A 225,317-nucleotide genomic window follows, 5' to 3' on the forward strand; every position below is an offset into this window, starting at 1 on the left:
TCTCACTCAATCAATCGAATTAAAAAGCGGTAGTGTATATTGTGCAACATACCCACATCAAAAGCGTAGATCATCAATTTCTTGTCTCGGGCCATTCGTTAATGGAGTGCGACCAGGATTTTGCCCTTATAGAAAAATCAAAAAGGAAGCTTACAAACATATTTACTCCTGATGATTGGATTCATTTTGTGGGAGGCGTTAGTCGCAAATTTATTGTGGTTTAAATGCAGCCTAAGTCAATATCTCCAATGGATAGCTACATGAAACCAAACATTGTAGGCCTTAGTAAGATGCAATGGTTACATTTTGAAAAAGCTGAACCTTACAAGATGTTTTATAAAGAAGTCTACAACCAAGAAATCGCATTTAATATACTGAACCTAAAACAAAGAAATACTACTGGACGCCCAAGGAATCAGCCAACCTGATTTTTGGTGAGGTAACATTGCCAAATTTGCATGTTACCTCACCAAAAATCAAACTGGCCAAGTATCAGAATCTCTTGCAGCTACTACCTTTTGTTCCGCCTGTCCATCATAAATTTTACAAGGATCTGTTATATGAAGGAAAAACCTCAAGGCTTCAACAACAAATTAATGTCACCCAAAAAGAGGATACAGACACTTACAGAAATTTTGAATTCGATGATGATTAATATGTTTTTCTTTATATTGAGTTCATGTTAATTTCTCTATTAGAATAAACATTTCTTTATTTTGGTAAATTGTTATGTATTTTATTTTTAAGGCAAAGGGGTTTAAGTGATTGGCCTATGAGTTTTAACTCGCAAAAAAGCCTTACATAAACCAAAAAATTATGTCTAGAATTTATGAAATGCATTTTGAAACAGCATAATAAAAACAGAAATATAAAATATCACCGAATATTTTTAATGACCTAAAACTTTAAATCAAACATTCTCAAAACTCTTAATTTGTTACTTGGACCCCTTGGCTTCTGACCCCCTCAATTTAAATCAAATAATATTATAGTTAATGCGTTAATTCTTACATAAAATGATGAGGGATGTCTGAGATGCATTTTTTCCCACCATATAAAATTAACAATTTTAATAAAATGTAGGTGCATTTCTAAACTGATTTTAATAAATTTGAAATAAAATAAAATTCTATTTAAATATATCTCTCATCACTCGTCAGTTAACGCATCAACTTTTTTAATTCTGCAAATTACTTATAAATAATAAATAATTTAAACACAAGAAATAAATGAGAAAATATTCAGTTTTACAGTTGCTATATAGTTAAAAGAACTTTTTATCAAGTAGCAACAGAGCTTTTTGACGTATGACATCAATCAGCTGATCTTCAGGTTTGTTTTTGTTTACCTCTTAGCTGTTTGATATTTCCATTTAAAATTCATTAAAAAAACATGGAAAAGAATTTAGATCAAGTGATGGACGAAATGTAAGTTACTTATCAGAGTATTTGCCTCATTTTAATTAAAATCCCATCTTAGCTGTAGCAGTCCAGACGTAATAGGATGCATATTTGCCGACCAACAAGGACTTTGTCTAGGAGGTAATGTTATTACCACCGATAAGTATTACCCCATAAATCTATTTGAACGGAAATATTTTAGCAAAAGGTAAAGTAACAAATGAAACTGCTGGGTTTATCACGGCAATGGCAAATCAAGCATCCAAATTAGAGCCGAACAATCAAATGCCAATTATAGTCTTAGAAAATGATACTCAGCTTTGTATGATACGAAAGACCGGACCTTCTGGCACAAGCACTGGTGCCATATATAAGAAAAAATTAGCTTAATTAAATTTTTAAATATCTCTATGTCATTACCACTTAAGCTTTTTATATTCTACCAAACAAAAAAATAATAAAGCAATACTATTTTTCAAAACAGGCATTTTATTAAATATCTACAAACTTAACAAAAGGAAATATCACAAAAAGATCAGTCAGATTTTAAGGAAACTCGTCTTTTGTACTTTTCATAACCTAACATTAACAGGGCCCTATTTTCAAAGGCCCAAGTAGCCAGAGTAAGTAGAAAAAGGACCCCTCCAAACGCAATATGTAATAAAGTTGATTTTGGAGCGAAATGTGCCTTAAAAACAATAATTATAACAAATAATTTAATTAGAACAAGAAGGTTAGTAAACTATTACCTCAGAATATTTGCTACTGATCCCACATAAGAATAAAACAATCACAAACTTTGGTGCTGGAATTAAGCCATTTAGGGGGTTATGGTTAGTACCTAAGTACTTTTGATGAATGAAGTGTAGGCTGTGCAGTATCCGAGCGGCCATATTAACACAATTGGCCAGTATAAACCCTACTGGTCCAAGCATATTAGTTAAAAGATAAGAAATCAAGAGGAAAGTGATGGAGAATATGACCATTAAGTAATTATACCTAAAATCAATTGATATTTTAGCAATTTACCTTAAAAATCACTCACTAACCTCTCCAGTTGCTTGTTATTCATTGTGGCAAAAACATATGCTTCAGTAACACCATTTATAGCCAACAAAACTATGGCGAAGCAGTGAAACTGTAGCAAAGTTGTCGGTAAAGTAGTTTCCACCAGTTTTTTCCCTCCATATAAATACAGTAAAGTATTACTGTAGGACTGTCCAAAAACTACCACCACAAGACCAATGCTCGTTACCACCTTGCACAGTTGATTCAAGACTTCTGAGGCCTCTGATACAGATTTCTGTAAGAAATCTTCCATGTAACCTTAGTTGAAAAAACATTCTCTAACTTAGAGGGTTTTTAAGGTAGAAGAGATGTTTTTGTATGAAATTATTAAAGAAAAAATACTCTTTATTTAATTGTCTGAATCATAGTTTTCCCTTCAGTAGCTGCTCTATTTTAATATAAGACAATTATGAAAATATTAGTATTTTTTTTTAATTCATAATTTATTCAACATAACAACTACATGTTTAATACAGGATAGATGTAAACAAAATTAATTTGTAGTACAAATACAATAAAATACACCTAGATGCAAGCACCTGTATGTGTATAAGTTAAAATTAATTATATTACTATACAACACAATTATATTTACTAAATACCACTACATAAACCTGAGGTTAGTACATTTAAAACACAGGTAAAACAACTATAAGACACAAAGATTAAAAATTTCAGAAGAAAAGGAAAACATTATTAGTTATTTATAAAAGGTTTTCATCAAAGTATATAGATTTCAACGTTAGACTGTGTTTTCATATATAAATCTTTTACAAAGTTCTGAAAATGTTTGTTTATTTGTAATCTCCCGAATTGTTTGAGGCAACTTATTGAACATTTTTGGTCCTATTACAGAATTACATCTTTGGCTTAATATATAATATGGCTCCAAAGTTATGCCTAAGAATGCAAATTAATTACCTTCACAATTTGGAGGCTCCTGGATCATGATTGATAAAAGTGCCTCTAACTCAAGTTTTTTTGAGGTACAGGAATTGTTCTTATATGAAATTGTTGAGTAAAAAACACTATTTCTTTAACTAAAACCTTTTTAAGCATATTCTTAGTATCTCACAAAAATAGTCCCAGTTGCATGTCCTTATCAAACATTAATAGAACTTTGCTATTGTATTCCCTTTTCCCCTGAACTTTAACCCATTAACGCCTAGCGTTACCACATGGCTACGGCAAACACGTGACTACTCAAAGTGCGATGGCATTGGCCATGCGCTAGTAAATTTGTTGCGAGCGTGTGTGTTTAGTGCGGTTAAATTTGATAGTTATTGAAACATCGTGAAAATATGGATATACAATTCGAGTAAGTATAATTTATTTTTTATGTGTAATAGTGGGGGATATTTTGTTACACTGTGATGCTCAGAACACTATGGCTTATCGTTGGCCAAATTTGGAATAAAATCCATTGATAAGTTAGTGAGTTACAAGGGCGTAAACTTGTATATTACCATATGGCAACACTAGGCGTTTGCACCAAGTGATTTAAAATAATTACAGATAGGGCTTTTCACTTGCGGAAGCGCTTGATATGGTGTATAACGATGATCTTGACGGCGATATTTACATTGAGCCACCAGAACCCAATGTAGACACAGATGAGGACAGCTGACGAGGGCGATGGCGGGTAATAAGCCAACTTTTTATCGTAATTTGTTATTTTTTGATAATTTTTTTTTTCGTAGGCTAGTTGACAATTTGACAGCTCGACAGTTGCGAGCCCCGGCCGAAATAAGATTATACAATAACGAGAGATTGGGTACCCAATATGAGGTTGAATGTGATGCAAATATAGCAGATCAGGAAACAAATACTGTGCCTACTCCGATTCTTGTGCAGGAATACATAACTTGGCTAAAAGATAGGCGAAACCAGTCTAAATCATTTATACCTCAGTGGGAAAAAGGAGCAGACTATGTAGTTGTACCGCCAAAATATTTTTCGCCACCAGATTATTCCAGATTTGAGCAAATGTCCGTAATTCAAATTTTCGAAGAGTTTATAGATGATGAATTTATAAAACATTTGGTGGCGGAAACTCGCAGGTATGCAATATTCTTGAACTGTCCAGACCCTAATATTACACCAGATGAAATTCGTTGCTTCATAGCAATATTATTTGTAAGCGGCTATAATAATTTGCCATCTAAAAGGCAATATTGGAGCAGTGGCGAAGATCTTAAAAATTTAGCCTCTCCAATTGCTTGTTATTCATTGTGGCAAAAACATATGCCTCAGTAACACCATTTATAGCCAATAAAACTATGGCGAAGCAGAAACAAAAAAATACTCTTTATTTAATTTTTTGAATCATAGTTTTCCCTTTAGTAGCTGCTCTATTTTAATATAAGAAAATTATGAAAATATTAGTAATTGGCTCCAAAGTTATGCCTAAGAATGCAAATTAATTACCTTCACATTTGAAAGCATTTGTTCATAATTGATAAAATTGCCTCTAACTCAAGTTTTTGAGGTACAGGAATTGTTCTTATATGAAACTATTGAGTAAAAAACACTATTTCTTTAACTAAAACCTTTTTAAGCATATTCTTAGTATCTCACAAAAATAGTCCCAGTAGCATGTCCTAACCAAACATTAATGGAAGAAACGCTTGGCTTAATGCTGAACACGCACTTTCCGGGATCGAAAATTCTCCATCAACCAGAACATACCCAGGACCCAACTCCTATCATTCCGAACAGGAGCAAAAGGGAACACTGGGAACTAGCAAAAAAGGTAGTAACCTACGAGAAGGTTAAATGGGCGATAAATTCCTTCAAACCATTTAAATCTCCCCGAATGGATGGCAGAATGCCAGTCATGTTACAGCGGGGTAGCGAACTGCTGCTGCCTGCACTATGTAAAATAATGCGGGCAAGTCTAGCCACGGCGCATATACCAGAGAGTTGGAGGGAAGCAAAGGTAGTATTTCTACCAAAGACGGGACGCGACTCCTATGCGAAACCTAAATCCTTCCGACCAATCTGCCTTACATCATTCCTCCTAAAAATAGAGGAAAAGCTCATAGAAAGGCATATCAGGGACAATGTATTACGGGTCAACCCTCTACATCGACACCAGTATGCCTACCAAACAGGTAAATCTTGCGAATCAGCGATTCACGAGATAACCCAGAGGGTCGAACAATCTCTGAACAACAAAGAGATCGCCCTAGGAGTTTTCTTAGACATTGAGGGAGCATTCGACAATACATCATATGACTCAATCAACCGTGCGATAGCAGCACGAGGAATACATCCCATGATTGGCGGCTGGATAACCCAAATGCTAAATCATAGGAAAGTAGCAGCAAATCTCAACAGCACAACGGTTAAGGCCAAAGTGTGCAGGGGAACACCGCAAGGGGGCGTACTGTCACCGCTGCTGTGGAACCTTGTATCGGACAGCTTGCTGACACGACTGAAGAGGCAGCTTATCCTCGCTATAGGATATGCTGACGATATAGTCATCCTTACACGAGGTGGTAGTCAGGCTCATGTATTCGAAAAAATGCAAAGAGCCCTGACTACTGTCGAGCACTGGTGTGAGGAAGAACAACTAAGGGTAAATCCCACAAAAACTACTCTGGTTTCCTTTACCAAAAGAAGGAAACTAGAGCCCATTAGAAACATAAAATTTTATGGAGAAAATCTGCGACTTGAAGACGAGGTCAAATATCTAGGTATAACCCTGGATAAAAAACTCAGTTTCAAGAAGCATGTAATCCAGGCTACAAATAAAGCCACGAAAACTCTTATGTACTGTAAGAGAATGTTCGGTAGATCATCGGGACTGTCACCAAAAATGGTACATTGGATGTACACGACAATGGTTAGACCCATCATTACATACGCAGCACCTATATGGTGGCATGCGGCAGAAAAGAGGACTGTAATACAGATACTCAACAAAACACAACGAATAGCATGTCTGGGCATAACAGGAGCGATGTCAACAACGCCGACTGCTGCCCTAGAGAACCTGATAGGACTAAGCCCGCTACACTTAGTGGTACGGGCTGAAGCTATATCGGGGGCGAAAAGACTGCTGTCAAATGGCGCAACAATCCTATCGAAAGATGGGCACAATGTCTTATTTGACAAGATACAGGACCTTGGGCGCCTGGCCCTAAGAACAGACAGAACCAAGGTCACATACCTAGACAAACCTTTTGTCATCAAAGAGAAAAGGGGACCATTGGACGCAGAAGCGGACAGGCTCAGGCAAAGAGGTTACTCAGTATGGCACACGGCAACCAAACGATCCAAAATCGGGGTAGCTGTGGGCATGGTGGAGAACGAACAACAGGGCAGACAATTCATGCTAAACCTGGGCCTGGAAACAACAAATTTACAGGCAAGCATAATAGGAATACAAACCTGTGTCCAACTGATGAGAGAAGGGCTGCCAAGAGGCAAAACCTTCGCAATTTTCACAGGAGACCAGGCTGCAACACTTGCACTACAACAATTCGAGACTAAGTCAAGGACTGTGCAAAGCTGCTGGGAGGATCTCAGGAACCTCGCCGAAGCGCAAAATAGGCCAGAGATAATCCTAGCAGAGAATATGGGCAACAATAAGGCTGCAAGAAGGGCTATCCAACTTGCAACCCAGGGAGCCCCCAACAGCCTGGTAGGCCCTGAACCAACATGTTGTGTCAACGATAAGACCTGGAAGAGGGAAATCGGCAACTGGCTAACAAACCAGAACAAATTCTACTGGGAACAGCTGCCAAAGATGGAACAATCCAAACAACTTATAGGCAGCCCACCCTTCAAGAAGGGTGAGAACATACTGGGCCTCTCCAGACAACAACTGCGAAGGGTCGCGGGGCTATTTACAGGCCATGCATCCAGCAAGAAACACCTGCATACGCTAGGGAAATCAGTTACCTCGCTATGTAGGGGATGCAATGAGGAGGACGAAACAACTCTTCACATACTGTGCTTCTGTGAAGCATTTAATCAAACCAGGGCAACATTCCTGGGGGAAGAGAAACCCTCACCAGAGGGTATAAGAAATCTACCACTAGGCACAATCCTGGACTTCCTTGAAGCTACAGAATTGAACCTGTGGGACTAAACATATGGGACACAATAGGACTGCTTCTTAGCAGACCGCAGTGTAGGGAGCCACAAGGCACCTCCCAGCGGTGGAGTTTTAGTAGGTATAGGACGAAACCACTACTGGGGGCGGCGCCGCGTAACCAGTGTTCATAAAAAATTTCTCCTAAGACCCCAAAAAAAAAAAAAAAAAAAAAAAAAAAAAAAAAAAAAAAACATTAATAGAACTTTGCTATTGTATTCCCTTTTCCCCTGAACTTTAACCCGTTAACGCCTAGCGTTACCACATGGCTACGGCAAACACGTGACTACTCAAAGTGCGATCGCATTGGCCATGCGCTAGTAAATTTGTTGCGAGCGTGTCATATCACCAATCACAGTGTGCAAAAACCACGCGTTCGCTTAGTTTCCATAAAAACGCCGAACTGTGTGTGTTTAGTGCGGTTAAATTTGATAGTTATTGAAACATCGTGAAAATATGGATATACAATTCGAGTAAGTATAATTTATTTTTTATGTGTAATAGTGGGGGATATTTTGTTACACTGTGATGCTCAGAACACTATGGCTTATCGTTGGCCAAATTTGGAATAAAATCCATTGATAAGTTAGTGAGTTACAAGGGCGTAAACTTGTATGTTACCATATGGCAACACTAGGCGTTTGCACTAAGTGATTTCAAATAATTACAGATATGGCTTTTTACTTGCGGAAGCGCTTGATATGGTGTATAACGATGATCTTGACGGCGATATTTACATTAAGCCACGAGAACCCAATGTAGACACAGATGAGGACTCAGCTGACGAGGGCAATGCCGGGTAATAAGCCAACTTTTTATCGCAATTTGTTATTTTTTGATAATTTTTTTTCTCGTAGGCTAGTTGACAATTTGACAGCTCGAGAGTTGCGAGCCCCGGCCGAAATAAGATTATACAATAACGAGAGATTGGGTACCCAATATGAGGTTGAATGTGATGCAAATATAGCAGATCAGGAAACAAATACTGTGCCTACTCCGGTTCTTGTGCAGGAATATACAATTATTCAGATGATGTGAATGATTATTCCAGATTTGAGCAAATGTCCGTAATTCAAATTTTCGAAGAGTTTATAGATGATGAATTTATAAAACATTTGGTGGCGGAAACTCGCAAGTATGCATTATTTTTGAAATGTCCAGACCCTAATATTACACCAGATGAAATTCGTTGCTTCATAGCAATATTATTTGTAAGCGGCTATAATAATTTGCCTATTAAATCTAAAAGGCAATATTGGAACAGTGGCGAAGATCTCTGTAAGAAGATCAGATTTCTGTAAGAAATCTTCCTTGTAACCTTAGTTGATAAAATATTACTTAAATAGAGGGTTTTTGAGGTAGAAAAGATGTTTTTGTATGAAATTATTACTCTTTATTTAATTGTCTGAATCATAGTTTTCCCTTCAGTAGCTGCTCTATTTTAATATAAGAAAATTATAAAAATATTAGTAATTTTTTTTAAGTTCATAATTTATTCAACATAACAAATACATGCTTAATACAGGATAGATGTAAACAAAATTAATTTGTAGTACCAATACAATAAAATACTCCTAGGTGCAAGCACATGTATGTGTATAAAGGCCCCTACAGAGTACAGAACACACGCTGATGACTTAATTCATAAACGCGCACTCAAAAACGTCCGTATGTATGGAGATTAGAGATGTGCGGATAGTATCTACATGATACTTTAATATATGATACATGCGAAGATTCGAAGTAATCGAATCCTTCGACCCCAACTACTCGTTACTCGAATACTTTTTTTGAATCTCAAATTTCCAAGTCATCGGTGGCTGCTTATGCGTACTAAATATATTTTATGAGTAAAATATGGCAATACTCACGCCACGCACTTGCTTGATACTTCGATACCTTGTTCTAGGTAGAAGTATTTGAATTCGTTTGTCTTGCCCGATTACTTGGTTACTTTTTATTAGCATAAGTATTAAAGTATCATTTTGTAACATCTTACTAAAACTTGATAACCCTCTATTATACTCAAAAAATATAACAAACGCCAAAGCAAGCCCTAAATTTAATATAGGTATTCATATAAAATCTTAATATTTGCCTGTATATTTACTAACAACTAACAAGTAGTAATGACTACTTTGTAACGAATACAAAGTATCTGATACTTAGATATAAAGTATCAGTATCTACTCGATACTTATAAAAGTAATCGTTGCACATCACTAAATTGCAGATATCGACAGCGTTGATGAACGTGCGTTCACGTTCACAATTGGCGTGACGTGCAAATTTCTGTTCTCGACAGAAATTTTGAACGCGCGTGCGTAGACGCGCATGCAAGTCTCAACGTGTAGATGCCAAAGAACGTGCGAATTCGACATACATTTATAGGTCAGTGTCGTTTCGTTGATAGAGAAGCCCAGAAAACGAATAATAATTGAACAAGTAATTAAAGTTTCATGATGTCTGAAATCAGGACAGTGACTCGGGACTTTACCCGAGAATTTATTGATATGTACAGAGCACATACTTGTATTCAACCTAATGCTACAAAACAAACGGCCATAACAAAAATTAATACTCTGCGCGGTGGTTTCCGAAGAGAACATAAAAAAATACACGACCTAAAAAGAAGTGGATCTGGGTTTGAAGATGTATATTTGCCATCCCTGTGGTACTACGAATTATTGTTATTTCTTAAAAATCAAGAGATACCAAGGCAGTCTTTCAAATATTGAAAATGAGGAAATGAATGACAACATGGAAGAGACGCAAATGGATGATGGCATCATCATAGATGACCTGCTAAGTACTGGACTACTCCAGTACTTAGCAGGTCATCTAGCTATAAGGTCTGATGATGATTTATTAGCAAAACATGTTACCTGATAAATACATAAAAAGATATTTTGAGACTAAGACTTAGAGTTTTAATTTTTTCTCTAGTTACGTAAGTCTCTTTGAGATATTGGACGAGTTCTTTCAATATATATAATGGTATATGGTAATATAATATAATATACTAATTCGCAGCTTGTGGAGGAACCTACCAGAATCCCCGATCGAGACGGCGAGTTCGCGAGTCTCCTAGATCTGGTCTTGGCTTCAGACCCTGACTCGTACACTGTATCAGTACATGCCCCCCTACGAACATCGGACCACAAATTGATAACAACTCTTGGTCTCTTGCCAGTTGGAGGTTAAAACGCAGGATCCTCCGATGCCGCGGAAGGTATGGCACTATAAATCAGCAGAATGGAATCATCTTCGGGAATTTTATCGCTCATTCCCTTGGAAAGAAGTCTGCTTCAAAACCAATAACATCTCAGAATGTGCAAACCAAATTACAGAGACGATCTTGGCATGAATGGATAGCTTCAACCAACAACGATATTAGAGCAATCTTGGAGTGGGGCGGTAACAATCTGGTCAATTTTAACGCTAAAAAAACGCAGGCTGCAGTATTTACGATGAAGACCAACCTGGGTGGCCCGGAGCTGGTTATGGCAGGGAAAACATTTCCAATGAAATCATCTTTACATCTTCTAGGAGTCGAGGTCACCAACAGTGTGTCCTGGCATGACCACGTTGCCGAGGTCGCCAGGGCGGCTTCCAAAAAACTCGAAGTGCTTTTCAAAACGAAAAAACTGTATACACCAGAACAGCTGCTGACTCTTTATAAGGCTCAAATACGCCCTTCCCTCGAGTATTGCTCGCATGTCTGGAGCTCTGCACCCAAGCATAGTTTAAACCTGCTGGATTCTATACAGAAGAGAGTTATTCGTCTTATCGACAAACCAGAACTGACAAGGAGTGGATAGTCTGGAGCACAGGAGAAAGGTGGCTGATCTCTGTTTATTCTACCGTTATTATCACGGTAAGTGCTCCTCTGAGCTGGCAGGCCTGATTCCACCCAGGGCTGTTCCGGCAAGAAGGACGCGTCTAGCAGTTGCGGCTCATCAACATCGAGTCCACCTGCCTACCCCAAGGACGTTGCTGTATCGGGACTCATTCATCTGGAGAACATCTTCTTTGTGGAACGGGCTTCCACCTCACATATTTCCCGACGCATACAACCTACAGCGATTCAAGGTAAATGCCCACAAATATCTTCGCGCAAGCACCACTCCAAGAGTGACATAGGACTTTCCTCTTGTGCTTGTGTTTACCATCAAAAAAAAAAGAAAATTCACTAATATGTGTGTATTATTTTCAGACAAGTAATGCCGTATCGCAATCTGAACAAACTAAAATGGAGACAAATTCAGAACACAGTATGGCGAGCCAGCCCAGCACGTCAAGACCTTCCACTTCAGCACCATCCACTCAATCATCAATGCCTTTATCCAAAAGGTCCAAAAAATACAAAGCAGCGCACCAAAATATTAAGAAAGCAGATGAGATATTAGATATTGTCGGTACACGACTCAATAAACCAGCAGACGAGTTCTACCTTATAGGAAAATCGCTGGCAATTAAATTACGGCGATTGCCAAGAGAAACACGACTCTATACAGAAAAATTAATAAATGATGTCCTATTTCAAGCAGAGTTAGGAAAAATTAACGAAAATACAAGAATTATGTCCGAGCCCAAGCTACTCCAAGCAACAATTAATAATAGCAATGTATTCCCTCCGACACCTAGCTGTGCTCCCACCTGGACTAATCAGCCTACACCAAATCTTTACAATGTCAGCAACATCAGCAACGACACTTCATCAACATCAGCTGCTTTGTATTACGGATCTTATAATCCTGTACAATAGGTAGGTACTTAATAAATAATATGTTTATTCTTTATTATGAATTATTGTGTTTTTTATATTCTTACCTTCATGTATTTTTCCTTTAGTACTTGGTACTTGCGGAGATATTATCGTGGAAAATTTTAAATCGTGATAATTACGTCCAGTCGCTAAATATCGAAGGGTTGCGGTTAACCGTTCATGTGCACTTATTGCAGGTCTCATAACTGCGTCTTGACGTTTTATTAATGGAGTAACCATTTCTAACAATTCTACATAGGTATTTTCTTCCATTCGTAGATAATTACGCCAGTCATCGGGTTCTCCTTTCAATTCTTCCAATATCGCACGCCACTGCTATAATAGCAAGCTCTTCATCAGACGACATCACAACTCTCTTCGCGCACAACGGCTTACTGGTACAAAAGTTTGAGCGTCTGTATACGTAAAGCAAATTCGAATCGATGAATGCACGTTAATGCACGCACGTTCATGAATTAAGTCATCAGCGTGTGTCTGTAGGGGCCTTAAGTGAAAATTAATTATATTACTATACAACACAATTATATTTACTAGGGGCCCCATACCACTAATTTTGATAAATCTGAGGGTAGTATATTTAAAACACAGGTAAAACAACTATGAAACGCAAAGATTAAAAATTCCAGAAGAAATCTATCGAACCAAATCGATAAAAATCAAATCGATAAGCGAACGCGATCGATGCGTACTCATACTTTAAATCGAGCTCCGACCTTTTTGTATTTTTTCCCTGCTATATTATGAACTATTAAGTTGTGTTTAGTGTCAAAATAACAGTAAAAAGGTGAACTATACAGTGGTGTAGTTTGCGAAATCAAAACTGTTATCGTTTTTTTTATAAACTTAATTTAAAAAGTATAAACGATGCCGAGTTAAGAACAAAATACCATAGCGCTTGCTGTTAGGAATCCAATTGTTATCAATGTTGATATTTTTCGTGCATTATGAGTGACGATGAGGATACAGAAATTATATGTTGCAAGAAATGTAAACGAGATGTTCAGGATAATGACGACGGTATTTTTTGTGAGGGAGCTTGCCGTTCTTGGTATCATTGTTTGTGTGTCGGAATTACTGGCTCCCAATATAAAAAAAATAACAAAAGACCTGGCGGACATAGTCATTTGGATGTGTCAAACATGCAAAGCTAAATTGAGAGAAATTATGATTATCAAAAAACAGGATAATAAATTGGATCACCTGACAGAGAAACTCCATCACATGCAACAAAATATTAAGGCTATTCACGATAACATGCAAACTTACCAAGCAAAACCTTCTTACGCAAATGTTATCGCCGATACTAAAAAATTCCCAACTAAAAAGATACCCAGTCTTCCGCAAATAATTATTAAACCTATTCAAGACCAAAATTCCAGTAAGTCAAAGAAAGATATGGAAAAAATCAATCCTGTTGATTTGGGAATTAACGTTTTGAGCAGAAAGAATATAGCTGACGGAAAAGTCATTTTAAAATGTCCATCTCATACCGACACCGATACTCTAACATCTGCTGCCAAACAAATTCTGGGTCCAGGCTACGAAATAACTAAAACGATATTAAAAAACCCCAGGATAAAAAATCCTGGATTTAAAAAGGATATAACGACATCAAAGACCATTTAAAGGATGAGGACTATTTTAAGGTGACATATTAAAATCATTTGAGTGCTCGCCAAAACTATTCACTGGTTTTATGAACACTGGAAGGTTGTATGTAGACTGGGAAAGGTTGCCGGTATATGAAGATTATTGCGATCCTGAAGTGCTTAAGCTGCCAGCAGTACAACCACAAAAAGGACAACTGTCGCAGTAGGAAAGTGTGCTAAATCTGCTCAGCGGAACACGAAAAATCAAACTGCCCAAGATCTACCAAAACCTGTATGAATTGTGTTTCAAATAATAACAAATATAACACAAACTTCAATGTCCATCATGAAACCAACGACAAACTATGCAATTGTTACAAATATCAAGTAGAGAGAGCCAGAACTAAAATAAACTATGGATAGTCAACCCTTGGAAGTATTAGATTCGATGGAATATGTACTGAGGGACGTTAGTCACAAAATAATACCGGTTGATCTCAATAGCTGCATAGATTTAAGTAAGAAACTTTTAAACATAATACATTTAAATATTAGAGGTGTTAGGACTAATTTCGATAATTTGTTACTATTTCTGGATCTTATAATATAGAATGTCTCACAAAATAACGTCAACTAATTGCTATAATATTCCCGGATATACATGTTATTATAATGAAGCCAGCTACAACTCTTTTGATGGTCTATTAATATACATAAAATCTCATTTAACAACAAGTTTTAGTAATATGGTTCTAAATCAATCCAATATTACCTTGACAACTTTTACCATTAATATGAATAATATAGAATATAAAATTCATGCAACATATAGAATACCCTCTTCAAACGTACGGTATTTTTTGGATGAATTAGAGGTTTACTTAGGGTCCTTAGCTGCTCATGATGTTGATATATTTACGGGAGATATTAATATAAATATACTTAATAAAGATAACCCTACAAATAATAAATACCTATCTATAATGAGTTCTTTTGGCTTTAAACCTCTAATTATGAATATTACAAGGGAGGACAGTGGATCGTGTCTGGATTATATGTTTATTAAATATAACTCCAAATTTAATAATTATTTAAAATATAATGCCTATATTATTAAACATGATATAACTGACCATTTGCCCACTATGCTTAATTTATTTAGTCAAGATAAATAAATGCCAAATGCAAACACAAGTAATGTTAATTCGGCCTGTAATGCTACCAACTTTTAAAAAATTAATTTAAATAAGTTAAAACTACTTGCAAGTAACATAAACTGGGACTATGTATTTTCCTTTGATAATCCTATACCAGTTTGTGATTTTATAATTAACTCATTAATATCGATTATCAAGCAATCTGAATGAATTACAGTTCCAAGCAAAAAATAAAAACATCAATTAAAAAACGAGACAAAATGAAAAAAGAACTTAAAAATAATTTTTCCAATGAAAGACAAGCAAAATACAAAAACTATCGAAATACTCTAAATAAAATAATAAAAACGGTTAAAAATGAATATTATAAAAATAAAATAAATAATAATTCACAAGACCTAAGAAAGCTTTATAAAATATAAAAGATGCTACAAAAGGATACAAACCAAAAGAAACAATTAATAAATTGAATATAAATAACTCAGTTATTACAGCTCCGGAAGAAATAGCGAAACAAAGTAACAAGTTCTTTACTAATATTGGAAAGAAAATGTCTGAAAAAATTCCTAACCCCACACAACCATTTAATTCAGTACCAAATTTACAATTTTCTATGTTTCTTAAACCTACAAATAGTAAGGAGCTTATAAAATATATTAATAATTTAAAGAATCGTTGTTCAGCGGGGCCAGATGATATTTCTACCTCTTATCATTAAGTTATTGCATACATTCCTAGCGGGCCCACTGGCACATGTTATTAACCTAAATTTTAAAAAAGGTGTAGTCCCTAGTATTTCAGTTACACATGTCTCACATGTTACACCAATTTTTAAGAATGGCAACAAAGAAGACATAACAAACTACCGACCTATAAGTCTCATATCAAATATAGCCAAAATATTTGAAAAGTGTGTTAACGAGATATTGGTTAATTTTCTTACTGCCAACAATCTCTTATCACAAAATCAATTTGGTTTTATCCCGGGAGTAAGCACGAACGATGCATTATTTAATTTAACTAGCCATATAGCACAAACACTTGATGATGGAGATAAATGTTTGGATTATCTGGCTAAGGCATTCGACACGGTGTCGCATACCATACTCCTTCAAAAATTGGAGTCATGTGGGGTGCGTGGCTCTGTGTTGGATGTCTTTGCCAGCTACCTTTCTGGTCGAACGCAGCATGTAAAGATTAGAAGCGTTATTAGTGAGGCGGAAACTATAACATGTGGAATACCGCAGGGAACCGTCCTGGGTCCAACACTTTTTAATATATATATTAATTCCTTGTGTGAACTAAACATACTAAACGCAAACATTTTTGCATATGCAGATGACACCGCCATTATTTTTTGGGGAAACTCGTGGTATGATGCTAAAGAAAAACTTAAGGCCGGTTTTGAAGTTGTAAAAAATTATTTTGACACATTTAAACTATCACTTAACATAGACAAAACTTGCTATAAGGCTTTTTCACTAACCGAAGCGAACCGTCCGGATTATAGTTCAATAGAAATAAACAACACATCACGAATTAAAGAAACTAAGTCAATAAAATACCTGAGTATAGTAATTGATTCACACCTAAAGTGGGATCAACATGTCCTATATTTGCGAAATAAAATAAGAAGTTTAATTCCAAAATTTTATATTTTGCGTGAAATATTAAACAAAAAAACAACTATTATGACATACAAGCATTTGTTGAACCATTACTTGCCTATGGGATATTGGTGTGGGGCGGTATGTATTCTAGCAATCTAGAACAGCTAAGGACTAGTCAAAACCATATTCTTAAAGTTATTTTTAAAAAAGCAAAACTGTTTCCAACCTCTCACCTTTACTCTACTGAAACCTGCAGTATTCGTGCACTGTACGTATTGTCTCTTTGTAAATTTACTTATTTAAAAGATTGGATTAAAACAAATTTTATACAACACTAGGCAAAACATTAACAAACACTTAAAAATACCTTCATCAAAAAGAAATCTCAATCTCAGATTTGCCACCTATTTAGCACCCAAATTTTAGAACCTAATTCCACTAGATATCAGGAATTTAAAAAACAAAAAACTTTTTAATAAAAATGTCAAACAATTCATTTGTAATAACTTAAGTCTTTTTTTGAAGTTTCTCTAATACATCAATAAGTATGTAGTACTATTTTCATGTAAAATAATTAAATTGTTTTGATATTTACATATTATATAGATGCCAATTTTGTTATACAATATTTATTTATTGCACACACAGGTATGCTTACCTAGGTGCAATTTAAACCTGTAAGAATTTATAATAATAATAATGTTTACTAGTATGTAAGTATTGATTTGTAAATTCTTGAATAAAGAATTGAGCTTTTAGAAAAAAAAAAAAAAGGAAAACATTATTAGTTACTTATAGAAGGTCAAGTAAGGCATCATAATTTTCATAGATAAATCTTTTACAAAGTTCTAAAAATTTTTATTTATTTGTAATCTCCCGAATTGTCCACAGCAACTTATTGAAAATTTTTGGTCCTATTACAGAATTACATCTTTGGCTTAATATATAATATGGCTCCAAAGTTATGCCTAAGAATGCAAATTAATTACCTTCACAATTGAAAGCTTCAAATTTGGAGGCTCCTGGATCATGATTGATAAAAGTGCCTCTAACTCAAGTTTTTTTGAGGTACAGGAATTGTTCTTATATGAAATTGTTGAGTAAAAAAGACTATTTCTTTAACTAAAACCTTTTTAAGCATATTCTTAGTATCTTACAAAAATAGTCCCAGTAGCATAACCAAACATTAATAGAACTTTGCTATTGTATTCCCTTTTCCCCTGAACTTTAAGCCTAATTTAACTGTTACCTGGTCTTGTTGCTTCAATGGTTCATCTCTATGAATGGTTTGTGTGAAATAAAAGTAAGAAGATTCCTCTATTGGTCGAAAAATAAATCTGTAAACAATTCACTTACACATTCATCATTCATTACTCATTCATCAGTTACCTTGCTGCCAAACTTCCTAAATTATTAACAATATCGTACATAGATTGTTGGCTAAAAGTTAACACTGGCGAGATTGTCATCACATATCTTTCTCCCTCAGTCAATATTTGCTTTATAAAACTCTGCTTTACAAATGTTGTTGTTAAAATAAGAAGTTTCTTGTCAATAATGTCCCCCTGAAGAAAAAAAAAAACAATCTAAAACAACCCTCCTAATATATTTTTTTAATTACCTGATTTTTCATAACCCCTGGTAGGAAATCATAGATGTTTCTAAAAGGAAAATCTGCCATATCAGCAAATAATGGATCTTGTCCAGTTTTGCCTTTTTTCTTTAATTCAGGAATGTACCAAGCAAAAAAGCCATAATAAAGAATGCTGAACAACACAGCAGATAACAGCTGTGCTATGGAAAATGCATTTATGGCATAACTTGGTCTATTTAAAACTAGAGTAACAAATATTAATGTACGTCCTAGGACATAGAAAGTCTCTATAACAATCTGAAACACACTCATATATGAAATGCATAACTCTCAAATGGATTAACTTACTTTTAACTTTACAAAACAAAAGCTTTGCGCCACTAAAACTACACTTTGGGTGGCCTGTTCTATAATACAAGACAAGGCAATAGCATAACAACCATACTTATACTGAGTGAAATAAATATCTTCAGTGGGGCTTAAAACATTGATCCATATGTAAACCAATATTACACCCAATAAAGCTGATAGAGGAACCCTAAAATTTACAATTTTATTTATTTAAAACGTAAAATTGAATCAGGAAGCTCACGAAAGCCATATAAGGTTTACAACTTGCGCCCAATTATGTGATTTGGCATTGGTAAGACAAGCCTTTAACAAGGGCTCTTTCGATAGGAATAAGATGGTCGACTCCAGTAACAGAAGTCTCACATTCATGATGCCCAGCACATCTTGGCCCACAGTTCTTATTATAAAAGCATTTAAAACGAATGATATGCATCTGAAAAAGATCTAAGAGAGTTTCGGTTGATTTTTTTAATCGCGGTCCGTAAAATCTTGTACCTGGAAAACTATGCTGAAGGAGGCGTTTTGTACGCTACTTTTTAATATATTTCGTGACATGCTTGTATTTTTGTAGTAGCTTTTTTTTATTAATTTAAATGATTAGTGAAGGCCCAGCCCCTGTTTTGTGTTTGTTTAGATTTTTCTAACCTCACTTTTTCACTTTTGACAGCTGTCAGTATTTTGACATTTGATGACGGTCTATAATGATATATTTTTTTTTAATATATTTTAAAATGTATATAGCCTTATATATTCAAATCTGAAGAAGGGTTGCGTAAAAAGGTACTATTATAATTACGAGAACCAAATAAAAATATCCTTGAGGGGGTTTGCGGTACTACCAGCACCAGTGTTACCAACCAAAGTTAGCTGTCATTTAAACGTCATCCATGTCACCCAAATTTCTAGTGATATTTTTGTTTTTAGCGAAAACGAAACCAAACCGAAAACGTCTGTTCGTATGTCAGGAAAGTACAAGTTTCGATGTGTGATTCAGACGTAATAAATTAAAAAGAAATACAAAAAAAAATAACAAACTATAAAATTGACCGTGTTCCTTAGAACTGTAGCTGTAATTTAGTACTAAATAGGTATTTATTCAAATTAAAACAGTCTTAGAAGAAAATGTCCACACCCGCACGTCGTCGACTCATGAGAGATTTCAAACGGTAAGTAATAAATATTCCCATAGGAGTGTATCCATTTTTAGGATACATTTGGCTCCGTACCCTCGTGCACATACGTAAAAACATTAAAGTACGCAGCAGGAATTAGAAAAAATTGCAAAACCTTAAAGTTGTAATCCAGTGGGCAGGATGCACTGTTTTCTTTGTCACTGGTGGCCTTCCAATGGCCTCTAAACACTGTAAATTTCAAAAAATTGCCCATTATGGCAATTTATTTGACCTTAATGTTACACAGAACTCTTATAAGCTTTATTGATTCATTAGGTTCAGTTTAATATTAAGGAAGTTGCCATAAAAGGGTTTGCAAATTGGTACATAATGATGAAACAAACTTGTTCCTATGATTATGTTTTTTATTTAAGGACATAATTTTAAGTTTTCAAAGGCAGATGTACTTTTAATGTTTGTTTTTATATGCTTGGCCAAAAGGGTTTGATCCAAGGTCTAAACTTGATTTTATGATGCAATCCTATATATGAAAAGTTACCCCCATTTAGCTTATGGATGGTTTAAACCATTTGGCAAAGAGGGTTTTATCTCTTGGCCCTTGACCCCAATTCTTCTTTTTAATATTTAAATACCAAATATTAAAATAATATAAATCATTAAAAATAGGAGTGTGATTGTAGCAAAAATAATGCTAACATAATTATTGTCGATTAATTCAAATTCATTTATTGGTGCCAACATACAAAGTAGGGTCAATGAGCCAGTGGTCGGACAATTTAGAGAAAACTAAATTAAAAATCATGAATAAGAAAATATTGATAGGTTTGATAGAACCAAAGTCTTTTGATATGAATAATTTGGTTATTTGGGATAAAGTTAAATATATCAGTTTTGTCCATAAATTTACTTAGTATTTTTGGTATTTACTTAAGTAAAAAAAATGCTGTTTTGTTGGTAGTTGGAGAGTCTTTGCCAATGGTCGGCCGGGACCTTCCGGGACACCTTCTTATTGGCTGATTCTTTACAGTCCCGTATTATCAAAGGTTTACTAGAATTTAAGTGCAAATTTAATGTTGCAGTTTTAAAACCTACTTATTTTTGTTTGTTTTATTAATAAAAAATTTAAATCATGGGTAATTATATAAAAGGCTATTAAATAAAATAAACATATTTTATTGGGGTAAAAAAACAAAAATTTTCTCCACATAGTATCAGTCAAAACAACAAATAAAAAAAACTTGAGCAAAGAAAAAAAGAAAATGTGCTATATTATGTAAGACAACAAAATCTTGTGTACAAGCATCCTAAAAACTAAAAAATTCCAAATTCACTTTAAATTTCAAATTTCAAACAAACAGAACATCTAAAACACTTTACCATAAAATTTACACACATTACCAAAATTAATCATAACAAAACAGATTGAGAAAAAAAAAAGCATCTTTTTGATAAATTTCATTAAAAAATAAGTAAAGCTGTCAATAAAACAGAATTTAGAGGAAGTAAATTAAATTATTTAACAGGAAACAAAACTAAAACACTAAAATGATGTCAGAGCACAGGTTAAAAGGTATCATTAAAAAAATCGTCAAGGCTATAATATGCCCTGGATAATAAAAGTGATTTTAATTCCTTTTTGAATCTCTTAACTTCTAAAATTTGTCTGATACATAGAGGAACATTGTAAATTTTTTTGCTAAGGTATATAAGTGAGTTCTTGGTGAGGGAGGATGTAGGGATTGGTAAGGGAAAATCATTAACCTGGCGAGTCATATGACCAGTGTTAGAGGGAGGTTTAGGACATTTATGAATAAGAGTAGCTGTTCCTAAGATAAAAAGAGAAAAAAGAGTTAGGATTTTTTGAGATATAAAGAGAGGTTTACAAGAATCTCTTAACCCAGCGGAACATAGGTCTCTAAATGCCTTTTTTTGAATCACAAAAATTATGTTTAATAATCCCTTGTTGCTTAAACCCCAAAAAGGCAAGCCATAACGAAAATGGGACTCAATAAGAGAAAAGTACACTGAACGTGCAACTACCCCTCCCAGCTCATGCCCCACCATTTTTACTGCAAAGCATCCAGAGGATAATTTTGATGCAAGATTTAGGATATGTCAAAGTCAAAAATAGCTTTATTGTTAAGTAACATCATCTGTTGTTAACAAAGCATTATATAAAATCTTAAAGATAGTTGACAACATAATCTTTTACAAAAATATAAAAATTTTAACAATTCTTACATACATAGAATATAGAACACACCCAAAGAAAGGGTAGTAAGAATTCACATTACGCTGCGCAAAACTCTTCACTGTCAAAAAATTGTATTTAAAAACTCGTCTACAGAATAAAATGCTTTAGCAAGCAAGAGTTTCATTATATTTTTCCTAAAACGTTTTTCACAATTTATTAGCCTTATATAAAGGGGTAGGTGGTTAAAAAGCCTTCTGCCCCCGTACACAAAAGAGGACTTAATCTGCTCACTTTTTGGGATAGGCAGAGGTAAAGAGAAGGTTGTTCAGAGATTGTAACCCAAGGAGGGGAGGCCAAGCTGATGGCGATATTTTTTGTGGATAAGACAAACAGTCTCTAAAATAAAAAGGCATGGCAATGTCAGGACAGAGTGTTTTAAAAATAATGGCCTACAGGGGCTACGAAAGGGAGCTGCACACATATAGCGTATGGCTCTTTTTTGCAAAATAAATAGAGAGCTGAACAAATACTGAGAGCACACACCCCAAAACACAATACCGTATCTCAGATAAGACTCAATAAGAGCATGGTAGGCAATTTTGGCCACATCAAGTCCCAGAGAATGTGTTATTACTCTAATAGCATGACAGTTGAATGATAACTTCCCTAATAAAGAGGAGATATGATTTTCAAATTTTAATTGCTTATCAATCGTCAGTCCCAAAAATTTGCATGTTTCAGAAAGACTTATTGTTTCATTTTGCAAAGTAACAGTTCCAAGGTTACATTTAAAAGTTAAAATATTAGTTTTAGAAATATTAAAAGTTAATCTATTAGATTCACACCATGACTTCACAAGAATTAAATCTTCATCAACGATATTCCTTAATCTCTTGGTGTCAGTGTCATGCCAAAGTAATGTTGTATCATCCGCAAAGATAGTAAATTTGCCCTTAATTGGAATTTGAGAGATATCATTGACATATAGCAGGAACAATATTGGTCCGAGAACAGAACCCTGGGGTACACCAGCGTCCATATCCAGACGGGATGACATATCATTGTCAAAGAATACCCTTTGTGTTCTTCCAGATAGGTAACGAAACCAGTCGAGAGCAACTCCTCTGAATCCATAGGTTTCTAGCTTCTGTAGCAGTATTCTGTGACTTACACAGTCAAACGCCTTAGATAAGTCACAGAACACCGCCGCCGCGCTCTCCCCAGCTTTCAACCCCATGTACAGACTCTCCAAAAAATTGAAAATAGCATCAGATGTACCCAGTTTTGTCCGGAATCCAAATTGCTGATGGTTGAGAACATTATGCCGTTTCAGAAATTCCATCATCCTAGTTTTTACCAATCTTTCTACAAGCTTGCCAAGCGTGGGAAGCAGGGCTATGGGTCTGAAATTTGATGGGTCATCATAGTTTCCACCCTTAAATAATGGTATAATCAAGGCATCCTTGAGTAAATGTGGAAAGGACCCACTTGAAAGTGAAACATTTAACACCTCAGCCAAAGAATCAAGGGTTGGTAGCGGTAGCGCTGTTAGGACCTTTAGTGACAGCCCATCCCATCCAGAGGAGTTCTTATTTTTCATTGAGGATAGAGCTTCCATTATTTCAGTAGAATCTGTTGGTCTAAAGAAAAATGTTTCAGGCACCTTAATGTTGTGTAAGTATAAGCGCGGATCTCTAACAGACTGAGGCAATAATATTGATAGACCCAAAGCAACACCCTGGAAAAAATAATTGAGTGTTTCGGCCGACACCGTGCTATTAGAAACAGAAGGGTTCCCACGTTCGCCTCGTAAGTCATTAACAATTTTCCAAGACTCTCTAGACTTATTTCTTGATTGGTTTATTTTACTTGAGTAGTATAAGTTTTTTGCCAATTTCACTGTATCGCGGTAAATTTTGCGATATCTATTAAAGTAGGATATGAATTTGGAGTTGTCCAGGGCAAACTTTCGTATGGAGTGCAAACACCGAAGATTTTTACCAGAAACTAATACCCCCTGCTATACCAGGGTCTTCTCCTTTTTTCCCTAATTGTCACCATGGGGAAAGTTGACTCAAAAACATCCACTAAAGTTGAATGGAAACTCTCAAAAGGATCACCGTTGTTAAGTATGATACCATTCCAGTCTATTGAATTACAACATTCTTTAAACTTACAGAAATTTTTTCTAGTGAACAACCTTCCTCACTTTTTTTTTCTTGAGGTACACTTTTTTTCACTTAGAAGAAAGGAACATAATACGGCCTCATGATCAGACAACCCGGCATTTTCAATTCTACATGCAACCTGCGTTTCACAGAGAGTAGAGCAAACATAATCTAAAAGTGATGCTGAATTAGCAGTGATGCGAGTAGGTTGGTCAACATGCAAACTTAAATTAAAAGATTTCAGCACTCTATGTATCAACAAATGATTGTTAGAGTTATTGCAGTCTAAAAAATTTACATTAATGTCACCTGTCAATATTAGTGATGCATTTACCGATATTTGGCTTAAAATGTTATATAATTTATCAATAAAACTACTAAAATTACTCGAGGGTGACCTGTAAAGGCCTAAAATGTACAAATTTAATTCTTTAGAATAAACAAGGAGATACTCAAACTTGGTTATATCAACAAAGTTATATCTTTCTAAAAACTTATTCTCTATTAATATCAAAGTTCCACCATGATTATACTGAGTACGGGAATAGATGGATGCGAGAGCATAACTTTCTATAAAAAAAGGTTCACCCTGTTTGAGCCAATGTTCAGTCAAAACAACAATGACAGGGTTATCTTCATATGCTAAAAATAAAGAGAGTTCATCAGATTAATTTCTGACTGACTGAATATTTAAAAGGGCTATGATTCCATAAAATGGTGATATCATCAGCAAACTGAACCACTTTGCCCTGCAGTTTTAATGAACCCAAATCATTTACATAGAGCAAAAATAATAGTGGTCCTAACACTGAACCCTGAGGTACTCCAGTTTTAAGGGATCTGGAATCGGATAAACATCCAGATACTGTAACTCTTTGGGTACGATTAGACAGAGCCATAATTATTGAGCTTAGACAGCAGTATTCCATGATCTACACAATCAAATGCCTTAGATACATCGCAAAACACTGCCGCCGCGGACTCTCCAGAATTTAAGGACACATAGACACTCTCCAAAAAGCCGAAAACAGCGTCATGAGTCCCTTTTCCCGTTTGAAATCCAAACTGATTTGCAGATAAAATGCAATTATGTTGCAAAAAAGACAAAATTCTGATTTTTGCAAGTTTTTCAACTATCTTGGAGAGGGTAGATAATATAGAAATTGGATGGAAATTACAAGGCTCACTCAAATCTCCACCCTTATAAAAAAGAATAACCACTGCCTCTTTCAAACATGCTGGAAAGATGCCATTATTGACTTTTCTGATGATTTAGAGTGTCTATTTATTAAAGTAAATATAGGCAAAACAATTTTTCTTGTTGGAACAGTCTATAGACCACCAAGGTCAGATTTAGGGCGTTGTGTTGAATGTTTTGATGATATATTATCACATGCATGTCTACAGTATGAGAATATTATCATCCTGGGTGATGTTAATGTTAATCATTTTACAAATAATATTTTACTTGATTGTCTTACAGCTTATGATTTTACTCAGTTAATAAATGAGCCTACTCGTATTGCTGCTATGGCACAAACACTCATTGATGTTATCTATTTTAATAAACCCTCAAATGTTACAAGTACAGCAGTACTTAACGCTGATCTAATTAGTGACCATCAAGCTATATTCTGCAGTGTCGAGATTGCGGCACGGAGTAGGGAGATAAAAACGAAACTCTATCGTAATTTTAAACATTTTAATAAAAATGATTTTTATAAGGACCTGAATAAAATTGTGTGGGATAATGTGTACTATATCAATAATCTAGACGAAAAAATTCAGTATCTTACTAGTAATATTTGCTCATTATTTGATAGACATGCACCCTTTACGACGTCAAAAATTTCTAAGCCTTATACCCCGTGGATAACTGCAAATGTGCAGCTTTTTATAAAAGAAAAAAATAAGGCATTGTCAAGTTTTAAAAAATCTAAAAATTTGACTGATTGGGCATATTATAGACAGATGCGTAATCTTGTGGTGGGAATGATTAGACGAGAAAAAAGAAATTATCTGCAATTTCATCAGAACATCAGAGATAGTAAACAGTTATGGAGAGCTATTAATAATCTAAGTCTAAAAAATGTCTCTAATCGTTCTATTCCTTTAAATCTCCGAGATCCAAACAAAATTAATGACTATTTTGCTTCAGTTTATAGCCCGTTAGGTAGTTGCCCCGAAGAAGTTGCTAATTTTCAGAACAAACAGTTCAAACATGATCTAAATTTTTCATTTCGATTAGCCAAAGTTGAGGAAATTTCTAAAATAGTCTTAAGCCTAAAATCAAATGCACACGGTTGTGATTCAATATCAGCGCTAATGCTGCAACACTGTATTCCAAAGCTATCTCCACATATTACGCATATTATAAACTGTTGCCTAGAAACTGGGTATTTTCCGGGTATGTGGAAAATTTCTCTCTTAACACCTTTGGCTAAAATTAATAATCCAACTAATTTCAGCGACCTTAGACCTATTTCAATTATCCCGGTCATCGCTAAAGTTTTGGAAAAGTTTATACAGCAGCAAATTTATGACTTTCTCACCTCCAATAATATTATTCCGCATAAGCAATCTGGGTTTAGAAAACAACATAGCACGACATCTGTCTTACTAAACGTTACCCAAGAGATAATTTCTGCAATGGATAAAGGAGACTCCACAGCACTTATAATGCTTGATTTTTCCAAGGCATTTGACACCTTGGATCATCATTTGCTTTTGGCAAAGTTGGCTTATTATGGCTTTGATAATGTTTCCCAAATGTTTTTTAAATCCTACTTATCCAACAGAAGGCAAATGGTGGTCTTGGAAGATCAGACTTTTTCAAATATCAAATATATAACATCTGGAGTACCTCAGGGATCTGTTTTGGGACCTCTCTTATTTCTAATGTATGTTTCGGATTTGTTTAAAGTTGTAAAACACTGCCAGATCCAGGGGTTCGCGGATGATATGCAAATCTATCATTCTTTTAAAGCTGAATCTGTATTGGAGGCAACAAATAAAATAAACGACGATCTTTCTAGAATTTCCTTCTTTTCCTCTCAAAATAATTTAAAACTCAATCCTTCAAAGTGTTGTGTTATGTGCTTTACTTCTAAGAACAAAAGAAGAATAGCATTGGACGGTTTAAAGCTTTTTGTGGGAGGTAATCAGCTAAGTATGGTTAAATGTGCAAAAAATCTTGGATTGCTTCTGGATGATGAATTGCGCTTTAAGTTACACGTTTCTAATGTTATTAAAAAGTCATACTATTCTTTAAAGCCATTGTATGCAAACAGAAATATAATTAATTTTAAGGTAAGGAAAAAACTGTGTGAGTCTCTAGTATTACCTATTATGAATTACTGCAATATTGTTTATTATCCATGTTTGGACAAAATCACTGCGTACCGATTGCAAAAGCTGCAAAATCAATGCTGCAGATTTATTTATGGACTGAGAAAGTTTGATAGAGTCTCTGCAAGGCTATGTGAACTTAGTTGGCTGCGCGTGGAAAATCTATTCTCTTTGCAATTGGCGGTTTTTGTGCATAGACTGCTAGCGTCGTCTACTCCTCCCTACCTCCGCAAAAAACTTACTTTTCGGAAAAATTTACATGATGCAAATCTGAGATTTATAAATAAGTTGTCAATTCCCAGATATCGAACAGCCTTCTTTCGTCGTAGTTTTCTGTATAATGCTGTGGCAATTTACAATGACCTTGTTCCGAATCCTATAAAAGAAATGTCAGTAGCGGGTTTCAAGAAAAAACTAAAGCTGCATTTTTTAACAAAACAGAATAGCTAAATTGTCAGTAGGTATTTCTTATTTATAATTTTTTGATTTTTATGGACCAATGGGTGTATATCTGTTTATTTTTATATTAATATTAGTGTTACTATTACAAATGTTAATTTTTTTCTTTCAGTTGTGCTATCTAAAATAATTTTGCTTACTTTTTTAAATAGGTTAAGTAGATTAGCCTTTGGCTAGACTTCGCCTATGTACACTATTGAAAAGTACAAATAAAGCCATTATTTATTTATTTTATTTATTTATTTATTATGAAAGGAATTGTTTATGGCAGAAGCTAAGGCATTCAATGCTGAGTCAGGCAAAAGGAGTAGTAATTTTGATGATATCCCATCAGCTCCAGCTGATTTATGTTTTTTTAAGCTTTTAATTGCATCTTTAACGTCAGTAAGGCTAACAGGATAAAAAAAAAGAATTTTGAACTGACACTTGTTGAATATAATGCAAAGGATCAATATTAGTATTCACATCCTTGAGCCATAAATGAGGAATATTACAGTAATAATCATTTAAACTATTTGGTCTTACTTCTGGTTCTGAAACTTTCTTGTGACAAGGCCTGAAGTCATTTATAATTGACCAACATTGTCTCTGCTGGACACATTCAAGCGGTCACTATAATATTTAACCTTTGCTGCTTTTATCGTCTTTCTGTATATACTATGATATTTCTGATGATAAAGAATAATGTTTGCATTAGTTGTATACTTGCACAACTTAGCCAAAAAACGGAGGTTTTTAGCTGAAGTTCTGAGGCCTGCTGTGACCCATGGTTTTCTATTTTTCATTTTAAGCCTCTTTTTAGGAAAACACTGATTGATCTTGTCACATAGCACATGAAATAACAAAGTAAACGGGTCAGGAGCCATTTCAACTGCATTCCAATTAACCAAAGCTGTAGTAGAAGAAAAAGCATTAAAATTTGCTCTGCTGAAAATTCATCCTATATAATGAGATGAAGGAAATACAGTGTTACATGGAATCCTAGCGAGAATGGCTTCATGGTCAGAAATACCAGATGAGAGTACTCTACATGACACATCATTTAAATTTGTACACAAATAATCAATAGTAGTTGCAGATCAGGATGTTATACATGTGGGTGAAAGAACATGCATCTTTAAGTCATAAGATTCCAATATACTTAAAAGGGATGTATGATATGATAGCAAGCTTAGATCAGTGAAGTTAATATTAAAGTCACCAGCCAATATAACTATGGAGTGTAGAGACAATTGGGATAATAGAGAATCAAGTTTGTCCAGGAACATACCAATATCTCCTGTGGGTGTCTATAAACACAAAGAACATATAAATTAAATTGCTTACAAAAACAAAGGGAGAATTCAAAAACCTTCTCCAACAGAAAGCTATCATACTTATTAATTTTACAGAAAAAAGCTTCAATTGTTTGTTTAACTTAAATAGCTGTTCCTCCATGTATGGAGTGTTGCTGACAAAAAATTGATATAGGAATATAATCAGATATTAAGAAACATTCGTTAGGCTTTAACCAGTGCTCAGTTAGTAATACAATATCAGGAAAATCACATGAATCAAGTAAAAGATGAAGCTCATCCATTTTATTTCTTAGAGACTGTATATTTAAAATAAAACTACTGAAACTTTTCGCATGCTTATTTTCAATGTTTTTTATAGAATGTGAGTGAACTTCATCTTCTGTGTATTTATCTATAAAAAAGAATCCCTATCACAGTCAGTATCTAGAAGTCCAGGTTGATTACTTGGTTTTATTGTGGACACATTTTTTGATGAAATGCTACTTTTGAAATGTTTTAAAATATGGGTATACAGTAAAATGATGCCAAATCTGATCCAAAGTTGCTGGCATGATTAGACTCTAAAATTCTATTTAGATTAATATTATTTGCATGAAATATTCTATAGAGAGCCTTATTGCTATTATAAATTACATTATGGTTTGGATACATGTAAGGGCTTGTCATCACTAAACTATTGCTATGTAAATGTATAAAATTTTTTTTAATATCAAATGATGAGTAAATACCATTTAACATTAAAATTAACATATCATTTTCTGTAAATTTCCTAAACCATAGATGATGCAGTATAAATCAGTTCATTGTTTGTACCTCCTGGCTTCAGGAAACATTGGACTTTTTAGTTAGCTTCAAACTTCATGAAAATAAGCACAAAGTTTTCCAAGTACTTTTGAAATAACACATTACTGCAATACATATTTTAAAGACATTGGTATGGAGATGGAGAAAAAAATAAAACACACATTACCCTTAAATTGTAAAAGACAAAAGACACCCCTCAAAAATCTTTATATTTAAAGTCAGTAATGAAAAACAAACTTATCAAACAAATATTTACACTAAAAAATTATGCCACAGGAAAGGATGGAATTTTCTCATGAATTGTTAAACGTGTACATATAGAAATAATTAAACCCCTAATATATATTAATTTTTAAGTACGACAGATGCTATGTATTTACTAGTCTCAGAAATAGCAAATAATCTTAATGTCAGTAATAAAGTGATATTGATGTTTATAGATCTTGCGAAAGCGTTCAATACTGTGCCTCATCAAAAACTCTTTGAGATGTGTTATCACATTATGGTGTTCGAGGCATGGTATTGATTGAACCTTTTTAAAAGCTATATTTCTGATAGAGATCAATTTCTAAAACTAATATATATAATAGGTTTAATATACCGCAGCTCGGAGAAGGGACTTCAGGTTGACTCAATATATACAGATTTTTCCAAGGCTTTTGATAGGGTTGTTTTTAAATTACACTTTTTTGTATCTCTGTTTTGAAATAAAACAACCAAATTTCTTTAAAATTACGGTGTGATTTATTCCGGTTGTACTCTCAACACACATATACAGAAACCTAACCTATCTTCTTCCTCCCGCTTCGTCGCGTCGTGCCTGTACGTACGCATGCAAAAAAACCCTGGCTTACGTAATTCGATGTTGCCGCTGTGACATATTTTTATTGGTATTTAAACATTTAAACATGCCCCCCGCCTTGAAGCCACTAGGGGTTCAATAAAAAGAAGAAAGAAACATAAGAACACATACTCTAAAGCTATGACCTTCACACATTAGGTATAAACTTATAAGACTAAACAACCCGAGAAACAACCTTTAATTAAATTTAAGGCCTAATTTTAACATCAACTCGAACATCACTGTCTTAGGAGTTAGGGATGTCACTAGAGCATGGTTCCTCTAAAGCATCTATAGGTAGTACACAAATTTTAGTAAATGCCCTTTTAATCACTCCATGCTCAGTTTTTATGGTTGCCACTCTAGCCACTCCATCTTGACCAGGATGAACTTTCTCGATACGACCCATACACCACCGAAGAGGAGAAATGTTGTTTTCCTTAACAACTACCAACATGCCTGGTTTCAGGCTTTGTAGACTGGTGTGCCACTTTTGCAGAACTTGCAGCTCGGAGACATATTCAACTGCCCAACGCGACCAGAAATGTTGTTGCATCTGTTGAATGCGTTGATACACGGAAAGTCTATTTTCGGGTATATGTCGCACCTCTGGATCTGGTAAAGACATCATTGGTCGCCCAATCAAAAAATGTGAGGGAGTTAGAGCGGAATAGTCACTAGGGTCATTGGACATGGGTGTTAGGGGTCGGGAGTTTAAAATGGCTTCAATTTCACACAAAACAGTAGAAAAATCTTCAAATACTAAACACGCATTTGCCAGTACCCTCTTTAAATGAACCTTGCAGGATTTTACACCGGCCTCCCATAGCCCTCCGAAATGAGGTGAAAAGGCAGGTATGAAATGCCACTCCACACCTTGATTGGCAATTAATTCACTAATATTATCACTGGACTCCTGAAGAAACTTACCAAGTGCCTCTAGTTCACTCTTAGCCCCAACAAAATTTGTACCATTATCTGAGAACATCTTGTTGGGTTTACCACGCCGCGCCACAAATCGCCGAAATATCGCTATAAAGGCTTCTTTAGTTAGTTCAGTTACTACTTCAAGGTGTATAGCTTTTGTAGTAAAACAGACAAAAACTGCGATATATCCCTTTATTTTAATACACCCCTTACCCCTTTTATTTTTAATAAGCACTGGACCCGCATAGTCTACTCCACATGAAGAAAAAGGAGGGGCAGGTATTACCCGATCAGCAGGTAACATTCCCATAATGACACTCTTATTTCTTGGTTTAGCTCTGAAACACCTGACACATTCATACACTATCTTTCTAGCTAGAGTTCTGCCTCCTATAGGCCAGTACTTATCTCTCACCGAATATAATAGCAACTGGGGACCAGCATGATATAATCTAATGTGCTCATGCTTGAATAGAAGACCTGTAAGCTCATGTTTACTATTAAGCACAATTGGATGTTTTTTATCGAAATCAAAATTAGATTGTTCTAACCGCTCACCTACTCTAAGGAATCCTTTGTCATCTAGAAATGGATTTAACCTTTTAAGTTTGCTAGATTTACTCACACTTCTATTGTTGGATAAATCTATTATTTCTTCACTAAAACTTTTCTGTTGTGAGATTTTAACCAAAACCAAAAGAGCCTCTTAAAGCTCAGACACAGACAAATAAGAACTACTCACATTAGAAGATTTTTCAGGTGACCCTTTCTTTTGACAATTTTTAATGAATCTCCAGCAATAGGCACACACACGCTGTAACTTAGACAAAGAGGAAAATCGGTTAAAAGGAAAGGGATTAACTTCCTGTATTTTAAAAGACATCACTTGTCGTTTAAGCTCAGGTACTACTTCTAGAGGGTTAAATTTGGATTTTGGCCAGTCATGATTAGGATAAGCAAGCCAATGGGGACCTCTCCACATTAACTCAAAACTACCAAGGTTTTGTGGGCTAATACCTCGAGATAATACATCTGCAGGATTATCCTGCGATGAAAGGTGATTCCACTGATCAGGGGAACTCATTGACTGGATTTGACAAACCCTATTACCTACAAAGGTCTGCAAGAGATTTGGTGGAGTTTTAATCCAGCTCAAACATACACTAGAGTCGGTCCATAGATAACACGCATCAAATTTTAAATTCATTGATATTCTCACCTTATTTACTAAGGTAGCCAATAAATAGGCAGCACAAAGCTCTAATCTGGGTATTGTTAATACCTTTAAGGGTGACACCTTCGACTTTGAGCATAATAATCTCACTTGCATATCCCCACTCTTGGTCACACGACGTAAATATATACATGCTCCATAAGCTTCCAAGGAAGCGTCAGAAAACCCATGAATTTCGACGCTTACTGTATTATAACATAACACATGTCGGGGTATTTTCAAATCATTCAATTTTGGAAGTTGTTGCTTAAAATTACACCACCTAGTATTAAGATCTGAGGGAAGGGACTCATCCCATGACAGTTTGTTTAACCATAACCTCTGAAGGATCACCTTTGCTACAATAACGCATGGAGCCACCAGCCCCAAAGGGTCAAAAATTTGTGCTATGTCTGATAACACAGTTCTCTTTGTTATTCAATCCCTATCATTATTATTAATACGAAACATCAAGTAATCTTCATCACACAACCAGTACAAACCCAAGGTCTTTGTTTTTTCTGATTCACCAAACACTAAAATAGAGGATAATGAGTATTTGTCCCTTAGATGATCTAACACTTCCTTGCTATTAGATGCCCATTTTTGTAACTCAAAACCTCCAGATCTTAACACCTCACTCACTTCATTACACAGGTTAATAGCTCCACCAGCAGACTCAGATCCGGATATCCAGTCATCCATATAGAAATCCTTGTCAATGACCTTGGATGCCTTTGGATATGTGTCACTCGACTCACTTGCCAACTGTTTTAAGCATCGGACTGCCAGGTATGGGGCAGAGGATGTGCCATAAGTTACTGTTTGAAGTTTATACGTTAAAAGATCATGAGATGGATCTGACCTCCATACAATTCTCTGCAAGTCCAACTGACTAGGATGAATCAGTATCTGCCGATACATTTTAATAATGTCAGCACATATAACCACATTATGTTGTCTGAATCTTAAAATGATTTGAAATAACTCATCTTGCAGAGTAGGTCCCACTAACTGGATACTATTTAAAGACTCACCACCCTCAGAAACAGCAGACCCGTCAAACACTACTCTTAATTTAGTAGTTGGACTCTTATCATTGGTCACACAATGGTGTGGAAAATAAAAAGGACTCTTATTTAACTCCTCTGGAGGGACTTCCACCATATGTCCTAGACGCTTGTACTCTTCCATGAATGCTATATATTTTTCACTTAATATTGGATTTTTTGCCAATTTATTTTCCAATGCAAAGAACCTCCTCACAGCCTGGTGTCTCGAATCACCTAAACATTCTGGTGAATCCTTTAGGGGAATATGGACTATGAAACGCCCAGACTCATTTCGACTTGTTGTTTTAGAGAAAATACCCTCACACTGTTGCTCCTCACCTGACAACAATTTTTTGTCAACTTGCACCTCTTCCACCTCCCAGAACTTTTGCAACATGTAATACTAAACCTTTCTAAAAAATGACAACTGAAACTAGATGGTCGTAATACCTTGTTAAGATTTCTCTTGTTACACTCACCACCAATAATCCAGCCCAGCCTTGTTTTTTGTAGGACAGGCAAACCCTCACCCAGACTGATTTGACCTATACACAACAAATTCAAATAAACACTTCCACCAATAAGGATATCAATATCCCCTGAATGATTAAAACTTGGATCAGCTAAATTTATGTGGTTTGGAATAGGCCAATTCCCTGTACTAAAGGAATTTGATGGGTAATTGTCACTTAGAATAGGGATTACCAAACATGAAAGTTCAGTTTTATAATTGGTTTTAAGCCCTTCTAACTGGACCATACACCGATACTTTAATTGGGTTATTGTTTTTCCAACACCCGTTATAGTAGATGACAACTCTATTTTAGGTAAACCCAATCTATCACTACACTTCTGTGATATAAAATGGCTCTGGCTGCCACTATCCAAAAGTGCTCGACACACCTGGTAGCCACCATTTATGTCTTTCACCTGCACTAGAGCCGTTTGTAACAACACTTGCTCTTTGTCATAACACCGTTCACTAGACATATTTATTGTAGTATTCACTAAGGAATTTGCTACACCCTGAGACTCCTGAGTATTTTGTTCAGAATGAGGTTCAGCATTACTTTTTCGAACAAAGTGCAACAATGTGTGATGTTTTAAATTGCATTTTTGACACCGAGAGGACGTACAGTTAGTGTAAGCATGACCCATTTTAAGACAATTAAAACATAAATGTAATTGTTTTACTTTATCTACCCTCTCATTGGTAGATAATTTTAAAAAATTACCACATTTTGATAAAACATGAGCACTGGAACACATAGAACACGAGTTACTAGAAAAAGGGACATTTTGGGCATTAAACACTCTTTTGTGATTGTAATTTCTATCTACACTTACTTTCTCCACCTTATCTTTACACAACTCTAAATTCTCTAAGAAATCCGCCCTTGCTCTTAAGAAATCCATAAACTCTGGAAAAGTTGGCAATACATCACTAGTTTTGGCCTTTTTCTCTTCCCACTCTTGTCTTAAATGTTGTCTTATCTAGTTTCCCCCCCAAAATATAAATAAGAAGGGTATCCCAAAACTCACATGGTTGATTTAAACCCTTTAGACATGTAATATGTTTAGACACACTATCTACCATAGTTCTTAAATTACTAGAACTTTCATTTATCAAACTAGGCAGCTTAAACAACTCTTTTACATGATTTTGAACTAAAATACACCGATTTTCGTACCGCTTGCACAAAGTTTCCCATGCTAGGGTGAAGTTATCTCCACAAAGCTCAATACTCCTAATTACCTGTGCAGCACCCCCCTCCAGAGATGCCCTCAGATAATGGAACTTTTGAATATTTGAAATTCCACTGTTAGAATTAATTATTGAGTCAAACAAATCCCGAAACTCTAACCAATTTTTGTAGTCACCAGAAAATTTTTGTAAATTTATTGCAGGTAATTTAACACCTTGAACACCCTGTATACCCTGATTATGTTGAAGCCTTTGCTGAGAGTCAGCATGAGAACTAGAAGCACTTGACTGAGCCTTATTTGTTTCAAAAAACGTATAATATTCAGTTACTAGCTTTTTTGCCTGAGAATTTAATTTAAAATACACATTTTCGAACTCTTCACGATCATCTTGCTGTTTCTTCTCATCTGACTCATCGACTGACACTTCAATCTGACTCTGCACCTCATCATAATCACTTAATACCGACGAATATCTCTCTAATCTACTTTCAAGCTCAATAATAATTTCCTTTTCTACATTATTAAGTTCAACACCTCTTAAAACTCCCTGCAACCCCTCAAGGTATTTTTTAAAAAGAGTTTGACGAGTCTTAATTGCCCCTCTCTGTTTAATAGGTTGCTTTAATTCCTCTGACATTATTTTAAATTACAAACAACACAAAAAGAAAAGGAAACCACTTTTTTACTCAGTAAAAAGGAAAAACAAATTGGAAAGGACTCACATTTATCTCTTGTAGTAGTTACACAGTACACGTCCCATCATACTATATTGTAGTCAGATATCAGCACACTCCAGACTCCAGGCCACCAATCCAGTAAAACTAATTATCGCTTTTCAACACCAAATCAAAACAGGTAACAGGTACACTTTTTAGCGGCGACTTTAGCCTTACTGCGGCTTTGCTTTTATTACACACGCCACTGTTCTATGACTTGTCTGAACTCGAAAAAATAACACCGGCTTTTTACTCGAGATTTTACGGGTTTTCACTTTTTTACCAGCTCCGTTATCACAAATCGACAGGGCACTTTATTCACTATTCGACACGAAGGACCATGTTTTTAAATTACACTTTTTTGTATCTCTGTTTTGAAATAAAACAACCAAATTTCTTTAAAATTACGGTGTGATTTATTCCGGTTGCACTCTCAACACACATATACAGAAACCTAACCTATCTTCTTCCTCCCGCTTCGTCGCGTCGTGCCTGTACGTACGCATGCAAAAAAACCCTGGCTTACGTAATTCGATGTTGCCGCTGTGACATATTTTTATTGGTATTTAAACATTTAAACAAGGGTTGACCATGGGATACTCTTGCAGAAGCTTAGGGCTTTAGGTATTGTGGGGCCTCTTCTTCAGTGGATCTCGGGATTCATCAGAGGTAGAATCCAGATTGTTAATCTTGGAGGTACATGTTCCTCTGAAATTTTGGTGCCATCTGGGGTGCCACAGGGCTCTCACTCAGGCCCTGTTTTGTTTTGCCTCTTTTTGATTGATTTAGTTTGGAAACTTGAAAATTGTCGTGTGCTAATGTTTGCTGATGATGTGAAGCTATTTAGGCCTATCACATCCCTTTCTGCTGCTTTTATATGTGGTTACAGGAGACAGGAGTATTACTATCAGTGGGTCAGGGATAACCTGAACTTACCCAAATTAGAGTCACAAAGAACATTACTTGACTTATGTTTTATGCATAAGGTTTTAAATGCTACTATAGATTGTCCCGAGTTATTGTCTCTTTTTAAACTTAGGGTGCCTTCCAGATTAAATAGGCAATCAGAAATATTTTCAGTCCCATGTCAGGACAGATAAGCTTTTTTGACTCTAGGATTACATCTTTTAAGGGGCAGTTAAAGAATATTATTTCAGAGGGGCTTTAATTAATTAACTCATCTACACCTTTCATTGATTTATAGGTAGTTTTGTATCTGAATATATATGTTTGTATGGGTATGCTATGTAACACTTTTGTAAATGGATTCCCTAAATAAATAAATAAATATTTATTACAAAAGAAAACAACTAACTATTCAATCATGACTCACTTCTATCATCAACAGACAACAATTAATGTTTGAATTCCTTAACATCATTTTTACTATACAGAAAAAAGCATTAAGGTATCTGTGTGGTGTTGGTCTGAGAGTCTCTTCTGAACCCCTTTTTGCAGGTAAACAAATTTTGACAGTTTTCTCACTCTTTATATTGGAAACTGCAACACTCATACATAAGTCCGTTAGTCGACCATCCTGCACTAGTCCTAATACTCGTCAAGTAAACAACTTATCTCTTCCAATCCCCGCCTCCTCACTTACAAGAAACTGTCTTATATTTATTATTTATTTATTTTTTTTTTTATAATTTGAGCTTATTTAATCAAAAATTGTTAGAAAATTAAATACATATATAGTTTATAAAAAAAAAAGTTTTCCTATGAAAAATACAATACAATTATATATATGTATTTCTTACAGGCTTATAGATAGGCTTACAGGCACTATTTAAAATACTTTTATGTCTTTTTTTACCTTATAGTATGGACTTAATCTAATTTCATTTGGCAACATATTATAGAGCTTAAGGTCCTTCATAGTATGTGTTTCTGACAAAGGGTATGTTTAGGATTTTGTAAGATTACAAGATTTTGTGCAGCCATTCTGGTATTTAGCTCATGATCAATTGATTTTTTATAAAATGATGATTTAAGCATTAACCTTATAGTTGCTTTAATATGAAGTTGGTCAAGTGAAAGCTGGTCGCTTTCCTTCAAGACAAGTTCTGTAGGGTATCTTCTGTTTTTAAAAATCATAATTTTAATTATCCATTTCTGTGTTATTTTTAATTTAGATAAAACAATGCTACCTGCACTTCCCCAGACAACCAAACCATAGCTTAAAATTGATTCAATTAAGGCAAGATAAAGTGGTTTTAATATTTGCAATGATAAAATATTTTTTAATTCATAAAATTTAATTTAAGCTCTCTTACTTTATCTGTTACATATTTAATTTGTGTTTTCCAAGAAAATGTTACATAAGAGGCCAAAGCTTCAATTTGCTTGGTGTATTTTAAGTGTCGGTATATTTGGTATGCTCTGATTTAAGAAAGAAAATGTAAGAAATTTAGTTTTGTCAATATTTAGTGTAAGCAAGATGTAGTCCAACCATTCTTTTATTTTTTGTATTGCAATCTCAGCACATCAAGTTGCTTCTTTCCAGTTCTTCCAACTGACTATTATTGCCGTATCATCAGCAAAGCAGTAAACTTCAGCTTCATTCACCACTGACATTATACCGTTTATATACACATTAAATAGTAGTGTAGAGAGGACGGTTCCTTGTGGCACACCGATGTATTATTTTATTTTATTAGACATAATAAAGCCTTGTTTATAACATTTTTTTGTTGAGAACAATAAGGTATATTTGTAAAAACTATGTTGTTCTACAGTATTATATATATTTACTTAAATTAACTGACTTTGTAGCCTGCAAGAAGACCCACCGACAGGAGTGAGTGGAGCCCCAACAGACAACAACATAATGATATGGAATGCTGTGATCTTTGGCCCTCACGACACCCCCTTTGAAGACGGAACGTTTAAATTAACCATCGAGTTTACAGAGGAATACCCGAATAAACCGCCAACGGTGAGATTCGTCAGTCACATGTTCCACCCCAATGTTTATGCCGATGGGGGCATTTGCTTAGATATATTACAGAATCGGTGGAGCCCCACCTACGATGTTTCCGCTATATTAACTTCTATTCAAGTAAGTTATTATTAAGCTGTAAATAAAGTCAAGATAATCTCTATTTTATCTTAAATATTGCTGAGAAGAAGGTTCTTAAAATATAATTTCAATGAATATGCCTTAATGGCATCTTGAAAGAATATGCTAATAACCTAGATGTTATTTTGATATTTGGTGGGTTTAATTAATTTTTAGTAACTATTAATATGAATTTTTTGAAATTTCTTGCTGCCTATTTTTAAAGCAATTGTTTTTTTTGATAATTGGTATAATATCTTTTAAATATAAGTTTCTCCTCACTAAAATGCTTGATGGAAAAAAAAAAACTATTTTTTTATCCATCAAGCATTTTAGGAAAACTAGATTATTCTAGAAAATTTTTATTGTGATGCTAACAAATCCATAAAAATTGATAATTGGTCATCAATTATACCTCCCAAAAAATATTTTTTCATGCTGACATAACTTAAAATGCCTGAACAACTTAAAGAATTACTCGAGAAGCCTGCAAACTTGAAATAATTGGCATTACAGGGCATTGTCTAATGCCCATACATTCAAGTTTCAAATTTTCAATTATGTTTTTCTTCTCCCATTTCTTTCTAAGTATGCACCTGTTTTCTCTCTTAATTTCTTTCTCACTTAAATGAATGAGGCATATGGATTAATTGGAGGGACATTGGACTCTGAACACCTGAATATGTACTGATATATGTTTGAAATCTATGGGGAGACTACAAGTTTCTCGTCTATCTCAGAGACTCTGTTTTTTTTTTCAAATAAAGCACTTTTATTTGGATTTTATTGAAGAGGTGGTACTATGCGTTCTACACTGACGAAAGCACTTAATTTTATATTGCAATACAATGATTCAAACTGTAGATCTGTACTACAATCAGCTGAGAAAAGAAAAAATACATGGTCATATAAAGTTGTTCCAATTATATGGGAAAAAAACATCATACTTTTTTTGGATTAAGGCCAATACAAGCACATCATGCAATGAAATTGTAGACGTTACTTTCCTTTGATGATGTATAGACGAGGGTTGTTTGATAAACACTCAAACTATAAAAGTAAAATTATTTGGAAAAGGTATGATTTATTTCTCAATACAATCTCCTGCTCTCTTCTCACCCATCTGAAAACTACATTTTCTGGAGGTCTGCAAACTAGGTCCCCTCATTCGACTGAACTTTCTGCTCGGCGAGTGACTTAAATTTGGAAACTGAAAAGAAAGTTGCACTGGGCCAAATCTGGAGAATAGGGTGGATGGGGCAACAGTGCGTATCCTAATTTGCTCGTGGCAACGGCCTAGGTGTGAGCAGATGCTTTGAACCGTTTTTTCTGCAATTCGTGGTCAAATCGACCCAACAATTCGGCATAGTAGAGCCCTGTGATCGTTTTGCCCTTTTTCAGGCAGTCTTATGTAGATCACACCTTGTGAATGCTCAAAAAACGGTACTCACTGGAACTTTTTCGGCGGATTTTCTCTTTTTAGGATCAGTTGAAGCTTTAGAGTTTTTTCCTGATGTAAGTTGTATGAAATGTTATTAAATATTGAGAAATATAGGGCTTACATCTTACCTGTTTTGAGACCATGTCCTATTTGAATTTTAACACCTTATCAAGCGCAAGGCAGTTCTTCAATGTTTGATTTGCATTTCAAATTCTGGATAATATTGTTAGAAGCCCAAAATTCTTTACAAGTATCCTCTTATATACAACCCAAATAAATAAATAAACGCTTATTTAGCACTATACTTAATGTAATTATAAATTAATAGTTAGTTCCTTAAATTCACCATAAGATATTTATAAAGACTCTTTAGTGAATCTGCATTTTTTACCCATTCGGGCAAGGAATTATAAGATTGAATTCCACTGTAAACCAACGATTTTTGTAAAGCTGTCGTCCTTACCCTGGGAATGTTAAATTGATTATTTGACCTCAAATTATGATCATGAAAGTTCTCTCTAGTTATTAGATATGACTTTAAATAGGCTGGTTGTAAGTTGTTCACAATTTTAAAAATTTAAATATAATTTGCCTTTTCAATGCATTGCTTAACATTTAGCAAAAAACACAAAAAAAATTTTCTTCTATAAAAAACAGCAAATTTGATACATATTAAACAGTAAGAGAATTGTTTTGAATATTCATAAGAACAATTTTATATTTCCTCCTAAATTTATTTGCACGAAGGTCAACAAATTCTGCAGGTATTTTATTGTAGCACTGAACAGCATTGTAAGAAAACGATCGCTGAAACATAGCACTCCTATTGACCGGCATGGTTAACTTATTTCTAGCTCTAATATTTACCGCGTGTACATTTGCTCTAAACAACAACTAAATAAAAACAAGCTGCTAATGATTTTTATCAAAAAAGTGGAAAAGTGAAGAATTCTACGATTGTCCATTTTAAGCCAGTTAATTGTTTTAAAATATTGCGAAATATGATCATACTTATGTAAGCCATAAACCAATCTGATACAGGCATTTTGAATTTTTTGTATGCGCATTTTACAATTATTATCTAAGCAAAAACCATAAACATAATCACAGTAGTTAAAATAAGAGAGCACCATGGCCTCACATAGGCTGCGTTTAAGACTTAGATTAATAATATCTCTATTACTATATAAGAGTTTTAGAGCTGCAAACGATTTTTGAACAATTTTTTTAACATGCTCCCTGAATCTCAACTTACTGTCCATCACAATGCCCAAATTTTTGGCAGTTTCAACAACCGAAAGCTTAGAGCCCTCCACATGAACATTTATTACACTTTTAATATTTGTAATTTTATTTGTATTTCCAAAAACCATAAAACAAGACTTTGAGGAATTTAATTTTAAATTATGTTTTTTAGATAATTGATTTATTATATTTAAGTCATTGTTTATACCAGTCTCCGCTTCTTTAAGATTATCAGGTTTGAAACAGTGGCGGCTGCTCATTAGGTTTGCAGGTTTGCGCAACCCCCAAAAAAAAAAGACTAAAAAAAACGAAACATATTTTTATTTATATTATAGCATCTTTTGTAAATTGCAATCAAGTATTAATTTAAAACTTTACCAAAACACCCTTAAAAAAAGAATCATTTCCTATACTACATCGCGTCGCATCGAGATCGCTGACGGACGGTCGGCGGTGTGCACACAAGCTGCAAACCACTCGATTATATATACATTGTATTACGGCGTATTGTAAGTTGCCTACGTCGGAGGAGGCGGCTATAATGTTTCTCATAAGGTGCGTGTGGTTGCAAGAATAGTGCAAACCTTGTTTATTTTACCGACAAATTTAATAAAATCCGATCATTGATTCAGTTTATGGCGCGGTACGTTGTTGTGTTTTTATGTGTTGAATTAATTTACTGTTTTGTAAACATAATTTATATAAATAAATTTTAATTTAAAGCTTTAGTGGTAAAAATGAATTCGGTGCAAAGTTTAATTGCAGACCCGTTCTGTAGCCGATCATTAAATGATAAGGCTGAGATAAAAAGACTTGGCAGGCCTACTCCGCCTTTAAAAATAGAACAATCTGTGTCTAGCAAAAAAAGGACTTTTATGAGAACATTTAATCCTGACTTGTACAATAAACATACGTGGCTTTGTGGGTGTCCAATAAAAAATGCTTTGTTTTGTTTTCCTTGTTTATTGTTTGGAGGCGAAGTTTCTTGGACAAAAGTAGGTTTTACTGATCTTAATCACTCAGGAGACCGCATTAAAAAACATTCATTATCGGCAACACATATGAAGAATGTCGTACAATATTCACTTTTTGGAAGTGTCAATGTAGCAGCCCAATTAAGTGGTGCATATCGTCGAAATATTGACCTGCATAACGAACAGGTAAAACAAAATCGATATATTTTAAACATTATTATTAATTGTGTACGTTTTTGTGGAGCTTTCGAACTCGCGTTAAGAGGACATGATGAGTCTATGTCATCTTCTAATCCTGGGGTTTTCCGAGGCTTGATTGATTTTAGTGCTGAATTAGACGGTGCTCTAAAACAACATTTACAAAAAGCATCAGTATTTAAAGGTACATCGAAGACAATCCAAAATGAGATTTTGCAAACAATGTTTAATGTATGTCAAGAAGAGATTTGTAAGGAAATAAAACAAGCAGATTTTTTGTCCATAATAGCCGATGAAACTAGTGACGTATCAAATATATTTCAAATGGCAATTGTCTTTCGGTACATCGTAAACGGTAAGCCAGTTGAACGTTTTTGGGATTTTTTGGTGCCTTGTGATCATGACGCCAAAACTTTATCTTCGGTTATTCTGGCAGAGCTTGACAAACATGTTAAAGATAACAAAACCAAACTCATTGCACAAACATACGATGGTGCATCAGTTATGAGCGGGTCGTCTAACGGGGTGCAAGCAATAATTAAAAAATCTTATGAACATGCTGCGTACATGCATTGCTATGCACATCAACTTAATTTAATAATGTTAAATGCTGCTTCTGCAAACAAAAACGTTCGAATTTTCTTTGCCAATTTACAAGGAATTTGTGCATTTTTTTCCAATAGTCCTCAGAGATCGTTAGTACTGGACCAGATTGTGAAAAAACGCTTACCACGCTCAGCCCCGACCAGGTGGAATTTTAATTCTAGAGTTGTTTGTACTGTATTTGAATACAAAGATGGCATTTTAGAGACAATGAAACAAATTTTAAATGAAAGCAGAAATATTAGCACCACAAACCAGGCATCAGGGTATGTGAAAATTCTTCAAAGTAGAAATTTTGTTTTTTGGCTCAATCTATTTTATAAGATAATGCCTCATGTGGATATTTTATTTAGTAAATTTCAATCGAGGCAAATTGACGCTGCTCTTGCAAATACCTACATATTATCTTTTGAAAATAAATTAATGGAAATTAGAAATAATATCACGGACGCTATTGAGCCATCTCTATCGGAGCCATCCACGTCCAAACGACGGAGGCTGGATGACTCTACAGAATTTTGTCGAGAAGCAAAAGAAGTATGTGACATTATTATTTGTCAAGGAAAGGAGCGATTTAGTTTTACCGGACACTTGGTCGCCGCTAGTCTTTTTTTTTCGGAGCAGTATAACCAATATAGTATTAATTTTCCTGAAATAAAATTTAAAGAAACAATAAAGTGTTACCCATTTTTTATAGAACAAAAGCTCCGAACAGAACTAAGAGTTATTTATGAAACACAGGAATTTAGATCAATCTCGGGACTACTTGTGCTGTTTGACTATATTTCTCAGAATGGTGAGCTTAGTGAAACATTTAGTGAAACTATTAAGCTTTTAAAAATTTTAATTACCATTCCAATGGCTTCAGCTGAAGCAGAACGGTGTTTTTCTACTCTCAAAAGGATAAAAACATTTCTACGAAACACCATGAGCCAAGAAAGACTTTCTGCTTTGGCAATGCTTTCCAAAGAAAGGGATCTTATCGAAAGCATTCCTGATTTCAATCAAAGAGTAATTGATAAATTTGCCGAGTCTAAAGAACGTCGGATGGATTTTCTTTGTAAATAATTTATAATTACGACATACGCTTTTTATCTATTTTTAGGGTATTATGTCATTAAAGTTTTTTTTCTTTCGTTTGTGTTTTTTTAATTTAATTATTGCACCATATCAAAAGTTCCAGTTTTTTTGCTTATTTTGGCCGTTTAAAAGTGGGTATGACACCGAAAAAAGCCTCCGCCAAGGCGCTAGCGATAATCTTTTTAGTCTTTCATTCGCGATCACCGACGGGCCCCTACAGTTGCAACCCCCAGATTTGTAAAGCACGAGCCGCCACTGGTTTGAAAGTTGTATATATCTGCGTATCAACAGCAAACGCTTGCACCTTACAAACTTTTAAGGACTTAAGAATGTCTGCTGTATATACAAGGAAAAGCAGAGGTCCCAGGACAGAACCCTGGGGCATTGTGAATATTGTCTGAAATCTATTATTCAAATAAGACTCAATTAACTGTATAGACTGCATTGAAAAGCCATAATATTTAAGCTTAGCTAGTAAAAGGGCATGATTTATTGTATCGAACGCCTTAGAGAAATCTAAAAGTACCAGAACAGCAATCTGTTGCTTATCAATAGCGTCCATTATATCATCCAGTACGTTTAGTAGAGCTACAGAGGTACCAAAGTTCTCCCTAAAGCCACATTGCGTAGCCGGAATAATGTCATTATCAATAAAATAACAAACCATCTGATGGTAAAGTACCTTTTCAAATATTTCTGAAAGTACTGGAAGTATACTTATAACGCGCAAGTCGCTATAATTTTCTGGGCTAGCAACTTTTGATAAGGGTTTACCAATCGAAATTTTCCATTGATCGGGGAAATAGTGAGCTTATATACAACAATTTATTATGTGGCGTATGTACTTATCAATAAAGGGGCTACAATACCTTAACATTTTTGGTGAAATCTGATCCACACCAGTCGCATTAGACTTCATACTATTTAAAATTCTACTTACATCTTTAACAGTTGCAAGATTAAGTGTGAAATGCAGGCCATTATCGAATACACCAATATTGATAACACTGAATTTGTTCATCACAATTCGCAGAATTTTGAAGAAATTCAGAAAAAAAGATGTCAATTTGATTTGGATCAGACAGGTGTTCCGGAATATTGGTATTATTTTTATCTCTACAAATGTTAAACGTTTTTAATGCAAACAAAGCTGACGTTTATTTATTTCGTTACACAACAGATTTAGGTGCTTCTTTTTTTCTCTTCTAATTGTAGCCAGAGTATGATTTCTATGAAAGAAGTACATCAGATGTTAGCCAAGGAGCTTTAGGTTTAGTAATTCTTACTTTTATAAAAGGAGCATGTTTATTAAAAAGTGTTTGAATTAAATTATTAAAAATTACTAGCTTACTATCGATATTATTTTGATATAAAATGCTATCCCATGGTAGTAAATATAAATCCTGCAAAAGAATTTGTTTATTCAAATTTTTAAAGTACTCAATTGGTTTAGGAACTATGGGTACCCTGTTTAAATTTAGCTCACAGAAAACCAAGTTGTGATCTGAGATGTTGTCTGCGCAAATGACCCCTTTATTATGTATCAGAGACACATTAGACACAAATACTGCATCAAGAAGAGTGCTGCAAGTAGCCGAGACTCTGGTTGGGTCTTCAATTATTTGAGTGAGATTATAATTTTCAAATAATGATGTAAGGGGATTACTTAAATTTAAAAGATTATTATTAAAGTCTCCTAAACAGAAAACTTCGTCAACACACGGGTATATAAAAGAAAATATATTATCAAAATCAGAACTTAGGCTATTAAAGTTAAGAGTAGGGGGATTATAAAAACCACCAAAAGCATAATTTTTATTTTTAATTTTTATTTTTAAGAAAAGAAGTTCCAATTGAGCATTAATATTAAAGTCAAATGAAACAATATATTTATACTTTATACTTGTCTCTTACATAAGCCGCCACGCCCCCGCCTCTACCCTGACGATTCTTCTTAAAAAATTGGTATCCCGGAATTTGAAACAACAATGAGTCATCGGTATTGGAGAGCCATGTTTCAGATAAAAAGATAATGTCTACATTTTGATATTGTACTAGGAATCTAAATTCATTGAACCTTGTATGCAATGATCTTACGTTTAAATGTGCAATTCTCATTTACCTATAAAATATATAACACCCCACTATAACAGACACTATAGTACACCTTTTTATACCAAAAAGATAAAAATTAATAAAAAAATAAAAAATTAATATATAAAAATAATATACAAATAAAAATTATTTAACATAAAAAAAGTAAATGGTTAGAGGTTAAGAACCACAGATGAATGATGAATGAGTCGCTCTCATTCCCATTTCTAATACCTAAGACAAGTTTTTACCAAAGAAACAATTATAAAAACAAAACGAAAAGAAGTACAAATTCTACCATTTTATCGTTATAAACAAAAAGCGTACATACGCATGAAATTATAAATAATATATGTAGCCATATACTTATATAAAAGTACAGTAAACCAAATGACCAATTTTAATTTTTAAATGTACCTGTTAATCACGTCAATTTTTAATTGAATGAATATCCATCTCTGAGTTAATTGACTGTACCATTTTCCGCTCTAACCTTAACATTACCATTCAAAATCCATGTATTTTTATGTGAAAATGAACTAGAAGCACTTTTGAATAGCACTAACCGAGATTTAGTTAGGTCCTCCTTAATTTGCACACCAGTATTTTTTAGATATTTTCGATTTTTAAGCACAGCCATACGAGCGGCCTCGGACGAGAATCGCACCATAACTGCCGGCGGTGAGTCGCTAGGAATGGGCTTGGAAAATTTAAAAAAATATATATATATTTTCCCAAAAATAAATACAACATAAGTTTATAAAAACAATGACGTTTATTTCAAGTTGTTAGGGTATTTGCAAAGTTATAAGGCTGCTAGTCTGGGGTTTTTTATACCTCCCGAGATTCCGTCCCAATTACGCGCTACGTGTCATAGACGCCGACGCGACGGTGTATTACAGAGCGCTCGCTAGCCAGCCAGCCACAGCCTAGTGCCCAGGCGTTATTTTGACAGGGTGGTTTTGTTTGTTGACATTTTGACTTTTAACTTTTATTATTGACGTATTTTGCTTGTTGACTAATTACAATGGAGCAGGGATTTGTTCGTGGTCAATCAGACAACTTACCCATTATATAAACGTAAATATTTTAAAACTATAAATTCTATTCAAAAATAATTAAAAATAAACTTTTACTTTGACACCCTGTTTTTTGAAAACTAAGCATTTTTCTTAAACAAGGAAAATGAGTGGACCTGTAATCACGCACCTGAAACGAGCTGCTTGCCACCAAATCTGCAAAAATGTCAACTGGCAATTATTTTCCCTACGAAATTTAATTCAAAACACTGAACATCCCACTTTGATGTAATATCCAAAAAGTATAGATTTAACCAAAAATTTTACTTAAAAAAAAACCAAGAATCTCTTAAAATACACTCAAAAACAAGTACGCGTGTCACCATAAGGAGAGAAAAATTCGGCTCACTTCGTTAACATTGTAAATATAGGCTAATACCGGTCCAACCATTTTCCTTGTCTAAGGCGTTTTTCGACATAGAACATGTACAGGGTGGCCAAATAAGCGAGGTAAGCGGCTCTATCTCAGGACCTGTACATCTGGCAACAATGGATTTTTTTTTATTATTATAAAAGTGGCCATGAGAAAATTCTGGAAATTATCTTTAAGTTCCGTATTTTACCGCAAGAGGGCGCAACTAAAAATTAAATAAGAGAAACCTCTTTTTCTCCGAAAACTTAAATATTAACTTATACTTTTGATATTATTTTTAGTAAGCCTAGATAATTTGCTATCATTTTGGTTTATAAATTGTTGACGTACGAACGAAAGTAGGGGTGGGGGAAGCTATTGAAAGTGGAATCATTAAGATCGCTGTAAATTCGAAACCACTCATTTCATTTTAGCAATTCAAAATTTATTTGCTAGATAAATGTAGCTGCTTTAAAAGTCTGATATCATCACTACTCTATAGTTTCTAATAAAAGCGCCAGAGGGCGCAATTTGTAATAATTCCAGTTTTTTTAATTTTGCTCTAAAAATTCAAATTGAATGGTATATTTTTGACATCCTATTTAAAAAGTAAATAAAATTTGCAAAAGTACTGTGAAAACCGCACGATGATATCTTTGCTCGTTTTAAAGTTATAGCGAATTAAAGTTTCTTACGCACCGAGCCTAAACTTACGTACCGCCATCTAGTGTCCCGCCTAAAATTCTCTAATTAGTATTACCACAACTAGGATACCATGATGTTGTCATAATTAATAAATTATTAAAGTATTAATTGATTGATAAATTATAAATTAATAATACCTATGTATCACAGAATTTTTATGTGACTTTCTTAAGGCGAATAATTTTATTAACGAATTTCTTTTTATATTTAAATTATGGTCCTGAAAAGGACCGATTTTAAACCCAAACATATTTGGTATTTAATGCCTCGATAGGTGTTCAAACTGCTTTCCATCACATACCAAACAAGCTTCCAATCTTCTTTGGGTGGATAAAACTGCTGTTTTGATTTCAGCAGCTGATATTTCATTTATTGCACCACGGATTCTGTTTTCCATATCCTGTCTTGTTGTAGGTGGAGTTTGGTACACAATATCTTTTAAACGACCCTATAAGTAAAAGTCTAGGCATGTTAAATCGGGTGACCTGGCCGGCCAAGGATATAGACTCCCCCTTCCGATCCAGCGCCCTTGAAAGTAATTATTTATATGATGCCGCACCAAACGGAAAAAATGTGCTGGGCACCCGTCCAATTGGAAATGCATGGTCCGTCTTACTTCCAATGTCAAATCTTCCATTAAAATAGGCAAAGAATTTGTTAAAAAATGCAAAAAAAACATTACCGGTTAATGTGCCATCAAAAAAATAAGGACCAATAATTTTCATTCCGATAATGCCACACCACACGTTTACACTCCAGCGGCCTTGGTGCTGGACTTCTCGCATCCAACGAGGATTTTCAACCGACCAATAATGCATATTATGCCTGTTGACTTTTCCATCGCTACAAAAAGTGGCTTCATCGGTCCACAGAATCTGTGACAAAAATCCCTGTTTTCGCGAATCATTGCTAGTATCAATTGGCAAAAATCAATTCGGCGCTCAAAATCATGTTCGTTTAGAGCTTGGTGTAGGATTATATGGAAAGGGTGTAGCCTTAAAATAAAAAGAAATGCCTATATTCGAGAAGAAAATTATAATAAAAAGATGTATTACCTGTGGTCTTTAAGTATATTTTGAACAGTAGTTCGAGCTATTCCCAAATCTAAAGATAACGCACGAGTTCCAATATGCCTATTAAACTCTACGTAGGCCAACACATTAATAATGTTTTCTTCAGTTCTTCCAGTAGAGCGACGCCTTCTAAATTTGGGCCGACAAAAACTCCCAGTATCGCGTAGTCGCTGTACCAACCGTGGAAAAATTCTTCTGCCATAATGGCGGCGATCTGGATACCGAAGGGCATACTGTCTTTCAGCTATTGCTGCATTTTGAAAGCACTCAAAGAAAACCGCAATCAAATCCACAGCTTCATTATTTGTCAAAGGCATTTTACAAAAAATCGAGCAAAGAAAATTGAAAACAGATTTAAACTGGCCGTCTAATAAATATTTGACGTTTGCATACAATCCTTTTTAAAAGTTTCTTTTGTTTTTGCCGCCTACTATACGTTAACTAGACATTCTAAGGCCGAGCGCTAGATGGCGATACATAAGTTTGGACTCGGTGCGTAAAAGACTTTAATTCGCTATAACTTTAAAACAAGCAAAGATGATATCATCGTGCGGTTTTCACAGTATTTTTGCAAATGTTATCTACTTTTTAAATATGATGTCAAAAATATACCATTCAATTTGAATTTTTGGAGCAAAATGAAAGAAACTGGAATTATTACAAATTGCGCCCTCTGGCGGTTGTATTAGGAACTACAAGGTAGTGATGAGATCAGACTTTTAAAGCAGCTACATTTATCTTGCAAATAAATTTTGAATTGCTCAAATCGAATAAGTGGTTTAGAATTTACACCGATTTGAATGATTCCACTGTCAATAGCTTCCCCCACCCCTACTATTGTTCGTAAGTCAATAATTCATGTATATACCAAAATTATAGCAAATTATCTAGGCTTACTAAAAATAATATCAAAAGTATAAGTTAATATTTAAGTTTTCGGAGAAAAAAACGTTTCTTTTATTTAATTTTTAGTTGCGCCCTCTTGCGGTGAAATACGGAACTTAAAGATAATTTCCAGAATTTTCTCATGGCCACTTTTATAATAATAAAAAAAATTCCATAGTTGCCAGATGTACAGGTCCTGAGATACAGCCGCTTACCTCGCTTATTTGGCCACCCTGTACATATGAACTTATTACAATACAATACAATATTTATAGCAGGTATGTGGAGCAGACATTTTGAAAAACACAAACAACAGCAAAAACATGCATAATAATATTAACAAAGCAGCGTGCGCGGTCGACATGCTAGCGTCGATCGTCGCGTCCACTTGGGCGCCTGTGACGTATCATCCGGGCCGCGCTGGTACAAGGAAAAAATTAAATTATTTGGGAAATTAAACATGGCGTATTTATTCGAACTTTGAAAATTAATTGTGAAGTAACTATACATGCTAGAGAACTGAAATAAATTGCTAAATTTAAGTTGGAGCCTGCTCTTTTTTGCTAAAAAATAATTGAATTGTCGTTTCCAAGCTCATTTACGCACTTGTTTTGCGTCTTGAGGACAACGTCTACTTCCATGTCCTTTTTGTAACGATGGTAGTATCTGTTGATCTGCCAAGATAGCTTCTTCATCCGTAGATATGTCCGTGTACTGGCATGGATTCTTATTTCGTAAATAATTATGCAATACGCATGTAGCCATTACCACAGTTTCTATATTTTCGACAGATATTCCTATTTCGATATGATATATACGAAATCGATTTGCAAGGATTCCAAACACATTCTCAATAATTTGTCTAGCTCTACTTAAACGTTTGTTAAAGTATGAACGGTCAGTGTTCAGTTCTTTTTCCCTATAAGGTTTAAAAAAATCTTTTCTAAGCGCAAAAGCTTCATCTCCTATGACTACATAAGGTAAATTATTACGTTGATTAATTGCAGGCAATTGCAAAGCACCCTTTACTAATGCCTTGTAAAAAGATGTGTTATTTATCACCCCTCCGTCAGACACTCGTCCATTTGTACCGACATCAAACAATATTAATTCATAATTACTATTTGCAATTGCCATTAATACAACACTGTGAAACTGTTTATAAGTTGTAGTAGTATGCTCCGCTGCCTGGAGGTGGTCTTATTCTTATATGTTTGCCGTCAACGGTACCGAGGCAATTTGGAAACAACAACCAAATGAACCAGACCAACAACAGACAGTGCTAAAATTAGTTGCGGAAAAATTGCAAAACCAAAAAAAAAATCGAATTATGCAACCTACGTCGGTCGAGAGCTGGACGCATTGCCGCCAATGATGGCAACATATTGCCAAAAAATAATAAATGACGCCTTATTCAATGCAAAGTGCGGACAACTAACAGCACACTCAAAAATTGTAACTGACCCGCAAACAAGTAGTACTTCAGTTCAATACCTATAGCCATATCCACAACAGTTTAATACAATGACAACAGATTATGACAATCAACCATCAACTTGCCAACCTCCCACAACACGTGGTTATTACAATAGTTTTGTACCATAAGTTTTTTTTTGTAAATTATGTACTTATTACTATTGTAAAATAAAAATTATTACAACGTAGCTTACCTTACAATATCTATGTTTAAGAACCACAATTATTATTAAGAATCATTCTCCCCAGACATTGAGCAGAGATATGGGCTGTGAATTTTAAGTCTTCATAGTTTCTCCCTGTCGCTAAGTACCTCAAAGTAGTACTTAATCGCTCATGAGGATTTATTGCTAACCTCATCAAAGTATCTTCCTTTTGAATTAATGGGGTTACAAGTTCTAGGAATTCCGTATAGGAATTTTCATCCATACGAAGATAGTTTCTGTAATCATCAGGTTCCAGTCGTAATTCATTTATGAGATAAGTGTGGGAAGTAACGTGTCGATTTATTAACCACTGTTTTGCCCATTTTGAAAGCTTGCGTTTTTTCTTTGTATGTTCTTTAGGTAACAAAGCAATTGCCAACCCTATTAACGTAAGATCGTTGTCCGAAATCATGTCTAGTTCCTGCTAAGAACGTTTTTAAAACCGGTTTTCCACCAAACGGACTAGTCGAGTTTCTGTTTTGTTCTTGTTTTTTGAAACACATAAAACAACAAAACTCGGACAAATTTGAACCTCTGTTTCCACTAAGCAAACAAATTATAGTCGGAGTTTCGTTTTAGTTTTTAGTGCTTTTCCACCAAACGAACTAGTGTGTTGCTTGTTTTGTGCTACAAAAGTTATGGATATACTTAATAATAAAGATGATTTTTTTATCATGGTTGGTGCTTAGTTTGTATTGCGTTCTATGAAGCAAAAGTAAGTAGAGATACTGAAACAGAGGAGAAATAGGTTTTTTCTATTTCAAAAAATCAATTTTTTCCCTTTTTAAGTACTTTAAAACACCCTGTATAATAACAAAATAATTTTAAAAGATACCTTTGGAAAGTCCCTACTAATTTCAGTTGTTTTTTTTTCGATTTTTCTTTAAATAGTTTAGCTATAATATTAAGATGCGTTTTACGTGAATAACCCTGTATATTATTTTGGCAGATTCCTTTCGAATTAATACAGTAGTATACCTATATTTATACTGCATTGTATATCTATTGATAAGAGTTTTGTATCAACTTACCTCTTGTTTATTTTTATTGTTTTATACCACGCTATTTTATTAAATACACCCCTACACACAGGGACGGATGGGCTCTCTGAAACCGGCCCGAGAAATTTTCGGGCGAAGCGGCCCACTTAGCCCTGATGAATTATATTAAAAAAACTCGCTAGTGCCTACAAACACACATTTTTTTATTTAATTTTAAGAAATCAACGTAAATTCAGTAAACAACGAAATACAAAATTATAACACAAATAATATATGTATGTCTTAATATTATCCTAAATTATAACTTTTCTTTATTTAAATTCAGTCTTCAGTCAACTATTAAAAAGAAAGAACAAACAAGCTTAACAACCGAAAAGTTTTAAAAATAAGAAAATGAAAAAGGAACAACGAACTCTCAAACAAAACATAGAAAATGCAAAAAAACTCAGTACATTAAACTTTTTTTATACAAGGTACTGGACTCTGCCACCTTATTTATAATATCTTCATTATCTATTTGATTAAGTAGAGATCTTTCTATATTCATAAGCATGAAAAATTCAAGCAAATTATCACTTAATCTATTTCTTAGTCTATTCTTAATGTATTTGAGAATGGAAAATGATCTCTCACATGACACCTGGGTTATTGGAAAACTCAAAATGTATTGATACACGGTTGCTAAGACTGAATACGCCTCCTGATAAAAGTTATATTTTAAAATAGCAACGTAACAGCAATAAGCGCAATCCCTGCAAGAGCAAACTGTAATTTTATCTTTCCAATCTCCTTGCACATCGTCTCTATCATCCTCCCCTTCACTGTCATCGCTATCGCTACGATTGGAAATATCGATTTTAGCAAACATTTCTTGAAGAGATAACTTCTAAAGGTCCCAGTTAGCAGCAAAACTTATTAACTCTTCCTTAATTCTGTCAGGCGTCACCTTGGTATTAAATTTTGCAACTAAACTAGCTATCAAATGCATACTTTTGTCAGGTAGCGAGCTATTTGCCTTTATTTCTTTAAAATATGCTAGATTAAAAATAGCTAGTTCAGCACAGAGATCTATATTCTGGGCATACCTGTTCGACATTGACTCACATACCATATCCATAATCACATTGTATGTTTTAACCTGAAAATTTTTATGTTCGTCTTGAGGAGCTTCGTCAGACGTATTTTCGTCAAAAAACTTTTTAACTCGTCTTTTTCTTGTCTTCGGAAAATCGTTTTTTAATTCAATGTCCAATTGACGGTCACCTAGTTCGTCATTAACTGAAGACATAAAATCACTAATAGATTTTGTGATCCATTCCATATTCCTCTGAATGGCTTTTAAATGTTGTATTGACGTCTTAATCATCGCGTTGGCTTTAATTAGGTCTAAATCTTTCGTTTGAAGGTATTGCGACAGTGATCCTGTAATTGAGAATATTTTTAAGAATATATGGGCCATCATAATCGTTTCAAACTTTGTCAAATTAATTTTAAAGTTTTCAACCGTAGATCGGATATCTGGATTAAAATCTGTATCTTTTGAAATGATGTCTAGTGATTCTAGTAGATCTACATATAGCGGGTAAGATTTTTTTTGCGTTTTTACTAGAACATTCAAGCTGAAATATTTTAGTTAATGCTTGTTCTTTCGACCACCATCGGGTTTCTCCTATAGTTTGTGGTACTCTAAGTTTTGGATCTTGTGACATTTTTTTCCAAATATCCATTCTCTTGTATGGCTCTTTAAAGAAAACTGCAACTGAGTTCAGAAATGCAAAAAAGGTTGCCGCCTTAATATGTCCTTTTAAAACATCTCCCGGGACTAAATTCAGTATATGACTATAACACCCCATATGGATATGCTCGGAATTTTGTTGCTTCATCTTACTAGTAAATCCGCTATATGTCCCTTGCATGTTAGCAGCATCATCTGTTGAATCAGCAATACATTTGTTTAAGCTTAGTCCGTTTTTTTTGTGCAACTTCTCTTATTAAATCTTGAAACCCTTGTCCAGATGTATAATGACAATTTATTACTGCCAGAAGCCTCTCGTGAACCATTCCTTTATAGACATACCTAAAAGATTAAGTCTTTTGAAATTTAGATTATACTTAATATGATTTTAAAAGAAATTAGGCTAATAAATGTTGGAAGCATAGACTAATTAATAATGTATTATAAATTTTAAAAACATTTTTTTTTAAAATAAATAATGAATAAATGAATACTACTCACGTGATCACAACAGAACACTGGTCCTTAGATATCTTGAGTGGTATCTATTTCTGGAGAAAACATTCCAGACTCTTTTATGTCTTCACAAAAAATTTTTTTAATTTTATTTGTTATTAAAGTTATAACTAAATTTATGGATGTTTTTGAAATAAATGTTAAAAAATTCCCTGATCTTTGTTTAACACCAGCATTTTTAAGTTTCTTGCTTTTTTCAATAATTTTGTCTAGATGTTGTTTTAGTATTATATAGTATTTGGCAAGAAGTAGGATAATTTCTAAGAAATTGCCATGATCCTTATCAGCATCATCTAGCGTATATGCAGCTTCATCAGCGTTTCCTCTGTAAAAAATACGGAATTATAGTTTTTGATTTTTTTTTCCATTTGGGCTAGACGCGACAAAAATTAAGTTTATTACCGGCGCTATGAAATGTTTATAATAATAATAATAATAATAAGCCTTTATTTCCAACAGGCAGCTTGCCCAATAACAGGAAACAGTTGCAAAACAATGAAAAATATAGTTAAAAAAAAACACACACAAACAAACCTAAAAGAATGAAAAGAAAAGAAAAAGAGTAAAGTAAAGTCACATTCTCAAAAGTTATCCAAAGAATTAGAACAAATAACTATTAATATGATATAAAAACCCAATTATAAAAGTTTAACAAGATAATCACATATTCAACAAAATTAAATTAAATTAACTGCAATATACCTACTAACTATAACTTAAACACATGGGTCTTAATCCCAAGAGTAATGATCCACCAAGATATCGACAATCACATGAACCGGAGAGAAATTTATATCGCACATGTGACAGATCCGATTAAATACAGCGCATATTGTATATAGTGGCGATTTCAACAGGATGTTAGTATGAGGCCTTGGCAGAAAGAATGTTAGGGGATGTCTAGCATTAAGCCTAGGCACCATGAAACGTATACCGGAAAGAAGTACAGGACTATCAATGAATCCATTCAGTAACCCATGCAGGAATTTTACAGAGATCATTCTTCTGAGTTGTAATGGATGTAGATTGAAGCGTTCCAATAGTTGTCGATGATCAAACCCTCTTACCGGATATATGCCATCCTGCCTGAAGGCCAAAAACTTAGCAAATCTACGCTGAACAGATTCAAGGAGACCAACATGATTCTGATAGAGCGGGTTCCATATAATGCAGCCAAAACCTCCAGTTTTGATCTCACAAAGCAACAGAAAAGCAGTTTTAATGTAGACTCCAAAGTAAAACTCTGAGAACTTCTAATTATGAACCCAAGCCTTCTCAGGGCTGACTTGACTATGTTATTGAAGTGTGGAACGAATGTAAATTCAGAGTCAAAGGTTATACCAAGATCAGTAATTTGCTCTAATCTACTCAAAATAGTATCATTAATAAAGTAATTAAAATTTAAGGGTGTTTTTGATCTAGAGTAACTGACCACACTACACTTAGCCGCGTTCAAGCCTAACCTGTTAACAGCGCACCATACCTACAATGTATTTAGACAGTTCTGAAGAAAAACACAATCCTCCAAACCATATACATTTAAATATAGCTTCAAATCATCGGCAAAAGCCAGCCTATGACAAGTGAGTGACTCAATCAAGTCATTTATAAAAAAACTAAACAGGAGCGGACCCAGGTTCGAGCCCTGTGGCACACCCGACGTTACGTTAAAAAGTTTCGATTTAAAGCCCTCATATTCAACATATTGAGATCTACCAATCGAGTAGGAATGAAATAAATTAAATAATCTCCTTGAAAAACCATACTGAGTTAATTTATGCAGCAAAATATAGTGATCTATCCGATCAAAGGCTTTTTGGAAGTCGGTATAAATAACATCGACTTGAGTATTAACATCAAGTGATTCACAGATGTGGCTAGACAGACAGAATAAGTTAGTAACACAAGATCGCCCGCTAAAAAATCCATGCTGGTCTACAGAGATGAGTTCTTTTGCGTGACTAAATAGCGACCGATTCAGGATAATTTCGAAAAGTTTACAGAGTAATGAGATTGGCCTGTAGTTCACGATTAAATCAGAGTCCCCAGCTTTTAAAATAGGTATTATTTTAGCAGTCTTCCAAATTTCAGGGATTTGTTCTGTTGACAGTATTAAGTTGAAAATGTAGGTCAGCTGATCTGCCAGGACACCAATGCAATCTTTAACCAAGAAGCTAGGCACACCGTCTACACCAGAAGTTAACTTATTTTTGAGTTTTTTACTGGCCAAAATAATCTGGGAAGCATTAACGTTGGCAATGTCAAAGTGGGGCACATTATCAGACGTCGACGAATGGTTAATGAAATTTGATTGTATAAATGCCTCACCAAAGAACAGTGCAAAAGCATCAACTATGTCCTGTGGGTCTTTAATTACCACGTCATCGGGTAGCCTGATCATACCAGGAATCCTGGTGCCAGCCTTCTTAGAACCAACAAAATTCCAAAAGCTAGATGGGTCCAAAGAAATATTCCTTTCGGTGTTTGATATATACAACTTAGATTCATTGCGTATTTGTAGTTTGATAAGGCGTCTAAGAGAATGGAATTTATTTTGAAAGAATGGAGAATTGTACATTTTAAAGTCCTTGAAAGCCTTTTCTTTCCTATAAATGTTCCTAATCAATTCTCGAGAATAATAATTTGGAAATCTTCTTTTACGTTGCTGCTTAAGAGGAATGTGTGCGGCAAATATACCGTTCAATATATCATATAAGGCTCCACATGCATCATTAACGTTAGAGGATAAATACCCAGTAGACCAGTCAGCTTCAAGGATCGAGTCATAAAGGAGATGGAAGTTACATACATATACATATACTATAAGAAATAAAAAACTATAATAATAATAAAATCGAGAATAAAATGAAATAAAATCTAAAAAGCAGAAATAGATAAGTGGGTACTTACCTATAGGATAAACCCCTCTTTCCAATTAATTTAATAACATCTAACACTCTGTGAAGAATTTGTCTATTACGGGAAATTTCAGAATTTCTCTTTTCTATTACTTCGGGCCTTAATATATACTTGTCTATTGTTTTATTGGCTGCAAATCTTATATACGATTGTATATTCCTTGTATGGATGTTTAACGATTCATGTTCGTTTAACCTCTGGTGTACATGTTTCCAGTCTCTCATACCTTCAATAAAACTGTTTGACTCATTGGTGCCACAAAATGCCAGGCAAATAGAGCAAAATAGCGCAGATTTGCCTGTGCTGTATTTTAGCCACTGCCTTTGGGTGTCATTATCTCTATCAAATACTTTTTGAATGTTAAAGGGTATCTCTTTCTGGCTTTTAGGCCTCTGCGGATGATACTCAAAAAATCTTAGTTTATTTATTTTTATTTTTTATTTCTTATTTTTTTACAAAAAATAATTTTAATATTTTTTTCTTTTTGCCGACCGGCCCACCGGTTGGGAAATTTCCCGGTCTCCCGCCTGTCCCATCCGTCCCTGCCTACACACAAACATCTGAAAAGCAACTAGGTACGCGTTTAAAAACGTTACGTGCTGTTTCCACTAGACAGACTCCAGTTCTTAAACACGTGAAACCCTTTGATGTTTACCGCTTTCGAACGGGACCCGAAAAACAAAACAGCAACTGTCGCAAAAACTTCGAGTCTTCAAAAAGTTTGCGAACAGTTGCAATTTTGTTTTTTTCGACACAAATTTGTGTTTTGTTTTTGTTTTCTTCGTTTAGTGGAAAACCGGCATAAAAAACTGAACAAAGCCGTTGGATAAAAAGTAATGTGTATGCTTTAGCCGGGGTTTAGCCTTCCGGATTGTAAACTGAAAGGCCTGCCTTCCGGTAAACAGTATCGTGTATGCCGTCCTAAATATAATAGTGATCCACTTCCTAATAGTATTTAAGAATAGATTGCAGTATAGCTCAATTAGCCCCATGCAACAGAAAAAACAGACTTTAAATAATTTTTTGTATTTTTTTTCCAGTCGTTACTTAGTGATCCAAACCCAAACTCGCCGGCGAACTCGATGGCCGCGCAACTTTACAAAGAAAACCGTAGGGAGTACGAGAAAAGGGTGAAAGCGTGCGTGGAACAGAGTTTTATCGATTAGCGGCCCGCAGCCAAAAAGTCGCAGCATCAGCACTTGTCGAGATAATTTCCACGCTTAGGATAATAATGACAAAGCCGCCACACGACGACCGGTTGCTTCGTTCGCGCCTCCTCCTCCCCCCAACCTCCCTTCTTTCCCCCTCCTTTTTTTTTTGTTGTCTAAGCAGGGAATAAATTATCATTCACGTTTGCTCTCCTTTCTATCCCTTTTATTTTTTTTTCAAAAATAGATGAGCAGTAGTAAATTTCAAAAAATATCGAGTTCAACTTTGGTGTGTGTGTGTGTGTCTGTCGGTCTAATTCGAACCGGGAAAATAAGCTTTTTAATTCACTTGAATGTCACATTATAATATATATCTAAATATATATATATATATATATATATAGTTACTTTGAAAGTTTAGCTTTATAATTTTTGAAATTAGGAGCGTTGATATATTACTTCTAGATTAAACAAAAAACCTAATACTTGTAATTTTTGTTTCTCGTTCTGGATACCTGCAACGGTAAGAGATGAATATATTATGTTACGTTTATCGCGGGTTTGTGTGTCGTACATTATAACATTTTATAATAATTTATATTGGGCTTGTTTCATTGTTACTATCGTAGGCTCTCCATAGAATACGCCAGACCGGGAGTAGGTCACTCAGTTTGACTTTTTTTTGTGTGTAATCATAAATTTATTATTATCATTTCATTTAGGGGTTTTTTTTGTTTGTGTTGCCTTTTTGAGTTTAATTTCTATTTGTGGGTCAAATTGATGCCTTCGACAGGCGAATCCATAACATGTTCCACCAGTTCTGGTACTAGTCACCTTAATATGTTTCAATTGGTACCGTATAAATTGCGCAGTCATTAGTGGATCATGGAAATATGGTTTGATGCGTACTAGTCCTTAAACGTAATTTTCCAATTTTCGCTTTTTACCTCTACTATGGAACACTATAGGACACAGTTGGGTGCTCGAAAATATGTGTTTTAACCAAGTATCGTAAAAATAGTATTTCACCCGAAATTTTTAAAGCATACTTTATTCTTATTGGCTTAAATAAGTTTTTTTAAAACGTATTTTCGGGATACTCATTTATTGCCACGCCTTTAGCAGAGCACTACCATTGACCTAACCAATTCACTGGCCATCGATCTTGCTTATGTATCTCATATATACATAAACAAGGAGATTATATAACTCGTCGTGAAAAGTGTATGTGTATATAGCTTTAATTATTATTCTGTAAAAAAAATGTTCTAAATAAAATTCATCTATGATAATATGTTTGGTTAATTACTTACTGTCCTGGAACCATCCATCCATCCTGCAAAATTGTCAAGATTTTTAATTTTAACGGAATCGTCTCGTAAAGCGCACTATGTGGATTTTAGTTATTTATATGCTTATTTAAGAAAGCGTAAAAGTACTACCGTACAAGGTAAACAACCGATTCGTTCCAATGTTGCCGTTTCCATGATTTTCAGTTCTGTAATATTTAAATTCCTATTGGACAGATTCAGAGTAAACATTCAAATTGCTCCGACGTTGCCATTTTAGTTATCAATTAGTTGTTGGGCATATAAATTGAGTGAATATTTTTTTATAAAAAGCTTATATGTACTTAATAAGGAAAATGGGGTCACTTTCTGTGACGTGTCTATATATTAAGCAACAGAAAAACTTATAGTTATCATCCACAGGAATGTAAAACGCAAATTCCGTGCTCCTATATGGCATGATCGGTTTTTATAATTGTTATTATTTCTCTGGTCTTAAATAAATCGTTAGTATAAAAACCAGTTTTTTATTTATTTAAGAACATTACGAAGTGGGCACGAGGATTTTCAATTTCGTTTTAATTGAACCCATAGTCGATGCAAAATTGAATAAATACAGAATATGATCGAAAAATCCATGATTGTTCAGTCCATATAAGTCGCATTGAACAGTTTTTTGTGGCAAACACCACCGATGGGGCTAAAAGAGCAAAATTTTGGATTAATTCAGGAAGTATATATATATATTTAACATTTATGGATACCAACAACACTTTTTGAAGCTGAATACAAAGACTTTTCCCATCATTTAACCAGCTACTCTGCAGGGAAGTTTTTGCCGAGCGCTGTAAGTTTTAGTTAGTAGTTTACTTACTCAGCTTATAAGTTTCCTAATAGGAGTGTTCAGAATTAGGCAGTAAGAATTCGTAGTTTAAGTGTTAAATGTCAATTTGAGGACCAGTTGAAAAATATCTTACGCGATCGATTTATTTGTGCATGAATCCAGGCAAGATTTTGACAAAACTGCTAGAAAAAAATAGCAGTATTACTAATCCTAGTTTGGACACGCAAAATTCCACGATGAACCAGGAATAGCTCTAAATTTTTCCAATTTAAGAATACGATGGAGAAAAAAAACTGTGGTCGATCGGACCAATTATAAACAGTATTAAATCCTCGACTACAGAAACAATTAAACCTGCTAGTGATATTTGCTCCATTTGTCGCAAAAGTAAACATTGTTTTAAAAATTTTAAGAAGTATTATATGACTATATAGTCGTCGTCCAGATGTTAAAACCTTGTATTTCAAAAAACCACGATTTTCAGGAAATGAAAAAAGCTTGATGACGTTTGATTTTGCCTATTAGTTTAATACTACTTAGGGGAGGCTGGCCTAAAATGACATACTAGGGTAAAACAACATAGGTACAAAATCTCCAACTTGGCAACAGTATTTTTCGGAATAACTTTATGTCAACAGTGTCTCGGCATGTCTTTATATTACGCGTATTAAAAATATCGAGATTACTTTGGCGTTAACGTTCATAGGACGTCCTTTGTATTTTTTCAAGTCTACAAAATGTTTGTGTTTTAAAACAGAAGATTTAACTAAAGTATTTAAAGTTTAATTTTTTACGCTCTAACCTAATTACAGGTATGTATTAATCTTATTTATTGGTAAAATAACAACATTTTAACATTTTTTTTGATAAATAACATTTTTATAAATAAACATGTGTTTGTGGTGCAAGTTGGGTAAAATGACATAGGACCTATATGGCTAAAATGACATAGTATGTCATTTTGCTCTTATTTTTTTAGTTTCTCAAAATAAATTGTTTCTTCTTATTTTTTTTAGAATGGTTGGAAATTACTCAAGAAAAACCACGCGTCAGTCTTGGGATCCGTTACAGATGCAAAAAGCTATTGCGGCAGTACAAAATGGAGAAATGGGCTGGCTCAAAGCTTCAAAAATATTTGGCGTACCCCAGGCTACGCTAAGCAGACGAGCATCGGACAAAAATAAAAGAGTCAAAGCTGCTGATAAGGGTCTAGGCCGATACGAAACCACGTTTTCCGTAGAGTTGGAGAGGGACCTAGTTCAACATATCAAATTATTGGAATCTTGTTTATTTGGTTTATCATGCGATGAAGTTCGTTCCTTGGCGTATCAACTGGCAGAAAGAAATGGAATTGCACACAGGTTCAACTCAACTACTAAAATGGCTGGTTGGGATTGGCTACGTGGATTTAGGTCCAGAAACCCCGATATATCTCTTAGAAAGCCTGAAGCTACTTCGGCCACTAGAGCACAATCCTTCAATAAACCGCTAATTGCTAATTTTTTTAGAACTTTTCAAGAGACAATTGAAAAAGAGCATATCAACCCCACACGCATTTGGAATGTAGACGAATCTGGCCTGTCTACTGTCCAAAAACCTAGCCGAATACTTGCTACCAAAGGTCGAAAACAAGTTGGCATAATTTCAAGTGCTGAAAGGGGGCAGCATATTACAGCTATGGTTTGCATGAGCGCAGTAGGAGCCTATATTCCCCCATCATTAATTTTTCCCAGAAAAAACTGGAAAAAGGAACTGACCGACGAGGCTCCCTTAGGTACATTGGGAATAGCTCAGGAGACAGGCTGGATGACGGGCGAGATTTTTCTAAAATGGATGCAACATTTTAGAGAATATTCTAATCCTTCAAAGGCAAATAAAGTGTTACTTCTGGTTGATGGTCATGCTAGCCATAAAACTCTAGCTTTGCTAAAGAAAATGGAATAGAAATGATATGTTTCCCACCTCATTGCACCCACCGGCTGCAACCTTTAGATGTATGCTTTTTTCGGCCATTAAAAACATTTTATGATCAAGAAGTTACAAAATGGCTAAAATGTCATCCAGGCAGAACTGTTTCTTCATATCAGATTGGCGGGTTATTTGCTGCAGCATATGGAAAAGCAGCTACAAATCAAAATGCTGTAAGTGGGTTTATGAAAACAGGAATATGGCCGCTAAACCCAGATATATTTCCTGATTATCTGTTTAACCCTGCAATGGTCACAGATAGATATCAAGATGGTGATAGTCAAGTGGCTAACCATTCATTGAATATAAACAATATTTCAGTTATTCGCCCACAAGACATTTCCCCTCTTCCAAGCTCATCCGGGATACAAGCAAACCCAAGAAAGCGGAAGGCAGAACGAACCAAAGTGCTTACGAGTACCCCAATATTAGAGAAACTTAAAGCTAGAGAAGCGGGAAAACAAGCTGCTGAATTTCGCAAAGCCGCGAAACGAACCAAAATAAATGTAACTCATTTAGTTGAAAGCCCTGAAAGTTTAAAAGAAGTTATTCAAATCAAAGAAGTTGCCAAAGAAAGTAAAAACCGCATAACACGTAAGGCTGCTATAGTAGCATCCGAACACTTTGTCCCAATGGACGAAAACTCTGATAATGAAGAGCCGTTTCAAGATGAAGACAACGAAGATGATCCCCCTGTCTATATTGTAACAGTTTGTACTCTATGTCCAAGGAAACATGGGTTAGATGTCAATCGTGCTCGAAATGGGCACATTGTGAGTGTGCTGGTATTTTTAAAAGAAGCAAACAATATATATGTGAACTTTGTTAATTTTAACTTGTAATGACCTTATGTACCCATGTAAGTTTCTTATGTCATTTTACCCAAGTATGCTTGGGTAAAATGACACATTTACATATTTCTTTTTATGTTTTTTTCGCCAGGATTATTCATTTATTTAAAAAAAATTAGGTTATATTCTTATTATAAACCTTTAGTATTATAAATTACTAATGATTTTGTATGTTTACATTAAAAGAATAAAAAATTAATAAGCAAAAATAAAGTGGTATGTCATTTTAGGCCAGTCTCCCCTACGAATGCTAGTTAAAATGACAAAAACCGCATATATTTTTTACAACCAAAATAAATTGAAATAAAGTTGAGATACAAGGATCTTAAAATAAATGTTGTTAGATTGAATGAGATATATGTAACTAATTTATTAATAGTGTTTTATTTGGTTTAATGTTTTTCATGTTACATTATTTAAATAATAGAATTAAAATTCTTAACAGGAAAAATACTTATATAAAAATAAGGTTATTTTTTTTAACTTAAACCAAACTAACTTAAGTTATTGCTAGAAAACTTAAAACGAATAAAAAACAAAGGTTATTCGTGACTTAATGAATTATAAAAATAATGATAATCGCAGTGAATTACAGATTTTAGAGTTTTTTTAGTAGTTTAAGCCAGTGGCGTATCCAGGATTCATTCCTGGGGGGGGGGGGGCAACATGGTTTATCACCATTTAATATACAATATACTTACATATGTATTTATGTGTATGTTAGTTAATTTTTTTGGCCTATTATCGGAGATATGGTATTATTCATCAGGAAGGGAGAAATAATTACCATCTTTTTGAAATGCTTTTATTAATTTAAAAGCTACAAAAATAAAGAAAAATCAAAGATACTAATATAATATATGGATAATAAAACAGGCACAAGGCAAACAAAAAATTATTCTAAAGTAACAAAAACAAATTGACTCCTAAAAAAACTAAACAAGATCAAAACTCAATTAGGTATCTATATAAAACACCAAAAAAAGCCAAATAAAACTAAATATCAATATCAAGGAAATTCCTCGATTTAAGCTGCATTTCGTTAAGTACTTCCTCGGCACTAACTGAGATTTCTGAATATACATACAGAAAAGTTAAACCATTTAATCTGTCTTCACTTATTGTATTTCGTAAGTAAGTCTTTAACAATTTAAGTGTAGAAAATTTTCTTTCAGGGGTTGTTGTGCTTACAGGTAAAGTACAAAAAATCTTTAACAGTATAAATATATTGGAAAATATATCCTGATCACACATTACTAGGGCATCGAGAGCGGAGCTCGGATATTTTTCTGGTGCACAGGCTTCAAATTTTCTATACCAAAGTTTGAGTTCAGCAGAAACCATAGTAAATGAACAATTTTCTAAATCATTTTTATAAAAATTTACCAAATACTTAAGACTTTGAAGTTGATTATCAAGTTTCTTATTTACTGATGGAATCAGACAGTTAAATGATTGTAATATATCTTTATGTTTAACAAATCTCTCTTCTAATTGTAATAAGACGCAATCTAAAAACGGAATAAATATTGATATTCTGAAATATTCTTCAGTTGTGTTAGTTTCAAAATTTGCCCTATTTTTTTGTCTGCTAGTTATGCGTGGTTTTGTTATTTCTAAACCAAATAATTTGTTTATATTTTTTTTGCCTCTGCAAAAATAGTTGCAAAACTATTATCTGCTTTATGACGTAAATCTTTAAGCTCTTTTAAGCAATCTTCAGCCAGTAATATTGCTTTGCTTAAATCAATATTAACTGATTGCAGCAACTTTGATAATGGAGTGGTAAATGCAAAAACATGTTCAATTACATAAAGAGTAATGAGGAATTCTGATGTACTTAAGGTGTTTAGTAACAACTTGCTACAAGTAGACGTTTCTTTGTCTGGCCACTCAGCTATTTCTTCTAAAGCCAATACCACAGAATTTAAAAGCTCTCTCATTACGCTTACTGAATCTTGTCTTTGAACCCATCTAGTAGCACAAAGTTGTTTTAATCTGTCTCGTCTTGATCTCTCATTATCCGGCATTTCATTTACTTTTTTTGTTAAAATATTTTGACGTTTGGGAGTATTAAAAAAATTGTAAGCATTTTCAATAACACCCATGCAATTTCGTACAGCCTGGACAGAACATGCATCGGATATAGCAAGGTTAAGGGAGTGTGAGACGCAATGAACATATAAAGCTATAGGATATTCCTTTCTTATAATAGCATGTACCCCAGAAAACTGACCACCCATTGCCGCTGCCCCATCGTAACCCTGGCCTTTAAGATTATTTAAATCTAAACCCGAGTTTGTCAAATTTTCGATAATTGTTTTTGCTAAATTATGCCCAGTGGTTGAAGTTACCGGAATAAATTGAAGAAAGGACTCTTTAATAGATAAATTATCGCATACGTACCGAACGCAAAGAACAAACTCTATTTTGGCAATATCAGTTGTCTCATCTGCCAAGATTGCATAATATTTTGCAGATTTTACTTCTGCTATTATTTTTCGAAAAATATTTGTTTTACATGCATTTATTATTTCGTTTTGTATTGTACTACTTAAATATGTTGCGTTATTAGCAGAACTCAATATATGTTTTTTCTCCCTAGCTTTTCTGGGAGGGGCAATTGCCCCCTTTGCCCCCCCCCTGGATACGCCCCTGGTTTAAGCTATTATACTTATCGCGAAAGATTGGAAGTCTAACTTGTACTTTGTGCATCTTAGTGCTCTAATATCTGTAACACGAGGGTCACCAGTTCTTTTCCCAGGACGTATCGAATTAAAATATTTTAGATCAGAGAAGTTAAGAAAAATGTAAGATATATTTTACTTTGTATGATCCTGATTTTGAATGTCGTCTTGAGTCTTAAATTATCTAAACGTAGATGGATGGAATCGATGTTTCTATTCTTTTTTCTGGTTTCAATGATTATAGATTATACAAAAATACGATAGTATTTTTGTATTATGTGGTAAATGAAATATTGGGGAAAGGTTATGAAAGCAGTTATACAGGGTAACAAAACTGAAATTGCAAACAAATTCCACAAATATCTCACTGAAGCGGAACCAAAATTACTAGAAAAACAACTGCATATTCCATTTTCCAGGGTTTTTCAATCCAACATTGTTAAGTATTCCCGTAGAATTGGATGATATGATAAAGAAATTTTTGACATAAAGTATAATAAAAATCCTGCAGTCTCCCTCTACTTATTTATTAAACATGATTCAGTTTTTTAAAATTCCCGACTTGTTTCGGACACAGCGGTGTCCATCATCAGAGGATACTAAAAGGAAATAGCTCTGAACCCAGAAACAAAAAGTCAAACAAACACAGAAAAAAACTTAAAATTAATATAAGGCAGATTTTTTTTTATTTATTTCTTTTTTAGTTTTATTATTTTAATTTTATTTGTTTACATTCTGTTGTTGACAAGTACCGAATAGTATGCAAAAAACCTACTAAACTCAAACGTAAGTGACATCTATGGTGACAAGTCCTAAAAGTACATACCATGGTACCTGATAATGTGTTACTAGAATTTTTGGAGAAAGCAAGAGGGAAGTAGAAGGTTTATACAGGGTGTTTCAGAACTATGGGATCAAACTTCTGGGGGTTGTTCAGTGCAACAGAAGAATCCATTTGAGTATAGGAACCCATGTCCGGAAATGCGTCACTACGCCACTACGGCCCTAAGACGCGTTAAAATTTATAAAAAACATTAATTACCTAAATAGAATCTGCTGCATTTATTTTTACCTTTTGTACATGATACCATAACAACAATTGTTTAAAATCAACGCTTATCAATGTCAATTCTCAATGCCATGTTTAAAAATTTTATAGCTTACAATTTTTAAACATTTATTGCTAATGGAAAACTTTACTAATCAAGAATTGGCGGATATGCATTTGGCATACGGAGTAACAAACTGCAATGCACGAGCAGCATCGCGGTTGGTCATGAACGTTTTCTCGAACGACAGCATCTTGGATACAAAAAGTTTATTGCGGTTCATCGGCGGCTCGCTGAGACAGGCATGTTTAAGACCAAGATGCATGATACTGTCGAAACGTAAGAATGGTCGAATTTGGAGAAAAGTGCTTCAGCGAGTTGCCGATGAACCATCAAATAGCACACGTGACGTCGCTAAGAATATGAATACGAGTAACGCTTTTGTCTGGCGGGTACTACACGAGCAACAAGTCCATCCTTACCACTTCCAGAAAGTTCAAGGTGTGACTGCAGCCGATTATCATCCTAGAGTTCAATTTTGTCGATGGCTTCTGGATCACATCATTGCACAACCAAATTTGTTACGATATGTTTTGCGGACCGATGAAGCCTCTTTCACAAGAGACGGTATTTCTAATAGTAAGAATAGCCATGTTTGTGACGAAGAAAATCCTTATGCAATTTTTCCAAGAAAACATCAGAATCGTTGGTCTGTCAACGTATGGGCAGGCATTGTTGATGATTATTTAATTGGGCCATACCTTCTACCGGAACGGTTAACAGGGCCTATTTATCTGCGTTTCTTGTAGGAAGTTCTCCCAGAACTCCTTGAAAATGTTCCACTAAACGTTAGACAGCAAATGTGGTTTCAGCATGATGGAACGCCGGCTCACTTTGCTGTACAAGTACGCGAGTATTTGGCTCAGCGGTTTGGGCACCGTTGGATTGCCAGAGGTGGAGCAGTTTCTTGGCCTCCTAGGTCACCCGATTTAACGTCGCTCGATTTTTTCTTGTGGGGACATGTAAAGTCTTTAGTCTACGAAACTCCAGTAGAATCAGAGCTAGACTTAATTGGACGAATAACAGCAGCATTTGAAATAATTCAAAACGAGGATCAAATTTTTAGTGTAGTCCGCCGAAATCATGTGCGGCGTTTAAATCGGTGTATTGAGGTTGGAGGAAGACATTTTGAACAATTGTTTTGATGGTATCATATACAAAAGGCAAAAATAAATGCATCAGATCCTATTTAGGTAATTAATATTTTTTCTAAATTTAAACGCGTCTTATGGCCGTAGTGGCGTAGTGACACATTTCCGGACATGGGTTCCTATACTCAAATTGATTCTACTGTTGCACTGAACAACCCCTAGAAGTTTGATCCCATAGTTCTGAAACACCCTGTATAAACCTTCTACTTTCCTCTATGGCGCGGTTAACATAATGATTAGTACGTTGTGAAGAAGGAAAGCAATGGATCAGTATCTACTAGATAAAATAAATTGTAAAGGGCAAGGACGATGTATTAAGAGTCTATGAAGAGTTAAAACATAATGAGAATTAAATTATTAAGAAATAATAAATAAAAGAATACTCACTTTTCCAAGTACAAGAAAAGAATTAATTGAAAAAGTGAGTACAAGCGTTGATTATTTATTTATTATTTGTTAAAAAAAATATCCACAGAAATGTAAAACAAAAAATTTCGTGCTTCTGAGAGCTGTAGTCTATCTTGATGCATCAATTTTTAATTCTATGGACACCATCCCACAAAGCACAGATCTGCCTTCCCGTTTCCATAGATTTTAATTTTTTCATATTCAGATCCAAGAAAGCGCCAAAGTACTACCATGCCGATTTGACAACTGACAGATAGTTACGATAAACAACCGATTTGTTCCAACGTTGCCGATTAAATTGTCAATTAGTTCAATGAAATCGTTTATTTCCATCGCCATCATAACAATGTATAGGAATTGTCAATAAGAAACTACAATGCTAATAAAAATAGTATAAAATTACAAGATATGAAAGGAAACAAATTTAACTAACTTTAGTGAATAAATCTATAGTTAAAGAAATCTGTCAACGAGTAAAAAGGACAGTCTGCTAACATGGCCCTAAGAGCTTTCTTAAAAGTTGGAAAAGTCTTAGCTCTCTTTATTCTACATGGGAGATGATTAAAAATTTTAAGAGATGTAATTTCCGGACCATCCTGTACCTGCGACAACCGGGTAAAAGGGATGTATAATTTATCTGCATTTCGAGTTTTATAAAAATTAAGATCTCCAGATCTCATGTAGTTGGAAAGATTTTTATGTACTTGACGTGCGCACTCCAAGGTATAGATTATAGTTGGGATTTTTTCTTTTTTAAAAGTACGTCGGCAAGTTTCTCTGAAGGAAAGTCTAAACATCGTACGTACAATGCGCTTTTGATTTATTAGCACTCTCCCAATACTGGAGGAATTACCCCAAGCTAATAAGGCATAGGATAGAGTGGAATGCACTGAGGCATAATAAAAGCTTTTAAGTGTATATGCATCCACATATTCTCGAAGCTGCCAGATGGCATAATTGCTGCGGGACAATCTACTGCACACATATTCCGCCTGAAGATCCCACGATAGATGTCTATCAATTACAATTCCCAAAAACTTGGCGGAGTGTTATTGGATGATGCTACTTGACCCCTCTCTAAAGAGTAAGCTCCAGTCCTGAATAGCTCGAATCGGAGTGAAAACAATGAAATTGGTTTTCAAACTATTCAAACAAAGACCATTTTTCTGGCACCACCCCGCAATATGAGCTGTACACTTGCTGGCTTTTGAGTGGATAGACTGATAGTCAGTACCTCTGAGATAATTGCTGATGTAACGTCGGCAAAAAGTGTTATGTAGCTGTCATTAACCAGGAGAGGCAAGTCATTCATAAGAAGTAAAAGCAAAATTAGTCCAAGAACACTACCCTGTGGAACCCCAGTGACGACAGTTGCCCAATTAGATATGGTCACCTGACCACTAACTTTCAATCTAACAGTCTGGGATCTACCTGTCAAATATGATTGAAGCTATTTATAAGCCGCACCTCTTATACCATAATGAAAGGTCTTATAAATAAATAAATAAATAATGGCTTTATTTGTACTTTTCAATAGTGTACATAGGCGAAGTCTAGCCAAAGGCTAATCTACTTAACCTATAATGTAATAGTAAAAACTTGTAATAGTAAAGCATGATTAATGGTATCAAATGATTAAGTAAGATCAAAAAAGATGCCAACAGATTTTAACTTCAATTCAAAATTATTCAATATATTTGTATAACAAGATATTATGGCATCTGATGTAGAGAGTCCAGACCTGAATTCAAAATGATGACAGGACAGTATAGCAAAAGAATCTAAAAACGCAATAAGTCTTCTTTTAAAAGATTTTGCGAAGGCCTTTGAGAATACAGACAGGAGAGCAATAGGCCTATAGTTATACTCTCTTCTGCTGTCTCCGCCTTTTTATGAATAACAATAAGTAACAAGTTACCTCGTCTACACCGGATGACTTAAAATTTCAAGTGTTTCACCTTCAGGAAGAGGGAAAAAGAGATTGGGATAAACTGTTAAGAGACACATTCATACCCATGGGTGCCTGAAAATTATCTGTGATCTGTCGCACTGACTCTACAAAAAAATTAATAAAGGTATTAGCAGTATTGAGGTTGCCAGTAACTTTCTTTCCATTATCAGTAACCAAATTAGGAACACACGTTGTTCCACGACTTGAGAAGTTCGTGATTGAGTTAATAATTTTCCATGAGGCTCGAGTTATATTGTTAGAAGTAAGCAACTTTGTTGAATTATAGGCTTTTGTTAGCATTTACGATATTTTCTCTATGTACCTTCAATCTCCTCCTATAGGATGTCAGTAACTCATGGTCATACACGGTCTTTATTTCCCTCATTAATTATCAATCGTGTTATCCACTGATGAGACTTTCTGTGATACGGCTTCAATTTGTTTACATAAGGAAAGCTCATATTAAATAAACTGGATAACGTGTCAAAGAAGTAAGAAAATGTACTTTCAAAATCCGGAGTCTCAATAATTGACAGCCAATGTTCTTTGGACAACAAGTTGTTAAAATAGTGTATGTTTTCATCAGAAAAGGATCAAGAACTCGTAGAAAATTTGCTTAAATCGTGACTGATTGGGTTTCCCAAGTCAAAACTCAGTATCTGAGCACAACGATCAGAAAACGCCACTTCAAAGTTTTCAGTTGAAAACAGTGCAGGTGCAGCGTTATAGTTGACGCGCCGAATAGATGCACCAAGGAAAACGTGTGATCAGCGAGTATTCGATGCGCGATCCATTTTATTGTATTAGACGAGTAGATTTCGAGCGGGTTTTTACGTCTTTATAATTATACGATAAATGTATTTTTATCGATAAGTATTATTTTTATTTTTAGAAATTTATTATTATGGATATTTAGGTCACTGGAAGGGCTTATTTTAAAAATTTCTTATGAAACACCGTGTGAGTTTTGATTTACGCTCACCCCTATACCTTGTAAATAATATGAATTTACTATAATTTGTTAACTATTTACAGTAAATACATAATATTTCAAATGTAATGATACAGGGTAATTCGTTATTGTTGCACAAAAATTTAATGGTGGATTCTTTACAAAAATATATGTAAAAAATAAACTAATTATCAACATAGGTTTGAAAATGCTTTCTCTCTAAAGTAAAGGGCGTTAACATTTTTAATAAATCAAAATTCCATGATTCAAAAAAACACACAGTCAAGTACACATGCCTTTAAAAAACTAATCTTTCTCAGAATCTGAAGAAGTTGTATCGTCATCTTCGCCAACATTTATAATAAGTGGTTCCACCTGAATTTCCATTAAATCATCCAGAGTCCACATGCGTTCTTCTTCTTTGATAATGTGAGCAACAGCATTTTTCCAATTTTGTGGACTGACATTTTGCACTGCTTGATCAAAAAGTGGTTTAAGGTCTGCAAATTTAAAAGTGACATTTTTCCGAGCTACTTCACCCTTAATCTGCTCGATCCCATATCAGTTCGATTGGGTTCAACTCGCAATGATATGGTGGCAATCTTAAGACCGTTCGGCCGGTAGCTTTAGCCATTTCGTCCACTAAAAATGTGTCTGCGAGTCGGTTTTCTTTTACTAATTTCAAAAGTTCTGCCTTTATCATATCTTGTTCATAATGAATTTGTTTGGTCATTAACCAGTTTTGAATATCTCCTTTCTTTGTGGCAGATGTCAAGCTTTCGGGTATGGTAGGATGCGTTATCCAACACAATAACACAGCCATTTTCTAAGCTAGGTAAAATTTTTTCGAACCACTCTTCAAAAACTTGAGCATTCATCTCCTCGTGATAATCTTTCGTCTGTTTTGATTCAAAAACTAGTTGACCGCCCTGAACAAAGCCATCTTCTGACCCAATATGTAGAACTATCAACCGTTTCCCCTTTCCTGCCGGAGCTTTTAGCCCTGTGGACAATCCATTGATAAAAGCGTTTCTAGCGGTGGTTACGGTTGTATCCATACTTTAAAAACCGTGTGACCCGCGTTCACCCATGTTTCATCTAAATAATAAATGTTTCTATTTTCTTGTCGAGTCTTTTTTATGGATCGTAAATAACGTCGCCTCCAGCATATTATTTCATCCCTTTCTTTAAGAATACTATTTCGACTTCTCTTTACAAAGCTGTAACGAAAAAAATTATGTGAGCTTTTGTGTTTTTTTACTCAAATTGTTTTAAATCTTTATTATATGGCAATCTGCCACTTACCGAAAACCAATTTCCATGAGTAAGTGTCGACAAGTTATTTCGTTAAAATTCGGAATTTCTTCATTTTTCTCAACTTCTGATAAAATCTTTTTGACAGTTGGTGCCTCATTTTTTAGGAAAAACGAATGGATTATTCTACGGATAGCATTTTTTGTTTGCTCATCAATGTTATCCAAAATAGCTCTCGCCCTATGATATACTTTGTTGGTGGTTGAAAGGTATGAGTATTTTCATAACTTTTGACTATATTATAGATACTCCTTTTGGAAACACCTGATGAAATTACATTACATTTTTTATTTTGAAACTAATTTAATTTATTTATTTTTTTCAAACTGCATAAAACCATTTACTTTTGTGACTGTATTTACAATATAAAAAACATTGTAAAAAAAATGCTGATTAATTGAAACGCATATAGTTTTTTTTTGGACTATTTTTGACTTTTAATATTTTCTACACCGTGAGCCAAATTAGAATGCTGTATTCAATGTTCGTTTGCCCAATATGTGCAGAATATACCTTAGTTTAATTTAGCTTTAATTTACCTGTAAGTTTATTTTAGATTAATTAAGCTAAAATCAACTTACAGGTTTTTAATAAATGTAGGTAAGTAAAGACTATTTTATTATATCATACCTGCTGCATCAGCTGTAAAAGATACTTTTTGTGTCTTGCTGTAATCTGGATGATTTACTTCACATACTTTATACATATTTATAATTGCCTCCTTTTCAGAAACCGTAAAATGTTTCTTACAAGCTCGTTTTTTAGGGGTAAATTCAAAAGATGGCCCACAGATACGTCACCCATTTTTCAAAACAAATAAACAAACTAATACACACAAAAGATAAACAGATTATAAACTTACAAAAGAGACCCAAACAAATTAAAAAATAATCAGACCGTATACGCGCGCCAAAACGCCTGCTCTAAAATTCTCCAGTATTCACTGGTATTCGAACACGCTTTTCTTTTTAACTGTCGCGTGCTATTCACGTGATTACTGCATCTTTTCGGCGCGCCGACTATACAGTGGCCCAGAAAAGTCATGGTACAATAGAGAATTACAATACAAATTTTATTTATAATTTATGAAATAAAAATCAATTTTTACTTTTATGTATTTATTTTTTCTAATGCCCTACATCATAACATAAACCTATTTCCATAATATATCTAACATACAATAAATAAAAAAATAAAATAAAATTTCTTACAAAAATTTAATCCACAAAAGTCAAGGTACATTTCAGACTATGGGCTAATAAAGTTCTGTCAATAACGCGTGGGAAAACCCTTCAGTTTAATAACCTCTTTTAAGCGATTTGGCATTGAATGAACTAGTTTTTTCGTCAAATCGTTGGATATTTTTGGCCACTCTTCTAAAATTACCTGTTTTAAGTCTGATTTATTATGAATCACATGTTGCCGAATTTTTCTCCCCAAAACATCCCATAAATGTTCTATAGGATTAAGATCGGGACTTTGGGGAGGAGTTTCCAGCAGATGGGGAGTATTAAAAACCAACCACTGACGTACTGTATAAGCTTTGTGCTTAGGGTCGTTATCCTGTTGAAAGTAATAGTTCTCATGCAACCCTAATTTTTCAGCACTGGCACGTAAATTTTCTTTTAAAATATTTAAGTATACTTTTTGATCCATTGTTTCGTCGATAAAAACAATATTTCCTACACCTGAAGTTGCCATGCAACCCCAAACCATTACTCCACCTCCTCCATGTTTCACTGTTTTGATTGTATTTTTCGGATTAAGAGCTTCACCGGGTTTCCTCCACACCTTGACACGACCATCGGACCCAAAAATGTTAAATTTACTTTCATCTGACCAGATAACTTTATCCCAGAAATCAAGTTCAATAGACTTGTACTTTTCAGCGAATTCCAGTATCTTTTTTCTATTAATATCGCTAACATGGGGCTTCTTACGTGCACTACAGGATTTGTATCCACCCTGGTTAAGTTTCCGGCGAACAGTTTCTTCATAAACAGATACTCCAAACATTTCTCTTAACTCTGATGATATTTGTATGGCACTTTTCTTTGGGTCCTTCTTAATTTCATTTAATATGTACCGGGATTCGCGCTCTGACAGCTTCCGAGGACGTCCTGTTCGCGTTTTATTTTCAATTCTGTTTTCATTTTGAAAACGATTTACTACTTTTTGTATAGTGGACCTGCTTCTTTTAATCACTTCTGCAATTTTGGTGTATGATTTTCCCTCTCTATGCAAATTAATAATAATTTTCCGCTCACTGACACTTAATTCGGTTCTTCCCATGATTATCACTGTATTTACCAGTCAAAGTTAAGAAGAAATATTCTAGTGAATACTGAAAACGAATGCCAGAATAGTATTAGAGGAATGTTCTTATTAGCAAATAACAAAATAACAATAAATTTAAAAGATACTTGCATATTTTGATTTACACAAATTAAGAGTACCTTGACTTTTGTGGATTAAATTTTTATAGAAAATTTTATTTTATTTTTTTGTTTATTGTGTGTTAGATATATTATGCAAATAGGTTTATGTTATGATGTTGGGCATTGGAAAAAATAAATACATAAAAGTAAAAATTGATTTTTATTTCATATAAAAATTATAAATAAAATTTATATATAAATTGTCTATTGTACCATCACTTTTGTGGTCCACTGTATATTATCAAACAAGGTACAGGATCATCTCTGAGTTCTAGAAGGCTAAAAAAAAATAGTTTAAGACCATATGAGCTAAATGCGTTTACAATATGTACCTACTGCTTCTTTACATCTGGAAATAAAATCATAATTAAAATCACCACAAAAACACATTAAAATATTAGGTTTATAAAAAACTTTAACAATTTCTCAAAGTATTCACTAAAAGTTAGTTGGATAGTAACTAAAATTGATTTAAAAGTATAAATACTATATAAAACAAACCTACTAAAGATCCATCACTTTCAAAAGATTAGAAACATAAAATATGGCATTTTTACAATACACAATACAATTACAATTACAATACACAATTGTTACAATACAGTGGCCAACAATCTGGCAACAGTGCTGCAAATATACAGCCGCCATCTGTCAATGTCACATCCGTCAGATCAACTATTTCTCATAGGTTCGTTTGCTTCTCCGATACCGCCTGGAAATATTACAATTTTTGGAAAAGAATTAATGCAAAAATTCGGTTTTTTACCCCATTTTAAAAACAAATTTGCTATTGGCCACATTATCTATAACTGGAACGCGGTACTTTTCCTTAATTTTTCATAATGTCGGATGATAACATGGACGGCGATGCCATCGATGAAAACTTCCAAGAGGACGCCGGCTTCGATGACGACTCCCCATCCCCGAATAGCGAATTTCCCGGGGGTAAAAGGGCACGGGCCGCAAGGGGAGGATTCAGGTAACCCTATAACTTCTTATCATTCAAAAACAATCTATTACTATCTTCTATTAATTCATATAACTTTGATACTGAGTACTGTATCACCTTATGACTTAATAGTGTTAGTAAAACATCCCATTTCTGTTAATCTAACTACAATAAGATGGTCTAGTGGTCCACCAGGAGGTCCCAGAGATGGCCCGCCGAGGTTCAGAGGACGAGGAGGTTTTGGACCACCTCCAGGGATGTTTCGTGGAGGTAGAGGCGGGCCTCCTCCATTCCTCAGAGGAGGTCCTCCGCCCAGAGGTAAATTTTATTTTATTATATAAAACACATTTACATCTTACAAAAGTTTTACCTAAATGGTAACAGTTTTAGATATATGCTTCAAATACACTTATTTATTATTTATCAATATTAACCGACTATTATTACTGTTTGCGGATAATATAAAATTGTTCACAAAAATAGATACTGAAGACGATTGCGAATTCCTTCAGGTAAATCTTAACAAAGTAGAGAATTGGTGCAATGTCAATAGACTATATTTAATTGTTAATAAATGCTCTATTCTCTCATTTTCTAGAAAACTGTTGCCAATCAATTTTGACTATAGAGCAAATAATGTTGTGTTGGCCAGAGTGGATGAGGTGATTGATCTGGGAATTACTTATGATGCAAAATTAAGTTTCTCTAAGCATATAGCAAAAATAGTTTCTGACTCTGCCAAATTGTTGGGTTTTGTTTATCGAAACTGTCGGCACTTTAAAATTATTAATACTTTAAATATACTTCTTTTCACCTACGTACGCTCAAAAATAGAATACGGATCTCTAATTTGGTACCCAATTTATAGCTGATAGATGATATTGAGAGCATTCAGCGCAAGTTTATGAAGTATCTCTGGTTTAGAGAGGAAGGTGTCTTTCCAGCCAGAGGTTTGGATAATCAATTATACTTAAATAAATTTAATATTATATCCTTAGCAAAAAGAAGAGAAATTCTTTCCATAAAATTCTTATATAACCTTATTCATAACAAGATTGACTGTCCCACCCTTTTGTCTGGATTAAATTTTTAGGGGTACCAAGAATAAACTCTAGGCATTTTAGATTATTTAATGTAAATCCCGCTAGTACTAATATTTTGTTTAAATCCCCTATTAATATAATGTGTCAGAATTATATTAATAATAATTTACATGCAATTAGAGATGCAATTAAAAGCTTAAAAAACCATAAATCAGCTGGAGCTGATGGAATATCATCAGAATTACTACTCCTTTTGCCTGACAGCATTGAATGCCTTAGCTTCTGCCATAAACAATTCCTTTCATAATGGCATCTTTCCAGCATGTTTGAAGGAGGCAGTGGTTATCCCTCTTTATAAGGGTGGAGATGTGAGTGAGCCTTGTAATTTTCGTCCAATTTCTATATTATCTACCCTCTCCAAGATAGTTGAAAAACTTGCAAAAATCAGAATTTTATCTTTTTTGCAACATAATTGCATTTTATCTGCAAATCAGTTTGGATTTCAAACGGGAAAAGGGACTCATGACGCTGTTTTCGGCTTTTTGAAGAGTGTCTATGTGTCCTTAAATTCTGGAGAGTCCGCAGCGGCAGTGTTTTGCGATTTATCCAAGGCATTTGATTGTGTAGATCATGGAATACTGCTGTCTAAGCTCAATAATTATGGCTTTAGAGGTGTGGCATTGCAATGGCTGGAATCCTATCTGTCTAATCGTACTCAAAGAGTTACAGTATCTGGATGTTTATCCGATTCCAGATCCCTTAAAACTGGAATACCTCAGGGTTCAGTGTTAGGACCACTATTATTTTTGCTCTATGTAAATGATTTGGGTTCATTAAAACTGCAGGGCAAAGTGGTTCAGTTTGCTGATGATACCACCATTTTATGGAATCATAGAGATTCTGGTAATGTTACAGCCCAGGTATTTAAGGATCTTAAGATTTTATCGGAGTGGTGTGCTGCAAACGGGCTTGTATTTAATGTGGGCAAAACCTTTATTATGGGATTTAAGTGTGACGTTCAGGGCCTTATGTTTAGTGAAAACTCCCCCTTGCAAAACAAAGAAAGCTGTAAGTTCCTTGGTATTACCATTGATGGTCGCCTTCTCTTCGAAGATCATATCCTAAATCTTGCATCAAAATTATCCTCTGGATGCTTTCCAGTAAGAATGGCGGGGCATGAGCTGGGAGGGGTAGTTGCACGCTCAGTGTACTTTTCTCTTATTGAGTCCTTCGTCATGGCTTGCCTTTTTGGGGTTTAAGCAACAAGGGATTATTAAACATAATTTTTGTGATTCAAAAAAAGGCAGTTAGATACCTATGTTCCGCTGGGTTAAGAGATTCTTGTAAGCCTCTCTTTATATCTCAAAAAATCCTAACTCTTTTTTCTTAGAAACAGCTACTCTTATTCATAAATGTCCTAAACCTCCCTCTAACACTGGTCATATGACTCGCCAGGTTAACGATTTTCCCTTACCAATCCCTACATCCTCCCTCACCAAGAACTCACTTATATACCTTAGCAAAAAAATTTACAACCATGTTCCTCCATCTATCAGACAAATTTTAGAAGTTAAGAGATTCAAAAAGGAATTAAAATCACTTTTATTATCCAGGGCATATTATAGCCTTGACGATTTTTTTAATGATACCTTTTAACCTGTGCTCTGACATCATTTTAGTGTTTTAGTTTTGTTTCCTGTTAAATAATGTAATTTACTTCTTCTAAATTCTGTTTTATTGACAGCTTTACTTATTTTTTAATGAAATTTATCAAAAAGATGCTTTTTTTCTCAATCTGTTTTGTTATGATTAATTTTGGTAATGTGTGTAAATTTTATGGTAAAGTGTTTTAGATTTAGATTAGTTATGTTTGTTTGAAATTTAAAGTGAATTTGAAATTTTTTAGTTTTTAGGATGCTTGTACACAAGATTTTGTTGTCTTACATAATATAGCACATTTTCTTTCTTTCTTTCTTTCATGAATGGTTCGATATTTTTGTTGACAGTTTAATGTCCATTATAGAAGGTATTAAGTAAATAGGTGATGCAGAGTCTTTCTAGTATGTATATAGATAGTCTGTTTAAGTGCATAGAATGTTAAGCATTTTGATTTTTAATTTTTAATGGCCCTCTCTGCGACCTACATCTCCAGACCAGGGAAAGGCTGGCGTGGTAAATGTCACCAGGAATTCCAGTGCTCAGATTCTTTCTGGGGGGAGCAATTCCAATACATCTCGGAAGAATGTCCTGCCTTTGACTGTCGCCTCTGCTATGTTTCCTACATTGAAACCGAGCCTAAAACCAAATCCAAGTAAGAAGAGTAATCACGGCACAGACAACCGTTCCTGGATCTTCCTCTCCGGGCTATCCAAGGACAATACAGTTAATGATGTCTTGGCTCATCTGGACTCTCATGGGTTTAAAGGCTGTGTATGTGAAGATCTGGCCACTTCCCAGGACCGTATTAAATCTTTTAAAATTGGAGTTTCCTTTCTTAATATGGCGGATGTTCTGGAGGGCAAAGTCTGGCCCTCGGGTGCTGTTGTCAGGAAGTTTTTAAACCGAAAGCGCCAACATTACAACAAAAGAAAGTAATGCATGCTAGTGAACTTTATAATTTTAATTTTAATGTTATACTTCATCTTAATATTCAATCTCTACGTTCTAAAGTCCCAGAGCTTGAGGCATACCTCGAATCGAACCTCAATATTAATATCCTTTGTTTCAATGAGCACTGGCTGTCTGAGGCGGAAATTGGTGTAACCCATATACACGGATTTAGTCTTGTTTCCAAATTTTGTAGGATAAACAGAAACCATGGCGGGGTATGCATATATGTGCGTGATGGATTAAATTGTGAGTCTGTCAGTATTCTGCCCCAAGGAGTAGCATGTGAGGTGGATTTTGAGATTGCGGGGATACAACATGGTGAGTTTCTCATATTTACTATCTATAGATCTCCACTGGGCGATCTCGACAACTTTCTCAGTTGTCTGGAGGGTTTTCTTGCTAGCTTAACAATTAACAAAAAATATGTCATCACTGGTGACTTTAATGTTAAGTTTAATCTAAACCAGACACAGTCGAGGAGGGTTGTTGATTTGTTTTCTTGCTTTGGGCTTTATCCAGTTGCTAGAGGTGCTACGAGGGGTTCGAATTGTCTGGATAATATTTTTACAACTGTCTCCAGTTCCAATTGTAATGCTAATATTTGTGATCCATCATTGTCTGATCACTTGGGAATTGTGTTTCAATTTAAACAGAGCATCCCCGTTCGAGGTGACGCTGTTCGTATATGTTACCGCCCTATAACAGATTGGGGGTTGTTAAATTTTTATAATGCGGTGGAGAACTTTGATTGGGACTTCATAGGCAATACCAGTGATGTTGATATCTCTTTTAATTCTTTTGTTAAATCTCTGAGCGAGGCTTATTTAATGTGTTTTCCACTGAAGTCAAAATCAGCGAATACCGCCAGGCGCTCAGCTGCTTCTAAGTGGTTTGATGAGTCTCTCAGGGAGATGAGAGAACGGCTCTGTTTCTTAAGACGGGCTAGTCAACAATACCCCAATTTGATATCAAGTGATACTATCCGCACCTACCGTATCAAATACCGGCTTGAAATTCAGACAAGGAGGAGAAAGGTCAATGACAACTTCATTAGCCAGTCAAGTAACCCTGTCCGGGCAATGTGGAGGGTAATTACAGCTCTGAACCCTAGCGTAAAGGAATCGGAGCCGAGTGATATTAATGCCAGCCATTTTAATGAATCTTTCGTGAATGTTCCTGCCAAACTAAAAGAGACTCTTCCTCTGCCTCCCAAAAATCCTTTAGCTTATTTGACTGGAAGAATTTAATTATTGTTCCCCTGACCAAACTAATCAACCTGGCTATCTTTGAGGGCACATTTCCATCCTGTCTTAAAATTGCTAAGGTCATTCCTATTCACAAAAAGGGTTCAAAAGTGGATGTTGAAAACTACCGTCCCATTTCTCTGGTGCCTATCATTGGAAAAATTTTTGAGTCTTTACTCAAGACTCAAATAGAGGAGTATTTTGAACAAAACTCTTTATTTTATGTGAACCAACATGGGTTTAGAAAGAAACACTCCACCACTGGTGCGGTCCAGAACCTGTGTGACGTGGTGCTTGACGGATTTGAAAGTGCTCTGTACTCCCAAGCCTCATTTTACGATTTATCTAGGGCTTTTGATTGTGTGGAGCATAATATTCTTCTTCAAAAGCTCAACCACTACAAATTTTGTTCGAGAAGTCTGTCACTGCTACAGTCCTACTTGAGTGACCGAAATCAGTTTGTTTGTTTTGGAAGATGTAGGTCTCAGAGTTTGTCCATTGAGCATGGAGTGCCTCAGGGATCCGTTCTCGGGCCTATCCTGTTTCTTATATTTGTTAATGACCTACCAACTTGTCACCCTGATTGCACTTTCTATTTGTATGCTGATGATGCTACATCCCTGTGTACTGATAGGAGTTGCGCAAACATTTCGCTCAAGGCTCAAGAATCTTGTTCTCAGTTTAGAGACTGGGCCGTTTCCAATAGATTGTGCTTAAATGAGTCCAAAACTCAAAATATAATTTTTTCCCTTCGGGACGTTGATTCCCAGCAACAATCTTTAGGTGTGTCTGTGGATTTTCTGGGTGTTAGATTGGATAGTGGTTTGACGTGGCAAGGTCACATAGATGAATTGTCAACCAAATTATCAAGGTGTACTTTCCTGATTCGCAATTTGTCTGGGTCTGTCTCCGCAGGTACTCTCAGGACAGCTTACTTTGGATATTTTCACTCTCTAATGACGTATAACTTACTAAACTGGGGTCATTCAGCGCATATGCCCAGGATTTTTGCATTGCAACGTCGATGTCTGCGAGTGATTGCGCAGATTGGATACAGGGATTGTTGTAGGGTCCACTTCAGGCTTCTGAGAGTTCTCACCTTACCAAGCGCCTTCATACTTCTGTGCCTTGTGTTCATTAGGGAAAACCTACCCAGGTTTGCGACTCATGCTAGCACTCACAGTCATGACACCAGAAATAGCGGCTCCTTGGTGACACCATTTAGGAGACTCGAGCGTACCCGTAATGGCGTGTCTTATTATGGAATTAAGTTCTTTAATGTCCTGCCGGTCTCCGTTAAGGATTTGCCTCTTAATGCTTATAAGACTAATGTTAAACATTTTTTAGTCACCAATGCTTTTTATTCATTTGAGGAATTCCTGAGCTCAAATTTCAGTGCTATTGCATAGGCTGGGTCTCTTGACTTTTAGTGTTAAGTGTTTTTAAGCATTACTTTTTAGGCTTATATGTGTTTTATTTATGTTCTTAGGTAAAACGAATTTTATAGTTCAATACTTTTATTTGGAGTTATATTTTTGACTGACTTGTGCAAAAGCTTTATACTTTTTGGCATGAATAAATAAATAAATAAATAAATAAATAAATTTAATTTTTATACTCATTTTGGTAAATTTTTCTTGTTTTTTTAATATATTTTTTTCCTTATATTCTTTCCTGTAATTGGGTAACAAACCTGTTGGAAATAAATGCCTCTTTTTTTTTGTTTTTTATTAACCATCCAAAGGGCAATTACTGACACTAACTATAACATTTTTAGTACATATAAGCTAAACATATTAAAAACAAAATGACATAAACTAATAAGTGTCTAATATATAGTTTATTTATTTATTCATACCAAAAAGTTCAAACTCTTACACAAGTCAAAAAGACAGAAAAAAAAGCATTACAATTAACATAATAATAATAATAATAATAAAACCCATGCAGTAACTATATAATATGATAAAATAAAAACATTAAGTAAAACTTATAAATACAAAGCAGCTTTAACAGAAATACAATATAAACATAAAAAACACAATACTCCTAAAAAGCCACAGTCATAATGTAGGTTAAAGATGCCACAGTGGAGTGAAGAATATATACTAATTCCACTGCCAATTGTGTGTGATTCTGGGAAGTATAAAATCTCTTCTCAATTGTATTTACAAAGATTTTCAAAGTAATTATATCCAATCTTAATCACTTGCAAAATTATTAAAATGTTGACACATTTTATAAACTGGTAAACTCATAAATACAGTAGGCTCGCGTTAATGTGAACTCAAAAAATTTCGACTTAGTTCGCATTACTGAAATGTTCACATTATGGAGATTTTATATTAAAAATAGCTAAAATTAAAATAAAAGGGAACTACATTGTACTTTATTTATGTTTGTATTTATTTATAAATTTATTTATTACAGTTTTAAGCATTATACAAAAGTTTTATTTAAAAAAAGATGTAATTTTTATTTGCACTTTTTTTTTTGCGACAGGTTTAAGGCTACAGCCTTTTCTTCTAAACCTTTTAGTGTAATAATGTCCTTTATGTCGACATAGTTTTGATTGGCCCATTGTGTGACAATTTTCAAGGCTGCAAGAGCCTCCAAATGCGTAACTTTTTTTTCTTCAAAAGTTAATATCTCGCAGTCACTCTCTTCTGAATCATTGCTATCGAGATTTTCCTCCACTGCGTCTGTATTCCATTCCTCAATGTCTTTGGGATTATATATAGATCAATCTAAAAACAATCATATCTCAATGAAATTCTAAAACTACAGACTTTCTTCTTTTAATTTCCAAAAATCGAAAATTAAAAGTAGTAACTAGCACTAAATAATACCTGTTCAATTGTTTGAAGCAATGTAATGGTTTCATCAACTGCAGCTGCTCTAACATCATTTTCCCACATCTCTTTTAGTCGAGCTAAAGGTAGGTCATCCTCCTCCAAATTTTTTCCCAAAATATTATTCCAACATTTGGAAATTACTGAAGGCTCTATTTCTTGCCAGGCCATGTGCAATTGCATAATAGCATCTCTTAAAGTTATAACTTTTAGGGCCTCAGCTACTCCTTGACCCTTTGATACAATTGAACTTAATAGGCCTTTTCTGTAAAATAGTTTGGTTATTCGCAAAACATTTTGGTCTAATGGTTGAATTAATGGTGTAACATTTGGGACAACAAAAATGTGTCCATCAGAAGTTTTTAATTCTTCTGCCGGTGGATGCGAAGGGGCATTGTCTAACAGGAGAACGGCTTTTAAAGGAAGGTTTTTGTTTTGTAAAAATGATTTAAGTAACATAAAAACCCAATTTAGTCTTAAAAAAATTAAAAAGCAAACAAAACTTTCACTTACCTCTGGAACAAAATGCTTAAAAAACCAATTTTAAGAAATTTCCTGCGTCATCCAGGCATTTTTAGTGCTTTTATAGATGACTGGATTATCAAATCCTTTAAAACATCTGGGTGATTTTGCTTTTCCTAGTACCAAAGGCGTTAGTTTGTGTGATCCTGTAGCATTTGTGCACCCCAAAAGTGTTATTCTTTATTTTTAGACCAGGCGGCGTTTTTTTCAAAAATTGCAACATAGGTTTTATCTGGCAATAACTTCCAATATAAACCCATCTCATCTGCATTATAAATTTGATCTTCACTAAGATTAAGCTGCTTCATCTTTTTTCTTAAGCCTTCAATAAAGGGATTTACAAGGTGAGGCTGTGAGGACAACTTTTCACCTGCAATTTTAAGCAGCCTTATACCATATCACCATTTAAATTTTTGAAGCCATCCATCGCTTGCATTAAATTTATCGTTGAGTTTTAATTTTCTATGTAAATCTAGAGCCTTTTCTTTAAGCATATCACCCGTAACTGGCAAATTTCGTTCACGCTGTTTGGTAAACCATTTATACAACAAAGTTTCCATCTTGAGGTTTTCTGCACTGCTGTTTTTAAAGTGGATTTTTTTATTCTATTAGGTCTTAAACTCTCTCCAACAACTTTTAGAATTTTTTTTTCTTTATTTTTAATTGCACAAATAGTTGATTTTGGTATTTGATATTTCTTTGCTAGTGCAGTAACACTCATACCATTTTTGTGCTCTTCCAAAATTGTTGATTTCTCATAAAGAGTTAAACACTTCTTATTAATTTTAACCATTTTAAAAGGCCACTGCGCAAGACGCGACCCTCTCTCTTATCTAACATCAACTAAATGACCAAACAACGTTTCAAATGCGTAAACCCAATATCCACTAACAAGCCTAGACAGGATTACTAAAGATTTCTTAAAATCACATTATCGAAATATGGGTTTGTTCACACTATAGAATTAACATAGAAAAATATTGGTGTTCACATTAATGAGTTGTTCATAAAATCGTAAGTTCACGTTACCGCGAGTATACTGTATTTGTTCTAGGGAATCCTGGGTGAAAAGTCTTTTTTTGTCTTGTGTCTCCATTTTTTAGAAAGAATGAGAGTACCAAAATATGCTCTGGAGATTTGATTTAATTTTTGTTAACCCTTATTCAACAAAACAAGACAAGTTTTCTAAGAATAATCTCTCAAATTCCTTCAAAAGAAAACAGTGGTCATACCTTTGTTACATCTATTACAAAAAAGTATGATGTACACATTCTACAGTTTTAATCCACAACTCAAATTAAAGAGGCCATACAATACTACTTTATTCCAGTCTTGGTAATATCAAACTATTAAAAAGTTTCAGACACTCTACACTAAAACTTTTGTTAAATTTAATGATAAAAACCTTATTGTTTTATGTGCTTCATTTACCATATTAAGAATGTGATCTGTAAAGACCATATTACAGTCCATTATTCGACCCAAGTTTCTCTCTTTTTCTCAATTCACAAGCTGTATGTATTAATGCTATAGGTAGTCATCTGTAGTACTAATTAGACTATAGATTTCAAAATCATCTGCAAGAAGTAAACTTTCATATCACTAATATAAATTAAAAATAACAGGCTTCCTAAATTGGAACCTTGAGGGACTCCAGAGGAACTAGTAAAAACATCAGATCTGGCTTCCCGGATCTCAATATATTATTTCCTATTTAGATTTGATGAGATTAATCAGTATATTGATGACATTATTCATATAAAGGGCTTTTATTATAACACTATGTCTAACTTTATCAAATGCCTTTTTTATATCTATATATATACATCAACCTGTTTCTTTCTCATTAAATGCTTTGTCAGCAAACTGGACAAATGTTATTAAATTGGTTAATGTAGATTTATTAGGCAGAAACCCATGCATTCAGATCTGAAGAATCTAGGCAAGATGCTTAGCTTGGTTTAATATATTAAATATATCAGGTGGTAGTATGGAAAGTAATCTTACTTCTTAATATTATGAACCTTAACTCACTATTGATGATTATAATAGCAATAACGGTAGTATTAAAGTATGTGATAGACTGGATAACATAGTCTGTTTAAAAGAATCAAACCAAAATTTTAATTTATTACATGTTAATATTAGGAGCCTGAATAATAATTTCATAACCTTATTCTTTTTCTCAAATCACTGGAAAGCAATTTTGATGTTGTTGTTTTATCTGAGACAATGTCCAATTGGACAGTCCTTCATGATCCTTTAAATTTTTGTATTAATGACTATGATTTATTTTATAATGAGAGCAAAATTAATAAATGTGATGGTTGTTTAATTTTTTGTAAAAGTTCATTAGTAAAAATGAGTAATATAATTGAAATTAACAATCAGAAGTTCTTAAGAGTCACACTTACTAAAAATAAAACAAGCATCGGGGTTTTCTCCCATTATAGATCCCCTTTGATTAAAGAATTATATTGATTATATTCTTTGGTGGTTCTGCTAGGTCAGGCTAATTATGATTCTTGTGATATTGAGCTTTTTGTGGGAGACATTAACATAAATTTATTGAATATTCAATCTTCTATTGTTGAATTTGTTGTTGAATTAATGAATATGGAAGTTGTCTTAATAGCTTTGGTTATATCTCTAAAGTTGATAGGCCTACTAGGGTTGATAGATATAGTATGACTTGTATAGACCATATCTTTATGAAAAGCAAAACAAGGTTTGAAAATAATTTAATCATACTAACCAGCTTGGTTTCCGACCATCATTCTTTATTATTTAGTATTAACTTACAAAATAAGTGAAACAGCGCATCCAACGAAACAAATACTATTAGATCTTTAAATGAAATTAACCATGAACAGCTTAAAAACTCGATGAATGAATACCTTAAAAAAACACATACTTGCAGCAACAAATGTAAAATCAATTTCAAATAAAAAAATTCGCCTTAAACCCTGGATCACTCCGGCCCTGCTAATTTCAATTAAAAAAATAAATGAGCTTCATATATTATACATTTGAAATCATTTAGATAAAAAATTTTTGTATTAGTTATAAAATTTATAGAAATATGCTAACTAAACTTATTAGAAGTACCAAGGCTAACTACTTTAAGCAACAATTAGAAAATGCTGGGGGTGATTCTAGGAAAGCCTGGGACATAATCAAATTAGCTACCAATGAATGTAAGATAAAGTCTAATATTCCTTGTATTAAAAATACTAATAATCAAGAAATCACTGACCAGAAAGAGGTAGCTAATAAACTTAATATGTATTTTAGTTCTGTTGGTTCTAAGCTAGCCAATAAGATACATAAGCCTAATAATGTTCGTGGTGTGATCCAGAAGCAACAAATGGAATTTCCATCCATGTTTTTGTCCCCTGTCACCAAAAATCAAATTTTTAATGCTGTTGCAACTTTGAAAGCAAAATCTTTTCCAGATAACTTTGGTGTTTCCAATTAGTTTGTGAAATCAAATATAGAATTTTTGATTGTGCCTTTGGTACATATTGTGAATTTGATATTTACCAGTGGCGTTCTACTATATTTAAAAGAGCGGTAATTGCATAAAGCTGGAGATAGTACAGAACCGGGTAATTACAGACCCATTGCACTTACTAGTCCTATCTGCAAAGTAATCGAGAAATGTATAAAAAAACGACTATGCAGTTTTTTAAAAGCTAATAGGGTCTTCAGAACTCACAGTATGGATTCACCGAGGGTGTAGGTTCAGATGCTGCTTTGAATGAAGTCTGCACTTTTATTACAGACTGTTTTAATAACCGTTGGAAGCCTCTGGCTGTCTTTTTGGATCTTTCCAAGGCGATTGACTGTGGATCATCGCATCCTACTAAATAAATTATATAATGTATTTGCTTTAAAACAATTGTATATTGCATATGTGAGGTCTTTACTTGAATTTTCTAACATTATTTGGTGTCCCTATTTTCAAATTCATATTGACAGAATTGACACAATTCAAAATAAATCTTTAAGATATGCTGGCTATACACTTTCTAAGTCTGGGATAATATTAAACAGTGAACTTACTATGTCATACCTAAACCTAAGTCTATTGTCTGCTAGAAGGGAGTATTATGATGTTTGTTTCGCATACAAAGTGTTAAATAACTATTATAGATAGCACATAGTGTTTAGCCACCTTGAAAATGCATGTACCATCATACCAAACATGTAATAGATCCCTCTTGCATGTGCCATATTGCAGAACATTTTACTTGCTTTACAGCCCAGTAAACCGAATCTCAAATAAGGTTAACAAATATTGTAATGTGTTGTTACATTATTTTAGTTGTACTTCCCCAAATAAATTTAAGTGTGAAGCAAAGAAAGCTATTCTGCACAATGAAGCAATAAAATAATTGGATGTTTCTTTTTTTTTCTCTTTATGGGTGTTTTATGTAGTTCTTTTGATATTCTATTATTCCATTCTGTGGACACATATACTGTTCATTACCACTAATGTTAAGCTTAAGATAACTAGAATTAGTAATAATATTGTAAACTGTAACACCCATTAAATGTAATTTACGTTAAAATAAATAAATAATACTGGTATTAGGGGAATTGTACTTGACCTATGTAAGTCATATGTTACAACCAGATCTCAAAAGGTAAATCTGAAATCAGTTTCAAGTTCTTATGTAAGTGTGGGATGTGGTGTTCCACAAGGTACAGTGCTTGGCCCAATACTCTTCTTAATCTACATTAACGATCTTCCACATGTAGTTCCGAAAGTAAAAGTGGTATGTTTCGCCGATGACACAGTTCTGTTATGTAAAGGGGATTGTTGGGATGAAGCTTTTAAAGGCTAAAAGTGCAATGTGTAGTGTTCAAACATGGATGGATATTAACTCACTGACAGTAAATGTCAAAAAAACTAACTTTATGTGTTTTTCAATCAGTATAGTGGGATTACCAAGCAAGCATGTTCTTAGGATTCATACCCCAGATTGTAAAATGAATATTGACTGTACTTGTGGGAGTATCAAATCAACAAACACAATTAAATACTTAGGTGTTTATTTTGACAATTATTTAAAATGGCAGCATCATAGTGGTTATGTTCAAAACAAATTAAAAAATCTAATATATAAATTTTATAAGTTACGTAATATACTCAGTAAAAAAATAATAATAAATGTGTGCAAAGCACTTGCTGAATCATGCCTAAGCTATGGTATAATATGTTGGGGTGCTACCTACAATAAAACTTTAAAGAATATTTATATTGTACAGAAATATCTTTTAAAATTTATTTGATTTAAATCCAGACTGTTTCCCTCCAACCTTTTATTTGAACAATCTGAAATATTTACTGTTACCCAACTTTATATTAAAAATGTACTTAGATTCTCAATTTGTAGTAACCTTTTTAAAAATTTTATTAGTCATAATGTTAATACTAGAGCAAATACACATCAACATCTAATAATACCCATCTCCCATTTTAGTGTAACTCGAAAATGTCTAACATATATAGCTCCCAAATTATTAAATATGTTGCCGGAACAATTTAAAAACAAAAAAATATTATACTGTAAAGAAAAAATTGTACTCATGGATTCAAGATAACGTAAATTCCATCCAAGTGTGCCATTAACTTCCATTAAATTATAACTAACTAGTATTTAGTCAAATATTTCTGAATTGGATAATATTATTTAAGCAGGTATATATTACTATTATTAGTGTTAGGTTGAAGTTCATTATGAAGTAATTATTGATGTGCTGAATGTGCATACACACAAACAGATTATGTCCATTGTATGCATATTACATCTCATTATAATTGTAAATTAATATGTAATTGATTGATTAAATATAATTTTTTTCATCGTGTTTCCAATTACATTACTTTATGACTGCTTTGTAAAATTATTTTTGAAATAAATGGTATTTTATTATTAATATTTGGCAGAAATTCATGCTTCAGAATTTAACTTCTTCATATAGTCTATCAATTAATAACTAGGAGTAATTGGCTTCCTTGGCTGAAGCAAAAACTTTCCAATTATAAGAATCCACAAACAATTTTAAAGTAAATGTTGTCTTTATGTAGGTTTTAATGGTCCACCACCAAACTTTGGGGAGAATTGGGGGGGCCCAGGAGGTCCCAGAGGTCCCCCACCTAACCTGATGAGTGGGCCTCCGTTTGGAGGTGGTATGATGAGTGGCCCCTCTGGTGGGATGAGCAATGGACCTACCAATGAACAGGTAAACCCTATTTAATTTAGGCATATTTTTATTTAACAAATCGTAATAAAGCTGTAATTGCTGGTTTCTTACTGGAATATATGTATATTGTGGATAATTATATTATATATCCTTGAAGACCAGTGGACCAATTGTTGCCATTGTGGTAACACTACCTTCATGAATTCATGTACTAAGATGGTTTTTTTTGTTACATTTCTCAATTAATCTTTTATTTATAATGATGATTCTTATACAGTAATGACGCGGAAGTTGGAACAAATTCATTTAAAATTCAGGAGTGTGTTCAAAAAAAAACGCTCGGATACATCGATTTTTTTGATGATGAATTCATGTATACAGTTGAAAGTGTACAAATTATGAGCTAAAAAAAATCCTGTTAAAATTTGGATTAAAAGGCATAAACCCAGTTATCTGCCAAAAATAAGCAACGACCATCAACTTCAATTTTTTAAATGGAAACACCTAATTTTTGAATTCTGCATAGAATTTTAAGTATATTTTGTATACCATGTCTTATACCTAATACTAACATTATTAATGAATTTGCAACTGTTTGGGTCATTTGAGCATATTCAAACATATTTTTTCATAGTTTTTTAACGGGTATATTTGATTATTGACACCTTGTCACCATTTAATCGCATGTAAACAGTATGTATTACTTTAAATAAATGTCAAGTGCAGTTGCGAAGTTTAAAAATATGGCGCGTTTAACTGAAAAACCAACGAATTGAAATTTTTTCAATTTTCCTTGGATTTCTTCCTCATAATGCATGTCAATGTATGCAGCAAATTAATGAGGACTTAAACTCAATATTTAAATGGTCAAGACAGCATGGGATGATTTTGAATGCTAACAAGAGCACATACTTACTCATAGGTTCTAATACATTAAAAAAACAATTTATTTAATCTAATTTCAATGCTTACTTTGCATATAAATAACAGTGTCCTTCCTTGTTCAGCATCAGCAAAAAATCTTTTGATGAGGTCCTAAACTTTCAGGTACATGTCAATAAAAAATTATCGTGCATGTATGCTTTACTTAAAAGCTTGTATCAATTTATATATCATTTGCCCAAAAATATCAAATTAATGCTTGTGGAGGCTCTTGTTTGGTCACAGCTAGATTACTGCAATGTCGTTTGTTACAATTACGTCACTCTTGAAATGAAGAATAAAATTCAGTTAGCTCAAAACGCCTCTATGAGGTTTGTTTTCAACATACAAAAATTTGATCACATAACACCAACATATGTCGACAATAAAATACTAAAATATGAAAGGAGAGCAGCTTTACATTTTGGTCAGTTTTTTTATAGAATTTACAAGTCGTGGTACCCTAAATATCTTCATGTGATTTTCCTGATATTGTATTACTAACTGAGCACTGGTTAAAGCCTAACGAATGTTTCTTAATATCTGATTATATTCCTATATCAATTTTTTGTCGGCAACACTCCATACATGGAGGAACAGCTATTTTAGTTAAACAAACAATTACAGATTTTTTCTGTAAAATTAATAAGTATGATTTAAGTAGGTTTCTGTTGGAGAAGGTTTTTGAATTCTACCTTTGTTTTTGTAAGCGATTTAATTTATATGTTCTTTGTGTTTATAGACCACCCACAGGAGATATTGGTATGTTCCTGGACAAACTTGATTCTCTATTATCCCAATTGTCTCTACACTCCATAGTTATATTGGCTGGTGACTTTAATATTTACTTCACTGATGTAAGCTTGCTATCATATCATACATCCCTTTTAAGTATATTGGAATCTTATGACTTAAAGATGCATGTCCTTTCACCCACACTTATAACATCCTCATCTGCAACTACTATTGATTATTTGTGTACAAATTTAAATGATGTGTCATGTAGAGTACTCTCATCTGGTATTTCTGACCATGAAGCCATTCTCACTAGGATTCCATGCAACGCTGTATTTCCTTCATCTCATTATATAGGAAGAATTTTCAGCAGAGCAAACTTCAATGCTTTTTCTTCTACTACAGCTTTGGTTAATTGGATTGCAGTTGAAATGGCTCCTGACCCGTTTATTTTGTTATTTCATGTGCTATGTGACAAGATCAATCAGTGTTTTCCTAAAAAGAGGCTTAAAATGAAAAATAGAAAACCATGGGTCACAGCAGGCCTCAGAACTTAATCTCAGCTAAAAACCTCCGTTTTTTGGCTAAGTTGTGCAAGTATACAACTAATGCAAACGTTATTTTTTATCATCAGAAATATCGTAGTCTATACAGAAAGACGATAAAAGCAGCAAAGGTTAAATATTATAGTGACTGCTTGAATGTATTCTCAAATAGGCAGAGAGAATGTTGGTCAATTATAAATGACTTCAGGCATTCTCACAAGAAAGTTTCAGAACCAGAAGTAAGACCAAATAGTTTAAATGATTATTACTGTAATGTTCCTCATTTATTGCTCAAGGATGTGAATACTAATATTGATCCTTTGCATTATATTCAACAAGTGTCAGTTCAAAATTCTTTTTTCTTTTATCCTGTTAGCGTTACTAACGTTAAAGATGCAATTAAAAGCTTAAAAAACCATAAATCAGCTGGAGCTGATGGAATATCATCAAAATTACTACTCCTTTTGCCTGACACAGCACTGAATGCCTTAGCTTCTGCCATAAACAATTCCTTTCATAATGGCATCTTTCCAGCATGTTGGCAAGAGGCAGTGGTTATCCCTCTTTATAAGGGTGGAGATTTGAGTGAGCCTTGTAATTTCCGTCCAATTTCTATATTATCTACCCTCTCCAAGCAACAAGGGATTATTATACATAATTTTTGTGATTCAAAAAAAGGCAGTTAGATACCTATGTTCCGCTGGGTTAAGAGATTCTTGTAAACCTCTCTTTATATCTCAAAAAATCCTAACTATTTTTTCTCTTTTTATCTTAGAAACAACTCTTATTCATAAATGTCCTAAACCTCCCTCTCACACTGGTCATATGACTCGCCAGGTTAACGATGTTCCCTTACCAATCCCTACATCCTCCCTCACCAAGAACTCACTTATATACTTCAGCAAAAAAAATTACAACCATGTTCCTCTATGTATCAGACAAAGTTTAGAAGTTAAGAAATTCAAAAAGAAATTAAAATCACTTTTATTATCCAGGGCATATTATAGCCTTGACGATTTTTTTAATGATACCTTTTGACCTGTGCTCTGACATCATTTTAGTGTTTTAGTTTTGTTTCCTATTAAATATTTTAATTTACTTCCTCTAAATTCTGTTTTATTGACAGCTTTACTTATTTTTTAATGAAATTTATCAAAAAGATGCTTTTTTTTTCTCAATCTGTTTTGTTATGATTAATTTTGGAGACGTTTTAGATGTTATGTTTGTTTGAAATTTGAAATTTAAAGTGAATTTGGAATTTTTTAGTTTTTAGGATGCTTGTACACAAGATTTTGTTTTGTATTACGTAATATAGCACATTTTCTTTCTTCAGATTATTTCACAGCAAGACAAGATTTACATAGTCACCGCCTAAGAAACATTATAAGATTTAAAATACCAGTGCATAGAACTGGAGGTTTTAAAAACTCATTTGCCTATCAGGGTGTATTTTTGTTAAACTCTGAAGTATACAACTTAATAATTTTCACTTTAATATATTTTGTGGTTGCATAATAAACGTTTAGTTATTTAAATTTTGATGATAATAGGTTATGGAGAAGACTCGAACACAGGCCGTTTGAAAAAAAGTTTGCGATGTGTTTAACAATAAGTACCTGGAAAGGCCAATATAAACATAGAAGTTGTAGACAAAGCCAATAGACTGTACATTAAAGGAATAAAAACGATAAACTAATTTAAAATAAAATAAAATTATATAAAACTTTGAAAAATACTTAAATGCTAATCATTAAAAAGTCACCTAAACTATAGTACGCTTTACTAGCAAGAAATATTTTCGTCCTTGTACGTAGGCTTTTTTCAGTCTTAAGTTGTCTTATTTCTAGTGGAAGTTTATTAAACAGCTTTCTACCTCCATATATGATAGAGTTACGGAAGTTCAAAATGAGGAATGGGTAGCCTCAACAAATAATTTTGTCGCGTATTATAGTGGCTTCCTAAGTGGAGTTCCTGTTTATATTTTCTAAAAACTAAGCAAACTGTTTCCAAAATAAAAATAGAACACAGGGTTAAAATATTATGACTTAAATGACCTATGATAAACTATGACCAAAAACGGGCGACATGAGTCACGAGGCTTGGCCCCCACACAGATATCTAATGGCCCTTTTCTGGAGTACAAACACTGAACTAAAAAGTGAATTTGAACATGAACCCCAAAAGCAAATTCCATATCGAAGGTGCGACTCGATAATCGCGAAGTATGCAGATCTGGCGATGGAGAAATTAAGACAATGGTGGCAATAACCCTTAGGGCGTAGCAGCCTGATAAGACTTTTCTACATACATTCACAATATGGTCTTCAAATTTAAGGAACTTGCCTATGGAAAGACCCAAAAACTTACTGAACGGTGGCATGGTGATGGCTTCATTATTTAAACATATATCATTTGTATTACATTAAAAAATTAGGGACATTTGTTTTGGAAACATTAAATGTCAAAAAATTTGCATCACACCAGTCTTTTATTTTTAACAAATCTGCACGTATATTGGCCTCCATTTAAGAAACATCAGAGTCGTGCCAGAAGATGGTGGTATCATCGGCAAACAATGTAAATTTGCCAGTTACCTGCAGTTGTGGCAGATCGTTCACATAAATGAGAAAAAGTAAAGGACCAAGTACTGATCCTTGCGGAACACCCACATTTATCCCAAGTTCCTTAGAGATACCACCATTAAATTTGACAGCCTGGACACGATTTGATAAGTAGGAACGAAACCACTCAACGGCAGTTCCTCTGAAACCATAGAGCTCCAGTTTCATCAGCAGCAGCATTTGACTCACGCAGTCAAATGCCTTGGACAAGTCACAGAATACCGCTGCTGCAACTTCACCAACATTCAGTCGGTTGTACAGGTGCTCTAGAAAGCTAAAGATAGCATCATTTGTGCTCACAGACGAAAGCCAAACTGCTGAAGACTCAATAGGCCAAAACTATTTAAAAATGAAACCATCCTCACCTTAACGAGCCGTTCCACTATCTTGGCTAAAGTAGGCAATAACGCTATAGGTCTAAAGTTAGAAGGACAGTCGCGATCGCCACCCTTGTAAAGAGGAACAATCATTGCTTTTTTTAAGCACTCTGGGAAAACTCCAGACATAAATGAAAAGTTAATTGACTCGGCCAAGACTTGCAAAGCAACAAGGGGTAAAGCAGAAAATATTTTAAGAGAAAGCCCATCCCAACCTGATGAATTCTTATTCTTAATATTAACAATTAACTGTTTAAGCTCTTCTACACTTGTGGGGGCAAAAAAGGAAGATTCGGCTACTACCACATTGCTGAGATAGCTCCTGGGATATATTTTTTGTGAGATATTGGCTGCAAGGTCACTAGCAATATCACAGTAGAAGGAATTGAGGACACTGGAATCTAAGGTGCTTGGAATAACCAAGACATTATTTTTGCCCCTTAGCTCATTTAAAATCTTCCAAAAAATTTTTTGCTCTGTTGGAGGAATTATTTATCCTCCTTTGAAAGTAGGTCCACTTAGCCATTTTAATTGAGTTTCTGTAAATCTTGCGGTATCTGTTATAATAATTTAAAAATGTTGCATTGTTGCGTATTTCCTAATGTAAAAAAAGGAACGCATATTTTTCCCAGATACTCGTAAACCCTTATTCTACCAAGGTTTTCTATTTCGTTTCTTAATATTGACAACAGGAAAAGCAGTGTTAAAATTGATTAATTCTATTTGATGAAAGCTGCAGTTGGTTAACAGTAGTCAATACATTATTCCAACTTGACATATTGCAAAGCAAAGAGAATTTGCGGAAATTAACTCTAGTATAAAGTCTATCGCGTCCAAACTTATTCTCATTAGCTGCTAATAGTGCAGCTTTACTAATGCCTCATGGTCAGACAAACCGGCATTGATTATTGTACACTGATTTTCGTGTTGGTTAAAATTCGTACAGAAGTAATCTATCAGTGAGGAAGAAAATGCTGAAATCCGGGTTGGCTGATCCACGTGCATCTTTACACGTTCTATTACACGTTCGGTAGTAAGCAAAAATTGAAAAAAAATTTTAAGAGATTTTTGTCATGTTGAGACAAAAATGATCAAGATCGTCCCACGCTTCCAGAAAACAGACAATTAGATATTTTGCTCGATTTACAAGAAAATCCTCATAAATCAACTCGACAAGTTGCTGCAGATCAGTCGGTTAGTAAATCATGTGTTCTAAAATATTTGCATAGGAATAAATGTCATCCATATAAAATTATTTAATTCAGGAGCTTATTGAAAATAATCGCATCCGCAGAATAGAGTTTTGCGAAATAATGTAATGCAAACCCACAATTTTTAAGTGAGATTGTTTTTACCGACGAGGCAAGTTTTTTTTTTAAATGGTTCTGTAAATAGGCAACATTTTCGTTATTGGGCACCAGAAAATCCACACTGGAGTATGGAAAGTCACACACAATTTCCCAAGAAGTTAAACGTATGGGCAGGAATTGTGGGCACGTAAATTGTGGATCCCTATTTTATTAAGGGCGCACTTACCTCTGGAAAATATTTAGAGTTGCTTCAAAATCAGATAGGACCTAGTTTAATTGCACTTTATCCAAATGGTGAAAACCCATTTATACCGGCAGATTCGATATTTAATAACTTAAATTTGGCTTTTAATAATTTTGAAGTATTGGGCATATCATTTACAATTAAAAAACCATCTTTTGCCCTTATTACGATATATCGTGCACCTTCCAATAGCATACCAGCTTTTTTAGATAACTTGAAGGATCTTTTTAGGTTAACTTTAAACTTTGGAGTATTTTAATGTTCCACAGCGTATTACAGAACCAACAATAATTAACATGAACACTGGTTCTGGTACCCTTATTGACTATATAATTTGCAGTAATGATTTGGTTTCATTAAACTTCGAGTCGCTTGTCATAGTAGAAACAATCACGGATCATAATATGATTTATTCAATATAAGGGTTAAAAAAAAAATCCATGACTTTCAGAGATTATCACAACATAAATATAGACAATTTTATAAACGATGGTTTGCTTATAAATTGGGATCAGATGTACCACCTTATAGATATTAATGACAAAGTGCAGTTTTTTAATGAACATATTTTACAACTTTTAAATACACATGCTCCGACTAAAAATAAATTAAAGAGAAACTATATTGTCCATGGATAACCGAAAATATAAAAACTTATCAAATTACGTGATCGTGCTCGTAAAAAATATCTCAAAAGTAAATCTCAGCCTCATTTTGAATATTATAAACGGCTAAGAAACTACACAAAACATGCTATAATACGAGAAAAAATAACATTTTTTAATCAATTATCAACCAAAAAAGGGCAAGAATTTTGGAGAGTAGCAGATAAACTGTTCTTAACTAAAGGAAAAAAAATGTCAAAACGATCTACCTACTAACATATCAAATCCAACAGATATTGCGAACATTTTTAATACTGTTTCCACCCTACCGGATACTGCCAGTAAAGAATGTATTGAATTTTATCAAAATAATACCGTAAATAATATAAAATTTAATTTCCAGTTTTTGGACCAAGACAATATGATTAAAATAATCCAGACTATTAAATCAAATGCAACGGGAATCGATGGTATTTCTATAAAAGATATAAAATTGTGTTTGCCTTTTTGCTTAAGTCCTTTATTGCATATTATTAACGAATATTCTTCAACAAAGGTCTCCAAATGTGCAGAAAAGGGCAATTATTAAACCCATTCCAAAAAATTCAAATCCAAAAGAGCATAAAGATCTCAGACCAATTAGTATTCTACCAGCATCATCTAAAATTCTGGAAAAACATATTTTTAATCAAATTTCAAATTTTGTTGATATTCACAACGCCACTTTGCAACAATATGCCGATGATTCCCAAGTTTATATTCCAATTCACATTAATAATATAAATCTATTCTATCAAAATTTTAATAGTGATTTAATTAGTCTACATACATAAATATGCAGAAAATCATAATCTTAAGCTTAATGCCACAAAATCTAAAATTCTTATTATGTGCTCTAACTTTAATATAAGGCAAAGGCTTGAACACAACTTATCCCTAAATCCTATATCTATTGATAATACTTCAATTCCTGTTGTTTCCGAGGCAAAAAATTTAGGCGTTATATTTGACAGCTCTCTCTTTTGAATTACACATAAAAATAAAACAAAAACTGCTCATTTCCGTTTAAAAAAAGTTTTTAAGCTTAAGCGAAATTTATCGGCAAAACAAAAGTACTTATTGTGCGATAGTCTTATTTTGTCATTGTTTGATTATGGTGACGTAGTCTATGGAAATTCTTTATCTTCACAAAATAAAAAAAAATATACAAGAAGTCCTGTATAAGGTTCTCTTATAGTATCCCCTTTAGAAACCATATATCGCCTTATCTCAATAATAATAAAATGTTAAATATGAACAGTAGAAGAAAGCTACATATGTATAATTTTATATATCGCATAGTAAATAATAATCAACCATATTATTTAAGAAGTCAGTTTCAAGAATTCGAACATGCACATGCCACACGAAATAACAACGTTTTTATTGTACCATTGCATAGAAGCGCAGCATTTCAACGTTCTTCTAAGTATGTAGCTGTTCAAATGTGGAATGGCTTAAACAGTGACATCAAGCTATGCAAATGCCCTTGGGAGCTTTCTCTGGTCAAATAAAATCGAAACTACTTATGGAACAAAGAATTGGCAATTAATTCAAGTAGGGTGATATACAGATCGTGTTTTCGTTCGTTACTTATAGGAAACCCCATAGAGGCGAGATTTTGCAACGTCGCGTGTGTACGAGTACCTACGACAGAGCACCGCCCCGGCCGGCCCGAGGACGGGATTAGTAAACATCTGACTTTCGTTGGAGCTGCGTCGTTTGGCGACAAAATGTCCCAAAATATTACCCGAAAATCCAGGCATTTTTAAAATATTTATTCTAATGCGGGTTTTACATAGAATTGTAATCTTAAAATGTCTAATATGCTGTGTTTTGCATAATGAAAATTAAAGCGTTATTCTAATAAAAAATTAAATATCAACTCTGATAAAAATATAATAAAAAATGAGAAATAAAACTCTAATAACCCTGGAATACTATCGCTAATTCATGAGCTGCTAATACTATTGCTACGTAAAATTTACGTATATAATAAAATACTCGAAACATTAAACTCTTAAAAGGATTAGCAGAAAATAAAAGACTTGAAAAAATACTGTTTTATAAATACATATTGAACATAAAATTTATAAACGTGGATAAAAAAGGTAGAAAAAACTAAAAACATTACTGAAATATTTTAATTTGAAGCTCTTCACAAATCGGTTTTTTGCATTTGCGACAGTAGGTAACTGTCATACGTCTCTTAGCTGATGGACAAGTTGAACAATTTTTTCTCTTTGGTTATCCTCTGCAATAGGTTCTATATATTTTTCTTGTTCAGTCATAGATAAGTTTGTCTACATAATGGTTTTCCCCCTTGCCAAATAATATTCTGAAAATATATTACATACGAGTTAATACATGCCATGTTAATCATGTTATAAAAACAAAAACTCAAAGGTCATCGTCTAGTTTTACGGTTAGCGCACATATTTTGGCACATTTAATCAAACGTATCAACTGACCCTTTAGTTAAGTTGTAAGTTTCTATAATATATGGCTTTTTTAAATCAGGTTTAATTTTTCCAATAGTAGGGTGCAATATGGAAATAAGATTTACTGTTTTATTTTGCTTTGCTTTATGTGAAACTAAAGTACTTTTGTGACTATATACAAAAATTGTAGTTCCAACTTGTCGTTCATTTTTATTTTCTTTTTTATTTGTAGTGGCAGATGGGCTTTATTCTTCCGAATAGTGCCCACTACCGTAATACTAAATGGTTTTGCTACAAACCGATCTACTAATGGCACAGACGTAAACCAATTATCTATGGTACGTTTCTGTAGTTCAATGAATAGGCTTCGTGAGCTGCTCCACAAAAAAAAATCAACTAATGATTTACCATATGTATTTGTTGATTTACCCAGATATGGTGAGGCGTTGATTAAATATTTCGTCGCCTCATCATAAAGCATTACAATTTTTAGACCATACTTTGACAGTTTATTTGAAATGTACATCCTGAAAGGACATTTTCCTCTAAACCCTACTAATTGTACGTGCCTGGTTTGTAACTTCTTTTACGCAGTCAGAAATTCAAAGCGTCCATTGCTTGAAAAAGTTTTATTAAAGCAAACTTTTGTTGATAAGTGGTTGTCTTTTAATTTCCTGATTTATGTAAAATAAGACTTTGTTTAAAAGTGTATCAAGGAAAAATCACTGAAAGTGTGTAACTGGTTGTAGCAATTCCTTAGCCTCTTGTGTTGGATCTGGTCTCACATGAACAATATTTATGGATGGTATTTTTCCTCTCTTTTTAGGTTAAGTTTTCAACATACGACCATTTTTGCCTAGTACATTTTTAACCTGTAGAACAACTATGCAGTCTAGAGTGAGTAACTTCATCAGGCGTTACTAGGTTATCCTAAAATAGGCATTACAATATATGTGTATATATATTAAAAAGCAAAAAACAAACTTACCGAAGTACTTGGGGTAGACAATCTAGCTTGAACAATATTCGAGTTTTGACGTCTTTTAGACATTTGAAAAGTACCTGGCTAACAAAAGGTGTTTTTTCAAGTTATTCTCAAAGGTTTCCTCAATGTCGTTCTCATCAGGAGCAAAATTAGGATCGGCTACGCTATCATCAGAGTCACTACTCCGGTACAACAGCTCTTCCAGGTTGTTTAAATCTGTTAAACTTTTTTGAGATAATTTTCGGTAATCAAATACTGCTTATCACTATTACCACGTCAAAATTACGTCCTAAATAAAATACGGTTAATACTATTGCTACGTAAAAAATACGTGTCGGCTTTTAGAAATTCGGCCTTAACCAATACTGTAAATAAGATCAAACTAGTTCAGGTGTGTCATACTCCTGATAGACCGCTCAAAGCACTACTGAGCGCTAAGGTGGGAGAAGGTAATAAAATTGAAGTGACACGCTAAACAGTGCTGTCCGCACGTAAATATTACGTACAATAGCATTCCAGGGATAAACAAACTTAACAACATCTCATTTTTTAAATAAAAGGCTCAAATAAATCGCCTTCTTTCGCTAAACAAAAACTTAACCTATCGTAAAAGCTATTTCGCACCTCCAAAAGAGTTTTTTTTTCGCAACTCCTCTAAATTTGTTGGAATACTAAATTCATGCTTGTAAATGGTCTGCTTAAGGTAACACCACAGATAAAAGTCATTTGGAGATCTAAGAGGCCATTTAATATCGCCAGTCCCACTAATAAGGCGGTTAGGAAAAGTATTTGTTAAAAATTCTTTTACCCTAGCCGCGTTATGAGCAGGACAGCCATCTTGCTGAAAATAAACCGATCCCAGGTCTACATCAGGTAGGATTTGAATGGCAGGAAGAACTTGGTTTTGCAGCAACTCAAGGTACTTTTGGGCGCTTAAAGTGCCATCAATAAAAAATGGCCCTATAACATTGTCGCCCAAAATACCTGCCAAATTTCAATATCTGAGGATACTGGGTACGGAACTGAAAACTTCTGTGCTCGTTTTCCTGAGACCAATAACAAACAATGGAAGGATTGTGTTTGCCATGTAATGGAAAAGAAGATTCATCAGAAAACAAAATATTTTTTTTAAAATATTCGTTTTCATTTACCTTTTCCATCATGGTTTCACAAAATTCCATTCTTTGCCACTGGTCTTCAGGAAATATTTCCTGAGTTTTTGAATACTTGAAACATTTGCACCCATATTTTTTCCAGATACGAACAACCGTTTTATTGCTCATTCCCAGTTCTTCTCCAACACTTCTAGTTGTCCGTGTCGAATCAAGTTCTAGGGTACTGCAAACCATTTCTTCCCGCCGTTCTATCTCCTGGACCACTTCAACAGGTGGTTCTTGACGTTTTGTGTGGCATTTTTTACAATCTTGAACACAAAAAGATGTCTCAAAATTTGTAACCACATTTAAAACCGTTTTTGCACAAGGAATCGGTCTATTCTCAAATGTCACTGAAAACAAATCTCTACATTGTACTGCCGAATTGCCTCCATAAACCATTTAATTAGTTTAACTCTTTCGGAAGGGGTATAAACAGCCATAGTGAAAAAAACACGAAAATAACGCTGAAAAATTATTAATGCAACGTGCAGTAACACAGCAAAGTGAGGTCTGCTGACTCCCGGTTCAAAAAATAAAAACAAGAAAAATTCCGCCGCCTGCAAGCCGAAACCAAGCGGTGTTGCCATTATTTTGGGTAATACGTAGCTCACGATAACACGATCTGTATAAAATGTGATAATGCGTTTAATAACATAATACAAGAAATAGTAACATGTAACATAAGATATACATATGTATATAATATGCTAATTTTCAGTGGAATGTTCGGAGATTATATTTTAAAATTCCGTTTTTAGTTTTATTTTTTCTTTTTCCGTAACATACATACGTATATTGTTTGATAGTCTAGGCCGATGCACGCATCTTGGGGTTATTTTTTTGGAGTCTTTTTCGCCTCGTCTATCCTCTTTCCTTGCGCTCGTCCGTTGTCGCACTGCCGCTGCCTGTTTTAAAATCTTAAAAGGTTAATTAATTGTATATCCTACTTTCATATATTCCTATATAAAAACGTTATTTTTATTTTTGTAAAATTGTTTCTGTAAATTGTAAAGGGCTTGCTTGTGCTTACTAGGGAAAACGGTTTTATAATCGAGAGAATAGTCCTATGTGTCAATGTAATTTTTTTTCCTTGTAATTCTTATTAACCTATAAAACTGTAAATTTTGACAAATAAACCATTTTGAATTTGAATTCGATATGGTTCCAACAGGATGGCGCCCTTCTCACACTATTCGCGAACAGTACGGGATTACCTTACCAACATTTTCCTAAATAGATGGATTAGAAGGGGAGGTTGTATTGAATTGCCAGCAAGGTCGCCGGATTTAATCCCATTGGATTTTTATCTATGGAGTTATCTAAAATCTAAAGTTTATTTTGATAAACCTGAAAGTTTAGAATAATTTAAAAACAGAATTAGAGCCGAAATACAAGAAATCCGGTCTCAAACAATCAGTAAATTATTACAAAAATTTGAATATTCACTTGGTCACTGTCAGGAAGTTAATGGTCAACAATTTGAACATTTATTTTATTTTTTTTTTGTTTTTTTTTATAAACTGTTCCAAAAATTCATGGTTATTTATAAAAAAAATTTAATCGCAAATTTCTTAATGAATATTGAGGTTAGGTATAGGACAGGGTTTACAAAATTTTATACAGAATTAAAAAATAAAATAAACAATGGGTGTTTCTATTCAAACAAATTAAGTTGATAGTCGTAGCGTATTTTTGATCCACCGTGTATAGATGAATTCATCATCAAAAAAATCGCGACAAAAAATAAAAATTAACGTGTCCGAGCGTTTTTTTTTTCGAACACACCCCTGAATATCAAATGAATTTCTTCCAACTTGCGCGTCCTCACTGTATAATATTGTCAACTGGAACATCAAGACACAAATAAACAAATAACTTTGAAATGCAGACTCCTCCCCTGTTAGACCCGACAGCGGAAATTTGGGTGGAAACCAAAGCCGGAGATGGGAAATCGTATTTTTACAATGCCAGGACAAGAGAAACCACGTGGAACAAACCGGAGGGGGGAAATATTAAGATTATATCACAGGCAAGCAGAATATATTACATATTTAATTGTTCTTATGTCATACAATCAATATTTTTAACCAGGATCAAGTTGAAGCAATGGCTCAACAAGTCACTAGTGTCACCACTCAACCTCAGAACACTTCTACTGCCGCCCAGGCTGCCTTAGCCCAAGCTAGTGTCACTAATAAACCGGAAGGTAAATACATCTTAATCTATTTTTATTAGATAATGTGATAGATAAATATTGTGGTTAAAATTGACACACATCTTTAAAACTTTTCACAATCACAGTTATAACATATAGAAATTCACAAATAACAGTAATAACAGCATTTGGACATAAAGATTATAGGGGGTATACATAAAAAATCACATTGTTGGTATCACACTTCATAAACTCTTCCTGTGAATAGAATGGGTTTGGAACTAAGAAGTTTTTTTATTACTTTTTCAAAAGTTTTATATTGCAAACTCCTAATTTTCTATGAAAGCTTGTTAAAATACTGTACAGAGTGGTCCAAATTCGACCCTCATCATTGGGATCTCGGAAACCGTAAGAGATACAAGGTCGGTTAAATTATGGCAAAGTTGTTAAATTTGATACTTAACAAAATGCCGTTTTAAAATTTAGAAAAATTCGAATAGCTCCGAAGATATCTGGAAAAAACCGAAATCTGGAAAAATTTTTTTTTTTTTTTTTTATGACTTATATTTAAAATCGTATAATAAAATAAAGAACACTTTGTTAAGGGCGCTCTTTCTCCTCTACAAGATGGCGTTTTCAGAAGTAAAATACGACGTTTCGGTTTTGAGATACCATCAACTTTTTTTTTCAAATACGGACCTGAATTTCTATTACCTTATTTTGTTGACCTACATTTTTATAAAACCAATGACGTATCAAACTTTTTTATTTTTAACGGATTTAACCCTTTGGGACCCAATTTTATTTTTAATGATTTTAAGGATGCTTTTGCGAGTTATGGTATTTTAAGAGATCATTTGACAATATATACTAGTTAAAATAAAAAAACTATATACAGGGAGAGCAAAAAATTGTGGGACAAATATATCCCAGCGGGATTTTTAGGTGGGTTATAAATATCCCTAGGGGCCAAAAAAACACATTTTTGTATTTCAAAATTTTTATTTTTTTTTGTTCCCAAAAAGATAACCCGCAAAGGTTAGTATTTTAGGACGAATGATAAAGCGCAAAACAATGCTTGCACAGCCCTACATCGCACATTGCACAAATAGTAGTGGTTCTACGTTATTTTTTCTAAAGAGCGCAACGAGCACATCTTCGCCGATTCGATGTTTCTATTGGAAGGTGATCTCCCACATTTTTCATTACTTTTGATCTCTTTGATGGCCTTCCACAACTGTTTCTTCGAAGTTTGACTGAAGTTTGCTATTGTCCTTCTTCGATTAGGTCCTCTGATAAGGTAAATAAAAATTCCAGTAAGGGTTTCTTTTTTTGGGTACGACGTAAGTCATTATATATTACCCAGCTGTTAACAACAGCAATCATCAAAAGTCGATAAAATACTTTTTTCCACCATTTGCATGATTTTCTTCCAAAGTCATACACACACTCATCTGATTAGCCAGATCCACACGACCCATGATTTCATTGTAGTATGCAATAGCAGTGGGACATGGTACGTCAACTCTCTGTCCAGTCTTGTCGTTTCTCTTCACACAGGTCATATCAGGGGTATGGCAGTTACTCATAAGAATAATCTGCTTTGTATCTTGCCATTTGATCGCAATAGAGTTTGTTTGATTTGATAAAAACTCGACATTTTTCACCCCTAGACATTTTTCGTTTTTCGATTATTTTTTTGGCATGTCTTTTCTTGTAATAATGGCAACAGTTTCGCCCAAAGTTCCGCTCTTTTCAACGTCGTCCTTGCCGCAATATACATTTGCATCGTATGTATATCCTGTTTTGGCATCACATCTAGACCATAATTTTATGCCTCTTTTCACAGGTTTTTGTGGCATATATTTTTTCAGTGAAGATCTTGAAGCCCACCATACTCTCGTCAATACTTTGACTTGTACTGTCGGACCGATATTTCTGAAACGTATATTTGAAGCAAGATAGAAGCTCTTGTACATAGTAAATCTTACTGGCCCCTTCTGGCTTGACTGGATTATTTAAATAAAGCTTGGATAGTAAAAACAAACATCTGTTTTTGGATATGGCCGATATGATGGCCTTGTTTCCCAAAGATGGATGCCAGTAATGGCGAAGTTTTGGCACCTTATTGAAACACATAACTAATGTGCAGCCAATAGTAATCATAATCTCCCCTGCATCAGTGAAAGTCGCCTGCTTTTTTTAATTTTCTTTGTAAATTTTGATTTGCTGGTTTGTAGACTCAGCAATAAAAGTAAATAAACTTCGAGGACAAATTTTAGTGAATATGTCCAGCGGGGAGGCATTTGCGGCAATTGAAGGATGTATGATACATGACTTTCATGACTTTCATTTGGAATGCTAAGTCTTGGGACATAGGTATTTGTAGGTAATGACCAAATTATATTACCAGTTGTAACAGGAGTTTCAGCCTCTTGATCTGAATTTTCAGCAGAAATAATGCCGTCGTTGGGTTGGGTTAGGTTCTCGTTTGCATCACTTTCAATGTCTCCACTATCTTCGTCCGAAGTATCCGAGGACTGATACAACTCGTCGCACTCTTCATGGAATGGGTCTTCTTCTGAGGAAGAGTCTTCATATGGGGATTGCACCTCTTCTCCGGATGACAACTCTTCTAAATTGTCAGCATGATCTTGAAGCTCTGTCCTAGTCAACTTCTTTCTTGACATACTGTAAAATACCATTGGGATATAAATCACCCTATCAGAAAACCCACTGGGACACATATCCCATAGCCAAATATTACACCCAAAATGCAAAAACCAAAACAGAAAAAACCATCAAAATACTTCGCTATTATAACGGGACAGATAGCGCCCAGCAGCTGTTATGAAATGTATGTTGTGATTTATTTGTCCCATTGGGGCCGAAAGGGTTAATAGCAAGAACTGAGATTTTCCATAATTAAAAATAAATTCCTAATATGGACCTGCTTTTTTTTATTTTAATTTAAGTATCGACATATTATTAATAAAAACTAATCCACTCCATGATTTAATTTTATAAAATACCTATGACATATCAAATTTAATATTAAAAACTCACATTTGTTAAAATGCAGTTAAATGCACAAAACAGTTAAAATTACAGATTATAGTAAATATGACGTATTTTTTGTCGAATCCTGCCACCCAAAAAGCCCAATATCAATTAAACTTTTAACACTAATTAAATTTTGATTATAATAAAAAAAAACTAAGTGAAATGATCAAAGGAATCAATCTGAATCCGCGGGCGCAGATTACTCGTGACTGTCCGTTGGATCATTCTCCCTCTTGCCCGTAAATTTGTGATTTCCAAAGTAAAATTGTGGCGTAAAACATTTATATTTTGAGGACTTTCTTTAAATACACGGTCTTTTAAATATCCCCATAAAAAATAATCAAGAGGTGACAAATCGGGGCTTCTGGCAGGCCAGCGAACTGCTCCTTGGTTTCCAATCCACTTATTGGGAAAAGTTTGATTAAGAAACTGAGACACAGCAATACCATTATGTGGTGATGCCCCATCCTGTTGCCACCATAATTGCTGAACAACATTCAACGGCTCCTCATCTAGGGCATCAAATATATCGTTTTGTAGCAAATTTAGGTATCGTTCAGAATTCCAATTTCCATTTCCAAATTTTGTTTCCATATAGGCCAATCTAAACATTAAACGATTGTCATCGAATTTGCTGATTTTGATACGGATTTTCGACTGCATAATAATGCTCATTATTTCTGTTAAAAAAAAACCACTCGTCGAGAATTTGCATCCATAATATTTTATTAAAAAAATTCTCATCTTCATGTAACATTGCTTTAAGCCAATTGCAAAATTTAAGCCTTCTTGCGCTGTCTCTTGGCTTAAGTTCTTGGCTAATATGGATTCTATGTGGTCCTTACCTATTTTTTTAAACTCTCTGAATTTGCGTCCTAGGTATATTCAGTTCCAGAGAAAATTAGCGTGAGGAACCACGAGGTTTTGCCGCAACCTTTAATAAAATGTCTTACTATATTATATATATTATTGTAAAACGTGGCTTTAAAATATTAAGGCCGCTCTCAACCTATTATAATCTTTCAGTCCAAATTACTCGATCTGAGTTCAAAATTCGAAAATATAATATTTACAAATATTGAAGCATTTGTCTTGATCTTGTTCCTAACATCGCCATTTTTTTGCGGAACCAAGCATAAAATTTAAAAAGAACGCGATATTATGCCCTTTATAAATTTATTCCAGGCCCTAAGACCGCAAAAGTTTGGTATTGTTACTAATATCTAATATGAATTTTAATGAAGAACGTTTTATGACCTTTACGCGGTCCGAACGATTTTGGTAAAATTTTAGGTATTTTGTGTTAAAAAATCGCGAGGTGGAGCTATTTTACGCTATTTAAAATAGCTTCATTATTTTAAGCATCTACTCGTCCGCCATATACCTTTCGGGGTTTATTAAAACTGCTAAAAAGACCTAAATTTCTATCCATCGTGCTAAATAATGAATAGTGCGGTTGTCGGGATATTCTTGTAGCTATCGTTCACATGCGATTTGTGAGTTTCGATTAGCAATATTGGTCGATACTTTATAGTATGGAGAATTATTTTTGTTGGGATTGATATCAGTAAAATTAATCTATAATTGATTATTGCAAGGAATCAATAAAGTAACTTTAATATATCATTGCACCCGGTATCTTTGCGCGTTAGTAAAAAAAGACGGCCTATGCGACATGCGCGATGCCCGAAGAATTTCGGATTGCAATAAGCGGCAGTATTTCTCTCGTTTTGTTCGTTGAAAGTACCACCATCTTTTCGGGTACCGCAAAAAACCTTAATTCTACAAACTCAAAATTAGTGTAAACAGAGGCGCCTCAAATTCATGAGACCTATAAAGTGCACGAAAATCCAGCAACTAGATCCTCACGGGTAAGTCGTTAAGGCCCCTTTGTTTCGCCGCTCAATGGTGAATAATATCAAAATTTCTCTTTTTATACAGTCCACAGTTTTATCTCATTTATTAGTCAATTATTCACCAAATATAATAGATACGAATCATATTGCGTTTTTATGCATCTGAAAATATCAATATATAATATATATCATTTATGCTAAGGATAATTAAAAAACCAAAGCCAAACAATCGTAACATTGATCTCTATTTTGTTGATGTCATATTTTGAGGGCAAACGAAGCCCATCTTTTGTTTATTTCAACGCTGCTTTTTAAATTTTGTTTTAATATTGGCGATCGAAAAATATCAACGCGTTGAATTTCCTTCACATTTGCTTACATTCGCCAGCTTATCGATAAGTTGTTGATGAAATTGCCAATTACAAAAATATACGGGGTGCATTAGTTTTTTATTAATAAGTCGATACTTTAATTAAAAGAAAAAAAAATAAAAGCAGGTCCGTTTTAAGATTTTTTTTAAAATATGGAAAAATCTCAGTTTTTGCTATGGAATCGGTTGAAAATAAAAAAGTTTGATACGTCATAGGTTTTATAAAAATGTAGGGCAACAAAATAAAGTAATAGAAATCCAGGGCCATATTAAAAAAAAAAAGTTGATTGTATCTCATAAACAAAACGTCGTATTTTAATTTTGAAAACGCCATCTTGTAGAGAAAAAGTGCCCTTTACAAAGTGTTATTTATTTTATTATACGATTTTAAATAACGTCATAAAAAAAAATAAAGATTTTTCCAGATTTCGGTTTTTTCCGGATATCTTCGGAACTATTCGAAATTTTTTAAATTTTAAAACAGCATTTTGTTAAGTATCAAATCTAGCAACTTTACCATAATTCAACCGACCTTGTATCTCTTACGGTTTCCGAGATCCCAATGACTCCGTACTTCAGAAAGAAAGAATTGACAAAAGGCCGTCTAATGTCCTATGCACAGGATAGTCATGTACTTGATAATTTCAGGGAAAGCTTTTTTTATTTTCCTTCACATGGACAAGACAAGCAAAAAGATAAGTCACAGAGAGGTTCAAGATTCTAAAATTTTTGAAGGTTTTCCTACAGTTTACCAAAATTCGAACTACCTTTCTTTGCAGAGCAAATACTCTATGGGAAAAGAGCATTGCATGTATTTCTTGGGTATCTAGTGCAACAATTCCAGGTAGGCTTCTCAGCATAAAAACTACACTACTCAGCCTCCCATATATTTTACTAGTGTACACTTCAGTTATGAGTGCAGGTGAATGCCCAAAAATTTTATGAAATCATACTGGATATGGCTGCTAGAAACTTCTCTGAGAGCAAATAAAGTTTTCTGTAATTGATCCTGATTTAGTGACAATTTGTTTAGATGAAACCAAACCCTAGACCTTTCCTGTGCCCCTAATATATTTGAATTACTTTAGTGATTTTATTTTTTCAGTCTTCCATTACACATCAAAAAATTAAATTTATCTGGTGTTATGATTGTATATAAATGAAAGTTTGAATTCTTGGATGTTGCGGTATTTATTTCCAAATAGTAACTATATAAATAGACCTTATATTTTTAAAATTTTGGTTGAAATGGGCTGGATAAAGTCTACCTTCTTCAAATATTTTTTTTAAGAATACCCACCCTCCTCCGATATAAATTTATTCATGGATAGTTTGGAAGATCTTAATTTCTCAATACTCTTTTATCATCACGTAATTTTCAGAGATTCAAGATTTTACACTTTAGTCCATAACTCCAGTCATTTAATTTAAATCAGTATATTACAGAGCCCACTTGGATAAATATTAATGCTCAAACCAACATTCTTCTAGATTTAATTATATCAAATAGTAACTTTTTTCCCAAAACCACTAAAGCCATACCAATCTCAGAATAGTGCCAGAATGTAGAGAATAAAAAGTTCTTTCAAATGATGTATCACTCAACTCTTATTGCTATTTAAGATTTTCAAGGGAGGTTCTGGGGGGTAGGGAGTTAAAAGAGAGTGAAGTGATTTCTACATAAAAATTGTTCTCCCTCGATAATAAAATTGACGTCTCTTAATAATAAATTTATTAAATAATAAATTAAATAATATCTATCCAGATCAAGAAGATACTTCACAAAAAGAACCGGTCTCGGCCGCCATGTCCCTCACACCAACCAAACAACCGAATTTATCCGGTATGCCGAACCAAGGGCCTCCCGTGGGAATGATGGGGCCACCTCCCGGAATGTCTTTTGGTCCTCCACCTGGTGGGTTTCCGCCATTTGGACACCCACCGTTTGGACTACCCCCGCCTGGCCAGGGACCTCCCGGATGGCTACCGCCGGGTGGGCCGTGGGGGTTGCCCCCGGGGCTAATGCAACCACGTAAGTTTGTTTTATTTATTTATTTACTTATTAACGGAGTCCATGTATTCAGGGTGATTGATGGTACCTTAGATGTTTACGGAGGACGGAAAGTAGAATTTTTTTAAAAGTTTGGCATCATGTGTTTTACCTAGTATTCTAACGATTAAAAATATTTTTGGCGATGCAGCGTTGCCGCTTATACCAAAAAGTAGTAGCGACTTTGTTATTTTAAACGGAATACCCTGTATATTATTTTATTTTCTGATCCGCTATCGCTTTATGATTGTTTTTGTATAAGGTGTTCCTATACCTATTTTTAGTGGTTTTCGAGAAATTAATTATTGTCTTTATTTTTTTATCCAAAACATAGCTTCAAATAAATTTTTATTACTACGGCACTGGAACCCGCAGAAAATTAAAATTGTTAGCGTAATTTACGGAAGTATTGTACATTAGTCTTCACTATAAAAAATTGTTTTACATTATACAGGGTTGGTCAAAATTATTGATTTTACCGCTAGATAAAAAAATTGAGAAAAATGCATTTTTTTAATGGAACCCCCTGTATATTATAACATGTTCTAAAAGGAAATTAAAAACCCTCTCTAAAGAGGTATCATGTTCCTATATCTAAGTAGTTCGGTTTCTGAAATAAAAACAAGTGTCTGTAAAAATCGGAATATTTGCCTTACGCGGCCATGAAAGCTCATGAGCAAACAATGCTATGCTATTGACGTTTGACAGTTACATTTAATTGATCAATAATAGTAATACACGTGAGTTTTACTTTAAAATAGTTTCCTAACAATTAATTTAAATGGAAAGAAATAGTTATTCAAATGAAGTTTTGATGAATCTATTTATTATTTATGGACAATGTGACAAAATTGTAGCAAAAACATGCCGAAAGTTCAACGAAATGTAACTTAATTTACAAAAAATGGATAAAAGAAAATTTGTGCGAATACAAAATAATTTTATACAATTTGTTTCATAACTTAAGAATGATTTAATTAGTTATCCTAAGATTATAAGTAATTTACAATAATTTTTTAAAATTATTGCCATTGACTTCTAAGCAAAAATCAATTCAAATCCTGCGTTGTACAGCATGTGTTGTCGCTGTTTGTATTTCAGAAGGATCTTGTTGACCAATGCAATTGATAATTCGTTGGCGTAGTTTCTGTTTACCGGTGTTGTATACCATTTGCTTCAAATTACCCCCAAAATGAAAATCAGGTGATGTAAGATCAGGTGATCTCGCAGGCCAATCCCATGGTTCCAAACGCCTAAGCCAGCGGTCATCGAATTTCAAATAACTCACGTGTCACCTCCTCAGTGCAATGAGCGTATATATCTTATTACTATTGGCTCTCAAAAATAAAACTGAAAAATCAAAAAAATCCACGAAAAAACCCGGTTGTCTTATCCCCAAACATAAATTCTTATGGGACCTAATCTTTCTGTATAATAAAGATTTTGATACCCTCTCTTTCACAAGAGACGGTATTTTTAATAGTAGGAATAGCAATGCAGGCTCGTCATGCGCATGTGTGGCGAATAGGATCATTGTTATTGTTGATCCACAGTTTTTAACTATTTTAAGCTCATTTAATGTAATTTATTTCATAAAAAGTGTGTGTAACTCTAGTTAGGTGTATAATGAAAATGACTCGTTCTGGAAACCGATCAGAAGAATCCAAAAAAAGGGCAGATTTACCTCAAAACCTTAGTGAGGTACAGAAGCTTAATGACAAGGTGGAAGAAATGGCTGCCAAGTTCGCCGAAGATATTAATAAATTTAGAAAAGATCTTGACAACAGAGCGATTACATCTACAAGTAAGTCGAATAATGGCCTAGAAGAGCTCTCTGAACGTTTCCTAGAATTTGAGACTTCTGTAAAAAAATCAATCGAGGATATAAAGTATAATATCTCCAAAATAACATCTGCTACGCTAAAAGCTGATATGGCGGCTAATCAAAATGTTATATTGCTTCACGGTATTCCCGAGAAAGCAAACCAGGACATATATCAGGAGGTTGGCAGCACTATCAGCCAAAAAATTGGAGTAAACATTCGTAAAAGTGATTTAAACTATTGTCACCGCTTAGGCGTAAAAAAACCATCCGTGTCAACAAAACCTCGACCTGTAGTAGTCTCAGTATGTTGTCGGTGGCTACGCGATAACATTTTTAATAATAAAAGACGCCTAAAATGTTCGGGAGTTTTTCTGTCTGAATTACTTACCGTCGATAATTTACAAATTTTTAAAGAGTGCAAAAAATACTTCCCAAGTTCGTGTTACACTATGGGGGGTCGCGTGTATGTGTTAAATGAGGGTGCTAAGTTGGTTATTACATCAATGGATAAACTAAATGACGTAATCGGTAAGCTGCCCTCCAATACACAAACTGACAGACAGGTTAGTGACTCCGAATAATAATTATTATTTAGTTAAAGAATCAAAATTGCAGCCTAGATTTACGTATAAATAAATGGGTTCCTTCCTTTTGTATTGGCTAAGAAAAAAACTTGAAGACTTATTTGGAAGGGAAGAAAAATTAAGTAGCCCTTCATTTCTACACAGCATATCTGGCGTATGTACACAATATATAAACCTACATATGCATATATATATATATATATATATTTTTTTTAATAAAATCTATTAAAGTAAGTTTTTAGAAATTTAAGAAATCTAGAAATTTAGAAAATTAAGTGTAAGTAATATGTACATATATTTAGTGTATGATTTGTGGCTGGCTTTGGGAAGTGGGTATTACATATTGTGTATCTAACATGTATTTTTTTATTATTATTTTTTTAATAAGACTGTACCTATATCTTATGATTTTGCGCTAATGCCACATATTCCCTTTCTGTGGGTAAATTTATTTTTTTTTTATATTAAACTATATTTTGAGATAATACTATAATGAGCTTTTTATTCAGCATATCATTTTTTTTTTAATTAGTGGATCAACTTCTTTAAAGGCATATTAGTATAAATGCATGATATACATCATTTTATAACTGTGATAAAAAAATCACCTGTAAATTTTGATTGTGGGTTTTTAGTTTATATTTTAATGTTAAGTATAAATAATAAAAGGCATCTATTTTGGTCCAGTATAGGGGCTCCGGCTGGTGGTTATTGGGGGAATTATATTTTAAATGATAATGGATGACATGGGGTCGCGCGCTAGGTCTGGTCAAAATCTATTTAAAATTTCGCATTTGAATGTACGCTCTCTTAATACAGGATTCGATGAATTCTCACACTATGTACATCAACATCAGTTTGAGATATTAGGAATAACTGAGACTTGGCTGACACCTTCCCATGACGAAACCTCGTTTAAACTTAATGGCTACAAATTTGTTAGAAAGGATAGAGTTGGCAGGGGTGGAGGAGTAGGTGTTTACCTAAAAAGTCATTTAAAATATGAAATACTTCAATTTCAAGTTAATTCAGAATCATGTGAATATTTAAGCATAAAAATTAATATAGGTAAAAAATCTGTTATTTTCACCACAATATACAAACCACCATCTGCAAACATTAATAACTTTTTAGACAGCTTTGAGGACATTTTAAGTCTTACCGTACCCTTTTGTGACTATCCAATTTTTGTCGGAGACTATAACATTAATTTTCTAAACCAAACTAAACCAAAAAATGATTTTATCAAATTGCTTCAAAATTATGACTTGGAGCAATATGTTAAAAACCCTACTCGGTTTAGTCACACTGGAGATAACTCGAGTTTATTAGATCTAATTATAACAAGTAAAACATTCATCCCTGAAAGTTGTGAGGTGGTGCCTATTTCAGAAAGTGTATCTGATCACTGTTTAACTTTTGCATGCTTTAATTTGATTTCAAACAAGCCATTTCAAAAATTTGTTTCCTTTAGAAATTATAACGATATTACAGTGGGTGACTTTGAGAGGGACGCTCGAACACTAAATTGGGATATTATTTATTATATAACTAATATTAATAATAAATTAAACATTTTTAATTCGTTTATCATGTTTTTACTTAACAAGCATGCTCCCTTGAAACAAAAAAAAAATCCAGGATAGGCCATATACACCGTGGATTACGAATAACATTAAGTTGCTAATGAAATTAAGAGATAAGGCCCACAAGAAATATCTACAGCATGGAACCGACGCCAAACTGCAATACTATAGGGAACTTCGAAATACGACTAAACATGCCATAGCCCGTGAGAAAATAGCTTACTTTCAATCTCTTTCTACAAAGTCTGGAAGGGATTTTTGGAAATCTGCTGAAAAGTTAAATCTGACCAAAACTAAAAATACCAATGACATTTTTCAGCTATTTCCAGATCCATCTGCAATAAATAATTATTTTGTAAATTCTAATTCAAGTACATATACTACCTCAGATGAAAAGGTTAATTTTTATAAACAAAATAGGCATCAATCATTTACCGAGGAGTTAAGGTTTGGTCTGATAGACGAAGAAGCATTAATCCAAATTTTAAATTCTATTAGCACTAATGCCACAGGCGAAGACGAGATATCAATAAGAGATATTAAATTATGCTTTCCTTATTGTAAATATGCTTTAATAAATATTATTAATACTCGTAATCTAGAAAATAGTTATCCGGACTTATGGAAAAAATCTATTATTTTACCATTACCAAAAGTTTCAAATCCAGGAGACTTTAAAGATCTTCGACCCATAAGTATTTTGCCGGCTATATCAAAAATTTTGGAAAAGCACATTTATCAACAGATTGTTTCATTTGTCGAATCTAAAGAAATAATTCCGCCTAGCCAATCTGGATTTAGAAAAAATTTAAGCACTAGTACCTGCCTAATTAACTTGGTGAATGATGTAAGGCTTGATCAGGATCGGAAAGAAATCACGTGCCTCTGCCTATTAGACTTCAGTAAGGCCTTTGACACACTGTGTTACCGGATGTTGTTGGCTAAGCTTCACCATTTTGGTTTTTCTCAGGAAGCTGTAAAATTCTTTGAATCTTATCTAGTCGGGCGTGTTCAGAGTACACTTCTTTATAATGGGCCCAACAAAATTAAATCTGATTACATACCGGTGACAACGGGCGTCCCACAGGGCTCGATATTAGGGCCATTATTGTTTTCATTATACGTTGCAGATATGAACAAAGAGGTTATAAATTCTAAAATACAACAGTTTGGTGATGATTCCCAACCGTACATTTCATTTAATCAAGATCTATTGCAGCATTTTCAGAAGAATTTTAATGATGACCTAAAAAAAATTCGAAGTTTTGCAAATAATCATAATCTTAAGCTAAATGCTGCAAAATCATGTGTAATATTGTTGGGAGAGAACAAAGCCAGAATAGCAAATATTAATCAATATTTAAATATTATGATAGATAATGAAAGGTTGCCTGTTGTCACAGAAGTCAAGAATTTAGGTGTTTACCTTGACACAAGATTAACTTTCGAAACGCATATAAAAAAGAATTGTTTTATCTTTGTTGGATTATGGTGACATCATTTATCACAGCTCTTTGACTAACAGAATTTCTAAATCTATTCAGAAGTTGCAAAATTCGTGTTTGCGATTTTCATATAATATTTTGTATAGAGATCATATTACTCCACACTTAAATAAACACTCAATATTATCTATGGCTAATCGACGTACGCTACATTTAACCAATTTTATTTATAGAGTTTTAAAATCCAAGCAACCGCCATATTTATATCAACTTTTCATATCTAGAGATCACTATCACCAAACTCGCTATACTGGCAATTTTCTTGTACCGCAACACCGTTCTGCAAATTTCCAAAAATCCTTTGCTTTGGTTGCACTTCAAATATGGAACAATATTCCAATTGAAAAAAAAAACTTTAGCACTATCTACATTTTCAAAACACATTAAAAATAAACTTTTGCAAGAGCAACGTACAATTTAATGAAAATGTGAGAAAATGTTGAAATTATCTGACTATTTGTGGCTAGATCTGTGCGTTCTCTGTCAGTCCAATTTATAAATAATAATGAATTATTAGTGCTATTCTCCTAGTGACCTATGGGGGGTTCTTGTGCTTGACCGGATACCAAAATTATTGTCATAAACTGAAAATTATTTACTTTATTGTTAAGTATAAATAGTGATTTTTTTTTAACATCAGAATCGTTGGTCTGTCAACGTATGGGCAGGCATTGTTGATGATCATTTAATTGGGCCATACCTTCTACCGGAACGGTTAACAGCACCTATTTACCTGTATTTCTTGGAGGAAGTTCTCTCTGAACTGCTAGAAAATGTTCCACTAAACGTTAGACAGCAAATGTGGTATCAGCATGATGGAGCGCCGGCTCACTTTGCTGTACAAGTACGCGAGTATTTGGCTCAGCGGTTTGGGCACCGTTGGATTGCCAAAGGTGGAGCAGTTTCTTGGCCTCCTAGGTCACCCGATTTAACGTCGCTCGATTTTTTCTTGTGGGGACATGTAAAGTCTTTAGTCTACGAAACTCCAGTAGAATCAGAGTTCGAAATTTCCTTTTCCGTTCCTGTATATATGGTGATTTATGTAAAAATGTAAAGTGCCATTATAAACTTATTCTTATGTATTTATTAAAGAACTTATCTATATCCAAGTGCTATTATTTTTTAGCGAATATTCCTAGTGCATTACCGGCCATAAACGAAGCAGAAATCCTCTCCAAAATAGATCCGAACATTATAGCCCTGGCTAGAGAATGGACCGAGCACAAAGCCCCAGATGGACGTATGTACTATCATCACGCACAAAAGGGCGAATCCGTTTGGGACAAACCTCAAGCCCTAAAGGATTTAGAAAGTTAGTTGTGTCCGATCTGTGTCATTTTTGTATTTATCGGGGGTTTTTTTTTTAATTAGATGCAAAACTTGCGGCCGCCCAAGGCATTTCAACAAAACCGCCGGGTGAAGAACCACCGATGCTACTGAAATCGACCATATTGGCCGGACTTACGGACTCATCTTCAGGTAAGACATCTAGTTCACAGCATCAGGAGGCGAACGGTGCCGCGAATTCGCCGAAAAAGGAGGAGAATGCCGTGGTGTCGGCGCAGCAGCTGCAAAAGGATAAAGAGGCGGAGGCGAAGGAGACCTTGGAACGTTTACAGGAGGAAATCAGGAGGAAAAAGGAGGAGGACGAACGGGAGAAGGAGAAAAAGGCGCAGGATAAGTCCAGGCCGGTGTCCAGCACGCCCGTTCCCGGAACACCTTGGTAAGGTTTAGAGATTAGTGACATTTTAGTGGAAATTATCGAGTCGCGACAAATACAAATAGTTCAAATTTATTAAAAAAAGGGTACATGTTTACAGAAAAATTATTTAGTCAGTTTACAATTCTTATAGGTCAAAAAAATATTAATTAAATATAAATTAAAATATTAAAAATATATGAAAATAAACAACCAGATAAGTAGAAAATAAAAAGGTAAAATATCCAAGATTTTTTTAATTGATAGTGTGCGCCACTGAAAATGCCTCGAGACCAAGTTTGAAATGGGCTTTTTACAGTATTTATGGCCTTCTTCCCCCTTTCGTCACGACTACAGTTATCACAATTACCTGTAGGTACTCTTAAGGTTACTAATAATTTAATATTTGAAACAGCAATAGTGTATTTATTTTCTGTCCTGGTTTAACAGTTTTTTTTTAATAAAGATAAAAAAAAAGAATAATAAGCATTGTTAACTATGCATTGTTAATTAACAAAAAAAATTATATTCTATTTACCAAAACGAGATGTAAGTAACTTAATTCAATACAAGGGAAAAAACATCAATAACTTCAATTTTGTTACAAAAATAAAACAGTAGACTCAAGAAAACCAATAAATTCTTAATATCGTGTTCGGCATTCCTCGTATCAAATTTTGAAAACTTTCCTGCAAAAAGTTTTCCCACCCTCACGAGCAGCATGTTCCATGGTAGAGAATAAATGTCTAACCGCCATTAGTTTAAATTTTATTAAAATCGTATATTGTACATATTGTTTCGCATAGTATATAAAATACCTAAATTAATATCAATGAACCTTTCAGTCAGCATTATTGCATTATTACGCCTGAGCTACATTTATTACGAAAACCAAGTCACCCATTGTAAATTAAAAGTGATGAATCGACTATTGCATTTACTATAAATACGCAAGGTGAAATTAATAAAATTGAGGCCGCTAGAATAAAAGGGGTATAAGTACAAAAATAAGCATTTTGAGAAAATTGTATTTAAAGTCTATTGGTGTTTAAAAAGGCAGCAAAAAAGGTAGAAAACTCTTTTATGTTGGTCTAATTGTTACTATGGCAGTTATTTTTTGGGTTTAGTTTGTTTTTTCAAAATGTATAATATATGTTTAAAAATTTTGAAAAATGTACTTATACCCATTTTATTCTAAACGTTTTTGGATACAAAATTATACTACTAAAAGTGATTTAGAATGCTCTTTATTCAACTTAAACATCAAAAATCTCTTAAAACAAACACGTAAATGAAACACTATTCATTATTTGAATATAATAACAGGTCTACATCTTCGGTATCTTCTTCATCGTCATCTGCCTTACTTGTCTCTGGTAACTGTTCTTCTGGCTTTTCCGCCAATGGCTTCTTTTTTTCTATTGGAATAGTCGCCTTACTACCAGAACTTTTCTGTTTTTTACTTTTTCCTTTGCCCTTTCCTTCATATTCAATATTATTATAGAATTCGTGATATATTGGAGGAATAAACTCCAATAAGGATTGTAAGTTCTTCCACTTAGCTTCTTTTATTTTTATAGTCCATTCGTTTAGCAAAGAAAATGCATTTCTAAAGTTTAAATTTAAACTATAAAAGTTTTGCCTTTTCATCTCATGGACTGTAAATTTTTTAGAGGACTGTTGTATGACGGTTATCCAGTGTTCTGGTATAAAAAATTTGCGGTATTTTACGTTTAACCTTTTCAATAATACCAAAATCCTGGTCACACTCCATAAACGTATGCCCGGGCTCCAAAAATTTGTGATGAATCTCTTGAATTTTAGTAGATTTTACCAGGAACATAAATAATTTTGCTATATTTTTATTTTTGTTTTGTCCACCACAGGAATCACTATAAGCTAGTATTTTAGTGATAGTTGGAGGTAGAACTTCATTGATAAAATAAATCAAACATGAACCAATTTCTTGTGATCCTCTCGATGCAACTGTCTCGTTCCAAACATACATATGCGATTTTCCAGTTACCAGGTTATGTACACAGAAGTTATAAGTCCAGAGTTGCATAAGATAAAAAACTTTTGAGGTGGTTATAAGTGGAGTGGGTAGGGCTTGCTGGAGATCAAAGCACACCACATATGTGTCAGCAGAATCTTTATTTTCCAGAATATCTGACTTTTTCACAGCCAATGCCTTCTCAGCTTTTCTATGATGAAGGTCCTGTTGTACTTTTACCTCCTTGATCTTAATTTCGTCTTTAGAATGTTTAATAATATTTGCATAGCTATCACACCTACTGCACGTGTCGGAATTAGGGCGGTGAAATCTGAAATTAAATTCTGTATTAAATATGTATCTGTAATAAGATTCTTTCACAGGAGTAGCATTGCTCTCTATGCAATACTCTTTGTACAAACTATACATTTTTTTTAAATTCAGGTCTGATGCCAGATATCGGGTGTTTAAATTTGATTTCCTTGAGTAATGGGATGTGTACTTAGGAAACATTTTGATATGTTCCATTACTAATTTTCGACGTGCAGGTTCCATTTTTCTGCCAGGACCTATACCTCTCTTGTCCTTGGCGCATATGCGATTTATATCCGTTATTGCACAAACCGTTGTAAACCTTTTGTTACTTATGTCAAGGGTTTTGAGAAAAAATATCTTACACACTCGCTTATGTCGAAGGTATATTTCAGTACTAAACTGCTTGTTAGTAGCGGCGTTGTTTCGTTTTCTTTGAACGTCTTTTTTCCTCATGCATGAAGAAATAAAACCATTTTGTAGATTGTAATCGGCCAATGCATAAAACTGTTGAAGTTTTTCTTGTCTGTCATCTTCAGAAATATTTATGCTACACTTGTATCTGCAAGTGTGTTCATAGGGCTTAACACTACGTTGGATATGTGGCTTATTTTTATGACCAATATACGCTTTTCCTGAATTTCTAAGCGTTTTTTTACCTTAATATTCCAGGCACTTTCATTCCGCTTCCTTTTTCTACTTAATTTCTTTCTTTGAAGAGCGTCACTGGGTCCAGCTACATCTTTATTGGAGGCGTCACTATCTAAATCAGAAAACACTGCACTGTTATCTGAAAATAAAAATCATTATTTTATTACACATTAATAAATTTAAAAACATATATGAGCAAAAATTAAGTACCTATTTTAAGCAAAATAGTTTATTTACCTGTTACTTGAGTGTATCTTTCTGCTAAATCAACATCATCATTGGAAGTATCACTTTCAGGTATGTAATCGCTGTCTTCATCGGTGGCAAATGGATCGGAAAGTTCGTCTAAAAAATTAACCAAAATACGTTACGTTATATATACATAAACTATAAAAGCCACAGGTCTGCGAAAAAAGCAGTTATTTTAAAGTATTACCGGTTAAAAAAAAACCTAACCTAAAAGTTTGTTTACCTTGTGAAATTTCGTTTTCCATGCTTTTTTAATGTAATTTAGAAAGGCAGCACTTGATCCTCATGCACTCAAACGTTTTTGTACATAAAATATAACAACACCAGGTAGAAACCATAAAAAACACACAATATAGTTTTTAAACATTCGACGTTATTGGTTTAAACACAGAGTTATTATTTCACCTGAGTGGTTTAAGTTGGAATAAAATGGGTACAAGTGCACTTGCACCCCTTTTATTTTGAACAAAGTTTCGCTTTTAGATACATAGTATTTCTACTCACTAATAGACGGCGGCACAAGTTTGAAAATCACTTGTATCTCTTTTGTACCAAACAAATGTGAACAGGTAGTAATCTAAGTACTTATCTTAGATTTCGTTAAAATTGTACTTATACCCCTTTTATTCTAAACGCCTCAATTAGCATTAACGATCACGTTGTGTCTCATTTAACATCCTGCAAAACCACGCCATCAACAATAAGACAACCCGCAGTACTCGTCACCATGCTGCCAGTGACGTACTAGCAACAAATCAATCAAGGTGCAAGACACCAGTATTAACATTGGTCCTTCGAGCAAAAAATCCAGCTAACCAGGGTGTATTGTTTGCCTGAACTGAGTAGGGTAACATCAAGAAATACATTCGAGAAGATAGCAGTGGATAACAGGAATCTATGGCCATGAGAAAACTGAACAAGAATCAAAGACAGAAGAAGCGTGAGGAAAAGCGGAAGCAATTGATTTGAATCTGTTCAGACTCCATAAACGTCCAACTACACAAATCCGGTCTACCAGTGACATCGACAATTGAGATCGACCATGATCATTTGAATTCACGAAGACCAACCAATTTCAACGGGAAGGTGCCGCCGTGCCAGATAGTCCACGTACGGCGAACCCGCAGTTAGTGAGACCGAAAACAAAACGGGAGTTCACAAAAACCGAAGAATCAGCAGCATTCATAAGAAGACTAGAGGCCAGGTGTAAAGAATTATTTGGCGAAGATTAGGGTACTGATATCGAGCGGTAGTAAATTGTATGATCATTAGTTAACTGAGGATTACATATCTTTCTAGTTGTCCAGGTAACGCTGGCGAGGAAGATTAATACAATTTCTATGGTTATTTCTATGCTCGTTAACGCTGGCGGAAGTAAACATTGAGTTGGTCCTATAAAACCATACACCACTAAGTACAGTATCTTTTCAGCCTAGTTAACGCTGGCGAAAAAATATTGTATCGGAATCAAGTGAACATATTCAAGCCAGTTAACGCTAGCGAGTATAGTCATTGATTTCTGCTTAAATTGAACGCATTACAACTAGTGGCAAGCAATAAAGGCTCTCATCAAAACGATAACAGCCCAAATTTCGGTGGTTTTAAGTACTGGAAATCGGCTGCAATATGACGACAGCGATTGAGGAGATGAACAAACTTGCCCTTGCTTAAGAAGAATTAGGAAAAAGCATTGTTCAAGCAGCATCAAACTTCAAAAAAGATAGCGCATTAAGAAAGACCGCCAAAAACGTTACTGATCGGTTAGAAAAGCTTCATGATATATGGCAAACAATCATCAGAAATCACAGCAAAATGCTTAGCTTTGAAAATCAACATCAGAAACAACAATGCCGTATTTTACAACAAATTATAAAGATCAAATAAAAGTAAAATACGAAGCTTACAGAAAAATGTTAACAGAATGGCAATTCGGTGAACCCGAAAAAGAGCAGCTTCTTAGACTAAAGAAGCAGCATCATAAAATTGAATATTTTACAGAAACCATCGAGGCAATAAATGATGAAACGATGGGACATATTACGGCACTCGGCTGTATACAAATGCAGGAAGACCTCAAGGGCAAATGGGAAGCTATCGAAGAACTAAATGAGGAAATAATGATCCATGAAGCACTACACACTGATCAATACTTCACCGAAAACTGGTTTCAAGAAAGTCGTAAAAAATATAACACAGCCATGGAAAAAATAAACAGGATCAGGTTAAACACACCTACCACGCTGATGGAACAGCCTGTACCAGCCATCAGTAGGCAAAGGATACAATTACCATCCATATCCTTACCATATCCATATCCTTATAGTTTTTGTCTAGTTCTGCTTTTTGTATGAGAAAAGGTATATAACTGTTTTAACTGATATTTATTTTTTTTTAATTTTCTTGACAAAATAATCAGTGGTGCGATAATTTTGTCCAGGAGTTTATTTATCATGTAAATATTTTTTGACGACGTCACTGGTAAAGATTACTTGTGTCGGTGGAATCAACAATGCGATCGAGCGGCGTTAGGATGTTATTGCCTTTTTCTATAAAATAGGGATATTATCTACATTCATTTAACTTTGAATGTTGACTTCTTTATAGAGTATGTTATCATATTTTAAGAAAAAAAATGCTTCATATTTTATTAAAGAGGAATAGTATTATTTTGCGCCTGTCAAAATAGGTGACAAATTTTATGATATCATAAAATGGGTTTTTTTCTGCCATTTCTACATAAGCATTTGGCATCATTGCCTCAGATGTTGCAAGCAAAGAAACGGCCCATAGTCCCATGGCAATGCTAATTCTAGCCTTTCAATGTTTTAAGTTTAACTCCCTTTTCACATACGATTGCGTGTAATGTAGGTGCAATAACTCGTTTAAATGGCTCAAATTGTAAGGTGTTATTTAATTTGACTATTGCATTTTACAGTCAATATTTTCAACTCAATTCAGTATATTACGATAATTAACCAATTTACAAAATAAATGTAGTATATAAAATATTCAATAAAATAAGATTTTATATCGCAATAAAGCACTTGAAGTATTATTACTATCATTAAATATCTAGCATAAATAATATACAACAGGTGGTTGGTTTAAATGTTTTAAAACAGAGTAACTACAATAGAAAAGAAGACACACTTTAAGCAAAGTCAAGATATAAAATTATATTGCACTTAAGCAGATTTTAAAATTCGTTGAAGTGAACTCAGAGAACAATGAAAAAAATCTGTACGCGGATTCCGTGTTCTGTCGCTTTCAACATGTCGAATTCTAGTGTTGAATTCCACTTCTAAAGTCAACACGTCGCCAAATATGTATTCCGTGTACCCATCGTTACCGGTTCGGTAAAAGTCGGGATTTATCAACATGTCGCATTTTGGATACTATTCATTCTGAAAATGTTTGTAAATAACCAAAATAAATGTAATGCAAATAAAAACAACACAAACCTAACAAAAATGAAGCTCGTAACAATATCAAGACAAATTTAAGAAGCTCAAAAAGGTACTACCAAATACCTACAATTTAAAAATTATTAGTTTTACCTTGTATGGGTATTTAGAAAAATACCCAAAGTTCCATCAAAAAAAAAAAAACAATTAACAATTTTTACAACCGTCAAAATTTACAAAGCCGGCAACGCCGTGGCAACTTTCTTGGAAGCATCTCGCTGTTTGGGGACAGGTGATTGGTTGATGACATCGCGGTCATTAATTTATTATTTTTATGCAGCTCTCTGTCTTTCTCTATCTTATTGGATCGCATCGTACCAGGTTTTGTGTAATTTTCGGAATAATATCGATTTCTTGCGGATTCAGTGGCGACGGCGTATGTTAATACTTTTGAGCTATTAAACTGTTTTTATTGTTGTATTTTTAGGTACCTACTTAATTTATGACCTATGACTTTTGAGTAGTGTAGCATAGTTTAGTGTATTTGCTGTTTTGTTGTTGTTTTGTGTTTTTTGTTTCTTTGTTGTTAAAGTTCATAATTTTCAATAGTTTTTATGTTATTTACGTTAAAATAAATAACTTTATTCATACAAAGGCAATTCATAGCCAGGCAAGAGAAGTGATTGCGAATGTTTATAGGTAAGTAAAATGATAATAAGAGAATTATAAAGCCTAAGCACAGTTATGAAAAAAAAAAACATTAAAATAAAATCATAATTTATGCGACACTAAATTTCAGAAATTATGTACCTAATGTTGTAATAAATAAAAATCATATTCAATGAAATAAAACCAAGTTCGATTGCTTTACAAACAAAAAAGATTTAAAGTTAATGTTGGTTATTTTGAATATAAAATGTCTATAAATATAAGTAATATGAATCGGAACGACGACTAAAAAAAATCGAATATCAGGATTATATACTTCTTGTACAAATTTTTACGGTTTGCGATGAAGAAGCTACTAATAACTTCGTTAATCTACCAGTAAAGCGCAAACTTGAAAGAGTATCTCAACATATTGGCGTAAGCATTTCAATGGTGAAAAAAATTCACAAAGAAGATGAAGAAAGAATGCGGACGGACCCCAACAAAATGTTTTCTAGTCCCAGCAAAAAAAGCCGCGAATGACGAAGATGGAACAAGACGACAACTTTCATTTTCAAATAGTTAGACACCTAATAAGTCGATTTTATATGGAGTTTAAAGTTGTGCCCACTACCAGAAAGCTGTTGCAAAAATTGCCAGAAGAAAGTTTTCCTTATGGCCGAGAAACTCTTAGAAACTTATTAAAGAAAAATGGCTTTTATTGGCGAAAGTGTCAGAATAAAAGAAAAGTTTTAATGAAGCGACCCAATATTTTATCTTTAAGGTAACATGATTTCTTAGATACTTTAAGGTTTTACCGATTACATCTTTAAGGAAATAAAAAAACACCGAGCCGAAGGTCGAAATATTGTCTATTTAGATGAAACTTGGATAGACAATGACCTAACGTTTAAAAAATGCAGAATGAGACTGTTACCGGAGTGGTTAGCAATATATCTTCAACAGGTACAAATTGATTATACTTATTTAAATAATAATTTAAATTATACATATTATGTAGTAAATTCAATGTTTAAACAGCATAATTCGGATTATCTGCCATGCTCTTTTCCTCGCGATAGCCAGGCATCGAGTACGGCACTTTTATTTTAAGTGAATAAACTAAGTAGATTATTACAAATTTTGTGTTTTCTTTACTTTTCTTTTATCTCAAACTTCCCTAACCTTGTCTGTCAGGCGTAATCGAGGTGGGTTACGAAAATATACGAACCATATGTACCTATATCATATCTAAAGCATTTTTTTATTACATATTTACAAATAAAATATTTTAGACGACCTTAATTTCCATTTTAATATCTTACCTACAAATACCTATTTTAAAATTAAAACCAAACCATATTTTTTTAATATTTAATACATTCAAATCTGTGTAATCGGTTTATAAAATTTCGCACGTCACTGGCCATTTCATGAATGAAATGAGGCGTGTCTAGTCTACAACGACGTTCCCCGCACCGACACCGCTTAGCTACAGATTTGTTGGGCAGACTTTAGTAGGAGGAACATTTAGTTAAGCTGACACAACAATTCAAGAGACTTTATTACATTGTTAAGAAACTTGTGTGTTGTGACAATATCGCAGTTTTTACGTCGAGTCTCCAACTTTTCAATGTTCAGCAATCTATACATTTCACTGTAATTAATATCAATACAAGAAATATTAAGCTTGTAAGCAATGTATCTCATGAATTTACGTTTAACTTTTTCTAGACACATAATATATTTAGCATAATAAGGTGACCATACACATGAATTCGACTCAAGTTGACTTTGGAAGTCTTGAAGTTTCATGGAATCAATACTGCTGAAATCATGAGTGTCCCTCTTAATAAAACCTAACATTTTGTAAGCCTTATTACACAGGTTTTCAATATTTTTTGAAAAAGTTAGTCTGCAATAAAAAAGCACCCCAAGATCACGTATCTCTGATACCTTCTCAATAAGTGAACCCATTAGATGGTACTGGTGGACTAAAACTCCTGGTAAATTGAATATATTTGCATTTTTTTAGCATTTGGAACCATTCTATTGCACCATAATTCAAATTTGTGAAGATCAGAACAAAGTTCATGATGTGCCAAGTTACTGTCTATAATTCTATAAATCTTAACATCATCAGCAAAAAGTAACACATTACAATAATCAAAACAATGAACAACATCATTAATAAAAAGATTAAATAAAAAAGGGGCAAGATGGGAACCCTGAGGAACCCCAGAAGTCACTGGAAAAGGACTAAAATCGTTGATTGAATATTTGGGAAGATACGCAATCCTGTGTTAAAAAGTGTACCCAGTCGACTATCGGATTGCCGTTCAGTTTCGTGCACCGTGTGGTGCTGCCGCGAAGCGTCAAATCTAGGAACGATTTATTTTAGCTGCGTGGACTTGGCTTTTGGCTTCTTTGAGTCAGGTTTTCAACGACGCTGGAATCTCCGGTTACGCAACCGTGTTGGATATTTTTTTAAGATATGGGATGATGCTACCAACCATGTTTTTTTATTTTTTTTGAACATACAGCACGGTGTCATTTATGTGGGGGTCAAGTGATAAGTGATATACTTAAGGGTGGAGGCATATTGATTTCTTAAAAGTTAAGTTTTAAAAACAAATAATTACTTACCAAAATATGTTTTTGAGACAAAAATTAATACAAAAATATATATAAAAAGCTATTTTTACAAAATTACCAACAAAGTTTAATACAAGTTATAATTCCAACAAACATTATGTTTCCTCCATTTTGTGTTTAAGAGGGTCAAGTTTTTAAATAAAAAGCCCGTTGCACTTAATTAACTAAAAACTAATATACAAAAAATATGTGGAACAAATTTTAAGATATAAGTAGGTTTCACGTAAATATTATAAAGAATAATTGAAATAATTCATAAGACTTAATACCGATGGTAATATAACTTCTTGATCAATAATTTTTTGTAAAAAGTAACCCATTTTGTCATGTGATTCAATATCTGAAAAATTGTGCAGCGTAGTGATATCTGTAAAGTAAGGGGTTGTGAGTGAGGATGTTAATAGAAATAGAAAATAGGCCACATTTTAAGTTTTAAGCGACACGGGAAAATTCTCAATTACCAGTTGTTACAACTATACTTAAAACTATAAAAAGATACCTAGTAACAAAAAAAAACATTTTGTTTAAAGACCCCGCATCACGGTTATACAGGACGTCAATAGAGGTGGTATAATTAGAGGAAAGTTAAGCAATATAGTGTCCTTTTATAATAAAATCTAAATACTTCCTAAATTTTGCAAAAAACTGAAATTTGGCAAAATCATTTTATTTTTTTTTCTGGCGTTATTTCAAAATATATGACAAAAGTTTTTATTAAATGAATAATTTATTGTGACCACTTTTTTTGGCCTATACGATGACACCTTTAAATTTAAAATACGACGTTCTGTCTTTAAAGAGCCATCATCAACTTGTTTTGTTTTTTATTTGTCGGCGCTATAGTGACCATTTGCAGTTAAACGACGCGGGAATCTTTGGGCGCCCGGTCGTTTTGTTATTTTTTTAAGACAAGGGCGATGATGATAACAGCGCTTTTATTTATTTTGTTATTGCCGATATTTAAATGCGCTGTGATCTCGCATAAATAACTAGATAAATGTGGTGGTCAAGTAATGTATTGGAAGTTGCTATCTCTTACAACTTAAATTTTATGAACAAATAATTACTTACCAAAATCCTTTTTTGGGACAAAAATAAATAAATAAAAACAAAACAAAAATTCAATAAGCTTTTATTTATTAATTAGAAAATTAACAAAAATATTAAATAAAGGTGATGATATAGGTAGGTTTCACGTAAATATAAAAAGTAAATTCAATAATTAAAGATTTAATATCTATGTACGGTACTATAGTTTTTTAGAGTCCATAATTTTTTCAAAAAGTAGCCCGTAATGTGATTTTTGACAATACGGGTTTGTGAAACTAGCCAATATCTCAAAAACTGTGTAGGGTAGTGAGATCTGTGAAGTACACTTTTTTTGGACAAAAATATTGAAAAATAGATACCTTCAACTGAAATTAATATAAAAATAAAATCGCAAAATTTAAAAGGTTTTGAATAAGGGTGTAACAATACTATAAAATATAGAAAATAGGCCACATTTTAATTTGCAATACAGGCAAACACTTAATTACTAATTCTTAAAACTAGAAAAAGTTAATAAGAAAAAAAACAAGTATTTTGTTTAACAGTATGAAGGGTCTCATCGCGATTATACAGGATGTCCAAAGTAAGGATGAGCAGTAAATGGTTTAATTAGGCGAAAGTTGCGCAATATAAATGCAATGATTGAATAAATGCAATCTAAAAATGGAAAAATACCAAATACTTCCTAATATTCAGGAAAAACGTGAAATTTGGCAAAATGGTTTTTTATTTTTTTCTGGCGTTATTTGAAAATATAAAATAAAATCATTTATACTTTGCTGTAAACACTTTCTCTCATTTACAAGTTAACATCTTTAACTTTTAAATACGACGTTCCTTCTTTAGAGAGTCATAATCAACTTTTTTTCTTCTTGTCGACGCCATGTTGGCCACTTGCACTTTTGAGTAACCCTTTTAATTACTTTTTCAACGAGGTAATTTCTAGTGAGTAGTTGGAATCATCCGTATTAAATATTATATACCTCTCTCTCTTTTAAATACAATTTCGAATTTCAAAAAATTCAAAACATACTTTATTCATAAATACATGGTACCTACTTGTTGACATGGTACTTCTATGATATAAAATAGGCACATTAATCGACATATTACTAACACATAATTTAAAAACAATACACAATAGTGGGTTCAACATACTAGTATAAACACAAAATGTATTTTCAATTTCAAAGCAAGACGACTTAAAATTTTTTTAGAGTAACATCACAAATTCTAACCTTTACATCTTTACTAAAAACTAATTATATACTATTGGCCTATTCCTAACTATCTTCAAAAAATTCTAATGCTATAAAAATACTTGCTTTTAAGAAGTTTCGTTAAGGACTTTTTAAAGCGAGGAGAACTTTTAGAGACTTTTATGACATTTGGAAAATGATTAAAAAATTTTATGCTCAAGTAAATAAGAGAATTCTTAGTTCACTTTTCGGGATGGGCATTGGAATATTGTATTCTTTTCTGATATTATAATGTTTTAAGGAGGCATTATTTTGAAGATACAATTTATATTTTTTATATATTAGCCAAGCAGACTCAACAATAAACAAGCAACACATGGAAAGTATCTTTAAATAGGGGTCTGCATGTCCTGTGGAGATTTATGACACATATATTTAATGGCTCGTTTTTTAAAAACAAACATCGAGTCAAAAAGCCGTTTACTAATGCAACTCCAAAATGTTATTCCATACTGTAGGTATTTTTGTATGAAAGTAAGTTCCAACTTTCAACAAAAAAAAAAATGGATCGTTTTTGCAGATATCAATCTCAGTTTTTGCCTCCTGACATATCTCCATAAAACTTAGGTTTATGATCGATAACAATTCCAAGAATCTGTTAAAATTATTCACTTCCAATTTTTTGTTGTGAATCATGAACTGCTCTGAACATAAAAACTTAACAATTTAGTCTTATCTTGTCTATGTTTAAAGACAACAAATTAGCATCAAACCACTGTTTAATCATTAATAAATCTTTAGAAATTGTTCTTGTTAATGTGCTTTTATTATTGTCTGCCCATAAGATAGTGGTGTCATCTGCAAAAATAGTGAAGAATCCTCTTATCTGGAGAGACGCCAGGTCATTTATATACAAAAGAAATAAAATAGGACCGAGAAACGAACCCTGCTTACTACACAAAGTTCAGACAAACTGCCATTTGGCCAAACAAACTTTTTTCTGTCTAACAAAACAAAATTTTAACCATTCTAGAGCAACTCCCCTAAACCCATATCTAGAAAGCTTACCAAGCAGTATTCCATGGTTGACACAGTCAAAGTCTTTAGAGAAGTCGCAGAATACCGCTGCAGCAAAGTGACCTTCTTTAAGCTCAAATATAATCTCTCCAGGAATGAAAACATTACTCGACATTCATTTAATATGTTATTTTTTTTAATTAGGAAAGCTACCATTCGTACTATAACCAGTTTCTCAATAACTTTAAAGGCTTTTTAGGCTTTATATTTATCTTTTTCATGAATGAATTTCATCATGAAAACAATTATTGAAAATACTTAAAATACTAAAGACCATAAACATAATATATTGATTTAAAATTTTCTTAAAGTAAAAAAAAGAAAAAGAGAAAATGGCTCTTATAGACATGAAGAGACAATATCTTTAAGAGTTCGGATTGATTTTTGTAGATAAAATAGATAATTTTCTGTGAGGTTTATAATTAGATTTTTTTAAAGATTTTCTAATAAGATTTTGAGATTTCCATTTTAGGTTGTTATAAATCAAAGTCTTAATTAATAAATGCAAAAATTTATCAATATGCTGTGGACATAGGTTTGGTTTATTTATATTTATTTTATCTAGTAATATTTTATTAATTTTTAAAGGATTTTATTGTGTTTTGACATAAATTTGAAAAATTCTCTGATGGGTTTATTAGAGAAGATACATTATTTGATTTTGCAAAACTTTTATTAATTAAAAATATTTCTATCTTAAAAAACTGAGAACATTGTTTTTACATTTTCTTCCACCCACGATACGCACACTGATTAATTTTGCCTAAAGGAGCCATTGTCTCACAAACTAAACACATTTACATATATCTATCTATTTGTGATTATGATATCCAAGAAAATTTTTTAACAACTACCAAATTTCAATACGGCAAACACGAATCTGTGCAAAAACTCTCCCACACGACTCAGGGATGATCGGCCGATTACTAATGAGAAGCGACGGACGAAATTATTTTCGCGCATACTGGAGAGAATCGCCATCCTTTTTTCACGCATATTTGCGGTCACGCTTTAGCCCATAAGGTTGCGTATCTTCCCAAATATTCAATCAACGCTAAAATAAAAATTATTTATCTTTACAATCTGTGTTCTTCCAGACAGATATGACTTGACACCGATGCCATAGAGTGACAATTTCGTAACCAGGAGAGAATGATTAACCATGTCAAAGGCCTTGGAAAAGTCAGTATATATGGAATCAACCGACATACCGTTCTCCAAGGCCCCCGACAAAGCTGTTTGGTAAAGCAACAAATAAGTGGTAATGGATTTACCCCTGACAAACTCATGCCGCTTAGTTGAGATTATGTGACAAAACTTTCAAGAACCTTTGCAAAGTGACAAGCCAGAGAAACAGGACGATAGTTTTTCACATCATCCCTCGACCAATATTCTTAAATATAGGAGTCAAATAATATTGCAAATTATCTGAAATTTCCTTAAGCTGTAATATAAGTCTAAAACATCTAAATTTACAAAATAAAAACACTATTATTTCGTAACAACAAATAATCGCTTTTTTTGCCTATTATAGGTGTGTGGTATGGACCGGAGACGGTCGCGTATTTTTCTACAATCCGTCGTCGCGTACGTCGGTCTGGGAGCGTCCCGACGAGTTACTGAAACGCACCGACGTCGACAAAATGGTGTCGACGGCGCCGGAAGCGTTGGCCGGTATCGTTAAACCGGACGCGAACGATGAGAAAACTGATAAGACAGCCCCGAAGCAGCCGAGAAGGAATTCGGAGGACAGTGACAGCGATGCCGGAACGCCCGCTAAAAAACCCAAAGTTGACGTCGATTTGACCAGTAAGTTAACGGATTTTGTCTTATTGCTATTTGTTAGGGAGATTGGAGAGAAAAAGTCAGTGTTTTCATTAATTTTTTTTTTGGTTATTTATATCTTTGAAAAAACTAATACAACTTCCCAATTACTAGAAAGGAAAGTCATCTGGAAAGTCGCCTAATATGGGGAGGTTTTGTTTGAAAATAGTAAAAAAATTGCATGATATGTTCAAAATTGGAAAAATCTCGTAGTGATATTATTTTGCGCCAGGACAGATGATATATGTACAAAAACACTCAAATTTAATTAAATTGGGGTAGTGATCCTATTATGTAAAAAAAAAGGCATCTCGCCAAATTACGAACCTGTGGGCACCTAAATTGGGGCGTCGAATTTTCATATACACACACCTTTGCAGAATCCAGTGATCGATTCAGTGGGTTGCAAAGTGTATTTAAAAAAATATGGATGTTGTTTTTAAGAAATTAACTTTAACATCTACTAAGATACATTTATTAAAAAACAACTTTCTTATAAAAAAAAATAAATTCAAAAGACACGATAAAAGTCCTCAAAACATATTTTTTCTTTTTTTGCTGCTGCAAGTAGGGCATTTAAACACCACTACGGCCTTAGGACCAAGGTCCGCGCATAGTGTATGGGCCCACTTGTAACACACAGTGCAGCGAACCCAGTCACTTCGTGGTGTTCACCTTCGTGGTCATCTGAATAAAGACCACTGCAGTAAATGCACTCCGCATCTTCATCAGATATTGGGTCGTCTGCAGAGTCATCCATATATTGGGCTTCGCCTTCTTCATCAGATGATTCTCCTGACGTTTTCCCCTTTTTGGGCCTACTTGGTTTTACAGGAGCTACAGCTTTCTTTTTTTGAGCTTTGCGTTTTGTTTAGTTTTCTTGTTTTGTGACTCTTCCAAATACGTTTTATATGGCGTCTCCGTAATATGTTCTACTGATCCGGAACGCCCACTTTGTTTGCCTGGATTCAAGACTGGCTTCGCTAGGAATAACAAACTTCTGTTGTTTGGGAGTTGCCGGTATTGCGGGACTGTCTAACTGATTTTGACCAGAACAAGACTTCTGACATTGTAGGCCGGATGGACCAGGTTTAGATATGTCCTCTGTAGAACTGGTTGACACTATTGGATGATTTCCTAAATTCTCATCAGGAATGGGATCATTTTGTAGAGCTTCCATATGTGGATTTGGAACTGTTTGATCAACAATTGTGTTAAGAAACTCGTGTGATCCAAACTTATGGCGATTACAGGGAAACAAGCTCGCCTTTTCAAAACCTTTTGCAGCGATTTCAGCAGTCGCCGCTTTTCGGTAAGCATTTCCAAAAAGCTGTCCAATCTGGTAAACTGTTACCACTCCCCTATCAGCATGATTTCGAAGCCACATTTCGATTTCTTGTGCATAGTAAGTTTTAAATGGTGACATAAAAGAAAGATAAAGAAAGATAAAAGAAAGAAAGATGTAGCGGCTGCATCTTGTGCGAACTGTGGGGAGGGAGCCACACTATGTAAACGTGATTACTGCGAGCTGGGTTAATCACCTCAATATTTCTGATATGTGTAAAATGACCATCAAGTACCAGGACAGCTGGATTATCTGCTGTGAGCTCTACATGCTTTAAAAAATGTTTAAACCAATCGGTAAATAATTCCGATTGGATCCATCCTGAAGGGTGACAGGCATAAATGGACCCTAGGGGTGTTCCGTCCGTAAGTTCTTGCTTCATATTTTTACGCGGGAATATCATTAGTGGAGGAATGAAGTGAACCTCGTTCGGCAGCTTGCAAAGCACCTATTTGCTTTTTATCCCTCAACCCAAGAACTTTTGTATGTTTGTGTTGAACCACAGTAATCCCCGTTTCATTGCAATTATACACACGTGATGGGGAATGCTTGATCTTTTCCATAATGGGTTCATAAATATCAAAGACCCTCGAAACAGCTTCGCGTGTAAACCCTTTTGCTCTTGCGTAGGAAGCGCCTTGGGGAGTTCGGACGGAAAGCTTTTTATGTCGTCTCATAAAATTTCGGAGCCATTTTTTACCAGCTTGCTCCTTTTCTTTAGAGAATGGATTCTTTAAATTGTTCAATTTTGCCAGCTGGTAAGCCATGCATCGCACATCTCTTCGCGAAAGGCCAAAATATCTTTCTTCCATTTCAAGGCAATATGCAACCAGTTCCTGTTCTAATTCTTGCGGTAAAATCGAATTTCTACCCATTTTGGTTTTAAATACCTCATCAGGAGAAGTGCCTTTATTTATAGCATAACGTTCTAAGGTTATCTGTGGAACATTGAAGACCCGAGATGCTTTATAGCTACCCATTTCTTTATTTCGCATAGCTTGTACCGCCGCCTTCATTTGAACAGGGTCCCATTCGTTTTGGCATCTGCAAATAAAAAAACGACATACTTAGTTGCAATACATTACTAAATGGTTCCTAATATGGGGAGCCCCAAATTAGGACTCCCTTAACTCCCCGTAATAGGAGACCCAGTCCTCTAAGGTTTATAACCTCAAAAAATAAATACTAACTTTTTATTATTTAAAATAAACGTAAAGAATCAATATTTTATCTACAAAGCTTCATTCAATAAAAAAACAAATGCTTAATCACTTACCTTGGCGCAGTTATTAATGAAAATCGTTAACACGAATAAACTTTATAAATATTTACGTTCAGATAACGTGGGATCACGCTTTCATATTTTGAATAAAACAGGTGTTCATTGCTGCAGTGTAGGCATCCAGACATACTCTACATAATAGAGTGCGTGGGATTAGTCGTATACCCTCACCGTCTAAATCCTAGATCTCCCCAAATTAGGAAACTTCCCCATATTAGGCGACTCTCCTCTACATCAAACTTACACAAGACAAGAAGTCAAAAATAATATGTATGCACTGTTTAAAAAAAAAAACACACAACAGCTGTCTTCCTAGACCTTAATAAAGCCTTCGACTTAATTAATAGGCAACGCATAATAAATTCCCTAGAAGGGAATATAAAATAAGTGGACAAATGATGTTATTTATAAGTAATTTCCTTACTGACAAAACATTCCAAGTTAGATTGGGAAACACATACTCAAACTACTACCGGGTGACAGAAAAAAGGCAACACTTAATAACTTTTTTATTTTTCAATATAAATAAATGAAATTTGGTATATCGATGGAATAGTTAGTTATAAGAGCATCTTTTGACATGTTCTATTGTTTTGCATCACTTCTGGTTTAACAGGAAGAGACACTAACTTTCTTATTTTAAATGGGACACTTGGTATATTATTACGTATTTCGATAGAAAATAATATTCTGAAAACAATGATGCTCTATTTGCTACTTTGTGTTTTATATACGTAGAAAAAAATCATTTTTTTAAATTTTTAAATAGGGTGCTAGTAAATGCGTTCAAAGTTTTAATTTTAAATCAACTAATCACGGAAAAATAGTTTTCATTGCATTTTATGACTTAATTCGTTTACACGCCTATTTAAAATGTCCAAACTATTAATTTTGGCATTTACTTTATTTTTTTAAATAGCACATTATTGGGAACAACCACTTTTGAAATGCGGTTTCTTTTTCCCAATAATTTGAAAAAATAAAGTAATTTCCGGAAAATTGGTTTCAACCGAGTTGCCAATTTTAGTTATGTTATGCATACTTTTTACCTTATTCTATTTAAATTTTAAATACAAAATGTGTAATAGTAAATTGGCTCAAAGACAACTAAATTAATTTTGACGAATCAAAAAGAAAATTTGAGCTTTACGATTTATTATGTGCGCATAAGCCTAATACGACCACTAAAATTATAAAATAGACAACTTATTGAAAGAACATGGACATATTTCACTAAGAACACCACCTTACATGTGCGCATTAAACCCTATAGAATTAGTGTGTGCCGAAGTAAAGAGAAATATAAGAAATCATAATATTGGTGATTTAGCAGTTATATCAAATTATTAGATTTATATTAATATTAAGGGTATCTGTCAGTTCCAATCATTGGAAAAATAACGTCAGGCATGTTATAGTTATAGAGAATAGGTGTTGGAAAACTGACCAGACATCCCTGAAAAATTAGTTGTAAAAGAGGATGATGATGAAAGTGATGCTAGCTCTGATGAGTTAGACGATTCAAGAACACATTGATCCTGATTCTGACTAAGAAACAATTTTTTTGTGTTTATTGTTTTTTGTTTATTGGTATAAATTTAAGTAAGATTACCATCAGCGTATAATAGACATTTAGTGTAACGTAAACAAGATTTTATATTATTAATGTATATAATAAAAAAAGGGGTTCTAAATGGGAGCCTTGTGGAACACGCTTCTTAGTGCGCTTAAAGCGATTGAGTGCTTGATTACGAAGATTTTTCATTAATCTGATGTTATCTGTTATCCAGGGATTATATTATATGTATCAAAAATGCTTAATATTGTTGACGTTAAAAAAATCTACTTTTGAATCATTGTTGTTTATCAGATAAATGGAATTCCAAGATACACTTTCGATGTCGGCCTGAAATTCAGCCTAATCAATACGTCTAGGGGTCTAAACAAATATGAAGTATTGGGTGTTTTGGCATTAATTAGATTCAGATGGACATAAACAAGTAAGTGATCTGAAACATAAACATCTCGAGTGCCAACATCCTGTACAATGTTAGGATGGCAGCAGATCAAATCGATTAACGTAGAAGTTGAATGAGGTACTCTTGTTGGTTCTGAAATCATCTGACTGAGACTAAAGATATCCAAAATATTATTTAACTGAATAACCTGAGAAGCATCATTATCCAGCACATTTATGTTAAAATCACCAAAACACAAAATCTGGTTACAACCGGTGTAAAAATTAATTAAAACATCCTCAAAATAATTGAAAAATTCCTGACAGTTGGTTTCAGGAGGTCTGTAAATATTTCCGATAATAATTGATTCACCCATTATCTCCACCTTTACCCATATATGTTCAATTATTGCCCAGCATTCACTTTTTAAGATGGAAAACTGAATGTTAGATTTTATATAAATTCCAACACCACCCCCTCGCGTACTACCAATGCGATCTTGTCTAACTAGATGGTATCCATTAATAGAAGTACTTTTGTAAGTTACATTTGGATTAAGCCAGCTGTCCGTTATACCAAGTACACTACCGCTCAAAACTATTTGCCCACATGTGACTGTTTTAAAGTTATAACTAAAAATAATAAGCCCATCAGTTATTCTAATAAATTAAGCGTCTTTTCGAGAACCTAAAGTCTAATGAGGAAACGGTATGCTTCCAAGGCAGTAAGGGTTGGTTTGAAAATTTTAAAAAGCGATTTTCGCTGCACAACGTAAAAATTACAGGAGAGTCGGCTTCTGCAGATCACGAGGCAGCTAATCGGTATCCGATGGAATTCAAAAAATTAATTGAAAGCAAGGGATATCATCCAGATCAGGTATTTAATGCCGATGAGACAGGTTTATTTTGGAAGAGGATGCCTACTCGAACATTTGTGTCTCGAACTGAAAGATCTGCCGGTGTTTTGGAGAGCGAATCAAAAAGGTTGGGTTACTGCAACATTATTTACAGTACAGCTTCGTACCCAGTGTTAGGCAATATTTAACCTCAAAATCAATGTCATTCAAAGCTTTACTTCTTGTTGATAATGCTCCCGGCCATCCTGAATCCTTAAAGTTTGCTGATCCAAACATAGAAGTTCGTTTCCTGCCTCCTAACACTACATCATTGATACAACTATTGGATCAGGGAATAATAGCAGCCTTTAAAAGATATTATGTTAAGCGAACTTTCAGTTATGTATTGAATAGCATGGAACAAAATCCTGGTCTCACAGTCACTGAAAGTTGGAAAGCTTTTAATATCGCCCATAGCATAATATTTATCAAAGAAGCAGTGGATGAGTTACGTTCATCAACGTTGAATGCCTGTTAGAGAAAGCTGTGGCCAGAGGTTGTGGCAGACACATCAATAATTCCTGACAAAGCAACCGAAATTGAAGAGATTGTAAATCTTGCACCAAATTCATGGCGATGGTTTCGACGAGTTGCAATCAAGTGATGTTGAAGAAGTTATAGTTTCTAACGACAGTGAACTATCGGAATCAGAACTGCTTGAAATCCTGGAAAATACATCAGATATCGAAGACAATACAGATGATGAAACCCCCGACGAGCCGACGACTACTACAATTACTACTACATCCCTAACGTTAAGTAGTTTACAAAAAATTTTATCAACCGCACAACAGTTGCAAGATTTAGTTTATGATGAAGACCCTTCACTAGAAAGAAGCTAATTAATGAAAAAATGACAATGAAATATCGGAAACAGCTAAAATGAGATATATGGTGTTATATTAAAAAAAAAAAAAAGATTTCAAGGGCTTTAAGAATTTATAAAAAAATAATATGTGTTCCATAGGAAAAAAAATTTTTTGGAATATCAACTTTATTATGAAACACCCTGTTTAAAAATATATAACATAAAAATATTTATCATTGAAAGGTACTTTGAGAAAGTGTTTTCAGAAGTCAATTATCTTTAATAGCAAAAAAGTTATGGCTAATTACCGAAATCGACCAAATTCAAGAAACGCCCCCTAGCGGCCAAACAGTTTGACATAGTAAAATTTTGATAACTTTAAATTTTTTTTTACAAAATTTGAGCTCATGACATATAAGTCAATTTTTTTCTATCTGTTCGAAAAATACGAGTTTTCTGTTAAAACAGTCGAAATCGCACCACCCTGTACAGGGTATTAAAAATAAAACTTGTGATATAACTAATTTGTTTTACTATTACCACAGCCATCTTTACTTTAGCCGCGAACATCGCAAGGCAACATCGCGAACCGCTTATGCTTCCGGATCGATTTAACAGCCGTATTCAACGGGACTCGGCAATGATTTTAAGTTTTTTTTACTAACAGAAATGCCCGTTTTGTTGAAGGCATTATGCTATTCATTGGAAAATAGATTTGATATGATTTTTTAACTTTATTTTCATAATATCAAGATCAAATTTTTTTTTGGCTTTTTTCGAATAATAATTCTACATATGGTAAATAAATGGTGGATACAAAGTGTTAAATTGTAAATTAACATGCAAAGCCTGAATTATTACATATTATACAGTGCGGTACATAATAAATGTGAAACAATGATTGTTTTAAATTGATTGTTAAATTTAAGTTAAGTATCATCAAAAATGTCGTCAAAAACACTTACATAAATAAGTATGAGATTGGGTGATTTTGAACGCAAAATAGCCAGTATACAGGGCAGATCAAAGCATATTATCAGTTTTCTTAAAGTAAATATAGGTAGATATGGTTGCCTCCATCTATAATCCGTTTTGGTCACCTGTCAAAAAGCCAGCTTTTGACTAGTTAAAAAATGGAAATAGCAGGTGGATGGCAACCAGTTTTTTGACAGGAGACCAAAACGAATAATTATCCATAAAGGCAACATTATATTACATATTTTTTATAGGTAGATATGTTTGATATCGGCTTGATACCTTTGATACCTCTATAAAATTCAAAGAATAGTTTTCACCTGAATTTTCAACGTCAAAAAAATTAAAAAGAAGAAGAAAAATGGAAGGTTCTGCCCTCATGTACCCACCCAGAAACCCTGAAGAGGTAACCAGGTCAAAAATAATGGCTTCAAATGGAGCTTTAAATATAATTTTAAATTTTAATTTTGAACCTGTTCAACGTTTTTATTTTTATTTTTAAATTTGAAGCTCGAATAATAAAAAAAATGTGATTAGTTAATTTTATGGTTATCAGTAATCACATCTAAAACTTCAAAACCATTTTTCTGTACTAAAGAAATTACATTTTTGGTAATTGGCACCATCTCTATTCCTTTAATTTTATTAACTGGCAAAAGTTTTACAATTTCTAAAAAATTTCAAAAAAGAAGAACATATCATGAAAGCTAATACAGTTTGAGCTAATGAAGTATCATTTGCAGCTACACCAATTAGACTCTTCCGTCGATAATCCAATCTTTTGGAAATATATATTTCATCAATTAATAGGTTAACTACTTTTTCAGTGGATGTTAAAGAGCCAGATACAATGTTTAAATAATTTGTGGTAACATTATCGGATTTTTGTGCATTATTAGTATTTGGTGATACATCAATACTGGATGAAAGGTACTGCAAGTGTCTTTTAGTGGGTAGTGGAAAAAAGTCTCTCAACATCTCATAAGTACAAGGCGAGGAAGTATATTGTTACATGCAGATTTTGCCCTAAACATGTAACATGGGATTTCATATAAATTCGGGCAAAAGTTTATGGGTTTTGGTATCGGCTTGAAAGGGTTGTGTGATTTACAGTTTTATAAATGGAATTTGGGGTTTGATAGTAATGCAATTTATTTTTTTTTTGGCTTTTGGGGTTTGATTATTTTTAGGAATGTATTTACCTACCCTATCCTGTCAGCACACCTGGGTGGAGTTAGTTGTATTATGTTTCCTTAGTCCCTATTCATGTACCTGGTGTTGGGAACTTTCTGACCTTTGGTTTGTTTGTTAAGAGTTTCTATGAGGCCGGTATATGTCTGGGGTATGGAGGGACTTCTAGAGGGTGCTGTTGTGCCACAGATTGCGCTATGAGTGGAGTAAATAAGACCTTTTAGATGGTGATCCGTTAGTGTAGGAAAACTTACAAATACTTTCTTCTATAGCGGAATCATGTTGGGCAAGTTATCCTAATTGATTTGAAATTGGCCTCCCCAGTTTTGCTTGCTATATTTTCCTTCAATTCTTCAAGTTAAGTTTTAGTAAACAAACGTGCCTTGACATCTGGTTTCTAACCCTACTAGCCGATTGACAGTGACTGTGATTGACAGTAATGACTATTGACACACTTGTTGTTGTGGAGGGTTGGCAGCGTTGCTGTTTCCCATTAAAGTTTGGTTTCCATTTGGCGGATGACGGAGCGGCATAAATCAGGCAGAGCGACGTAAGAGGAAAATTGGAATTTCGTAGCCCCGCTGGGAAAATTTTTTTAGTTTTCAATGTTTTAGTATCCGAGCAGTATCATTTTGCTGTGGTATTGCGGAATTTCTATTTTGATAGAGTAAGCCTCCGCGTAGTTTGCACCATTAGGCAAGGTCAGATCGTGTCGAAGAGAGAGAGTGACAAGTTCACTGCCAGTGACACCTGTCATTGTCTGATCGGTTGTCAGTTCCTTGTCCAGCCTGTAGCCATACCGTTATCAGAAAGAACAGTCGACATTTTGTGGTTTTAAGGAAAATTTAAGTTCATCTTGCCGGTAATTCGGTTGAATGGAAAAATATTCCTCCCAAGTTTTGGGGTTTAATTTGATGAACGTCTAGTGGGAAGTTGTGGCCGAGAGGATTTCGGATTGACCTGATATTTTTGGATTTGGTCGGCTGCTCCCACACCATTTATGGGATTTTGAAATTTTCTCTCCTCTATTCTCTGGTCTCTTCCTATTGTCTGGTTTTTTCTGGTCATCCCAACACTGTTGGCAACCGGCTGAAGTGAGCCTCAACACAGCCTGGACTGAGCATTGTACTGTGGCTCTGCGATTTTGGATTGGAACTTGCCTGAAATCGACTTGCCCATGTGGTCGTTACCCTGGTTGTAGCTGACTGGTTCCAGAGCTGTCGAGTTAAGCTACCTTAGCCAAGAAAATACACAAGAGATTAGAGGACACGCAAGTTTTTGCACATTTTATTTTATTTTTCTCTTATTGAACGGTTTGATTTAGGGTTGGGGGTTGATTTATTAATTTGAATTTTATGGGTTTATTTTCTTTTATGTAAAACAAAAACGTTAAGGGGTTCTTGCTAAGTCTAACATTAACCTGAGGGTTTTCATTTGAGTCGAGCATCGACATAATTGATTTTGACATTGAGCCTGGATCACCTTGTAAGGAATCGGCTATTTACTACAAATAACATATTTAGTCATAGTGTTGGTTGTTGGTTAATAGGTTTTATTGCACCAACATACCATTAATAGGCTTTTAAATTCGAACCTTACTATTTAAAAGTTTTATTTAGATTAATGTGACTTGACTAGAGATTGTAAAAGGTATTTAGGGCCAGTGAGGTATTGTGAATTAGGCTCCAAACATATACTTCTTGTAAACAACACGTGATCACGTTTTGGATTTTCCCCTTGAACAGTAGTTCAGTGCGCATTTGTTTTTTTTTAACTAGTTCCTCGCCTTAAGCATACCTCAAGTAACTCTTAATTCTTTTATCAATTTTTTTTTTAATTTATTTGAAATTACTACAGTATTACATTTTGAATAATTATCTAAATTTAAATATCTCAGTGGAATTTAATTTTTTCTATATAAATGGAAGTGACTATGTAAATTCTTGGATGATTATATCAATCTGGTGGACCTATGGATTGTTATTTGAGTTTTTCCAAATTATTTTCAGCTTTTAGGATCTAGGTACAAGCATAAATATAGGTCATCATTTTCTTGATTAAGGGGGAGCTTATATTACCATCATAATATATCAGGGTTTGGTGTAAAATATTTAAATCAAGTGGCGCTCTTATTAAAATTTCTCCCACTACCTTCTCCACTATCTAAAAGCTGTCGGCCACCAAATCTCTGAATATTTTAAAACAAAATTTGCTTGTCTGGACTTAGTAATTTTTTTTGTGGTTGGATGGTAGGTATGACTCACACGGGTTGGAAATAAATTGGTTTGAACCGAGTTACGCGCTACAATATAACATAAAAGACATCACAATGGTTGATGGTGAATAACGTTTATGCTTTGACAGGAGATTTATTTGATCAATTAAAAGTAAAAGCCTGTTACAAAGATTGTTAGTTCTCTCAGATACGTCCTCATTCGAGTCCTCATTATTATAACAATTGGCTAATTCCGAGGCTGATTCCAAATCACAATTATTATTAATTAAAATAATGCCTCTCTTTAAGCAATTTACGCTTTTTTTAAGAATATCGCTGTGATTCTATGAATATCGAAGTGATTCTATGAATGATTAAACTACTTACTTACCACATATTGTTTACAAGTAGGGAGACAAATACCTACACCAATTTTCCATATTTCTCTCTATGTATATTAAGCTATAAAGCAATATATTATTATCCACAGACTAACCAAATAAATGAACTACCACAAGTTCAAAATACAAGTCACAAAACCATTTTAAGCAAGAAAGCCAAGAAACACACAATAATAACAAACCCACTTTTAAAACGTCCTTTAGCTAGCCGGCCGGTAAATTTTGTTCGACTTTTAAGTTCGATTATTTAAATAACTACGCAAAATCCACATTAAACAATATAACTAGAACTTAGAGTAGGTTTTTAAAATTGAGTCTTAACGTTAGTAATTTAAATTTAAGCACAAAAATCCGGAATTTTAAGAGAGAAACGAGGTAAACACCCACGGAAACCGCTGCGATTACCTACTAATATATGGGGTTATGGGGTTTCCAAGATGGCGGCGTCGATCGACTCGCTATGTTGCCGATGTGATGATGTTCGTGGCTAGAGATAAAGAAGGTTGTGCTATTACATAAAAAAAAGCAGACTTATTTTCAAAAAGGAGATTAAAAAAAATCGATTTTTTAAAAAGTTGCTCTTTATATGAGCTATAGTGTATATTCCCATAAGATTTCTTGCTACAAATAAGATAAAATTTGCTACAATTTATGAAAAAAGGGCGACGCAACATTGTAGTAAAACTAGAAAGCTATTTTTCACAGTGTTAAGTAACCAAATCTCTTAAAATTAAAAAAAAACTCTTTATAGCGGATTCAAATGATGCCCCGGCATCTAAACCCCAAGATATCGGTAAGGAGGCGGCAATCGAGGCGGAAGTAAGGGCGGCCAAAGAGAGGGCGGTTATCCCCTTGGACACGCGGATAACCCTTTTCAAGGAAATGCTGGCGGAAAAGCAGGTTTCCGCCTTCAGCACCTGGGAGAAGGAGTTGCACAAGATTGTTTTTGATTCCAGGTGAGAGAGTTTGTTTCGGGGGAATTTTATTGTTTTAATGGCGCAACCTAATGTACACTTCTGCTCGCTCACAGGTACCTGTTGTTGACGTCAAAAGAGAGAAAGCAAGTGTTCGAGAAGTACGTGAAAGAGCGTGCGGAAGAAGAACGGCGCGAAAAACGTAACAAATTAAGGGAGAAAAAGGACGCTTTTAAGAAACTTTTGACCGAATCGCATTTACACGGAAAGTAAGTATGCGCGCGTCTACGTTTATTGAATTAATTTTTTTCATGCGTTATTTTTTAGATCTTCGTTTAGTGATTTCGCACAAAAATACGCGAAAGACGAACGCTTTAAGGGGGTAGATAAGATGAGGGAGCGAGAGAGCTTATTCAATGAGTTTCTCATTGAAGTGCGCAGGAAAGAGAAGGAGGAAAAGTTCCAGAAACGTGAAGCGGTAAGTTTTTCCTAAGGTCGATTATATCGATCGAAAATTTAAGTGTTCAGGGACACTTTTATTTATCTGTTCTGTTGTTACAACTGGAGCTTTTCTTTTTTTTCTTGTTTTTTTTTTACTTTTATCCAATAGGAGATTTCGTCAGTGTGAAAAAAGTGGTTTGAGGCGTTTGGGCTGATTCCATGAAGTGTAAATTACGGTAAAGTATAAAGTTTCAGGTCGTTTATGCCTCAAAATCGCATTTAAATGTCGGTTTTTGGGGCTTAAAACTCAACTTAGTAGTAGGCCGGTAAAATGTTGTTGAATGGAATTATTCTATTAGGCATTGAATGGCAAAACCTAAGTTAGTTTAATTTATTATTTCATGTGCAAATAACAATGGTCACTATTCAGTTAAAGGGGTGCATCTCAGTTTCCAAGCACTGAATTCTTTTGATTGTACCTTTCGGTTTTTTTGGAACGCTTTCAGGCGGAGAAAAGTTTGGTTTAATTATTTTTTCAGTCAGTTGAAATATTTTTCTTAAAGAAAAAAATCTTGGTAGAAATATCGAATGACTCATCGAATAACTTTAATCCCTGAAAATTAATAAAACAAATTATTAAAATGTCTGGATTATAAGAAAATATACTTTCCTTTTCTGGAAAACCTAAGTGTAATATCTTGGGATATGCTATAAATTAATATGAATAAGTCAAAAAATCCTTCATACACAGGTGTAAGACAGGGACAAAGAATTGAGAATCTATACAGTGTGTCCAACATAAGGATGTCTATCATGGAGATCTCGGCAGCTATAGGAGATACGAGGTTGATTAAATTAGAGAAAAGTTGCGCATTTTAGAGCCTAACAATACGCCGTTTAGAAAGTTTTAAAATTTTGAGTAGATCCGAAGACAATCGAGAAAAACCGAAATTTGCCGATTTCGTTTTTATTTTTTTCTGGCGTTATTTAAAGAGATGGAAAAACAAAAGACACTTTCTCGTGGTCACTTTTTAAGCTCTAAAAAATAACATTGCAAGATTTTTCGTACGACGTTTCGTTTCGAAGAAACCATCATCAACTTAATTTTTTTATATGCCTCGGCATTGTTTCTCAACTTACGAAAAATTTAAAAATTCAACAAAACAGTAAACTGGATGCAAAATCACAGAAAACACTAATTAAATATTTTCTGACAACTTTAGACTAATCAACAAACAACAACAACATGGCGGTTTCCTAACAACTGCGTCTCTAAAGTTCATTTGCTTTCTCATAGCTTACTTTAAAAAAGCGAATTATTTCCCGATTATATTAATTATTCAGCCGGGGTCGAGTGCATGGTGCACTAAATAATTTAAATGCAAATATCTCCAAAACGGTAACTCTGAGCGACTTCAACTTAGTATACCTTTTTTACGTAAAAAATATGAAAAAAGTATTATTTTCAATAAAAACTTAAATACAGTTAAGCACAAAAAAGTTATGACCTTATGAAAGAGAAAAAGATGTCGCAGACAGCGCCCCCTACATTGTACACTCAATTTGTTAAAAAAATCAATTTCTCCTAACTACAAATTTTTGTGAAAAAAAGTTAACTTTTGTTAAAGTTATTGGGGAAAAACAAAAATAAGTTTTAAGTTTAACACCCTGTATCTAAGTTAATATCAACTTTTGGATATAGGTAAATATAGTTAAATCGTAATATTTTTACATCAGGAGTCTGTGGTTTTTTCATGTACCATTAATTAGCGGACACCCTGTATATGTTATACATTTACCAATAATATAGCACTGTGATTTACACACTTGACCTGCTGAATCAATAAATTTGACATTTGGGTACCTGAAAGTAGCGAAACAATTTCTTTAATCCCTGAAGATGAATTAAAAAAAATATTTCAATTAATTGGATTTTAAATAAACATCCTTTAAAACCTAGTAGAAGTCTCTGATAGACTTTCTTGATTATCTGAAAAACTATTAATCAGAACAGAAGATAATACAATCATCACTGATTGGTATCACAAACCAACTTTCTCTGAGAGATTTCTTAACTACCAATCAAATCACTCATTTAAACAAAAATTAAACATAATAAGCAACCTAAAATCCCGCGCAATAGCCTTATCCCATTCCAGTTTTCATCAAAAAACTGTTAACAAAATTAAAGATATTTTACTAAAAAACAATTTTCCTCATAAACTATTAAACAAAATCCTTAACAACAACCCTACACCTATTAAAGTCAAAAAAAAACCAAAACCATAAATTTTCAAAAATTCCGTATGTCAAAGGTTTGTCTGAAAGGCTAACAGGACTTGTTTCTGATGATGATGTCAAAATAACGTTCAAAAATGAAAATACCATCAACAAATACTTCTCAAAACTCAAAGATAAAACACCAAATGAGTTACAAAGTGGCGTGGTTTATAAAATACCCTGTTCTGATTGTCAAGGTCTGTATGTGGGTCAAACGGGCAGGTACTTAAAAACCAGAATTAGCGAACACGAAAGAAGCGTAAAACCAACGAACTACGCAGCATCTGGGAAGACTGCTCTAGCAGAACACTCCTTCAATCAACAACACCAATTTGTTTTTAACAGCACTCAGATCATTGGCAGAGAATCAAATTATAAAAAAAAAAATTTTACTAGAAATGGTTAATATAAAAAAGTACAAAGAACGTATTAACCAAAAACAAGACACCGATGATCTGAGTGCAAGTTACTATACTTTAATTAATTTATTACCAAAAAGGTAATAGATTTCAGATCTCACAGTGTATTAAAAAATTAAGTTTCTGGTTTTGAACGTATAGGTAGATACATCTTCCTTATCTACTAATCCTTAACTTATCAACATAACATTGAATCATAAAAATTAAATAAATAAACGCTCGGAAGAATAAAAACATTTGTTTCTTGGCTTATTGTTGATTCTAGTTTGCCCACAATAACACCTACCATTTAACCCATGTTAAACATAATTCTACGCTCCTATTATAAATGTGTTTTAGTTACAACTAAACAAACCTAGACTTAGCTACCCTGATAGCATAAAATATTCATTAAATATTTTAAAAAAATGTTTTTTTAATATTTAGAGCGACAGATTTTTTAATATTAATTAAATATATTTTTTAAATATTGATCAAATATTTATTTTCAATATTTCTATTACAAATAATTCATATATTTTTGTAATATTTTTTATTACAAAAATATATAATATTAAAAATATATATTTAAAGACAGATTTTTAAAGAATAATCTGGGTATCCTGATCGCCACCTAAAATCTATTTTGTTAATCCCATAAACTATTTATATTATTTGGGAAATTCTTTGTAAGATTAACAAGTCGATTTTAGGCTACTATAACTGATATTTTTATTCCTTATATATAAGAAACTATTTATTGGTAATTTTAGCGAAATCTGTAGGATTGCTTTTCAAAACTTGGCTTTTTAAAGAAAATTCATTAAGAATAAAACCAATAATGATAAAATTTATAGGTATATTTAATAGTCAGTACAAAAAGTTTACATTTTAAATGTGGATTTAATCGTGTCTTTTTAAGCTTCATCTGCGTCTACCGAATCTACTTCCCTAAAAAAAAGACAATTTATTATTATGAACTCTTATTGAATACCTTATACACCCGAAATGCATATTGTATAACACATTTCAGTGCTAGCTTTATTAAATTCCATTTATTTTCAATACTTTTTTTATACTATTAACTTTATCTAAATAGACTCTATAAATTCATTCTGAAATAGGTGGATTTATGGAGAAATTATTAGTACTAATATTTAACTTCAGATGCAAATCATTCAAGTGCTTTTTTCTATAGCGGTATTTTTTACAATATAAAGAGTTAGGTTTTTTTTATTATCTGCTTTAAATTACTCCACATACAAATAAATCACAAAGTTATCACTTACGCACTTCAAACAAATTGTAATTTATAATAATATGATGATATATTATAATATAATGTAATAACACGGCTAGTCGGCTACTAAACTAAAACAGCACGAAGCAGGGGACGCTCCACGCTCGCATCTCATTGGCTGGTTACGAATGTAGGAACGCATTCGCGACATACCTTTGTTTGTGGTCTCTGTCCTTCTTAAATGTATTTCTGTATAATTTCAAAGGTAACGTATGTCGAAGCAGCCAATTTCACGTATTGATGAATACGGATTGATACTATTTTGGTTTGGCTTGGCAGGGGTAGTCCATAATGGATGGATATAGACCGAACAAAAAAAAAATAGGCGCAGCAAATAGCAAATAAAATTAAAACGTTGATCTGTCGAAGTGCGAGGATACCAAGCTGCTAATTATATACAATTTGTATATGATCAGCTTTTGGCGAAATTATTAACAACCAATTATTTTTGAAATATTATTAACTGTATGCCTAACAGATTTGTATACCTACCGATAATTCATTTCTAATAAAAATTAAAAAAAACGATAAATTAATAATAGAAATAAACACTCCGTGGTAATGACATTTTAAAATATTTACTTAACATTTCAAATTTATATTTTCTCGAATATTTGATATAAATCAATAATCGAATATTTATATTCTATTTTCATATAAATATTACTTTTTCAATGTATAACAAATATTAGTAAAATAATCAGAACAAATATTTAAAAACAAATATATAATGAATATTTTTTTAGATAACAAATATTTAAAAATCATATGATATTTGTTAAATATAAAAAAAATATTTCATGCTATCAGGGTAAGAGGTGTAATGTAAAAAATTGTACCTGAATGTAATTTTAACTGTGTCGTGGTTTTTGTTTTTTGTTGTTTTAATTTTTGTACACGTAAAGAACATTTATTTTAATAGTGTTTTTTATGTACTTAAAATTACTTTGTTTTATCTCTGTGATTACTTGAATCCATTTCAGTGTCCTAAGGATGACTTAATATAAGTCGAAACGTCGACATTTAAGTAAACAGGTTTTAATTCTGACTCCACCCAACAACTCTCCGCAATATTGAAGATATTGGGTCACAAACACAAAACTGAAAATAGAATTTTAAGATAATAGCCCCTTTAACTTAATAGGAACGAATTATGAATATCTTACATTTACGAAATAAATATTCGAATTTTTATTATTCTTTTCACATGGAATAACATTGATATTACCATATATTATACTTAAGTGATATTTTAACACGAAAAGTCTGTTATAAACCTTAAATAAAAAAATGTGTTATAAAAAAACCTAAAAATGTCAGTGTCTTCTTTAGCTCGGCGTCGAAGAAGAGCGCGCCTCGGCTGCCTGAACTTCAAATACCATCGGGAGGTCCACGGGACATTCAGGCGCCATTTGGACCATTTGGAGATTTTGTTTCACTTGACGGTACATAAACCCAATACATTTAAGGAGCGATTTTATTGTTTCTTTTTTTTTCTTGTACACATCGGTGGGCGGCGTTCTTTTATTGTTTTTTTTCGTTTAAAGGGCGTTTTGTTTTTAGATGGAATATTGTCTTTAAATGTGAACTGTAGTATCTCTTTCTCGGTTTACACTGATAAATAGTTCAATTAATCAAGTTTTACTGACAATTGGCCAAAAAAAAAACACAAAATGGTGGTTTATAAATTGCTAGTTTTTTTATAGCAATTTTTCTTTTTTAAAATAACACTTTTTAAGCTAGAGTTTATTTTTGGCATTATTTCACTTAGAACGTTGTAAAATTGTATATCGTATCCCATTGTGGTTGTAATTACAGGAAGATTATTATGTACTATTTAAAGATTTGTAGTAGGTAGATACCACGCAATTCTTCCAGTTATCACAATATGCCAATTTAAATTGGAACACTTTTTTTAGTGATGCGAGAAAATTACACATAAGATGTAAATTTTAATGCAAAACTGGGTGATAAACAGTACAAATCATTTATCGATTTTTGTAGTATTAAAAAAATATTATACTAAATTCCCCCATTTATCCCAATTTTTACATTTAAATTGAAACATTTGCGAGATGATATAAGGACTAATTACATTCTAGTATTGTAATTTTTTTTTACAAAATTAGACAAATAAGTTAAAAGTGGCTTAAATATCAATGCCATAACTCACAAATCAGTATTAGTCAAAATCGAAGAACAAAACTTAGTAGAAGGGTCATCAGCGAAACAATTGTTTTGGTTTGGTTTGGCAGAGTTTGGCAATATGAGGTATGACTCAAGAAAAAAATAAACGATATATAGGGTCCGGACACGAAAAGGAGGCCAATCCGCCGGCCACATATAGGGTGGACCAAAATAATGCGACTTTCGTTATGCCATTTTTTAATTGGGCGCTCGGTATTCAATATACAGGACGTCAAAATGAGAAATATAAAATCGTTTTTTTTTTTAAGTAAGTCGAGTGTTTTATAAGATATTAAATTAAAATTTGGTGTGAGGGGGTTTTTCGAACCAGAAATTGTTCACGGATTTGCTATACCTTGCAGAGGGCGCCATTTGCGGTATATTGCATGTGTTAAAAATACCAAAACTTTTTTGTACCCCTGAATAATAAAGTTCTAATAAAAAATTTTAATTATCCAATCTTTTCTTGTAAAAAAAGTATTGTTAGTAAATGTGGGCCTGAGAATCCGTTTATTAGATATCTTAATTTCAAAATCTAGATAATTTTTTCTAAACAAATTGGCTGACCTCGGGCACCAATAACTTTTTACGTACTGTCAAAGTGACAAATTTAAACGCTTCTGACGCTCTTAACAAGCTTATCAATTACTCCTAAAATAAATCTACTTTTTTTAATTACCTATGTGTTTTATGGTGGATGGCGTACATAATAAGATGCTAAAAATGCTACCTGATAACATAATATATGAATTAATGATAATTTTTATTCAATGCCTGACCCTCGGCTATTTCCCAAGCGCATGGAAAAGGGCAATAGTAAAACTAATACGAAAACCCTGGAAGAATCTAGCAAAACCAGAAAATTATCGTTCCATTAGTCTACTCCCATCAATTGGGAAAATACACATCCCACAAAAATCGCATCACTTATTATTTCTTAAATATTTAAAAATTTTTGCCTGTTAATTTTAATGATAAAAATGTATGCCTGCCCAAATATGTGCCTGTAAATTTTATTGATATTGATAATTAAATCACCAAATAATACGACTTTTGCAACATTTATTTTAAATCAGTTCAATCTACAGAGGACAAACATTTTGATTTACCAAAACATACAAAAATCAAAAAAATTGTACAAAACTTGTATACAAAAAAAATGAACTTTATTTAAGCCAATGAGTTTCTAATAGCGTGTGTTACCGCCCCTGGCTCTAATTACAGCTTCCATTCGTCTTCGAAGGCTTCTAAACAGGTTCTGGAGGTATTCTTGCGGCACGTTTGCCCAGAAGTCAAAAAGAACATTTTGATGATCATCTAGTGTTCTTATTGGTGCTGGTTGTTGCTGAATTTTCCATCCTAGATGGTCCCAGACATGTTCTATCGGATTAAGGTCCGGGATACGTGCAGGCCAATTTAGGGTGGGTATCTCGACCTCTTCTAAGTATTGCCGAACAAATCTAGCAGCGTGTGGACGAGCATTATCATGCATTAGCACAGAATTATCACCGATATATGGCATATAGGGCACTACATGGGGTTCTAGGATATCGGTTATGAACCTGTCAGCATTTAGTCTTCCATCATTCACTAGTACTAGCTCCGTGCGACCCTCAAAAGAAATTCCTCCCCAAACCATGATAGAGCCACCACCAAAGCTTTCAGTTTGACAAAAATTAACCTTATCGTGTCGTTCACCACGTCGCCTATATACTGGGACACGCCTATCTGATGAATATAGACAAAATATTGATTCATCCGTGAATAAAATATTTGACCAATCTTGAATATTCTAATTTGCGTGTTCTCTAGCAAATTTCAATCTTGTTACTCGATGTTTTCTGGTAAGACGTGGACCTCTAGCTGGCACTCTGGCTCGTAAACCTGCTTCTCTCAGCCTATTTCGAACTGTCCGTAGGCTTAATTCTTAAACCCGTTAACCTTAAGTAACGATCATCTACTGCCGAAGTTACCCTTCTGCGGCCTTGTTCGGGTCGTCTGGATAGTTGTCCTGTTTCTTGGTAGCGATTAACAACTTTGGATATGGTGCTTTGTTAAACTCCCATTATCCGAACGACGTATCTTTGACTGCGGCCATCTATGAGCGCAATGAATCTAGCGGCTTCTTAATTAGTCACATGTCTTGTTAAACGTTCTGGCACATCCATTATTAACAATAAATTTAAATGTTCACTTTAGAATAACACTATTTGCGTAGAACGTTTTCGATCCCAAGGCATTCGCACAACACAGGAATAATCTACGCGAGCATTTTTGCTTCAAAAAAAATATGTAAGAAATTCCGATCATTTTTTGTCCATGATAAGAAACCAGAAATATCTTAAGTTGATACATATTATACAGATTGTCCCAAAAAATATTAAAAATATCTTAAAATACTAGTGATGCGATAATTTTTGTGGGGTGTGTATTATAAAAGCGGTGCTCAGTAGACTAAAAGAGGAATTGGAATCACTAAAAATAATCCCGGTAGCATTTTTTCGTTTCCTATACGTGTAGCGCTACGTAGAGTGATAATAGTATAGGATATGGAAAATAATATTAAATTTCATTTGCTATGTGATTAACGCACCTGCGGCTTTAGCAGTAATATAAACAACATGAAGCCAAAGTACTTGCGTACTTAACAAAATAAAAATATTCGCTATATTTATGTAATGCTTTATTATATGTAATAAATGAATGAAAAATTAAGTCTTCAAAACACAGTACTATTAGTGTGCACTTCCATGGCTTTTGGCATTTGGTTGATTGCGAAGTATATTCTGGAATAAATTTCTTTTACGTTGTCGGATTTTCTTTGATGATTCAACCTTTGAAGGTCTTTCAGCTGTAATCGCTCTTGTTCCTGCATGCAACTCTTTTTTTTACGACGAGACACTGAGATGGGTTGAACTTCTATACGTCTTTCTCGTTTTATATTTGCTACAGCTGAGCAGATGCTATAAAACGAATCTTCATCTTGGATAATGCCTATTTTGGTATTTAATTCTTTAAGGGATTTGAGCATATATTTAGACGGATGAGATGCGGCAAAGTTTTGAATGTTTTTCAAATTATTTTCAAGCATATTCAGTTCTTTCATATATTCCATTTCAAAATTTTCCAAACCTTTGCTGTTGGGAATATTGTCATTATCGGCATGTCCTTCTGTATTCCTTAGGTACTTGTCTTCAACTGAAATTGGGTCGAAAAATGAGACTGGGTTCGATTGTTGTTCCTTATTTAGATTTATAGAATGAAAGAAACTCTCATCTACATTATTACCAATTGCCAGTTTTGGAAAGTCTACACGATCCTGAAATTGTAAATCTGGTGTTGTTAATAAGTTAACAGCGCAAAGATGCTTACAAAATTTGCCGCCAGCTCCGTTTGGACAGTCACACTGTTCTATTGAAGTGTCAACAGTGTATAACATAGTGTCATCTTCAGACGAAGACACCCTAAAAACTGTATCTGTTTCCTTTGTCACTTTAAGGAGAGTGACTTTATAACAAAATTTTTTGTAATAAAGGTCCAATTTTGTCCTACGTCCATTTGCATACAAGATACATTTCTGCTTATAAAATTCCTCCAAGGAATGTTTAATAAATCCGGCAAGAGATACCGCATTGAATGATTTGCACCTCTGTAAACAAAATCTTTTAGTATGTTCGTATATTGTGACTTCTTGTGATAAAATCTTTCCTAAAACAGTGTGCCTATTTTAACTTTCGGTCCCACATATTTTCAAAATAGGCATGAAAATTGTTATATTTTTTTAAAATTTCATGCTCACACATAATATTTTTATTTAGTTCACAATCAATTGTGTTTTGTTGCGAAAAGCACATTGCGAAACAACATCATTAAAGTTCTTCTATCTTGTTTTTTGATTTGATTTGATGAGGTGTCTCCCACAGCCAACGCCACATTGCCTGGAGTATATACATAAAAGATGTTTTGAAATAGAAAAAACTTCTTGAAAAGCATTTATTTTTGCAGAGCTATCATCGGTCATGAAAACCATAGGAAATCCTCTCCGAAAGAGTCCTTCGTTTCCAAGTATTTTTTTTAACATCGTAAAACCCAATGCATATACCTCTCGTGTTTGGAAATTGTGTATTATGCATCCAAGGGGCAGACCCCCTATTTTACTTGCTCCGAAAAGAAATCTAACTGAGGATCCACCTTGATCACATGAACCGCTTGAATCAACGAATACTATTTCTCCAGACATTTTCAGACAGTGTGCTCTTTGCATGATAGGAGTAAGAACACAACAAAACGGATCTTCGTTAACTTCGTACTTTATTCAAAAATATGTTTCATATCCAAAAGTCTCTCAACAATGCTGTTAAGTTCTCGATTGCCATAGTTTTCATTCCTATAAAATTTAAAACAATCATTTTAAATTGTACAGAATTTTCCCTATAATTTGCCACCTCTTAAAATCCTTATTTTTGTAGATACAAAATCATTTATATGAAAGTTAAAGGATTTTATCTGAAGATTCACATGGTATATTAAGGACAAACAAATACCAATCGGAAAGCTAAGAAATGACCATCAACTTCGTTACTTTAAATGGAATGCCCTGATTTTTTTTATATTTAAATTCTTCTTTTTTCCAAAAAATATGTCAAGGTTATCCAGACATGGCTAGCGCGATTTAACTTCGGTGACGAATCAATGGCATCGACTGCTACTGTACCCTTTTAAAACGCAAAACTTTAAATATCTAAAAATATACAGGGTGTTCCATTTAAAATAACGAGCTTGAAGGCTATTTTCTCATTTTTCGATCGTCATATGTTTGACATTGCAATCTCCAAATAAAATCACGAAACTTTCATATAAATGATTTTTTTTATCTATAAAAATAATGATTTGAAAGGGGCAGCAAATTATATGGAAAATACCTGTACAAAAAGAAAAAAGGATAAGCGTTATTTTTCTATATTTAGTAATTTTTTAATTTAACACAATAAATAATTTAATTTAACATAATAAATGTGTTACCAGTCCGCCAATTTGACCTTTAGTTAACAGAGTTTTGACAAACCATAGCCAAACCAATATAACCGAATTAAATTTGTAATGATTAATTTCAACTCTGACTTAATTTCCTATTGTTTATTTTTTTTTTCGAAAAAAGTACTTACGTAAAATAAATTGCTTACCTCCATTTATCGAACAGGTGGTAAATAGTACGATCAGTGGGATTACTATGTGCATCTGCCAATATTTTTAATATATTTTCTACGGGTGTACTTGCTAATAACGAAGATCTGTGTAATGATTTAGCTTCCGAAGGAGACAATCCATCTTCAAAGTACTTGTGAAAAGTTTCCTTGGTTTTTTTATTTATTCTTAAATAACTATAAGCCTCTGCTACATCAACACGGTGACTGTGATTTAGATACATCTAAAAAAATTCCTATAGTTAATTCAAAACAAAAACCGTTGCACGTCAGCAAGGACACTATGGGTATGGCGATTACTGGTGGTTAATATGATGACGTGCACTATTTTTGGATGAAGTATATTACGAATACAAAAGCCACATAAAAATATTGATAAAGGAATACACATACCTAAGTTAAAACGCATGTAAAGAAACAGAGATAGTATAATATATAGTATTAGTTAAACACTTACTTCAATAACAGCGTTCCAACCTTCTTTTAACAATGGATCCCTATATTTACTATATCGGTTAATTTTCTTCACCCTTATACTTAGTTTTGCAGGACAATTTTTATTTCGGACTCGTGTAGTGTCATTTTTTCTTTTTTTTTATTATGGTGGCATACAAAATCTTTGCGATAATCTAATCTTTGCAAGTTATTATATTTTTTAGAAACAATCCACTATGTCTCCACGGAAAAACGTTCTATAAATGTGTTACATTGTTGAGTGTAGTCGCACTCTGGTGTAAACTTCGCTTGTAAAACAACTTTTGTATTACTCATCACAGTTCTATATTATCTTATAATTCCCATCAATTCTTGAAATAATTGATTCCATTGTCAAATAGGAAACTAGCATACAGCACACGACGCGACGATGTTAAACTGACAACTAATAAAATTATAATAATATGATGCAACACTTTCGCATTCATCGCGCCACTTGCAATATGTGCGCTAATCGCATAGCAAATGAAATTGAATATTATTTTCCATATCCTATACTATTAACGCTCTACGTTGCGCTACTCGTCAGGAAACGGAAAAATGCATCCCGGTAGAACATTGTTGTTTCGTGAAGGGCCTATCGACAGAAATTCAGCTGGCAAGGATTCAGCAAAGTTTAGTGGATTCGTTTAATGCTAAATACTCAACCGCCATGATCACGCTCGATATCGAGAAAGTCTTCGATAGGTTGTGGCATGGCGGTTTGATTCATAAAATAGCAACATTCGGTGTGTCTCCTGGTATAATAAAATTCACTCAAAGCTACCTAAAAAACAGGGAATTCACCACGCAAATAAATAATGGCAGTCTTCCATATAAAATAATGAGAGCGGGGGTTCCCCATCAGGTCTCTCCCTGTCATCCACCCTTTTTAATATATACCAGGCAGACATACCGAAGAACGACCACTATTCTAAACTAGCGATTTGCTGATGATACTTGTGTCCTTGCTGCAAAATCCCAAATAACCACTTTTATTCAAAGTCACATTGTCACACAAAATATCCACTTGGGCCATGAGATGGAAGGTCAAAATAAATGAAAATATAACAGAGGCAATTCTTATTACAAAAAAATTAAACCGTGATATTCCAAACTTGATGGTGTTGGGCAAGATAATATCTTGGAAGAGCGAAGTGAAGTACCTAGGAGTACATTTCGATAATAAAAATACTTTTGTTCACCTTATTAAAAAGCAAATAAATCAATGCAATTTATTTATTTCTCTTGACAATAAACTCCTCCTGTATATGCAAGTGATCAGACCTAAGCTCTTGTGTGGATCTTGTGTCTTCTCCAAGATCTCTAAAACAACAATGGGATACCTAGAAACTTTCCAAAACAAGACTCTTATGCTGATCACCAAGGCTCCACAAGAGGTATATAAGAAATACAGATATAAGAACGGACTGTAAAATGGATACAATAGAGTTTATTGTCGCGAGGCATACAAAGTTCAAAGAACGTGTCAGGGCACTGGACCAGCCAGAAATCCGAAAAATCTTCCTTAAATGGCGCGAACATAAGCCCTGGAACGGAATTTTCTAGCCAACAACTTCCATTGTTATAGAGAGATCGCTCCGTGGCCAAAACATTTAATCGGGCAAAACCAAACTGCAAATTGCGCTCCGTTTGCAAATCAACAGTTGAGGAGTGTCTTTTCAAATGGGGATATCTACATCTTATCTTTTTTTTCAGAAAATCAAAAAAACTGTTAGAACAGATACGAAAAAATTTGCGGATAAGTGGTTTTACTTTTTAGAAAGTACATAAACCTACTATTAAAACACAATGTTCAGAAAAAAATCATGCCTTTTAATTTTGATGTTAGAAATTGCCAAAAATTTAGAATATCCTCTTTTGAAAAATCCATTTCAATTAATCCCCTTTTGTCTTGAACTAATTGTAAATATCCCCTTTTGTTTTGTTTATTATTAGTAAGAAGTATGAGTTTTTGTTTTAACTACATTTTATCAGGATAATAATAAATGAAGCAGATCTTTAATATTTTTATTACAAATATCTTAGACGCTATCAAAAATAAACAAAACACAAATTCTAGGTCAAAAGAACAAAATATTAGTAATCAGAAGTTGAAAATTTGTTGAAACACATATTTTCCATTTCGGGGTTTGATTGTACCTCGGAAGCACTATTTGGATCATCAATTATTAATTTTTTGTACCACTGTAGTTCTTCCAAATTAAACCACTCATCGCCAAACTGTTTGTTCAGCAAGTTTTTTATGTCCTTTTTTTTGTTCTCGCTTAATGAAGGTAGCCCCAAATTCAAATTATCCCATGACAAAGGGAGCCTCTTTTCCTTTTTAAGAATTGTTTCAGTTTTTTCCAACGGATTCTCAAATCTATAGTTCTCATAGCATTTTAAATCAACGGTGTAATGACCTCGAACCTTTTTTTTAGTAAAAATCATTCGTTTAAATTTCTGGATACCATCCACTTTTTTATAATATTCCTCCAAGCTTTTTACATCTTTTAGAATCCAATCGTGCCCCAATAATCTTAGTGTGCCAAATTTTTTAAAAATGTCATTATATTCCTCTTTTGTGGTTATTACAACATGCTTTCTAATTTCTTTCTCCAGTCGACCGAAAACTCGGTCTGCTGGTAGAAAACTGTGGCCTCGTACTCGAAAAAATAATGTTATGTCCTAAAGATGTCTTGGGGAGTCATTCAAAAGGTAGAACAGGAGCATGTGTATAATGTGGCTATTCTTGTTTTGCCCTCAGCAATAATTGCTTAACAGTCTTAGGTGAAATACATCAGCTTCTAGTGTTAATTTCTTTAAATAGCCATGCACAGCAGATCCCACTTCGGTAGAACCTCTTGCTGATTGTGACTCATCCCATGAGTAAAAAACATGATCTTTTGAATCTAAAGGTACAAGACAAAAATTGTATGTATAAACTGAGCTGTTTGGCATAAAAGGCATCTTGTATGAGGGTCCTAGGCAAACATTGAGCCTGTTGTAGGTCAAAACATACAGAATGACTGTTGTCCTCTTTTTTTCTTAGATAGTCGTAAAATGCATTTGCACGGAGTTTATGTATCCTCCGTTCTGTTATTAACTGTTGCTTTTTGGCCTTATCTTTCTCATTTTTTATTTTATTACGCCATAACACGCAGACATTGCAAGCATCCGTAGCCGGAGATGCAAATCCGATATTGAATTCTCTTATAAAAATTTTATAAAACATTGTTTTTTTAACTTTCAAATCATCCGTCACAGAACTATTATAAAGTTGCCATAATTTATTTACATTTAATTGTGATGACAAGTAAATCCTTTGTGACTTTTGTCGGCCATAATGACTTTCTTGTGCAGGCATTTTATTTAAATATAAACGAAGGCTTTGTTTTTTGTTTTCGTTGCGATTACCACACCTATTTCCACCTCGGTTTTCTGCCGGCGTTTTTCCTTTATGTAATGTTTTACACAGGTTCTCTAATCTTCTTTTTGTAATTCCAAAAGCAATAATAAAAAATTGTTTACACACTACAATCACACCTTTTTTCTTTGAAAATAAGTGATACTAGCAGCTCATATTCCTATTCTTGACATTTGATTTTGCCGTATAGTTTTCCTTTCTTTGTGCATCATAAGGCGTTATGAATCGGGATAAAAATATATCTTGCTCTACTTTCGTTTCCCGTTCGTAAAGCTTTTTTTATTTTTCATCACCAATGACAAAGGAATAGTAGCACACTTAAATTTAGTTTTACCAGAATGATGTAAACAAGTTTTCTGGAAAACCGTACACAGAGGATCTTTATCAACATATCTACAAAAAATATATATCACTAGTACTATAAACAAAACAGACAAAAAACAAATTAAAACGCGAACTATTTTATACACTTACAGTTTCCTTTTTCGAAGTTTCTTTATACTCCTCTGCTTACCACCACTATTTAAAGCCGTTTTATCTTCCGTGTTCCCTTCCATTTTCTATCAATATTTTGTCTTCAATATTATTGATTTTATAAGCAAACTAACCAAAAAACAATGGAAACATTATCACACTAATTATAATCTCACATTCTCACTTTATTATTAATTTACAGAGTGGCTAAGAGCACAGTATCGTGCCTCTGACTGCAACATTATAGATATAGGTAAATCACAGTTGGAATGCAAGACCGCACTGCCTAGAACGTAGGACCTATAAGCCCCTTATTAAATATAATCTGTTCTTTTTTACATAATTAGTTTAAAGTATAATAAAATTTAAACCAAGCATGTAAAAAATGAAATGTAAATATCACCTTTTGAGAAAAATCAATATAGTAAATCCCCTTTTGAAAAGAACACAATTTTTTCAATGTAATTTACTAAGGATATATCACGTTTTGTTTCGGTTTATGATGGTCAAAATATGAATTTTAGCACAGATAAACGGATTCAATACTTAGTATAACAAAACCCAAAAATGTAAATATCCCCTTTTGAAAAGACACTCCTCAGTTATTCTCAGGGTCATCTAAACCCGACCGCTTCTCGGCAGGCCTCATCAATATCGTGCTGGGGGCCTCCTACCTTATAATACAAGTCAACTTAATTCCCGCGTAGTCAATCCTTTCGACCCGGGCCATTAACCTCGATGCACTCTGATGAGACCCATAATCAATCACTAGACTGGCAAGAGCCCCGAAGCTAGACCGGATGAAGTCAGTGCAAAGAGAGAGATAGACCTACCTATTTTACAACTCCCTGTGTTTTAAGAGTCATCACTGTCCCCTACAATTTTAATACAATACTGGATGACAGATTGTATTAAAAAGTAAACAGTACAAGGTAATAGAATTTTGTAATATTTAAAAAATTGTACTAAAAATACCTTGTGCGTGGTCAGAGGCCTCGCACCACCACGCAATGCCCCAGTTATCACAACTTTTGCATTTAAATTAAGTACTTTAGTAATTTCACTCTGTGAACTATTGTCTTCTACGCATATGGCATTTGTTGATATCATCCGAAAAAAAAAGGAAGAACTTCTGAAATATATGTGTGCGAATTAGTTTATCATTTAATTAAATATTATAAACATTACTTATTTAATATACATATTCTTCTGCATATTCTACTTTTTGGTTCCTAAAAAATTCCTCTTAGATTATGAGATAACGGATACCATTATCCAAAAATGCAAATTTCCAAAATTCTCTAAAGGCTCTATTTTTTAGATAAGAGTGAACCTGCGAATACAACCAAAAATTGACAGTGTCTTACTTACTAATAATCGTTCAATTAAAATCCGATTACACGTCTGTAAATATTTTTTAATCCCATTTTCGGTATCATTCCTTCAATTGAAATATCAAATTAAAACAATATTTACTAACGTGCCGGTTTCAAGAGCCCTTAACGAGTGAAACAATAACAAGAACGAGCCCACAAAAACAACAAATATGTAAATGTACACACCACTATTTAATTATACACAATAATAAAAATAATGTTTGTAAAAAGGGCGGTAAAGCAGCTTATTTTTGTAATAATTTTAATTTTCTTACAGGTTCGCTATTTTAATTTATTTTTACAGCAGATACGAACGAAAGTCGCCGTCTACTTATAACTTATTCTGTATAAATGCAATTAAACCATTTTTTTCTTTTCAGCTCTAATAATACAAACTCTCTTTCAGGATTAACAGATTTATTCCTTTCAGCTCTAGAAACCTTTTATGGGTTTCATTTATTTAAAATCTTATTAATTTCAGGTTCCGTCGAATAGTTCCGAACAAGGTTTCAATGTTACTTTTATAATTGTTTCGGTATTTCACTATTACTGCAGCAAACCATTATCAATATGTGCGTTTATAATTCTAATTTAACTTTAGATGAGCTTAGAGTCCTTTCGACCTTACCAATCCTTGCTAATATTACAGGTGAGAAAGGACTTTATCGCTATGCTGCGAGAGCATTCGGACATCGATAGACACACACATTGGGTGGATGCGAAGCGAAAAATCGACACGGATTCCCGTTATAAGGCGGTCGATTCCCATCTGAGGGAGGATTTCTTTAGGGAATACTGTAAGATCCTTAAGGAGGAGAAGAGGCGTCGCAAAGAGGAGAGGGAACGGGAAAAGGCCAAAGAGAAACATAAGAAAAAAGATAAGGAAAGGGAGAGAAAGGTAATTGAGGTTATGCGGCTATGGCTGGCATCCTTATGAATGTTTGTTTTGAAGGAAAAGCGTGAAAAGGACAAGGACCGAGAATCGAGCTCCAGAACCGAGGAGAACAACAAAGGGGAAGACGAGGAAGAGAAGAGAAACGTTGACGTTGACGACGTGGGTTCGGATAAAGAAATAGAGAATCATCACTCCGAAGACGAAAAAGTGATTATACATGTAAATTTAATAAAATTTTGATAATTATTTTATTAACTATCTTAGGCCAAGGAAGACAAAGAGAAGGAGCGTCAAGCCAAAGCCGAGGCGAGCCTTAAGAGACGCGAGGAGGAAGTGCAAAGAACTTTGGCCACCCATATGAGGGACAGAGATAAGGAGAGGGAGCAACACAAAAGGGACGAAGCGAGACAGGTAAAAAATCCTGATATTGGCTTTACAAAAATCTTTTGAAAACTGTTGTTACGATTTTATTGGTTTTAGTTTCATATTAAAGCTAATGAGTGTGTTTACGAAACCAAAGGACTCAACAAGTTTCTTTATGAAGGCAACCGTTTTGGAAATATTGAGTTGTTTTTTATTGGATTGAAAAAATCTTGATACTGTCAGAAGCTTTACAAAAATCTCAATATTTTGAAAAGTGTTTTAAGAATTTTAGTGCTTTTAGTTTCATATAAAAGCTGATGATTGTCTTTACCAAAAAGATACGTATCAGTTTCCTTGTAAATACAACCGTTTCGGAGTTATTAAAGGGGGCGTAGTCGGCCGCCATACTAGACTTCCAGCTTTGAACATTTCCCAAAGATAGCGCGGATAACATGTTATTTTAAAATCGTTAGTTTCGTAAAAGACCATCACTGGCGGCTGCAGGGAGGGGGAAGGCGGTGGCGGGTGACCAGACGGAAATAGAATTCTGGGAATTATTTCACTATTTGTCTATTTTGCTATTTTTGGTTTGTAGAGAACCGTGCTGTTTTGAAGGGTATAAATAGACTATCAGGTGTGAAAACGTTTTTTGTTTAATTTATTTTTTACATTCTCTGTTAAGTGGACAGCTAAAGTCGAAATTATACCCATTTGTAGTTACGTCATCCAGGTGAGAAAAAACGTATGCCGTAGATATTTTTGCCAATCAATATTAGGTTAGAAACTTTACCATCGCCTTCAGAAACTAATAGTCTGCTACGTATTTTTATACGTTCAGAAATTAACAAATGATTTATTTTAGCAGCATATTATTATATTTTGATATTCGTGTATATACTTTCATTCCCAAAAAATTTTAAAAAATCTTGTAGTATTTATTGTATTATTAACAAACTTAACAATTAACAAATATTATTATAATTAATCATAAATAATGGGACATAAACAACAACTCCGAAACGGAATTGCACTTCAAATTGAGAATGTGATAGAGCGAGCCGCAGATGCAACAAAATTGAGCACAACAACGATCGCAAATATAAAGAAGAATGGGATAAAATCAGATCAGGATTACGCAGCCCGTATATATTCCAAGCAAAAGACAGCAAAAACCAAAATTACAACATATTTGAAACATAGAATTCGGGACGCAATTTATTCTATGTACGCCAGAAAAGAATAGGTAATATTGGCAACAATAAGAGAAAAGTTCAGTGAGGAAATTGAATATTTTGAGTTTTCCATTGACTCCTTAAGAAGATGGATCAATAGTATAGGCTTCAAGTGGAAAAAATCAAATAACAGAAAATATTTGATGGACTTGCCAAATATTGTTCATAAAAGAATCAATTTTTTAAGGGAGTATATCAAAAATAGAAATGTAGGTCCGGAGGGTTTTACTCCAGTTTTCATTGACGAGACGTAGATTTTTAGCAAGGGATCATTTCGTAGTAGCTGGCAAGATGACACCAAGCACACGGATTCAAGGAAAAATAGTGAAGGTAAAAATTACACTTGCGTGGTAGGTAAAACTTACATTTGCGATCGTTGTTGTGCTCAATTTTGTTGCATCTGCGGCTCGCTCTATCACATTCTCAATGTGAAGTGCAATTCCGTTTCGGACTTGTTCCTTTTCCAGTTGAAAAAAAGCCAATATATTTAAAATCATCAGCTGCGATTGTTCATTACACCTATTATAACTTTTTTTAGGCATTATCTAACACTTTTCGAAATAACTTTCAAGAACAAGTTGACAAACCAATATTTTTGATTGACAGTGACGGATATTTCACATAACCTAGTATATAAAAGATGAATAATCATCAGACACCAATTTTTTTCAAAAGTTTGTTGTCGCCGCTGTTTGGAATATGCTAAACAAAGATAAACAAAAATGACGTCATTACAGATGGGTATAATTTCGACTTTAATTTTGCAATTACATTTAATTGAATAATTTAAGATTGGCTTATTAAAATTTTGAAACTTTGCACAAGGGTTTGCCACATTGGTCTCTTCAAGAAGTTATTTTAAATTTTTTCTATAAAATGTATAGGGAAGCCAATAATTGACCCCCTTAAAATTTACATGGGTTTTCCTATGTTCTGCTCGGCGACGCACCGCCCGGTATGTCAATAATAAACATTTAAAATACAATTTTCGTGTTGACCTCCATTTTGTATATCGAATTGTAAAACACAACTCTCCATCTTATTTTACAGAATATTTGACTGCAAGGGGCACTTTACATAACCTTAACCTTAGAAATGTGGCTCATTTTGATATTCCCATCGCACAACAAAATTTGAAAACTGTTTTGCCTACCGTGCGGTGAAATTTCTCAATTCAAATTATTTGCTGGTGAATGGCTCTGATCATGATTCTTTTAAAAATCAATACACCAAGTTTTTACAACAGATGATAATTTAATTTTTTTTCTCTTCTCAATACTCTACGTCTGGGTTGTGTTGCTAGGCTTAAGTTGTCTGTATATTTATTTTTATTTAACTCTTTGCTTCTTATTATTGTTTTTTAACAGTACCGTAATTGTATGTATAATGTATGGTTTTATGGAAGATCGTTTTACGCGAAAAACACCTTTTGTGTATATACCGGGTGGTGCGTCGCCGAGCGGAACATAGGAAAACTCATGTAAATTTTAAGGAGGTCAATTATTGGCTTCCCTGTACATTTTATAGAAAAATTGTGAGATAATATTTTGAAGAGACCAATCTGGCAAACCCTTGTGCAAAGTTTCAAAAAATTTTAATAAGCGAATCTTGAATTATTCAATTAAATGTAATTGCAAAATTAGCAAATTTTCGGTTCAGGTAAAACCAAACGGTCACCAGTAAAATGAATATTGTCACTGACGTGAGGAAAAGTATATCAATAAATCAGTGACAGTCGGTATTTGAAAACAAGTATGAATGATTCAATCGACGAATAAATAGCCATAATTAAGTGGCATTATGCGGGAAATACTTTTAGAGCAGTATCTGAAATGTTTTCAGTTTATTTCCCCACCAAGCCCATTCCGTCCATTTCAACTATTAAACGTATTGTCAATAAATTCGACTCAAAAGGTACCGTAATAAATAATTGTAAATGTTTAACTCAGGATATCGAAAATAGAGCCGAAGAAAGAGAGAACAGAGATCTTAATATTCTACTGAGTGTGGAGGAAAACAAGATGGTTAGAACGAGGGTTCTTGGGCAAGAGGTAAATAAACATCATACAACGGTATTGCGCACTTTAAAAAAACACAAATATTATTCGTAAAAATTCGAAAAACAATCAAGAGCTGCAGGAAGGAGATGAAGAGCGAAGAATGGCATTTTGTTTTGAAATGATGGAAAGAGCAAATAATGATAGGAATTTTTTAAGAAATATTTGTTTTACCAATGAATGTACATTTACCCCCAATAATGAACCAAATGTTTAGAATTGCCGGTATTGGAGCCAAGCAAATCTCAACATCCCTTTGTTCATACTCGGACACAATATCCCCAAAAAATAAATGTATTCGTGGGAATTATCGGACACCATATCATTGGACCCTTTTTTATGGACTCTAACCTAACAACTGAAGCCTATTTGGACTTATTTCAAAATCAAATTGAACGCGCCTTGGAAGAAGTTGTTCAGGAAGATCAAATGAATTGATTATTTCAGAAACTCGTCAAGTGTCAAAATTATAGTTTAGAGAAAAGTAAAGAAAACTGTTTCATTATAAAAACAATTTTTTTAAAGTGTAAACGTAATTTTTTACTAAAAGTACTTATAATACCAAGCGTTTTTATGAAAACAACAATTTTTTTTTTTTTAAATCGTGTACTTAACGTGTTTCTGCACTAAACGATAATATTTTTTGTTGACATATTGAAAAGTATTTTTTTAAGAAGTTTTTTGGAGTAATTAGGAAATAATGTTGTCAGTTATTTATATTGCAGCATTTATTACTTTTTTTTCTATTACATTTTATAGATAACTAGAAAAAAAATACTCTTAAAACCGCGAGTAAAATACATCTTAAAGTTTAAATTTAAATCTCTTCAATGGGTTGTGGTGCAACTCTATCTGTAGTAGGCCATTCAAAAATCCGGTCATAAAATGCCTCGTAGCCGGCAAGGTAAGGTTGCAGTTTTTTTAAATCTCTCATTTTCTTGATGTTTATGGGTACCTGAAAAAATGTTCAAATTTATCAGTTCATCAAGGCTCATGGAGCCAATTCTTTTACCTTTCCCTCTGGATAAGCTACTTCCACTGGTAAGTTTGGAGGATTCGCAGTCTTCAGTAGAGAGAATGTGGACTTTACTAATCCGTCCATGTATTCACTAACTACTACTTTTCCTTTGGTTTCTTTACTATAGAAGAACTGCTTGTAGGTAGATATTTTAAAACTCTCTTTTTGTGCTTGTGGGGTCAACAGAATATGTGCTTTTTTTGTAATGTGTTGGCCACTATTTCTTGAAACTAAAGACTTCTCACGTTTTTAATAAGTGAACCTTAAAGCGGTTCTTGGTACCAACCTTTAAAATTAGCTCAACGTATTGCTCTGGCGTGTAGACGCGATCCACTTTTCTCAACATACGCTTTATACTTCCAAAGTCGCGATCGCATGCTGAATAGGAATGTCCTCTGACTGGAAAGTTGTATGTTATTGTAGAAAACCTTTTCCTGTCACAAAGATTCATTAAAAAACGAGTAACTGTATGGTTTTTATTTTGGCCTGAGGGACCATCGCTGAATAGGAAAAGGTGTTTTACAGTTGCATGTACTTCATTGTTGATGTAGTTTAAAATCATACTACTTCATAAGGGGATTTGTTTGCTTCCCCCTCATGATATACGTATAGCTTTGACTTATTAGTTTTCAGATCATGTATACTAAAGACATTTACCCAAAGTTGACGCATATAAAATATTTCTTGCACGGGAATGTTTGGCAGAGGCAGGTTTTGCATAAAATCAAAGCACAGGAAACAAGTAGTATCATCATCTTTATTTTCTGATGCAGCTTTCATACTTGCATAGAACTTTTTTGCTCTTCTCTTATGAATGACTAACTCTGCTACTGCAACCCGTTTGCAGTGTCATTTAGAGCTTTATCTTTTATCTTAACATTTTGACTCTCGCAGAAACTACAAACGTCAACTTGAGGCCGCCCGAATGAATAACCGAAGTTTTCCTAGAAATACATATAATAATAGTTAAATTTAACTTAATTTCCCAAGTCCGCATTTTCCGATATAAACATTTGATACATTAGTTTAATATTCAAACGTGCATCTAGATATTTTTTTGGCTTTCCGCCATAGGGCGTCTCTTTTACATCAAATTTGGAAATATGTTCATGGATGCGAAAACAAACCGCTCCAGGCTTAGCATTTCCACTTTTATTTTTACCTCTTTTATCAGTTGGCGTTCCAAGGTTTTTTTCCAAGTAGCTGACAGATTCTATCTACCCTGTCACGGGAAATTCCGTGTATTTGCAAAAAACAATTTTTGCATACAACTTTAAGTACACCATGTACTTTTACATTGTATCTATATGTAACTTTTCTTTTAGATTCTAGAGGTTCTTCGGTCTTTTTTCGTCTTCGCTTGACGTCTTCGACTTCTATCAAAGTTTGTAAATAGGTATCTTGAAGATCCTTGGTTTGTTTTAAATAAAATGTATGCGTCTCACCTTTTAATCTAGCATTGCGCATTTTATTATGCTTGTACAAATCCTCATGGGTTATTCCACGTCTTCTTTTAGGCACAGGTTCACTCTTCTGAACTGCTTAACATGACTGACCGAACACTATTATTATCATGGAGAACTACATATAATTACTTTTAAATGATTATTATTTACTTTACGTAATGTTCAGGAACACCGACAAACAAAGACTAATAAGAACAGCACAAAAACAAACGCCTGGCAGCTAATAATGGCGGCCATATTCGGTTTGGCGCAGAAAGCCGTTAAGCGACATCACACACGACGGGTTTCTGCACTAAACGGTATAAATATGGTCCGTATACCCCTTATACGGCAACGGCGTTTGCCGGGTTTATGCGCTAAACGATGCAACTATATCCAAAGGAATTTTTTCCGTTCGTAATTCATTTTTGCATACTTTGGCGCTTGACGGGTTTCTGAAATAATCGATTCAAATGATCTGGTACCAAATGGATGGTTGCCCAGCCCATAATGCCCGTATGGTTAGAGAGTGCTTGGAAAATGCTTTTAACGGCAATATTATTGGTCCACGGTACCGGATATATATATCACCGAATGACTTCTTTTTGTGACATTTAAAAAGTGTCATTTATAAAAGTGTAAAATTTGAGAATCTAAACCAGTTACAAAACGCTATTTTATGATCCGTTAGGATATTGTTTAGCTGTTAATGGGGGGTTGTTTGAACATTTGATTAATTGATGTTTTTAGGTAATTCTCTATTATTTTTAAAAAAGTTATTTTATTTTATTTTATTTTATTTTTCCACACTTAGTAAAATATTAAGAGTTCTGTTCTCTCTTTTTTCGGATCTATTTTCGATCTTCTGAGTTAAATATTTACAATTATTTATTGTAATGTCTTTATTGTACTGTCTTTGGAAACATTTCTTGTTTTCGGCTGTACGTGAGATTTGACAAAGCCTTATAACAAATTGTTTGCTGGTGGCTGATGTCTGGTTTTACCTGAGCCGAAACTTTGGTAATTTTGCAATTACATTTATTTGAATAATTCAAGATTCGCGTATTAAAATTTTTTGAAACTTTGCACAAGGGTTTGCCAGATTGGTGTCTTCAAAAAGTTATCTTACATTTTTTCTGTAAAATGTACAGGGAAGCCAATAATTGACCCCCCTTAAAATTTACATGGGATTTCCTATGTTCCGCTCGGCGACGCACCACCCGGTATGCTATACTAATGCACAATAAACTTGATTTTGACTTTGACTTTTGACTGAACATGCTATGACTTTATTGGTTTTAGTTTCATATAAAAGGTGATGACTTTCTTCACCAAATATGCCCTTACAAGTTGAATTGAAACAAAATATGTTTCATTTCATCAAAGGCTTCACAAAAATTTAAATATTTTGTAAATATAGCTTCATATAAAAGCTGATAGTGTTCTTTGGCTTTACACGGCTACAATTGTTCTAGCATTTTAACGCCTTATTGGTCGATTTGGTTCGTAATTCGGACCTAAGCTGGAAAGAAGTAAAACGGATCCTGAGAAAAGACCACAGATGGGACCTGGCGGACTCCCTGTCCCGGGAGGAAAAAGAGAAACTCTTCAATGACCACGTGGACGCCTTACTGAAGAAAAAACGACAAAGTTTCCGGGAAATGCTCGACGAAACGACGGAAATGTCGCTGGTGAGCTCCTGGAAGGAAATTAAGAAACTTATAAGGGACGATCCGAGGTATACGAAGTTCGCATCCAGCGAAAGGGTGAGTGAATTTTTTTTGCCATTGTTTTTTTATAAATCCTGTTTGCTTGTTTCCGTTTTACAGTGTGAACGAGAGTTTAAGGACTACATAAAAGACAAAATGATCACCGCCAAGGGACAATTCAAGGAGTTATTACAGGAAACCAAACTGATCACTCACAAATCGTTGTCTCTGTTAAGAGAGAATCAAAATCATATGCAAGAGATTGAGGATATTCTCAAGAACGATAAAAGGTATGTGCCTTGTCTTTTATTCTGTACTTCTTTAGATCTGGTTTTAGTATACACTCATTTTTTTTATATCCCTGGGGAACATTAGTATGCCCACTTTAGTCTGACTATTGTCCAAGAACTCCCTTACAGTTCCTTAAAAGAACTGTGAAGCTCCATAACAGAACTTCGGCGTACCTTTTTATTTAAACGACGGTTTGTAGGGTGTGTAGAGTGATCGTAAAAATAATTATGTCACAAAATTGGGTTTTTTTTTTGCAAAGCGCAATAAAAACACCTTTTCTTGGAAACTATTTACGGTAGCAATTCCATTTTTTTATATACAGTGTGGCTCAAATTGGGTGTACATGTATGGGTATCTTGGAAACTATAAGAGATAGAAAATTGGTTAAATGAGGAAAGTTGTAGGACATTTGAGTTATCCATTTCCAAAACTCGTTTTGTCACTTTTATTGAAATTACAGAGAATCGAAAAAAACAGTTAATTTTTGTTTATGTTTACCTAAGTGCATATTTTTTTTACTAAAGGGTAATAAATACATTATTTAATTTTTTTTGTGTAATATGGTTAGTAAAAGTTTGAAAAAAATTAGATTAAAAAATCAACAAGGCTAGTTTTGTAACTGTAGCACCAATAAAACAAGTTTTGAAACTGATATTTTAAAAATAAGTCGTTGCAAAATCATAATCGGCTTTTAAAGTTAGTCTATCTATATTAGGAGTCTTGCGGTAGCAGTCGAGGCGAGCGGACGTAGAAAACACGCGCTCCCTTAATAAGCCTGTGCAAATGTTTTATGGTTAACAGATTTTTGTAGAAAATCTAAGTATTGACCACGCTTAATGGGTAAGTGATTTGCTATCACTTTCCTCATACGTATTCAACCCAAATTACGTGGTTTATTAATTTGCCTAAATAAATGTTCTAACAATATTCTAATTCACACACATTGGGCGATGTCCTTGTGTGGTTTCTGCAACTTGGCGGCGGGCTCGTCTCGAAACAAGCCGCATCTAGGCTGCGCAGGTCCCTGTCAGCGACGGTACCATGCTGAATGCATGCGAATACCGGGTGACGCTATAAATCTTATAACTACGGTTCCCGGATTGAGTTGGCGTTGTCCATCTTGCCGCCACTTTCCACTGGATGATATTAAAAATACCATCAGAGAGTCCATGCAGACTGATATCTCCTCATTCAAAGAATCCATCTTGCAGATTGTTGAAGATAAACTTACCATTCTTCAATCCACCGAAACTCAACCAAAAGTCACGTACGCCGACGCGCTAAGCAACCAAAAGAGGAAGCTTATCATAAAACCCAAAAATGCTGAACAACATAACAGTCATACGAAGACGGATATTTTAAATCGCATCAAGCCATCTGATGAAAATATTACCGTCAGTCATGTTAAGCACATTTCGAATGGTGGTCTTCTTGTTACGATTGAAGCGAATAGTGCAGACAAAATGAAAACTTTGGCCAATCAGAAACTCGCTGAAGAATATGAGATTCGTGAAATTAAAGCGACTATGCCATTAGTACGATTGGTTGGTCTATCTGAAGATTACTCTAAGGAAGTTCTTGAAAATCATTTAAAATCTCAAAATAAGTTTATTTTTAATAATACATCTAGGATGAGCGTTCTTAAAATATGGCCTACTAGAAAAAATGCAATTATCTTCCAAGCTGTTCTGCAGTTGGATAATGTTACATATAAGCGGTTTATAGATCTTAAAAAAATCGTTGTAGGTCTCGACAATTGCATTATTTATGATTCAACATCAATAACACGCTGTTTTAAATGTAATAGTTTTGGTCATTCTGTGAAATTTTGCAGGGGTGATACAGTTTGTCCACTTTGCGCAGGGGCACATGAACTTAAAGCTTGTTCTGTCGCAGCGATCGATAGTAATTACAAATGTAATAATTGCGTTTCCTTAAAAAATAAATATAAATTAAATATTGCAGTTAATCATGCAGTGTGGAATTATTCTACCTGCTACGCATTCAAACAAGCCAATGCGAAATATAAATCGGATGTGTTTGGGGGCACCCTGTAGCAATTACCGAGGACGGACATCGCGGCCTCCTCCTCTCGCGACACTCGTGACGTGAGCGTCATCGGCTGCAGTCGGTTGAGGAATCACAGAGCGAATGTACCAGTACCACCGACCTTCGTATATTCTATCAGAATGCCAGGGGACTTCGTTCAAAAACTAAGTTGTTTTTTAACGCGGTTGTATCGACGGACTTCGATGTTATTGCGATATCGGAGTCTTGGCTGAATGATGGCATTTTTTCGTCAGAACTATTTCCAAATGAATATTCGGTATACCGCTGTGATCGTAACTATGCAGAGATGAGAGAGAGGAGGGGTGGCGGTGTTATTTTAGCCGTGAAGCAAACATTTTCGGTCATTAACTTAAATTTAAAGCTACCTCAAAATCTTATTAATATGGTCGAGATTGTAGGAACTAAGTTGATTCTTGGGTTTTCTGTCTTGTTTATTATTTTATTATATATACCGCCCGGACTCAACTCCCAGGTATATGAAGATATTTTTTAATATTTATCTACTTTAACCTATTTATATAATCTATAGAGTACTTGTTTTGGGTGATTTTAATATCCCCGAGTTTACTTCTTATTCAGTTAATTCTGCCTCATCCAGTAGACTAAGTCAGTTTATTCACCTCTTGGAATTTTTCGACTGGCATCAAATTAATTCTATTAGGAATTCTCAAGGCAGGATATTGGATCTTGTCATCTCGTCTGATTCTGAGCTTTCCACAGTGGAGGGTTGCTCTGATTTTTTGGTGGAGGAGGAAGCAGTTCATCCATCTTTACTCATAAGAATTAATAACTTCAAGAGCAAGAAATGTAATACTTGTAAAGTAGAAAATATTTTCTATAATTTTAAGAGAGCCGATCTTAGAGTTTTATATGATAGCTTCCTCGGAATTGATTGGAGTGATCTGGGAGTCGCTGGGGATGTCAATAATGCCCTGGAGCTCTTTTATCAAAAAATTTATTCCTGTCTTAATGAGCTTGTTCCAAAGACTGTAAAACGAACACGAACCTATCCGCCATGGTTTACCGCAGAGATAATGAAATCCCTAAAAGAAAAACATAACAAGTGGAAAAAATTTAAACGTTTTGGTCATCTTCAAGATTTAGCCAGATTTAAAGAATTACGTTCTAAGATTAAAAGAGATATTGATCTGTCTTATAAGCAATATTGTAGAGGGCTTGAAGATGAGTTGAAATTAAAACCTCATAATTTTTGGAAGTTAATTCAGAACTCAAAAGAAAATAGCTCGTTACCACAATCTATGTTTGATCAGAGAAGAGAGCTGTTAAGTAGCCCTCAGGGTATTGCCAATGCATTTGCCGATTACTTCCAGAGTTCTTACACTACTGGTGAATCGCCGCAAAATAATGTTGATATAACTCAAAAGCCTTATGTACAGTCCATAATTTTGTCTGATTTCACTGAAAATGATGTTTTACTGGCCTTAAAGACTATCAAGCCAAAATCAATAGTTGGCCCTGATAAAATACCAGCTTTTCTCTTATATGATTGTGCTTGTATTTTTGCTAAACCGTTAACAGTTCTCTTTAATCTGGCTCTAAAACAAGAATGTTTCCCGAACCTTTGGAAGTCATCAAAGATAATTCCAGTACACAAAAAAAAATGATAAAAATCTCATCGAGAACTATTGGCCAATTACAATAATCAACAACTTTTCTAAATGTTTTGAACGTGTTCTTCATTCGGCCTTATTTCCTTCAATGAGGGGTCTTATAGATCATCGTCAACATGGATTTATGAAAGGTAGATCTACCACCACAAACTTAGTTTGTCTTACAGAACATATATCTGAGTCAATAAATGCCAGGTTGACGTTATTTATACAGACGAAGGCTTTTGACCGTCTGGATCATGGTATTCTTCTAAATAATCTTGACCAAAACTACGGTTTTTCTTCTCACCTAATACACTTTTTTAGCTCTTATCTTACGGGTCGTCTTCAGCACGTGGAACGTTATGGCCGTAGTTCGGCTCAGATAGTTTCAAGGTCTGGAGTTCCACAGGGCTCCATATTGGGGCCGCTCTTCTTCAACACATTTATTAATAGTATATCGGGACAGCTCACTGTAAATAGTTTGTTATATGCGGATGATACTAAATTGTATTATGGCAGCAATAGTATCTTAGATTGTATGGAATTGCAAAATAATATTAATCTCCTCAATGCATGGTGCAAAAATAACAATCTTCCTCTTAATGATGCCAAGTGTAAAGTTGTTTCTTACTCTTTGAAGAAAAACCTGTTTATATATGACTATACTATGGGCAGTGAGACTGTCCCGAGATCAACGGAGTTCAAGGATTTGGGGGTGACATTCGACAGCACTCTTTCCTTTCAGCCACACATTCAGGACATTGTTAATCGGAGCTACAGAATGCTGGGTTTTGTCATTAGGAACGCACATGGCTTTAATAATATCTTTAGTCTTAAAATTTTGTATTTTTCTTATGCGAGATCAATACTGGAATATGCTTCTTCTGTGTGGTCACCATTTTATATGAATCATATACATAAACTAGAAAATGTTCAGCGTAAATTCTTAAAGTTCCTTTCATATAAATGTGACGGAGTGTACCCAGAAATTGGTTTTTCACATCAACGCCTACTAGAAAGGTACTCCTTTAATAGTCTTGAGGAGAGGCGAAAATCTGCTGATCTGAAATTTTTATTTAAACTTCTTAATAATAAAATTGATTCGCCAGACTTATTACGACATGTAAATCTTCATGTGCCCCGTATATCATCTAGAAATTCTGACACATTTTACCTATCTAGACCTAGAACGAATATTTGTAAATATTCTCCAATGCGTAGAGCATGTGGCACTTTTAATTCTGTTCAGGATCAATGTGACATATTCAACTGCAGCTTGTCCGAAATTAAAAGAGTGCGCTTTTCCTAGATAGTAGACATAAACAAAATTATTTTTTATTCAAGTATTGTATAATATTGTAGGAAACTATTGCTATTAATAATGTATTCTTTTTTTTTTCTCTAGTTTTGGATTGTAATTTGTATAATATTGTATTTTTTTCCCCCACTCAATAATTGGAATTTTTTCTGTGGAGTGGTGTAATTAAAATAAAATAAAAATAAAATTACATAGAAATATGCTAATATTAACAAAATGATAAAAGTAATTATTTTGACTTATAAAACATCAAAAACATCAAATTATACCCGTAATTCATCCTCTTCAGGGACTTCAGTGGCTAATTCATCTTCATCCACTTCGTTTGGCGCTAAATCTTCACCTGGTTCATCAAAGGCATTTTCATCCTTTATAGCTGTAACATAATACTGAAGCCTTGGATTTTCTTGCCACTTTACTCCAAAGTGAAGTGTTAACAATTTGTTAACGTTTTGTAATTTTATCTGCTTAACATTTTCCTTTACACCTAATTCTTTTGGTCTTATAGAAAGAACAGACTTTCCTTTTTTAAAAATGCTGGAATTTGTTCCTAGATCATTTTTATAAAATTGTTCGCCTCTTAATACAACAGTTCCTGTATTATTACGAGATAAAATGAAACGTTTGGTCGGGGCAAATGAGAAGTGCCAGCTTTGAAGAGATTTAAAGTCCTTTTCAGACGTTTCTTTCCAATCAAAGACAGTAAAATCCTTTAAAGGTTGTAGTACAGTACCAAATCTTGCAAAAATATTTAAATACTCCTCTGGGTCTAATATAGATTCTTCCTTATTTACAATACGTTCAATATTTCCAAAGACTCTATCCGGAGGTATATAAGAGTGTATTGGTACTGGAAATGTTATAATAATATTTTTTAATGACATCGGAGCCTCACTAAAAAACTTAATCAACATGCCTAACATGGATCGATTCTTGTTTTGCCCCCCGCAACCGTCGCAGAAAAGGCGTACAGATTGTATACCTGGAAAAAATATTAATTAAAATGTTTAAAAGATTAAAATCATTTTAGGTCATACCTGCTAAATTTAGGAGTTGAAGTCGATGATAAACACGCGAAACAATCTCATTAGACCCCTTTGGACGTTCTATTTCATTCCAAGTGTAAATAAAAGTGTTTTCTGGTGTCTGTTTTGATTTGGAAGTGTAAATAGTTAAGTTGTACTGATAAAGCTGCCTACTAAAATAGGTTTGCTGGTCTGGAATTTTAGGCAAAACCATATTTTTTTGACAGTCAAAAGACAAGGTAATCTCATATTCCCTATTTCGCCGAAGCATTTTATGGATGCGACTAGCTGCCATTACGTCTATTTTTTCCTTTTGTGTCTTGGCTTGTCGAATTTGAACCCCCAAATTTAGACAACGAGTGCATACATCTGTCGCAGGGCTGGCAAAGCTAATATTAAATTTTTGTACAAAAATTTGTCTGAAAAACTCGTAGTTTACTAAATTTTCCGGGTTTTTTGATCTATATAACTTCCAAAGTTTTTTTATATTTAAACTACTTGGCATGTACTGTTTTGTCACACTTCCGTTTCGGCAGTAGTGAGACTGTAGTGGATTCAATCCTTTAAGAAATGCAACCACGGCTTGTTTTTTGACAAGATATTTTCGGCTTCTACTAGTCAACCAAAGTGTCTTCGCCTCTGAGATGCGCAAATAAGGAAGTGAAAGAGTCAGGGTGCGAGGAAGATGCAAAACATAAAAATCAATAAATCGAGGCTCATGTACTACGTTTACATTCAGCATATTTGACGCGCTTAAAATTTTATTTAATTTTTGTTTTAATTAAATTATATTATGAATAGTAAATGAACGCATGAATTTATATATTTACCAATATACAGCGTGTCCCAAGCGTGTACCAGCCTTGACGGAAATTACTTAGGATAAAAATTTTGAATAAATTTATAAAATAAATGAATAATTATAACAAAGGTATTTATATTACTTTATTTAATAATCCTAAATTAAATCCAGTGTAATATTTACCAATATTTATTTATTATGTATTTCCTACATTTTGTACACATTATGTATGGATACATATATATTCAATTATATACATATAATTAATACATTATAAATAAATTTATATAGACATAATACATAAAAAATGTTCTTATTATAAAATGAAATTATGTTATGTAAATGGTAAAAAATGCAATATACCTATTTAATATTTCATTAATAAATTTATACAAAAAAAATTACAAATTAAGGTACGTTTTATCATCAACTGTTAGATTCTTATTTTCCACAGCTTGTTCTTCAACATTATCAGTAAGTTCGTCTATTCCAGATAAGTCACTTTCTGGTTTATCCGACTCATTAGAGTAATCACTGACCGTTTCAATATCGTTAAGGTTAATTATAACCTTTTCTATGGCTATATCAATTATAGGTTCCTTTAAAATAAATTATTTTTCAAATCGTTTTGCTCGTTCACATCTTGATTTCCATTCGTCAATAGAGAATTCTCTAAAGAAATCATCACAATGTTTATTTACCTCATTGAAATTAAAATTAACATTTTTTTTTGGCAACGAATTGTTTTAATTCAGCCCAAACCAATTCAATGGGATTAAGGTCTGGATGGTATGGAGGTAATCTTAGCACATCTTGACCTTTTGCATTGAAAAGCTCGTCTATTTCATATCGTTTATATTTGGGTTTATGCAGTTTTATTAAATGGTATAGTTGCGGCTTTAACATGTTATCGTCATATGATATACCCCTTAAACGCAACCATTGTTGCATTTCTACTTTTTTTGTTATTGTTGTTGGTGCTTTATCTATTTGCTTATTGTTGTATGGAGCATTGTCAATTACCACAACAGACCTTTGTTTTAGGTTTGGAATGAGATTGCTTCAAATTGCTTCAAATTTATTCCATCGAAAACCGATTTTATGCATTTCCTTACGCAGAGTCTCTTTACATCCTTGATACCCAGTATCTGCGACATATTGCATGCACTGTTTTTAATCAAGGAACTGTCTTCTCTGTGAAATGGTGGTTAATGATGTTTCTTCGCAAAATCTATATCCTAAATCTGCGTCGTCCAAGCGAATTTTAATTTTGGTATTTTTATTAGTTCTTTTAGGTGTTGAAAACGATGCTGATTGACCTGATGTAACCAATGTTGCCTCTTTTTTAATTCGTCGAAAACTTCTAATTTATACCCCTGTTGCTGCTGCGACGCGTTCTTAAATCTATAAAAAAAAAGTTAATTTATAAATCTGCCGCACATAGGTACATACCTATGTACATATGTACCTACATTATAAATTTATAAATACATTATATAAACTGACAATTTCCTTAAATCAAAAGTAGCAAAACAATAAACCTTACAAAGCAAAACTAAATTGTTGATGCTCTAATCTTAAAAAATATTTTTTGGATGGTTCTAAAAAAATCATAGCTTTTGACTCATGTGAATTGTTGACCTCGTCTGAAAAAGGTGCTGTGAAAATATTTTTCCAAAATACGTGCATCGAAAACTTAGTTTTCCATACCTGCATGATGTATTCCATACATGATGTATTTTGGATAAGCGAAACGAAAATGGATGTTTTTTAGCCGGTCTTATGACAATAAAAAAAGCGGGTGAAAAAATAAAATGTTACCATAGCAACGCATAAAACACTTTTTATCATTTTCACATTTTTATCATTTGAAAGTGACCGTCTTAGTCAAAATCAAATTCACAATTTAAAAAATTATCAAAACAACCTTTACAAATTTAATCCAAACTTTGATGCCCTTATAAAAAATACCGTACATTTCGCGGTACAATAATAATAAGTTAAGTTAATGTAATAATAATAAGTTAATGGTATTAAATACATACATACCTTTTCGAGAGGAATTGAAACTTCTCCAGCTACAGCTTCTGCTTGCATAAAATTTAACAAATTGCTAATTATTTACCGACTTTGACCGGTAAGAACTTTATTTTTTAAACTAGTTTGAAAAGGCATTTTGAACTATAAAAGTTTTAATATCGCCTCACAAAATATTAATAAAGATTTACTGCCGAGTGAGTATAGGTATTGCGAAGTAAATCATGTGAACACTACGAGAACACCACTTTAAATGAGCTCCCGTCGGTTTTGTCACCGCGCATTCAAATCTCAGAGGCCAAGACACTTTGGTCGACTAGTAGTATCGCCACCTCGTAACTCACTTGGCAAGTCTCCACTGTACAAGTATTTTCTGCAGATATTTTGCAAACGGAATTTAGATTCAGATAAACAACGAATAATAGTTTTTTGACAAACTTGCATTTTTAAGTATCATCCATCTCTTTTGGTTTGTATAAAATATTTAATTGCAACGGATTTTCGAAATTTTGTTTCATGGACTACAGGCTTTCGATTTTTCTTTGGTAATTTAGCTGAACAATTTTTCAGTAAAAACATATCTTGATTAACTTTATCTTTCGATTTATAAAAGAATGAAATTTTCTTATATCTTGCATTGTTATTGCACATTGGTAACAAGAATTAGCAAGATGCTTACAATCGGGCATTTTGGGTAATGACTTAGGCGTGTGCCTAAAATTACCAAAAAAATTGTTGTTAATAAGTAAAAATTAAAAAAAAAATCTGCAAACTTACCTAGCTGCTTTTTTTATGTTTTTCTTCCAAGATGGCTCATTTCGTAACTTTTTTCTTCCTTTACCGTACACTACTTCTTCAACAGGGACACTACCTGCCTTTTAACTATCTTCCAAATTCATTTTTATTTATAAATACAAATAATATTATCTTCTGTAAGCACACTTAAGTATTTAAGTAAAATAAACAAACATACGTGTGAATTACAACACTGTCGAATGCAAACAGAAACAGAATACTAAATAAAATAATAAGACCACGTCATTTCTTTAGACATTTTTTGACCGCCAATCGCATCGCCATAGTTTAATCTGTGTATTTGGTCAGTTACGCACCTGTAATTTTATGGCGCAGAATATTTCATACCAATAAGGCAAGTTTTGGAACTGTACCTTATTCTAAGAGCTAATTTTAAAGGGGATAAGACGAGTTTTGGTAATGTTTCTTATTATATTTAAGTTTATTTTAGTATGTAGTTTAATTATATCGCACCCTCAATGTAAAAGTAACATATCTTAAAAATTCGAGTTTTGAGATATTGCAATTTAAAATTTTGGAAACGGATTAAATATGCTTAACATCTATTAAAAACAATAAATCTTATTTTGCTAGATTTTAATATTTATACTCAAAATAAATGTTCAAAAAGGTAGGTATTACGTTAAACAGATTATTTAGAATTTTAAATAAAGTTGGAGTAAGTACAGATATTTTTGAGATGTGGTGCTGTTTTACTAGGCAAAAATTATGTATAACCTAAAAAAACTAACATAAAAAGGGCAAATTGTCAAAAATTAAATAAACAAAATTTTTATTCAAGGTAATACAAATAACATTTTAGAAAGTAATACAGAACATCCCTTTGCGAAAAAAATACAAAATATAAATTTTTACTCACTTAGTAAATTCATAAAAAAAGTATTTTTTTTATGGTAATTTTTTTAAGGTCATAAAAAAGTATGTTAGGGCTTAGGAATTAAGTTTTTTTGGCAAAGCGTTAAAAGTCCATCTTTTTCCAAACAACTAAATTTTTAGTTTTTTGGAATAAGCTGGCGACAATTTGCCACTAAATTTTCTTTTCAATTTTAGTTTTTCGTTTGCTTGATCTTAAAGAAACGTTATTTCGAACTTGTATTTCGCTGTACGGAACATCATCTCCATATTTGTATTTAAAGAACAAACTATCAGACTTGACCTTTATTTTATCAGTATCAGTGCTAAAATTTAAAGCTATATCAGTAGATAATTTTTGAAGATCAAACATTTCAGATTGATCCATTTCTTTTACATAATAGGGTTTTCCCCTTTTTTTTTGCACCTTGAATCACAGGAATCCACTGAAAAGGGATAAAAATAATTCCACTTTTTAACAAACGTTTTTTTTTATCTATCGCCTTCATTTTGTGTATGACCTGTTACCAAAAATGTATGCGTTATTGATTGAATTTCGAGGAAAATGGATGCATATAAATACAAACTAGCAATGTACTTATTTTTATTCTGCCCGGCGCAGTTGTCAGAATAAAAAGTAACATGTTTTTCTTGGCAGTTTCATCTAGGAATTGCAGAATACAACTTCCAATTTCATTTGCACCGCGCTTTGCAATATTCTCTGACCAAACGTAGCATGAACCCTCTTTGCTACCAATATTAAAAATTGTGAAATTGTATGTCGCCAATTTACTTGTAACAAAAGTCTGAGACTTGTGAGCAAGGTGTGGTAAGGACGGACTGTAAATCATAGACAGCTACAACTTTAGTTGAATCTTGTAAGGCATTTGACACATCAATTTCTTTTTCTTGTCGAGCTTTATTTTTGTTATCAATGTGTTTGTCGTATTAACTTTGAAGCTGAACTTTTTCTTCAGAAGAATAATTGGCATACCTTTCGCAGGTATTGCATTGGTCTTTTTTTGGTTGGTGCCATCCAATATTGTATTCAAAGTTAAAGATTTGTTCATAAATGCACGGCTTGACAAAAGGTTTGTTTGCCTCTTCACATTCACGTTTATAGTCACGGTATAGCGTCGCAAGTGTTAGACTTCCTTCTATAAAGGTTCTTGTTGTGTTTGTTGTCGAAAAAATGAGATTCTACTAATGACCCAATATGTTTTCTTACGCCGGCCTTTAATGCAGGGTCCAGTTTTTTATGATTCCCGTGTTTACCACGTAGATCACTGCTAACAATTTTTTTTATCACTGGTTTTTTTAAGAGCCTTTTGAATGGTAGTATCATCAATGTTTAAAGTGCTCATAAAAAACTTCTTGCAAACTCGAATTTTTTCATTGTTGATGTCAAAATAATAGGCTTGTGTGCAGTTCTTTCTTTGACTATTTTCCTTTAAATACTGGTATTTAGGCTTAATTGGATTGCATTAATTGTCGCCCAACTCCCTAAAGGATGTAAGAATTTCCTTTCTTAAATTTTCCGATATTTTTGTAATGCATTTTTGTTTACATTTCTCAGTACATGGAGTTTGTAGGAAACGTGCTGGGACTTCTTTTTTTTTAGATGTTAAGTAGCTTTCACCTAAATTTCGTTTTTGCTTTCTTATGAAGCGGGGCCAATTTTCTTTACTTCGCTTTCTCTTTCTAGATTTTTCTTTCGCTTTTCTCTCTCTAGAATTTCCATCCTCTCTCATTATTATTATTTAAAAGAGTGTGTTCTTGTTCCAAACTATCATCTGATTCAAACTCTTCCTCTGGATTATAATCAGGATCTTTAACTAAGGCATCCTTATCTTTCAAAGGTATTTGGGGATTAATTTCTTCATGATCAGCAATGGGATGGGCGGGATCACTGACTGGAATTAACCCATCATCACCGTAATTGCATATTAGTGATGACAATGCAGCACATTGTTTGCTTTGTATATTAAAATTTGTAGGTTCATATTCAGCCATTGATATAACAACAGGAGCTGACATTATTGCTTCATTTAAATCAACAAACTGAAAATTATTGGCTGTATCAGATGAATCCACCTAAAAAAGATACAATCTAATAATCTACATTGCATATTTTATTTAAAGTTGGTGCATACCATGATTTCTGTTGTGAAAACTTGTGGAATTAGTACTATCAGTGCTGATTTGCGGTTGGTCGTGTATGAAAAAGCACTAATAGTACATTAAAAAAAAACAAAACAAAAAAAAAGAATTTATTTACAAAATAACTTACTAACTTACCTCTGGTTTTTTCTCCAAAATATCAAACATCTTAACACGATTTGACATCATGATTTCAATATTAATTGCACAAATTACCCAAAATTAAAACACAAGATAATGCCTCTTAAGTCAGAGAGCATAAGTAATTATACTAAAGTAAGTCATTATACCAAAAACTCAAATTCGGTAAAAAGTGACAAAACGAGTTTTGGAAATCGATAACTCATTTAGTTACGCTTTCAAAACGATTTTATATTTTTCCGATTTTGAAATATTTGGAAAAAATCAAAAAAATGCATTTTTAAAAAAGGCCTGTATTTTTTTAATTTAACGTATTTTTAAAATCTGTAAAAAGATTATTAGGACAACTTTTTAACGACGACGTATACCTGAATTCAGTTTATGTTTTCGTCGTTTCGGTTCTAAGATTCCATCCTCAACTTCTTCTTTTTTTATGGTGGCCATTTTGTTTTTCGCTAAATCAAAAAGATCTTTTTTTCCCTTTAAAATGATGTATAACACTTTATGAAAATATTTTATGTTTACGTCAAAAAATTAAATAGTTTATTTTTCGCTGAGTTGGCCATGACTTTTATTAGTTTGTCGTACACACAATTTTTATTAACTTACTAACTTGATAACTTATACTTTTACGTAATTTCTAAATAAAACAATAAACTACTTGTAACAATATTATTAAATTAAACTATTCAAAACGACGGCCATTTTTGTTAAAACATTTTTTACATTTCTTTAAAACACTTCTACTTACCTGGCGCAGGGTGTTTTTATTTATATTATTTAAGACATTCCGAACCCCATTCTCTAGTTGTTTAAAAGTCGCAGGAGGTTCAAACTTCGTAAACTTAATTTTTATTACGAGCCCTAACAACTATATATTGGGACAAACTAAAATACACATGTAATTTAATTTTTAATATACTTCTATTTTTTAAACTTTTTTTTTAATGTAATATTGTTTAAACAGTTAATTAATAACAAAATCGATTCATTAGGAACGCAAAAGCACAAAATATCTATTCTAACACACCAAATTATTTAAAAAATGCTAATATTGGGTGGCAACTAAATAATGGGACAGTATCAAGTCACAAGTTAAAAATGATACCAGATAAGACAAGTTGGCTGCAAAAACAATTAATAAACAATGTTGTCAGGGACGACAGACACTTCTTTATTAATTAAAATGGTGCGTGGTATCTCGACAAATTCAAAAATTCGCGAGTTGGTGGTTAAAAATTATTCCCGAAACAAATGAATACGTGAAGTGGCGGATGAACTAAATTTTCATAAAAGTACTGTGTTTAATATAATAAAGCATTATGGGGAAACTGGAGGAATTTTACATAAGAAAAGGAATAGCCCAGGTCGCCCAAAATTAGTTTTTGATAGGGATAAAATATTGCTTGTTAAATTATGCAAAAAAGGTCGAAGAAATACGGTACGGCAGGTAACGGCAGAATGGAATCATGAAACTGGGCATAATTTGTCAAGAGAATGTTGTCGCAAGTGGATTCATAAATGCGGATTGAAGGTTTATAAGGTTATTGCAGATCTTACATTAAACAACAAACTTTTTTAATACATTTTTTCTTATAGGCAAAGGAAAAACCGCTTTTAACAGCAAAACAAAAGAAAGCCAGGCTGATATGGGCAAAATCTAAATTGTCCTGGTCAGTAGAAGATTGGTCCCGCGTAATTTTTAGCGATGAATCAAAATTCGACGTATGTGTTGGTGATTACCGAAAACGTGTGATTCGCACAAAAGATGAGGCTTTCCATAAGGACTGTTTAAAACGCACCGTAGAGTTTCCTAAAGGAATAATGATTTAGGGTTGCATGACACTTGAAGGATTAGGGTGTTTTGAGTTTATAGAGGGCACCGTAAATGCTGCAAAATATCAACAAATTCTACAAAATAGCCTACTTCCAAGTATCGCGAAATTAACAGTTAATGAAAATTGCATATTTCAGCAGGATGGGGCTGTTAGGGGACCACCACATAAACTGCCTTTCTTGGCCTTCTAACAGCCCAGATCCTAATGTCATTAAACAGTATGGCATAAAATGAAACAGACATTAAGGAACAACCGTCAAAGAACATTGCCAGAACTTAAGGCCAAAATAGAGCAGATTTGGAATGAATTTACCCCCGAATAGTGTAAGGTCTTAGTCCAATCAATGCCCAAAAGAATTCAAGCAGTTATACAATCTAAGGGCGACGTTACTCCATTTTAAAAATTGAAGTTCGTGTTTGTCCCATTATTTAGTTGCCATCCAATATTAGCATTTTTTAAATAATTTGGTGTGTTAGAAGAGATATTTTGTGTTTTTGCGTAATTTACTGTTTAAACAATATTACATTAAAAAAAGCAAGTTTAGAAAATAGAAGTATATTAAAAATTAAATTACATGTGTATTTTAGTTTGTCCCAATATATAGTTGTTAGGGCTCGTATATTACGATACACTATTGGACAAAAGTAGAGAAACATTTAAAAGTTAGGTTTTATTTTAATATGACGGGATTAATGGAGTTCTATACATAACAATATTTTTAAAGAAATTGCACATGTTTTGTAAGCGCTCACAAAACTTTGTGCTTTTTAACTATTCGGTGAACTATAGATTTCGCCATGACGTGTAAATTTGCCCCAATCTGCGACAGAGGAGTGCATGGATTTTCTTCCAAAGAAAGCAAAACGTCAAGTTGTTCATTTTCATCTCGAGCAGGACGACCAGATTTGGCATATCTCTAACATGACCGAATTGTCTAAATTTAGCCCCTATTCTACTCACCACCTTTTGACATATCGGAGGACGATCAGGATGGATTTCATTGAATAATTGAGCAGCTTCTCTTTGAGTACGTGTTCTATCACCAAACCCAACCATGCACAGCATTTCTATTTTTTCTCGTTCCGTTAACTTTACCATTGTGAAAACCGCAACTTTGCTCGTACACTTCACACTTGACAATATCTGTTTGGCGTACAACTATCATACAGTTTCTATAAAAATACACGTTCACCAGCCAACAATGAAAAAACACGAATGAATGGATTTTTGCTCTGTATAAAAATTCTCAGAGATAAGGTGACTCGTAAGGTGAACTTCAATAATAATGTTTGGTCGTCTTTTTTTCGATAAGTTGAAGATAACTGTTGACTTTAGGTATAGGACATGATGCATGAAACATACGTACACACATACATACATACACACATACACACCCCTGAATTTTAAATAAATTTAGACATAACTTTTGGGATCCATGTATATGGACTGCCTAAAAACCAACAAAATTATGATCAAAGCCTGTGGCCTCAGTTAAAGAGCCACGAGTTAAACAAAAACATTCCGATCATGGTGTTTGTTAAATGCAAAATCTTATTTATGTCTGAATTCCTAAATATTTTGGCAGTAAATATCTTTATTTATTGTTTTTAAAAAGTTCCTCTACATATGAGCGATAGTGTATTGATACCTATGTTTACATATACATTATATTCACATTAATTTATTTCTAACGCGTTTTAGGTTTCTGGTTCTGGATCACATACCAGACGAAAGAACCCAATTGATCATAACTTACTTGGAGGATCTGGACCGGCGGGGACCTCCGCCGCCCCCCACCGCCAGCGAACCCAACAGACGCGTCAAATAAAACCCGAAATGTTTAGTGTGTTGTGCAAAAGTATGTGATTAAGTTAGTTGTAGTTTGAGGTAAGACCTTTTCATTAATAAATGTGTGCAAACTTAGTAATTTTATAAATGAAACGGAGGAGAGAATTTAAAATGAATACCGGGGGGTGTCCCAATTATTGTTTTTTCTTTCGAATTTTTTTTTCGTCGCATTTAATTACTTTAAAATTAATTGTTTTCCAAATTATAGTTGACCCCCCAGCAGGTTCCATTATAATATTCTTAATTGTGTTGTGTGATAATGAAATTGTATGCTCTAATCACTTTAAGCCCTCTTTATGGGCATATAATGACGATAAATAGTAATGAAATAAAACTCAAAGTCACAGGGCTCAAATTTATTAGATTAAAGTCAGAGGATTACACGTGTTTCGCCCATACTAGGCATCATCGGATCCACTTGTGTATTCACCAATAAAAAGAACAATAAAAAGAAGCAGAGAACAACACTACATGATACACTTTTTCTGACTTTAATCTAATAAATTTGAGACCTGTGACTTAGAGTTTTTTACATTACTATTTAATGTAAGCCGGTCTCTTTGAGAAAATATGGACTATTTTTTGGAATATAATGACAATATTGAAAAATTATATTTTTTGAGTATTGGCACCTCAGACAAGTTTTACCTTAGCGACACCTCTCGCGTTCCGTTTTAATTGCTGTAAATTTTATTCTGATTTCATGTAAAAATTGGTACCAGTAAAGTACCAAGTATCATTTTATATGTTTTAACTAGTTTAAAATGCAATTTAATTTTTTTTTTTTTTTGCTTTAATACGATTTATTCTTTAGGTTAGGGTTTCTTTGTTATGCACACGGTGTAAGTAATTTTTACTTACAAAAAGATGTATCAATATTGTTTATTAAAAGTACGATAGCAATATTGTTTGAGTTATTTATCCCTTTTTTCAGTTATTCTTGCAAATTTATACTTAACATATGAAGGGTTAGGGGAAAAAAGCAGGTAAGTCAATTTTTTTGATATATTGAGATATTGGGAGCATTCAGTTCAGAATTAGCGTAAGTATCTTTAGAAACACTTAAACTGGATAAAAGCAGGCTAGTCAGCCGATATACGGCTTCAAAGTTTTACTATAATGGAAAAAAAGCAAGTAAGTCAAGCGAAAAGAGGAAAAACCAGGCAAGTCAGTAATTATAACGAAACGCCGCCATTGCCACCTGGCACGCCAACAGCCTGTGGCGTAGCTACTGGGGTGGCAATGCCACTCGGCGCCAGCTTACAATAAGCGCCGTTACGGCGCGTTCCCAATTTAAAACTCTTTAATAATATAAAAAATAATAAAAATATAAAATAGTAAAAACGACTTTGCGATAAGTGTTTATTTCGGCACGCGGACAAAGGACATTCTTGAATTTTACTTGGCTACCTTTCGGTATGAAGTATTGAAGATCCTTTGTGGCTGTAAATAGCCATCTACTATGCTGTCGAAAACACCGCCAAGGCAACCCACCAACCTCCGCCTGAAGCGTGACCAGTTCCAGCGAAAGAACGCTGTCACCGTTCACGCCTCCCTAAAAATTAGCGAGGAAAGAGGGGCCCGTTTCTTTTCTTTTTCTTTATTTCATCTTTTCATTCAGATTTACAATTTTCAACTTTGCACAATGCTCACAATAATTCTTATTTACTTACTTGCTAATTTGCTTATGTTCTAATTATAATAGTGGCTTTAAAGTTGAATTTATTAACATTAATGAAGTTATTTCTACATACACTGGTGTTTCTTGTATTATTGCGTGCTGGGATCGCTGTCCCTAACCACCCTATCCGCCCAGAACTCGATCTTTTGAATGTCTGTTAAGTTTGTTTTGGCGTTGTTTTGTCTAAGTTGTATTCTTAGGTCGCCTTAGTTCTCTGTTATCGTTTGTATACTTTGTTCGTTTTGGCAGGTGTACATTATATGTTCGCTAGTTTCTACTGCATTAACATCGCAATCGCAGTGACCCTCTGTATCTTTTAGTTTGAATCTAGCCAGATCAGAGAAAAACAAACCACCGAGAAGCGACAAAACCCGCATTTACCGTTGATTTTCTGGGGTCCAATTTTGGTGCCCTTGAGCGGGCTTAAATGACTGGCGCTACATATAAAGTAACGGAGAAAAATCGTTTTGGCAATTTAATAGTTCCGTACACGGAGAGAAATACGACAATTAATAGATTAAAAATTTTATTGGGAATTTGAAATCAAAACTATTACATTATTTTACTGTTGGTATAGTTAAGTTATAAAAACCGGCTAAACTATACCGGGTGATACAGGAAAAAGGGAACACGCAACAACTTTTTTATTTTTCAAGATAAAACAATTGAATACGTCAAAATATGCCTTTATAACCATTCTATTGACATACCAAATTTCATTTGTTTATCTTGAAAAATAAAAAAGTTATTGCGTGTTCCCTTTTTCCTGTGTCACCCGGTATAGTGCCAACTATAAAAATTACCATTTAGGATAAATAATGGAAAACAAAAAATCTTCTAAACAAACTTTTATTTTTTGAGGAAATAATATTGGCTCATTGTATAATGAAACACAAAAATACATTGGCAATAATTAAATTAAACCTAGGTACATTTGTACATTCCGCAAAATTTTTAGTTTTCGAACATTTTTATCTTTATTTGTTTTTAAGACCCTATTATTATATTTAATGGTGTAAAATATTTTCAACCTTATAAATAATTTTAAGATAAAAGTTTTTGGAAAATGTGCACAAGGGTGTTCATAATTAATAGTTTTCATTATGTTAAATAAATTGTTAGATATTCCCTGGCTTATGCACATTTTCTCAAAATTACAATTGAATATTTTCTCTAATTTAAATATATATGAAATAAACTCTTCTGGAAGACATTGTAAGCCACCAAAGTTACATATACTGGAATTATAAGCCTTAAAATGAAGAAATAATCTATTTATATCCATTTCATCACACATTTTGCCGAAATTGGTGCAGGTGTCACAGTTAATATGAACTTCAAGTGCTCTTTTCATAATATAGCCACAAACATACCGAAAGGCATTTTCTGTGGGAATATGGTCTGTCCTATAACTATAGTTTTGAAGTGCAATACCTTTTGCAACTTCAGATTTTTTTTCATTGAAAATTTTGGGTATATTGATGGATTTGACGTTAATGAAGTAGTATATTGATGAACCAATATACTATCCAAATCATTTTTACAATTCATTCTTTCCGAATGTAAGTAATTCTGACAGAACAGCTTTTTAAACGCTCTTTGGAATTGCAGTGGTGTTGGATTGACATTATTCCCACTTTGCTGCCTTACAGCACCAAAGAAATTTTCGATACAATCTGTATTTAAGGGAGTGTTACTACTCAGCTGAGAAGAAGTCTGAGTAGAAGCTGACGGAGAAAGAAGGCCTGGTGGAGAATTCTGGGACGGTTTATCTATTTCGATAGATAGAAGGTTGCCGAGGGGCTCGCACACTGAATATTGTAAAGTGCTTGGGCCTGCAAATATTAAAAAAATGCTTTAACATTTTAAAACTTTACATCTTTAATATGAATAAAATTAGAAAGTAAAACTGATTTACCATATAGTCTATGGTAAACTAAAATAAATTTGGAAATTCTGCTCAGGTAAAACTACCTATGTATTTGGTTTTCAAACTTTGAATAAATTTTAAATAAGTGATTGTGAGGTTGGTTTTCATAGAAATGGAAACAAAGACAAAGGGTATTATTTTACCCATTTTATATGGGGTCCAGACATTTTGGTACCTAATCCTAATCCTGGTACCTGTCCCAGACAAGTTTTGTATAACCATTTTATAACAAGACCTTGTCTGGGCCTTGTTATAAAATGGTATAAAACTAATTAGGGTTTTCTGAAAAATAATCCATTCTTACCGAAATCTTATTCCAACCTACTAAACTGAAAGAAGATATATATTTTTATGTGCAAAATAGGGTTTCAAGCATAAAATTAATATTAGTTAGTAGGTAAAAATTATAGTTAAGTTAACCCATCAAAAGCTAACAGGATAGAATTTTTATGTGCTTTTCCTTTGAGACTTTTTTTGGCCGTCCATCCTCAAGCTGTTCACCTTCACAACAGAGAAAAACAAACCACCAGGTGGTTTGTTTTTCTCTGTTCACAAGTCCTTTTTGTGGGATTAGGAAATAATGTTGGTAACGCGTTAGGTAACAAACGCTTTCTTCAGGGCCCTGCACTATAAAACTTCTCATCAAAATTGTACTCATAGAGCTTATAGTTCCTGGTTAGTTGTTCTCAACAAGTCTGTTCTATAGCAAGCTGCCAGCCATAACTTGGCACTGAAAGTCATAAAATTACATGTTTAATTCAAAAGCTAATTTTTTTTTTAATTACTGCATAGATAAATCCTCTAATTACGAATTTAATAAAAAATAAATAATGAATTACTGTAATTACGAAAAACAAAAAAAGAAACAACTTATTTTGAGTGGAAACAATTAAAAAAAAGTTGAATTTACCGATCTTCTTCCTGCGGAAAAGCAAAGAAAGAAACACCACACCCTGTCTTTGAATGACATCCACGAAAAGCACAGGTATAAGGCATATTATAAAAGTTTTTAATAAAATAAAGAGCACAATGACAACACACACAAAAAATAAACACAGAGAAAAATTCAGGCAACACTTGACTAGACTAAAGTAGGCGTCGAATATTACCGGACTAACCGACGGCTGGTAGGGGACCGGCAATAAGACAGGTATACCAAATAAGCTCGCACATGCGCAAGAAAAATCGGTCCCGGCTTTGTCCCTTCTCGGTGGTTTGTTTTTCTCTGGCCAGATATCCTTTAAAGTTTCCGTGTCCAGTTACTAATTGTGTGGCTTTGCTGGCTAAATAATTTAAATACAAATATCTCCAAAACGGTAACTCTGAGCGACTTCAACTTGGTATACCTTTTTTACGTAAAAAATATGAAAAAAGTATTATTTTCAATAAAAACTTAAATACAGTTAAGCACAAAAAAGTTATGACCTTAAGAAAGAGAAAAAGATGTCACATACAGCGCCCCCTACTTATTTGTTAAAAAAATGAATTTCTCGACCTAAAAAACCCCTAACTACAATTTTTTGTGAAAAAAAGTTAACTTTTGTTAAAGTTATTGGGGAAAAACAAAAAAAAAAGTTTTAAGTTTAACACCCTGTATCTCAGTTAATATCAACTTTTGGATATAGGTAAATATAGTTAAATCGTAATATTTTTACATCAGGAGTCTGTGGTTTTTTTATGTACCATTAATTAGCGGACACCCTGTATATTGGGTAATGGATGTTTGCCCATCATTACTTGTTGGATGCCTTTGTCGCTTGTCAAAGCAGGATGTACTCAAATAGCAGCATTTTTTCCAGACTATTTTAGTGTATAAGAATTTTTTCAGGTTTCTATAAATGCAGTGTTGATTTTTATTTTAAAAGTTATTCTGAATTGTTCTCAAGTTTCATTGAAAAAAATTGGAAAATCTGTGCATTGGAATCTTTTTTATCCAAGTTTTTGAAAATCATGTCTAAGAGTAAAGGAAGTTTCAGGTAACTTGGGTCGTAATTCTACTTTTAGTGCTCAGATCAACTTTATTATAGTTTTAAAAGTTGCTATGGAGTGTTCTTTAGCTTTCAATGAAAAAAATCGTAAAAATCAATGCACTAGAAGGTTTTTTTATCCAAGTTTTTTAAGACCATGTCTAAGACCAAAGGCAGTTTCATGCTACTCGGGTCATAACTCCACTTCTAGTACTCAGATCAATTTGATTTTTGTTTTAAAGGTTTTTTTCAAACGTTACCTTTTATTTAAAAAAATCACGAAAATCCATGCATTAGAAGTTTATTTATTCAGGTTTTTGAAAATTATGTCCAAGAGGGCGTTACTCTGCTAAGAGTTTCTCTTTTCTCGTCATCTATATTTTTCAAAACGGTTTTACCGTAATAACAAATAAATAAATATCGAAAATAACACTTTATTTTTTTAAAAACTGCATGTAACAAATACATTAAAATTTAAACGCGTTTGCATAAAACAAACTTTTAACACCATGAAAATCACCGAATTACTTTCGGCGATTGTAAATGGTCAGTTTTTACCATTCGTCATGACTGAAGGGATGGTCTTTGTGTTCGTATGCACTAAAAAAAATAACGTTTAATAAACATAAAAATGTTAATAACAACCTTAAAGCTTACTCGGCATATGGACAGATCCTTCCGTTGCAATCGAAGGTGTCCAAGTGGGCCATATCGTCGGCGGAAAGTTCAAAGTCCCAAATGTCGAAGTTCTCTTGGATTCTGGACTTGGTGACCGATTTCGGAATGACGATTAAACCTCTTTGGATACCGTACCTGGAAAAAATATAAAACATGTTGTAAAAGTAGTAAATTAGCGTTTGTTTTATTGTGTCTTAGACAAATGTTTTCTTAATGCTGACCTGATGACAACTTGAGCGGGGGTTTTTCCGTATTTCTTGGCGATCGCTTGAAGTTTGGGATCCTCGAGCAGTTGTGGGTCGTCCGGTTTGGCCCATGGCCTGTCTGGGGATCCCAAGGGACTGTACGCGGTAACCACGATACCTTTGGACTGGCAGAACTCAATAAGTTTCTTCTGGTTGAGGTATGGGTGGACTTCGATCTAAAAAAAAAATCCGTAAAAAATTAGTAAATTTTTTCAACACTACATAAAACCAAATGCATACGTAAGTACAAGGTGTCCCATTTTGTGTACTTTTGCGGGATATCTCCGTTATGTTTAAAAACCTTAAAAAAGTCAAATAAATATGGGTGTAAATTACGTAAAAACGCATTAATAAAATGATCTAATAACTAAATATTCTTCGATATTTCAGGCTACGAATAAGATATCGAGATACGGTTTTCACTGGTCTATTTAGCTATCGTTTGTGCTCTAGCGGCATTCCTAAACACTAGACATATCAGAGATAAGACAGATTTGTTGGAGCAATAAATATTTTTTCCAACGAGACCAAATTTGTTAAAATTCGTTCAGTCGTTTAGGAGTTACAGCTGTTTATTTAAAAAACCTTGAATTACCCCCAACCACTTTATTTTAATAGATACCTTACAAAGTGTTCAACAAAAATTACTCGAGTAAAGCTGAACTTTAAAAAGCATATATTTTTACGTAACATTTACTGGGTAGATTTCAGTAAAAAATCACTTAAAAAGTTTAAGATGGCGGTTACGCCCCCTGGACCGACTATCTTGGAAATCTACAAATATTTTCCACAGTATTCTTTTGGCCACTTCAGTCATAAAATTTTTTACCGGAAGTCTCTACGACGAATAGTTTCCAAGATACAGCACTTTGCATTCTTATCTGGCCACCCTGTACATGCCACCGAACGTGACACATTTAACTTAAGCTATGGACCAAATTAGGTTGACCAAACAAGTCAAAGGAGATAAATTCCATTATCAAACAATACAACCTTAGAGATGCTATTTTGAACCTGTCACGCGCATGGAATAAACTGGAACCAGTAGAAATATTGGAAAAATTTTTGGAATTGCAGAGCGGTGACGATCGAGAAGACAACATCTTGACTAAAAATTGTCAGGTCTGAATAGCATAGTAGAGGTTAACATTAATTTGTTAGTAGAAATTAATTCAGGGCAAGGATTTAAACGTGCGGATATCGAAGAATGGAATAATTATTACTTCAAAAACTTTAACAATAATTTGTGATAATTCAGAGAGCAAAGAAGATCAAAATCCAGGCCTAACTCAGGTTAGGGATAAAATCACTCATGCAGAGGCAGTTCTTGCTTTTTATGTGTTTCGTCCGGGCTAGCATTATATGGCTCTTGCCGGTCTTTTGAGGTCATACTATCGAGATTTGGCGCCATCTTTTTATCGTTTTGGGTCGCATCTAAGCGATTGGATTTTTGACTGCTCGGAATATAGGAATCGACTGAACGGGATAAGGTCTGGGTGTGATGTTATTGGAAGTGAGCCTACAGAGCAGGCAACGCCCCCTCAGTATGCGGAACAGTTGGCTGATGAGAAACGGTCGGACGGAGCTGTGAACGTTACTGGTCTTTTAGGATTGTTTATGGTTATTTGGCGTATGATTTGGGTTTTATGTGGGATTTGTGTTTGGAGTGTTTAGTAAGGAATGTGACAATAAAAAATGAAGTCTATGATTTTAGAAACGAAAAATGGAACAACTTTTTAGAGGAATTAAATAATGATGATGAATATCACAAAAATTTTTGGTGAGTCTTAAAGATACTGAGTGGAAAAACCAAAACAGATTTTCCGCCCATACAAATAGAAGATGGAAGTCTGGTGTACTCGGACTTAGAAAAATAATAGAAAAAGTCGAGGCATTCAACAAAGCACTAGAAAAACAATTCAACATTAACGAAGGACCTGAAAATCCAACACTAGAAGAAGAAATCAATAATACATATAAAATAATGGAAGAAACACTACCACAAACTATAAGAAGCCCCAAAAAAATTAAACTGCACGAAATAAGAGACCTTATAGCACTACAACTGAACAGAAAAGCACCAGGTTACGACAACATAAATAACAAGATGCTAAAAAACTACCTGATAACATACTAATCGATCTATTAACAATATATAACCAATGTCTTAACCTGTGCCATTTTCCTCAGAGGAAAACCATCAATTGGGAAAATCTTTGAAAAAGCGGTACTCAACAGACTGAGAGAGGAAACAGAATACTTAAAGATAATCCCCAAAGAACAACATGGATTTGTGCAGGGTCACTCAACAGAAATGCAGCGGGCGAGAATTCAACAAAGCTTGGTCGATTCATTTAACGCAAGATACTCAACCGCTATGAGAAAGCTTTCGATCGGCATGGCGGATTGATACACAAAATGTTAAAATTCGGTATATCTGCCGGCATGGTAAAATTAATTCAGAGTTTTCTAAGAGGAAGAACTTTCACAGCTAATATTAATAGCTAATTCCCTATAGGGAAGTAAAAGCGGGAGTGCCTCAGGGCTTCCCCGCTATCTCCAACCCTTTCCAATATTTACCAGGCGGATATACCGAAGAATGAGCACTATTCACAATTGGCGTTATTCGCCGACGACACCTGCGTTTTCGCCAGCTGCAAATACTTGGACCAGTTGAATGCTTACATACAAAGCCACATAGAAAAACTTTGCTTATAGGCGCAAAAATGAAAGATAAAGATCAATGAAAACAAGACTGAAGCAATATTAATCACAAAAAGAAAGATCGCGAAATTCCAAATCTGGTGGTATTGGGCACGGAAGTCCCCTGGAAGAGCGATATCTGCTACCTAGGGGTTTTCTTCGATATTAAAAACAACTTCAGCTATCACATAAAAAGGCAACTTAACCAGTGCAATGGCCTGATCCAGGGACTTTACTCCTTTTTGAGTCGAAAAAGCAAAATGCTTGTGTAGGTACAAACAAACTATTAGACCTAAACTCCTCTATGGCTCATGCGTGCTAACCAACATTACAAAATCGAATCTCATAAAATTAGAGCGTTTTCAGAGCAAAACTTTAAGAATAATTACCAACTCTCCCATATACGCAAGAAATATTGATATAAGAGAGGACTGCCGCATCGAGACCATAGAGGAGTTTATAAAAATGAAACACATCAAATTTAAAGAACGGGTAAGGTCCCTCGAGAATGAAGAATTAAAAACAATCTTATTAAAATGGAGAGAAAATCGTCCATGGAGAGGCGTTTTCTCTTAAACAATACTCAAAAGCAAACACCCAAACAAGCACAAGTTGTCCTTTCTCAGGCTTTTGCACACTCGACCTCATTCACTAATTCTAAATCAAAACCAAAAATGTCATTTGACGGTCCAAACATAAACGACACCGGCTAAATGCTATGTTTACTCCGCCGCCTGGTCCAAGGTAACGGATCAACAGCTTTCGCTTTGGGGGGCGTGGTCTCCGCACAGGCAAGCGACCAATCCCAGAGCAATCCTACCTTATAAAATATAACCCACCTTTTCGCGTCCCGACAGTTGATTCTCATGCTCCGATCCTTATAAACCAAAGCACTCCGGCATCGGAGTGCTTGTTGCATAACCAAATAAATAAAAGATAGGCGCCTAAATCTCAACAAACAGCAAGTCAGAAGACCGGCAAGAGCCATGTAGCTAGCCCGGACACAAAAACAGTGCTAAGATGATGATGAGTAAGGACTGTGGGATTTGGGTTTAGAAGATACTAAGAAAAAAAGAAATGGATCCTGTTAGGACTTAGACCTCGAGTCCTAGAAGAAACTTGATTGTCGGTTTTGATTTTAGTTTTTCTAATTTTGCCATCAAGTTGTCAATTTTTTCTTCTAACATCCCATCAGGCAAACTTTAAGAGGTTTGTATTCTTGATAGTCAAGTCTGGGCGTTTCATATGAGATCCTGAGGGGCCACCGTAGGCTCCGCCCTCCTTGTGATAGAGTCCGTGTAGGTCGTTTTTTTCAAGGTATCCGCGAATCTGTTTTTCTTTTGTTAGTTTCTGTTTTTTAAGAATGGGTTTTTTGGGCAGCGCCAAAAACTCGCCGGATGGTCGCCACCGCAATTACAACAGTTCGCAGGAGCTGCTCTGTTTTTATCACAGTTTGAGTAAAAGTGATCGCCCTTGCATTTATGGCAACGCGGCTTTGCGTTGCAATTGCTCATGACGTGTCCATACTCTTGGCATCGATGGCACTGCCCAATTTGCGTCATATTTTCGATAGTGTGGGTCCTTAAACGCTCGACACACGGACCCTAATGTTCAAAAGGTTTTCTATCTTGAATATACCCTCCTAATCTCTTGGGACGAGAAATCTGATGAGGTCCGTAGGCCTTCTGCGGCCTGGGCCGGTTTTAAACCAACCCATTTCCTCAGGCTCAAACCCCACCATTCTAAGCTGCTCCTCAACTTCTTCCAACTTAAAGTACTCTCAGGATATCATTTAATTTTCTGTCCTTAAGGAAGAAGGAATGGAATTCCATTGCCCTTTCCTTGAGGAGTCTTGTAAGTTCTCTATGATCTTTGGATGTTTTGTGGAAAAGCACTAATCCCAATCTATCCTTTTGTACTTTTGTGATATTTGCAAAATAATTTAAATTTTGTAGCATAGTATGACGTGTCTCTTAGCACTACCTTTGGGATTTTAGATATATTGGAATCGACGCTTTTCTCTTTTCCCACTAAGGAGAAGTTATTTAGGGGCATGTATAATGGGTTTTTAGGATTTTGGATGGGATTTACAGTTGGGTTTGAATCTGACGATGTTGAGGGGGCAGGCACCCTGTTTGGTGTTTTAACAGGGTGAGCCAGTTCAGACGCCAGCATCGTCAGATGCTTTTCGAGTTTGGCATTTTTATTACTTAGGGCGTCGTTATAGTTCAACACCTCCTCGAGTTTTCTATTCGGGTCAGTGATCTGCTTCTTGAAAGAATGGTTTTCAGAGGTCATCGAGTGTATCTTGTACTCTGGGGATTTAATTCTCTCTTTTATAAAAGGTAAGAAAGATCTCTTTCTTGAATCTCTTCATCGAGCTTCCTTTTCCGTTCCTCACTGAGCCTTAATTCCGCACTCTGAGGTGGCGCTTTGCCAGCTCCCATGTCGGGGTTTTTAGCTGTTTGGAAAGTCTAAGATCAAGACGGGATTGTGATGAGGGTTTTTTGAATTTTGAGGAGTCATCCGAAGTCTTACCCCGCTCTCTCTCTTGTCTACTTTTTGTTTTGTCGCTATCTTTTGTTGCAGAGGCAGTTCGTGGATTTAACAGAGGTCTGGAATGGACAGAACAAAACACTGCTAACTTCGAGGATGTTCAGGTTCTACACAAATTACCTGAATCGACAACTATTCTTTTAAACAAACGTTTTCGTAAAAAAAAAATTGGATAACTGTTTCTTGGGTTTTAACCAAGATTAACTATGCATGTATAAATCTAAATACCTACGTTAATACTATCTGACTTTCATAATATAGATAAGTATTAAGTTCAAGTTCCATTAAAAAAAGTGCATTATGTTTTTTCTTTATCCAATAGTATGAACTCCTCGAAAGCATGAACACAGTCATCTCTAACTAGTTCCCGTTATCGAGACTCTAATGTAAAATTTTTCTAAGGCATTAAAATGATCATTTTACACCCTTGTTACATAAAAATATCAATTTTAACATACTTGGTTCGTTGCGGGTGGAATAGTGGCGGCCGCCAAAACTCTTTCCAACTGTTTCTTGTTAAAGTTGGAAACGCCGATGGACTTGGTGAGACCTTTCTTCACCAGTTCCTCCATGGCTTTCCACGTGTCCACGTAGTCTACATCGCTGAAAGCGGTGGTGCCGTCTGGGTTAACGGGGAACAGGGCGTCGTCCTCTTTGAGGGCCATCGGCCAGTGAATTAGGTACAAGTCCAAGTACTCCAGACCCAAATTTTTAAGGGTTGTCCTGATGGCGGGCTCGACTAAGTCCGGTCGGTGCATGGTATTCCACAATTTGCTGAAAAATTCAAACCGTTTAAATGACTTGCAATTTTTGAGCATAGAAGCCTTTAAGGCGATGAATGTCTGTATACTTTTTGTAGCACATCAGTATATATGAGTTATTTATGAGAGAATAATTTATAAAACCTGGTTAAAAAACTCATCCTGTTCCTTCCCCAGTCAGTCTTAAACCAGACCTAACTATTCTGGATAAATTGTTCAAAGAATTTCTTCTATTACCTGGTTATGTAAAGTTCTTCCCTTTTAACGGTTCCGTCGGCCAGTTTGGCCTTGAGAGCCTCTCCCACTTCCGGTTCATTTTCGTAGATGTGAGCGCAGTCGATGTGACGGTACCCAATGTCGATAGCGTCTTTGACTGCTTGGGTCACTTGACCAGGTTTGGACTGCGAAAAAAATATATTATATTACACTCTAAAATGAGGTAAATTAAAGGTACATTAATTCAAAAGTAATGGAACTAAGTCAAAAGTATACTATAATTAAAAGGATCTATATCACAGTGTATATTTAAAATTATTAAGGGCCTTTCAAATGGATTATTGCAAACATAGTCCGTAGCGTAAAATTGTTTATAAAAAAATTCAAAAGATCTTAGTCTACACTGTGAAATATTGAAGTTTATTTTACTTAAAGTTCAGGAAAATCGTCTGTTATAGTCTTGTTAAAATGACTTTTTTATCTATGTTTGCAGTTGGAATTCCCATCTTGTAACCACAATACCTAGGAAACTCAATAAAAACTTTATCAATGGAATTAATATAATATGGATCAATATATTAGAGACCAGAACATCGTGCCATCTCGAGCTACAATTTCTTGATGTAAAACTAAAACGTGTCATCCAATAAAAGTGATGCCAAGGTCTTCAATTTGATTTTTGCAGTTTTGGTCAACATAATTCATGAGATAGTTTGAGATGTATTTTTTTTACCTTTAAAAAAAATAGTTTAGTGTTGGGTTTCATACTTTTAGTTTGCGTTTTTACCACTAAAATGACATTTTATTAAATGTGATCTTTTACATTGCCTAACACTATTTTAGTTAGTTAGGATTTGACTTGTTAAAACGTGTTCTAGATATGTATTATTACCTATAAACTTGTTGTTTTGAATTATAATATCAGATAAGCGATGCAGTACTGAAAGCTTTAACTGCTAAAACCTAATTCTTAATCCCTTCGTATCATGGAAATATGCTGTTAATGGGGTGCTATTGTATGCACTTTCAGATTTTACATTATGAGGGTGGTTATTTGGTCCTTTTATGATTTTGTGAGTCCCATTATTTGTCGAATAACCAGATCTGGCTCAGCAAAATCTCTCTTAGTTTTAAGCTCTCTGCGTACTTCTCTCAGTGGTTTTTGTCAAAGTAATGTTAGATCTACATTAATCCTGATATTATCATCATTTAAAGATCTTTAACGTTTCAAGCACTCACCAACAAACCTCTTATCTGAGAAAATCAGCTTCAGTAGCCTAGTGCAACTTTATCTGACATATTGATTTGAAATCAGTTGCATTAATAGACATTTTTTGCAAAGTAGCGGTTATCATGGTTTATGCACTCTTTGATATCTCTGCATTGTGATGCAGTCACATTAAACTCATTAATGTTATTGGATCTTGTAACACAATCCTGAATTTCACCCAAGACATCAATTGTGTTGTCTGCCTCTATTTTATTAGTAGTTGTATCGCCATCATCTATCAGTGGAGTGGAATGTCAGCATACAGCTGTCACAAGATACTTTTCTTATCTTCTATAATATCAGTAGAACAAATTGATGCCATTTCTAATTTCATTTTTATATCTAATTGCAAATTTTATGAAAATAACCCACCAAAACAAATGAAATCTTTTCGCAGAGAATGACCCAGCGAAATCCAAATGTAGAATGAGTGAATAGAAATCATTAACCTATTGTTCCTTTTTTACAATAGGCTATGATAATGCAGCTTATATTTATAACAATTGATTTTTTTTTTCAATTGGCCTTTAACTAATATTCCAAGGGAAACTGACCTGACTCAAATAATTTTCAGATCCTAATGTAAATGGAAAATTTTGCTATCCATACCTCTCTTGACATTAAAAACTTTAGTAAAAACAGTAAATATTTGTATATGTTTTCAGTTTTGTATATCTGAGGTCTTGCTATACAAAACAATTGAAGTTGGTTGAAGGGAAGGAGTATTAGTAGTTCGACCCTATCTACAGTCAAAATAACAGGAATTGAATATTTCAGGCTAAGTAGTTATTGATGACCCTGAATTTTTCTTATTGGATATACCCTGTATATTATTGTACAAAAAGGAACATATAAGAGTATTGAATTTCATTTCCTCATTTCCCTTTTAAGAAACTGCTGATTAGGAAATTATAATCTTTCTTCAGCAAAAGCGTTAATAAACAGTTTTTGATGCTCCCAGTCTTTTAAACACTGTCGTATCGAGATATTCGATAATTAAAAGTTTACTCGTTGCTTGTATCAAAACAGTTGTTTTATTTAATGCCCTTTTCCTATTATAAAACTTAATAATTCAAATATTTGAACATACACATCAATTTTTTTTCATAATTATCATCGATCATAAAAAATTTATTATGAGTGTAAATGTTATCTCATAATGTAGTGAAGTAATAAGAGATTAATATTATCATTATTACAATACACAGAATATGTGTAAGATAACCAAACATGCAGCAATATATCAGAAAGGTTAAAAAAACCACAAATAATCTGCTAATTTTAGCTAACTAATATGTAGTAAAAATGTTTGCCTAAAACCAAATTGCATAATTTAATCGGCTCTAAGGTCAAGGTTTTAATAAACAAAAGAAGATATAAGGAAACTTTCTTTTTGAATGCCTAATTTGACATGTTTTTCAACAAAATCCTGCTAAATACTTTACACATGCCTATCTATTACAAAATTTCACTATTTTAACCCACTTGTTGCTATAATGGCAAAACAAGAGTTAACAATAGAGGGGCTGAGTGACCACTCTCTCCACAGGTCAAACATATATTTAGTCCAAAATGACCCCCCAGTACTAATTTAAAGTCATATATAGTAAAATCCTTTTAATATGATCTGCTAAAGTGATCTTTTGAGGCAATTTTATTAATACAAGGCATCTTAGAACCTAAGGGACAAAACTAACTAACCTACTAATTTAAAGCCATATAATTATAGTAAAATCCTTTTAACATCAGCAGCCAAAGTGATCTTTTGGGGCAATTATATTAACACAATGCCTCTTAAAATCTAAGGGACAAAAGTGAGGTTATAACAGTAGCCTATAAATCCCTAAAAAAGCCGGTAATAAAACGTGATTTTCTTACCTTCCAAGTGCCCAACCCAAAAATAGGAAACTCCTGGCCGTTATTGAACTTGATCTTCGGAACTTTTCCTGCCATTTTTCGTACCGCTAATCTAGTTATGCCCAGAACCATTAAACGCCGAAAGCGAAATGTGCGCGTATCCGCCGCCTATAACTGAATTTATACGGTCGAGACCTTGAATAGATTTTTGCCTGGACCGGAGTAGGATTTTATTTATCGCCGTAAATTGCTCAATCACTATTTTCACTCAAATCTATTTTCGATTTATCTTCCTTTCACACAAAAATTGTTAGGCTCTTTGATGCTTCCTTCCCAATGATTAAAATCAAACCGAAATCCAAACCTATAAAATCTTGGTTCACGAGGGGTTTGAAAGTATCTTCAAGAAATCTGAGATCTCTTCACACAATAAGAAAGTTCACTGACTCTCCAGTTTTTCATAACTATTTCAATTCTTACCGAGCCTTGTATCGTCGTCTGATAAGAATCGCTAAGCAAACTTACTACTCCAACCGTTTAAGTGGTTCATCTAACAAATATAAGGAGAGTTGGAAAATTATTAATGATATTCGTCACAATTGTGGTAAGCAGTCAAGACAATGCCCTGAAGTCTCTCCCAATGATTTTAACAATTTTTTTTCTAATATTGCTCTACAACTTCAGCAAAATTTGAACCCTTCTGTGGATCCTCTTTCCTTTATGCCAGCCATTCATGTTCCAAATTCCTTCTTCTTTATACCTACAAACCTAAACGAACTCAAGGATATTCTGTATACTGAAAAAAATAAAAATTCAACTGGCATTTAAATTACTTCTCATCGTTCTTCAAGACCGTAAGAATGATAGGCTGGATTTTTCGGTTTATGACTAATCTTCAACATCCATCAAAGAGAATCAACGGAGAACTTTGTTTTGAGGAGGTCGAGAGGGCTGAAGTTTTTATTTTTCGGCTAGTACAGGCTGAAGCTTTTGGGGGTTCGGAAACTAGGAAACTCAAATCATTAGATCCATTTAGATTAATAATGGACAGTAATTTAATACGTTTTGTTATTGTTATCAATACTCATGCAATTTCGATTTTCGGTAAGAAAATACTTTTTAACCAATAACTTAATCATAATTACAATTTTATTTTGTGTTGTTTGGGATAAGAAACAGTTTTTCTCTTTTTTTTTTTTTTTGTTGTTTAATTTATTTAATTGCATGAAGTTATTACGATTTTTGCTTAATTTTTTTGCTTGGTTTTGGTTCTATATGAATAATTATTATTTTTTACAAAATAATCCCGGGGCATTGTGTGGAAGCGCTGTTTTTTCTATTTTGTTTTCTATTGTTTTGTTTTTAGGCTAAGCTATTTATTATCTATATATACCTGTATAGGGAAACACTGATATATTTTCGAGCTTGCATAACATTAAATTTTTCCGCATTTTTGCTATAATTATACATACATATATTATTCTTAATAAGAATCAAATTGGTTACTGGATGATGACTACTAGTAAATTCAAAGTTGGCCACTTAAACGTAAGATCTATCTTTACGGGTTTTGCTGAATTACGTGATATGATAGAAGCAAATAATTTTGAGATATTTTTGTTGTCTGAAACTTGGCTGTCTGAGGGGGATGATTCTGACGCATTTAAGATTCCGGGTTACCAAATGTTTAGAAAAGATAAGGTCGGCAGGGGGGGAGGTGTGGCTGCTTTTGTTAAATGTACATATCAAGTTGATATATTGACTTTTGATTTTAATATTAATCCTAAACTTGAATACCTTTTTTTTAAGATTAGGTTGGGAAATAAGTATTATGGCTTTTGTGTTTTTTACAAGCCACCAACGCTAAATTTTAGTGCATTAACCGCTGACTTTGATAATATATTTTCATGTCTTTATCCTGCTGTAGAAGAAACTTTTTGTTTAGGGGACTTTAAAATTAATTTATTGAGTCTTCAAAATCCACTTACTACACTTTTTGAAAACTACAACCTACATCAAGTAAATGAAGAGCCCACACGAGTAACGGCAAATGTAAGTACTCTTTTAGATGTCATATTTGTTTCTAATGTGCTGTTGGTTTCTAATAAGGGTGTGTTATCGGCTGATGCCGTATCCGACCATAAAATTATATATTGTGAATTAAATTTAGCAAAAATAAATTGCAGTCAAAAAATTGTTAGGTACCGTTGTTTTAAAAATTTTAATGTATACAATTTCAATGCAGACATGCACAATTTGCCGTGGGATAATATTTTTTACGAAAATGACATTAATATGAAGATATCTATGTTTAATAATTTTATTTTAACCCTTTTCGATAGGCATGCGCCTGTCCGAGAATCTCGCATTACTAAGCCTAAAGCACCATGGCTCACAGAAAACCTAAAAATCTTTATGAGACAAAGGGATGATGCCTTGCGTATATTCAAACAGTCAAAACTATTGGAAGATTGGAATACTTACAAAGGTTTAAGAAATTTTACTTTGTCTCGGGTTCGGAGAGAGAAGAGGAAGTATATCGATTCACTTTTTTTAAATAAAAGAAAACCGAGTCAGCTGTGGAATGCACTAAAAAGTTTTAATATTTGTAAGAATAAGGGTGGTCTAATTCCGTCGTTTCTCTCTGATCCCAATGAGATAAGTAATTTTTTTGACTTAACTGCGCAAGTCAATCCAGGCTGTGAGGAAAAAACGTCTTATTATAATAATAACTTTTATAGAGATGCGAATATGTTTAGTTTCCATTTAACAAGTCCGGATGAGGTTAACAAAATTTTAAATAATATAAAAACAATTGCGATAGGTACCGATCAAATTTCTTCATTAATGCTTAAGTATTGTAGCCCCTTTGTTGACTTGTACTTAACCCACATTATAAATTGTTGCATAGAGATAAGTTACTTTCCTGATCAATGGAAAATTTCAATGGGAAAACCTTTGCCTAAAATGTCTACTCCTACAACTCTTAATGACATTCGCATTATAAGTATTTTGCCTGCCGTTTCGAAAATTTTTTAAAGAATTCTTTATAATCAGATATATAACTATTGCTTATCTAATGAAATAATACCAAATTCACAATGTGGGTTTAGGAAACATTTTAACACTTCGGTAGCACTTTGTAATGTAACTGATGACTTATTTAGAGCTTGTGATAAAAACATGCATACCGTTTTAGTGTTGTTGGATTATTCTAAGGCGTTTGACACCATTAACCATAATTTGTTGTGCGCTAAGCTTAAGTATTACGGTTTTAATAATAACTCCTATTTGCTTTTAAAATCCTATTTGTCTAATAGATATCAAACGATTTTTTCCGATAACAGAAAGTCTGAACAAGTAAGTATTAGTTGTGGAGTACCGCAGGGTTCTATTTTGGGTCCTTTGCTTTTTATAATGTATACCTCAGATGTTTTAAAATCGCTTAAATATTGTAAGCTTCAGGCATTTGCTGATGATACGCAAATTTATTATTGTTTTGATTACAGCGACTATAAAGAGGCCGAATCACTCATAAATGAAGACCTGCAAGCACTAGGCTTAAACTCAAAAAATCACAATTTAAAATTAAATCCTAATAAGTCCCAGCTTATGATATTTGGTAACAAAAATCAAAGAGAGTTTTTAAAATCTAATATAAATATTAATTTCGATAATACAAGATTGGAATTTGTAAACAATGGTAAAAACTTGGGGGTTATTTTGGATGAACAATTAAGATTTAAGGAACACCTTAAAAAAATTTTTCAAAGAACTTTTATGTTGCCTGAAAACATTGTATAATAACCGCCATATGTTAAATGTAAAGTTAAGAAAACAATTATGTGAATCCCTTGTACTGTCTCATTTTAATTATGCTGACGTAGTTTATGGGTTTTGTCTAGATTTGGAAAGTCGGGTAAGAATTCAAAGGGTCCAAAATGCTTGCGTTCGATTTGTTTATGGTCTCCGAAAATTTGACCATGTATCTTATTTATATAGAGATATTAGATGGCTTAAAATGGATATGCGCAGGATATTACATTTTGCAGTGTTTTTATTGAAAATAATTAATGACACATCTTCCCCTGTCTCCCTTAAAGAAAGACTAATTTTTCGGGACACTGTTCATGGTTTAAATATAAGGTTTTCTAAAAGAATTACGGTTCCACTTCATCATAGTGCCATGTTTCAGAGGTCATATTCTTATAATGCAGCAAATATTTTTAATAAAGTACCAACAAACCTAATTAATTTATCAATTCAATCTTTTAAAATAAAATTCAAGGAACATCTATTTAATTTGCAAACCAATGGAGATTTTTTTTAGTGGCTTTTGTTATTTGTGCAATTTTTCTGGCAAATTTAATGTTTGTTATGCAAGTTTCTTCTAATTGTAATATTTAATTAATAATTTATTGTAATTTACTAATTAATTTGCCTAAGATAATTTTTTTTTTAACTACCTAATTTATTTACTGATGGTAAAGTATAGCTTCTGGTTCAGTAGAGTAGCTCTTTAAAGCTAGACTGCGCCAGTGGTTTATGCTACTTTTTTTTTAATAATGTTTTTTTTTTCAGCTTTTTAATAATGTTTTTTTTCTCAGCTATGTTTATGTAATTTTAAAAATAAAAGGCATATTTATTTATTTATTTATTTTATTTATTTACAGATGAACATGGGCTGATAAGGTTGAAGTCACGTGTAAGTGCCCGGGAGGATAGTGAGTTGTTTAAATACCCCATAGTGTTACCGACAAAGCATCCTCTGGTGACGAAACTTATTTTCCAGGAACATATTAAAAATTGTCATATTCGTACTCAGGGGCTTCTGTGCATCTTAAGAGAGAGATTTTGGATTTTGGGTGGGCGTCGGAGTGTCCGGTGTGTTATCTCTAGGTGTGTTATATGCAAGAGACATAACAGCAAATCATTCGACGTTAGCACACCGCTTCTTCCTCTAGATCGTGTTAGAGATGCTGCGGCGTATGAGGTTACTGGGGTCGACTTTGCTGGGCCAGTGTTTTTAAAGGGTGGCGAAAAGGCCTGGATTTGCATGTTTACTTGTGCCGTATATACGTATGTACGTCGTTATCGGTAACGAACTTTTTGCAATCGCTAAGACGGTTGATCGCGAGGCGCGGAAGACCTAAAACTATGTTCAGCGACAACGGAACGAACTTTGTCGAGACGGACAACGCGTTTAAAGCTTTGGATTGGGACGCAATCGCGAAATTTAGTAGTGCGGAACGGATAAAGTGGCGTTTCAACCCTCCTACCGCGAGTTGGTGGGGTGGTTTTTGAGAGCGACTGATAGGTTTTTTGAAGCAACTTCTTCGAAAGGTTCTGGGGCGGGCAGCTCTGGTAAATGAAGAGTTGGTTACAGTACTGTGTGATTGCGAATCGGTGATAAATTCGCGTCCTCTCACTTATTTGTCAAGTGAGCCAGAGGAGTTAGTGCCATTGACTCCTATGATGTTCTTGCGTGAGATTCAGGAAGGTGGCGTTCCTGATTGTGAGGCTCTGGATAGTCAGTCACTCTGTAAGAGAGTGATATATTTGCAAAAAGTTCGGAGGGACTTACGTCAACGATTTCGTGCAGAGTGCCTAGGCCAGCTGTGCTTGTTTAGGCAAGGTTCTAAACAGAAGATAATGTTGGGTGATGTAGTCATTATCGGCAACGACAATGACAAAAAAATGGACTGGCCTTTGGGTTTGGTGACGGAGCTACTGTCTGCTCGAGATGGCGAGACGCGCTTGGTGCGATTGAGGACTGCTCGAGGTCAAGTGTTGCGTCCTGTGCAACGTCTCTATGCACTGGAGTGTGTGCCTGACGAATCCATAGTGGAGCCAGAGGATGACCCGGTTATCCCCGTAGACTGCGTAGAGGGTGGCAAAAGCTGTTTGCAAGATCTTTCAGAAGAAGCTGAAGCTGCATGTGACCAAAGTGCGGGAGTGTTAAAAAGCAGAGCACCCGAAAAAGTGAGTCAAAGTGTTGTGACGCGCAGTGGACGTACCGTCAATGTGCCTAACAGGTTTTTGTAATCGGGTCTAGTTTTAATGGTGTTTTAGAGTTAGGCTTTTAGAGTTGTTACTGTTTAGGTCTAGTTCTAGTTAATGTTTAAAATATGGGACAACGCAGCATTATATATATCAACTATTAAGTTTATCTCCTTTTGATATTTGATATTGTTGTGTCTTTAGGGCCTATCAGTAATACAATCGCCCTGTTATACCGGCGTTTATGTTTATATTTTTTGTTTAGCTTTGGGTTACGGTTGATCGTCGACCGCCGCCAGGAATAATTCTGTGGCAAGAAGTTAAAAGGGCATAACTCAAATTTACTCACTTTTCAGGATATACGAAAGACTAGATTTAAAGGATATTATTGATTGATACCTTTAAAATAAACGCTCTTTTAAAAAAAAACATGTTTGCATAAGTCAAAATACGTATTTTTTAATTTATCCTAAAAATTTTAGTTATTTTTCTAAAAGTATCTATGTTTTTTAAAAAAAATGGGTGGACATAATTCAGACATACATATAATCCTAGCCGACAAAAGGGCATAATTGGACCTTTTAAAAATATAAGATGACCAACAGAATGTCAAACGAATCTAAATCGAGATAGGCCCTTTTATCGATTTGTTTTTAAAATAAAAAAAAATCAGTATTTAAAACAACTAGACTTATTAATTATTATCATTTTATTAGAAATTCCGTTTTAAAAATAGTCTAATAAATTATTATTGTACTTCATCAAGTACCTATTACTTATTACTAAAAAAGAACAAAAAAGTTTTTGCTGAGAGAACTAGAGAAACCAATCTTCAAATTTTTACTAGGTACGCACATTAAACATTAAGACACAACAAAGAACATTAATCAACAACAAAAATATTTTTCTTAAAAAAAAAGAGTCTTTTAAACAAACCCTATCAAGCGCGGTGCATGATTTTTTTCCAGCAGAAAATACAAATGAAACAGTAAATGAAACAAACTAAATGATAGACGTATTCTTTTTAAAGCTAAATTTAAACTTTAAAGTTTTAAACCAATTAAAAAAACCCAAATTATAGGAGAAGAGAAAAAAATTAAAAAGATGGGAAACGAACTTTAAACTTAGTTTCTAATATTTAAAATTCTATATCACTATATTCCCGATCTACATCTGGATCGACATCATTTTGGACCTGTGCCTGTGATGTGACGTTTAAATTTACATAAAAATCGCGTGCACCCTCATCAATTAGATCAAGGAGTTCTAATAAGTTTTGTTTTTTCTTTTTATCGATACTCCTGCTACCAGATAATATTTGAGCTATCTTTATGTCAGATAATTTGATACTTGAGGTCTTTCTCTTAAAATTTACAAATTTGAAATCGTCACTGTCTGATAAAGACTGTTTAAATTGAACCATACCAAATTCTTTTTCGTATCTTATTTCCACTTCTGTGCCCTCCACATTAGTTTTTCTTTGTCGTCTGTTTGTTTTTTTAATATTAAAGGGCCTTTCATAAGTTGGGAAAAGTCCAGAAAATCTTTTGTTGTCATTTCGTTTACAATAAACTTACCAGTTTCATTTTTATTCTTAGACTTTCCTGCTAATCTTAACCAGTTTTAATTTAACCAGTCGCGTGGAACATGTATAGGAAAGGGTGACTTCTTTTTATATTTTTCGAGTAAGGCATGGTCCGAGTCACACTCCATATGTGTGTGACCTGGTATCAAAAATTTATGATCAACCCTTTGCAAATGCTTGTAGACTGAAACAAGATATGTAAACATGCTGGCAACATGAGAGTTTTTGTTCTGCCCACCGCACGTATCACTGTAGCAGATAACGTGATTTACCGATTCATCCAAATTTAATAAATATTTGTATAGGCACGAGGCAATGTCGTCGTGCAGCTCCTCGACCTGCAATACCCTCGTGCTACATAAAATGAAAAGATTGATTGGTATTGCATTCGTGAATGGTAAGATTATAAGTGTGTAATTGCCTTTTATAAAAAACAGTTCCTGTACTTAAATAAGGTGTTGGAAGCACTTGCTGTAGGTTAAAAACTATGACTTTTAAGTTTGGATTATCCAAAGCTAATGCTTTATCGACTTTCTTCGCTTCAAATGCAGCTTCGGCTTCAACATGATGAACTCGAAGCTTATCTTCCAATAAAATTTGGGTTTCATGATCTTTTGCGCATTTAATCTGCATATTTAACAAATCACAGTATGAACAAGCGTCGTTACTGGGTTTTTTAAACTTTAAATTTAAACTGTCAACTATCTGAGAATATATTTTAAAAGATACTGGATTTGAAGTTTCCTCGGTGTATAGGTTGAATATTTTTGTTTTCTTTAAGTCGCATGGCAAATACTTTTTCTCAGTATGTTTTCGAGAATAATGCGATTCGTACGCAGGAAACTTTTGTATGTGGTTAATGATAGTATCTTTTCTCTCCTTCGAAATTTTGTGGACTGGTTGGTGCTTCCCTCTTTTATCAGAAGCAGGAATCCCGCTTTCTGAAGAAGACTTTTTTAAAATTACACTATGGATAAATTTAGTTGTTTTACCAAAAATATTTAAAAAGCATACTTGGCAGACTTGCGTTCGCGCATTTTTCGAATCAACGAAGTAGGAAACACTTTTTTCCCTATTTCTTTTGTTTAAGGTGTTTAACATTTGGGACTTTTTACTCTCTATCTGTAGTAGAGACGATATATACATAACTCTTCTATTGTATTCACCTATTTCCCAATATTCTTTAAATAAATTTATTCTAACTTCGTCTGGTATATTTATGAAGCATTTTCTTCGACAATTTTGTTTCAAAGGACGGGATTTCCTTTCAACAACTTTTTTTCCACTTTTAGAGGTATACTATATAGAAAATACTGTAAGTATACTGTATAGGAAAATGAATTACTTCCCAGAGGCGCACTGACAAAAAGCCATATCTCGAGCTAAATATAACTTTAACACTGCAATATGTAACTGACAAGAGGGAATTACCTTAACTTATGCCCTTTTGTCGGGTAGTAATATGAATAAAAATATGTTTATATCAACTTAAGTCTTTTTGTCAGCCGCAAAAACAAATAGTTTTTGCGATATTTCGAGTTATGCCGTTTTTAAGGTTTGGCAAATTAACTTAAAAATGTATATGTTGAGTTAAGACTTTATGCAACAAAAAAAAAACGAATTATGCCCTTTTGCTACAAAATTTCTCGCTTAATAATAGGAATTAAATTAGGACCTTTTGTCAGTATGTTAAAGGCAACCTTCTCAATCCAAAAACGCACGGTAAGTTAAAAGGGTATAAGTCGTGTTATGCCCTTGTAACTTCTTGCCACAGAATTAAGATTAGAGTAAAATAAGAGTTCGCCGGGATAACCACGGTATTCGGTCAGTTTTTTAACCTTTAACGTGAACGTGATTTTTGTAATTTGTAATTTGAGTACGGTATAGTTTTAAGTGTCGAAATTTTCTAAGCTTTATTTCAATTCATTAAACGGTTTTCTTATAGTCCGGAAAAATAACTGTTTTATTTTCCCTTCTTGCAAATCAACTTATTTGCGAACGAACCGACGTGGCCTTTTAAGCGGGTAGCTTACTAGGGCGCGATACAACAATGGTCTTAATAAATTCCTTACTAGAACAATGAGATTAGCAAACCAATATCATGATATTGACATTTGTGAAACTTCTAACAAATTCCTGCGTCAAGTTTTAGTAAGCTTAGGTTAGATATTATTAATTATTATTACTTAATGATTTTCTGTATTTGTGTATATAGGTAATATATTATGTATTACTGTTGTGAATTTAAAAGTTTAACAGAATTGTAATTGTTTTTCCCGTTTATAAATAAAATAAATAAATAAATAAAATACCGAAACAAAAAATATATTATGCTGTATATGTACATACGATAATTATAAGTGGGTCATTCTCATTTAAAGTCGTCAAACCAATAGTGAAAATCGTTCATTACAAAATATTTAATATTATGCAAAAAAACAAACAAATCATTTTCTAATCATGTTTTATAACACAATTTGGCAAAAGCAGTGCAATTTTTTTTTTTTTTTACCCATTTTTGAGTGATTCTGCTTACTGAACTTTGTCAGGTTCGTCACTATTTCTTAAAAGTCAGAAAATTAGCCTTAGACCCAGGTTAAGAATTCTTTTTAAAACATTAATTATTGCAAGAAGCCGATGGGTAATTTTTTTTTTTTTTAGTTTCTATTTTTCTATAAAAAGCAATACCATATTTTATGTGTTTTTCTAAATAGTGACGAACCTGACACTGATGTAACAAACCTGACAATGATGCTAAAAATTGATAGAAAACAAACACATTTAAATAATAATTGTTTTTTTTTATTAAATGGCTCCAATTACAAAAACGTTTAACCAAAAATGTAAATTCTAAATTTAACCAAACATAACAAAATAAACTCTAAATTTTAAGTAACTCATAACAAATAATAAAATACTTAGGTTAAATTAGTTGATGCCTTCCCCATTTTCAAGCCAAAACGGCGTTTTAAACTGTAAAATTCGTTTAGTTGCATTAGTAGGTGCTTCAATAGAACCCACTATATCTTCAAATTTATACCAGATCTTGTCTTCCTTGATTGGCCAAATGTATTTATTGACTCCTACAGAATGCAGAACTTTAACTTCACAGGATTCATCGTTATTTGTATCAGTAACAACGCCCGGATATATCACATTGTTATATTTAACAAGCAGCCATTGATCAATTTTTACATTTTCAAAGGTCACAGGTAAAAATTGTTGTTGTTGAAGCTGTTGTTGAGGAGTGGTATCTTCTGGGTTATCGTCTGAATCTACAGTTTCACAGTCTTGATAATACATCCGTTGCAATGAATGACAATCACATGTTGTAGGCAATTTCTTGCAAAAACACGATAATTCGCGTCCATATAAATCGGACTCAGAATCTTTCAAAATAATTTGACCTACTTTCATAATGCCTTTAGTCATTTTGTAACGATTATTTATTTCTTTTTTGGAATCAAAGTTAATGACATCTTCTAAATCGATCCAATAAAGTTTCACATTTACTTTTCATTGAAGAATCCTAAATAACGCTTCTGCATCTGGAATGTCATTCCCTTTACAGACAAGTCCATCAGCTACTCTTTTGACTGCAGCCCCAACACCATCCGGAGCACCCTTACCATGCGAAGCCTCTGAAAAGTGTCATGAAGCATTTGAAAATCCATAATCTCTAAAATATGTATTCAAATAAAAAAAATTGTCCTTGTTGCGGTATTGTGATGTTGGGCCATCACTAAAGAAGTTAACAGTTTGCACACCATTTTGTTTTAGTTCTTCTAAAACAGGACGTAAGTGGGCCCAAATAGCAGGAGGGTCATGCCGAGTACAGGAAGAAATGGTACATATACTTTCAGGAGGTTTATTGTCATAGTAAACTACAACGGTATGGAGACTGGCCTGGTTGTGTGAGGAACCGAAATGCATTGCCTGTATTTCTGAACTCATTTTGCATGAGTAATTTTCAGAAAAATCTATATGTACAGCAGCCTCTTCATAAGTTAGTTCAGAAATACATTTTTGCCTTTGACTGGCTTGATGATTTTTTTTAAAGACATGCCAACAGAACATTGTTTTTAGTTCTGCATTAAAATTTGTGCATAGGTTCTTTAGCATTCCAGATTCACGGATAAGCTTTGTTTTATTAACAAAAAATGTTTTGCCTGATTTGCTCCTTTCCTCTTTTTCAAGTTTCCAAAAGTTCCAATTAACTAATTTATTTGGATCTTTAATATCCGCGAGGATTATAGCGGCCTGATCTTGGCATTTTGGGCAGATATTTTTCATGCAATCTTTTGATTTTACATCACACGTAACCAGCTTACATACGTTTTCGATGTTGCGTTCTGTGCATATTTTTTCTTTTACTAAAGTATCCAGTTTATGCTGTATATTGGAATGTTTTTTGCACAAGCAAGAATCTCTATCGGAAAGTTTTGGTTTCACAACCCAACAAGGTCTATGCCTGCAAAATGTCGCAAAACTAATTTTACTACAAGGAAACTCTTTGCAAAACTTTTCATAAAGATTTTTAAGGGTTTCCTTTAGCAATCTTTTCTGATATTTGATCTTGACTCGTGTTACTGTTTGTTTTTTTCCCGGTGTTAACGTAGTTATGTCATCTCTATTAAAAAAGTCTCGTATTTTTTTATGAAGTGGATGTAAAGTAAGTCGACATCTTCCTTTCCCTTTTGACATTGTAGTTGAAGAATGACATTGGAGTACCTTTTTAGTTCTTGTTAAAAATTTATATTTTTTGACAATGGTTCCACTAGTGGCTCTAGAAATAATTTGCTTTTCTTTTTCATTGTTTGTTTTTGAGTAATTGTCTTTTATTTGTGCAACTAGTGCATTATGAAAAACTAGAGTTTTTTTTACAGTTTCAGGAACATTATATCCTTTGGTATCTTGGATGGCTTTACTGTAAGGACTAGCTGTTTCACCTTTCTGACTCCCTGCCACAACATTCTTTTTCTGGTATCGCTGGCAACGTTTCTTATACTTCCGTAAAGACTGCTTTGTTTTTTCCAAGTCCTTTTCCAAACGGTTGATTTTCCTGTATGCAGCAGTTCTGTGCTTGCGAAGTCTCTTTCTTCCGGAAGACCTGTTAGCCTCTAAGTAAGATTGATTTCTTGGAGGTTCATTTACTATTCCAACATCTTCCATAGGAATATGATCGGGCAGGGGTATCGGACTTCCCGGTGGAGTATTTTGCTGAAGAAATTGGTCCTGTTCACGTTCATGTTTTTTTATCTGCCGACTTTTCTGTTGGTACAATCTCCATTTTTTTCTTTGGTAACGCTGCTCCCTATCGGAAAGTTCTTCTATAGACTTTTTGGACTGCTTTGCCCTCTTTCGGCTTTTTTCCAAATATTCTTGTCTTTTTTCGGGGTTTTCTTTCAGTTTTTCTCTATAACGCCTTGCACGTTCAGCCGGTGTTAACGGCATTGCTGAAAATAATGTCTACTTTACTACTTTTAACGTCAGGTTCGTCACGAACTTGTCAGCTGCGTTACGAAAGAATAGTAACGCAGCTGACCGTGACGAACCTGACATTTTATTAAAAATAAGACTATTTGACTATGACCGGCGACCGGTATTTTATTGTAAACATAACCTAACTTTTAGTTTGCTTTGGTTAACAAAATACAATAATTAGTTTTAAGAAAATATAAAGAAATTTAAAGTTATTTGCGTGACGTAACTGACAAGCAATAAACATACTCACCTTAAAGTCACAAGAAAACACTTTTTTAAACACAGTATTTAACTAAAAAAACACTTTCTTTACACTGCGTAGCGACACTATGGTTTCATTTAGCAAGCAGGTGGTTAACTGGAAATAGTAAATTGGTCCATATAAGAATTTTACGCTTTCTTAATAGTAGTGACGAACCTGACATATTTTTTAGAGACAATACTTTGAAAGAATTTAATAAATACGAAAAGCAAAGACGTGTTCCTATAGGCGAAAAGTTAAAAATTAAATCAATATTTTTTAGTTATCTAAGTAAAGCCTAAGTAAAAAACAATTCCTTAACGAAAAATCATGATAGTATGAAAGCAACTAAGAAAGAGACCGTGACGAACCTTGACATTTTGTGACTTTAAAATGAAATAAAATTACATTGATAAAATCAAGATATATTATTTCCTAAACATGTGATTAATCCGTGTTTAGTTTTTATTTTAAAACATCTAATCGACACTAACAAACAAAACCTGAAGAAAAAAGTCTTGAAGACATCAAATATCAAAGTTAAATGAGAATGACCCAAGTATTATAAATTTTGGTGTAAAATGTTCTACTTAATCGAGAAATTATCATTATAATGTTTAGTGAAACACGAGATATATCAAGACAACTGTGTTTGCAAAAGCTGAGAATTTAAAAATAAAATTTCACTCCAACAAGTTAGTTTATATATTTATATTTTGTTTTTGTTGTGTGCTACATTTATAAAACTGTATGACTGTTAATTTAATTAGCCTAAGTATTTAACACATTGCTTATTAATTTTTAACCAAGTTATAAATACATTGGTCTATAAAAAATGTTTCTTCTAAAACTTGTTTTGCTTTTATTATTTAAGGTGGAAATTTAAAATTCAGTAAATTTGAGAATTTTTGCAGTTTTAACTGATTTTTGATAAATATCGCATGTTTTTTTTTTGTTTAACCCTTTAGAGATGTTTGCCAAAAATTGTCTCAGATGTCTCTATTTCATATATTTTTCTTCTTATAGAAAACAAACATATAGGTTCTTAAGGTGCCAACACCCAATTGTTAGGCATCTTATAGGAACTAATAAAGATTAAGTATTTTACTAAGTACGATCCTGGCAATGTTCGAATGTGTCACACAAACCATTGATCCCGAAGTAAATTAACTATTTGAGCTTAAATAAATTGGTCTAGTACTTACGTACGTTGAAATAAAATCAACGTTTAGTTCAATTTATGTTAACTTAAATTTTCCGTTAGATAGTAAAGATAGTTTTTAACACCTGTAATGAAATAAACACTTACATTAGGTGTTAAAATCAATAAAACAATATAACGAAAACATTTCGCATTATGTTATTACAAACTTATAAGGGAAAACTGCTATTAACTATTTAAAGCTGTTAAAATATACTGAGTGGCAATTTAGCAGCGCTTTATAACATGTCCGGCCATTTTTGTAAAATTTACTTCGTATTTACGAGAGAAAATTATTAAGAGACCCAATGTGGTAACACATGTTAATGCCCTTATAAATAAAAATAAGCAGCAAGTAATTGTGATAATAAAGAAGAAAATTATAAAGCAGTATTGCTATTACGTACGCACGTTGATTAATACAACATTTACTACATTACAACATTTACATATTACTACATCGTGTATCTTGTATTTTCCAGAAGGCATACATAAGGGTTCATTTAAACATTTATCCAGAGTGAGATATTCTTTGGAGGTAAAGTATAGGTTCCAAATAATTGTTTTTTCCAAGAAAGGCCGCCATTGTTTTAAAATGACTGGGCGTGATTTTTCAATATAGGCCAGGCACAAATTATGGAAGTTTTGGACAAAAATGCACCGTTTATTTAAACCATTTAAGTGAATTATATTCCGATTTTAGCATGAGTCTTTCAAAGGAAAGATAAACAATGAGCCATTTAATACAAGTACTCAACCGTTTAATTATCGAGAATATTATCGCGAAAAAACAATATTTTCGAAGAACGATTATCTTAAGTGCCTGATAAGGGCATTCCATTCAATTTCCACGCTAAAATCACGGTTATGTTATTCAAATAAAACACGATTAAAACTTATAGATATAAATTGTGTTTGATGGAATTTGAAGGGCAAGTTCTGATTTTTTAAATTTTCTCAATCATAATTGAACTAATTCATAAAAATTTAAAGATTCTTATATACATATATTTTTAAATGAAATGTCAGTTTGACAGATAATTGGTGGTACGAAATGTGTACCATTGTGCAATTTGAACTAAGGCTAGGAGGCAATTATGAAAAATAAAAAAACGATTATTCTACAGAAAACCAGAAGTATTTTACTAATTGATAATCAAAATTAACAATATCTACTTTGTTTTGTGATATTCTTAAAAACAGTCTTTAGATTTGCCTAAGCATAACGGAACTTTACACACTGTACAAGACCATTCAGTACGAACTTGGTGGATTCTGGTACTACATCTGGCATATCTTCGTCTTGTAGTCCTTACAGGCTGATGATCTGTTGACGCACTTCGTCTGGTACTACTCTTTTTATTTTCTTGAAAGCTTCCGATTGCGTTTCATGATCTGCACTAATTTGGACGTATCGTTCTGCCAATAACCCATCAACAACTCTTCGACGAAAATCTTTTAGGGGTAACCTTTTTAGACCTCTTAGTGAACGAATTTACGACGCAGCAATCAATGAAATGGGAAAAAATTCTCATCCACCATTTTTTACTTTTACGATCTAGCTCATAAGATGATTTCATTTGGTCGAAACGGTCCACAAAGTTCATGTTACTATTGTAGTCCACCAGTGCCATAGGACAAGGAACAGGGATTTTACTAGTTTTACTACCATCCTTTTGTTTTCGTTGCACAGAGCTTTTTACCGTTGGAACATGATAATTGATCAAAATATGGACTACTTTTTTGTCTTTCCATTTAATCAAACTGATCCCATCAGACATTATGGAATAATCATATTCACCTTGCTTCAAAAGTTTATCTTCAGTCATTTTTGGAAGATGTTTTCTGTTCGACTGAATTTTCAATAACATATACGAGTTGAAAAAGTTATCGAAGAAAAGCAGGTGATTTTTTTGTTGGAGATCCTCGGTAAGTCTAAGTATTACCTTTTCCCCTAACGAATGTTCCACGTACTCATCGGTGTTACCGGTATAAATATCAAAGTCATATAAATATGCATTTGAGTCAGCCAAAGTCCACATTTTGTAGCCTCGTTTTATAGGCTTTTTCGGCATATCGACGGCTAAAGTACGGTACCTCGTAAGTCGCAAAAGGGAAAATTTTACAGGAGAGAGTTAAAACTGTTTTAAATACTCAGGATAAATACTACCTCAATATTTTTAGTATATTCATAAATAGAAAAGCTCTATTTTTTGTTTTGTGAAAAAGGAATACGCAAAAACCTTTTCTTTTAAATTTTAGAGCTTTTTACGAGCTCCCGTATTTTTTTTTGGTCAGTTACGAGGTACTGTAATAGTTATTTAAAAACGATAATACACAACAAGTTTATTTTAAATAAACAAAATACAAAAATCGATTTTATAAATACTTAAAATTAATAGAGGCCAGATACATAATTAATATCCTCAAATATTACAAAAACAAGTATTTTTCTTACTAAATTAAGTGTTATTTTTTTTCTATCATGGTAGTAAGGGTAGACAAGGAACTTAAGGCCGTTTTAAAATTGCATACCTATAAACTACTACATAATTTATAACTAATGATTATCAGGTAAATTAGGAACTTAAAGTTGCTTTGAAATATTGCAAAGAAAAAATAATTATAGAACACATAGGTACACGTAAACTACTTTATAAATTAACGAAACTTTAAAAAAACTAATGATTAAAAACCAAAAAATAACAACAAAGTTGACATGGTCTGATAAACTTAAACTCAACATAAAAAGATTCTAAAATGAAAAGCCAATGCTATAATACCAAGACTTTACTATGTTATATTTTCCTTTTTGTGGGGCAATTGATCATAATATGCCCAGCAGTCTTGGGGAATAACTTTTTTTTATCGCTTGAAGATCCAAAAATTTTCTTTTTTGAAATGGGCAATGGTGAGTCAAACAGTTGGGGAAATGTCGCATTTCTTAATTCCCACTTTGGATGTTCTTACCGGTATAGCTTTGGAACTCATCTCCATAATTAGTTTTGTAGAAAATTTGTCCGTTTTCGTACCTTAAAACTCTGATGTCAGTAACTGTCTTATTTAGGCTGGGTCTTATGGATTTATATTTTAATAATGGTTTATAACCATAATTTAAAAAAAACTCTTAATTCATGTTCTGCACTTGGTAAGGATTTTTTGGTCTCGATTCTTTGGTAATACGATGATAATCACTAGGTAAATAAATGTATTTGTGCTTTAGGTTGGTCTCAATTGCAGCGTGAACTGAGTTACACTCCATTTGAGTGTGACCCTTTTCTAGAAACTTTTGTTCAATCACGATCTCGTATTTTTCAGATAGATGAAGCAAGGCATTGGACATAATGCAGTTTCGGTTCTGAGCTGTACATCTATCTGAGTAAATAATAATGGGAACTTTGGTAGAGTTTTGGAAAAAGTTTGT

At 33.7% G+C, this 225,317-nt stretch overlaps 5 protein-coding genes and 2 long non-coding RNA genes across 8 annotated transcripts; 3 read left to right on the plus strand and 4 right to left on the minus strand.

Moving 5' to 3' along the window:
- The first annotated feature begins 1,320 nt into the window (after positions 1-1,320).
- On the plus strand, positions 1,321-1,881 carry LOC126746881 (ragulator complex protein LAMTOR5-like). Its single transcript, XM_050455286.1, has 3 exons — positions 1,321-1,427; positions 1,480-1,541; positions 1,603-1,881. Exons 1-3 carry the CDS (start codon positions 1,393-1,395, stop codon positions 1,788-1,790), a joined length of 285 nt encoding a protein of 94 aa, XP_050311243.1. The 5' UTR covers positions 1,321-1,392; the 3' UTR covers positions 1,791-1,881.
- LOC126746867 (protein RFT1 homolog) lies at positions 1,870-19,319 on the minus strand. 2 transcript variants are annotated; one of them, XM_050455258.1, is made up of 9 exons: positions 19,155-19,319; positions 18,901-19,103; positions 18,657-18,846; positions 18,336-18,605; positions 18,104-18,279; positions 17,964-18,051; positions 2,450-2,703; positions 2,150-2,399; positions 1,870-2,088 (listed from the first exon to the last, which is right to left on the minus strand). In XM_050455258.1, the coding sequence occupies exons 1-9, from the start codon at positions 19,212-19,214 to the stop codon at positions 1,936-1,938; spliced, it is 1,644 nt and encodes a 547-aa protein (XP_050311215.1). In that variant the 5' UTR covers positions 19,215-19,319; the 3' UTR covers positions 1,870-1,935. The 2 variants fall into 2 exon arrangements, with proteins under 2 accessions (XP_050311215.1, XP_050311216.1); XM_050455259.1 differs by having other exon boundaries at positions 18,901-19,092; positions 19,155-19,276.
- Positions 19,320-19,564: 245 nt separating this feature from the next.
- LOC126746880 (ubiquitin-conjugating enzyme E2-17 kDa) lies at positions 19,565-61,604 on the plus strand. Its single transcript, XM_050455285.1, has 3 exons — positions 19,565-19,825; positions 39,295-39,580; positions 60,203-61,604. Exons 1-3 carry the CDS (start codon positions 19,782-19,784, stop codon positions 60,326-60,328), a joined length of 456 nt encoding a protein of 151 aa, XP_050311242.1. The 5' UTR covers positions 19,565-19,781; the 3' UTR covers positions 60,329-61,604.
- A 12,239-nt stretch (positions 61,605-73,843) lies between these two features.
- Positions 73,844-75,630, minus strand: LOC126746886 (uncharacterized). Its single transcript, XR_007664019.1, has 3 exons — positions 75,465-75,630; positions 74,826-75,098; positions 73,844-74,740 (listed from the first exon to the last, which is right to left on the minus strand). It is a non-coding gene; the product is annotated as an uncharacterized LOC126746886 (long non-coding RNA).
- Positions 75,631-77,947: 2,317 nt separating this feature from the next.
- On the plus strand, positions 77,948-192,421 carry LOC126746864 (transcription elongation regulator 1). Its single transcript, XM_050455254.1, has 18 exons — positions 77,948-78,251; positions 78,397-78,539; positions 92,590-92,744; positions 106,574-106,714; positions 106,777-106,891; positions 113,895-114,161; positions 120,806-120,991; positions 121,051-121,402; positions 136,151-136,425; positions 148,262-148,466; positions 148,541-148,693; positions 148,752-148,902; positions 166,638-166,886; positions 166,941-167,090; positions 167,148-167,294; positions 174,474-174,764; positions 174,828-174,997; positions 191,372-192,421. Exons 1-18 carry the CDS (start codon positions 78,115-78,117, stop codon positions 191,496-191,498), a joined length of 3,414 nt encoding a protein of 1,137 aa, XP_050311211.1. The 5' UTR covers positions 77,948-78,114; the 3' UTR covers positions 191,499-192,421.
- LOC126746885 (uncharacterized) lies at positions 157,848-160,996 on the minus strand. Its single transcript, XR_007664018.1, has 3 exons — positions 160,692-160,996; positions 160,214-160,458; positions 157,848-159,417 (listed from the first exon to the last, which is right to left on the minus strand). It is a non-coding gene; the product is annotated as an uncharacterized LOC126746885 (long non-coding RNA).
- Positions 192,422-197,514: 5,093 nt separating the features above from the next.
- Positions 197,515-207,569, minus strand: LOC126746872 (aldo-keto reductase family 1 member B1-like). The gene is made up of 6 exons (XM_050455265.1): positions 207,404-207,569; positions 204,277-204,440; positions 203,737-204,052; positions 197,996-198,195; positions 197,754-197,909; positions 197,515-197,696 (listed from the first exon to the last, which is right to left on the minus strand). The coding sequence occupies exons 1-6, from the start codon at positions 207,512-207,514 to the stop codon at positions 197,651-197,653; spliced, it is 993 nt and encodes a 330-aa protein (XP_050311222.1). The 5' UTR covers positions 207,515-207,569; the 3' UTR covers positions 197,515-197,650.
- Positions 207,570-225,317: the final 17,748 nt, after the last annotated feature.

The sequence above is a fragment of the Anthonomus grandis genome, chromosome 18 (assembly GCF_022605725.1).
Source record: "Anthonomus grandis grandis chromosome 18, icAntGran1.3, whole genome shotgun sequence".
NCBI lineage: Eukaryota > Metazoa > Arthropoda > Insecta > Coleoptera > Curculionidae > Anthonomus > Anthonomus grandis.

What these genes read in the sequence shown, in the direction of transcription:
- LOC126746881 (XM_050455286.1), top strand. Translation starts at nt 1,393, where the DNA reads ATGGAAAAGAATTTAGATCAAGTGATGGACGAAAT. An exon ending in GATCAAGTGATGGACGAAAT is followed by an intron (nt 1,428 to 1,479) that starts GTAAGTTACTTA and finishes ATCCCATCTTAG; the next exon opens with CTGTAGCAGTCCAGACGTAA. An exon ending in ACAAGGACTTTGTCTAGGAG is followed by an intron (nt 1,542 to 1,602) that starts GTAATGTTATTA and finishes GAAATATTTTAG; the next exon opens with CAAAAGGTAAAGTAACAAAT.
- LOC126746867 (XM_050455258.1), bottom strand. Translation starts at nt 19,214, where the DNA reads ATGTCACGAAATATATTAAAAAGTAGCGTACAAAACGCCTCCTTCAGC. An exon ending in CAGGGGTTATGAAAAATCAG is followed by an intron (nt 18,280 to 18,335) that starts GTAATTAAAAAA and finishes TTTTTTCTTCAG; the next exon opens with GGGGACATTATTGACAAGAA. An exon ending in TCAGTAGCAAATATTCTGAG is followed by an intron (nt 2,089 to 2,149) that starts GTAATAGTTTAC and finishes ATTGTTTTTAAG; the next exon opens with GCACATTTCGCTCCAAAATC.
- LOC126746880 (XM_050455285.1), top strand. Translation starts at nt 19,782, where the DNA reads ATGTCCACACCCGCACGTCGTCGACTCATGAGAGATTTCAAACG. An exon ending in CTCATGAGAGATTTCAAACG is followed by an intron (nt 19,826 to 39,294) that starts GTAAGTAATAAA and finishes CTGACTTTGTAG; the next exon opens with CCTGCAAGAAGACCCACCGA. An exon ending in CTATATTAACTTCTATTCAA is followed by an intron (nt 39,581 to 60,202) that starts GTAAGTTATTAT and finishes TTTTTTTTCCAG; the next exon opens with TCGTTACTTAGTGATCCAAA.
- LOC126746864 (XM_050455254.1), top strand. Translation starts at nt 78,115, where the DNA reads ATGTCGGATGATAACATGGACGGCGATGCCATCGATGAAAACTTCCAA. An exon ending in ATAAGGAAAGGGAGAGAAAG is followed by an intron (nt 166,887 to 166,940) that starts GTAATTGAGGTT and finishes TTTGTTTTGAAG; the next exon opens with GAAAAGCGTGAAAAGGACAA. An exon ending in ATCACTCCGAAGACGAAAAA is followed by an intron (nt 167,091 to 167,147) that starts GTGATTATACAT and finishes TAACTATCTTAG; the next exon opens with GCCAAGGAAGACAAAGAGAA.
- LOC126746872 (XM_050455265.1), bottom strand. Translation starts at nt 207,514, where the DNA reads ATGGTTCTGGGCATAACTAGATTAGCGGTACGAAAAATGGCAGGAAAA. An exon ending in TTGGGTTGGGCACTTGGAAG is followed by an intron (nt 204,441 to 207,403) that starts GTAAGAAAATCA and finishes TTTTTTTCGCAG; the next exon opens with TCCAAACCTGGTCAAGTGAC. An exon ending in TTCCACCCGCAACGAACCAA is followed by an intron (nt 198,196 to 203,736) that starts GTATGTTAAAAT and finishes TTTTTTTTTTAG; the next exon opens with ATCGAAGTCCACCCATACCT.